This window comes from Scyliorhinus canicula, chromosome 20 (assembly GCF_902713615.1).
Source record: "Scyliorhinus canicula chromosome 20, sScyCan1.1, whole genome shotgun sequence".
Taxonomy (NCBI): Eukaryota; Metazoa; Chordata; class Chondrichthyes; order Carcharhiniformes; family Scyliorhinidae; genus Scyliorhinus; species Scyliorhinus canicula.
The window spans coordinates 60,491,403-60,779,760 of NC_052165.1; the positions used below are offsets into that span (position 1 = coordinate 60,491,403).

At 47.0% G+C, this 288,358-nt stretch overlaps 1 protein-coding gene across 5 annotated transcripts; it reads left to right on the forward strand.

Moving 5' to 3' along the window:
* The first annotated feature begins 4,474 nt into the window (after positions 1–4,474).
* On the forward strand, positions 4,475–230,771 carry LOC119955070 (protein shisa-like-1). Of its 5 annotated transcripts, XM_038780920.1 has the most exons (5): positions 4,480–5,144; positions 185,673–185,849; positions 188,328–188,541; positions 213,404–213,715; positions 227,315–230,771. In XM_038780920.1, coding segments are annotated over exons 2-5 (594 nt in total). In that variant the 5' UTR covers positions 4,480–5,144; positions 185,673–185,782; the 3' UTR covers positions 227,316–230,771. The 5 variants fall into 5 exon arrangements, with proteins under 5 accessions (XP_038636844.1, XP_038636848.1, XP_038636847.1 ...); XM_038780916.1 differs by lacking the exon at positions 227,315–230,771 and having other exon boundaries at positions 4,475–5,144; positions 213,404–213,719; XM_038780919.1 differs by lacking the exons at positions 4,480–5,144; positions 227,315–230,771 and adding an exon at positions 5,523–5,541 and having other exon boundaries at positions 213,404–213,719.
* Positions 230,772–288,358: the final 57,587 nt, after the last annotated feature.

Genomic DNA, 288,358 nt, shown 5'->3' on the forward strand with positions numbered 1-288,358 from the left:
TTCTCCCCTAGCCGGCAGGGTGCGGGGTCCCGGCATCGGGGAGTGGCGTGAACCACTCCGGTGTCGGGCCGCCCCAAAGGTGCGGAATCCTCCGCACCTTCAAGGGCCAGGCCACAGAGGGGGCAGCTCCCGGGGTCAGATTCCCCCGCTCCCCCCGACTACCCCGGAGGCTGCCCGCGCCGCCAGGTCCTGCTGGTAAGTACCTACTCTAACTTACACTAGTGGGACCGGCACAAAACGGGCAGCCACTCGGCCCATTGCGGCCCAGAGAATCGCCAGGGGCACTGCTGCCAGCAGCCGCCGACTGGCGCGGCGTGATATCCACCACCGCCAAATCCCCGACGCCGGAGAATTCGGCAGCCGGCCGGGGCGGGATTCACGCTGCCCCCCCCTCCCCCCGGCAATTCTCCGACTCGGTGGGGGGGGTTGGACAATCCCGCCCATGGGATGGGATTCTCCATCAGCAAAAGCCAGAATGGGGAAACCCGATTGTGCGGAGAATCGGTTTTGATGCCGAAATCCTGGCGTACGCCGGTTTCATGCTAAATCGCAATTGTCCGGTGCCCCGACAACGGTGTCAATGCGGTCCAGAATGCATGTACAGTAAACACCATTGGCATATCATTAGTGGGCCTGACCTGGTATTCTCCCAGGCCTCCGCGACTCACCGCCTCCACCAGGGCGAATTCCCGAAGGCGTGGTCCAGTCCGTTGCTTTTACAAATCATGAAACAGGCGCTGTGGCTGCTGAGGGAGAGTGGAGGTAAGGAAAGTGTCCAACATCACAATAGTTTGCTGAGAGTTGTGCCGCTGGCCAGGGAGCTTCTGCATCTACCAGGGGGAGGAGCCGGAGGGTGGCCAGGGGTGGACGGGCAAGGAACACCATTGCCGCGGCCTGAAGCGGCACATGCCGCTCACTGCCCACTGTGAACGTAGGGCCACAGGTGGTATGGGTGTCGTCCCCCCTGCCCTCCCCCGAGGTGCCGTCTAGCCCCAGCCAACCCATCAGCGGGATGGGCTCGCTCCAGCGCAACCAGTGCCATTTTGTTGGCTGGAGTGGTGTGTGTGGGGAGTGAAGTGTGTATATGTGGCTGCAGCTTATCAGCCCCCCCGAGTATCAATTACGGACCCGACAAATCCAGCACTATTTCTTAATAGAATCGTTTATGTTCCACGTAGCACTGATGCTAGTCCCTCCGCAGTCACTGAATCAGTCCAGGTACAACACCAGGTGTGCTGTCCTGACAGTCTACAAATCCTGCCCCGGCGTCAGCGCTAAGTCTCAGGAACGAAGAATCCCGCCGATGGTGTGTTGTTGATCTGGTATCCTCTGTCTGATAAAGGCATAGTCCTCTGCCCAATAAGGCACAGTTCCAGCTACAGGGTGCGGTTGGAAAAAGGGTGTAACCCAAAACTTCCAGGAATCTGCCCATTGCTGACTGCAGGCTGCATGGGTTCTGGAGTGAACTTGAAGAAATCCCACCCTCAGCCTGTGATAGGCAGCCAGTTGACACATTTCCTGGCTGCATTGGGGCAGAAGGACTTCGGAGATATGCCCATAACAGCACAATCATTAACCCCAGTGCAAATGAAGGGATTCCCTAACAGAATCCCAAAAAGGTCAGAGCTAGAATTCACGGACAAGTGCAAGCCCTGCATTACCATCAGGGCTGTGGCCCGCATTCCTGCATCATCCATTTGACCGGTGGTTCTGTTAAATTATTCTATATTGATCGGGCTCTCGCATTCCTTGTACGGATGATGAGCGTTTCATTACCTTCTTTTGCTGGTCCGCAAGAAAAGACAAATTGGCAGCACTGAGTACCAGCTACCCGCAGTTGGACTGGATGTAAACAGAGGCTGAGCAGCACAAGTAGAAGGTTTGCTGAAAGCCCACAGGGGGAGACAGAGGTGTCCCTCACGTGGTCCCCAACTCCACACTATGGGCTGGATTTTACTCATGGACAGGAGCCCCACCCACTGGCTGTAAAGTCGGGGGCGATCCCACCTCCACCACATTTTATGGCCACAGTTAGTTATCTGATGACTACAGCCTGCATAAGAGAGGATCTCCCAGCACCAAGAGCTGTCAACCAATCCGTTCAGCAGTTCCCCAGTCCCAGCAGCACCACCAGATGCAGTGACTACTGCTGGGACTGCAGTCAGTCCCTGATGATGGGCTGCTGAGGTGGTTGGACTTGAAGGTAAGTGGGGTGGTCATGTCAGGGCCATTCAGGCAGGTCCCGCTGAGGGTGGAGTTGGGACCATGATTGGAAGGCCAGGAAGGTTCAAATGGGCGGGGCAGCCTTTGTCACTGGGATGCAGGCCCTATGTGGGCCACCACCCTCCCCACCCCTTGAGTTCATAGTCAGCCAGAATACACCAGCAGAATGGGGAAGAGGCCCTTAACCATCCACTTAAGGACCTCAATTGGTCCAAGGGTAGGCAAACTTCCCGCTACCTACTCTGCCAGTGTTTAGCTACCGACAGTGGGGGTAGGAAATGGGTACGGCACCCCATCCCACCTGATTTTATGCACATCTTCACCTGCAAACTCACGTTCGAGGGTATGATCAAAGATAAAATCCCTGCCTGAGTACCATTGTCTGTTTATAGATTGGTAATATTCATCTGACATGTATTCAATTTTGATTTTCAGGACTGATTGTCCACATTCATTGCAGATCAACTGCGGAACCTTTCCTATTTTCATTGTGAAGCAACCTCGGATATTGATATCAGAGATGCTGCATAAAAATAAGTTGAGGTGAAAAAAATTAATGAACAATTATGTTGGTAATAAGAAAGAACTTGCATTCATGTAGCACCTTTCATGACCTCCAAATATCCCAAAGAGTGTTACAGGCTAGTACGTCACTTCTTGAAGCAGAATTTCTGTGGAAATTGGGACCACAGCATGGTCCCAAAAATAACAATGAGAGAACAACTAGCCAATCTGTTTGGAGACATTGGGCATGATTTCTAGGCCACATTGAGCCTGGCGCAAATCCAGCTATGTTGGCGAGGATGCGAGGACTGGGTCTGATGCCGGTGAGGATGGAGGGGGGGAAACGGGACTGATATCAAAGAACAAAGAACAGTACATCACAGGCACAGGCCCTTTGGCCCTCCAAGTTGTGAGATCATGATACCTGTCTAAATTAAAACCTTCTGCACTTCCGAGGTCCATATCCCTCTATTCTCTCTCTTCCTGCCCCTATTCATGTTAGTGAGGATGTGTTTGGGGGTCAGGTCACCCTGATCCCTGCGTGGTGTAGGAGGGTGGCCTAAACGTTTAGTGGGGGGGGGGGGGGGGGGGGGAGGTTGCCTCTCTATGATCAATGATTGGGAGTGTTCCCAGAGGAGCCAGCGGCCCTGATGACGTTTTTAGGCCCCATCCCTCCCAATACCAAACACGGCCATTCCAGAAACATGACGAAGTGCAGGAAGATTGCGATAACAGGGCGGGACAGCTAGCACGATTCACACTGATTTCAGTGCCTGTATTGATGGTCATGTTTTTGAGAAAATTCAGCCAATGCTGCAGACAGAACATAGAACAATGCAGCATAGATTCTCAGGAAATGTTAACAGTGGCATGGGCTTTGTTAAACTAATGACTCCTTCCCTTCTTCCTGCCCACAACTCCCCACCCCACACACCCTCCTCGCCAGGTTGGTTAGCAAAAGTGCAAGCCACGCACTGCAGCTCCAACAACACAACAGCTTCTCAGAAATTTCTTGTTCATAAACTTCAGCACACCATTGCTCCCAGTTCATTATCTATCCACTCTCCATATTGTTTCTTAAGTGACGTCAAATTGGATACAGGGATCATACCAAATGGCAGTGGGTTAGAAAGCAGTGAAATATCAGAAGTAGGAAGGTGGTTTGTTAATTGTATGGCAAGCTTGGATCTATGTCTCCAATTCCCTGATGGCTACCTAACACTATGCATAATATCCTGTGGACAATAAATGTAATTCATTTTTTTTAAAACTGCTGTTAATGTAGCCAATATGATGTGATATTTCCTGAGCTTCCAGATGCGGTTTACAATAATGTAGCTCTTTGCTCAATGTTGGTATAACAATAACAAAACAGTCCTTTACAGTACATACAGTAATGTTACTGATTCATTTTCCCAGCTGAATAACACACCCGCCTATGTAAAACAAATCTCGAAATTATGTTGATATCTTAATTGTCTTTCCTTAACTCACAAACAAAAGTCAAATTCACAACAGGCAATTAAATATCAAATGCTAAACCCAACAGAAATGCTCTCTTTCAAAATGAATCCTGTGCGATACTGTATTAGAGTTAAATGAAAGAAAAACTGTCATGAATCTTTCAAAGTGAAGCTTCCAGTGGCTGCTCTACTGTTGGAATGGTTTCCCTACTGTTTGAGATGTTCAGAGAGTTGCTTCCGCCTCTGCCTTCCCAACCCCTCCCCATGAGGGAGAGAGAGAGCGAGACTGGAAGCATGATGAACTGATTGTTCAGTGCATACAGGCAGAATATTTTCAATCTTGTCCTTATCAGCTCTATCAAGAAGCAGCATGATTTCATCTCGTGTTCTCAGCCAGCTGTGTCTGTGTATTTGATTGTCTGCAGATTTTGATATTTTTTTCAGTTTCAGTTTCTTTTCAAATGTCTACTCTCGGTGATCAATAAAATAAGCAAAACAACAAAGGGAGAGGCACAGCCAAGAGGGGCACAGACAGGTGAGGCTGTGGACTAGCGACAGATTGCCCAGAAAGAAGAGGCAGACTTAGAACAACTGCACTTGAAAGAGAGTGCAATGGCTCTGAGCTAAGGGAAGCGCAAAATCCAGAACGAATGTTGGAGCTGGTTGCTCTTGCCTGACCCCCCCGACCCTAGCGTTGGTGCCAGCAGAGTCTGTGTCAGGTTGGAACTGCTCATGACAGCAATGAGCGTCTGAGCTCAGCTGTAAGGGCTGTCCGTTTGCTTTTGTATTGTCTTTCATCTGGATGTGGACGAGAATGGATTAACAAGACCACTGGGGAGAACACAGTCAATTAAAAAAAGAAACATTAAAACATATTTCAGAGATTGTACTGAGATTACATTTCGGACTGCAATAAAGCGACAGCCCTGAGTATAACCAACCAACTGCTCACAGGTACAGAAATTTTCTTTGTTTTTCTTCAATCTTTTTTTGTTTTACTGTGCTGTAAAAGCTGCTCCACTGCTAAATGCTAGAGATTGTTGCCGTGGTGATCTGAGTATCGTTATCGGGTGCCAAAGTTTACCCAAGTAGGCTACAGCATCTATCAATAAGGTATACCAGACACATGCAGTTTTACAAGGACTTTGCCAACAGTTGAGGGGTAAAAGAAGGAGATGAGTTCATACCACAATTTACATTCTGTGGTGGAATTTATATTGTGACCTGAATCAAACAATATTACTCCAGTTTGGTGACTTAGCTCAATCAGTGCTGTTTGACGTGTCTGATCTCTGCAAACGTTGCCTGCTGTGATGCACAAATTGGAGGAATCACTGCTTCCTACCTTACAGTATGTTTAAAATTAGTCTGTCGTTTCCAAAAGAAATATCTGTTTCTGTGGGGATGCTAACTTGGCTGCGATGGAATGACCTTTACTTGTCTTGTTATTGAATTCCGAGGTGTTTATTAACCCCATTCTCTTCACAGGGTGACAATTCCATTTGAAATGCAATCAGAATAAATGAAAGATGTGGAATTACAGGACAAATACCAAAGCAAAGCTCTTTGAGAAGAGCAGGGAAGAACAAGGATCTCTTGTGTGTTGTTATATTGAAGATTACAGATAGTTTAAAATCTGTGTTTAGTGTAAATACTAAGCAGAAGGTGGCAAACTGTTTTACCAGTGGAGGTTAGTGATTTGGGGGATGAGGGGGGGGTGGGGGGGGGGTGCGGAGTGGGGAGCTGATATTTTATTCACATCAGCCCATTTTGGGGTACCTGAGTGGCACCATATTTATTCTACCTTTGGTGCTTGACAGAAAGTGGACAGACTGAAAACACAGTGAAACATTTGGAGAATAACCCGTCTTGTAAATGATTTGCGATATTATTCGCTTAATAGAAAGCTTCATTTTCTTGAAAGATAAATATTTAACCGAAACTCATTTAGGATTTCCCCTAAGTCACGTCTCGTGACTTTACTAGGTCTTTCCCATGCTGTGACAGGATGATCCTTAACAAACTCCTATTATTGAGTGCTGTCCATGGCATTTGATAAGGAGGAGGATATCAACAGAAGGTCTTGTGGAAACTATATAATTATTCTCTTTCATAAAAGAAAATTCTGGTCAATTCTAAGTCTCAAGTATGATAGTCCAAGTAAGCAATTGAGGAGTTTAGATGATACCCGTGTTTTTACATGTGACTAAACATTGAAAAGCTCCTATTACAACTCAATGGAATAATAGATGTGAGCAAGGAAGCAGTTAAAAGGAGACTAGTTCAGTAGTAGGAAGAGATCTTGAAATTCTAAGACAGTATCCATTGCAGATCCGAGCAACCAGTAAAGCTATAAAGTCACTGTTCTTTTTAAAGCATGTATCACATTGGTTCCTTCACTTGGAAAGTTCCCGATTCAATCACAAATGCTACAAAATATAATGCAACTTATATATTAAAAGGCAAATATTTATTGTCATGCCGAATGATTCAAATGCTTTTCAATCCAAAACATTTGTCACAGCATTATTATGTTGACATTTGTGTGTTCATTAATACTTCCAGTATTTTTCTTGAATTAATTTCAAAGATTAAAGTGAATCGAACTATCACACTTGTAATATCTAATAGTATTTTCATTTTCTTCCAATAAAGCAAATCTGTAACCATTATAATATTGCCAGAGCCCCCTTGCAATTCTGAGCTAAGGTTTACACAAAATGTCTTCCTTAAATCTCTAAGCTGTAACCAAACAATGAGGTAATCAGTTTGCACTGAATTAACACAGATTACACCTCGATAGATATGACCAATTAAATGCATTCAGCAATAAGTGCACATTGCAACTTAGAGTTCAGAAACATGTTTTCTGCTTTGAGTAATTCACAGTACTCGCCGGATGAAAACTAAAACTCACTGATATCTACTGTGAGGCTCAGTTGCGTTTGAATCATAATTCCCTCTTCCAACAAGGTTGGCATCTGCCCTATTGTACACATTGGATGAAAATTAAAAGAAAGTCATTCACATTTAGTGAAATCCACTCTCCAATTGATATTTTAGTTGTAACTTATTCATGGCTGTTATACATATCTGCTGCATACAAGTAGGTTATAGATTTATTACAACTGACCCATATCCGAAACTAGACCAAGCGGGGTTGGTAAAGGAGAACAGCACCTAACCTTCTCCAATGGGCACATTACCTCATAAAGTGGTTTTCAAATATGTTTATCCACAGGCTAAAAGACCCCGTGGATCACCTCCCTGTCCTACCCCACCCACTTTTGCCTCCCATCACAAAAACCACAAGAGGGTTCCTTCCTGTTTATTCCCTTACTTCCATTTCTTTTATTTTTCCGTTATTATTTTTGATCCATAGATGATTAATGGACATGTATCTTTAACTCAAGAAGGACTAATGGACATGTATCTTTAAGTTCAGAAGTTACCGGAGAGAACATTTGTCCCTGCTGGTTTGAGCAGGAGGCTTCAGAATTACTGGCACCAAAGAGGGAGAGAGATGGGGTGGGACTCGGTTTGATTGATTGAATGGTGGGCAATAAATATGCCCAAAAGACTGTACTCTACCCTGTAACAGATGGCTCCTAACCCAGTGGAATGTTTTTCAGAGCCCCAAGCAGTTTCAGTTTGACTCCTGTCAGCTTAGAGGCAAGATCTTACTCTCTTACTTCTGAGTTTCTCTCCAGAAAGCCCATGACTGCTGTATTTCTGAACCCACTGAGTACCTGAATGAATCTATCAATAGGAAAACCAGTGCAGGCTGCAAACAAAGACCAGAACTTGCTACCCTATCTTCAGAAAGACTGTGACCGCTGTCCTGCGGTGGTTGCAGAAAACCTGGATGAATGAATCTACAGAGAAGACCATTATTAGCTATGGACAGAGACTTTAACTTGGAAGCTTGCTGTGAAGGAAGATGTGCTAAAAACCATCATCTGAAATAAAGAGTCTTTTTCCTTTCCCTTCCACCCCTCTGTGTCTGTCTTGTGTGTGTGTGTGTGTGTGGAGGCCATGTTAAAGTGGGGAGTTAGGAATGATTTAATAGTTAACCAGGTGTGTTTTCTGCATAGTTCATTCTAGTTGGTGTTATAAATAAACAATAATTGTGTTTAAACATATAAACCTGGTGACTGTAATTGTAGGACAGCCAAGGGCCAAAGACTTTGGGTATTTTAATAACAGTTATTGGTTCATTCACTTGTGTTGTGACTCCTGTATAAATGGGGCTGGAACTGACTGCGCACATGCCCAGGGTGTCATAACACCACCTCATCCGGATTAATGGGAAAATGCTGCTTCTTTTGATGAGACATTGATGAGGTGATGTCTAGTTCCGAGTCAGAGTGTTTAACCCTCTTGTCGGGCTCCATGTTCTGCTGCCACCTCTTTAATGTTTTCAGCCCTACATATGTTGAAAATCCAATCTCGCATTTGCATGTTTCTGGCACTGGCAGCAAATGCTGGGTCAATGAGTCCAAGATATTCGGACTGTACATGGTACCAAAAGCCCACAAACCTTTGTCACTGCGTGCCAGCTTCAGTCACTTGAATTTTGGACCAGCTTGTGGATCACCTGTAGGACCTTTATGGATAACTAGTGATCAGCAGACTAGTAACTGTGTAAACGGTGAAAAAAGCTCTGCATCATAAGAATATTGCCCTGATATCAAGGTCACTCATTGTTGGCATGTACGTTATTTGGAGAAGTTTTTTTTACAACTGTAAGATCTAAGTAATAGTCAAGGACCTAGGCCAGGAATTTCCTCAGCCCGGTTCGCTCTCTATCTGTAAATTTGCAAGAAGCATGGTGGAAATCCCATTTATGGGTCGAAGCAGAAATTTGGTTGTGCATTCCTATGAAGTCATGCAAACAGATCGGGAGCATCTCTGAGGAAGCTCTGGGCCAGAACTAGAAACAGTAGGATTGAAGGTGAGATTAGTCAAGAAGTCTTGTTAGATGATTGTAATTTGGGTTTCAAACGCCCGTGGATCGCGGCATATAGGAAAGATTGAGGGACGTAAGAGGTAGCGGAGTTTTGAATCTTTGTGAAAGACTAGTATAATGCATCTTAATTCCAAAACAAAGAGATATGGGAAAGTTAATTGAGATTAATTGTGTCTCCAGAACCTAGCACAAATTAAACAAGAAGTAACACGAGTGACCATAACAGTTTTGATAAGTTAGAGGTAAGGAATGTAGACCCAGAGGGTGTGGGCTTGATGTGAGAGGATTATCAATATAATAAGATTATCTTCAGTCTTGTTCAGGAGTATGAGGAGCCTCCCTGAATGTAGGACCAATATTCAAATAACTATCATTTTAGTATTTTCCTTTATTGGGGAACTGAATTTTATTAATTCATAATAATCTTATAATGTAAACTCACCTGATGAAGGCGCTGCGCTCCGAAAGCTAGTGATTCAAAATAAACCTGTTGGACTTTAACCTGGTGTTGTAAACTTCTTACTGTGCTCACCCGAGTCCAACACCGGCATCCCCACATCAATGTAAAAAAAAATAGTGTATTATCTCATCAATAGCCAACAGCTGGAATCTAGACTGGTTAAAAATTCTAATTAATAGTATCACTGCATTCGATCTCAAGCATTTTATGGTATTGTAATGAAATGGTTCCCTGGTGACTATTAAATTGAAAGCTTTGCAATGGCTTACTTATGGCAGTTTCTGTAGTGTACAACAAAGAAAAGGCTACCTTACATTGGTCACTCGAAATAGTTAAGCATCTTATTCCCTCAGAAAAGACAGCTTTCATTCAATGTTAATGATGAGCCATTTTAGTTTAAATTTTATTTTAAGGATGAAGCCTAGATACCATAGCCCTAAGGAGCTACCTTTTCGCCCTTTATAGCAAGAGGGGGTGAAATTAATGACACAAACGAGAATTTCCAGCTTCTAAGGTTCAGCTTTAGTGATGTGCTTTCACACACTGTCACTGATACATAGCATCAAATGACAGCACCTTCATACATGGTATCTACACATACAGTTAGAAAGAGGACAGAAGTGGTAAATCATTGAAACAATGTGCCAGATAAATTACCCCACATTTCCATATTTTCTGCTCCATACTTTACAACAAACTTTATGTTGAGATTTGAAACTCTGCAAGAAACCATATGTTTTTTTCTTCAATTTACTGTGTTACGTATAAGGAGAGATTGAATCGGTTAGGATTGTATTCGCTGGAGTTCAGAAGAATGAGGGGGGAATCTCATAGAAACCTATAAAATTCTAACAGGACTAGACAGGGTAGTTGCAGGAAGGATGTTCCCGATGGTGGGGGAGCCCAGAACCAGGGGTCACAGTCTGAGGATACAGGGTGGACCATTTAAGACAGAGATGAGGAGAAATTTCTTCCCCCAGAGAGTGGTCGGCCCGTGGAATTTGTTACCGCAGGAAGTAGTTACGGTCAAAACACATGAAGCAGTTAGATATAGTATTTGGGGTGAAGGAGATCAAAGGCTATGGGGGGAAAGTGAGATTAGGCTATATAGTTGGATGATCAGCAATGTTTATAATAAACGGCGGAGCAGGCTCGAAGGGCCGAATGGTCTCCTCCTGCGCCTATTGTCCATGTTTCCATGTTTCTATAGCGTGCTGTCTTTGTGGGAAAATCAACTTTTGCTTCAATTGTAAACAAGTGACTGACAATGATTTTCATCATTGTGCCTCCTGCTTGTGGTAACACCATGCCAGAAAACACTCTATAATCTTTATTTTATCATCAAAGACAGAGCGTGGTTAGGCAGAGTAATAATGCACCATGATTGATACTGCCTTGCCTGCTTGCTAGCTTGTCTCTCAGCTGGCACCAACCCCTCTCACCTGAGAGTCTGACAATCAGGAAATGCACCTCTAACACCACCCTGCCCATCGCCAACTCCCCACTCCTCTTCCCGGGAAGTCTGCAATGAAACACACCAGTGTTTAATTTTGGGGTTTCCCGCATGGCAAATCCACTGCCTGCTATGAATCGTCCACTAAATGGCCTCAATTTGTAATTGGTAAGACCATTCATGGGCCTTCCCACCATAGGCTTAATTTTGGGATGGCAGTGGGAAGGCAGTGAGGACCCCACCCTTCGCCCTCCCAACCGTTTAAATGATCCGAACCCCAGCCACCAACTTGCCACAAGGCTGAGCATTAAATTCCATCTTTTGAGTCATTAATGTATTGCTCTCACTATCCTTGTAGCTGGTTGCAGAATGGCAATAACAGAAGCCTGAGGCAAGACAAATTGCATTCTCTCTCAGCTATGACTCATTCAAAGAAACGAGAAATTCAAATAGGGGAAAGTGAGAAAATGATTTGAAAATCAGAAACTTCATGAAAATTTATGTTATTACCACCTTCGATTATCAATGGCTGAGAAAAGGAAGGCAGGCCACTGAAGGGTTGCCTCAAGGTTTTAAAGAGCTTTTGTCTTTGTTTAAAAGTTTGGTGAACCTTTCATCATTTGAAGATGTGCAGCAAAGTAATATAAATCCTATTGAAGTACCCCATCGTGTCACCAGCAAAGATAATAGTTGTAATGACATTTATGCACGGATTTTCCTGCTTTTTGTCTTGCCCGGTTAAAAATAGAAGCTTGTTAAAACATTCTTCCAAGGTAAAGTGTCCATTCAAATACAAACATATAAAAGTGACAGGTAGGAAAAGGAAGGCTTGCATTTGTATAGACCTTTCGTGACCAACAGACATCCCTGAGCACTTAACAGCTAATTAAATACTTTTTGAGTGTAATCATTGTTGTAATGTAGGAAACGCAAGTAGCCAGCTTCAGCACAGCAAGCTCCCAAAAAACAGCAACATGAAAATGACCAGATCATTTGTTTTTGTGACATGGATTGAAGGTAATAAAGTGACCAGAGCACCGGTTAACTCCCCTCCTCTTCTTCAGAATAGCACAATGAGATCTTATGCATTCACCTCAGTGGGCAGTGGTTTAGCCAAAAGACAGCATCTCCAGCAGTGCAGCATTTCTCCAGGACTGCACTGGAGTGTCAGCTTTGATCTCTGCGCCTCTTGTAGGACTTGAACACATATCCTCCTGACTCAGAGGCAAGAGTGCCACAAGCTGAGACACAGCTGATACTTGGAGTGAAGACAAGTGTTGGAAAATTCTCTCCACCCTTGGGTGATCAAAAATCAGTCCAGGATGTGCAAGGACCATGTGTTATCTGTTCATTTGCTGCTATATGATACAATCCAGAGGCCAGTCCAGCTCCTTAATAAAGGCACACAGTCAGTCAGCACCCACCACATATTCCAGACACGACACACTCAAATGGTTAAATAAGGTAAGTTCCCATGGAGTGTGACAGTGCATATAAGTTCCCTGAGGCAAGACTTGTTCCACAACCAGAATCACCATATCAAAGGGATCAAAAATAAAATGCAAAAAATAAATATGCTGATGAATGTCTCTGTTTTTAAATGTACAACCAGCACAAGCCTGATGAATATAGTAGACTCTAGCTCTAATACCTTGATCACCCCAGAGGCCAAGTGCAGTCAGATTGTGACCTCAGTGCCTCTGAGCGAGGAAGGGGGGGGATAACAAATAATATCATCAGGATTTGTACTCCTGATCGGAAGTCCCAAGTTTGGGGACATGAGCGAAGACAGATTCAGACTTGACTGTGCCACCCTTCAGGGATGAGCAGAGACTAAAATGAGAAGAAAAAGAATATCAGAGAGTTAAGATTGTTTTTTGTACAGACCATCGAGCTGGAGTATGGTGATAGAAAATTATTCCAGTTATGATCCTATAATAAGCATTTTCATCAGACTGCTGCTATACACTAGACATATCAATTTTTAAAATCTTTCACCATAGATGTCAGTCATTACCTCCGATGTGTCTCTGGTTTCAGAAGGATGAAAAGTACTGTTATTACTGTGGTCTTTCAAGTGGCCTTGTATCATCAGATTGCAGTGAACGAGTCTGTGACATTCAGCCATATGCCTTATTTGGGTCAGATATGCAAGTGAGGAAGATTAGAGTTTCTGCTGCAAAAGGGATCCTGTTTCCATGATAGCTTTATTGCTTAAAGTTGTAAAAGGACTATATAAAAATGTTATGCATGATATCGGACAAAGGGAGGCACAGAATAGAAACCGCAGGGAGGAGGAAAACCAGCAGATGTGTTGTTTCAACTAAAAATGTAGATTCTTTAGAAAGCGGGTTAAAGATCAGAATTGTCAGAGGTCACCATAAGTCTCACTTATCCAAGTTACTGTCAAGAATTCTTGAGAAGGAGCATGTGGTAATGCAGCACTTAAGGCACATGAGTAACAGACTGGTGGAAAGCGATGAAGAGGTTAAATTGGCTTTGAAGAGGTTAGCAATGAACAACAACGGCAACTTTAATTTACAAATATAGGAAAAATCTGAAAGCGCTTCACAGAAAATAAATTGGAGGTCAAGCCAAAAATGATGATATAAGTGGGGGGGTGACCAAACATTCAGTTCAAAAGATGGGTCATAAAGAAGTTGTAAAGGAAAAAAAGGGAGATGGAGAAGTGGAGGAATTTATGGAAAGAATTCTAAAGCTGGCCGAAGACAAGAGCAAGAACACTGGGGCATGGGGAGCAGGAATGTTCAAGGGGCCACAGTCAGAGGAAAAGTGAGTTTCCAAAGTGTTGGAGGAGTTAATGGAGAAAGGTAGAGATTGGGTCTGGAAGGAATTCCAATTCAGAGGATGGACATTTAAATTTGTGGCATAAGGAACTGGTAGTCAATCTGTTCAGTCACTTACAGGGGTGGTAGATGTTTGGGACTCAGTGCAGGGTAGGACATGAGCAGCAAGAGGTTTGGATGAGTTGAAGTTTACAGAGTGTTGTGGATGAGAGTCAAGAGACCGCTGGAACAGTCAAGACAAAGACATGGCTGAGGGTTTCACCAATTGGTTTGCACGAGTGAGAATGCAGACTGTGGTTATTTTCATGGATGGAAATTGGTGGCCATGATGATGTGGAAAATAGCTCTGAATTGAACAAGGTTACGAACAACCTGGTTCAGCCTAGTACAGCGATGGGAAGCCTAGGCTAGTGAGCGGGCTGCATATTGACCCTCCTTCATCTGCAAGATTAAAATCAGACTTGTTCATTAACCAATGACCCTGTGAGTAAGATTGAAACATGCCGAATATTTCAGAACTAGTTATGGAAAATGCTTAAATGTTCATATATTAATAGAAAATGTTTAATCATTTATATATTAATAAAACTATCACTAACTTCAAATGGTAAAAACAAAATAAATATTTACACTTTGGGCACAGAGGGAGTGCACAGATCTCCCAGTCAATGTCGTGTGAAACCAGCCTGCTCCTCACTTCACTTGCCGTTGCTTTACATGCATATCAGTCACACCGATAGGGGAAAAAAATGATGTTGTCAGAAATCAGCAGAATGGGACAACCATGCATATGGGCAACAGTCAACAAAATATCTTTTGGGTTGCAATCAGAGCACAGATGAGCCGAAGGTGACTCCTGGGCTGCAGGTTGCCCACCACTGGCTGAGTACAATGGCTAGAGAACAGGTGGAATCATTGAAAAGGATTCAAGATTTGTGGTTTTGATCTTCCTAATGTTCAACTGGAGGGAACTACAGTTCTTCCACACATGTAAATTATCAGACAAGCACTCTGACTACATAAATGCCATCTATAGGGCCAGCATGCAGATAAGAAGGATAAGGGAACCAAGGACAAACCATTGGGGTTCTTCAGGGTGAACTGTGAACGATTCATCAAAGAATAAAATGCGAGGGCAGCATTTGTACTACCCATCCATAACTGTGCTTCAGAAAGTGGTGGTGAGCTGTCTTCTTAAACCTCTGCAACCCATGTGGTTTAGTGCACCCACAGTGCTGTTAGGAAAGGAGTTCCAAGATTTTGACCCAGCGACAATGAAGGAACAGTGATATAGTTCTAAGTCAGGGTGGTGAGCGGTTTGGAGAGGAACTTGCAGTGAGGGCGTTCCCATGCGTCTGCTGCCCGTGTCCTTCTATATGGTAGCGGTCACGGATTTGGAAGGTGCTGTTGAAGGAGATAATCTGGCTACAGTCAGATAAGAAAATGTCAAATTAAGCAAGGGCAGTTTGACTGAGCTGGATAATGGAGGGGAGGTGTGTTGGGGATAATAGTGTAGCCAGATATGTCAAAAGCTGCAGAGAAGATAATGCACCGCAGAAATTGCCAATCTTGGGCGGGATCCTCCAATCACCCGCCGGGTCGGAGAATCGCCCGTGGCCGGCGTCAAGCCCGCCCCCGCTGTGTCCCAAATTCTCCGCCCCGTGATTCGGCGGGGGTGGGAATTGTGCCGCGCCGGTCGGTGGGCCCCCCGCGGCGATTCTCCGGCCCTCGATGGGCCGAAGTCCCGTCGCTGACAGGCCTTTCCCGCCGGCGTGGATTAAACCACCTCTCTTACCGGCGGGATTGGCAGCGCGGGCGGGCGCAGGGTCCTGGGACGGGGGGCGCGGGGTGATCTGACCCGGGGGTGCCCCCACGGTCGCTTGGCCTGCAATCGGGGCCCACTGATCGGCGGGCGGGCCTGTGCCGTAGGGGCACTCTTTTTCTTCCGCCTTTACCATGGTCTTCACCATGGCAGAGGCGGAAGAGACCCCCTCCCCTGCGCATGTGCCGGTATGACGTCAGCAGCCGACAACGCTCCGGCGCATGCACGGACGTACGCCGGCCAGCGAAATCCTTTTTGCCCCAGCTGGCGTTGCGCCAAAGGCCGTTCACGCTAGCCAGCAGATGGGAACCACTCCGGCGCGGGCCTAGCCCCTCAACATGAGGGCTTGGCCCCTAAAGGTGCGGAAGGGGCGGCCCGACACCGGAGTGGTTCACGCCACTCCAACACGCTGGGACCCTCCTGCCCCGCTGGCTAGGGGAGAATCCCGGCCCATGACTTTAATTCGGTTGATTGTCGCTTCCATGGGAGGGTAAAAAATCTGACTGAGAGATTCAAAGGTAGATTTGAAGGTGCAATGGACATAGATTTGGGAAGTGTCAATTTGTTCAATTAACTCGGAGAAAAAAAGGGAGTTGGGGATGAACAGTAATTTGCAGTGATGCAAGAATAAGAGCCAGTGGCAACATTTTTGAAAGGGAGAGGGTCAGTATCTAAGGAAGAGGAACTATGTTTGATGTCAGCTAAGATGGGGACAACCACAGCGTTGTGTGGTTAGCATTTTTATGGGTTATGTGCGCTTTTGTTTATTGTGAACCATGGAATCAGAGTGCAGGGGGAAGATGGGACAAAGATTGGAGAGGAATGTTTGTTCCGGACCAGATCTGAGCTGTGGTAAAATAATTTGGAAATGGAATTACTTGCGATGGAATGTTTTTTTAAAGGCAGTGAAGAGTCCACACCGAGCAGGTCGAACTGGCCGATTCTAGATCTGTATTGTTATCAGATCTTATCAGAGGAGCTCATATTCTGCAAGATCAATGGGGTAGTTAATCATCCTTACCCCGTCAGACCCGTGCAGGTTACAACAGTATGTATTCGATGACATTAAAATCTAGCCCAGTCAAGGGAGAACCTGTTTTGTTACATATTCAACAATTCTGAATTTTCAAGATACCCAACTATCTCAGCTCGTGATCAGAAGGTTTGATTCCCTTGTGAAGTTTATCATAGTGCCTGATTTTACCCCCGTGTAAATAAAGAGATTCTGGTGAGTTAAAGTCCTGCTCTATTAGCATTTTGGGAGAATTTGATCAGTTCTGTGGATTAGAATGAAATGTGCAGAGAAGTGAGATTTTTTTCTCTCAAGTTGATGTGGGTGGTGGCAGGGGGAAGCAACAAGGCTTGGACAATCATTTGGTTTGCGTATCCTGCTGCCCAATTCTGGAGAAAATTGACATGGTTCTGATTAAGTATTTTATTCAAAACATCCCATCTCAAGAGGACAAGGCATGGGATTACATACAATTCACATAAAATGTAGCAATCCCACGAGATGACCTTTGGATGCTCCTCTTATGTGTTCATGAAACGATGCAGGAGTAAAGACATCACTTTTGTAATTGGGTAAAACAAGCCTCACTGATAACTTTCATCCACCTCCCAGGCCATGAACCATGGCAGTGGATGTAAATTAATTTAATTTACTTTCATTGTACAGTTTAACCTTGTTACTTTATGTTGTTTGATGTTTGTTTTCACAGTAAGGGACCTAACAGATAAAAGCTTTTTAAACAAGCGCCAACCTATTTGGTCATACTTAATTTAAGTGCTGGTTTGATATTTATAAATGTAAATTACAGTTTATCACATGCAGATGGTGAACACATTTAGAAACTGCTGGTCACCAAATAAATGACATTTCTGAACAGTAACCCCTCAATATCATTCTGAATAATGAAAATGGCTGACCGCAATTGTTTTCAATGTGGCGTGCCATTTACAATCTTCTCCTGGTGACTCGGTAGTTAACGGCATCCAGTCAAAGACACCAGGAAGACTCAACGCTCAGGGCATAACCCTGATTGATTTAAGGTAGTGGCACTGGTAATACAATTAGCTTTAATAAAGCTGTCAAATGTTTCTTGATAGCATCTTTAGCACTTTGGGACAGTTGACTGTGTTAAGGTGATATATAAATGCAAGTTGCTGCTATTGTTGTCAGGAAGAGAGAAGCCAGAGCAAATGATTGCAATCTCTTGATTCCAGTTGGACAGTGCATATTTATAGATTTCAGGCGAGAATAGGGTTATAGGGGGGGAAATTCTCTGTCAGCGGGATCTTCCCCTTCGCCAGCAGTGCACCCACACCTGCGTATTTCCCGACGGCGTAGGGGTGGTCATACTGGGAAATCCCATTGGCCGGATGCGGGAACAAAGAATTCCTGATGGAGGGGCACCATGCCGGAGAACGGGGCTGTCGGGACAGAGAATCACATCCCCTATCTTACATAAGGGTGAAATTTGGGAATAAAACTACCTTATTTTTAAATAAGGTTATTTATAATATCTGTGCGAAAGGAAGAAATAAATACTTGCATTCATATAGCACCTTTCATGACCACCAGATATCGCCAAGCATCTTACAGCCTATGAAGCACTTTTCCAATATTGCCACTGTTGTAATTTAGGAAACATGGTGACAATTTTCACATAGCAAGTTGTCACAAATATCAGTGTGACAATAGCAGATAATCTGTTCCTGTGACATTGATTGAGGGATAAACATTAGCCCAGAGATCTGGTTCTTCTTCGAAATAATGCCATGGGATCTTTTACGTCAACCTGAGAGAAGAGATGGCCCGGTATAACATCGCATTCAAACAATAGCACCGCTGGCACTGCAACACTCCTTCAGTTCTGCACTGGAGTGTCCTATGGAACTGGCAACCAAGAAAGCCAAACAATTAAGCTTGAGCGCTAAAATTCATGAGATGTTGGCTGAGACTTGAACACAGACATAGGTTTGAAACTGCCACTGATGTGCAAAAACTGGGTACACAGCAACTGGTTGCGGAGTAAAGGTGCAAAATGCAAGAATTGTGGTCAAAAGGGGCCCATCGAACATGCTTGTTGGAGGAAGAAAGAAGTTTCAAACAAGAATTATCAAAAGCAAGTTCAAAATGCATCAAGTGAAAAATAGAATAGAGGGAAGAGTATCCGTGTGATATGAAAAGAGTGCAAAAAAGGATCAGAGTTACAGTCCGATGACAACTGTCGCTGAACGTACTGGCCATTGGGGACGCAACGAACCTTTACTGGGTCACTCCTTTACCGGACGGACAAACAGTAAAATTTACGCAGCCCTTTCATTGGTCCAAGAAACTGTTTACCAAGAGAACATATCGACTTAAAACCCTTGAAGATAATACTCAAAATCTATATCAGAGAAGTGGTTTTGTTGAGGGGCTGTATCGATGTAAACATGCAGCTAAATGGACAGATTGCAGACTTGTCCCTGCACATAGTTAAAGGTAACTATCCAGCCCTCATGAGAGGACCTGACTGGAGAGAAACTGGGCCGAGGCAAATCTCATATCGGAGGCTGTAGCAGGCCCAATCAAAAGCCTAAATGACCAGAAAGTAGCTGCTGCTGAAAAATCTCTAAAAGCAGCCGTGGTCAGGGCTCAGGCTGGGACCAAGACAACAAAGGCTTAGCATAGTGTAACAAATATGGTTCTAGATCAAGAAAGAAAGCGTGATGGGCTCACGGGAGATGTACATGAATGCTTCGGAAAAAAAGGTCAAAAGTATATTGAAAAATTCAACAAGGATGAACGTGTGCATGCATTTATGTTCTTTTTGTAAATTCCGAACCACATAGGAACATAAAATTGAGACACAACTCGATACACCTGACCATAAGGTAACTCTCAAGTTCATTGGAACTAACTTTAAGTTTGGAAAAAGTGCGGCTGACTTCTTCATTCTGTCATGTTATTCACCCTGGGGTAACGAGGACTGCAACACGATGCAGATAAATGATAAAGCATACATCAAACGTAGGCGTTGGTTCAATACGATTTATTGAACTTCTGTAACAATGCACACAGCTGCCTGTAGGTTGACTCTCTACTACTCTAAGTAAACTAACTCTAACTATCTGGACCAGCCTAGCTCTGATCCACGTGTAGAAGGTGTTGACTGATATATACACCCTGACTGTCACTACAGTTGTCACCAGTGGAAAGAGGTAGAGTGCTGATGCCTGTGTGTTTTATAGTTGGCAGCCCCCCTCTGGTGTTCTGTCTGGTGATTGGTTGTGTTCTGTCCTGCATGTTGATTGGTTCACCTGGGTGTCTGTCACTGCCTGCTTTTACCTCATGATATGCATGGGTGCATATTATGACATCCCCCTTTAAAAAAAAAATTGTCGGTTGCTTACAGCATATACGACATATTTACAGAGATAACTATTTACAGCAATTAGTGTGTGAATGCATATGTACATGTAAGGTGTCTAGCATGCATAAACAGAACAATATATATATATATATAAAGGAACTATTTGTAAGTCCAGTCGCTGGGGCTGGCTTCGGATTCTTGTGGACCACCTGAGAGGTGGAGGTGGGGATGATGGCGCCCTGACAGGCTGGCACGCAGCCAGACTGGTGGCCTCGTGGAGCGAGGTGTCCGGATAAGGCATAACGACATCTGGGAATGTGAGATCCGGTGGTGGGCAGGCAAGTTTGCGTAGTACCCTTCTGTTGCGCCTGGCAATGGAGCCATCAGCCATGTGAACCACAAACGACCTGGGAGAGGCCTGTCGAACAACAACAGCTGGAGCTGACAAGTCTCCACCATGGCAACGTGATGTGAACAGCGTCCTTCGGAGAGAGCACGGGCAGATCAGTAGCATGAGCATCATATGTCAGCTTTAGCCGGGTTCTGATTTGCTGCATCTTTTGCAGCACTGGAAGGTGATCCAGGTCAGGTAAATGAATGGCCGGAACAGTCGTCCGCAGGTTATGATTCATAAGGATCTGTGCCGGTAACATACTGCTGGACAGAGGGGTTGCCCTGTACGCCAGGAGAGCAAGGTAAAAGTCTGAAGCTGAGTCCGCAGCCTTGCAGAGCATTTGCTTCACCCCCCTCCAACGCCGCCCCCCCCTCTCTCAACGCCGGTACCCGTCCCCTCTCTCTCAACGCCGGTACCCCCCCTTCTCTCTCTCAACGCCGGTACCCACCCCCCTCTCCTCTCCTCTCAACGCCGGTACCCCCCCTCTCTCTCTCAACGCCGGTACCCACCCCCCCTCTCTCAACGCCGGTACCCACCCCCCCCCTCTCAATGCCGGTACCCCCCACCCCCCCTCTCTCAACGCCGGTACCCGCCCCCCCCTCTCTCTCAACGCCGGTACCCACCCCCTACCCACCCCCCTCTCAACGCCGGTACCCACCCCCCCCTCTCTGAACGCTGGTACCCACCCCCCCTCCGCTCTCAACGCCGGTACACATCCTCCTCTCCTCTCCTCTCAACGCCGGTACCCACCCCCTACCCACCCCCCCCTCTAAACGCCGGTACCCACCCCCCCTCTCTGAACGCCGGTACCCACCCCCCCCCCTCTCTCAACGCCGGTACCCACCCCCCCCCTCCTTTCTCAACGCCGGTACCCACCCTCCTCTCCTCTCCTCTCAACGCCGGTACCCGTCCCCTCTCTCTCTCTCAACGCGCCACTTCCGCAGCGGGTGAAACTGACGCGTATCGTGTCAGTCCGCTGCTGGCCCTTTCGGGAACGGAGATTAACGGGTTAAAAGAAGGCCTCGACGCCGGAGTCATCCGCACCGCTTTTGCCCGCCGGAAATGGGCATCACGCAGGTCTTTGGAGAATTTCGCCCCAGGTATGTAAACCAGCTCGAAATCATACTTGCGGAGATGAAGGAGTATGCGCTGGAGCCGGGCGTCATGTCATTCAAGTCCTTGTGAATGATATGGACTAGGGGTCTGTGGTCAGTCTCCACTGTGAAGATTGGCAGACCATAGACATAATCGTGGAACTTCATAATGCCAGTGAGAAGGCCCAGGCATTCTTTCTCTATTTGAGCATATCTTTGCTCAGTGGGGGGTCATGGCCCTTGACGCATAGGCCACTGGAGCCCAGGACGACGAGTCGTCCTTCTGGCGGAGCACCGCCCCACTGCCATCCTGGCTGGCGTCTATGGAGATTTTAGTATCCCGTTCTGGGTCAAAAAAAGCTAGAACAGGAGCAGTGGTTAGCTTTGCTTTTAACTCAAGCCACTTTGCTTTATGTGTCGGTAGTCATTGGAAAGTGATTCACTTCTTCACCAAGTGCCTGAGGGCCGTGGTGTGTGACGCGAGGTTGGGAATGAACTTCCCCCCAAAAATTTACCACACCCAGGAAGCGGAGGACCGCCTTTTTGTCTTCCGGGGTCTTCATTGTGTTGATGGCCTTGACTTTGTCTGAATCTGGTTGCATGCCCTGCTGGGATATTTGATCACCCAAAAACTTGATTGATGACATGCCAAAGGAGCATTTGGCTTTGTTCAACTTAAGGCCGTTGGCATGTATGCATCTGAAGACTTGTTGCAGACGAGAAATATGTTCCTCCGGGGTCGTGGATCAAATAATGAAGTCATCAACATAAACCCGCGCACCCTCAATGCCCTCTAGCATCTATTCCATTATCCTATGAAATATTTCAGAGGCCGAAACAATACCAAATGGCATGCGGTTGTAACAATATCTTCCGAAAGGTGTATTAAACGTGAAGAGCTTCCTGCTGGACTCGTCCAGTTATATCTGTCAGATGCCACGCGATGCATCCAGCTTTGTAAAGAATTTGGCTTGTGACATCTCACTTGTCAGCTACTCCTGCTTCGGGATTGGGGAGTGTTCCCGCATTATGTTTCGGTTAAGATCCTTGGGATTGATAAAAATGTGCAGTTTGCCAGAGGGCTTCTTCACACAGACCATCGAGCTGACCCAGTCAGTTGGTTCCATTACTTTAGAGATTATACCCTGATCTTGGAGCTCCTGCAGCTGCGCCTTTAACGATCCTTCAGAGGAGCCGGCACCTGGCATGGCGCATGTATCACAGGCGTGGCATCAGGCCTGAGCAAAATTTTGTTGCGGTAGGGCAGCGTACCCATTCCACTGAACACGTCTGGGTATTGCAATAATAGCTCGTCAATGTCGGCCTGAAGAGTCGTGTTGGCAGAGGACATGGCATGTACGTGCTGGGCAAGATTGAGTAGCTTGAATACATGGGCACCAAGCAGGGAAGCCTTGTCTGGCTTGATGATTTCAAACTGTAATGTGGCCTTGATGGCCTTGTTGGAGACATGCAGGTGACAGGACCCTAACGCAGTGATGGGATTGCCATTATAGTCAAGCAGCTGGCAGGCCGGCAGAAGAATTGTTGGCTGCCTTTGGATGCGAGCAAGATCTGCTTGAGATATGAGATTGGCTGAAGCACCGGTGTCCAGCTTGAACCGGATGCTGCAATGGTTAACTTGCACAATTGCACGCCACTCGTCCGCAGAATCCACATTGAGGATGGATATGTATGTTGCTGAATGTGAGGAGGTTGTGTCATACATGATAATGATGCCCATTCGATATGGGGACTCCGGGCAATCGTCCTCTGGATCCGTGATGGGATCAGGCTCCGAAGTCAGCATCCCTTGCTGCACATTTCAAACTCGTCTGCGTTGGAACTGGGATCGCTGGCCCACAATCGGAGGTGCAGACCTGCACAAGGCTGCATAATCCTACAATTTAGACATTGCCTGCCTCTTGCAGGGCATTGCCGCTTTAAATAGGCGGTGCTGCAGTTTGGGCATGTCATCACGTCGACGGCGTAGCGCACCATGTGTCGTCGTGCATGCGCAGTGCGATCAGCCGCAGCTCACACCTGCGCAGTGCGGTCTTTGGCTGCTTCGTTCTCCCGTCCGTGGTGCACATGCGTGGGACCCCGGGAAAAGCACAAAATGGCCGCCTTCATCGATGCTCAGGCGCCACATTCGGGCGGTCTGCACATTCTCAGCCTTGTGGGAGGCAAGTTGGACCTGCTCTGCCGATTTAAGGCAGGTGTAGCGACTTTTCGCCTGTTCATGGACTTTGCACGTCTCGATGGCTACTGTAGGGTCATATTTTTTATTTTTAGGAGCTGCTCCTGCAGGGCATCGGAGTGGACGTTAAACACGATCTGTTCCCTGATGAGGCGATCAGCAGTGTCACCCTAGTTGAAGGATTGCGCTAGAATGCAGAGACGAGCGAGAAAAGATTGGAAAGGTTCATCCTTACCCTGAAGGCATTACTGGAAGACATAGCGCTTGAAGCTCTCGTTCGTTTTGACTTCACGGTGACTGTCGAATTTGGCTAACACGGTCTCGTCCTCACCGTCGGCAAAAGTGAGTGAATTGAAGATTTGGATGGCCTGGTCCCCCGCAGTCGATAGGAGCAGCACGATTTTTCTGGCATCGGATGCATTTCCGAGGCCTAAGGCCTCAATGTATAGACTGAATTTCTGCTTGAAGACCCGCCAGTTGGCGCCAAGGTTTCAAGAGATCCGGAGCTGTGGAGGTGCCTGGATCTTCTCCATGCCGCTGGAAGGCACTTGCTGGTCGTCACCCACACCTGGTACCATGTCGTCTTATTCATCCTGGGGTAACACGGATGGCAACACAATGCAGATAAACTGTAAAGCATACACCAAACGTAGGCGTTGGTTCAATACGATTATTGAACTTCTGTAACAATGCACACAGCTGCCTGTGGATTGACTCTCTACTAGTCTAAGTAAACTAACTAACTATCTGGACCAGCCTAGCTCTGATCCACGTGTAGAAGGTGCTGACTGATATATACACCCTGACTGTCACTACAGTTGTCACCAGTGGAAAGAGGCAAAGTGCTGATGCCTGTGTGTTTTATAGTTGGCAGCCCCCCTCTGGTGTTCTGTCTGGTGATTGGTTGTGTTCTGTCCTGTACGTTGATTGGTTCACCTGGGTGTTTGTCACTGCCTGCTTTTACCTCATGATGTGCATGGGTGCATATTATGACACATTCATTAAAAGTCAACAAGAATAAAAAGATTGCTGATCGTAAAAAGTGGCAACAACAAGAGCAAAAGGAGCCAGCACTGAAACTCATTAAGGATGTTTGGATCGGAGTTCCTCCAGGTGATTCAATGAAAAGTATCGAAGCTGCTCAGAGTGCAGTCTGCAATGCCCGTATTCCTTTCCTATTTCACTCCGTACAGCAGCATCTGAAGTCTCAATGAACATACCAACAGAGAGAAGAATTACCATAACCTGAATTTGCTCAGCAACCCAATCCTAAAGGGTGAGTGCAGCGAGAAAGAAACCGAGGGGAGAGATGCAGGGTCTGAAGGAGGCATGTCACAATCTGGTGAAGGCACCGCAGGGGCTGTGCCATGAGATTCGGGAAAAGGATGTTTTGGTATGTAACCTGGACGGTAATGATTGGCAACTAAAGAACAGATTGAGAGGAAGAACTAAAGAACTAGCCTCTAAAGTGAAAGCTCCGAAAAATCAGGTTGTATGACATGAGAACAGGTATAAATGACATGTTTTCATAAATATCAAGAAGTATTGACAAAGATCTATACCAGCAGTGAGAAGTGGATACCTGTCATTGTATTAGCACAGACAGGACTAGTCTCCTACACCTTTCAATCTGAGGATAATGTATGGAGAAGTCACTGTTCTATCAGCCAAGAATCCTCAATAAACTGTGCCAAGAGAGGACCTGAGAACCTGACAATATCTGAAAGAACTGTGGAAGACCCAAGTTGAGAACATTTTAACACCCAAGTCAGTGTCCAAATCCAACATCCACTCCGGTTGAGCCAACTACGGATGTCGGACTACATTATTGGATGATGTATCAAATTATAGGGAGAGATTAACAAAGACTGGTGAGTTGGCTAGAAAGCATTTAAAATTGTCACAGCACGTGATAAGAAAAGAGGTGGATAAAAAATCAATCATCTATAGTTTTGTTAGTGGGGAAAAAGTATTAGCAATATTGTCAATGGTAGGTAAATCATTAAAAGCAAGATTTAGAGGGCAGCAGGGTGGCGCAGTGGGTTAGCCCTGCTGCCTCACGGCGTTGAGGTCCCAGGTACGATCCCGGCTCTGGGTCACTGTCCGTGTGGAGTTTGCACATTCTCCCCGTGTTTGCGTGGGTTTCGACTCCACAACCCAAAGATGTGCAGGGTAGGTGGATTGGCCACTCTAAATTGCCCCTTAATTGGAAAAAATTAATTGGGTACACTAAATTTATTTTAAAAAGAGCAAAATGTAGAGGCCTTATGAAATCAAAAGTAAATTGAATGTGGTGAATTATTTGATAAGAATGGCAGATAAAAGGAAAACTCAGAGGGCGGGTTTCTCCGACCCCCGCTGGGTCGGAGCATCCCCGGGGGGCGGCGTGAATCCCGCCCCGCCGCTCCAACACCAACTATTCTCCACTGCGGTTTGTGGGTGGGGGCGGGGTTTACTGGGCGCCAGTTGGGGGCCGTTGACAGCAGCCCCCCAGAATTCTCCGGGACTCGATGGGCTGAGCGGCCGTCATTTCCTGGGCAGTCCCGCTGTTGTGAAATGGACATGGTCCATCACGGCGGGACCTGGCTTGTCGGCCATCTAGCGGGGTCCTCGGGGGGAGGGGTCGCAGGGCTATCTGGCTCCAGCGGGGGGCCCCCATGGTGGCCTGGTCTGCAATCGGGGCCCACTGATCTGCGGGCGGGCCTGTGCCGTGGGGGCACTCTTTCCCACTGCGCCGGCCTCTGTAGGGCTCCACCATGGCCGGCACGGAGAAGAACCCCCTTGTGCATGCGCAGGAACATGCCGGCCGGTCTGCACATGTGCAAAACCATGCCGGCGGTTCTGTGCATGCACCAACCCCACCGGCGCCGGCCTACCCTCCGGAATTGCAGAGGATTCCGCAATTTCTGGGAGGCCCGACACCGGAGTGGGTCGCGCCGCTCTTGGCGCCGGGCCATCCGGCCAGTTGCGGGAGAATCCCGCCCAGAGTGTGTCATGTTAATATGCTCAAAAGGTATTTTGACAGGGAAGGAAATGAAGAGATTGTGTTAGTAGTATGAATTTGACATACCTCCAATTAGATTGGACAATGAGGGGGTAATAAGACATTTTAGTTATCTTCCACAGAAAGCTTTTGTAATGCTAAATGGTCTATATCAGTTTAAAGTTATGCCATTTGAAAGGACAAATAAACCAGCAACATGTCAAAGACTATCGAACAAGGTCATTTCTGGAATTTGCGAAAGCCTCAGTTACATTCTGAGGCCATACTGTTCGATAGGAAAATCAAAGTGACCTGAAAGATATTACAGCCATGAGGAGCTCTTTATGGGAACACAGTAGGAAGTACAAATGTGATGTAGATGTAGGAAATTCTATTTCAATTAAGCAACTTCCATAAAGACTCAATTCACTAAAGTTGGCACATGTACAAAAGGGGATTGAAAGGTTGCTTAAGAATGATATCACTGAAGTGAGTTGCAGTGTTTGGAGCTCATCTATTATGATGGTATCAAAACCAGATAGAACGCAATTATTAAGTGTAGACTATAGGAAAGTCAATGCAGTTACAAAATCAGATTTGTATCCTATTCCTCATTTGGACAAGCAAAGTTTATTATCAAAATTGACTTACTAAAAGGATATTGGCAAATACCTTTATCAGAAAGGGTGAAGGAAGTTTCAGCTTTTGTAAGACTGAATGGTCTGTGTCAGTTTAAAGTTATGCCATTTGGAAGGAGGCATGCACCAGCAATATTCCAAAGACTAACCAACAAGGTCATTTTTGAATTAAAGTAATGTGCAGTGGAGATAGACGATCAGGTGGTGATCAGCTAACAGTGGAAGGAGAATTTGGAACATCTAACGGAATTATTCAACCGACTACAGGAGACTGGCTTGGTGGCAAACTTGACTAAAAGTGCGTTTGCGAAAACCCAAGTCACATTCTGAGGCCATACTGTTGGACATGGTCAGATGGCCCAACAGATCTTGAAAATAAAAGCTATTTGGAAGTTCCCAGTACCACCAACAATAAGAGAAGTTCTGAGATTTCTGGACATGAGTGATTTCTACCAGAAATTCATGCCAAATTTCAGCACAATGGGTGCGCCCTAATTGAATTTAAAAAAAAGAACTGTAAATTTAATTGGATCGAGGAACGTCAGGAGGTTTTTGGCAATCTGAAAACTGTATAAACCACTGCACTGGTGTTGGTGATACCGAATTATATCAAGCAATTTAAGGTGACCATTGATGTGAGTGATGTGGGGATTGGTGCTGTACTGTTGCAAGAAGATGATGAAGGCATAGTGTTATGACACCTGGGCAAGTGCGCAGTTAATTCCAGTCCCACTCATCCTGGAGTCACAACACAAGTGAATTAACCAATAATTCTTCTAAAATTACCCAGAGTCTTTGGCCCTTTGCTGCACAATAATTACAGTCACCAGGTTTGTAAATGTAAATGCAATTACTGTTTATTTATAACAAGAACTAGAATGAAATATGCAGCAGACTAGCTGGCTAACAATTAACTGATATCTAACTCACACTTTAACTTCCTCCCATCCTCTATATACACACACAAGGCAGACAAACACAGAAGGGTGGAAAGGGGTAAAAATCATAAGTGAAAGGGAAAAGAGTCTTTGTTTCAGATAATGATCCTTGGCATACTTCTCTTCGCAATAAGATTGCAGATTAAAGTCTTTGATTTGAAGCCTGTAATGGTCTTCCCTGTAGTTTTGAAATACAGTACTCACAACTTTCCTGAAGTGGCACTTTATTTCTCTTCAAACCTTGCTTTCAGTTCATGGGTTCTCTTCAGGCCTCTGTAGTTACAGGAATACAATGGCCACAAGCTTTCTGGAGAAAGAGACAGCCCTCACATCAGCCTTCTGGAGAGAGTTCGCTGGATTGCAGTGACCATTTCTAATCTGTGCCCAATGTTTCAAAGTATTGACTGAAAGTTCATAATATAGTGACGACATGACAATTTGATTAAGTACACTGATTTTTGGGCATGTGTTTCATTTTAATTAAGCCCATTAAAAAAAAAACAACGAATGAAGGGGTATTGCCAGCAATAGAAAGTATAAGTGATCTAAACCTACAATAATTAATTATATGCTAAATGTCTAAAATATTACATTACATTAGGCAGTCCAGTAGTTCAATATACTGCAATCTAGAAACTATAACAAATACTTCTATTTATGTGGAGCAATATCTCAAGATGTTTCAAAGTGGCATAATCAAGCCAAAGAGGGAGATATTTGGAGGGGTGGCCCACAGCGTGAACAAAGAGATGAGGGATAGCGAGGTGGAGGGATTTAGGGAGAGAATTCTACAGCATGGTGTGAATATTGGAACTGAGAAAGGAGACTGCATGGGATTGTGTCTGTTATCCTTACATTGCAAGTGTGTCACCTTTTTCATGGAGGTCATTAGTTTCCCATAGGTTTTTTTTAAGGAGGTTATTACAGAGCCTCATTAACAGTGGCCGAGGAGAAAGTTTTCTTTCAGCCCTCTAGGCCTGGAAATGGTGCACTTTGTAATTAGTGAAGCAATTGAAAAGGATAGATATCGACTTGAAATCAAAGAACATGTTTTAGAGAAATGATTTATGGCGATAGATGTTTTGCAGGCATCAGCAAAGTTCATATATTGGTCATATAATGTATCTCTATATTTAGTGTTTAAGTATAGTGGGGCTACATTGGAAGTAGTTTCCTGCATATTAGTTAAATGGAACCTCTAGCAGATTAATTATCCGACACACCGCTGAAAATATAACAACATTGTTCAGGTCATGACAAAGCACTCATGGGACATAATTTCACATATATGGGCTTTACATAACATCTTCATGATTCAAACTCTTGACACCTAGTATTCCCTTATCTACATACTACTGTGTACTACAAACTCTTCCTTAACAACCAACCACGCATCTATGCACAAAGGTCCAAAACTAAATAATAAAACATGCCCCGTGGATGTAGCAATGAGAACAAAACCAAACCAATCATTTATTTTCCTGCTCTGAGTACATATCACATCTCCTGCAAAGCCAAGATATTGCAGCTTGTTGAGTCATCATAGTACATGGTAAATTCCTCTCAGCAGCAATTTCATTTTTGGACTTGCTCTAAGGTTAAAAATGCCTGTTACCTCTACTCCTCTTTACTCTCATAGCTTCTTCAACATGATGTGGAGATGCTGGCGTTGGACTGGGGTGAGCACAGTAAGAAGTCTTACAACACCAGGTTAAAGTCCAACAGGTTTGTTTCAAATCACTAGCTTTCGGAGCACTGCTCCGGAGCATTCACCTGAGGAAGGAGCAGTGCTCCAAAAGCTAGTGATTTGAAACAAACCTGTTGGACTTTAACCTGGTGTTGTAAGACTTCTATCTGTTCTTCAACATTGGTTTGTTGCCCATGCTCTAGTCCACTAACTCAGAAGTATTGAGTTAATGCCCCTTCTGTACGTATTTATTTGTTGACAGAATCCAGCTCGAGGTCACTCTAGGGGGATGAAACTGGTCTATGTCAACAGTTGCTTGTAGTGATTTTTCACCAAGTGCCATCTTCTGAAGTTCACAGGTCTCAAACACTTTTTGAGTACTTATTTCTTAGTTTTACCACCACTTTTGCTTGGTTTAAAATGACAAATCTTGCCAGTATTTTCTACGTGAATGGGAAATAAAGCCTGTTGTGGTGAAAAATTGGCTGCTGATTTCCTGTGAGTCTATTTAACATTGCTGTCATAGAACAGTTTTACTCCATGGTTTCTAAAGTACCACCATTACAAAAGGAGAATTCAGTACAGATGACTAATGTGCACAGGTGTAACGTGCTATTGGGTCAGTTGACTGAAGAAATAGCTTACATTTTCATTCCAGATACAGAAGTTAGTGATTATTTGTGTTTACTCTGTCAGCACAACAAACAAAGCAGTCAAGTATTCATTTTCAGCCACTGGCCTATAAATAATCTGGTAAGTGTTACATTCAATACCACACGGAGTGGAATTTTATGGCCCCTTCATGGCTAGTGTACAAGCCGTTCAATAGTCCACAAACTCTCATTCTGCTCCCACTGGTAATAATACCAGTAATTTCTACCCACAAACAAAACTATGAGTTTTTGATTTCTCTTTCCTCATCACATGCAGTGACAATTTAAAATGGTTTACAGCCAACTCACCAGCCCTATTTAATCTCTCCCGAAAGTTTGACACATAGTCCAAAAAGATCGCCTCAGAACACTGACAAACCAATTTCTCTTAATCAATTTAAGCGATCCCCTTACCTCATGACCAAAAATCAATTCGAACAGACTGAATTTAGTTGATTCATTATATGCCTCCCTAATTTCAGATAGTACAAATGGAATTCCTTTAACACAAATCTGTGGACAGTCCTGACTAAAAGCCCTCAACATGGTCTTTCAAAGTTAATGCCACCTTTCTAACACTCCCTGTGATTCTGGTTGATTTAAATTGCTTTATTCCTAAGCTACCCAGAACATCCCTGAACAATTTGACATAAAATTGGATCCCTGATCTGACTGGATTTCTTTTGGTAGTCCGTATCTGCAAAACTAAAACTTAGTTAACTCCTCTACAATACTCTTAGCTGTAATATTCCGTAATGGAATGGCCTCCGGAAATCTAGGAGTGACATCCATTATTGTCAATAAATACTATTCCCACTTTTCATCTCATGAAGGGATCCCACACAATCAATTAGGATCAAAGTAAAAGGTCCTTCAAATGTCAGAACGGGTACTAGTTTAGTTATTGCTTGAAGTTTTCCTATCACCTGACATGTGTGACATGTACAGCAAAATTCAACTACATCCTTATGCAGTCCAGGCCAATAAAAATGTTTTTGTATTTTTGCTTGAGTTTTCCTTCCTCTTAAATGCCCTCCCTAGTGGAACCTTATGTGCTACCCACAAAACCTCCTGTCTATAACGTACCGGTAATATAACTTGATGAAATTTTACATATTCAGTCAGATGAGAAATGAGTTGTAAGGGTCTCCACTTCCTCATTAATACACACCAGTATACCCTCAGATTCTATATGTTAGATAGGGAGTGCAGTAAATGAATTAGAAGGATAGAGCAGATTGATTGAATAGCCTCTGTCATCTGGAATTCTCTGTGAGATTTTGCTTAAAAGTAGAACTTAATGAGGCTCCTGATGAAAGGTCTAATATGATAACTGTTTCTGTAGTGTTCTGGTGGGTGTGTAGGTGACTGATCCAGACGATCTGCTGCAAAGAGGATAGGATATCGCAGGTTATAGCACAGTGAGCTAAACCTCTGGCTTGTAATGCAGAACAATGCCAGCAGCGCGGGTTCAATTCCCGTACCGGCCTCCCCGAACAGGCGCCGGAATGTGGCGACTAGGGGGCTTTTCACAGTAATTTAATTGAAGCCTACTTGTGACAATAAGTGATTGTTGTTGTGATTGAGATTTGGATGAAGTGATGGCTCGGAATTTCCTCTCCATTGCTTTTTCTCTCTGCCTATGATATTCTTTTCGAAAAGGCAACACCATTTATTACTTGATTGCGTCAGGTGCAACGATCCTGGGCAAACTTTTCCCAGGCCTTAAAAATCGATATCAAAACTCCGAAGTGCTGCTTCACACACAGGGAGCTCTTAGCCACTGAAAGAGCCATTTTAAACTGACATGAGTATTATCAGCTGAAAAAAAGCAGCAATTCCTCACACACACTGGGCGGGATTCTCTCAGCTACGCTGGGCTAGAGAATCGCCGTGCCGGGCGTGAATCACGCGACGCCACCCCGACGCCAGTCCGCTGATTCTCCGGTGAGCAGAGAATCGGCACCACTGGCGCCTAGACGGTCGGCGCATGCCGTTTGGGGTCCGTTCTATGCGGCCCACCCCCCCTCCAGCGATTCTCCGCCCGGGATGGGCCGAGTGGCTTCAAACAAAATCCGAGTCCTGCCGGCACCGTCCATGTGTGGTCTTACCCAGCAGGACCTCGCTGTGCATCCTTCCGGGGGCAGCCTGGTGGGGGGGGGGGTTCTGACCCCGGGGGATCCTCTGCTGTGGCCCACGATCGGGGCCTACCAATCAGCAGGCTGGCCTCTTGGGGTGGGGTCCTCTTTTGCTCCGCCCCGGCCCCTATAGGCCTACGCCATGTTGCGCCGGGGCCGGCGTGGACAAGGAGGCCACTGCGCATGCGTGCATTTGCTCCGGTCGCAGTGTGCATGCGCAGACCCGCTGCGCCCATTTGATGCCGGTATTGGCAGCTGGAGCGGCGTGGGTCGCTCCAATGCCATGCTGGCCTACTAAGGGACTCGGAATCGCTGCTCCTAGGGGCCTGTTGATGCCGTCGTGAAGGCATCAACACTTTCCCACCCAATGTCTTTAAGTTCAATAATCCCTAGCCAGACTAGGAGAGATATTAAAATATTAATAATAAAAATAATCGCTTATTGTGACAAGTAGGCTTCAATTAAGTTACTGTCAAAAGCCCCTAGTTGCCACATTCCGGCACCTGTTCAGGGAGGCCGTTACAGGAATTGAACCCGCGCTGCTGGCATTGTTCTGCATTACAACCCAGCTGTTTAGCCCACTGTGGTAAACCAGCCCCAATTTTATTACGATCCTGGACCAGACCCCACCATTTGTTCGCATGCTGGATGATAACCCAAAAATCTTTTTTTAATTCTGTAAAACTGTGAGGAGGAGCTAGTTCACCCCAGGAATTATGTCTCTGACCAGTAGGCATCTTTTATGTTAAAACAAACTTTAATTTAAACACAGAATTAACCACATTAGCATGAAAGAAAATGGATTTACAATTAACAGTTAAACAGTTCTTAAACAAAAGGAAAAATGTGAACTTATTCTCTTTACCTGCTACTAACCCCAATTAAGCAACCCAAATAGTTCAAATGCCACTTATATATAAAGTTAACAAATCAGATTTACTTGCTCAGCTGTGTAGGGACTTTAGAGAAGGTTTGTTTCAAGAGCAGATTCAGTGCACTTATACTGAACCAAGCAGCATTTGGCAAAACTGCTGTTAACTTAAAATCCTTCTGTCTTGTCAGACTTAGATCCTATGGCAAACTGCAAAACTACAGACAGGCTTGGCTCCTCCCGTTAATTACATTGCTTGTATACCAATAAGATGTCACATGACCTGCTTAGCTAGGACTAAATAGAGTCCCTCATAAATTATCTACTCTCCAGGGAATCTCCAGCAATCATAACATAGTCTTTTATCTATAACGAAGTAAGTGGTTGAAATCAATCATGACCCTACCTTTTATTACTTGTTAATTACTGCATTAGCAGACACACAGTCTGGATCCATTAACCGAGGTTCTTTAATAATATTACTGCAACAAATATAAAATATAATGGATTGGATTCTCCATTGGCCGGGACCTCCGTTTCGCTGGCAGCACACACATGCTCATGGATTTCCTGATGGTGTGGGGGTGCCCAAAATGGGAAACCCCATTGGTCGGCGTAAAGTTGCTGGCGGAGGCGTGCCGCACCTGAAAACGGGTAGGCGGGACAGAGGAACCTGCTCATCATATACAAATTTCTTACATTCATCACGAGTGCCTTTTCCTGAAACTAATAAAAATAATATTATCAAGTGAATGGCTCTTTCGAATACAAGGATACAAGGTGCTGGATTCTCCGTTCCCGAGCCTGTGTTGATGCCTGTGTTGGTGGCAGGATTCATGGACTTTCATGACACCAGAACTAGCGCCGAACGTGGACCGATTCAGCGACTGTGGAGGGACTAGCACTGGTGCCACGTGGAATACAATTGATTCCAATGAAAAATGGTGCGGGATTTGTCAGGTCCGTGATTGACATCCAGGAGACTGACAAGTTGCAGCCGCTTATACAGATTTCAGTCTCCACACACACTCATGCCAGTAAACAAGATGGCACTGGTTGTGTTGGAACTCATACATGCAGCTGATGGGTTAGCTGGGGCCAGAGGGCACCGAGGGGGGGTGGCCTTGGGGGACACCTGTACGACCTGTGGCCCTAAGTTCACAGTGGACTGTCAGTGGCGTGTGCCGATGCGTGGCTGCTTTTCCGGATGCTGCAATGGTGTTCCATGCCTGTCCACCCCGCCCCCACAGCCCACCTCCTGGCACCCCCTCTACTCTCTGGGCCCGGACCTGGCAGAAGCCCCCCCCCCCAGCCAATGCACAGCTCTCAGCAAACTATGGCGATGTATGACACGTTCCGTGCCCCTTCTCACTCCCTCATCAGTCATGATGCCGGTTTCACGATTTTTGAAAGCACAACTGAATCGCTCCGTCGGGAACTCGGCCCATTGGAGACAGAGAATCGCAGGGGCTGTGGAGAATGCTGGGTCAGGCCCACTAATGAAATGCAAATGGTGTTACTGTACATGGGTTCTGGACTACATTGACACCGCAGTCGAGGTGACAGAGAATTGTGATTTTGAGTCAAATCAGCATCTGCCGCTATTTTGGTGGCAGAACCTATTCTCTGTCTTGTGTTTCCCTTTTTCAGCGTCAGCTAAGGAAGAACCCCGCCCGAGCTGTCTCAAATTCTCAAGTGTGAAAGCCACAAATACGATAAGTAATTGACCCAACCACCCACCTTTTTTGGAAAAGGATTTTGAACTTGTGGAAGACACATGATGAGGATGCTTTGGAGTAATGACTGGTATTGACATGGACTAGTAATCAAAGACCCAGGATACTGCTCTGGGGACTTGGGTTCAAATCCCACCATTGCAGATGATGAAATTTGAATTAAATAAAAACCTGGCATGACCATGGAACCATTGAAGGTTATTTTAAAGCTCATCGGATTCATTAATATCCTTTAGGAAAGGAAATCTGCCATCCTTACCTGGTTCAGACAACGTGTGATTCAACTTAACTGTCACTTAGTTCAAGTGCAATGAGGGATGGGCAACAAATGCTGGGCGGATGGAGGCACGGTGGTTAGCACTGCTGCCGCTCAGCACCGGCGACCCGAGTTTGATTCTGATCTTAGGTGACTGTGTGTAGTTTGCACATTTTCCCCTTGTCTGCGTGGGTTTCCTCCAGGTGCTTTGGTTTCCTCCCACAGTCCAAAGATGTGCATGTGGATTGGCCATGTTAAATTGCCCCTTAAGGTGAGTTCGCTATAATAGGTCAGGGGATTGGGCCTAGGTAGGGTGGTCTTTTGATAAGTATCGGCATTACGGAGATGAGGCAGAAGAGTGGGCCTGAGTGAGGTGCTCTTTTGGAGGGTCAGTACAGACTCAATTGACTGAATGGCCTCCTTCTGCACTGTCGGGATTCTATGATTCTATGAAATGCTGGCCTTGCTAGCAATACTCCTATCCCATGAAAGGACATCACACTTGATGTTTGCTTTTAAAATAGAAGCTATTCTGTCGAGACAGAGCTTCATCAGACCAGTCAGATTGCCTGTAGAATGTAAGGGATGAAAGATTAAAAGTGTAACCTTCTTGTATCTTGTAATGAGGCCTTCTGGTGGGTCTTGCAAGTAAACCGAGTACATCTCAAATTGTATTTGGGTGTAAGTTTTAAAATGGACTGGTAGCGGCAGCATTTTAAAGGAGTCTTAAAAGTAACAAAGCTTACTGAGAATCCTCTGCTTTCAAAGACATTCACTTAATCTAAAACATCAACTTATCTAAGAAACAACAGGCCTGCCATCAAAGAAACCGAGACACTAGGAAATTGCAATTGTATTGTTTTACCTTCTATAGTACCTAATCTCTGTTGATGTGATAGTTGGTAAATTGAGTAAGTGAAATGTTGCATTTTAAACATTTGGGGAAAGTGCGCAACAATAAATAACCTTCTTATCCTATTTAAATGCTCACAAATCTGGCTGCTGGGATTATTTAAATTGGAACCATCACTCTGAGGGTACGGAAACACACCGTTTACATCCAAAAATATTGATCACAGGCAATATAAAAGAAGCAGATTAAATTTGTCTCTGACAAAATGATAAACACTAAAGTGAATCGGAAGTAAATTAACAGAATAAATATATACCTTACATATCATGAATTTATAGGATTATTGGACTACAATGTGCTGTTGTTGGGCATGTAATGGGAGCTGTTGTGAGTTAGACTTGCCCTTGCACCATTCAGCCCGCATGTGGCCTAAAGTGTGAGCTGATAACATTGCAATGAGTGACGCAAGGCTTTTAGGGCAAAGCTAAACAGGACAGACAAGGTATCTATTTAAACAATTAGATTTGAAGACAGGAAGATGTAGAAGTAGGTTTAATTAAAGGGGGCAAAATGAATGCAAGCCAGGCATAGAAAGAGATATAAATACATAGAGGCAAAGAACGATTGGATTAAGAGAGAAAAATCCCAAAAGGAAATAATTAAAAAGTTGAAATGTTTTAAATCTCCTAGAGCAATTCACAACCCAAAGGAATGAGATATCACTCTTAAAATCCTTTTCCTTTTCAGTGCCCGAGTGGTTGATTGGTAGCCATTAACACTTAGCACACCATTAAAAGGCTAATTCTATAGTTACTCATCTAATGTGTGTTTAGGTTGTATCAACTACACAAGAACAGAAATATTTCACTGTTCAATGCATATGAATAGTGAGGCAGAAAGTGGAGTCTGGTTTCCAGAAAGCTCAGGGCAGAACAGGCACAACATGGCCTATAACTTTTGGATATTTACATTTGATGTCAAATATAGCCTTTTCTTGATGTTTCTGTACCATTTATGTTGAAATAACCATGAGCACCATTAGCTTCATCATTATTTTGACAGCAAAAATCTGGGCCATTGCTTTTAAACCTAGAATCAGATCTTTATTTAGAAACTATTATTTCTTGAACCTCTCCCAATTGGCAGCTTTAACAACAGAATCAGGTTAACACGAGCAATCGGAAACAAATTCCAATTTCCAGTACAACCACATGGCTCTAGGTTCTTCCCACATACTCTCCATCAAGGATTATCTGGTTTGCAACATTTCAGTAAGTGAACCTAATTGCACAATGCTTCAGAATTTCACAGAAAACCGAAGGCTTTATTATTTCTGTACTCAATTTTCTCCTGCCGCTCCAACTAACTCTTCCTTCCATGTGCCCTCCATGTGCCCTCCATTCGCACACTGCTACCTGCTTCCCTGACTCTCCTTTCCAGTCACTTTGAATAGTGTTTCTTTGACATATTCTCCAACTAACACATTGATTATGATCCACTCACATCACCTAAACAACCGCCTATTCTCGGTACCATTCCGACCCATTGATATGTGGCGACTAGGGGCTTTTCACATTGAAGCCTACTTGTGACAATAATCGATTATTATTATACTACCCCGCCTACTGAAGTCTCTACTTGACATCAGCTCTACCACAGCCAATGCCTCCAACTGCTGCTACTGCTGCAGCGGCATCTCTCACACAGTTGATGCAGGGACAGTGAGTAAATTTAAGGAGGAGTTGGACAGATTTTTAATTGGTAATGGGTTGAAGGGTAATGGAGAATCGGCAGGATGGTAGAGGCCAGGATGAGATCAGTCATGATCGAATGGTGGAGCAGACTCGATGGGCTAAATGGCCTAATTCTGCTCCCATGTCTTATGAACTTATGAATCTGCTCCACTCATTCCTCACCGATTTCTTTCCTCCTCTGGTTCCTGTTGCTCTATCTCACACTTCTTGCTCTAATTGCCATTCCTATTCCATGGAGCCATCGTCCCTCTTACACTCTCCACCACCATATAGCTCTCTTTCTCTCTCATCCCCAAAAAATGGGTTCAGTTTACCATTGCAGACTTCCACCATAACTACCAGCAATGCTCACCTGCTCCATTGCACTCTGTTATGATATGAATATCTTTTCATATTTCTGTGTTTACGTATGTATTCTGTGTATATAAGGGTAAGATGTGTCTGTGTGTCCAGGGTTAATCAAGGGTGAGATTTTTGGCGTTACATTGTCTGTAGTATGTAAGGGATGAAAGATAAGTGTAACCTTCTTGTATCTTGTAATGAGGCCTTCTGGTGGGTCTTGCAAGTAAACCGAGCACATCTCAAATTGTATTTGGGGATAAGTTTTGAAATTGATTAGTAGCAGCGATATTTTAAAGGAGTTCTAAAAGTAACATTTGCATTTTACAAGAGATTCGGGCGTAATGGGGCAGGCATTTTAAAATTGGCTTGACGTAAAATAGGGGTAAAATAGGGACCTGAAACGTTTTAATATTTGCGAACTAGAATTTTCAATGGGATATTTGAAGACAATGGAAAACAAGATGAAATGCGTGAACAGATATTTATTCAAACAGGTTTTTAGCTGTAGTTAGTTGCTGTGGGGTGGGGGGGGGGTCCAATTTCAAGTCATCTCCTGTGTTTTGGAGTGTGCTAAAACAACTGAAAGTCTTTTAATTGAAGAAAGCAACTCAGTTTTGGGCCAGGAGAATGTTGGACCTAATCTTCCTTTGGAAAAATCACGTGAGCGTGGATTAGTTCTGAGAAGTCGTGGATTGTCTTCTGTGTAAATTAAAAGCAATTTCTCAGTTTGCTTAAAAATCTATACGGCTGTTGCCACAAAGACAGTTTTATTGTGTACCTTTGATAAAAACATTTTGAGGATTATTTTCTAAATTTCTTTCTAACTGTGTACTTTTTATTTGGTGTGTTTTGTTATCTTTTCTTTCTTTAAATAAACATTTTAATTCTTCACATTTTAAAAGTTTTTACTGGAGTCCTGTGCTTTTGGGTTCAGTAGTTTTTCCTCCTCGTTTCGACAATGCAGGAAAAAAATGCCATCAGCTGAGATGGATTTAAATCTGAGATCTGGCTTGCTCAACTTTAACATTGGCTGTCGTTGAAACACACTCTTCCACTTATCCCATCACAAAGGCATGCAGAAAACAGTACAAAAAAAACATTAATAAAATGACAAACAAAGCCAGGCATTTTCTGATAGATCTTTCCAACTGCAACTCAGGAATTTACAGCTGGATTACAAACAGGTGTAACAAATAGTTACAATTGTTTAGATTTGCTAATTCCTCAGGGACAGTTTGGGCAGAGTATAAGGTCCGTACTCCACACTCAAGCTCATAAACAACAGCATAGTAGTATGCTCCCGTGATATAACAAATATCTCCATTCTTGATGCAACCAATAGCCCATTTGTGATTCTGACCGTGCCATAATCAGTAAGGCCACTGGCTTATTTTTCATGGAAACTTTAAATCAATAACCTTAGTTGTGAGTTATCTAATTTATAAACACAATAGCATACCCATGTTTTGATGGTTTCTGTCTGGCAATATCAGATTGATAATGCCCCACAAATCACCGTGATATGCTTGCAGCAACCAGTCCTGGTCCCATTCCTGATCCTATTCTGCAAAATGGTCTCATTTGTTGGTCTCACCTGTGCTCCAGGTGCTTCAAGCAGGAGTCTCCTTATAATAAACTTCTCCAGGTCCTGTGACTTACCCCAGTTCATATTTGGGTGAAGTGTGCTTTAAGCTCACAGCACTTATTGGTGCCAAGCATAGTGCAGCCTCATTGGCCATTTGTAAAGGTACTGCCGAAAGCAGTTCGGAAATAAGAGCATTACTACAATATTAGAACTTTTTAGTGAGGCCTAGAGATTCCATTCCTGGCCTCGCAAAAGTCATTCACCCAGTTGTCCAATGCCTCTTTCCTGCAGTGAATGACCTTCTCCTTCCAGTCTCCTTTTAAATGCTACTTCCTATTTGACTCAATGGAAGAGAATCGAAAAATTAGGATCCTTGCCCGTGCTGCTCAAAGATAGTAAAACGGAATCAAAAATTAAGCCTTGCTCTCAAGTCGGTTCCAGCTTTTCACAAGGACCTTGTGCTGTAGTTTGAGTGCATCTCCCACCAAGTACTCAGGACGCAATTCTCCGCACTCACGACGGTGCGGAGAATAGCGGGGCTCGTAAAATTTTACGGCCACGCTGGCCCGACGCCCTCCCGCTATTCTCCCCCCCCCCCACGCCCGACTCCTGATACGAATCGCTGCCGCCGTTTTTTTACGGCCAGCAGCGATTCTCAGCTGTTCGATGGGCCGAGTTCCCAGCCCTTTACGGCTGTTTTTACGAACGGCAAACACATCTGGTTTGGCCGTTCGTAAAAACGGCCGTAAAGTCCCGATTTTTAAAACCATGGCACTGATTGGCACGGCAGTACCACGGCCATGCCAAGGGTGCCATGGGCCCGCGATCGGTCGGCACCGATCGCGGGCAGCGGGTCCGATGCCCGCGCACTCTTTGTCCCTCCGCCGCCCCGCTGTATCCATTCGCGGGACGGCTGAGGGGCATCCCGGCCCACGCATGCATGGGTTTCGCGCGAATGTGCGATGACATCATCCGCGCATGCGCGGGTTGGAGTCTTCCAATCCGCGCATGCGCGGCTGACGTCATATGACGCGTCAGCCGGCGCTAACTCTGGCAAGCGGGCTTAACGAAATTCGTTAAGCCCGCGATGCCGGATTTACGGCGGCGGCATGCTAGCCCCGATCGGGGACCAGAATCGGTTCCCGGTCGGGGAGGGGGGGGCTAGCGTCAAACCTGCCCGGATTTGACGCCAGCCTTACGATTTCTCCCCCTCTGGGAGAATCGCGCCCTCAAAGTCTGCTCAGAGTTAAATTCACCATTGTTTGTCACAATTCTTCAGGCTTCTCTTGAAAGTTCAGAATCATAGTCACTACATTGCAGAAGGAGGCCATTTGGCCCATCGGATCTGCACCAACCCTGCACCCTACCTAGGCCCACACCCCACCTTATGCCCGTAACCCAGTAACCCCACATAACGTTTTTGGACACTAAGGGGCAATTTAGCATGTACAATCCAGCTCACCTGCACATCTTTGGACTGTGGGAGGAAACCTGAGCACCTGGAGGAAAGCCACGCAGGCACGGGGAGAACGTGCAAACTCTACACAGACAGTCACTGAGGCCAGAATTGAACCTGGGTCCCTGGAGTTGTGAGGCAGCAGTGTTAACTACTGTGCCACCGTGCCACCCTTGATTTATAATTACAAGTTTAAAGTATTGTTTGCAGGTCTGTAGTTGAGTGTTAACTGATACCAGTTTAGAAAAATAAATCCAAGGGATTCTAATTCAGTATTCTCTTAAATTATTTCTCTTGAGCTGTCTCTGCTTCTGATATTTTCACTCACATCTGCTCAGTCTCCCAAGTCTTATCTTTCCCAGCTCCTTACATTTCAGGTCCTTTTCCAACAGCTGAAATTATCACCTGTCAGCACTTTTCCACTCTGTGACATTATAACTATAGTAATATGACTTTTTATTTCCAATAGTGTTTCTCCATAGAAGGACGAGAAAGGACAACTGAGCACAAACTCTCTGCTTGCAAAGTCTAACTTGCTTCCTCTTCTAGCTGTGCCTCAGAAAGGAAAATATGTAGAGTTTGCATTGGTTATGGGGAATTAAAGGTTTGGAATGCAAAGTTATCCCAGGATGACAAATGGGTCAAGTTCAAAGCAAGCAGCTAATCTAGAAGCTTCAAATCACTTCCACTCTACACAGATTTCATTCAAAGTCCACTTTGGCAATAATTTATAGGCTTATAAGTACTACAATGCTTATCAACACAGAGGCACGCAGCATGAGCAGCTGTGTATTACTGCATCTCAAGAAATGGAACAGAAAATGGTATGAATAAGTAATTAGAAAAACAAGTTGACAACAGACAGAGGGGCAAGGTCCATTAACGCTGTGCATTTGGGTCAGAACCTCATGTGTGGCTAAGCAAAAATCATGTTTAATGAATGCAATGAACTCTGCAACACCTGCTAAATGGTAGCTGAGCTGACGGTCAGTTCACAGCATTTGGATAGTTTGTTACTCAATATTTGCTGCAGATCATTTCTAGTATTGTCCATGTCGAATCAGAAGATACACAGTTTAGAATATTCTGTCCTGCAAGGATAAAATAGTATCCTTTCTCTTTAAATATTTTAGGGATTAAATTCCACACCTGTCAATTAGAACATAGAACATAGAACAGTACAGCACAGAACAGGCCCTTCGGCCCTCGATGTTGTGCCGAGCCATGATCACCCTACTCAAACCTACGTATCCACCCTATACCCGTAACCCAACAACCCCCCCTTAACCTTACTTTTTTATTAGGACACTACGGGCATTTTGGAATGCCCAATCCACTTAACCCGCACATCTTTTGACTGTGGGAGGAAACCGGAGCACCCGGAGGAAACCCACGCACACAGGGGGAGGACGTGCAGACTCCACACAGACAGTGACCCAGCCGGGAATCGAACCTGGGACCCTGGAGCTGTGAAGCATTTATGCTAACCACCATGCTACCCTGCTGCCCTCCAATTATTTTATGAATCTAAGATTTTGCGAGGCGTTGCCATCTGGATCCTGTCCACAACGGACGGTACCCAGATATGCATGTTCAAATGTGGCTCACTTGAATATGTTCATGCCGGAGTTATCCAATGCACAGGATCCACCGCCCGAGCCTCAGAGACCCCCCCCCCAAGCAAGCGGCCTCCACCAATGTGGACCAGGCATACTGGACTTGGGTGGGGGTCTCCCAGGCGATCGGGGGCCCCTGGGTGGTTGGGTTCTGGGAAGGGTGGAATGCTGTCATCGCTGATGCGACCTGGGCATTGCAGCACTGCCAGCCTGGCGTTGTCAGGGTGCCCAGGTGGCACTGCTAGGCTGGTAAGGGCACTGCCAGGGTGACATCTTGCCCACGCCAGGGATTGGGTCCAGGGGTGCCCAGCCCTTCTGACATGGGGCTTGGGGGGCTCGAGCCCCCCCCCCCCTCACTGGTGAATTGGAATGCTGGGGGGTACAGAGGCCGTGGTGGAAGGTTTAGAGATGGGGCACCTTTTTCCTGCGCTGGCGAGAGGAGCTTGTTAGTGTAGGAAGTGGGACTAAGTGCAGCCTGGGCAGGGCTCTCGTCACTGAGTCCCAGAAATGAAGCAGGGTCCCATTTAATAGCGGCGTCGTTCACGGCGCTGCCAGTGCCAGGAAACATCTGGCTAAACATGCCCGTCACGGGATTTTATTTTATTTCCGTTAAAACACACCCATTGTACGTGGACATTCAAGACCAATTTGAGTCATCGGGAAAGGTGCGGTTATTGCCCAGGTTACCAGAGGTTACTTGACTAGAACGCATGCTCATTATTGGCTTCTCATTTTAAAGCCATATATCTATCATTGTTTTTTCTCTGGTGCTTTGATTCTATTTGATAATTTAAAGTTAAACAACAAATATGACCCCCAATTAAGGAAATGTTGATTGTACCATCTAGAGTTTAACCTCTGTCAGCAATAATTGATAGCTGTGGGTCCCCAGTGTGACAAAACTCTTTGTAACTTCCAAAGTTAAACATATTTGTCATGAGAATGTGACTTTAAGAAATGTTTGGCTGCTCATGTTACTGCAGTGATGTCAGAGTGTGGATGGAGCTGAGCTCTGGCTCTGCTTTTTAGTTTCACTTTGAGAAAAGCTTGTGTGTGTCTGTGTTTTTTTGGTTTTGTTTTAGTGTTGGGGCTGAAGCCAGACAAAGCAGGTGTACTGTTGTTCTCTCTGCCATGAAAAGACTATCTCTTGATCATTTGGTGAGCTCAGAATTATAACTGTTTTCAGTAGTGAATTTAAACCTGATGTGCTTCTGTAAAAGGTGTTTCTTTTGTCATCTGGATGTTGTTTGGGAATTTATTAAGGATTACTTAGTGGTGTATTCTTTGGGGGGTTGTATTTGAATTAATGGTTGCTAAGATGTTCACTGTATGTTTTAAAAAGGTTAACTTGAGTTCATAGACTAAACATTGTTTTGCTTTAAAAAATACTTTTTGATTTCTGCTGTACCACACCTGTAGAGTGGGCCGTGTGCTCTTCATACCACAATCTATTAAAAGTTGTGGATCAGGTGAACTCCATGATACACTTTGGGATTCTCTAAACCCTGGCTCATAACAAATTAAATTTTGTGTTTTATGATTTACTCTTGGACATGTATCTCTGCATTTATTTCTCTCTCTGCATCTATTTTTTGCCTGTATCTCTTTAGCTGTGCATCCCCTCTATATATATATCTTTGTGCCTCACAGCTGTATTTAATTAGAATATTTACATTAGATAACTGTCAATGAAAACAAGTTTAATCATTTAAGGCTTTGTTTTCAAACTTAAAGTCAAATTTGGATGAGGAAAACACTGACATTTTTTCCATTGATGCCTTGGTCACACTCTCCGACTCTATTTATGAGTCTTCATCTTGCTCTCTGATGCTCACAGGTGCCAATAATTAAAAAGCTCACACGCTCCAACTAATCAATAAAATGAAGATGCTAATTAATTCTAGCAATTTGAAGATATTAAGTTCAATTAAAATGAAGAAAGAAACTGCACCTCTCTTTCTCAGCTTAATATTTATTTGAAATGTATCGTGTATTTATTATTCAAACACCAGATAAAGTCACAAGTCTATGATCTGCACAATCCAACATGGTTTTTTTTTCTCTCTCTTGTTTTTAAAACTTGGAACGGGATATTCTGGCTCCGTCTGGTGTGTTATGCTTCTTCATGTAGCATAAGCTGCTTCCTTGATGTATACTCTGACAAAGGAAGGTACAGACTTGGAGATAGGTTTAACACATTTATTGAACAGTTAACAATTCTCCTACTTGAGTTTGACTCTCCTGCTAATCTTACTATAGTAACTTAATCTAACTAACCAGTCTGCTCTAATCCATGCTGTGGGTGTGATGCTTCCTGATCTGCCCCTGTCTCTCTGAGTGTTGTCTATGGAAAGAGAAAGAGCATGTGTGCCCTGTCCTTTTATATGGGTAGCCTCCTTGTGTTAGTGTCACCTCTGGTATCTTGACTGCTCATTGGTTGTGTCCTATCTTACTGACCTATTGGTTGAATTTCTGTGTGTCATGATGTCTCTGGTGCTCCATCTAGTGTTTACTCAGTCCTAGTGTATCTACATTAACCCCTTGAGTTTTTACAGTGATGCATATCACCACATCCCCCCTTTTTCGTGTTACATATTTGCTGTACCAGTGTTAAAGAAAATTGAACAAAATAGGTAGATAAGTGATGACATGTACAAATCATGATGACAGCAATGATGTTACAATACCAAATAATATGTATGAGTCCAAAGTTCATGAATTTATATGGTCGAGTGGTTTTCTTGTGTTGTTATTGAAGTCGACGTTGATGCTGTCATTTCCTTGTGAACGCCGTCTGTGTCCCTGTGCTTAAGGAACCAAGAAGTGATCAGGAGGTGTGCAAGCGGTCAAAGCACTTTGTTGTCTGATTTGGACTCTTTTTTCTATGCTTGTGGTAGCGATGCAGTATGTAATTTGCGTTGTCCAACCTGGACTGTTTCTTGTGATTACGATATTGATGCAGTATGTAATCTGCCTTGAAAGCTGGTTTGCTTATTCATAGTGGAGCACACTTGAATCGGTGAGATTTGCTGCCATGCCATGGTATGGCTGCACTCGTGCCAGTGTTAAGAGCTGTGCTGTTACATTGTCCTGCATTTGCAGAGTTGTACCATGTCATACCAGTCGTTGTTCCAGTGTTGTTGTTTTTGTCGTGCTTGTTGTTGACATTGGTGCCTTTGATACGCTTCTTGTTGTTGTCTTTGTTGTTGTTTTCATAGGTTTTGTTGTTGAGTTTGTTGTGCTCAATGACCACACCGAGTGGAGAATTTGAGTACTTCACAAAGTTACTTGTGTCAGTGTCCTTTGTGGCATCTGCTGTTTCATTGCCGTTTCTGATTCCTCGGTGCTCCCCATCTGGAGTCATGTCCGGTTCACAGGAATCATCTTCGGCTTGTCGATGCTCCCCGTCTGGAGTCTCTCTGGTTCACCTGAATCAGCTTTGGTTTCTTGACACTCCCCGTCCGGCGTCATTTCAGGTTCACTTGAATCATCTGAGGTGTCACTTATCATAGAATTTATCATAGAATTTACAGTGCAGAAGGAGGCCATTCAGCCCATCGAGTCTGCACCGGCTCTTGGAAAGAGCACCCTACCCAAGGTCAACACCTCCACCCTATCCCCATAACCCAGTAACCCCACCCAACACCAAGGGCAATTTCGGACACTAAGGGCAATTTATCATGGCCAATCTACCTAACCTGCACATCTTTGGACTGTGGGAGGAAACCGGAGCACCCGGAGGAAACCCACGCACACACGGGGAGGATATGCAGACTCCGCACAGACAGTGACCCAAGCCGGAATCGAACCTGGGACCCTGGAGCTGTGAAGCAATTGTGCTATCCACAATGCTACTGTCTGAGGTGTCTTGATGCTCCCCATCCGGAGTCAAAACGTTCAGGAATGCATTTTCTTATGGAGAGGCTCGAGTGGATGAGGTTTGAAGTAACGTGGTGTCACTGGAGTCAATAGTAACCTCACTTTGATCGCTGACTGCCTCTGTACATACTAGCTGAGATCTGTCAGTCTCACTGAGATGTCGCACATCTTGTATGGGAGTTGTGAAGCCTTTGTCACTTGCCGCACATACAGTGGATAGACCTTCAATGTCTTCTTGTCGGTTAGTTGTGTTGGGTAGACTGTCAGAGTCTTCTTCTGGTGGCTCAAATAATCTGGGTGGACTGTCATAGTTGCTTTGTTGTTCACGTGAGCATGGTAGACTGTCATAGTCTTCTTGCTGTGCACTTGAGCATGGTAGACTGTCATAGTCTGCTTGCTGTTCACTTGAGGTTGCTAGACCTTCATGGTCTTGTTCATGCAAGGACTGCACTTTGGAGTCCTGCATTGCTTCCATTGTGGAGTCTGTCCACGAGCTCGCTGTGGAGGCTTGTGTCTCTCTCTATGGAGTCTTGCAGCGTTCCCTGTGGAATCGTGCATTGGTCTCACTGTGGAGACTGTCATCACTTCTTGTTCATTCAAGGACTTCGCTCTGGAGTCTCGCGTTGCTGCCATCGTGGAGTCTGTCCATGAGCACGCTGTGGAGGCTGGGACCCTTCGTGGTGTGTGAACCACTCTCTATGTGGAGTCGGGGACCCCGTGGTGCATGGAGCACTGCTCGTGCTGCGTGGACCACTGGTATGGCATCAGGCCGCTCTCTATGGGCTTGGACCTCTCTCTGTTTCTTGGCGTCAGGCCGCAGCATAATCCTTCACTCACGAGTCGGGATGTCATATGTGCTGGGCTGAAGATCCTCAAACCCGAAGAACTCATCCGTGTCTGTGTCGGATTCTTCACTGTACAACACATCACGTTGCGGTTCGGATTTGGTACTGGGGCCGCCATCTCCAAAGATGAAATCTTAGTCTGAGTCGTAGTCTTCAAGGACTAAATCATCTCTTAGGATGGTGATAACTGCTTGTTGCAGGATTCTGCGGATGTTACTTTCAACTACTAGTTGAAGTTCAGGAATTGTGCTGTCGTTCCAGGTGAAAGAATTGTGTTTTCCGGCTTTAAATTTTTTTGCATGATTTTGGGATATTTCCCCTTTAAGTGGGCATGGTCCGGGGCCTCTGACATCAGGATGCTGGCAATGTAGAGCATAGGAATGGATAGCGCATGCGCAGATCGCTTTTCCTTTACTTTGCGCTGTTTGCACGGCTTCTCGCGCATGCAAAAAACACTGTTTTGCCGGTTCTTGTCTTCTGGAGAACCGCGCATGTGCGGCTCTTTTCCCAAGATGGCTGCCAATCAAAACTGCCGTTTTCTGCATTTGCAGGCCTACCTTTACCTCGTGTTGAGTATTGGCATCTCTTTTACCGTTCTCTCTTGTGTGTTCCTCTCAGTATTCTTGAAACTTGTCAAGGACTGCCTGGAAGTCTCTCTTGTCTTGCCCTTTGGAGTACTTGAAGGTCTTGAAGAGTTTTGCTGCTCTTGCACCGGCAATGGTGAGCAGAAGCTTTATTTTCTCTTCATTCGCTACGCCATCTAGGTCGGACTCTACCAGGTAGATCTCGAATCTCTGCCTGAATGCACGCCAGTTTGCATTGATACTGCCGTGGTACCTGAGCTGCTGCGGCACCGGAATCTCGAACATCTTGCCTGGGTGCTGTTGATGGTCGTCACGGATTTGTTGAGTTGAACTATAGAGATTCAACATGTCACTAACTGGTGCCATGTTGTGTTTTGCTTCTTCATGTAGCATAAGCTGCTTCCTTGATGTACACTCTGACAAAGGAAGATTCAAACTTGGAGATAGGTTTAACACATTTATTAAACAGTTAACAATTCTCCTACTTGAGTTTGACTCTCCTGCTAATCTTACTATAGTAACTCAATCTAACTAACCAGTCTGCTCTAAACCATGCGGTGGGTGTGATGCTTCCTGATCTGCCCCTGTCTCTCTGAGTGTCGCCTATGGAAAGAGAAAGAGCATGTGTGCCCTGTCCTTTTATATGGGTAGCCCCCCTGTGGTAGTATCACCTCTGGTGTCTTGACTGCCCATTGGTCGTGCCCTATCTTACTGACCTATTGGTTGAATGTCTGTGTGTCATGATGTCCCTGGTGCTTGCTCTGGTGTTTACTCAGTCCTAGTGTATCTACATTAACCCCTTGTGTATTTACAGTGATGCTTTTCACCACATTGTCCTGGTGGGATATGTTGTCAGAGCCTCGGCATGCCAAACACACGTCCAGTGACTTTCAGTGGAACGGGACTATTCCAGCAGCAAGCAGGGCTAGAAAGTCCCGCCCACAGGCACACAAAACAAATATCAATCTATCACAAGCTTTTGAAGTTTAACCCTACTTTTTTCCCAAGTAATTTGGGAGCCTGCCAGATAGATTGTTGGAGGCTGAGAAAAGTGGACTAGGATTTGCTTGACGTCAACAACACCCGGGAAACTGTGCATTTTACCCATTCAGACAATAGGTCCTCTTTCAGCTATCAAAGAACAGTACCACTCTGAGCAGAAATATTAACTCCAATCGAGGCTGAGACCTTCAGTTAAACATTTTAATGAAATTATCATTTGGCACAAGAAAAGGTTCAGATTTTTACATTGCTTATAATGATGAGGAAAACAGAGCTTACTGTTATTGCACAGCAAATTGGATATTAATTTATTTCTGTATTTGCGCATTTAAATGTGGAAGTTGAAAGTTCCTGTCAGAGCAGGATAGCAGAATTTGTGATTGACTTGACACTGAAATGAGGTGTACAAAATTGTGAGGGGCATGGACAGAGGGGACAGCAGCTGTTCCCCTTAACGAAGGGTCAGTCAAGAGGGGTCACAAGTTCAAAGTGAGGGGCAGGAAACCTTAGTGAAGAAAACCTTATTTACCCAGAGGGTGTTGACCGCCTGGAATGCACTTCTTCAGAGGGTGGTGGGGGTGGGTTACCTCACAGCCCTTAAAAAGTATCTGGTTCAGCACTTGGCATGTTATAACATTCTAGGCAATGAGCCAAGTGATGGCAAGTCGGATTAGGTAGGTAGGTCAGGTGTTTTTCACATGTCGGTGCAGAATTGATGGGTCGAGGGACCTCTTCTGCACTGTGTGATGCTGTGACATCAATACAATAGCATAATGTTATGATACATATTTGGCTAATGACCTGACCAGAAAACAGTGGTGCTGGTGCATTCAGATGTAAGTGAATTTTCAACGGTGCGATAAATGATTATTCCTGCCAAACAAACTCCCTGGCAGGGATTTTACGCTCCCATTCGCATTGGGCAGGCTCAGCAATGGGCGAGGAAGCTATCGCGAGACTAGCAAAGTCACCTTTCACGACGACATCACACCAAGAAGCGATTGTTCGCTTCCCCATCGGTTTAATGGCTGAAGCCTCATTATGATAAACTCACACATAATTATTTGGCCCATATGCTGGAGTCAACCACCCATATCAAATAATCCATCCACGGTGACTTGATGGCAGAACGGCAAGAAGCACAACTGGTCTCAGAAGGCGTGCACCTCAGAGATGAGCACAGTTCTCGGACTGAGAGCGTAGTGCCCAGATGATGCCAGAGTAGTGGCAGGTTGTGACAGGTAGTGTTAGGGTAATGCCAGCTTGATTCTGGGGTAGTCCCAGTTTGATATCAGGGTATCAGGGAGGTGCCAGGGGGATGCCAGCGGGCCGCACCTGGGTGAAGATTGTTTCCTAGTTTGCTAGTTGTGCATTGGGCTGGTCATTAAAAAGGCATCTGAATCATCGAGTGTCTGATGTGATAGCGGAATGGGCGAATCAGAGGCTGCCCGCCAGTGATACTTAATGAAACCCATGACTTCAAGTTTTTTTTTCTAAGTGCCACACTATATGGCAGAGGGAACCGCCATTGCCAATGGTAGCTCCAATGCCACTTTTGCCACCCCACAACAGCCTTTATTGATATTGGAGAAAATCCCAGCCCATTTCGCTGAAAGCTTAATTTGCAAATGCGGACCTTCATTCTTTCAGAATTTATTTAATGTTGGAGATTTATTATTTTTTCCTGTTAGTATCTAGCTCTTTTATTTCTCACTGTTAATGCAACCTTCCTTTCATAATTTTTATTTTACTTTCTGTATGTGATTTCAGTTTTTTACACTTCCTAATTTAGACTCTATGGCAGAATTTAATGTCAGTGATGGGTCTCGTCTTACAGCTGGAGAGCTGATGACAACCCTCATGTCATGTCCTTTTGGAAAGGCCTGATGACTGAAGTGTCAATCAGGAACATAGCTAGGAATTGGGGGTCTTCCCGGAATCAGAGGGAGGTAGTGTCTGCTGCCAGTACCGCAACCAACCTAGGCTCTTCAGCACCTTCGCCCCACCACTTCCCAGCGTTAGTGCTCTCGAACAAGCACCAAGTGCCATTGTCAGAAGCTCACATGCAATTCTTATAGGGTTTGCTTTTCAGGCTTCACTTATGGTGAGTCCCCTGCCTGTCACTGTGTGAATACCAGCAATGGCAGGATGAGGCTCTTAATTGGGCAATTAATGTCCACTGAAAGGCTTTAATTGACAGTGGGGTAGGAAGGCCATCCCTGAACCTTCCTGGAGCAATAGTCGTAAGGCAGCCATTCCCCCCCCCCCCCCCCCCCCAATTAAATGCCCCCACCACCAAATTGATACCAAACTATGCCTCGGTATGGATTATTCAATTTGTGTGGAGCCATGATATGACATCTTCTGCCCTGAAATACTCTGTGAGCAGCTGTCCATGTAGCGAAGGATGAACTTCATTCCTTGACTACAAATCACAAAATCTGGGACAATGTATTCAACAATGCCTCATAAGAACAATTGTCCTCACAACCACGCATACATGATAGGATCAGTTCCTTGTATGCACATTGTATGTACAATGGCTGTTAACCTAGCATCTGACTTAGCCAGGTACTTAGCATGTCAATCAGAGCAAGCAAGGAAATAGGGGCTCAGTTGGAAGCATCTTCTGAGTCAGGTGATGGTGAGTTCAAGTCCCAATCCAGGACTTGAGCAAAAACCTTGACAGATACTCCACTCCAGTGCTGAAGGGGTGCTGTTCCATTGGAGGTGCTGTCTTTTAGGTAAGATGTTAAATTGAGGCCCCACCTGCCCATCCCGCCTCAAGTAGATATAAAAATCTCATGGCATTATTTTGAAGAATCCCTGGTGTCCTAGTCAATGCTTATTCACCAATCAACATCAGACTGTCTGATCATTATCAAATTGCTATTAGTGAGAACTATGCTCAAATTGGCTGTTGCTTGCTTTTTCTACATTACAACAGTGTCAACACTTCACAAAGCATTTAATTGGTTGTAAAGCACTTTGTGATGTCTGGTGGTCATGAAAAGCACTATACAAATCCAAGCTTTTCTTTCCAACTAAAACAAAATGCATGCTCATGTCCATGGAGATGTGAGGCATTAACTCACAAGCATTTCCATAGTCATCCCAGATGGACCGTGATTGCACATAGCAAGAAACAGGTCTGGTTTATTCTGATGATCCCATTTCATCAATCCAAATATATGTAACACTGTGCTTCTAATCAAGACCAGTTTGATATTCTCACTTGTCAGTTACTATAACAGCTTGCTTTTGAAGCTGAAATTCATCAAAAGGGACTTTGAAAGAATAAAGCTTCCTTCAGAACACCGTATCCTGAATATATAATCTAACCAAGATTAATTAAAATACATCAAAGAAATCTTATCAATATATATTTTTGAAAGAAAACCATTTCCTTACACACATGTTCTCCAGTAAATCAACAATGATTATATTATACACAAACAGGGTGAAACTTTGCTTTATTTCTCACTTATTTTGTTTTGCATATTCATATTTTCAATATTTCAGATTACATTACTTTATTAATTTACTGCAGAGTTCCCTTGCCTCTGTGTTTGATGTTTATATAACTATTTGTTTTACTTTTTAAAAGGAAAGCTAATTGTATTTCTAGAATACTTTCATATTTTATCTTCTTACAAATGGTTTTATTTTGTTTCTTGTTTTCTCTTTTTCATCTTTCGGTACTGCTTTTGAGTCTGTTATTATCTTCCCTACTTTATTATAATTACTAACTTTGGGCTTTCAACTATTCTTTGTTTTTCTCTGAGAGGATGAAATGAGCTTCGGGCAATTGAACAAAATGGGCAATTCGTGAATTGGCAATTTGTTTCCACCTCAACACATTTCTTATTCTGGGTGTAAAATAGTCTGCTGGTGCATTATTGACTGTTTTGCATTCTGACCCAAGACGAATTTCACCCCCCCACCACCAATTTTCAGTTTTTCACTGTTTTATTTTTGTTCCACTCGTTACATCATTCCTGCCTTTCACACAGTCAATTATATTGTTTCCCCTCTTTCCCCATGCTCAGTGCACCGTAACCCTACTGTTTCTACAGTATCTGTCTGCTGCCATTGTTCTAGCCAGCACAATGCAAAAACAGTGCCGCAAAAGGTGTTCTTCTGAAGCTTGGTTTACCATATGTCATTGAGGTATGCACAGCAAAGTTAAACCTGGTACACAATCTGTGAAAGTGAAAGCAGATAATGGTGACAGGCAGTACAGAAAACACATTCTATTCTTTCATCAACTATGATAAATTAATGATTATTAAGCTATTAAAAGGATATTAAAATATCAGTAAACAAAATGGAGCTTTCCGATAACGTTGAGTATTTGTCTAGATCAGGGGTGGGCAAACTACGGCCCACGGGCCGCATGCGGCCCGCCAAAGGTCTTTATGCGGCCCACCAAGATCAAGTCATAAAAAAACCCAAAATAAAATAAAATTAAAAATAAATAAATAAATAAATAAAATTATGTTAATGGGGGGGGGGCTGTTGGGTTACTGGTATAGGGTGGATACGTTGACTTGAGTAGGGTGATCATTGCTCGGCACAACATGTGTTTCATGTGAAGTTTCTACTTTAAAATATTAATTAATAAAAATTAATTGCTTTTTTTTCTTTAAAAACCTTTTATTTTGGCTATTTTAAATATTAATTATTTTACTTAATATACTTTGCGGCCCTTTAAAATTGTGAATTTCTGAATGTGGCCCTTGCACGGAAAAGTTTGCCCACCCCTGGTCTAAATAGTCGTCCAGTAGTACAGAACTTAGGTTTTTGCTGAAAAAAGAGACATGCTATCAAAGCTTTTCATCTTTGACACATCAGGAAAGCTCACAAGAAATTACCTTTCTGGCTTGATGGCAGCAGCCTGTTAGGGGAGATTATAACTCGTGTTGCAGCTGCAGAGTAACAACATGTGTTGGCTAGCTTCACCTGTTGCTCAAATCGTGAAGACACCTTACCCCTGTAGGGTAATCTTTCAGAGCACGTTTCAGGACCGAAAGTGGCGGCTTTAGACCAGTTCATGAGTTTGCGTGGTAAACAGTGAACAATGATCTGATCAGGGTAGCCATTATCCACATGATAGCTTTGATGTGCCCTATTTCAGCATCAACCTTGCACAGTGAGTAAATAGTTCAAGCCTATGTACAAGTTTGTCGGTAAGGTCAACCTTATAGTGGAACTGTAGGAATCCCAACCTGTATATTGATCAGTGAAGGTGGGCTTACAGTCGGCAGTAGTAGAGAAAATTGGCAAATTTCTCAACCAGCACGTCGAGGAATGGGAGCTTGTTTGATTGCTCCATTTCATGGGTGAATTTTAGCGCATGAAGATGTGTAAGTAAGTTCTTCGATTCAGCAGCAGGTTCAAAAAAGCAAATGTATCATCTATGTATTGGAAATATGCAATGGGTAGGAGGTTAGGTGTCATTTCATTGAAGACTTGTTTCTTGTGGAAACCAACCAAGGTGTTTGCGAGAGCTAGACCTAGAGAAGATCCCATGGCAACACCATCTATTTGGGCATATATGGTGTTGTTAAAATTGAACTCAACCACAAATTACTGAGTTTATAAGTTCAATTAATGCAGATTCAGATAATGGCGGTGCATCTAGATCGTCAAAATATAGTGGCATGATGCAAACGTCTATGGCTTCCTCGAGCAATACATTGGTGAATAGGTTAGTAATGTTGAACGAGCTCACAGACACGGCATTGCTTATCAATATGTAAGTCCTGTGTGGTCTGTTCAAAATCTACATCTCTGAAAATAATCTGTTATGAAAAACAACCATAAGGGCAATGACTGTATTGACGACCATCATGACACAGTCTTTTCTTTCATATGTAGAGTAAGCACTTGATGCCGTCGTCTGGTATAAATCTCCTCAGTTTCTCAGCTGGTTTCTCAAAGATACCTTCTATCAGAATCCAATGGAAATGCCATTAAGTCCCTCAAACATGTGTAGTTAACACAAGCAGTTATTTGTGAAAGTATTGCCACCATTTGGATGGAAAGCATGATTAATATGGCTCCATATAATGCTTAGCATTGCTGGTAAATGTTTGACAGAAGTTCTGAAGATAAGCAACTGGGGAAAGAAACATATTAAACTGCTGAAGAGTCGCTCATCTCTGTGGTGTTAACCAACAACAGGTGCACATAGGCATAGTTTACCCAATCAAACCTAGGAAGAGCCACTGAAAATATGTTTTTCAATTGATCATTACATTTTTCAAAATCATCTCTAGTTTGGTAAGAATGCAAACTTTATTATTTCTGTCAATAACTTGTAATCATCTTCACATTCCAGAATATAATCTGCAAGGATCAATTACTATGTGGCTATGGATTGAGATATGAGTCTTGATATTGAATTATGGTCATCAGATTATTTGTCTATTTATCCTAATTTCCCCGAGGCAGGGTTTAAGTAACTAGAGTTTGGGGGTGATTCCAGATATCAAAGGTGAAGGAATGCCACAATTTACTTCTGGTCTCTGAAGTACCGTACCAATTTGATGCAAACTAGCACTGAATAATGTATAGATCTGTGCCGTCAGTTGCAGACATTGGAATCTGGATTGAAGCTGCCCACAATGTAGTTTGTATATATTCCTTTGGCCACCAGAAATTGGAGATTTGTTTATTCCATCGGGCTGTGAAGAATTTAAACCCAGTTTCCAGAGATGAAAGCGCTTCATTAGCTTCAACAATGCACGTTGCAAAACACCGAACATCTGATGCAAGTTCACAAACCTGAAACAGTGTGCGGAATCTTACCTGAATTTGGCAAAGTGTCAGACTGAAAATTGGTATGCAACTCTCCAGTTGCCCAGACCAGTTTGACCTTGAACCTCTTTGAAGAAAGAAAATGAGTGGGCCGTGGTTTACGCCATCATGGTGGAGGGACCTAATAGAGTGGGTAACCGGCTCCACAAAGATCGGGCTGCCATCTTTAAAGGGCACTCTGATCAGTGCTGAAACCTAATATTCCCCAGCCCCACAATGGAGGTTGTAAGATGATTTGCAACCCCCATCCCCGACAATGATCGCCGGCATCCACCCCGCCCCTCGTCCCCACCAATCATCGCCAGCAACCACCCCCCCCACCCCCAACAATCATCGTGGGCATCCACCCCCCCTGCCCCCGACAATCATTGCTGGCATTCCACAACCCCCCCCCCCCACAATGACAACCATCGCTGGCATTCCAACAATCATTGCCGACATCCACCCCACCCCCACCACCGCCAATCATTGCCAGCATCCACCCCACCCCCAGTACCGACAATCATCGCCGGCATTCACCCTCCACCGACAATCATCGGCACCCCTTCTCCCCCTCCCCCCCCCCCCCCCCCCCACCCCCACCACCACCACCCAGATCCTGAGCTAGTGACAAGAAAATCATCAAAATTCCTGCTTCTGTAGCCCCACAGGGGTTTTGTCAGGTTTGAATAAGATGAGGCTTGTTGCTGGTTCTTGCTCTCTGACACCATGTACTGAAAAGGCTGGCCATTGAGGCTGATAAGCAAATAATGCCAACATAAGACTATAAGACATAGGAGCAGAATTAGGCCACTTGGCCCATCGAGTCTGCTCCGCCATTCAAACATGAATAATATCGCTCAGGAAAGGAATAACAACCAGGAAAGATAACTTGCACACATAGTTCACATACACTCCAAAACATCTGGCGGCACGGTGGTTATCACGACTGCCTCACAGCGCCAGGGACTCGGGTTTGATTCTGCCTCTGGTGACTGTCTGTATGGAGTTTGCACTTTCTCCCATGTCTGCGTGGGTTTCCTCCGGGTGCTCCAGTTTCCTCCCGCAGCCAAAGATGTGCAGGTCATGTGGATTGTCCGAGGGTGGGGTTTCAGGAATAGGGTCGGGGGATTGGTCCTCTGTGGTAGTTGAAAGAGTCGGTGCAGACGCGATGGACAGAATGGCTTCCTTTTGAGCTGTAGGGATTCTATGATTCTATGATCCATATAAGATCTTATTATGTCCTGAACTGAGGTTTATGCCTTGTGATATGCTCCAGGAGCAGAGGAAAACTCTTTCTTGTTGCCAACCACAAAACCTATATCAAAATCTGCCCAATGGCATCTTGTCTTTTTATGCCTATTTTCAATTGGCACTTGATGAATGGGAAACACAGGGCGGGAATATCCGCGAACCGGCGGGACGTACCACTCCAGCGCTGAGGAGTGGCGTGAACCACTCCGGCATTGGGCCGACCTGAAGGTGCGGAATCCTCCACACCTTCGGGGCAGGAACGGCGCTGGAGTGTTTGGCGCCACGCCAGCCAGCGCGGAAGGGCTTGGCGCCATGCCAACTGGCACCAAAGGGCCTCCGCCAGCCGGCGCAAGTTGGCGCATGTATGGGAGCTCCAGCGCGTGCTGGCGTCATCCCAGCGCATGTGCAGGTGGGGTTCTTCTCTGCACCGGCCATGGCGGAGGTTGACAGTGGCCAGTGATGAGGGAAAGATTGCCCCCACGGCACAGGCCCGCCTGCGGATCAGTGGGCACCAATCGCGGGCCAGGCCACCTTCGGGGCCAGATCGGCCCGCACCCCCCCCCCCCCACCCCACCCCCCCCCCCCCCCCCCCCATCCCCCCGAGGACTCTGCAGGCCACCCATGGAGCCAGTTCCTGCCTGTAAGGACCTGTTATGATTTATGCCGGCGGGACCCACCGAAAACGGGCGGCCACTCGGCCCATCATGGGGGGGGGGGGGCGCTGCCAGCAGCCACCAACCGGCACGCCGCGATTCCCGCCCCCGCCAAAACCCCCGCGCCGGGAAATTCGGCAGCCAGCGGGGGCAGGATTCACGCTGCCCCCGGCGATTCTGCGACCCGGCGGGAGGTCGGAGAATCCAGTCCACAATATTTCTTTCTCTTCCCTCCGTATGATTACCACGGAAACCCATGTTTATACTTTGTTTGCACTGAGGATTGAACTCCAGCTATAGAATGCATGTTAAAGGTCAGGATGAATAAATTGGACCAATCGTCACCACTCGTCGGCCGGCTAGTGGCAGCTCTGCTGGTTTGGTGTTGAATTTATCACAGAGAATCTTACTCTTCATTCTGACAAGTTTCCACTTGCCAAGGTGAAAAACTGGAAGTCTTGTTTTAGGTTATAGAAGAAAAGAGAAAGAGAGCCAGGGAATGAACTGAGATCGCCAAGTAGAGATCAACATGGGTCACAACAGCCATCTCACGCTAAATCAAATTTGGCCCGAGCAGATTACCTCTCTATCTCCTCTCAAAGAAAGGGATTTAAAATGATAGATCAGCTTGTTTTCCTCTACTCCCCAACTCTCAGTGTCACCAACTTTCTCTGTTGAGGAGAAGCTTTGCCTGCAGTTGGATAATGGGTTTTGATGAGGTGTACAAGAGGAGACAGGAGTGATGATTTTTCTCTTCACTCTTCCAAAATTTGTCATAATGGTTTGTTCTTCATGAATCGCAAGAACAGAAATTTGCCATGCCAACAATCCAGTGTTGTGTAGGGGCCTCAATTTATAGCACCCAGTCCCATCAAATAAACACGGACGATACCTTCTCAGTTATGGCACACAGATTAACACATCTGAGGAAAATATAATGATAGCTTTCATGAAGTCAGAAAGAGAAAAAAACTCCAGCCTCAGAGGAGTCCGACCAGTAGAACATTGCTAGCTATCTGTTGTAACCATTAGTTCATTCACAAAATGCTGAAAGCAACTTATAAACAGCCTAGCCTTTCAATGTATTGAATCTGAAGTACAGTAAACGCTTGTTAACAGGCACCCTACTGATGGAATATTCATTTAAATTGAGCATTTGTTCAGCTGATTACTCATTCACTGCGAACTCGAATGGAAAACCTGCTGCTTTGTAAGACGATTTGAGAGTTTGGGGTGGAGATGTTGCAATTTAGAGACAGGGTTTAAGCAACATTGATACGGATTTGTTATTGCAAACGATCCTTAGCACAGTCGACCTGCTTTTTATCCTCGGCCTAGTTACCTGAACCCCTGGTCATGATTTATAGCGGAGAATAGTGAATAGCAGTGAAAACCTCTGCAACATACCTAAATTCATAAATTAAACAAACAGTATGAGAGGAACTATGACATGCTGCAGAAATAGGTAAAATTGACCTGAAGCAAAACTCTATTGGCAATATAATGTGGAGCATGTAAGGAGGTTCAGTGTTAAATGAGACAAACCTGCAGTAAACACAAATGAATGTGCCAAGTTGATACAATGTTGTCTATCTAGTGCCCATAATTCTCTGGAGCACATTCCAGTCAAAAGTCAAGTTTCAATTGTCAGTGAACCCGAAGTAACTGGGGTGACTGCAGTTAATCTAGGTTATGTGGGCAAAATATTACACCATTAGCGCAGATAACAGAAGCAATGACTCACTGACACTGCTTTAGCCCCTCAATCACAGCAGTCAATTCAAAGATTATTTTGTTACCGTTGCACAGATGTCAGGGACAGATAATAGTATTGCATTAATCTTTAGCTAAAGGATGCAGCTGTTAAATGGGTACTGTGGTTTTGAGAGTATATTTCCCTTTGCCAATTTTCATTTTCCCATCTCCAGCCAAAGGTGTTGACTCCTCATGACATAGCATTCTTTGGACTGCTGTGCCCCAGTTATGCAACCCAAACGCCTATTTGTAATTCATGAAAGTCAGGCCCTGAGTTGCAATGGGCATTCTACCTGTCCCTTGTGATAACTCTTGACAGAAGACCACCATAGCCATTGAACTTGACTCCTGTCAAAATGATGATGGGACACTGGTATAATCTGTTCAGAATTTCACGGCCTCAGTGTCCATGAGCAGTAGTGAGCGTAACCTTCAAAACCAAAAACATCCACACTAAGGGGGCATAAGTATAAGGCTCAGGGTGGGAGATATAGGAGGGATGTCCGAGGTAGGTTCTTTACTCAAAGAGTGGTTGTGGTGTTGAATGGACTGCCTGCTGTGATAGTGGAGTCGGACACTTGAGGAACTTTCAAGCAGTTATTGGATAGGCACATGAAGCACACCAGAATGACAGGGAGTGGGATAGCTTGATCTTGGTTTCGGACAAGGCTCGGCACAACATCGAGGGCCAAAGGGCCTGTTCTGTGCTATGTTCTAATGGTCACACATGAACTTCCTCCAGGAGGTTTAGGATAAAGATGAGGATTAATAAAGTTGCTGTTGTGGTAACCTGACAGGGCCTAGTTATAAGCCCGATTAAAATAGGATATGCTAAATTCAAGAATTGGACACTTTAAATTAAACTGCAGTCAGCTCCAGCGAACGACCTGATGGGAATTTGATCTTGGCCAAATTCGAATACACAAACTCCGACAGGCTGCCTGGGCACGTTTGGACCTACCCTGTCAATCGCCCATCAAGAGGTCATTGCACCTCATTGATATGCACCGGTTTATTTTCATTGCCCAGATTGAGCCAGACTCTCGGGCACTCAGAGTTCCTGCCGCTAACTTGCATGGCAACAGGTTATGTGCAACCAATGCCACCTGAGATGGACACCTGGGTGGGCTCAGGTGTCCTGTCAAACCATCATCAACCGGACCATTGGGTGCTGAGATCTCCTCCCAAGGCCTCATTGCAGAAAGCCAGAGGAAATGGCAAAAGGGCATGAAGGGAGGCGGGGTTAAAAAGAAATAGCCACCTGAGGCACATCAGCAGCGAAGATTTCATGCAGAGGCAATCGAGACATCGGACCAGAGACGAAAAGAAGCAGCGTGTGAGACCAACCTTCACAAGGACGGACCTGAGAACTCATGGCTCAACCGAAGCCATCATTACAGGTAATATAAAGAACCTTGGGAAACTTTAGTTATTGGGTTAATTTAACGGCAAAAATTGTTCATGAATAAAATTGGTTTGATTTTATACTTGTGTTATCCTTTGTTCTCCTCATTGTGAAAGACATCTGGGTAAAATGTTGGTTAAAATACCGGAAGTATCTGAGATTTTACAGATACAACACTATATTTTCCGTTTCCTAACCTCAGGGAACTGAGATTAAGTGAAGAACCTTCAGCTGCAGTTAGATACCAACTGATTTGTATGAAAGTACAGAAGCCTCTTTGATTGTACTCAAAGCAAGACTGACTATTCATTTTTCAAATGGCACGTTTCAATGGCAGGTCAACCAACTTAACTGAAAATCTAAAATCAATTAGCTTTTTTACTCAGCCCTACATAGCCATGGGGAAGTCAGTAAATAAACTAGTGCATTGAGATCCAAACAGATGTCAGGTCAGATTCTCAAAAGCAGAGGTTTTCTTTCCTCCAGATATGCATTTGCCACCTCCTGAGACACAGTGCATATAAAAAGATCTTTCATTAGCATCTGCTGTTTTCAATCGCAAGTTAAAATAATGCACAATAAACACAGAGAATCAATAAGGAAATGGTTGTTAATGGAAGCAGAGGAATGCTAATATAAGGTAATAATTCAGGCTGCAAAAGTGTCATTAGACAGAACCGATGAACAACCGAAGCAATGTGATGATGAATTAATGCTGCAAGGAATGCCATTCCAGGACTGGACAATTATCCTGTGGAATATATGGCACACACACTTGCACAGAACTGGTCAACAATCATCTACTCAGACTGACTCACACCACTTTACCAGACTCCATGGCCAGAATTTTCCAGCCCTTTATGCCCGTGGGACATTCCAGTCGCGCCGATGTGAACAGAGATTTCAATGGCTCGCCGGCCCTGCTGCGGCTTTCTAGAGCATGTTACTAATGTTGGGGTCAGCTCTCATCACTTCACCAGGCAGGAACTGGTAAAGGGCACAATAGAGCGATCTAAGTAGCCCTGCAGCATTGAGTACCCACTGAAGTCTGGCGTCAAAATTTTCATGGGGTCACGGAGACTCCACGGGATATCTAAATTGGTACCAAGAACCAGGATCCAGAAACCCACCCCATTTCCAAAAGATCCTGAGCTGACTTCTCTGTCAGCGTGATCCTCCGTTTCGGCAGCAGCGCAGTGACGCCCGCAGGTTTTCCGATGGTGTGGGGGTGCCCCATTGGCTAACTGCCGGGATGGAGAATCCCACTGCCAGTGAGGGGGTATATCACACCAGAAAACAGGTGTTGCGGGACAGAGAATCCCGCCCCATATTTACATCGGAGGGAATGTGGGTGGAACGTGACTCACGCGAGAGAAACACGAACCAAGAGAACCAGTAGACCTCGAACAGACCCGAGTTCTGCTGAAGCGAGGGCTTTATCCCACAGCGTGTGAGTTACAACTTTTCAGAGTGGACGTAAGTCTGTGGATAAAGTCTGTGGATCTGCCAAGCTGACAAACTATTTAAATAGCATGCCTGTTAAAAGTGGGGGTGGGTTTGTTGGGAAACAGCCAGCCTGTATCTGTGTTTGAAAAGAAACCTGCTTTCAGTTTCAACAGCTGTTTGTTAACATAACCCAAAATTTTACCATTATGGTCTTGTTATTGCTTAACATATTTCCACAAAGAATTATTATCACAGTGAGGGCTGCAAATTTACAGTTTTATTTACAGTTCAAATAGTTTTTTTAAAGACTGCTAGTTACACTATGCAACCTATGGGTGAAGCAAATGCCTATTGCTACTTTTGGGGGGTCCTAGGATCAAAGCTTTCAATTTGCAAGGACTTTTCAACATAATAAAGGTCTTTGATGTAGAGTCAGGTACAAATGTTTGTTTTATAAGGGATTAAGTACTTGAACAGATTTAGATGAATTAACTGAATTTTCCTGAATGAGTCTTTCCTTTATGATAATAGATCTTTAGACCTGTAATAGATATTTAGAACTTTTATTTTTTTCAAATCTCAGCATGACTCCTGGCTTCCTTCTGGTGGATACTGGGTGAGTTGGCATGGAGGGTGTAAGGGCAAAGACTGGTGGGTGTGGATTCATGAGTTGTCACCAAATTGACATGGGGGCTATAAGCGGTCATGGGGGTCAGCGGGGGGGGGGGGGGGGTGAGTTCATAAGTTGAAACTAAAATGGCACAGACACTATAAAGTTCCAACTGTATAGGTGAAGGGTCATGAGTTGACACATGTCAGCTTGATGGGCATGGGGAGTTGCTAGGGTGGGGGGAGAGGGAGAGGTGCATGAGGGGTGAAGCTTTAAGGGCCTGATATTTAACTAAGCTACTGAGAACTGAGATAGGCCTTTTAACCATCCCACTTTGGCACTCGGCTACTCTTATGGCTGCCTCCAATCTGTGCCCACCTCCAATCTATATCTGGGGGTGACAGATCCGACTCGATCCCCAGGACCAAGATCCCCCTATTCGGTGCACTTTTTCCTGAAGCAGGTACAGCAATCCAAGAGATTTCCCAACTCTGTGCACTGGCCTTGGGAGCGACGCTCCAGGCTAGCATCTCCCCCATTTTTTTTAATTTTTAATTTTTGGAAATCCTTTTAATTAGCATTTCTCATATTTATAAATAGTTGTGTGTATGCATTACATTTTTCTTGCCCGCGCTAATTTAATTTATTGTACAGAGAGGTTTATTTTCTCTTTCATTAAACTGACTCAATGTACATTTCGCTGCCCTCTGGATCAGTCTACAGTTCAACCCCCCTTCCCTGTCACCCAACCTCCCACCTCCGTTCCCCCCCCCCCCCCCCCCCCCCCCCCCCCGCCCTTTGGCTTCAGCTGTGTTTTTCTTGTATTTTCCGATAAAAAAACCCTCCCTCCTCTTCTCTTGTGGTTTCCCCTCCTTCCTTTGGCTCCCCCCCCCCCCACCCAGGTTGTGCAGTTCTTTGGTTCCTCATCTATCTTGTTTTTTTTATTCTTCCAGTAAGCCTTCCTCTGACCCTTGGAGGGCGTACTTAATCTTCTCCAGGTGGAGAGATTCCGAGAGGTCGGCGAGCCAGTCTGCAGCTGTGGGTGGTACTGCCGATCGCCAGCCGAGCAGGATTCTCCGGCGTGCGATTAGGGAAGTGAAAGCAAGGGCATTGGCCCCCTTCCCCATATATAGCTCTGGCTGCTCCAATACCCCGAAGATTGCTACTACTGGGCATGGCTCCACCCTCACCCCCACAACCTTGGACATTGCCTCGGAGAATGCTGTCCAGAACTCGACAAGTTTGGGATGCGCCCAAAACATGTGAATATGGTTGGCTAGGCCCCTCTGGCACCGCTCACATTTGTCCTCCACCTCTGAGAAGAACCTGTTCATTTGGGTTCTGGTCAGGTGCTCTCTCTGCACCACTTTGAGCTGCATTAGGCTTAGCCTTGCGCAGGAGGAGGTGGAGTTAGCCCTGCTCAGTGCTTCGCTCCAGAGTCCCCACCCTACCCCTGTCCCAAGTCCGTCCTCCCATTTTTGTCTCGTCCAATGGTGTTCGAGCTCTGTCCAGTAGTTGTCTATATATTTTCCCGTATTAGCTTCCCCGAACAGGCGCTGGAATGTGGTGACTAGGGGCTTTTCACAGTAACTTCATTTGAAGCCTACTTGTGACAATAAGCGATTTTCATGTGATTCATTTCATTTTCATTTCATTTCACATAGCCCCACCCCCCCTCCCCCTCTCTCTCTGCTTGTGCCTATCAGGTCCTCTAGCATGGCTGGGGGGGAATGTGTAATTGCCGCAGATGGGGGCCATGGGGATATTTTAGTTATCACGAAGTGTTGTCTCAACTGGGTCCACATTCTCAGCGTGGCCACTATCATTAGGCTCGTTGTGTATTTTGTTGAGGAGGATGGGTGTTGCTGTAGCCAAGGCCCGGAGGGTCATTCCTTTACAGGATGCCTCCATTCGTACCCAATCTGTGTCGGGTTCTTGTGCCCATCCCCTCACTCTTTCTGCCGTTGCTGCCCAGTGGTAGTATTGTAGGTTTAGTAAGGCCAAACCCCCTTTGATTTTCCTTCTTTGCAGTGTTGGTTTAAGAATTCTCAAGTTTTTGCCCCCCCCACACAAACGCCATGGTTAGACTGTCTACGTTTGGAAAAAGGTCTTGGGGATGAGGATCGGGATGGATCTAAACAGGAAGAGGAACCTTGGCAATATGTTCATCTTGATCGTCTGCACTCTCCCCGCCAGGGAGTGGGAGTGAGCCCCACCGTTACTTCCTCCACCAGGCTGGTCAGGTTCCACTTGTGGATCTGTGTCCAGTCTCTGGTTATCTGGATCCTTCGGTAACGGACTCTGTTCTGGGCTGTTTTAAACGTTAGCTCCTCCAGCTCTCTCCTCACTACCCTTGTGGGTTCGCTGGGAGCGCCTCGCTTTTGCCCAGGTTAAGTTTGTAGCCTGAGAAGGTTCCAAACTCTTACAGTATTTGCAGTATTGCCTTCAGTCCCTCCTGTGGCTTCGAGACATAGAGGAGCAGGTCATCTGCATAGAGTGAAACTCTATGCTGTCTGTCTCCTCTTCGGATTGCCTTACAGTGTTTTGCAACCCGCAGGGCTGTTGCATGGGGTTCAATCACTAGCGCGAACAAAGGGGGGGCAGCCCTGTCTTGTTCCTCTCTGTAGCTGGAAGTATTTAGAGCTGGTGGTGTTAGGCAAATTGAGAACTATGATCCTAGAATCCTAATAGTAAAGTAGCCACAGACATCTACTTTAGCCATAGGTACTTGACATTGCATGGTGTAACGAACTGTTCTTAAAGGCGCATAGAAGGTTGCTCCAAGATAGTGAAGAAAAATGTGTAAACCATCTTTATGAGCCTGGGAGGAGAAACAATGATTGAATGACTGGTTCCAGGTGATATCTGACTGCCTGCAATTTTCACTTGCAATTGACAATGCCTAGTTGAGGAAATATTACCAATTACTTCACATTACAGAATCCAAATCTGCAGCTAAAGCTGTCATAATATATACCAATATATCATGGTGCAGACACACACTGATGGACACACACAGGGATCAATCAACAAGTACAAATGCCACAGCCAATCACCAGTTAGAATACACACACTATAAAGGCAGAGGGCACCACGGTTCCCGCTCATTCTGGGTGCTGCCTCTGAGTGTAACAGGAACTTATTCAGCCCAGCACGGACTCACAACACGTGCTGAGAGAAACAATCGGTTCAGACAAGGCTTACGTCTCTAGTTCAAGTTAGCATCACTTAGACCCACAGTCATCGTGTGTTAGAATCATAGAATTTACAGTGCAGAAGGAGGCCATTCGGCCCATCATCTGCACCGGCTCTTGGAAAGAGCACCTTACCCAAGGTCAACACCTCCACCCTATCCCCATAACCCAGTAACCCCACCCAACACTAAGGGCAATTTTGGTCACTAAGGGCAATTTATCATGGCCAATCCACCTAACCTGCGCATCTTTGGACTGTGGGAGGAAACCGGAGCACCCGGAGGAAAATCACACACACACTGGGAGGATGTGCAGACTCCGCACTGTTAGTTAGAAGTAGTTAATAAAATTGAGTTGAACCTTCATCTGTGTTGGAAGTGTCTGTTCATTTCTCAAGCCTGCACAAGCCAACACATCATGATACCAGGAGTTGAGGAATGCTCGCTCTTCTGAGACCTACCCTTCAGTGATCTGCCTTCCACCAGTTTCCAGCCATCCTACAGAATGGACTCCGTTCGCCCGCTGCCGCCTCTCCACATTGCAGGGAATCTGGGCTCCAACTGGAAACTTTTCAAACAGCGCTTCCAGCTGTACCTTGAAGCCAGGGACCTGGAAGCTGCCTCGGACGCACATAAGATTGCTCTCTTCCTCTTCACAGCCAGTGACCATGCTCTGCACATTTACAACTCGCTCACCTTCGATGAGGGGGAGAACAAATCGAAGTTCAAGACCATAATTCTGAAGTTCGACAGCCACTGCGCGGTCGAGGTCAACCACAGTTCGTTGCCCACCTCAGAGACTGAACGTATGAACTCTACACACATGTGGACTTTTTGAAATGTTCTTTTCCCATATTCATTGTTGTTGCATTCGTTATCCAGTGATTTGTAAATAGATTTGTTGGTTGTTCCAGTTCATGGTAGTCATCTGCACCAGGCACCTTCCTCTGTAAATAGTCTTGTTCCCTGTATATAGCTTTGTACATATGTCTTCGCACCTCACACGTAGCTAGGTACATTCTCCACACACCCACACTATTTATTAGCACATGCCTGGATCAACATTTTTTTATAAAAGGGGGGATGTCATAATATATAGCAATATATCATGGTGCAGACACACACTGATGGACACACACAGGGACCAATCAACATGTACAAACACCGCAGCCAATCACCAGTTAGAACACACACACTATAAAGGCAGAGGGCACCACGGTTCCCGCTCATTCTGGGTGCTGCCTCTGAGTGTAACAGGAACTTATTCAGCCCAGCACAGACTCACAACACGTGCTGAGAGAATCAACTGGTTCAGACAAGGCTTAGGTCTCTAGTTCAAGTTAGCATTATTTAGACCAACAGTCATCGTGTGTTAGTTAGTTAGAAGTAGTTAATAAAATTGAGTTGCACCTTCCTCTGTGTTGGAAGTGTCTGTTCATCTCTCAAGCCTACACAAGCCAACACAACAAAAGCCATCAGTGCAAATCCTATCGGAGATATTGTAAAGGACAAGAGTTAGGATCAGAGGCGGTGACCAGGCCCTGCACACACACTGTGCTGGGTATGACTCTCAGTGGACTGTCATACATCCTCGACTGGGTCAAGGCCCGTCTTTGGAAGCTCAGCAATGTAGGGGGACACAGTAGAACAGTGGTTAGCACAGTTGCTTCACAGCTCCAGGGTCCCAGGTTCGATTCACGGCTTGGGTCACTGCCTGTGTGGAGTCTGCACATTCTCCCCATGTCTGTGTGGGTTTCCTCTGGGTGCTCTGGTTTCCTCCCACAGTCCAAAGATGTGCAGTTTAGGTGGATTGACCATGATAAATTGCCCTTAAGTGTCCAAAAAGGCTGGGTGGGGTTACACCCACCAGCTGTGGGGTACATACTCGTGCGACTCGGCCAATGTTGTCTACCTCATACGCTGCAGGAAAGGATGTCCCGAAGCGTGGTACTTTGGTGAGAGCATGCTGACGCTGTGACAACGGATGAAAGGACATTGCATGACGATCGCTTGGCAGGAATGTTCCCTTCCAGTCGGGGGACACTTCAGCAGTCAAGGGCATTCAGCCTCTGATCTTCGAGTAAGCGTTCTCCAAGGCGGCTTTCAGGATGCGCAACAACGCAGAATCGCCGAGCAGAGACTAATAGCCAAGTTCCACACACGAGTGCAGCCTCAACCAGGACCTTGGATTCATGTCGCATTACATACCCCCCCCCCCCCCCCCCCCCCCACCACCATCTGGCCTGGGCTTGCGAAATCCTACCAACTGATCTGGCTTGAGACAATTCACACCTCTTTAACCTGTAACTATCCCTCTCTTCAGTTGCTCCATCTAGACCTGTAAAGACTTAAGGGCGCGATTCTCCGCACTCACGCCGGTTCGGAGAATAGCGGGCTGCGCATATTTTCATGGTGACGCAGATCCGACGCCCTCCCGCTATTCTCCGAACCCCGCACAAACTACACGTCGGCATTCCCGGCAAAGGCCTCGAAAGCCCCCCCGACACGACCAGAATCGCTACTTATTGGCCCCCCGTTATTCTCTAGCCCGGATGGGCCGAAGTCCCGACGTCATCACGCAATGTTTTCACGCCGGCCAACACAACTGCTTTTCAAGTTCGTCAACCAGTCGTGCTGGCTGACGAGAGCTTCGAGTAGGTGAGCGCACCGCTCAGCGCACTGCTGGAGTCTGGCCACAACGGGGAAGGCATCCCTGAGAACGGGAGGGGGGTCCAGAGCGGGGGGGAGTGGGAGAGACTGAGGGGGGAGGGGGGGGAGTTGGGGAGACAGAGGGGGGAGTGGGGGAGACTGAGTGGGGGAGTGGGGGAGACGGAGGGGGAGTGGGGGAGACTGAGGGGGGAGTGGGGGAGACTGAGGGGGGAGTGGGGGAGACGGAGGGGGGAGTGGGGGAGACGGAGGGGGGAGTGGGGGAGACGGAGGGGGAGGAGGGAGTGGGGGAGACGGAGGGGGGAGTGGGGGAGACTGAGGGGGGAGACGGAGGGGGGGAGTGGGGGAGACTGAGGGGGGGAGGTGGGGAGACTGAGGGGGGAGTGGGGGACTGAGGGGGGAGTGGGGGAGACGGAGGGGGAGTGGGGGAGACGGAGGGGGGAGTGGGGGAGACTGAGTGGGGGAGTGGGGGAGACGGAGGGGGTGGGGGAGACTGAGGGGGGTGGGGGAGACTGAGGGGGGGAGTGGGGGAGACTGAGGGGGAGTGGGGGAGACGGAGGGGGGAGTGGGGGAGACGGAGGGGGGAGGGGGGAGGTGGGGGAGACGGAGGGGGGGAGTGGGGGAGACTGAGGGGGGAGACGGAGGGGGGAGTGGGGGGAGACTGAGGGGGGGAGTGGGGGAGACTCAGGGGGGAGTGGGGGAGTGGGGGAGACTGAGGGGGGAGTGGGGGAGACTGAGGGGGGAGTGGGGGAGATGGAGGGGGGAGTGGGGGAGATGGAGGGGGGAGTGGGGGAGACGGAGGGGGGAGTGGGGGAGGCGGAGGGGGAAGTGGGGGGAGATGGAGGGGGAGTGGGGGAGACTGAGGGGGGAGTGGGGGACGGGGGAGGGGGAGTGGGAGAGGGGGGGAGGTAGGAAGAGAGTGAGCGAGTGACCCGTCCATCCCTGGTTACAAAATGTCTGCCACCATGCCATGGCGTGCCGGTCATGAGGACACGGCCGCTGGTTGCCCTTGGCTTACGGCCACAGGCTACTAACGCACCGGTGAAGAGGACGTAGTTAACATCGCCGATCGCTACATCACCTTTCCCGAGGGACCCGAGCAACTCAAGACTCACGAGCTCGTGGATTTGCCAGCGTGGCCGGGATACCGATGGTGCAGGGGGCAATCGATTGTGTTCACGTCCCCATGCGCCCGCCTGCAGGGGACAGGGAGGTGTTCACAAACAGGAGGGGGACATACTCCATGAATATCCAAGTGGTATGCAACCCCCACATGAGGTTCATGAACATCTGTGCAAGGTTCCCAGGGAGTGTGCATGACTCTTACATACTGGCACAGTCGTACATCCCTGCGATGTTTGTGGGACGTTCCCCCCCCCCCCGGCTGAGGGGCTGGTTGCTAGGCGACAGGGGTTATCCGCTGAGGTCTTGGCTGCTGCAGGAGGCGGAGGGAGAAGCCAGTGGCAGTGGTGCCAGCACAGAGGAGGAGGAGGAGGAGGAGAGGGAGGAGGACGAGGAGGAGGAGGCTGGCGGAGTGGTGGGCGCAGCACGCAGACATGACCCAGGTGCTGGTGATGTCCAGGAGGCGGCACGACGGACCCGGCAAGGACGGCGGGCACGCAACGCCCTGGTGGCAGCACGGTTCACGCGTTGTATGCGACGTCCCCGCTGAACACCAAACCACCACCTGCATCGCTAGTCATGCAGAGGGTCACCACACAACTGCCACCACCACCAACCCCCCCCCCCCCCCCCCCCCCCCCCCCCCCCCCCCCCCCCCCCCCCCCCCCCCCTCAGTGTACACTGCTTCACTTCAACATCACCCTTACCACTGGGTCCAGACGGTATGGCACAACATCGATGGCTGTGTCAGCGGGTGTGATCAGTGCCATGTGGAATGATGACAGCCCGCTCTGCGAAGAGCTGTGAGCTCAGAATCGTTAGAGAGAGTCTGACCCATGGCAATAGCTGAACCATCCACCTTGGTGGCCGCTGAGATCGTCACGGACACTCCATCACGTGCCCGCGTGGGCTAGCTGTGGGAGGGGGTGGGGGGAAGGGACTGCACACCCGGCACCGAAGTTTTACCGCTCGTCAACCCCAGCGACACTCGGTCACCATCACGATTCCTGTGCCTGTGGAACAATCACACGGTATTACAAGTAAGGTGGAACAGTGCATTTAATGTGAAAAAAAATTTACAGGTGCCCTAGCCCCTACAACTAAACTGTGCCCTTCACCCGTGCCAACTTACTCAGTGTCTCTCTTTGTTGCCCTACCACTACGTCTACGTGAGTCCCCAGATGATACAGCAGGAGTGGAGGAGGGCTGCTGCGAATCGCCCCCTTCGGCTTGTTTCTCCTTCGGCATGAGTTTCCTGGGGCGACCCGGCCTTGATGGGCCAGGCTGCTCTGCGGGCGTCTCGGGTGACGTTGTGCCACCCTGCTCTGCCTGCTGCCCACCCGATGCACCGGGGATGGGACGGGGGGAGGCCGAGAATTCCGGGACGTCCCGTGATGGAGTTAATGGGACGGGCCCCGAAACCTCCTCCTCCCTCGGGGAGCCCGGTGGCCCCCGGGCCTCACTTTGGGACAGAGGTGCGAGTGGGGAGGTGCCCCGTCGCACCACCGACACCTGGCGCTGCAAGTCCTGGAGGCCCGCAACGGTATCCACCAGGATCCGAAGGTTTGCAGAGACGGAGTCCAGGGAGTTAGACATTCCCACCAGGGACTGTGCGATCTCAACCTGTGTGTGCACGACACCATCCAGCACATGTGTCAGGCGGTTGATGCTCTCCGCGACTGACTGCTGGGACTGTGCCATCGACTTCTGGGACTGTGCCATCGACTGCTGCGACTGAGCCATGACCTGCTGAGACTCGGCCAAGGCCCGCAGCGCGCCGGCAATGTCGTGTTGGCTCTGGCGCATTGCTGCCTGTGAGAGGGCAACCCTGTCCAGGGCCGAGGATGACGCGTGCACATTTAAGCCCAACGCCTTGCATAACCTGACCCATTGCCTCCACCGCGGATGCCACCCGTACGGCGTCGGCCTGGGTTGCTGCTATGAGCGACACCACACCCTGCGGTTCGACTCCTCTAACAGCGTCTGCAGAGTCTGGAAGACAGCCCTCATCCCGTCATTGTTTCCCTGGGTTTCTTGATGCATCGGCTGTGTGGGTGGGTTGAGAAAGTCCAGGAACTCGGAAAACGTCTGGGAGCCAGCTGCATGCTGGGCCTGGCCTGGCCTCCGCCAGTCCGGGCCCTCGGCTGCTCCGACCTCCACCTGCTGTACCTGCTCAACTGTGATGTGTGACCCAGACTGTGACCCAGGAGCCTCATCACTAAATAGGCCAACTGGGGTGAGTGTCTCTGGGATGGTGGATGGTGTGGGAGATAGCTGTGCCGCAAGCTCAAGGTCGTCTTGGGTTGACGCCTCCTCTATGTCATCGGCCCGCTGAGAGGCCGCAGGGCGTTCGCGGGCCATTTCTCTCTCTTGCTCTGTCGCCGCCCTCTGGGCGTCCTGCTCCACAGATTCGGTTGGGGAGGATGGGACTCCCCACTGATCGGACACACTCTGTTGTGCGGCCCTGGGTGAGGTGGGGGCAGATGCCTGTGTCCGCCTGGAGGCAGATGGCCCTGGTCGTTCGGCATCACGTCCTAGGGAAGAGAATGAAACGGGTTATTTAGATTCGCTCGGCCGGGCGCTGGACGGTCCCAGTGGGCAGAGTGTGAAGGGACAGAGGATGGGGAGGTGTCCAAGTGGGCAGAGTGTGTGAAGGGACAGAGGATGGGGGTGGTCTCCAAGTGGGCAGAGTGTGTGAAGGGACAGAGGATGGGGGAGGTGTCAAAGTGGGCAGAGTGTGTGAAGGGACAGAGGATGGGGGAGGTGTCCAAGTGGGCAGGGTGTGTGAAGGGACAGAGGATGGGGGAGGAGTCCAAGTGGGCAGAGTGTGTGAAGGGACAGAGGATGGGGGAGGTGTTCCAGTGGGCAGAGTGTGAAGGGACGGAGGATGGGGGAGGGGGGGTGTTTGTCATGCAGGGTTGTCTCACTTGTTGCAGCTCCACCAACCTCGCATTGCGCGATCTCCCGTGTGGCAGATCCCCCAACAAGGTCCAGTGCCCTCTGCTCAAACGTGGTGAGGGGGTGCAGGATGGGCGAACCCCCTCCAGTCTTGTTCCGCTCACGGGTGTTGTGAGCGGTCTTGTCCTGTTGGGGGAGGGGGCATAGGTAGATCATTACCATACGGCAGGTATCAGCAGTCCGTTCAGATACTGGTACAGTTTGGGGGTCAAGTTGTAATAAGACCATTGCATCTCTCCACGGGGGCCAGAGCGCTGGGTCTGTGACTACTTTGTGAACCACCCTCAACTCACTCTGCCCCAATCCCCCTCCACCCCCCGTGCCAGGGGAGGGGGGGGGGGGGGGGGGTGATTAAGTAAAGGGGGGAGGGATGGTTGTGACTCGGGGGCACCCTCTTGGCACTTACCCTGGCAGCCCTGGTGGGGTCGTGCATCTTCTTCCGACATTGGTCTGCAGCCACCTCACGCCAGGCCTGGCGCACCGCGCTGGCAGGGTGGCGATGCCCTCTACGCGGGCAGATGATGCCCCTCCTCTGCTCGATTGATTCGAGCAGCGTCTCCACGTCAGCCTCAACGAATCGCGGGGCTGCTCTCCTGAGCTCCGACATCCTGGCCTAGTTTCTGTGCTCGCCCGCTCCTTTTTACGGCGTCGGGCGGCATCACGTGGGCGTGTTCGTAGCGTCGCCACGTTCCAGCATCATCGCGCACCTGATTGACGCGGCCCCATTCCTAGCCCATTTCCCGGACGTGAATACCTCGGGAAATGGGCCGTGTCGGGCCGTCGCAAAAGTCGGCCGTGATTTTCCGCGGGTGCGGAGAATCGCGCCCAGAATTACCTGCAAAGACTCACATTCAAAGTATCGCCTTGCATCATTGACTTTGTCTGTATATATATTTCTGGAACCCACCTCTCCATTCACCTGAGGAAGGAGCTGTGCTCCGAAAGCTAGTGATTCGAAACAAACCTGTTGGACTTTAACCTGGAAGCACAAACAAAACTGCAGCCAATTTAAGATAAAACTCTGGGAGATCCGTTGGGTGACTCACAAGGGTAATCAAGTAGGTCATTGAGGCTGCAGTTGCCCATTACTCATCACAATCACAATTAACTAATAACCTACTTTCCTGTAGCTTAACCTTTTCTCTGAAACTTACCTGTTTTCTAAAGGACTAAATTTCATAAGTATTTTACCAAAAGAAATGGTTCCTGATCTACCCAATTATTTACCTATGGATTTTACAGGCACCATGTCCACTCCTGTTGTCGGTCTGTCTTATCTTTCACCTTTTTTCATTCCAAGGATTGGCTGCACTTTGAACTATCTTTCTCCACTGATTTCTATTCTCGGATGCCTCATTGCTTGAAGAGGCCAGTCCAATATCTGGTATTATCCATCTGCATCATCTTGGGAGGGGGGGGGTGGGTGGCTGGTTTAGCACAGTGGGCTAAACAGCTAGCTTGTAATGCAGAACAAGGCCAGCAGCGCGGGTTCAATTCCCATAACGGCCTCCCCAAACAGGTGCTAGAATGTGGCAACTAGGGGCTTTTCACGGTAACTTCATTGAAGCCTACTTGTGACAATAAGTTATTATTATTAAATTGGTTCTTTTTTGTGTGGGTTTTCCAGCTGTTTTGTCCTGCATTACCTGTTTTTCCAAGTGGCCAACGGCCTGAAAAACTAGGCCAGGTACACACTTGGACAATTAAAGAGCAGCCAGGCCTGATGGGAATTTGGACAGGCCAAATAAGCACAGACACTGGTCAGAAGTGAGCAAGGGAAAGTCTGGACATGTCCTGGAACCTGGGACTGGAGGTGCTCGTCCTTGACCAAACACTGACTCAACAAACCCCCCTCCCGGTAACCTCATTGGCTGGAAGTCAGAGAACTTTCCAGAAGGAGGAGGTGTAAGAGACAATTGGAAGCCACACCAATGAAGGCTCCTCCCCAAGCGAAGACTCCACCCCGAACGAAGACTCCATCCCAAGCGAAGACCCGACCACCGAGAGAAGACATGGCAACGACGGAAGACAGTGTGCGAGACTAACCTTCACAAATAAGACCCTGAGTTCAGAGACAAGGTCATCAGAATCGGCAGAGCTCAGCGGAGACAAAGGGTTGTACCTGGCGTGGCAGTCTGGCAAGCTCAACTGCGCGGGTGGTATCAGCATCTCAGATGGACTGTATAGTGTTGATAAGTTTGATTCAGGATTAAGGGTTGTTTTTGTTATTAGAGCTTGGATAATAATATTCTGTAATAAAATCAGTTTGAATCACAAATCCACTCTTGACCTTTTTTCGTCTCATGAGTAAGGGCATCTGGGTAAACGAGTTTCAAGTGGGTTTCAGTATAAACTGACCAAAGTGTCTAATGTTCCAGACAACACTGTCCTGTTAGCATTACATGTCCAAAGTGTGCGAACGTCCTTGGTGTCACTGCCTCAAACAAGTTTCTCATCCCACCAGCTTTCTTGAGCACCAACTTGTTTGTCTGCTTGGCTGTTCATGGCACTCCAAATATCCGTCTGAGTGCTTCCATTTCAAATGCTCTTATTTGAGCCGTGACACTGTTAATGGTCCATCTTTCAGAGCCACACATTATCATTGGCCGCACGAGGGCTTTCAGCAGAAGAAATGTTCATTGTAATCGAGATGCTGTGGCTTCCCTACACTCTTTTAAGTGAGTTCACAGCATCATAACCCTTGTTAAGCCATGCATGGATTTCTTTGGTAGATTCTGTATCTTAAGTGTTGAGTGATCCAAGATGGCAAAAGTTGTCGACCCGTTCAAGCTGAACTCTCTTGAATTAGAATCTTACAGGTCGTTCCACTGATTCCCATAACCTTGGTCTTGTTGGCATTATTCAAGAGTCTGTATTTCCGATTAACTTGATCAAGATGATCACCAAACTATAGCTCCTCACCGAGTTAGCAAGCAGAATAACTTCATCAGTTTGGTTAGCAAATTGATTAAATGTGATGATTATTCCATATCTAACATTGCCAAGTAGAGTTAACCACTCCTAATATCTATTTTTAATATCCTATCTAAAGCAGATTCCCTTAACAAATGATGGTTAACATAGGCCGGAGTTCTCGGGCTGTTCACTGTCAGTGGGATTCTCTTGTCCCGCCGGCAGTGCACCCCTGCCCGTTGGTTTCCCGGTGGCATGGGGTGACTTCAACTGGAATTCCCATTGACAGCGGCAGGAACAGAGAATGCTGCTGCCAGCGAACAGCGTGCTGCTGAGAAACACACGGCTGGGGAACCGGAGAATCTAACCCATACAATCAACAGCTTTACTCAGGTATGCCATTACAAAGAAATCAGATACCTTTGAGAAGAAGAGGCCAAGTGAGCTTCTAGGAATAACCCTTCATCTTCATTTCTTGGAGGAAGAAGAAGAAAAAGAGGATAGACATAACCCACGTTCTCCCCGTGTCTGCATGGGTCTCACCCCCACAACCCACAATGTGCCGCTTAATTGGGGAATTTTTTTTTAAGGAATGGACATAACCAAGGCTAATGAAGTCCAACAAGAGGCACATGGTATCCACCTATCAGTGTCCCAAATATCCAGACACAGAAGCAGTGCTTGGATAAGCTTCACTTCACAAAGTGACTACCAATGCGTTATCCTATATGTTATAAAGACATCTGCCAGAAGCACTCCACATTTATTGATGTTGATGATCAATACTCTCCTAATTTCGTGTGTTATAATGCCAGAACACTGGCAGGTAAATGACGGGTGGTTGTTCCAATTGCAACCCATTCTCAGGCTGCTGTAGGTCCTACCTGGTTAGAGATATTGTATGGGGTAGCTGGTTGGCCCCTCTCAATGTGAGCCTCTTAGGTTTTGGCCCATGTGTCCTGACAGCTGAGTCTAGAGATGCTCCTTCTGCAAGCTACATCTTTTGTATTGATGGGAGCACATGATGGGTAGCAACATTAAGTAAACATATTTCTGCCAAGCCACTAGTATTGGCCTCTGATGAGCAGGAAACCAGGCCAAACAGTATGAATCATGTCCAGTGAATCTCTGAGAAGTGGCTGTCAGCAACACTTGGAAGCTAAGAGATACAGCTGCCTCCAATCTGCCAGTCCATGGGTTTAAGGGAACAGTCTAACCATCCATGCCAAAAGCTAAGATTGTGTTTAGGGCCTCTGTGGTGCAGAGCAGCCTGTGGTGCGACAAAGCCATTCACCATGACGCTACAGCTGCTCATGAGAGACTCCACAAGCTCTGCCACCTGCTACACATTCTGTCAGACAATCTCCAGTGCCATTCTCAGAAGCACCATCCTTTTAAAAGCAGTATCTTTATCCCGAAGCGATTCAGTTGAGCACCAATGTCCTTGATATTCTAGTGACAAAATGTCAGAACTCTCACCCTTTACTCCAATTTCTCGGCTCATCCATGCACTTTTCATCACTGTACACTCGCCTCTGACCCATTGTTAATGCACTTTGGGTGGGATTCCCACAAGCTTGCTGCCTTTGTCCTTCTTAATGGTAGAGGTTACATGGCTAGGATGTGATATGGACTATCCAGTTGATACATACTGTAACCACTGGGTAATGGTGATGAACAGGTGCCAGTGAGGTAGACTGATTTGTCTCAAATGATGCTCGTTTTCTGGAGTGATGTTGCATCAGCACCCAGCTATTGGAACGGTGATTATTCCATCTCACGTCTGACTTGAGGCGAATAGATAATGGCAAGGCTTTGAGGGGCCACGAGATGAGGCACTAGCTGCAAAATACACAAACTCTGCCTGGTTTTGGTATCCGTTCCGGCCCCTTTGGCAGTCAAGGACTGTGCTTGATGCGATTCCCCCCTTTCACCTCGAGAGTATGAACTGCCCCCACTAATTGGGGATGGGGTTTCCCCTTAACAAGAGAGAACCTCTCAGTGTAAAAACCCTGACCTGGGTACAGGTCAGGAAAGGTGGCCCTTTGGGGCGAGGATTTGTAGCTCTGCGATGTTGCGGAAACCGGAATAATTCTTTGTTCATTCCTCTCCTACCATTCATTCCTGCATTCCTTTCATTGGATTCTACGGTATCCACAGTATTTGATATGGGTGTCCAGTTAAACCTTTGGTCAATGCTCACCTTCAGGATGTGGTACTGTTGAATGTCAGTGGAAGCTAGATAGGTTTTCTCCTTCTGGAGATACTTTCTGTCTCTAATGTAGCATTTATTTCTTGTCAGCTAAAATGGGATGTTGGCCTCTAGCCTGAGCTGCGCCATTACTGGAGTTGGTGTGAATAGAATTGAAAACTGTAGGATCCCCAATAAACAGGAGCTTCCCTGAACTTATGATGCGGGAAAATTGCGAATGAAGCGATTGTAGAGTTGTGCTAAGCGCAACGTTCTGCAGAATTCCAACAACAATGTCCTGAGGCTACAATGATTAACCTCCAATAACCGTGGGCATCTTCCTTCTTGTCAGATACGAGCTGAGCTATTGGAACAGTTTCCTCTTGACCCCCACTGACCTCAGTTTTGCAAAACATTCTTAATCCGTACTCAGTTGAATGTTGCCATCATGATGTTTTTGTATCAAAGCTTGCTAACAAACAAATTATTTCCCTTCCAATTCATTAACTTAACTTCTGTCCACCTAGGATGCCATATGTCCACTTATTTTGTTATTCATGTTCTTACTGTGAAGTAATGGCTGGCTTGTCTGGTTTTCTTTAATGATTCTTTGATGGGATGTGGGCGGTGCTGGATAAGCGACCAGTTATTGCCCATCCCTAATGGCCTTTTATTTGGATAAGAATAAGAGGTAAGAAGTAAGGTGGATTTTCTGTTTTTGATCCTATAATGGCTCTGTCTGATTGAGACTTTTGTAGTTTGCAAGTGCAGTTACTTTCTTTACAAGGCATCTTTCTGACTGGGTACTAGTTTTCAGCTATTCTCTTGGTTTTCGAGTGCACATTGGGAGATTGGGCATGAACCATGCAAGGGGACAATGGGGACAGAACGGGGGCAAGGAGGGGGCATAGAGGTGACACTGAGTATGTATCGGGGAGTGAGGGGCTGTGAAGGGTAAGGGGCCTCATGGTAGCATGGTGGTTAGCATCAATGGTTCACAGCTCCAGGGTCCCAGGTTCGATTCCCGGCTGGGTCACTGTCTGTGTGGAGTCCGCACGTCCTCCCTGTGTGTGCGTGGGTTTCCTCCGGGTGCTCCGGTTTCCTCCCACAGTCCAAAGATGTGCGGGTTAGGTGGATTGGCCATGCTAAATTGCCCGTAGTGTAAGGTTAATGGGGGGATTGTTGGGTTACGGGTATACGGGTTACGTGGGTTTAAGTAGGGTGATCATTGCTCGGCACAACATCGAGGGCCGAAGGGCCTGTTCTGTGCTGTATGTTCTATGTTCTATATTAGAGTGCTAACAGCTGTTAATACAACTGGTAAAATGTCCATGGCTGCTTCTGAACTGCTCTGGAGATGGCAATCCTGACTCCATCCTGGCCCCGCCTCTCCAGAAGGTAAACATGATGGGGCGGGGGCCATTTGAAAGCAGGTAACTCTGCCGAGTTGGGAAATTTCCCAACATGAGCTTCCTGCCTCAATGGCAAAAATCTGGCTCCATTTTGCCAATGAAGTTATCAAGGAGCAGGATGCTATCAAGGGGTAGATAGAGAAGAGAGAATGGTCAAGATGAATTGCCATGGTAATTCAGATGGGAGGAGAAGCCGTTGTTATGGATGCTCTGGCTATTTTGGATTGGTAAGAACAGAACCAAGTGTGCGGGCTGTACCACTGAGCTGAACACGAGAGGAAAGGCATTGGAGGAAGATAGGATGTCCAGCTGTGTTGCAAGTTGCAGAAAGGTTGAGAAAAACGAGGATGGATAGCACACCACAATCACTCACAGACACATGGAATAATTGTTTTGAAATCTGATGTGGTATTGGGCACCTTTGGCATCTTTCCTATCCTGAGCATCTGCAATTGTACTTTGCAGCTAATTAAATGCTATTGAAGTGGAGTCCATACTGTTGTTCAGGCAATCAGAGCAATAACTTAGCAAAGTCCTATAAATGTAATGGGCTGAAGAATGAAGTAATTTGTTTTGGATGCTGGTTGCGAAAGAAATATTGGCCAGGAAAGCAGAACTCTCTTTCTCATCTTCATACTGTGCAATAGGATTTTTTATATCCCCCCAAGAGAGCCGGAAAAATCTTAATTTAATATTTCTTTTGAAAATTTACAATTTTCAACAAAGCAGAGCACCCTGAGTATTGCACTGCAGTGGCAGCCGAGACCACAGGCCCTTGTCTTCCTGGCTCCTCACCATCGGATTTAGGCATACTCCAAAGATGTGCTGCAAAATCTCTCTCGGCATTTCCCAGGTAAGGGTTACCTGGCAATTGGCCAATTCCCCTGGACAATTGCTCTGTGCTGGAAACCGACCAACAAAGTGATTAAATTGCTAACTTTGGTTAGTTGTGTCAGGGTTATGTTAATAGTTACCTAACTAAGCATCCATGACATTCCCAAATCACAAGGAATTTGCACCCCCCCCCCCTCCCTTGACCTGACACGTGGACCCAAGCCCCACCCGACCGACCTGATCCAATCCCCTAAACTGACTCGCCCTGATCCGTACACCCCTGATGTCCGACACCCCCACCCCGCTGTAAGAATCCCCCACCCCCGATGTCCGAACACCCCACCTGCCCATGTCTGACTCCCACCCCCCTAATATCCGACTCTCTCCCTCCGTGTCAGACTCTCACCCGCAATGTCCGACTCTCCCCCAAATGCCCAACGTCCCCCCCCCCCAATGCCCGACTCTTCCTCCCAATGCCTGGCTCCCTGCCCCTGATGTCCAACTCCCACTCCCCCCCAAATATATGACTTCCCTTAAATGTCTGACTTCCCTCTTGATGTCCGACTCCCCCTGCCAATTACCCTGGCCTGTAATTTTTAATGGGACATTTAAACTCACCTGCTTTACAGCAGCTAGTGCAGTAAAAAAAAGGGGACGTTTCCTGCTTTGCTCTGCTCCTTCCACTGCTGGTGCTAGGGATGTGCTGCGCTGCCTGAATCTCACCCAGCCTGAGTCAGGAAGGTTGGGCAAGACAGACACTTACGGAGTGGAGTTCGTCGCTGATTGCCACTCCGGGGAAGTAATGGCCCATACGTGTTGAAGTCCTTCTGGATTGGAAGTGTTCACATTTACTAATAGGTCAAGCCTGGCACCTAAGTACTGATTCTAACGGCACTGAGGCACATACTGAAGGGCTCTGCCACTGTTTTATTTCAACTGTTTTACTTAAGAGCTTTATAACTTTCTAATGTTAAAGCGGTCATTGATATCAGCAGATTTTAGAATAAAGGGTACGATTTTACGATTATGCACTCCCAAAATTTTGATCCCAATGTTCTTAGTATTTTATCATAAACAAATTTGGTCACCTTTTCAGGGTCCCAGCTTTAATAAGTTTGATTTACCTAATTAATAAGAATGATGAAATAAAATTTAAACAAAGTCCAGATTACCCTTTAACATAGAAACCTGCTGCAAACTGTTCCTAAACCCGAACTAGCCCCAGGGCGGATTTACCAGCTGAGTTTACTAATAATAGGATAATTTTTCCAATAGTGTGCTCATTCAATTAAATCATAATATTTGGAAGCACATATTTGATAATGGTTTAAGTATACTTAGTTTCCTAATAATAATAACAATAATAATCGCTTATTGTCACAAGTAGGCTTCAATGAAGTTACTGTGAAAAGCCCCTAGTCGCCACATTCCGGCGCCGGTACGGGAATTGAACAAGCGCTGCTGCCTTGTTCTGCATTACAAGCCAGCTATTTAGCCCACTGTGCTAAACCAGCCCCACCTAGGAAGGACAATTTAATTGTATGAGGAATAATCATGCCATTAGTTTGAAATAAATAAAAGACAGCTTTTATTGCCTGGGGCAATGGGATTTGAAACAATCCTTTGGGGGATATATTCAGCAATTCCAACCATTCTTCCATAATAATTGCAGAACAGTAACCTTGAGTGTGTAAGTCACTTGTGAGTAATTACCAGGCAGAAATCTACATCAAGGGGTTCAGATGTAAACCCGGGCATGATTACAAAGTAGCAATCCAATCAAAAAGTTTAACTTGTTTGTAAGTATAATAACATTCTCTTCAGAGTGAGTTACAGGATGGAATCTATTCAAGAGGTTCAAGTGTTTTTTAGGTTAATAAATACCTGAAAACAATAACTAATTAGTAACTAATTCAAGGATTAACATCTCTGTCTCTGCTCACCTGTAGCGGAAACTCTCATCCATGCTTTTTTTTTACCTCTAGACTAGACTGTCACATTGATCTCTTGGTCACCTTCCCATCTTAAAGAAACCATAAATTTGTGGGGACTCTATGGAAGGGGTCAATTATCCAGTTCCGCTGGAAAGTCAGATGCCAAGGGAATAAATAAAGTTATAGAAGAGGAGTCAAAAATGATGGTTAAAAATAAAGTTAGAGGAAAGTCTATAAAAAATGGATTAAAATATCTGTACAACGATGCACACAGTGACCGTAATAAAACATGGAAGCTGGAGGCAATCGTGCATTGGGAATTGAGTAATGGAAATAGAATATTAATCACGGGAGCTTCCAACTACTCTAATATTAATTGGAAAGAAGAGATAGCTAAAGGGGACAATGGATTGGAGTTCCTACAATGTGTAACAATCTATTTTCTAACCCAAAGCCTAATAAGGGAATAGTCACTACTGGATCAAGTAATAGGAAATGAACCAGAGAAGAAAAAGAGCAAGAGGAGCAGGGAACATCCAGACAATAGAAATCATATTATAGCCCACTTTAGGATTATGGTAAAGAAGAATATAAGCATGACAAAAAACAGGTTAATAGATTGGAGAAAAGTTGATTTTGAGGGGCTAAGAATAAAATCTGGATTACAGGCTTTCTTTCCTAAAATCTCATTGAATGGCACAGACAGATAGTCGGTTAGGGTTTTTTGTGCTAAATATAAGCAGGGGGATACTCTGTTCTGTGGTTGAAAGTATAAATTGTGTACAATTATAGTGTTTAGTCAACAGTGCACTTTGATCTTTTGTTACAGTAAAGATCGGGGCAGCACGGTAGCATTGTGGATAGCACAATCGCTTCACAGCTCCAGGGTCCCAGGTTCAATTCCGGCTTGGGTTACTGTCTGTGCAGAGTCTGCACATCCTCCCCGTGTGTGCGTGGGTTTCCTCCGGGTGCTCCGGTTTCCTCCCACAGTCCAAAGATGTGCAAGTTAGGTGGATTGGACATGATAAATTGCCCTTAGTGTTGGGTGGGGTTACTGGGTTATGGGGATATGGTAGAGGTGTTAACCTTGAGTGCGGTGTTTTTTTCGGGAGCCGGTGCAGACTCGATGGGCCGAATGGCCTCCTTCTGCATTGTAAATTCTATGTAATATCTTGAAACATGAAATCTTGTCATGTCATTCTTTCCACTATTAACTAGCAGTTGAATTTTCTTTCTTAAGGTATCAGTCCCCTCAGAGATCAGAAGAGTGAACAGAATATGTCCAGAGATTTATAGGCTGGTTGGTGGTAGGAAAAATAATGGAATCCCTACTGAAGGAGAGATAGAAGAGCATCGAGACATAAGAAATGTAATAATAAATTATCAGCATTCCCAAAGGGAAAATCTTTCTTGAAGAACATTATTTAATTTTTAAGAAGGTAGAGATAATTGACAATGGTAATGTAGCACATATAATTTATCTGGATTTTAAAAAGCCTTTGAAAAGGTGCCCTATAATAGATCAGTTAATAAGGTCAGAGAACATGGAGTCAAGGGACACATGGCAGAATGGATTGCTTCAAGGCAGAGAGTGGGGATAAAGTAATTATTCAGAGTGGGAGGTGTTCCAGTTCCATAAGGATTAGTGCTTTGACGACTGCAGTTCACAATTTACATTAACAATTTGTTCTTTGAAATCAAAAGCACAATTTTTAAATTTGTGGATGACACCCAATTGGGAGAGTGCCGACACTGAGGAGGACAGCAACAAATTAAAGGAGGACATCAGTAAACTTGAAAATAGGCATATAAAGTTCAACACCGATAGATGTGAGGTTGTATATTGGTAGAAACAACAGGGAGATCACTTATTGCAAGGAAGGTGGATGGAGGAGCAAAGGGATGTCGGAGTCCAAATATATCAACCATTAGAAGTTGCACCACAGGTTAGCAAGACCGTAAGATAAAGCAAACCAAACAAAGTTTTACTTCTAGAGGGATGGAATTGAAAAGTAGGGACGTTATGCTAAACTTGTACTATACCTCGATTAAGCCCAAGTGTGCAGTTTTGGTCACCATATTATAAAAAGGATATAAAAGGCACTGGAGAGGGTACAGAGAAGATTTACAAAGATGATACCAGAAATATGTGGGTATACATATCAGGAAAGGATTGACAGGCTGAGTCTCTTTTCTCGTGAAAAGAAAGACTGTTAGGTGATCTAATAAATTTCTGCATGGCCTTTCATTACCCTAATTTCCTCCACCACTACAACCCTCCAAGAACCCTGCTTTCCTCAAATTTTGGCATCTTGTAGATCCTCAATTTCCTGCGACCTACCATTGTAGACTGTACATTTAAGTTTCTCAAACTCTGGAATTCCATCGCCAAATCTCTCTGCCTCTCTCTTCTCCTTTAAGACACTTCTTAAAATTTACCTCGGACCAAGCTTTGGGTCACCTAGCTCAATTTTCCGAATACAGCTTGACATCAAATCTTATCTGAGAGTGCTCATATGAAGCAATAAGATGTTTTACTATGTTAAAGATGCTGTACAAATGCAAGTTGGCATTATTGTTGGATCAAATAGTTTTTATATGGAATAATGGGATACCTGGGATGAGTTGCACACAGTTTTCTAACTGATCACCTCAAATGATTTACACGAGTACAGCAATAGAACAACATGCCCATCCTGTTCTCCTCTCCACTGCTGTAGCTTCAAGGAAGGACCCCAATTTATAAACACTATCAATCAGCATTTTTTTGTCACTGATTGCCTGAGCTGGGCCACCCAGCAACTCTGCATCGCCATACCTAGAATACAAATTGAAAATTAAGTGCGCGTTATCCACTGATAGGTTGTCACTCAATGCCCTATTTTGCACATTAGCTGGACGATTTAATATTGGTTGCAGAAATGGTCATTTGCCACTGAGTGAGACCCTAAACATTTTACAATTTTCACTCTTTCCAACTGACAGTTGTATTTTCCAGCACAAAATCCAATTTTATCCACCGTCATTTCTTGCTGACCTGAAAAATTGAATAGACATTGAAGACGTCAGGATATTTTTTCACACTTAAGAGTTGATTGACAGCTGGCAGTGAGTTCATGGTTGTTGGTCACATTGATTATCCCTGCACTGTCCACATAAATCTTCATTCATTCAGTTAGCGTTACAAATGGGAAAGGTAGATTGTGTATCTTTCAGTCGATCAGAATATTCAGGACTGCGTTATCTTAGGATAGTTGTGGTGCTGACTGTTAGTGCTCATTGACATTGGGTGGGGATTGATCTGGGTATGGGATCTGCTGCACTCTGTGCCATATCTAATTGAGTTTGCAAAGGTCCCTCCACTCCCTGGCTCCAGGCTTGATAGCTGCTTGCAGAAGACATTGGCAGTAGACCAGGTAGTTCATCAGCCATGCCCGTTGTGTGTAAGTAACATTAAGAGTTCTTCACTAGTTTCTGAGCCAGTGGTTTTCAAACACATAGAAACTGTCCTCAAACAATAATGGAAAATGCTGGAAATACTCAGCAGGTCAGGCAACATTTGAGGAGAAAGAATAAGTGGAATGTTCTCATTTTTTTGTCTGTGTACAGAGTGTAGTCCGTCAGCTACACACATGGTTCTCTCGCCATATTTTTAAGCACGTAGACTAAATGAAGGAGGTGGGTGCCACAATGTCACGGTCTCGGTGCGGGCTCTGAGCCTACCCTGCCAGCAGCCTCAACTCTTGGCAGGTTGGGGTGCCATTTTTAAAGGGCACCTTGATGTCAGAATGATGAAAATAGATCAAAGGAACTGGTGAGAGATGGAAACAATCGTGGGGAAATTCTTCCAGCATGAAAGCCGTTTTGGGTCTCCGGCTCAATTCTCCACCCCCTCTGCTATTCCCGTCTGTCCAAAATAGGGACAGAAAATCTTCCCTCCCAACAACCCCAAATATTTCAGGTCAATTATCTTTCTTCAAAACCAGGTTAGAGACATCATAGGTTTTATTCAAGTACAGAGGCAGGAAAAAGGGTTGGGGTGTGGTATGGGGGCTGAGGGTCAGAAGGGAGAAAAGAGCAAACTGTATGGTGTATGATAGGGGAAAGGCAAGAGAGATTGAATGGCAAACGTGATGATTGGCAGTGAACAAGCATGAATGTATGCCCCCAAACTGATAGAGGAGGCAGTGTGGGCCATTTTCAGAGCCCACATGACTTAGGCTGTATCATCGGGATTGAAATCATTGATGATGATAGTACACTCATACCTAAACCTCGTTCACATATCCCGTTTCCCTCTCAACACACAATCTTTTCTGATATTTCCAGATAGTGTAATCTTGCTTTCCCTGCTCACTTTACTGAAATCCCACTCCTTTCTCCTTTTGGATATTCAAGAGTTGCAACCCGATCAGACAGTGGTCGAAGAGAAAGAGGTGGAAGCACAGGAAGGCAACGATGAAGGAGAAGCACCATCACTCACTCAAACACGCAGCCACCAGCCCAGATCCTCACATTTCTTTCGAAGATTTCTTAGAGATGGGATCTGCACATCATGATTTGAATGGTCTGCAGCCTGGGCTAGAGAACAGACAGAGGGTGCCAGCTCACCAGTGCCAGCTCACCAGAGAATGAGATGGTCCACAAGTTCATCTACAGAGGACTCAATTGAGGAACTTGATCGGGCAGCCTAAAGAAAGTGGCTGACGGGTATGCACAGCAAAATACCTGTTGCATAGCTGACCAGCCAGAAAGCCTAACAGTCGATATCAAGAAGGATGGAGGAGTCCAGCACCAATTTGACACCAAACTTTTTGCAGTGCTCGAATCCAACCTCGCCAGCATGGAATTGGTGACCAGCTCCATGGGAGCACCTGCAGATCAGAGCCCGATGCCCAATGTCTCAGCTTCCATTGCAGCATAAGCAGAAGCCACCTAATGTCTAGGTGCTGCAATGGAAGCTAATAATAATAATCTTTATTATTGTCACAAGTAGGCTTACATTTAACACTGCAATAAAGTTACTGTGAAAATCCCCTAGTCGGACTGCTCAGACTGAGGTCATGCAAGCTTAACTTTCTGGCACACAAGCTCAGACGGCTGCCATGGTAGCTACAGATACCACTGCTCAACGGGGTTACAGGGTGTCTCAGCAGTCCAGCAACCTTACCTCCAACGCAGCACTTGAATTTCTGAGACATGATCCCGTGGGAGTAGCAGTGGCAACATCTGCTGCCCTCTTTCAGGATGACAGCATTTATCCTCCTACCATTGTCACTCTGCCAGTACCTTGCTGTTGCCCATCAGTCAAGGACATCTTTAATCAGCAGCTCTAACTAAGCGTGAAAACAACTGGAATTCTAAGCAGGCAAATGTTCTTCGAGACAGTCTTTAAAATACAATGGCAAAACCTTTACTTTACAAATTGCAGAATAACAAGCGAACAGAAAATGTTACACAGCACTAGGTATTATTTACTATAGTTGTAGGTTTGTGCCCTGGCATCCTCATTGAAACCCATTTGAGTCCAGCACCATAAATTACTCAGTCACGATGATAAGTCTGGTTGTCAAATTTGTTCCAGCTTTCTGATACTTGATACAAGCAGTTGCTGCCAGTTAGACTTCACGCCTGTGGTAATAAGCTGTCATGCACCAAGACACCAGATGGGCAGAGGATAACTATTGCCGTTGTGGCAATCTTTTGATGGAAAAAGCTTTCGATGTGTTCAGCCACTGAGTTAATGGCGGATTTAAATATTGTTTTAAAAGAAGAAGCCAAGATCACCTTATGGTTTACAATCTTTCCAGCTGCTTGAAGAATCAAGGGGGTACTTTTAAAGGAAAGGAACGTCACTCATAAATTGATATGACAAGCAAAAAAGGTGATGAAAGGAGTCAGAACGTTGTCTTGTCATTTCGGGACCTTGATTTCACATCCATGCTGAAATAATCAGTCTCCTTACCGCATGGGACTTAAAACCCACAGGAGGTCACAGCAATGCCGTTTCATTTGTCGGAAATAGATTCAAATTCAGCCCTGAAACATATTCCTCATGCATCGTATTTTTGACAGTTCTGAATGATTTTCCAATTTTTGTTAACAAAAAGCACCCTTCAAACTGATGAAATTGGAAACTAGAAGGTTAGCTAGTTGCGAATGCCCATGTTGGCTTGTGGTCTAGAATAAAGTGAATACTCGTTGCTTCTTCATAGAAGAGAGGGAAAAATAGAAAAATAACACCATTGGCTGAGGTCTGTGCATATATTGTCCGCCTGACCTGTCAGCCTGGGTATATTGTGTACCGCAGAAAGATCTCAAATCGTTTTGATCAAATGTCCTGAGAAGGGGACAACAACCAACACAAAATAATAGCTCTGTGGTAATACATGCCAACTTATAGAAGTAGCTAGGGTGGCATGGTGGCGCAGTGGTTAGCATTGCTGCCTCACAGCACCGAGGACCCGGGTTCTATACCATCCCGGGTCACTATCCATGTGAAAGTTGCACATTCTCCCTATGTCTATGCAGGTCTCACCCCACAACCAAAAGATGTGCAGGTAGGTGAATTGACCATGCTAAATTGCCGTTTAATTGGAAAAAAGCAAATTGGATGCTCTAAATTTATTTTTAAAAACTTCTAAAAGTAATTAACAAAAGTGATTTAATTTATGTACCGTCTTCAATCATTTCAGAAGGTCCCAAATTGCTTTCAAGCCAATTAAGTACTTTTGTGTATTAGCTGTTATAATGGAAGGAAATGCAGCAGCCAATTTGAGCACACCAAGCTCACAAACAGGTAAATGTAAAGTCACCATAGGCCCAGATGATCATAGGCTGCTTTCCTCTTTGAGGGGGAGAGTTGACTGGTGGTTGTTTAACCTGAGGATCAGCACACCTCAGGCGAAGGACAAGGTTGAGAAGGCGGGGCCTACATGAATAGCCTCAAACAGCAATGAGATGATGAAAAGATTATCTGTTACAGATAGGGCTGGCTGAAGGATAAACATTGGTCAAGTTCCCAGAGCAACTACTTTTCTTCATAAGGGCCATGGAATCTATTATGCCCACCTTAGAGCAGATAGGGCCCCTCCATTTAGTAGTCATCTTGCCTGGTTCAATTGGCACATCTACAGAAACAGGTACATCCAGTTAGAGGAGGCCTATATATCCTCCAAGGAAGCAGCCTTACATGTGGGCTGAAAGGAATGTAATTGAGGTGTGCGAGTGTGGTGGAGCAGGTGAGGGTACGGTGGGATGGCCTGGAGTAAGGTGTCTCACTGTAGGTGCACCTGTTCCCATCTTTTTGCTACAAACGCAATGCCTTCCCTTTGACCCCACTTTTTGTGACAAGTCAACACTGGAGAACAGAAGTAGGAATGATTCCATCATAGCTGCTCATATCACAACCTGACAATGCTACTTTTATAAATTTAGAGTACCCAATTCTGTTTTTTACAATTAAGGGACAATTTAGCGCAGCCAATCCACCTACCATGCACATCTTTTTGGGTTGTGGGGGTGAGACCCATGCAGACACGGGGACAATGTGCAAACTCCACACACAGAGTGACCCGGGGCCAGGATTGAACTCAGGTCCTCAGTGCTGTGAGGCAGCAGTGCTGTGAGGCAGCAGTGCTGACCACTGCGCCATCATGCCACTCTTATAACCTGACAATTCTAACATTCTTATTTCCTAAGGGTGCACTGGGATAAATAATGATTTTTGACATCCGATTGATACATTTTACATCATTTTCAAGCTGGCTGTAATTCTGAATTTAAATCCAAGTTTAAATCCCATCATAATTTATTTTTAACCCCAATTGCCGTTGATTCTGTAAGTGTAGTTATAGGAATGGTCAAATAAATATTCAGCCATCGCATTTGCACCACGGAGAGGTCTGCTTACTCCAAAAAAAAATCAGCTGGAACAAAATAAACTTTCACATAAAGACAACAGCTGGGTTAGGCCCAAAAAAGTTTTCAGAGGCAGCATTTTTGCAGCTTGTTTGCTACATTAATTACTTGGAAGCAGATGTAAACAAACACAGCTATAACTTGTTCCTCTGGGAAAGCAACAGCAGACCTTAATCATTTCTGCTTCGAGATAGCATGTGTTTAACAGTGCGAGACAGTAACTTCTGTCTGATTCAAGTTGAGTGTAAATTACTTACCGTGTTGTAACTATACTTCAAAAACAACCTTGGGCCATTGCTAGGTCATGAAGATACTCTCACTCTATATTCATTCTCCACACTCATGTCTCTCATCTGCGTTATTGATAGGTGTAGTGATCTGTACATCTGTACATACATCTGCACATACACCAGGGACTACAGACAGATGTAACAGCCACAGCATCACTAGAGGGCAGCATCAGAGACGGGTATAAAGGGTCCAACCCAAGGGAGGATCGGCCTCTTTCAGAAGCACAAGGCTAGTGAGCAGCAGCAGACAGAGACAGCTCAGCGTAGGCAGTTTACCTTAGCTTCACTGGTCATTCCTCTTGACTGTTTTATATCTAGTTAAGCTCTGGAAACAGAACAAACCCATTGAATAAATTATTTGTGTTAACTGGAAGTGTACAATCTTTATTCAGACTTAGAGAATAACATATGATACCAGGAGTGATTTCAGAAAGCTAGCTAGACACCAGCAAGAGAAGAAAAACTTAAACCGAATATTCGACTGTGGAAGACTTCGCAGCAAATGGATCCTCGACGACTAACTGATTCGATGGAACTTGTTGGAACTCCATGGCAGCTGGAAACAATCAGTAATTTAAGTTATAACTGGAAAATGTTTGAACAGCTGTTCCAAATATTTATCACAGCTAATGATTTAAGCACTGCCTCTGACGCAACAAAAATAGCCCTGCTACTCTCAACAAGAGAGCATGATGCTCGAGAAATCTATAATTGCTTTAATTACTTAGAAGGTGAGGACAACACCAAAGTAGACGTTATACTCAAAAAATTTGCTGACCGCTGTAACAGTCAGTCCGGTGAGATGCTGGAAAGATTTAACTCTTGTCAGCGAAACGGAGGGCCCATCTCTGATTTTATTACAAATCTCAAGTTAATACCACAGGCTGTGATTATGCTGATTTCAGAGACACTGTGATAATGCATCAATTAATTTCTGGACTATCTGCTAAAAATTTGAAGGAAGAACTTTCACAAAATAAGTATCTAATTCTAGAAATCACTATACAAAAATGCCTTGCTTATAAACAAAAACAAAATCAATACTTTGAGTCTCTACAAATACAGAATCATCATTTAGTAAACAAAATCGGTAAAAATGGCGTGAACACTCACCACGAGGCGGAGGCAGGGTTGAATCAGAGAAAGACGGAGGGTCTGAGTGGCAGCCATCTTGGGAAAGGAGCCGCACATGCTCAGTTGCAAAAAGAGGGCACAGTACAAGAAACTCGGTGTGCGCATGGGCAATCGAATCCTACACATGATGTCACGAGCGTCATGATGTCAGAGGACCAGGACCACGCCCACTTAAAAGGGAAATGCACAAAAATGAACAAAAAGAAATTTAAAGTGGCAAAACCCAATTTTCTTGCCTCAAAAGACAGAACAATGCCCGAACTTACGCCCGCAGTTGAAAATAACTTTCACAACACCCTTGAACAAGCAGTTAGCACCACCCTAGGAGATTATATTGTCCTTGTAGACTCAGACGAAGATTTCATCTTGGGAGATGGCTACCCCTGTACCAAATCCGAACCGCAACGAGAGGTGTTGTACCGTGAAGACCCCGACGATGAGTTCTTCAGAACGGGGAATCTTCAACCCAGCATATATGACATCCCGACTCGTGAGTGCAGGATTATGCTGCGACCTGACGCCAAGAAACAGAGAGGAACATGCACCACAAAGGGTCCTAGCCTCCACACAAGATGATTTGTTCATTGAACATGAAGAGAACGATCGCAACTCTGAAACAAAAAGTGATGATTTGTCCAATGAACAATACACACAATACTGCTCAGACATGGCTGAGTTATTCGGAGATCCTGATCACAGCATCAGCAATATGGTTGAAAAGCTCAATACGACTCTTCTCATGGTAGATGAATCCAATACCATGGTGCCATGGCAGAACGTCGGTACATTGGATGACAGCACTACCCAAGATGAAGACGATGCCACACAGAGAGCACAGAACGACTCCGTTGAGAGAGCACAGATCGACTTTACAGCGAGAACACTGCACGACTTCCCAGAGAGAACGATGACAGACTCCACAGAGAGCGATGACAGACTCCACAGAGAGAGCGATAAAGGACTCCACAGAGAGAGCAATGAAGGACTCCACAAAGAGAGCGACGCAAGCCTCCACAAAGAGAGTGACGCAAGCCTCCACAGACAGCTCCGTGACAGACTCAAAAATGGAAGCAAGCAATTACTCCATAGCGAACGCCGTGCATGTACAAGACCATGAAGATCTATCAAACTTATTTGAGCCACCAGAAGAAGACACTGAATGTCTACCCACTGTATGTGAGACAAGAGACGAAGAAATCACAATTCCTATACAGGATGTGCAGGATCACAGCGAGACTGACATATCTCAGCTCGTCTGCACAGAAGCACTCAATAATCAGAGGACAGCCACCCATGAGTCCAGAGAGACCATGTCAATTGAAATCTTGAAGATTTTGACTCCAGAAAAGGAGCACTATGACCCACAACAAAATGAAATCATGAAGATTTTGACTCCAGAAAAGGAGCGCAAAGAGATCACAGATGATTCAATGAACCTGAAATTACTCCAAAAGAGGAGCACCTAGAAATCAATGATGATTCAAGTGAACCAGAAATAACTCTAGAAGAGGAGTACCAAGTAAGCAAAGAAGAGGAATTGAATCCACCACAAATGACAGATGTCACCAACATCAATGCAACACCAGATCATTCTCACAATTCTCAAGAAGATACGCTCAATGTAGTAGATACCACAAAGGACACTGACACCAATAACTGTGACAATGACTCAAATCATCCACATGGCACACTCATTGAGCGCAACAAGAAGAACAAAATCAGCAAGAACAACAACAGCAACAACAAAAACAACATGCAGCGCAACAAGAACGACAAAAACAACAAGAAGCATCCCAGAAACAACAAGCATGACAAGAAAAAGAATAAGAATAAAAGCGAAAACAACAAAAACAGAATCAACAAGTGTGGCAAAAAGAACAACAACAACAACAAGAACTCCAACGAAAACAACCAAGACAGAAATGACAAAAACAACAAGAACTCCAACGAAAACAACAAAGACAGAAATGACAGAAACAACAACAATGAAACAACGACCTGTACAACATGGTACAACTCTGCACGTGAAGGACAATGCCACAGCACACTGCAAAACAATGACAAGACTACAAACATGCCATGGCATGATAAAGAATCTCACAAATTCACATCTGCTCCAGAACAAACAAGCAAAACAGCTTTCACGAACGATCACATACAGAATCAATACCACAAACACAGGAAAAAGTCGAGGTCAGACAACGGTGCGACACACAATCAAATGGAACAGGGGAAAAAGGTGTCCACATCATTAAATGATTCATCAGCAAAGCAGCCGAGTCGCGTTGCGACATCAACCTAGCTCTGTTATCGTACCGAGCAACCTCATTGAGCTCAGCACTGTCGCTAGCACAAATGCTCTTTGGCAGAGACATCCAGACAACCCTACCGGCAAAGCAATTCCGAGACCCCGGCAACGCACCGGTTCTCGATGACATGCGGGCACTATGCTCCAAACAAAAACTATACTACGATCAACATGCGATCCCACTCAAGCCACTGACAATAGGTGACGCCATCAGCATCAGGGACCAAGAAGGCGGATGGTCTGAGTCAGCAACGGTGACCAGGCAGGAGGCACCAGGGTCCTACATTGTCAAATCGTCTGCGGGAGTACTTTTTCGCTGTAACCGCCGGGATCTATTAGAGATTCGACCTACAACGCCAGTATTTCCCACACTGGACTTGACTGAGTCCATTTGTCCACAGGACGTTTCTCGCCACACAACAAACCATCATCCTTACTACCACCGTTAAGACGCTCCAGCAGAAGCCGCAAGGCACCCAATCACTAGATTTGTACCGACACTTCAACACACGCACAAGACGAATATGAACGTTTCTCACGGTGTTTGTCACAATTGTTTCTGTATTACCTTTATCATTTTCACAGTGTGCAGATTTGCATATTCTCACCACTTGTTATGTACAGTTTTCTTGAGGCCAGTCTAGAAAACATGTCCAATAAAAGGGGGGGGATGTAGTGATCTGTACATCTGTACATACAACTGCACATACACCAGGGACTACAGACAGATGTAACAGCCACAGCATCACTGGAGGGCAGCATCAGAGATGGGTCCAGCCCAAGGGAGGATCGGCCTCTTTCAGAAGCACAGGGCTAGTAAGCAGCAGCAGACAGACAGCTCAGCATAGGCAGCTTACCTTAGCTTCACTGATCATACCTCTTGGCTGAATTATATCTACTTAAGCTCTGGAAACAAAACAAACCCATTGAATAAAGTATTTGTGTTAACTGGGAGTCTACAATCTTTGTTCAGACTTAGAGAATAACAGAATAGGTAGCTTTCAGTATGGACTCTCCAGCCAATCCAATTAGTTTATACATATTCTGGCTCTTGCTCTCAAATGATCTGAATGGCTTTAACACCCTCCAATCCCTGTATCCAAATGATCTAATTGGTGGATTCAGATCTGGCACCATCAAATGACTCACTGGCAATTACCACCTATTTGTGTGTCTCTGCTGCTTCTGAAAAGAAAACTCACTCAATGAATTTCTAAGCACCAGGAGCACGGATAATGAATGGCTAGTGCATCGTTTCCACACCAGCTGCTGCACCAGATCTGCTTGTGAGACAAGGAAATAAGCAATAGGATTTTTTCCCTGGATTTCTGATTCACTACTTCAGATATTCTTTGAAAATAATGATATTTTAGTACAGGCACAATGAATAATGGCATAGAGCTGGGACTATTACTCATCCTTTGTTTCCAAACCCCGAGTGAGGAATCTCCATCTAACAGAATACTTGGGCGGGATTCTCCAATCCCGCGGCAGAGTGTCCACGCCGTCGTAAATGCCGTTGCGTTTTACGACGACGTGAACGGGCTGCTCCCAGGACTAATTCTGTCCCCTACAGGGGATCAACATGGAGCTGGAGCGGTGAATTGTGTGCCGCGGGATCCGCGCATGCGCAGTTGCGCCAGCGCCAACGCGCGCATGTGCGGTGGCCTCCTTCAACGCGCCGGCCCCGACGCAACATGGCGCAGGACAACAGGGGCCGGCACGTAGGGAAGGGAGCCCTCAGCCACAGAGGCCGGCCCACTGATCGGTGGGACCCGATCGCGGGCCAGGCCACATTGGAGGCCCCCCCCAGGATCAGACCCCCTCCACCCGTCACCAGCCGCCACCCGACCCTTCAACACTGAGGTCCAGCCGGCCCAGAGCAGGTTATAACAGTGCCGGCGGGACTCGGCTATTTTCTTAAGGCCGCTTGGCCCATTCGGGCCAGAGAATCGGCGGGCCAGCAATGTAGTGCGGCCCGCGACCGGCGGAGCGCCAACTATGCCGGCACCAATGGCGCCGATTCGCTGCTCTGCGGAGAATCGCGTGCCGGCGTCGGGGCGGCATGGCCCGTTCGCGGGGATTCTTCGGCCTGGCCCAGGGTTGGGAGAATCCCGCCCCTTGTCTTGTAGCTTGTTGTATTTCATATTAGAAGATCAATCTTCAGATCAAGCAATCGGGTCTTCTGAACACTCACCGGATCAGTTATAGTAAAATTCCCCATGGAAAATTCAGGGCAAACCATCGAACTTCCTGGAAAATGTTGGGCAAAATTCTCCCAAAGGGAGTCAGAGGTCGAATTCTCCGCAACACCCGATGCCGTCGTGAAACCCGGAGTGTTTCACGACGGCGTCAGAGGCCGCTCCTCGCTCCCTATTCTCCTCCCCCCCCCCCCCCCCCCCCGGGAGGGCTAGGAGCAGCGTTCCTTAAATCTCGGCCGCCGGGCCTTGACGCTGGTGTCAAGGCGGAACACCGAGAAAGACGCGGCTGGCGGCGCCTAATGACGTCAGCCGCGCATGCGCAGGTTGGCCGGCTCCAACCCGCGCATGCGCGGTTGCCGTCTTCCCCTCCGCTGCCCCTCAAGACATGGCGACTTGATCTTGCGGGGCAGCGGAGGGGAAAGAGTGCGTCGTTTGGAGATGCCGGCCCGACGATCGGTGGGCACCGATCGCGGGCCAGTCGCCTCCCAAGCACGGCCGTGGTGCTTGATCCCCTCTCTGCCCCCCACAGGCCCCAAACTCACATTTTGCACCATGTTCATGCCGGCAGCGACCAGGTGTTGTTGCCGCCGGCGTGAACAGGTCGGGAATGGCAGGCCGCTCGCCCCATCTGGCCCATTTTGGGGGGGTGGGAGAGTCACGGGGGGTGCCAGAGCGTCGGAGTCAGAGGCTGCTCCTTGCCCCACCCTATTCTCCTTCCCCCAGGGGGGCTAGGAGCGGCAGCGTGTCAATCTCGCGCGCTGGGCCTCGCCGCTTGCGTCAAAGCGGCGCGGCCTGAATGACGTAGCCAGCGGCGCATAAATGACGTCACCCGCATCTTCCCCTCCGCTGCCCCGCAAGACATGGCGGATTGATCTTGCGGAGCGGCAGAGGGAAAAGAGTGCGTCTTTCAGAGACGCCGGCCCGACGATCGGTGGGTACCGATCGCGGGCCAGACCCCTCCCAAGCACGCCCCTGGTGCTCGATCCTCCCTTTGCCCCCCACAGGCCCCACAAACAGCGGTCGCGCTATGTTCACGCCGGCAGCGACCAGGTGTGGTTGGCGCCGGCGTGAACCGGTCAGATTAGGCAGGCCGCTCGGCCCATCTGAGCCGGTGAATCGCCGCTCGGCCGGAGCGGTGATTCTCCGAGCGGCCTGTTGCAAAACGTGACATGCCGTTTTGGGGGGGGGGGGGGAGAATCGTGTGGGGGTGCCGGGGCGGTGTGGCATGATTCGCCCGGCACTCCCGCGATTCTCCCACCCGGCGTGGGGGTCGGAGAATTGCGCCCATTATTTCTCTACCAACTGCTTGAAGATACAGAGTGGTAGTTCAAGAACTCCTGGAACTGGCTGACGAACAATAAAATGTTAAATGCAACAATTTGAAAGAGGCCAATTCCTCACGCAAAGGTGTTTGTCCAAATATGTGGCACGGTGATGTCAGGTCTTGTCATAGCTTTCCAGATCTCTTATATCCAAAAACACATTGTCAAAACCTTTGTGATGGTATCTGCTGGAGCTATTAGATTGGGATTTGACTGAGGTATTGTACATCACAGTTAATTTGTTTCAAGTAGAAATACAATTATAAAATAAAGTGATAGAGGCAGAATAATAATGTTCTATCTCTTAAGATCTCACATACTGTCATCATTGATACCCATCAATTCAGATTAAAATGTCAACCTTCTCCTCCCCTCCACTCCCTCATGCATCCAGTCAATTGAGAATTGCTAATAAGTGGCAAAGACAACAATGTTGTCAAACTTTTGAGATATAAGTAAATTCATACAAACTGTCCATTAATGTCAGCCTTCCAATATACATGAAATGTGCTGTTGTGATTATAATTCCTCATTCAGTAATACAATAGTCTGGCATACACAACCAGACTCTTGATTTGTCCATTTTTTATCAGCCGACTGCAGAACAACCCAGAACACTTTTAATTTGCATGAAAATAGAATTGCCAACAGAAACTTTTACATGTGGCTATTTTTGAAAGAGGGGATGCAGAAAGTTCCTCCAATTGTGACAGGTCCATTGCTTAGCTGATGATATTTCTAATAAAAGAGACATTCATTCAATCATACTGTCTTAAGTTAAAATAGTAGAAAACATGATAATTTTCCAAATGGCCTAATAGTCACCCGGGTAGCATTAGGTACTTTCAATCTATCTTAGTTCACCAATTTAGATTTTATAAGGTAAATCTATACACTGCAAAATGTGACACTGTAGTAACAATAGTTGTGGCGCTTTGTGCCAATTTAATCTTAAAGTCTTCACTGCTTCTATACATATCTGGTGTGGCCTGCACTCAATGTAATTTTGGTGAGGGCATAACAAGTGAGAACTGGAAATGTGCGGTGTGGGCAGACCATGATGTCAGTTGCCGCAACTACTCCGCCCAGTCCTGGCAGAAGCCCCCCCCCCGGCCAGCGGCACGGCTCTCGGCAGAGTATGGCGGTGCTGGACACTATGTGCACGCCCTCTCTCTCGCTCCACAGCCGCCACGCCAGGCTCACGACCGCTGAGACCACACGTGGCCTGCGCCGTCGTGAACTAGGCCCATCAGTGGTGGAGCATCACGGGTGGGGCCAGATAATGATATTCAAATGGGGTTGCGACCGCCCGCGGCACAAGTCTTGATGACGTCGATTTGGAGGGGGCAGAGCATCGCATCCCAGTGTCAAACGGGCACCTGCCATGATTTTGGCATCGGGAGCCATTGTCCGCCCAATTGGTATTCCCGATTTTAGCGTTGGGCAAAGAAGAATCCTGCCCTCTGTATCTGAATGCACGCAGTTTCAAAAACAAAACCGGAGAATGATTAGCTCAAAAAGAAAGAAATAAGTGATAATCAAGCGGGATTTTAATCTCCATATAGGGCAAATTATTCAGTTTGGGAGACTGTTATCTCCAGACGGAGTTGAATTACATCTCATTTGGGGGTCCAGCTATTCCGAATTGTTCACCACATAAATATATGTATTCTCGATTACGTGAGATTCCCAAGAGAATCTGCTGTCAGGCCGCCATTGACCAGGTGGTCCTATAGCGAGGACCCGTGGCTGGCCACCGCCTCCCCACCCCCCACATCGTAATTTAGCCCCACCACATCTCAATTCAGTCTGGGTCCTCCTCCCCCCCCCCACACAGTGGTTACCCGACCAGCAGCAGCCCCCCCCACTGCGCCCCGCAGAAACTCCCGAAATAAGAAACCTTCCCTAGAGACCCCCTAAAAAAAGACCAGCCCCAGAGACCCCCTAAATAAGACATCCCCCAGAGACCCTCTAAATAAAGAGAACCCCCACAGAGCCCCCAAATAAAGAGACCCCCCCCCCCCCCCCCCCCCCCCCCCACGGGGACAAAGAATCAAACATCTTCCAGTTTGCTGTCCATTGCTGCATCAAAAGGTACCTGACAGTCTTTATGCCTGGGGAAGTGAGTTTATTGTACTTCCTCCGAACAGAAAGAAGCAGGCCAAGTGTGGACATGGCTTTGTCAAGGTAACAAGCTTCCCCATATTGGAGAATGCCATTGACGGCGCGCACATTTTTCGATAGTGCACCTCAATTCTGGGATATACGACCTCACTTCTCCGCTTGCTGGATGTGTACTCATGTGTAATTACACTCAGTACATCATCCAATTGAATGCCCACTGTCCTGACCGCAGGCATGATGTGTTTATACTGCACCAGTCCACTGATCTATCAATCTTTCAGCCACCAGACTGCAGAAGACAAAGGTTATCTGCTCTACACACGGTTGATGAATTCACTCTGCAGCCTGGCTATGCATGGCCAGCATTCACGCAACAGGAGTCATGCTGTCAAGAAACATCATCAACCAGGCAACTGAGGGGATGAGTCAACAGTGCCGTTGCCTCAAATGCTGTGCGGTCCTACAGTGCTCCCTGGAATGGTAATCTTCTGCTTTCTCATAACCTGGCACTCATGACGGTAGTGCCTTTGCCACAATCTATTTGGTGACAACCTCAGGAGGAGCAGGAGGAAGGGAGAAGCAGCAGCATGTGGAGGGTGGAAGGGAGAAGGTACACCTGCATTCCTGACGGCTTGTCCACAAGTACCAAATTTAAACCTGGATTCCTGGAATACAACCCCAGATACATATTGTCCACGAGTCTTGCATCTTACCATCTCTCAGATAAGCACCATTGCAGAATCCACTTGGTCACATCCCTTCAATAAAGGCCACCACAAAACAAACAAATAATATGTACAAAACCCAACTAATCACATTTGTTCATTCCCTTAGCAGCTGTCTCGTGGATGCCTTTGTCTCGTCTCCTGCTCCTATGCAACATTAATCCAGTGGCTGCAGCATATGCTAGAAGTCTACTAACCTTTACTGAGCGTACCTGCAGCTGACATTGTAGGAAATCCTTGAGCGGTTCTGGAACTACAAGGACCAGCCTTGGAGAGCAGCATCTGGGCAAGGGTGCAAGCAGTCTGGAATGCCACTGTTTAGACTATTTGGGTGGCAGGAGTCTGGGTTAAAAGCACATGAAACCCACTGATCAATACCCGATAACCCACTAGAATTCATTTTTTTATAAACAATTTTAATGAGGTATTTTTTGGCATTGTAAACAGTAAAATTACAGAACGTGAAAACAAAAGGACTGTACAATAAACAAAGTTCACAGTGCAATTGCCCTAACCTGTCCTTCCCAGATCTGCCTAATTGACCCCCTATACTACATTCCCCTAACCCTCCCTCCCCAACCCCGCCACCCCCCTGCTGATGATTAATTCTCCGCAAAGAAGTCAATGAATGGTTGCCACCTCCGGATGAACCCTGACACTGACCCTCTCAAGGCGAACTTGATTTTCTCCAAGCCCAGGAAACTCGCCATGTCTGACATCCAGGCTTCTGACTTCGGGGGCTTTGAGTCCCTCCAAGCTAGAAGTATCCGTCTCCGGGCTACCAGGGAAGCAAAGGCCAAAACGTCGGCCTCTTTTGCCCCTGGACTTCCAGGGTCTCTGAAACCCTAAAAAATCGCCACCTCTGGACTCATTGCCACCCTTATGCTCAATACTCCAGACATGACGTTCTCTAACCCCTGCCAGTATCTCCTAAGTTTTGGACACGCCCAAAACATGTGGACATGGTAAGCCGGTCCTCTCAGACACTTTACACGCCTGTCCTCTATGCCGAAGAATCTGCTCATCCGGGACACTGTCATGTGGGCCCGGTGGATGACCTTAAATTGAATCAGGTAGTCCCATTAACCCAGCTCAGCGCGTCCGCCCACAAGCCTTCCTCAATCTCCCCTCCCAACTCCTCCTCCCATTTATGCCACAGCTCCTCAGTCTGCATTTCCTCTGCTCCCATGAGCTCCTTGTAAATATCCGAGACACTTCCCTCGTTAGTGATGGTGGTTAGCATCAATGCTTCACAGCTCCAGGGTCCCAGGTTCGATTCCCGGCTGGGTCACTGTCTGTGTGGAGTCTGCACGTCCTCCCCGTGTGTGCGTGGGTTTCCTCCGGGTGCTCCGGTTTCCTCCCACAGTCCAAAGATGTGCGGGTTAGGTGGATTGGCCATGCTAAATTGCCCGTAGTGTAAGGTTAATGGGGGGATTGTTGGGTTACGGGTATACGGGTTACGTGGGTTTAAGTAGGGTGATCATTGCTCGGCACAACATCGAGGGCCGAAGGGCCTGTTCTGTGCTGTACTGTTCTATGTTCTATGTTCCCTCCCCCACCCATCCTCCAGACAGTACCCCATCTTGGATCCCCCTTAGTGGCAAGAGTGGAAAAGATGGCACCTGCATGCTCAAAAAGTCCCCCACCTGAATATACTGGAATTCATTCCCCCTCGTCAACCCAAACTTGGCCTCCAGCGCCCTCAAGCTAGGGAAGCTCCCTTCCAAGAACAAATCTCCCATCCGCTCAATTCCCCCCCCCCCCGTCCAACCTCCAACTTCCTTATCATGGCTATGTGAACTGCCCAATAATACTTGCTGAAATTCGGCAGTGCAAGCCCCCCTTTCGCCCGGTTCCGCTCGAGCATCACCCTCTACTCGCGGGGACTTGCCCATCCATGCGAAGCCTAAAATGATCTTGCTTACCCTCTTAAAAAAGGAATGTGGAATGAAATTGGGGAGACACTGGAATACGAATAAGAACCTCGGGAGAACCGTCATTTTAACTGTCTGAACTCTCCCAGCTAACGACAGCTCCAACGTCACCTCCAGAACTCCCCTCACATCTGATCTACCAGCCGGAACAGGTTCACCTTGTGTTGTCGACCCCAATCCCACGCCACTTGTATTCCCAGGTACCTGAAACTGTCCCCAACTAACCAGAATGGCAGCTCCCTCACAGCGCCGGCCCTAGGGTTGCTGGGGCCCCGGGCAAGCTGAACTTCAGCGCCCTCGGGGGGGAGGGGGGGGGGGGGCGAGGCGGGCGGGGCAGGGCCGAGGCGGGGGCGGGGGGGGCGGGGGGGGCCGGGGGGGGGGGGGCCGAGGCCGGTGGCGGGGCCGGGGGCGGACGGGGGGACGGAGGGGGCGGGAGCGGGGGGGGGCGGAGGGGGCCGCCCTGGGGGAGGGCGGCCACCACGCATGCGCTGGTTGGCACCGGCCCAACTGCGCATGCGCGGGACCCGAGTCTCTGGCGCCCCCTAGCACATGGCGCCCCGGGCGACTGCCCGAGTTGCCGGTACCTTGGGCCGGCCCTGCTCCCTCAGCCGGTCACCTTGGCCACTCTCTTGGACTACAAACATTTCACTTTTTCTCATATTCAATTTATACCCCGAAAACCGGCCGAATTCCCCCAGGGTCGCCATGATTACATCCATCCCAGGTATCGGGTCCAAACGTACAAAAGCAGGTTATCTGCGTACAATGAAACCCTATGCTCCACCCCCCCCCCCCCCCTCGAACCAGCCCCCTCCAAACCCCTGAAGCCCTCAGAGCAATTGCCAGCAGCTCTATAGCGAGCGCAAACAGCAGTGGGGAGAGGGGGCACCCCTGTCTCGTCCCCCGGTACAGTCTAAAATAGTCGGAAGTCATCCTGTTTGTCCTCACACTCGCCTCCGGGGCCTGATATAACAGCCTGACCCAGTCGATGAAACCCAACCCAAATCCAAACCATCCCAGCACCTCCCATAAGTAGTCCCACTCTACCCGGTCAAATGCCTTCTCCGCGTCTATAACCATCACTACCTCCACCTCCTTTCCTTCCGGGGGCATCATGATCATATTGAGCAATCTTCTTATATTCGCCCCCAGTTGCCTACCTTTAACAAACCCTGTTTGGTCCTCCCTAATAACACTCGGCACACAATCCTCAATCCTAGTGGCCAAAACCTTTGCCAGCAGTTTAGCATCCACATTAAGAAGTGAAATCGGCCTATAAGACCCACACAACTCCGGGTTCTTGTCCCGTTTTAAAATCAAGGAGATGGTAGCCTGCGACATCGTCTGGGGCAGCACCCCTCTGTCCCTTGCCTCATTAAAAACCTTGACCAGCAGCGGCCCCAATATCCCGGAGAGCGTTTTATTAAATTCCACCGGGTACCCATCCGGCCCCGGGGCCTTACCTGACTGCATGGCCTTTAAGCCCTCTAATATCTCCTCACCTCTGATCGGAGCGCTCAGCCCTTCTACTAGCTCCTTGCCCACTTTTGGGAATGGCAGGGGAAGAAGCGTCTCATCCCCTCCGGCCCCGTGGGGGGGAGGGGGGGGGGGGGGTCTGAGCTATAGAGTTTGCTATAAAAGTCCTTGAAAGCCCTGTTCACACCCGTCGCATCCTCTACCGAGTTACCGCCTCCCTCCACCACTTTACCTATTGCCCTAGCCGCCTCCCTCTTTCTGAGCTGCTGAGCCAGCATCCTGCTGGCTTTCTCTCCATGTTCATATACCAAACCCCTCACCTTTCTGAGCTGCTCTACTGCCTTACCCGTGGACACCACCCCACCGCCTGCAGCCTCCTCCGTCCCCTCAAGAGCTCCGCACTCGGGGTCCCCGCATACCTCCTGTCAATCTGTAGGATCTCCGCTAACAGTCGGTCCGTTTCTGCCCTGCCCGTCTTGTCCCTGTGAGCCCGGATTGAAATCAGCTCCCCTCTCACCACAGCCTTGAGCGCCTCCCACACCACCACTGCTGAGACTTCCCCCATATCGTTGCTGTGCAGGTAGTTTTGTATACACTTCCTCACCCTCCCACACACCACTTCATCCACCAGCAGTCCCACATCCAGCCTCCACTGGGGACGCTGGAAGCTCTCTTCACTCACCTGAAGTTCAACCCAATGAGGGGCATGGTCAGAAATGGTGATGGCTGAATACTGCACATCCACCACCCCTGTCAGTAGATCCCTACTCAGTATAAAAATATCGATCTGGGAGTAGACCCTATGAACGTGCGAGAAGAAGGAAAACTCCTTCCCTGTCGGCCTACCAAACCTCCATGGATCGGTCCCCACCATCTGCTCCATGAACTCCCTCAGCTCTTTCCCCAATGCTGACACTCTGCCTGTTTTTGCGCACGACCGGTCCAGGCCTGGATCCATAACTGTATTGAAGTCCCCTCCCATAACCAGCTTGTGGGAATCCAGGTCAGGTATCTTCCCCAGCACCCTCTTTATGAAATCCGCATCATCCCAGTTTGGCACATATATGTTGACCAGGACCACCTTCCTCCCTTCCAGCTTACCGCTAACCATAACGTAGTGACCTCCCCATCCGAAACAATACTCCCCACCTCAAACTGCACCCGCTTGTTCACCAGAATCGCGACTCCCCTGGTCTTAGCGTCTATCCCTGAGTGGAATACCTGACTAACCCAGCTCTTCCTCAACCTGATCTGGTCCGCTACCTTCAGGTGCATCTCCTGCAACATTATCACGTCCGCCTTTAAAGCCCTCAGATGCGCGAACACTTTAGCCCTCTTCACCGGCCCGTTTAGCCCTCTAACGTACCACGTAACCAGCTTAGTTGGGGGGCACCGCACCCCCCCCCCTTGCCGGTCAGCCATCCCCTTTCCTGGGCCTGCCCCCAGCCCCTGCCCCGCGCCTCTGTAGCCCCGCATCCCGGCAGCGCCCATCCCCGACCTCTTCTCCATTTCTAAAATCAAATCCTTCCCTTGTCAGCCAAGCAACCCCTCCCCCTCCCCCCAGCAACAACACTCTGTAACCTAACCCCATCCCTAATCTGATTGTATACCCCCCCCCCACTGCGCTCCCACAGACTAGCTTACCCATCTAGCCTAGTGGCCCGCGGCTCCGGCGCCAGCATGTCTCCCACCTATTGTTGCCTACCTGCCCTCCCCCGTCCCTCAAAACCATCGCCCTCATCAACCCAGCCCCGATGGCCGCCCCCTTTAAGAAACAGACGCCACCCAAAGTCAGTATAAAGAAAAAGAAAGCCAAACTCTCGCCATAATACAAATCAAAGTAATACCACTCAAAATAATACAAAGTCAAAAATCCCCACCACCATCCCCCTCACAACACAGAAAACCCACCGAAATTGAATAATTTTTAAACTACTTTCCCCTTCTTAAACACAACGCAATTATCGACGAGAAAAGCCAACAAACGAATAAATCAGTGCAAACAGCATTTGAAACGAGCAGGAAAAACAGTTTCTCAAACTTAGAGCAGAATGTTCTCACGTTGGCACCAGTCCTTTCTTCCTGGCAAACTCCATAGCGACCTCGGGCGACTCATACGTAACCCAAAGTCACACCAGGTACAACAGACCAAACGTAACAGGATCGACTTGACTTGATTAAAGCCTGCCCTCCTCTTGGCCACCTCCACACTTAGATCTTGGTACACCCGCAAAATGCTGTTGTCCCACTTACAGCTCCGCATACGCTTGGCCCATTGGAGAATAAGCTCCTTATCCAGGTATTTATGGAACCTGACCACCATCGCCCGAGGGGAGTCTCCCTGCCGTGGGTTCCTCGCCAGCGTACTGTACGCCCGATCCACCTTCAATGGTCGGGGGAAAGCCCCATCTCCAAGCAGCTTCTGGAACATGTTTGCCACAAACTCCCTGGGATCAGCCCCCTCTGCCTCCTCCGGGAGGCTAACAATCCTTAGATTCTGCCAAACCTCTACCTGTTCCAGCAACCTTTTTTGCCGGTCCCTCAGCATCCCCAACTCCATCTCCACCGCCGTCTGGTGTTCCTCGTGTTCAGCTAGCGCCTTCTCCAGTTTCTGGATCGCCCTGTCCTGGGCATGTAGCTTCCGCTACATCCTCTCCACCGTTTCCTTAATCGGGCCCAGACATTCCCATTTCTGTCTGGCGAAGCCTTCCCGGATGACCTGCATCAGCTCCTCCGTTGATGGTTGGGTCGAAGCCCCGGGGTCTGGACACCAGCCACCTTGTCCGCTGCTGCAGCCAACACCCAGCTCGACCCTGACTTTTTGTTTCTTCCGATTCGATCCCTTTGGGCTCTCTGTTCCATAAACCAATATATACACCAAACACTTGTTCACTGTTTCTTCAAATCCAGCGCTTAAAAGTGCAAACAGCCGAGGGGATAGGTCTGAATGTCTAGTCAGAGCGGGAGCCACCAAATGTGCGATCTACTCCCTCATGGTCGCCATTGGAAGTCCTTCCCACTTGAATTCATTGATCAATACTCCATAACCCACCTGTAATCACTGATTAATACTCGATAACCCACCTGTAATCACTGATCAATACTCCATAACCCACCTGTAATCACTGATCAATACTCCATAATCCACCTGTAATCACTGATCAATACTCGATAACCCACCTGTAATCACTGATCAATACTCGATAATCCACCTGTAATCACTGATCAATACTCGATAATCCACCTGTAATCACTGATGAATACTCCATAATCCACCTGTAATCACTGAACAATTCTCCATAATCCATCTGTAATCACTGAACAATACTCCATAATCCATCTGTAATCACTGATCAATACTCGATAACCCACCTGTAATCACTGATCAATACTCCATAATCCACCTATAATCACTGATCAATACTCCATAATCCACCTGTAATCACTGATCAATACTCCATAATTCACCTATAATCACTGATCAATACTCGATAACCCACCTATAATCACTGATCAATACTCGATAATCCACCTGTAATCACTGATCAATACTCCATAACCCACCTGTAATCACTGATCAATACTCCATAATCCACCTATAATCACTGATCAATACTCAATAACCCACCTGTAATCACTGATCAATACTCAATAACCCACCTGTAATCGCTGATCAATACTCCATAATCCACCTGTAATCATTGATCAATACTCCATAATCTACCTATTATCACTGATCAATACTCCATAAACCACCTATAATCACTGAAGTTATTGATCAATACTCAATAACCGACCTGTAATCCAGTGTAATCACTGATCAATACTTGATAACGCACCTGTAATCACTGATTACTACCCGATAACCCACCTGTAATCATTGATCAATACTCGATAATCCACCTGTAATCACTGATCAATACCCAATAATCCATCTGAAATCATTGATCAATACTCGATAACCTACCTGTAATCACTGATCAATACTCAATAATCCATCTGAAATCATTGATCAATACTCGATAACTCACCTGTAATCACTGATTAACACCTGATAACCCACATAAATCATTGATCAATACTCGATAATCCACCTGTAATCACTGATCAATACTCGATAATCCACCTGTAATCACTGATCAATACTCGATAATCTACCTGCAATCACTGATCAATACTCCATAACCCACCTGTAATCACTGATCAATACTCCATAACCTACCTATAATCACTGATCAATACTCCATAATCCACCTATAATCACTGATCAATACTCGATAATCCACCTGTAATCACTGATCAATACTCAATAACCCACCTGTAATCACTGATCAATACTCCATAATCCACCTGTAATCATTGATCAATACTCCATAATCTCCCTGTAATCACTGATCAATACTCCATTAAACCACCTATAATCACTGAAATTATTGATCAATACTCAATAACCTACCTGTAATCCCGTGTAATCACTGATCAATACCCGATAATGCACCTGTATTCACTGATTAATACCCGACAACCCACCTGTAATCATTGATCAATACTCGATAACCCACCTGTAATCACTGATTAACACCTGGTAACCCACCTGAAATCATTGATCAATACTCCATAATCCACCTGTAATCATTGATCAATACTCGATAACCCACCTGTAATCACTGATCAATACTCCATAATCCACCTGTAATCACTGATCAATACTCCATAATCCACCTGTAATCATTAACCAATACCCGATAACCCCTGAAATCATTGATCAATACTCCATAATCCAGTTTGATTTTTGATTGAATTTGTCTTTGCAGATGGCTACTGGCTGATGGATTTTGTTGATGGATTTATTCTGATTTTTTTTCTAATAAAGTCTTACTCCCTCTTGACCGACAGAGATCAATGCGATCAGAACTTTTAAGGTAAAAATCAGTGTCCCATGAATTGGGGATTAACAGGTACTGAGTTGACATGACATCAAGGTGCTTTGACTGCAAAGTTCGGATGTTGTAGTATCCGTATTTTTGACATTATGGCTGCCATTTTGGGTCTAAAATGGCTCCACATTGCACATGCATATTTCTGGTGTGGGCTGCACCAGATGTAATTGCGGACAGCGGAAATATGCAGAATAGGCTGATCATGATGTCAGTCAGAGATTAATACTGATTAGACTGTAGAGATGCCATCTGCCACTATAGCTGATGACTTTTCTTAACCTTGCACAGCTGAACAGTTATTCAGCAGCTAACTAATAGTGCTATTCAAAGAGATCTTCAACGACTAACAGGTTAGTTGCTGGATGATTTCTCTTAGCTGTTACTGAGCGAGTGGAAGTGTTTGGTGGTTTGCGCTATGATTTAAAGCTGTTGATGTCTTTAGGGAGTGATGTGGCAGATGGTGAAAGGCTCTGACTTCAAAGCTTCTGTTCAGTACTCTTGCTCCCAGTCATGGTGCTGTGATATCCAACCCTTGTGGTCTGCAGCATGATGTGGAGAATGAACCAAGGTGACACAGAGGAGGACAAGCTTTTCAAAGAGGGGAAAAGGATGAAGGGCTGAACTCTCAGCAGGAGATCATGTCCATTCAGAGTCTTCAGAGAGCAATTCTCTCACCTTAACTTCAGTGTGAAACACCTCTGCTTCACTTAAGGAGTGCTCACTGTCTCCTCTTTCAGTGTAAAAGCAGAGTGAAGACAGCATTGCTGGTGGCAGCGAAAGTGAACTTTTTCACAGCTACCTTCTGGCAATCTGGCTCATGGCTCCGGGCCATAATGTATATCATTGGGAGCTGCACTGCTGCAAGGTCTGTCACTGAACTGGTCATTGGCCAGTGGTTGATTGCGGTTGCTTAAGCAAAACTTCATTTGCCTGGGCCACTCTGGACGAACATTGCAGTACTTTCCAAAGCACGTATCATGACGCATTGTGATTGGCCCCACCCTGTAAAATCTCGTCATCTTAATAGCACAGCCTTTGCCATTAAGAGAATGGTGAGCAACTAAGGAGGAATGGGGGAGTCAACCAATATCTCCCCTCTCTGGTACGATTGCCCATGATTGGTTCATTCAACTGGAGTGCCTGTGAACATAACACCAATTCCCCATTCAAAAAAATCTCACACCTTACCTTCTGTCTGTTCCTGATCAATACTTATCAGGAACAGATCAATACAGTGCTGAATTAACAGCCACCACAAACAAAGGTTCCAAACAAACGTTATCCAACAAACCATCGTATTAGATACAAAAGGCAACTAATCACCCTTGATGATTCCCCTTTGAGCTTTTCCTTGCGGCTAGACTGCTGGCAATGACCAGGTCAGCTATGTGGTCCCACTGCATTCACAATGTTTGACTGGGGTGTCCTCCCGTGAATAGAATGCCTCTTTCCCTCCGTCCATCTTATGCATCAAGGGTTCAGGTGCTGTGCCAGAGAAGCTTGGGGCACGATTTCTGCCCTGTCACACTATAACCATTCGTTCTGTAGGTCATTCTTCCCCAGCACTTACTACATCCAGAATGCACTTTTCCTTTCGGAAGTGCTGTCTGGTTTTAAATGACGCTAGCCGTACACTCATCTACTGATGCATGAAGCCACTCAACAGGTTGTTCAGTGCTGGGTTGCATGCATGCTTTCGTTAAATTTCATTACAAAGTTTCTGTGCTGTCTCCATCAGAAGGAACAGGTAAATCCTGCATTGCGATTCTCTCGCCCATTTTCAGGTGCAGGCCAGGTTTTGCTCCCAAGGTGATTTCCTGCATCATTAAATAATGCAGAAAAGATTGACCAATTGTCCACCTGCTGTGTATCATCATTTCTCATCTCCTGCTGCTAGGCAATCCAGCAAAGGGGCTGTCAAACAACAACACTCCCTTTCAGGAAAGGTTCCATCCAAAAAGCTGATAAGTGGAAAGTAATATTTGCAATAAACCTGTGCCAGGGGAAATCTATCTCACCACGAGTGAGGAGCTCAGTCTCCTTCATTTAGGATCAGTTTTTGTAAAAATACATCTGGAAAAGGAAACCTTCATAGAATAGATCATAGAATTTACAGTGCAGAAGGAGGCCGTTTGGCCTGTCAAGTCTGCACTGGCCCTTGGAAAGAGCACCCTACTTAAGCCCACACCTCCACCCTTTCCCCGTAACCCAGTAACCACACCAACCTTTTCTTTGGACACCATGGGTAATTTAGCATTGCCAATCCAACTAACCTGCACATCTTTAGACTGTGGGAGGAAACTGGAGCACCCAGAGGAAGCCCACGCAGACACGGGGAGAACGTGCCGACACCACACAGACAGTGACCCAAGTCAGGAATCAAACCTGGGACCCTGGAGCTGTGAAGCAACAGTGCTAACAACTGGGCTACAGTGGAGCCCCCAACAAGAACCAGTGTGAAAATACAGCTCGGGATTCTGTGGGCCTCTGCGACAAAATCGAATTCGGCGTGGGGCGGAGAATGGGGTCTCAGACCCGTGATGCCGAGACGCGATTCTCCAACGACCTGAGAATTTCCCCCAGCCGCGCTTGCGCGGCACCGTTCGGGGGCCGTTGAAAGCGGCCCCTGCAGCGATTCTCTGCGATTGACCGGCTGAGTTCCACCGGTGTGGTTTCCATATGGTTTCACCCAGCGAGAGCTCGGACCCGTGGCCGCACTGGCTGTTCTGTTAGGGGTGTGGGGGGATCAGACTCTGGGGCAGTGCCTCCATGCCAGACAGGCCCGCTATCGAGGTCTACCGATCGGCGGGCTCGCGCAATCCGGGGGGGAGGGGCCTATCTTCTGCGCCGACTCACTGTGTGGCTCCGCCATGTTGCGCGGGAGCCGGCACGAAAACAGCCGCCGCGCGCAAGGGCGGACTCGCGGCTGGAAGTGCAGGGCCCCGTATCGGCGGCAGGAGCTGCGCAGCACGTGCTGGGGCCCTCCTATCCCCCTTAAAACCGGGAACACACTCTGGACGTCTTTAAAACGATCTGGACTGATTCGCACCCATTTTCCGGCGGGCGTGTGGACATAGCCCCATTTTCGGAGAATCCCAGCCAATGTCTGCTATTCAACATTTCAGGTGTAAAGACAGATTCACAGATGAAGCAATTGTCTTAATCTGAGAAGTCAGCTGACTTGACTTCAACGTCTCTGAGTAACTTTTTTTCTATTCCTGTCTTCACATTGCCAGTTCCTGCAGTATTTCACTTTTTGCCTATCATTGTGGAAATGGGCAGCACGGTGGCGCAGTGGGTTAGCCCTGTTGCCTCACGGTGCCGAGGTCCCAGATCTGGGTCACTGTATGGAGTTTGCACATTGTCCCCGTGTTTGCGTGTGTTTCGCCCCACAACCCAAGGCGAGGTAGATTGGCCACGCTAAATTGCCCCTTAATTGGAAAAAATTAATTGGGTACTCTAAATTTAAAAAAATATATTTTAAAAAATTATTGTAGAAATGACAGACAAATGAAGTACAATCTTCCAATTAGAGTGTAGCATGACTGAGAGTTTGCCACAGCCCCTGGTATAGAGAGAAGCAGATAATGATTAATAGAAGCACCGCAACAGAGCTGCAAAAACAAGTACACCCTCACTTCCAACATCAATTCACCTGACCTCTATCTCGTCTTGCCGGATATTTTTAGTACCTGGAAGCTATTACACGATAAGAAACAACATGGTTCAGCTGTCTCATAAACTCAGTGATAACTAGGTGGGCTGAATCCTGACAGTTGGATACTGAAAACTGTATCATTGCTTTGGTCAAGTATCCAGTTAAAAATGTGCACAGAATATCTCTTTTGATTAATTGGGTAAGATTTACCGCTCAAATCGCAGTGAATTTCAGACGATCCCACCGTTGTCAACAGGGTTTTCCGTTGAATGCACCCCTAGACGCGGGGAAACCCGTGGCATGGGTGTGAACAGCTGCAACGTTCCGGCCATAGAGACGGGCGCAATTCTCCGCCCCCCCACACCGGGTGGGAGAATAGCGGGAGGGCCTCCCGACATTTTTCACGCCCTCCCAATATTCTCCCCCCACCCACGCCCGACCCACGCCACGAATTGCCGCTCGACGAAAAGACGCCAACTGAGCATGTTGGCGGGTTGCCGTTGTCCAACCTGCGCATGCACGGCTGACGTCATCGGCCGCGTCAGCCGGCGTGATGCTTGCCGTGCGGCCTTGATGACCGTCGTCAAGGCCGCGCCGCCATGACGCACGGGGCCGCGCCCCCTAGCCCCGCCCGGGGGGAGAATCGGCCCCGGAAGTGGGCGTGAAGGCTGCCGTGGTTCACGGCCTGTCCCATGCAGCCTTTACGATTCTCCGCATTTGCGGAGAATCTCGCCCTATAGAGTTTTACAATACAGAAAGAGGCCCTTCAGCCCACTGTGTCTGTGTCGGTCATCAAGCACCTATCCATTCTTATCCCATGTTCCAGTACGCGGTCCATAGCCTTGTATGCTATGGTGTTTTAAGTGCTCATCTAAATACTTCTTAAATTGGATTTGGATTTATTGTCACGTATACTGAGGCACAGTGAAAAGTATTGTTCCGTGTACAGTCCAGACAGATCATTCCATACATGAAAAACATAGGACATATGATAGATACACAATGTAAATACATGCACACAGACATCGGGTGAAGCATACGGAGTGTATGTATGTTCAGTAGAGAAGATCAGTTCAGTCCATAAGAGGGTCACTCAGGAGTCTGGTAACAGCGGGGAAGAAGCTGTTTTTGAATCTGTTACTGCTGGTTCTCAGACTTTTGTATCTCCTGCCCGATTGAAGAGGTTGGAAGAGAGGATAACCCGGGTGGAAGGGGTCTTTGATTATGCTGCCCGCTTTCCCAAGGCAGCAGGAGGTGTAGACAAAGTAATTGGATGTGAGGTGGGTTTGTGTGATGGACTGGGCTGTGTTCACGACTCTCTGTAGTTTCTTCCCATCTTACTGCCGAGCAATTGCCATACCAAGCTGTGATGCAGCCAGATAGGATGCTTTCTATTGTGTATCTGTAAAAATTGGTAAGAGTCAATGTGAACATGACGAATTTCCATAGTTTCCTGAGGACGTATAGGCACTGTTTTTTCTTGTGCTTTTTTTCACTGTGCTTTCTTGGTCGTAGTGTCAACGTGGGTGGACCAGGAAAGATTGTTGGTGATGTGCACGCCTAGGAATTTGAAGCTGTCAATCATCTCCACCTCAGCTGCATTGATGCAGACAGGGGTGTGTACGATACTTTGCTTCCTGAAGTCAATGACCAGCTCCTCAGTTTTTCTGATGTTGAGGGAGACATTGTTGACGTTGCACCATGGCACTATCTCTCTGTCGTGCTGCCTTCAGGGATCTATGGACATGCACCCCAAGGTCCCTCTGGTCGTCTGTAATTTCTAACGTCCTACTGTTCATTGTGTATTCCCTTGCTTTGTCACTCCTCACAAAATGCATCATCCCACAATTGTCAGGGTCAAACTCCATTTGCCACTGTTCCGACCATCTGTCCAGCCTGTCTATATTGTCCTGTAATCTAAAGCTTTCCTCCTCACTATCACTAATTGTTGTGTCATCTGCGAACTTATTCCCATCTCCACATTCCCATCGAGCTCATTAATGCACAACTGCAAACAGCAAGGGACCCAGCACTGATGCCTATGGTATAGCACTGGCTTCCAGTCACAAAAACAACTTTCGACCTCCTACCTAAAGCTAATTTTAGATCCAATTTGCAAATCTCCCTGGATCCCATGGGCTCTTATCTTATTGATCAGTCTCCTGTGCAGGATCTTGTCAAAAGCCTTATTGAAGTCCATGTAGATTACATCAACTGCACTGCCCTCATCTATACACCTAGTCACCTCCTCAAAAAATTCAATCAAACCTAGCATTTTCTAATTTTCACTTAGCCCTATTCTCCTCAAGGCTTTCATAGAATCATAGAATTTACAGTACAGGAGGCCATTCAGCCCATCGAGTCTGCAGCGGCCCTTGGAAAGAGCACCCCACTTAAGCCCTCGCCTCCACCCTATCCCAGTAACCCAGTAACCCCACCCAACCTTTTTGGATACTAAGGGCAATTTATCATGGCCAATCCACCTAACCTGCACATTTTTGGTCTGTGGGAGGAAACCGGAGCATCCGGAGGAAACTGGAGAGAACACGGGGAGAACGTGCAGACTCCGCACAGACAGTGACCCAAGCCGGGAATCGATCCTGGGACCCTGGAGCTGTAAAGCAACTGTGCTAACCACTGTGCTACCGTGCTGCTTTGATTCCAGTTGAGGTGCATTTCCGCGGATGATACCTAGCAACACTCTAAATTGCTGCTCCAATGCCAATTGATTCCAGGGTATTAGTTGCTTGTAGGTTATTCACCTGTCCGACATCATGATGAGCCAAATCCTCTAATCAACCCATATCAGCACATTCGCACTTCCCACAAGCAATGGATGGGTAACATTTAAGAATGGCAAATGTATCAAGTTTACATCCATTTCTAACATAATATAGACTGTTCAATAAGGATAGAAGTACCATTACTTAATACTGGCATCCCTCATTCTGACAAGTGAAAAATAAAACCATAAAAATCAAATCGTTCTGAGGACCGTATAAAATGTGCAAACTGAACCAAGTCAACTGATTGCATTGCACTTTAGCCATGCGTGAATAAGTTTAAAGGAATTGTGCATCTTCATTTGGATTACTCACTGAAGAATCATTAATGTCACAAGCAATCTGCCTGTAAAGGTAAACAATAGCTCCAGTCACCAGAAGTCTCAGATAATCAACTCTAAATTGCTTCTCAATAAATTGCATAATGTGACCTGACAGTTCTTAATTTTACAGTGAGAATATTTCAAAATATTGCAAAACTAAACAAAAGTTGAATAAAACCTCTATGTAAAAGGAAAACAATACAGATTAGGAAAAAAAAGACGTGTAGTTGAGAAGTGGGGGAGGCCAAGGATAGGTCCTTATGGAATACCAGAGGTAATGGTACAGAAGCAACTGTGAGTTATTCTCTGGTGAGATAGGTTAGACTGGAGCCAGGGGACTGTGTTCCTAGCTAGCCCGACGAGGTTAGAATCATAGAATTTACAGTGCAGAAGGAGGCCATTCGGCCCATCGAGTCTGCACCGGCTCTTGGAAAGAGCACCCTACCCAAGGTTAACACCTCCACCCTATCCCCATGACCCAGTAAACCCACCCAACACTAAGGGTAATTTTGGACACTAAGGGCAATTTATCATGGCCAATCCACCTAACCTGCACATCTTTGGACTGTGGGAGGAAACCGGAGCAACCGGAGGAAACCACGCACACACGGGGAGGATGTGCAGACTCCATACAGACAGTGACCCAAGCCGGAATCGAACCTGGGATCCTGGAGCTGTGAAGCGATTGTGCTATCCACAATGCTACCATGCTGCCAAGGTTGGAGGAAGGTGGCAAGGTCGACCTTGCCATAGGTTACAGAGAGGTCAAAAAGGCCAAAGGAGGGATAGTTCACCTTTTTTACAATACCATAGATTGTAATTTGTAACTTTGAGAAGAGCTGCTTCGATACAGTGGCAGGGTTACTGAAATCTGATCGGCTGGATTAAAGCATGGAACTCCAGGAAAGATGGGCTCAGATTTGAGAGGTGACAGCATATTCAGGAATGTTGGTCTCAGTGGGAAAAAGAAGTTGGAGGTATCCTTTCATTCCAGGATGATCCTGTAACAGTGAACAGTTTTGGTAGACGCGTGCAGGATCCGAAAGTGCTTTATGTGCTCCAGCTAGATCCAGTGGTGAACAGCTAGGAATATAGGAACAGGAATGGGCCAATTAGCCCCTCAAGCCTGTTCTGTCAATCAATAACATCACGGCTGACCTACAAGATTTGCCCCAGATCCCAGAATATCTTTGCGTAACAAAAATATATCAACCTCAATTTTAAGATTAACAATTGATCTGGCTTCAATTGTCATTTGTAAAAGAATTCCAAACTTCTACCAGCTTTTGCACAGAGTGTTTCCTAACTCTGCTCCTGAGAGGACTCTGGTTCCAATTTTTACATTATGCTCTCTGGTAGAAATAGTTGGGGCAATTTTATGGCCAGGTTGCTCCTCGCGCAAATCCCGCTATGTCAGGAAAATTTGACTCAAGGCCTAAAACCGAATTTGTGGCAGGCGCAAAACAATTTTCACTCTTCCCGGGCTCTTCCCACTGGCACAAACCCGATCTTGCCCAGAAGGAGTGAGAATCGGATTTAAATACATCTGAATGAATTTCAAACTCATTAACGAGATTGAAGTCAGATGTTCCGGCTTCACGGAACCTTCCAGCGGGATGTCAGCCGGGCACCTGCTCCTTACAAGCATGGACTAGGGGTGATGAACTCCAAGAGGGAGGAAGAAGATGAGTACTCCACTCGACTTACCTCCAGGGAGCACAAAAGCACTGCAGTCGCTCGCCAAATTCTGTGGGGGGTGGGGGGGGGGGTCCTTCATGGGAAATGGCAATTGGGGGCTTCAGCTCGGTTGGAGGTGCCAGGTCAGGGATCACCCCAGGATGAGGGTCGAGGTGGGTCTGTGAAGCCTTGCAGCCTGCTTTCTTACATGGTTAACATCCCAAGCAGTGCCATCACTACCTTACCCTTATCTTGCCTAACTCTACTAATCTCCCTCGGCGCCTCCTGCTTTTTCAACTGGTGAGCCAACATCCTATTCACCTTTTCCACGTACTCATACACTGACCCTCTGGTCGTCCGCAGCTGCCCACCGCCTTCCCATCGAAACTAGCCCAAACTCCATCTGGAGTCTCTGCCTTTCCTTCCACAACCCTGGGAGCATGGTGGCGCAGTGATTAGCACTGCTGCCAATGGCACTTAGCATTGAGGACCCGGGTTCAATCCTGGCCCTGGGTCACTGTGTGTGGAGTTTGCACATTCTCCCCATGTCTGCATGTGTCTCACGCCCACAACCCAAAAAGATGTGCAGGGTAGGTGGATTGGCCATGCTAAATTGCCCTTTAATTGAAAAAAAATAATTGGGTACTCCTAAATTTATTAAGAAAAACAACCCTGGGAGTGGTCTTTACCTTCATCTTGAGATCTCTATTTAGGTAAAACCCTTCACAGTGCTGGCGTAAAACATGCCCCCTTCATAAGAATGGCAAAGTGTGTGAAGATCTCACTGGGATACCCACCTGTTTGACAGGGGACGAACACGTCGCTTTTCTGACTCACACTGCTATTTTTGGGGGAAAATTCCGCCCAGTATCTTTCTATCTATCCTATCTGCTCCTCTTTATGTATTGAAAACTTCAATCAAATTACCTCATAAGGCATGGTAGCACAGTGGTTAGCGCTGTTGCTTCACAGCACCAGGGTCCCAGTTTCGATTCCTGGCTTGGGTCACTGTCTGTGCAGAGTCTGCAAGTTCTCTCCGTATCTGCGTGGGTTTCCTCCGGGTGCTCCGATTTCCTCCCACAAGCCCCAAAATGAATTGTTAGATGAATTGGACATTCTGAATTCTCCCACTGTGTACCCCAACAGGCGCCGGAATGTGGCGACTGAGGGCTTTGCACAGTAACTTCATAGCAGTGTTAATGTAAGCCTACTTCTGACAATAATAAAGATTATTATTAATTGCAGGGAATGCATGTCAGGTTTGTTTAATCCCTCCTCATGGATTAACCTATGCAGGCCATGTATCATTCTGAGAAACCTTGTGTGGTGCCTACAGTACGTCAGGTGTGGTCTAATCGGGACTTTGTACAGCTAAAGCATGGTTTCTTCCTCCTTTTATTATATTCTGTAGATATCAAGACCTGCATTCTTTTTGCCTTCTTGATTATTTTCTGTACTTGTTCATGACCTTTTAATGATCTATATACCTGGACTCCTAAGTGTCTTTTGGCCTCAGCTGTTTCTAGCTCTTTCCATTCAGAAAGATTGTTCTATTTGCTCTAGATTTAAAGGGGATGATCTCACAGTTGCCAATATTGAAATTTGCACAACTTACTCACTTAATACATCAATTTATTTTGTAATTTTATACTTCCATTTTTATTGCTTACAGTGCTCACGATCATTGGATCATTGGTAAATTTGGTATCTGGCTTTCTACCCCCATATCTGTTATTAATGAATATGGCAAATAATTGAGGCCCCAACATAGATTCTTCTAGGACACCACTTATCACATCCTGCCAGTTAGAAACCTACTTGTTATCCATACACTCTATCTTGTTCTGTCCAGTCAGTTCCCTAATGAGGTCAATAATTTGTCTTCTATTCCATTAGTTTCAACTTTGGCTAACAATCCTTTAAGGAGGACTTTAATCAAATGCCTATGGAAATCCATATAAATAACATCCCCTATCCATTACTTGAGTCACCTCCTGTTGTGAATTTGCCGAGCAACGACATTAAAATCAATTTAAGAAAACCTAATGGAATACGGTCTGCCCAGCAATAAGTAGAAATCTGCCTAGAGACAGCAGTAACCAGTATTCAAAAGGCTAGATGAGATGGACTCTCCCAGTAGCAAGATTAGAAGGAATTTGAGACAAGAATAAGAATTGCATAGCTTATGAGTAGAAACAGTTTAGCTGGACAATGGGACAGATTATTGAGATATACATATAATGAAATCCAGAGTCAAGGAATTTGACAAGGACAGGCAGCCAAATACACAGAAGGCAAAGTCACAGTGTAACCCAGGTATAATTTCGAACAGCCTCAGAAGTAGAACAGACCTGTTAACACCTAGCAGGCTCAGAAGCAGATACGCCAGTTTCCAGCTGGCAGCCTGAAGACCAAGAGCGGAATTCTCCATTTTTGTGGCTAAGTGCCGACGCTGGCATGGGACCAGTGATGTTTTATGACCAGCAAACTGGCGCGAACCTCTCACCGATTCGGGAACCGGCAAGGGGCTTTCACCAGCACCGCCAGAAACGCTCGCAGATCGCGCCGAAAATGGTCGGAGATTAGCCAGGTCCTGGGCCGTGCATGTGCATGGCTGATGACCTGCACCGGTCACGCAGTACAACATGGCTGTGCATGACCCCAGCCCGCCAACCACGTCCCCACAGCCTACCCCCTAGCCACCTCTCACCAGTCCCCCCAGCCCTAGCAGAAGGCTCCCCCCCCCCCAGCCAGCGGCATGGATCCCAGCTGAGTGCGGCGGCGGCATGCCGGGTTCCCGCACAATTGGGACCATAAGTGGCCTGCGCCATCGGGAACTCGGCCTATTGGGGCGGAGCATCACGGGTGTGCCAGCCGATGACATGTCAACATCGTTGAAACGTCGTGCGGCACATGTCACAATGATGCCAGTTTGGAGGGGGCAGAGCATGGCAGACCGGCCCCGATTTCGGCGTGGAATTCCACCTGGTCGCCGAACACAATTTTGTCGTCGGGCTACAAAGAATTCAGCTCCAAGCTTTACATCTAACGGCCTCAAAGTCTGAGAGCCAAGGCAATACAGACGACCTTCGTAAAGAAAGTTTACATTTCTTTGCAGGACCAGGACAAGACATTTCCCAGATTTGAGTATCATCCCTGTGTGGTAACTGTAAGCTGGTTTTAACTTGTAGATTTATTTAATTTGGATGGTATTTGGGGAAACAGGGAAATCTTAATGAGTTCAGGGATCATAGAGACATTTTGGAACAAAGAGTACGTTCTGTATAAATTCCTGTACTTTATTTGTCTTAGAGTAGAGTAGACCTGTTTGTGTTGTGGATCATTTCTTTGGTTTAATAAATTGTCTTTAATAATTGTTACACACCAACTGGGTTATTTATTCTCACTGGAGTTTCACAAGTCTCCTCACACCATTATAAAAACAAAACTATTCACCCCCATGAACTGGTGTTCCAAGTTCTGATACCCTTGCAGATAACACCAGCGAGCTTCTTGACACTACCTCAGATAATATAATAAGATTCACCAGGTTAGATCTATCTTTGCAAATCCCTGCCCTCTCTGATCAACTGAAAGTTTTCAAACTCCCCCTATCTTTAATTAAAGATTCTATCAATTTCCGAGCTACCAATGTTAGACATTCCTCGGTTATTTTCTATCATATATCTTAAATAGCACAGAGACAAGTGCAATTTTCTGATAGAAAGCTACTGTTTCCAGATTCAGAGAACTCTGTAAGCTTATAGCTAGGACATCTGTAATGTTCCTATGTACTTCTTTTGAAGAGCCTGCAATGGAAGCAACCTTGCCTTGGGATTTGTCTCCATTTAGAAACAATAATTTCTCCATTACTGTTATCATGCATATATTAATATTGCTGAGTCCCTGTCCATGATGCAATTACAGTTTCATTGTAATGTCAGGCATTGCTCTTCATAAATATGGATGCAAACTCAGCATGTCTTCAATTTTCTTACTATCATCGGCAAAGTTCGCATTCCTTCTGAAAACACTCATTTTTCGTAATATAAATGTAAAAGTGTTTTTCTTGTTTTTGACATCACTTGCAAGTTTTTTCCCATGCTCCCTTTCTGTAGCTCTTACTATCTGCTTTGTCACCCTTTGCTGCTCTTCGTAGCTAACCCATTTGTCAGGATCTGTGCTAGATTTTGCACTTTTCTATATTTTTCCTTGTCTTGTATTGTCTCTGACCTCTTTAATTGTCTCAGGCATTTTTGGGGGCAAGTAGAATGCTTGCCCTTTTGGGATATCTTTATAATGTTATATTTTTTAAACACCTTTCACAGGTGTTGTTTCACCTATTAACAGATTTGCTTGGTTTACAGTGGGCAGTCTCTGCGTCATCCTACTCAGCCAATCTGACATAAATCACAGATTTTGATAGCTCATTCACCTTCCTCCCCTTCAAACACTACATTGAACTTGATCATATTATGATCACTATTAGATGAATGTCCACACAACATCAGGTTCTTAACTAAATCTGGTTCACTATTTGTTGCTAAATCTAATATTGCCTTTCACCTTGTTAGTTCTAATGCTTAATGTTGCCTGAACACTCAAGAAATGCACTCGCCTTCTGAAGTGTGCTAGTTTGCTTATCCCAATCTGCATTAAAATCCCAAATGAAACCATCTTACCTTTGCTCATGCCTGTTTAATCTCAGCATTTATCTATCATTTCAGTTCTCCCACGGGGCCTAAATACAACTCATGCTGCAGTGTTAAAGCAAATTCTACTTCTTAATTCTACCAATTAAGACTCCACCTCCTGCCTGACTCTCACCATGTCGTCTCTTATCATGAAGTGATTTCATCCTTTGCCATTATGGCTGCTCCTCCTCCGCTACCATTTAAAAAAAGATCACTCAAGGGGTGTGAGAATTGCTGGCGGGTCAAGCATTTGTTGCCCAGAGGATACTGGTAAACCGTCTTCTTGAACCACCAGAGTCCATCTGCTATAGTTGCACCCACTATACTGTTAGGGGGGAATTCCAGACTTTTGACACAGCAACAGTGAAGGAACAGTGATATAATATTGCAGGATGGTTACAGAACTGAAGAATACCATTCAGCTCATCATGCCTGTTACTGGATGTCTGAAGGAGCAATTCACCCATTGCCATTCTCCCATTCCCTTCTTCCCATAGCCCTGCACATTCTTTCTTTTCATATAATCCAACTCCCTCTTGAATGCCTTGATTAAGCCTGTGTGGTAGTCACCACTGTTGTATATAGTGCACTTATGAGATGTAATACAGTAAGGCTCCTGTACTACAGGTACGGTGGTATATCCCTGCCTGCTGGCTCCGCCCAGTAGGCAGAGTATAAATGTATGTGCTCACCAAGCTGCAACCATTTCGGCAGCAGCTGTAGGAGGCAACACATGTCTGCATAATAAAGCCTCGATTACTCTCTACTCTCGACTCGTCGTAATTGATAGTCATCAATTTATTTCGCAGAGATTTTACAGCGATGGACCTTCGCATCAAGCCAGATGACTTGCAGCTGCACCCTCAAGCAGACAACGCCAAGTCGGCTTTCGACCACTGGCAAGCTTGCTTTGAAGCCTACATCGAATCAGCAACAGAACCACCCTCTGAGGCACAGAAACTACAGATCCTGTACACACGGCTGAGCTCCGATATCTTTCTTCTTATCTGGGATGCGCCCAACACACTCTACGCCAGACACCTCCTGTCCACGCAGCAACAACTCCCCGGTGAGTCATTGGAAGATTTCTGGTGTGCCCTGATGCCCTGGTGAGGAACTACGATTGCCAGGCAGTTTCGGCCAATGAACATTCCGAACTCCTAATCAGGAACGCTTTCGTTACGGGCATAGGGTACATCCGCCAGTGCCTCTTAGAAGGGGGTACACTCAACCTCGCAGCGATCAAGAAATTTGCGACCTCGCTAACGGTCACCTCCCGTAATGTACAAGCGTACGCCCCCGACCGCACAGCGACCCCCTGGACATTGTGGACCCCACCTGCAACTTCCCCCAGCCAACCCCAAGCCTGTGCCGCGCGGCAGCCAGCCAACCCTGGGGGGCCCAAGTGCTACTTCTGCGGGCAAAGCACCCCTGGCAACGCCACGCACTCTGAAAGGCCTGCGGGAAGAAAGGACATTTCGCTGCAGTGTTCCAGGCCCGGTCGATCGACGCTGTAACCAGCCCCATTGTTCCTGCACCCCCACGTGCGGACAGTGGGCGCCACCATTTATGCCCCCGCAACCCAAGTGCGGCCCATGGGTGCCGCCATCTTCCTTTCATCAGACCTCGTGCGGCCCATGGGCGCCACCATCTCCCCCTCCCATCAGACCTCATGCGGACCATGGGCGCCGCCATCTTTAACGCCACCATCTTCAGCGCCATTTTGGACGACGCCTCAGGACCCCTGTTCGTCGGGCACTTCATCGGGCCACTCATTGCCCGCAACCGCCGCCGACCAACCCAGGGCCCACCAAAACCAGCCGCAGCTCATCTCCATCACGCTCGACCAGTCCCGGCCACACAACCTCGCAACCGCGACAACGATGGTGAAAGTCCATGGCCACAAGACACCTTGCCTTCTTGACTCTGGGAGCACGGAGAGCTTCATCCACCTCAATACGGAAGTCCACCTCCGGGGTTTCGCTCCCAACGTAGCTGGCAGCTCCAGGCCAGGACCCGTTCTCCTCAGCAAGCACGTGCGGCTCCACAAGGTGGACCCGTTGGTTGAAAGGGTACAGCTACTCCATGCATACCCGCAGTACGCCTACGTGGCGTACCCCCAATGGCCGCCAATACACAGTCTCCCTCAGGGACCTGGCACTACCTGGGTCCCCCCCCCCCCTAACTGCCCTGGCGCCACCCGTCCTCCTCCCAGCGCACCTCACTACAGCCCCCACTCCAGGATGATCCGTCCTCCCATTGGTTCCACCCGGGGATGAAGATGACGATTACACGCTCCCGGAGTCAACGGCAACCAAGCCGGCGCCTGCATCGCCACGGGGGACTGTGGCGCTCACAACGGAGGATCAAGGCACCCGACTGCCTGAATTTGTGAACTTTTCCAGAACTGTACTCTTTAAAAATGCAATTACATGTAAATAGTTTTCCACCACCCCCGCTGGACTCTTTTTTAACAGGGGGTGAATGTTGTAGTCACCACTGTTGTATATAGTGCACGTATGAGATGTAATACGGTAAGGCACCTGTACTACAGGTACGGGGGTAGATTCCTGCCTGCTGGCTCCGCCCAGTAAGCGGAGTATAAATATATGTGCTCACCGAGCTGCAGCCATTCGGTAGCAGCTGTAGGAGGCAACACATGTCTGCGTAATAAAGCCTCGATTACTCTCTACTCTCGTCTCGTCGTAATTGCTAGTGCATCAGCCTGCCTCCACCACACTCTCAGGCAGTGCATTCCCGATCCTAACCACTCGCTACGTGAACATGTTTTTATGTCTGTTATGTTGTTGTTATTGTTCTTTTGCCAATCATCTTAGATCTGTGCCTTCTGGTTCTCAGTATCTCGACCAGTGGGAACAGTTTCTTCCTACTCTGCCCAAACCCCTCATGATTTTGAAGACACCTATCAAATCTCCTTTCAATCTTATCTTCGCCAGGGAAAACAGTCCTAATTTCCCCAGTCAATCTACATAACTGAATTCCTCATCTCTAGAACCATTCCAGAGAATGTTTCTGTGTTTTCTCTGATGGTTTCACATCCTCCATAAACTCCCAACTGGATGCAATATTCCAGTTGGGGCCAAACCAGTGTTCTATATAAGTTTAACATAACATTCTTGCTTTTATACTCTATACCCATCTTAATAAAGCCCAGGATGCTAAATACTTTATTATCCTGTCCTATCACCTTCAATAATTTATGCACATATATACCAAAGTCCTTCTGCTCCTTTTATAAAATAAATTTAGAGTGCCCAAATTTTTTTCCCAGTCAAGGGACAATTTTGCGTGGCCACTCCACCTACCCTGCACATTTTGGGGTTGTGGTGGTGAGACCCATGCAGACACGGGGAGAATGTGCAGTGAAGCAGCAATGCTAACCACTGCGCCACTGTGCTGCCCCTTCCTTCTACTCCTTGCTTTAAAATTTTACACCTCAGCATCTGTTGTCTTCCTGTGTTCTCTATATAAAATGAACACACCACCACCATGCTGCTCTGCTTTAAATTTGCCTTTTGTCCGTCGATTCCACCAACGTGTCTATTTCTTTTGGAAGTTCTACCGTGTCCTCCTCACTGTTCATAATACTTCCAAGTTTAGCATCATCCTCAAATTTTGAAATTGTGCCCACTACACCAAGTTCTAAGTAATTTATATAAATCAGGAAGAGCAATGGTCCTAACACAGACCACTCGAGAACTCAACTGTAATCCTTGCTCCAGTTCAAGAAACGTCAATTAACCAGCGCTCTTTGTTTCCCGTGACTCAGCCAGTTTTGGATCCATGTTGCTACGGTCCCTTTTATTCTATGAGCATTAGCTTTGTTCAGAAATCTGTTGTGTGGCACCGGATCACATGCCTTTTGAAAGCCCATGTACACCACATCAACAGCATTACCCTCATCAACCCTCTCTGTTACCTCATAAAACAACCTAAGCAAGTTAATCAAACCCACTGTCCCTTAACAAATCCTTGCTGGCTTTCCTTAATGAATCCATATTTGCTCAAGTGATTATTATTTTTTTCACAAATTACCATTTTTAGTAGCTTCCCCACCAATAAGGTTAAACTGATTGGCCAGCAGTTGCTGGGCTTGTCTGTGAAACCTTTTTTCCTATGGCAAGCCTCTCATTCCAGATATCAATCTTGTAAATCTCCTCTCAACTGTCTCCATTGCATTTACATCCTTCTTAAATGTGGAGACCAAACTGCAGGCAGTATTCAAGATTCAGGGGGTGATTTTCCAGCCTTATTGAGCCCGGCACAAATCCCACAATGTCGAGAAAGTTCCAGGATAGGCCTCAAACTGGGTTTGCATCGAACAAATGTTCCTGGGCCCTCCCAGCAGACATAATCAGGTTTATGCCCAGCAAGGGTGTGAACCTTCCAGAAAGGTGCTATGTTCCCACCATCGGCGTCACCTAGCGCCAGTGGGAATCACAAATTGGAGACCAGATGCGATGACCACGCCAGAGTGCTCGGAGGCCTCCGCAGCCCTCATGTCTGGCTCCCTGGCATCGCCAACCTGGTAGTGTCAAAGCCAGGTTGCCACTGCCAGTTTGGCACTGTCAGCGGCCAGGAGCCTGAAGGGGTGGGGCCAGAAGGGGCAGGCAGATCTGTTTCCAGGTTTCCTCATGATCTCATCTGAGATCCCCTTACTCTGTACCCTATCAGTTCCACCAACTCTAATCTGACCCTGTTCCCCTCTAAAAGGTGTGAGTAAAATTTGGAGCAATTGCCCAGAGACTGCCCTTCCTCCTTTTGGTTGGAGTTCCTCCAACTCACAGCATAGTTCAATGGATCTGAGCTGGAGAAATCCAAGGCAGAATCAACCACTGCAGATGTGTTTACTGGCAGAGACTCACTGTCATCAAACACCCATAACAGCAGGTCGTATGCATTTCCTACTGTGCCAGAGCTTTGCCTAACTGAGTTATATTATTTATATATTTCTTTTAGTTTGTTGTTACCTGCATTAACTTGTCCAAAACAGTGCCCAAAAATATTTAAACACCTCCTGCCTCAAGCTTCCACATACTGCATGTATTGAAGGTGGAAGGGAAAAGGGAGCACTCCATTCCCATCTGCACTGAATTCCTGACTTACACAGCCTGTTGAAATTGGCGGCCGGTTTAGCTCACTTGGCTGGGCAGCTCTTTGTGATGCAGTGTGGGTTCAATTCCCGTACTGGCTGAGGTTATTCATGAAGGCCCCAACCTTGCCCCTCACCTGAGGTGTGGTGATCCTCAGGTTAAATCATCAGCAATCAGCTCTCCCCCTTAAAGGGGAAAGCAGCCTATGGTCATCAGGGACCTTTACTTACACAGAGAGAATAGAAAATAAAGGGTAAAATTCACCCTAGCTCAATTGACTGGACAGCTGGTTTGTGATAGAGCGAGGCCAACAGCGCGGGTTCGTTTCCTATACCAGTTGAGATTATTCATGAAGGCCCTGTTGTCTCAACTTTGCTCTCACCTGAGGTGTGCTGATCCTCAGGTTAAATCACAACTAGCCAGCTCTACCCCTCAAAGGGGAAAGCAGCCTATGGTCATCTGGTGCTATGGTGACTTTACTTGCAAACCACTCTGTGTTTATAAAATACTGTTTTCTTAGAAACCTTCTGAGTCACACCCAAGTTATAACTGTGAACGCAGCTTCCTGTTGACACTAATTAGCACCTCCTGTTTACAGCTGATTGACAGTTATCTGCCACTACACTTCCTGTTAATCAGCTTTTAGAGTTGTAAAAGCATAATTTTAATTAAACTAAATTTCAGTCTGAGAAATACTTACCACAGAATTCCCACTTGCACCAAATTCCCAATCCTTTTCTTAAATTTAGAGTAGCCAATTATTTTTATTTTTTAATTAAGGGGCAATTAATTTAGCATGGTCAATTAACCTACCCTGCACATATTTGGGTTGTGGGGGTGAAACCCACACAGACATGGGGAGAATGTGAAAACTCCACACAGACAGTGACCCAGGGCGGGGATTTGAACCTGGGTCCTCAGTGCTGCAGTCCCAGTGCTAACCACTGTGCCACATGCCACCCCTCAAATTCCCCATCTTAATGCTGCACTCTTTATGATGTTATGTGTGGGCCACTCCCTAAATTATTTATCCATCATATCCATTCAATCTGCGTCCTTTGGACTTTAAGGGAGCAAAAATGATTGCCATAGCAGGGAAATGGTCAAGGTTAGAGAATGTCAATGGAGATCAGATAGTGTTAAACATCTGATTGAACAGAGCAGCAGTTGCAGAGCTCTCATCGTGAACGGAGGGTCAAAAGCTAGGCAATGGGGATTTTGAAAGGATTTTGATAAATGAATTGGAACTGAGTTTTTTCAAGGGCGGTCACAGACAAATGTAGAATTGGGGGGGGGGGAGGGGGAGATGTGGTTGCATATCTTTTGAAGAACTTGATCAGAGTTGGGCATATCTGTGACTGATAAAATGCCCTTGCCACTTCTGTAGCTCTAAACACATTGCACACCCAGATTCCCTCATACCCGTTAGATGTTATTCCCATTTTTCCTCTTAACTGCTTAGATAGATCGAGAATAGAGAAATACAGCACAGAACAGGCCCTTCGGCCCACGATGTTGTGCCGAACTTTTGTCCTACGTTAATCATAGAATTTTGGACACTAAGGGCAATTTTTCATGGCCAATCCACCCAACCTGCACATCTTTGGACTTAGTGCTGGATCCCATTCTAAATTAGCTTTTTTTGTTATGGTTAGTGTTATTTACATATATTCTGTTTTAATCAATTATGGTTCTCCATCCTTAAGCGGACTTTGATAAACATTTGCGTAAAATTTTTTGAAAGAAGTACCTATTTAGTCCCACTTCTTTCTTGTGACTCTGCTCTTTTTTCCTATTTAAGAATATATTCCATTCTCTTTTTATAATGCTCTATTACCACAATATGAAGCAGAAGAATATGAACAGGACAATGCTTTTAAAAAAAAATTTAGATGATCCAATTCATTTTTTCCACTTAAGAGGCAAGTTAGCGTGGCCAATTAACCTATGCACATCTTTTGGGTTGTGGGGGCGAAACCCATGCAAACACGGGGAAAATGTGCAAACTCCAAATTAATTCCTCTTTCGACATCCCTGCCACGCTGCATTTCCATTTTGTTTACCGTCCAATCTTTCAATAAGCTGGCGCATTACCGATCATTCCTCCTGGCTCAGGCAGTAAGTGCACTGCATGCTGTTGCTGCCATTGAGGTCAGTGACTGTATTCTTGGAAATGCACACGGACATGAATTAACACTTTCAGGAGAGGAGCGAAAAAAAATGAGGATGAAGTAAGGAGAAAACCAATCCTGTGAGTAATAGTTTGCAAAGATGCTTCAATAAAACATGAGATTATGGTATTAGAATTTGCTGTTAAGTAGACTCCATCAAAAATAGTTTAAACGCAGAAATCTCTCGGTAGCATGACTCTTCCGAGCACCAGGGTTGGTCAGGCTTTGCATGTTATTAATGACTTCAATAATTTTCTTTTAAAATGAGCCTGTAATCAGCTTAAGCAATGGTTGCAAATTTAATAAAACTAATTGCTGGTCACAACTGTTCTGTCACCTCATATTTTCTAACTGGAATCTCTGGGAATCAAACTGTGAAGTAGTTCATCTGCCTTATTGTAAATTAAATTATTTCAAATTCACTTTTCTTGTTTATGAAGGAGAATGTATTTGACATCATAAATTAAAGCATAATCCTGTCTGCTGATTCAAACACCAAGGGATTCCAGAGCACTCAGTGTACTTTTCAACATTCCCTTTTTGAAGGGTTTAAATGTGAGAAATTCTGTACTTTTAGCTCCAACAGTCAACAGCAAAAAATAACTGATGTTAGTATTAGCACCTTTAACAAGGCACTTCACAAACACATAATCAGGCGAAGGTTGGTGCTGAGGCAAAGGAGGAGCTATTAGGCAAGCTGACTAAAAGCTTAAATACTGAAGATAATGAAAATCCGAAATAAGAACAAAATGCTGGGAATGCTCAGAATGCCTGGCAGCATCTGTGCCGAGACAGTTAACCCTGTTTCTCTCTCGACAGATGTTGCCTAATTGGTTAAGTATTTTCAACATTTACAATTTTTTAATATACTATAACTAAAATCATAGTTCCCACATTGATCGAGTTTTTTGAGGAGGTGACAAAGATGATCGATGAGGGGAGGGCGGCGGATATTGTTTACATGGACTTTGACAAGGTGCCTCATGGCAGACCGGTACAAAAGGTGAAGTCACATAGGATCAGAGGTGAAGTGTGAAGATGGATAAAGAATTGGCTGGGTCTAAGAGGCAAAGGGTAGCAGAAGAAGGGTGTTTTTCTGAATGGAAGGTTGTGACTAGTGGTGTTCCACAGGGATCGGTGCTTGGGCCTCTGTTGTTTATGGTGTACATAAACGATTTGGGGGAAAATGTGGCCGGTCTGATTAGTATGTTTGCGGATGACACCAAGGTTGGTGGAGTAGCAGATAGTGTTAAGGATTGTCAGAAGATAAGCAGGACATAGATAGGTTGCAGAGAAATGGAAAATTGAGTATAATGTGGACAAATGTGAGGTCATGCATTTTGGGTAGGTCTAATATAGAGGGGAAATATACTGTAAATGGTAAAACTCTTTGGAGTATAGAAAGTCAGAGAGGTCGGGGTGTGCAGGTTCACATATCTTTGAAGGTGGCAACACAAGTGGACAAGGTAGTCAAGAAAGCATACGGGATGCTTGCCTTCATTAGATGGGACATTGAGTATAAAAACTGGTATGTTATGCTACAGTTGTATAGGACCTTGATACGGCCACACTTGGAATATTGCACATAATTCTGGTCTCCATACTACCAGAAGGATGTAAAGGCTTTGGAGAGGGTGCAGAGGTGATTTATCAGGATGTTGCCTGGTCTGGAGGGTGTTAGCTATATGGAGAGGCTGAATAGACATGGAGTGTTTTCATCAGAACGATAGAGGGTGAGGGGTGACCTGATAGAGGTCTACAAGATTATGAGAGGCATGGATAGAGTGGATGGGCAGGCACTTTCCCAGGGTAGAGGGGTCAGTCACCAGGGGGCATAGGTTTAAAGTCCGTGGGGCAAAGTGTCGAGGAGAAGTGCGAGGCAAGTTTTTTATGCAGAGGTGGTACGTGTCTGGAACGCGTTGCCAGGGGAGGTTGTGGAAGTAGATACATTAATGGCGTTCAAAAGGCATCTTGACAAACACATGGATAGGATGGATAGAGAGGGATACGGCACAAGGAAGTGCTGAGGCTTTTGGCAAACAAAAGAGAAAATGCTGGAAAATCTCAGCAGGTCTGGTAGCATCTGTAGGGAGAGAAAAGAGCTCACATTTCGAGTCCGATGATTCTTTGTCAAAGCTAACAGACAGAGAAAGTGGGAAATATTTATACTGTGAAGTGAGAATGAAAGATGAATCATAGCCACAGAAACCCAGGGAAACTGGGTGCTAATAGCCACAGAAACCAAGGGGAAAGAGTGCTATTGGCAGTCCCCAGAGAGAACAAAAGATGTGAAAGGCCAAACAGCAGAGAAACTAACATCAGAGGATGAACTGTAGATGTGGGGAGAGGGGAAGGGGAAGCAAAGAGGAGAAAGGTTAAGGAAAGGTGGATAAGATGGGGAGGGGGGGTTAAATATATATTAAGAAAGAAAGAAATGATAAAAGACAGTTAAAGTGAAATGGGATGAAAACAAGCGGGTCGAGGTGGGGTAGAGCTATTCATCTGAAATTGTTGAATTCGATGTTGAGACCGGAAGGGTGTAGTGTGCCTAACCGGAAGATGAGAAGTTGTTCCTCCAGTTTGCGGTGCGCTTCACTGGAACATTGCAGCAGGCCAAGAACAGACATGTGGGCATGGGAGCAGGGTCTTTCGTTAAAATGGCAAGCAACAGGAAGGTCAGGATCCTGAATGTGCACAGACCGAAGATGCTCAGCAAAGCGATCACCCAGTCTGCGTTTGGTCTCTCCAATATAGAGGAAACCACATTGGGAGCAGCGAATGCAATAGACCAAATTGGAAGAGATGCAAGTGAAATGCTGCTTAACCTGGAATGAGTGTTTTGGGCCTGGGATGTTAAGCATGGAAGAAGTAAAGGGGCAGGTGTTGCACCTTCTGCGATTGCATGAGAAGGTGCCATGGGTGATGGGAGAGGTACTGGGTATGGTGGAGGAGTGGACTAGATTATCTCGAAGGGAACGGTCTCTGCGGAATGCTGACAGAGGGAGTGAAGGGAAGATGCACTTGGTGGTGGCATCACACTGGAGTTGGCAAAAATGGCTCCGTACCCACTTCTTTGGGCAAGAATCTTCTCCCCGTTCCACTGATCCTTTCATGTGCCTCCAACATTCTGCCTCCAATTAGGGTCACTGTCTGTGCAGAGTCTGCACTTTCTCCCCGTGTCGGCGTGGGTTTCCTCCGGGTTCTCCGGTTTCCTTCCACAGTCCAAAGATGTACAGATTAGGTAATTGACTGTCATTTTGTAATCTATGCAGAAGTGGACGGAGCTGCTGGGTTTCAGCACCGGCATGAAAAACCGGCGCAAAACGGCCATCGATCCACCGATTGGTGGGGGTTAGCAGGCAGGCAACGTAGAGCACCCGGCTCTAGCTGCCAATACGGGCAGAGAATTGCCGGGTCCGTGGCGGGGCATGCGCACGGGGGCATCCTGCAGCGGCCGTGCCACGCAACATGGCACAATACATGCTCGGATCTGGCCTGCCAAATAGTGCCCCCATTTGGCAAGGCTCACGTCCCTCGGACCAACCCCCAACAGTGCCCCCAGCCCCTGCCAAAGTCCCCCAGCCCACGGATCAGTTCTCCCCTGACTGTGGCAGCGCTGGACTGAGTCTGCAGCCATCACGCTGAGTTCCCGACAAAAATGAGCACATGCGCCCAACGCCATTGGGAACGTGGCCATTCAGGGCGTAGCATCGGGAGGTGGACCGCAGGTAACATCCTGAGGCTGCCGATACGGCGTGCAGAGTACTTCTAGAGTGTGCCGCTTTGGAGGAGGCGGAGCTTTGCGAAAGCAGATCCGCCCCCAAATTTGTCACAAATGGGGATTCTCTGGCAGATCGCCGAATGCGATTTCGGTGTCGGCGACCAGAGAATCACACCCCAGGTATTTGGAGGCTGTGAGTGGGTGAGGTTCCATATGAGGCTGTATGTGACCCTCCCCTCCCCCCCCCCCCCCCCCCGCAAGCCCTAAGCAACACCATTGTCTGCCGCTCGTATCGAATGATTCCGTTTGTATGAAAAAAGTACTGCATTCTTTCAATATATTGTCCCCAGTCATGAACCTCTGCCTGAAAAGGCTCAAGCTTACCGATATGCGGCATGTCAGCGGATAGATGTGACTCCAGGGCACAGTATCATGCATTAGCTGCAGCTCCACTTTATTCTTATCGCCAGTATAGAATGCATCACAGCAGCAAGCATTGACCAGACAGGTAGAAAACTAAGGTTATGTTTATTTACAATATTCTTTTGAGTACAAAAGTTGGCAGGTCATGTTACAGTTGTATAAGACTTTGGTTCGGCCACATTTGGAATATTGCGTAGAGTTCTGGTCGCCACATTACCAAAAGGATGTGGATGTGGAGAAGATGCAGAGGAGGTTCACCAGGATGTTGTCTGGTATGGAGGGTGCTAGCTATGAAGAGAGGTTGAGTAGATTAGGATTATTTTCATTAGAAAGACGGAGGTTGAGGGGGGATCTCATTGAGGTCTACAAAATCATGAGAGGTACAGACAGGGTGGATAGCAAGAAGTTTTTTCCCCAGAGTGGGGAACTCAATTACTGGGGGTCGCGAGTTCAAGGTGAGAGGGGAAAAGTTTCAGGGAGATATACGTGGAAAGTTCTTTACGCAGAGGGTGGTGGGTGCTTGGAACGCATTGCCGGCGAAGGTGGTAGAGGCGGGAGCAGAGGGATACAGATCCGTAGAAAATAGGCGACAGTTTTAGATAGAGGATCTGGATCGGCGCAGGCTTGGAAGGCCGATGGGCCTGTCACTGTGCTGTAATCTTTCTTTGTTCTTTGTACACTCTTCAATTCCCAAAGAGTCTCCCTCACAGGTCGGGGTTTTATACTAGAGGTCTAATTCTCCCATTTAGGGGGGAAACCCCACCCCCTCATTACCGGGAGAACTCGTATTCAGAGGAGGTCACCTGGAATCTAATTGTCCTGATACCGAGATCTCCTTGAAGGTTATAACCCCTAGATTCCAGGATGGTCCCAGTAGATTGAAAGTTAGCAAATGTGGCACCGCCAATCAAGGATGGAGGGAGAGAGAATACAGGGAATGTACAGGACGATGAGTCTGGTATCAATCAACAAGAAAGTGCTGAGAAACTATTATTAAGGAAGTGTGAACAATGCACATCAAAAATCAAAATATGATCAGATCACATAAGCATAGTTTTATGAAGTGGAAATCACATCTGACACATTTCTTAGCCATGATCGTATTGAATGGCGGAGCAGGCACGAGGGGCCAGATGGCCTACTCCTGCTCCTAGTTCTTATGTTCTTAGAGTTTTTTGTGGACATGGTATGGTAGATAGAAGACTTCAATAAACTTCCACACAAAATATCAATGTGCAAGATAAGAACTCATGAAGCTTTTAGATAATATATTAGCAGGGATAGAGGATTGGTTAACTAACAGGAAGCAAAGATTACGAATAAACAGGACATTTTCAAGTTGGCAGGAGTGCCTTAAGGATCAGTTCTGGGGCCTCAGCTACTTACAATCTACATTAACAACTTAGTCAAAGAGATGGTGAGTAATTTTTCTATGTTTGCTGATGATGCAAAGCAAGTTGAGAATATAAGCTGTGAGGAGGACACAAAGAGTCTGTTAAGAGATATAGACAGGTTGAGTGAATGGGCCACAGTGTGGCAGATGGAGTAGAATGAGGGAAAGTGTGAGGTTATTCACTTTGATCGTAAGAATAGAAAAGCTGAATTGTTAAAAAAGTGAAACATATAAATGTTGATGTTCAGAGGGACTTGGGTACAAGGAACAAGAGAAATTAGCATGCAGGCACAGAAAACAATTAGGAAAGAAAATGGCATATTGGCCTTTATTGCAAGGGGATAGGATAACAAGAACATCTTGTTACAATTGCACAGGGCATTAATGAAACCATACCTGGGGTACTGTTTTGGTCTCAGTATTTAAGGAAGGATAAACTTGCACAATCAGTGAAGGTACAACTAGGTGGGTCCCTGGGATATGAGTGTTGTCCTCTGGTGAGAAGCTGAGTAAATTGGTTCTATATTATTTGAAGTTTAGAAGAATGAGGAGTAATCTCATTGAAACATACAAGATCCTGAAGGGGTTTGTCAAGATAAATACTGAGAGGTTGTTTCCCCTGGCTGAGAAATCCCGAATAAATGGGCTCAACTCAGTCTCAAGATAATAGGCCACATCACTTAGGACTGAAATCTGTTGTGAATCTTTGGAATTCTCTACCCTGGGCGGTTTTGGATGCTCCATTGCTGCATATATTTACAGTTGGGATGGTGAGACTTTTGGGGCGGGATTCTCTGACCCCCCCCCCCCCCCCCCCCCCCCCCGCCGGGTCGGAGAACCCCCAAGGGGCAGCGCGAAACCCACCCCGCCGCCCCGACGCCGGCTGCCGTATTATCCGACGCCGTTTTTCAGGTGGGGGCTGGATTCCCTGTAGGGCTCCACCATGGCCGGCGTGGAGAAGAGAACATCCCGCGCATGCGCCAAAATCCGCCGGACGGTCTGCGCTGGCCCTTTGGCGCATGCGTGAACTCGCGCAATCCCTTTGCCGCTGGCTGGAGTGACGCCAATTCCTCCACCATCCTCCTAACACCCTAAAATACGCAGAATTCTGCACTTTCAGGGGCTGTTGACGCTGGAGTGGTTGGCGCCGGTTCTCCTGCCGGCGTGGGGACTTAGTCCCCAGAAGGGAGAATCCCGGCCGTGGTCTCTCAGGAAAACAAAGGATGTAGGGAGCTGGCAGGAATGTGGGGTTGAGGTAGCAGCTCAACCATGATGAGGTTGAATGGTGGAGCAGGTTTGAGGGGTCCATATGGTGTACACCTGATCATATTTTTGTCTTCTTATGTTCCTGTCCTGATTCATGAATGATGACAAAGGGAGTTATATAAGTGATAAGCCTAAAGATTTTTCAATGCCAGTAACAGAGAAAGGAGATTAAAATCTATAATAGTTAAGTAATTACGGTTAGTAAACTGGTTAGTGCAACTAAGAACGGCACAGTGGTTAGCACTGCTGCCTCACAGCTCCAGTGTCCCAGGTTCAATTCTGGCCTGGGAAGACTGTCTGTGTGGAGTTTGCACTTTCAAAAATGCGCAGGTTAGGTGGATTGGCCATGATAAATTGTCCCTGAGTGTCCAAGGGTTAGGTGGGTTTGCTGGGTTACAGGGATGGGGTGGAGCTGTGGGCCTAAGTAGGGTGCTCTTTCCAAGGGTCGGTGCACACTCGATGGGCCGAATGGCCTCCTTCTGCACTGTAAATTCTATGATTCTATGAAGTTAGAAAGTGAGATAGGAGACAAGATAAACTGCAGTGTGAAAACCTTTTAAAACTATATTTGTTCCGACAAGAAAATAGTAGATTAGGAAACCTGTTGCAGGACCCTGGGTTGTACGATATCAAGTTATCGAGGTTCGGCAGGCATTCCAAATACCTTCTTTTTTCGAGCAAATCAACCCATCAATAGAAACTAAGACATTTCGGAAACAGGATCTCCATTCATCATAAAAATTAGATTAAAATAAGGTACAAGCGAGTCAACATCTCTATAATCAGTAACATCCTAAATGACATCCTGAAGAAGGGATTAATGCACAACCCATGAGTAAGTAATATAAAGAGAATGCCACTATGGTTATATGGGGGGTGGGTGGGTGGGGGGTGGGGAGAATCATGTCTGACATATTTGATGGATTTCTGTGAAATGTTAATACACCGAACAGCATGAGAAAATGCATGCCATACGGCTACTTTATATATTTTAAATTTAAAAAGCTTTTGACATTGTGACACAGAAGATTAATTGAAACAGTTGCAGTGCATGGAATGGGAGAGACATCTGAAATAGATCAGAAACTGATTGAGTTAGAGGAAGTTAAGGTTACCTGCTGACGCATCAACATAGATGACTAGAATCAATGTTGGGACTAATTAATATTCCTTACAGTAGGATAAACTATTTGAAAGTTGAGACAAGAAGGAATGGTGACAAAATGTTCATAGGCAGTAGCAGACACAATGCAGGGGATTAGGAGAGACTGGAAAGCTAGGTAGAACAGTGGCAAATGCCAGCTGATGTGAATGAGATTGGGAGGAAATGAAATGAAATGAAAATCGCTTATTGTCACAAGTAGGCTTCAATGAAGTTACTGTGAAAAGCCCCTAGTCGCCACATTCCGGCGCCTGTCCGGGGAGGCTGGTAAGGGAATCGAACCGTGCTGCTGGCCTCCTTGGTCTGCTTTAAAAGCCAGCGATTTAGCTCAGTGAGCTAAACCAGCCCCTGAGCTAAACCAGCCCCAGGAGAATACACAGTGAGAATAAATGTAGTTAGTATGGTGGGCACAATGTGCACGAATGGTCTGGGATACGGATAAAACGGTAACGGTAAACCTCGACTCAAAAACATGATCTGGGCCGGGATTCTCCCCTACCTGGTGGGCGGGGGGGTCCCGGCATACCGGAGTGGCGAGAACCACTCCGGCGTCGGGCCTTCCCAAAGGTCCCGAATTCTCCGCACCTTTAGGGGCTAGGCCAGCGCCGGAGTGTCTCCCGCTCCGCCGACCGGCGCCAACAGCCTTTGGTGCCCCGCCGACCCGTGCCACGGCTGGCCAAAAGGCCTTCGCCGGTTGGCGTGAGTCCACGCATGCGCCGGGGCGTCAGCGACTGCTGACTTCACCCCGGGGCATGCGCGGTGGAGGGGGTCTCTTCTGCCCCCGCCATGCTGGAGGCCGTGGCAGCAGTGGAGGAAAAAGAGATCCCCCATGGCACAGACCCACCCACTGATCGGTGGGCCCCGATCGCGGGCCAGACCACCGTGGGGGCACCCCCCCTGGGTCAGATCGCCCCACACGCCTCCCAGGACCCCGGGGCCCGCTCGCGCCGTCTGCTCCCGCCGGCACCAGAAGTGGTTTAAACCACGTCGGCGGGTGAGGCCTGACAGCGGAGGGACTTCGGCCCATCGCCGTCCGGAGAATCGCGGCGGGGGGCCCACCGATTCCCCGGTCGCGGAGAATTCCGGCCACGGAGGGGGCGGGATTTACGCTGGCCCCAGGCGATTCTCTGACCCTACGAGGGTCGGAGAATTCCGACCATGATCTGAGGTGTACAGAGAGAAGGCATGTAGCAGCAGTCCCATGATGAGTTTGAGTAGAGTGATTCTCCGATTTTGAGACTAAGTGCTGAGGCCGGTATGGGAACAGCAGCATTTTACGGTGCGAAAATGGCGCAAAAGGACCACTGATCCTCCGTCTGACTGGGGGGCTAGCAGGCACACACCTCCGTCTGGCTGGGGGGCTAGCAGGCCATCACCTCCGTCTGGCTGGGGGGCTAGCAGGCACACACCGTCTGGTGGGGGGTCTAGCAGGCACACACATCCGTCTGGCTGGGGGGCTAAGCAGGCACACACCTCCATCTGACTGGGGGGCTAGCAGGCCATCACCTCCGTCTGGCTGGGGGGCTAGCAGGCCATCACCTCCGTCTGGGGGGGGGGCTAGCAGGCCATCACCTCCGTCTGATGGGGGGCTAGCAGGCCATCACCTCCGTCTGACTGGGGGGGGCTAGCAGGCACACACCTCCGTCTGGCTGGGGGGGGCTAGCAGGCACACACCGTCTGGCTGGGGGGGGCTAGCAGGCCCACACCTCCGTCTGGTGGGGGGGGCTAGCAGGCACACACCTCCGTCTGGCTGGGGGGCTAGCAGGCCATCACCTCCGTCTGGCTGGGGGGCTAGCAGGCACACACCTCCGTCTGGCTGGGGGGGGCTAGCAGGCACACACCGTCTGGCTGGGGGAGGGCTAGCAGGCACACACCTCCGTCTGGCTGGGGGGGGCTAGCAGGCCATCACCTCCGTCTGACTGGGAGGGGCTAGCAGGCACACACCTCCGTCTGGCTGGGGGGGGGACTAGCAGGCACACACCTCCGTCTGGCTGGGGGGGCTAGCGAGCACACACCTCCGTCTGGCTGGGGGGCTAGCAGGCCATCACCTCCGTCTGGCTGGGGGGGGGCTAGCAGGCACACACCTCCGTCTGGCTGGGGGGCTAGCAGGCACACACCTCCGTCTGGCTGGGGGGCTAGCAGGCACACACCTCCGTCTGGCTGGGGGGGGCTAGCAGGCCATCACCTCCGTCTGGCTGGGGGGGGCTAGCAGGCACACACCTCCGTCTGGCTGGGGAGCTAGCAGGCACACACCTCCGTCTGGCTGGGGGGCTAGCAGGCCAACACCTCCGCTTGGCTGGGGGGGGCTAGCAGGCCATCACCTCCGTCTGGCTGGGGGCCAACAGGCACACACCTCCATCTGGCTGGGGGGCTAGCAGGCACACACCTCTGTCTGGTGCGGGGCTAGCAGGCCATCACCTCCGTCTGGTGGGGGGCTAGCAGGCACACACCTCCGTCTGGTGGGGGGCTAGCAGGCACACACCTCCGTCTGGCTGGGGGGCTAGCAGGCCATCACCTCCGTCTGGCTGGGGGGCTAGCAGGCCATCACCTCCGTCTGGCTGGGGGGCTAGCAGGCCCAACACCTCCGTCTGGCTGGGGGGCTAGCAGGCCCAACACCTCCGTCTGGCTGGGGGGCTAGCAGGCCCAACACCTCCGTCTGGCTGGGGAGCTAGCAGGCACACACCTCCGTCTGGCTGGGGGGCTAGCAGGCCATCACCTCCGTCTGGCTGGGGGGGGGCTAGCAGTCACACACCTCCATCTGGCTGGGGGGCTAGCAGGCACACATCTCCATCTGGCTGGGGGGCTAGCAGTCACACACCTCCATCTGGCTGGGGGGCTAGCAGGCCCAACACCTCCGTCTGGCTGGGGGGGCTAGCAGGCACACATCTCCGTCTGGCTGGGGGGCTAGCAGGCACACACCTCCATCTGGCTGGGGGGCTAGCAGGCCCAACACCTCCGTCTGGCTGGGGGGCTAGCAGGCCCAACACCTCCGTCTGGCTGGGGGGCTAGCAGGCACACACCTCCGTCTGGCTGGGGGGCTAGCAGGCCATCACCTCCGTCTGGCTGGGGGGCTAGCAGGCACACACCTCCGTCTGGCTGGGGGGCAAGCAGGTCATCACCTCCGTCTGGCTGGGGGGCTAGCAGGCCATCACCTCCGTCTGGCTGGGGGGCTAGCAGGCACACACCTCCATCTGGCTGGGGGGCTAGCAGGCCCAACACCTCCGTCTGGTGGGGGGCTAGCAGGTGTACAATGTAGAGCACCCGGCTCTAGCTGTAGATACAGCCGAAGAATTGCCAGGTCCGTGGCCGCGCATGCGCATGGTGGCCGCCTGCAGCAGCTGCAGTGTGCAACATGGTGCTGGCCACGTGCAGACCTGGCCTGCCAAATAGTTACCCCCTTTGGCCAGGCTCACCACCCCTGAACCACCCCCCACCAGTGATGCCAGCCCCCACCAAAGCTACCCCCGCCCGTGGATCGGCTCCCCCCCCCCCAGACTATGGCGGTGCTGGTCTGAATCTGCCACGCCAAGGTCCCAAAAAAAACCATACGCGATCGGCCCATCGGGGGTGGAGCATTTGGGGGAGGGCGTCAGGTAACGTCCTGAGGACGTACTGACACCGTGCAGCATACTCCTAGAGTTCGCCTTTTTGAGGGGGTGAAGCATCGCAAAAGTGGCGCCACACCCCCCCACCGATTTCGGCGCCAACGTGGATCCACCTGCCGATCGCCGAACGCGATTTTGCCATCGGAGACCGGAGAATCACGCTATAGGTTCATCCACAGCCGAAGGATTGCATAAAATTTCTAGTCACTTTGCTGTTGCAAGGACATCTTCGCCACCAAATTCGATAAGGTCAGAAAACAGGCAATGGGGATTGCACAGTGCAATTATCCTGCAACCATTTCTTCTTTTACAGGGGGCACAAAATCATGCATTCAGGCTCGCAAGCACTAGTTAAAGGCAGCCCACAGCTCTTAAAGTGGATGTGCATTTTAGTTAGAGTAAGTTCTGGAAGTCATTGTAGCAGTGAGTCTTCCCTGAGTGAGAGACAAGAATGGCACAAAGCAGGCAGAAAACAAAAATAGAGATTGCGGGCCAGATCGAGGGAAGGCACCCTAGTGAAATTCACTTAATTATTCTCTTTTCTTCTTTCTCATTTTGATGGTGTTCTGCATCCTGAATCTTGACCCAAGGTTTCAAAATCTACAAACCACACCTGTTACCAACATCGTACAGTTTCCTTGGATGTCCAGGCAGCCGACTGATCCATTCCATTACACCCAGTCACCAAATTAGAAGCACACATTCTGCCAAGACCTCTGTGGTAACAACCAATCAGTACAGCTATTGGTTATTGCCATGGAAACAATTGATTTGAACATTTATGATGAATAAACATGAACAAAGGAGGTCATCAAAATAAATTCTTGATTGCAGCTTAATGCTGCAAAGGCACGTTAGGCAGTCTGACATTTTTTCAGTAGCAGTACCTGCAGAAGATTTGATGTGCAGAGGTATGCAGTGTGTACAAATCTGTTGTATGAAAAGTAACTAGAAATTATACCAGGGATGAAAAAAACAACCCCATCTTGTATTATTTTTTATCCATGGGCAACTCAGAGTCCATTCTCCAAAGCACACGTCTCTTTAAGTAGAAAGCTACATGGAAATAGTTCAGAAGTTTTCCTTAATTCAAGGACATGAATAGATGTGCTGTTGCTAAGCAGAAGTCACTGATTGAAAGTTACTTGTGTTAGTTATTCTCCCCAGAAGGTGGTCTTGATGTACCTTCGTACATCGATATAAAAGGATGGATTCACATTTGCTGTCTGTTCTATGGTTAATGGTAGTTGATGAGCGAGCTGCTCACACGCACACGTCGCCACAACAAAGCATTCTTACCTTGGTCCTAGCTTAAAAGATGCATCTTATTCATCACGTCAAGAATAGCACAAGTGTTAGCAAGGCTATTTCACTTGATAGGGAAGGTAAATTGGATGGCCACAGCTTCCTTTCTTCAAGGCTAAAATTGAAAACTAAAATAGTTCTCTATCTTAGTCAGCCAGCTAAGATACTTTCAAAACCTCGAATGTGCCAACAGACACCAGTACTGACAGGTCACCAGCTTGCATGTGTGGCTGTGGAATGGTTCCTGGTACCAACAAAACCTAAAAGAGGCAACAACAAAAATACATTAACGGGAGCCAATAAACAGGATGCATGTAACCAAAAGGTAGATCCAATCTGGCATGCTGTGAACAAATTTGCCCGTGTGTTATTCAATCTGCTGTGTGGCATCAGTAAAACTTACAACTGTTCCAGATAAATACATACACTATCGGACAGAAATGAGTACAAACAATTGGCAGAGCTTCCCAACAGGTAAGAAATACATTGATCTGAGGTGTGAAATTGATGTAATTAAGGTTTGGAGGTATTGTGATGTGATTCCACATGTGGTGAAGTTACATCATCACAGAAATGTGGCAACTTTCTAAGATAACAAAGTTATTCTTCATTGCAGTGGGAGTTATAACGGTCAATATTTAGTTCCGGGATGTTTTAATTGGTTAAATGAATTGGCGTGGCTGTGATGTGAATGTTTGCTTTATTGTGAACAATTATTTGTAACAGACTGTTTTAGGTTTTGTAACAAGCTAGAATATTCTGTCATACTCTTACATTGAGGGGAAATATTTTTACAAAGAGTATATATTATAAATTAAACAGATTAAACAAATACAGTACAATAACCACACTGCAAAAACAATTTAATGGAACAAAGTTTTACTAATTGCACAAAGCAGATTGCAGAGCAATTCAATTGCTATATAAAGCAGTCAGGTGCTTAAATAATGTTAATTAGAAGTGAAAATTCAATTATGACTATGTGATCATGATTTTTAATAAATCATCCCTTGTGCTCACAGTCAACAAAACTGTCTGGCATAATAGAATCGTCAAGAGTAGAGAAGAAGGCCATTCACCCATCGTGCCCATACTGGCTATCTGAAGGAGCAATTCACATATTGTTACTCCCCTGGACTCTCTCTGCATTCCTACACTTTTCTCCTTGTCAGATACTTCAAAAGATTTACGGCACAGAAGGAGGCCAATCTGCCCATTGTGGCTGCGCCATCTGAAAATCAAGTCCCCCCCAGCATTATCCCAATTTTACAACACTTGGTCCTTAGCCCTGGAGGTTACAGGACTTCAGGTGCATCTCCAAACACCTTTTAACCAAGTTAAACTGGTAGCAAAGCTAACCTGCGACTAAAACCCCTGCGTGCCCTTTAGACTATTCCCCCCTTGGCCCCCTGCTTGGCCCCAGCAAGCTCACCTTATTTAACCTCACTGGAGGCTCCTGCAACGATCCTGAGCCTTAGCCTACTGCAGTACTGGCAGTGGCCACCACTCATGGCGGTGTTGCCAGTACTTTAGAGCTGCCAGCCTCTGATTGGGCAGCAGCTCTCTGTGGTGAATGTGATTCACACCGGATTATAATCTGTATATACATGTGTATATTGTAAGTGCAGTTGCACTACCTGACCACCAGGGGAGTAGCTCTGGGAATGCTCGAGAGTTGTACTGGGCTCCTCCCTTGGCTCCGTCCAGGACTCCTCCCATGGGAGCTGCTGTATAAAGATCAGTGCCACAGGGTCAGCCGGCCAGTTCACTGAAAGTTCAACGTCTAACAGGCTGGCTCTGTTGTAAGTATATTAAAACCGCTATTCTAATCCTACAAGCACGTGTCCGTAGAATTGTTGGTTCCATCACTCTCAAAGGTGGGAAAATCCTCCTGACCAATATGAGGACCCCGATGTTAACCAGGTAATTGCCTATTTGACGTTACATTGGATCAGGGAGCTAGGAATGGATTTGCTGGAGTTGCCACAGGATCTCCAGGCAGTGGATGAGCCCATCATAGCTATTGTTAAATTCCACCCAAAGTGACTTGTCACCTTAATTTGCTGACAGCAAAAGAATAATCATTCTGCCAGATCAATGGGCGCGATTCTCCGCAAATGCGGAGAGTCGTGAAGGCTGCCGTGAAACCGGCCGTGTTTCCCGGCAGCCTCCGTGCCCCCTCCCGGGACCTGATTCTGCTCCCCGGTCGAGGCTAGCAGCGGGGCCCCGTGAACCTCGGCATCGCAGGCTTAGCGAAATTCGCTAAGCCTGCGTGCCAAAGTTAACGGCGGCTGACGCGCACGATGACGTCAGCCGCGCTTGCGCGGATTGGATGGCTCCAACCTGCACATGCGCGGATGACGTCATCACTCATATGCGTGAAACCCACGCATGCGCGGGCCGGTATGCCCCTCAGCCGCCCCGCGGACTGATCCAGCGGGGCGGCGGAGGAACAAAGAGTGCGCTGGGTTCGGACCCGCTGCCCGCGATCGGTGCCCACCGATCGCTGGCCCATGGCACCCTTGGCACGGCCGTGGTGCGGCCGTGCCAATCGGTGCCATGGTTACCCAGAACGGCACTTTGCGGCCGTTTTCACGAACGGTGAGAGCAGGTGTGTTGCCGTTCGTGAAAACGGCCGTAAAGGCCTGGGAACTCGGCCCATCGGCTAGGGGAGAATCGCTGCTCGCCGTAAAAAAACGGCGAGCAGCGATTTGTGTCGGGGGCGGGCGTGGGGGGGAGAATAGCGGGAGGTCGGGAAAAATGTTAGGAAGGCCCTCCCGCTATTCTCCGACCCGTCGTGGGGGGCGGAGAATCGCGCCCAATGACTTAGGCTGCATTCTGCGAATTATTTTACTATTTAAATAAACTGATAAGGAAACAGCAACAAAAGATCAAGAGCCATCTCTCCTCGTTTATACCATTTAATTTACAACTACTCGATTCACATTGTTCTCCTACGATCAGTGAATGTGGACCAGTAGCATTGATTCATAAAGTTTATACTTGACGGTGGTTAGCACTGCTGCCTCACAGTGCCAGGGACCTGGTTCGATTCCAGCCTTGGGTGACTGTGTGGAGTTTGCACGTTCCCCCCGTGCCCGCGTGGGTTTCCTCCGGGTGCTCCAGTTTCCTTCCACAGTCCAAAGATGTGCAGGTTAGTTTGATTGACCATGCTAAACTGCCCTTTCGTGTCAGGGATATGTAAGTTAGGTTATGGTGTTCTTGGATTAGGGCGGGGTGGATGGGGTAGTGATCACGGGTCGAGTGCTCGTTCAAAGGGTTGGTGCAGACACGATGGGCTGAATGGCCTCCTTCTGCAGTGTCGGGATTCTATGGTTCTGTGATCTGATAGGGTTTTTGCATGCTCACTGCTAGAGGCAGGAGATTGAAGAACTACTGAAATAGCCAAAATGTCGCCATTTATATATTTTGATCAGGGTTTGGTGCAGTAAAGCAGCGCAGCCAAGCACCTTGGTAGTTATGGTTACTACAGAAAATGCACTTTGAGTGGCAAGAAGGCACTGGGCACCACAGGTCTCTTAAACTGTTTCCCAAGTGACGATTCCTGAGTGAGTTCACGAACATTATTATTTTTTTTTTAAATTTCCAATGAAGGGTCAACATCGCATGGCCCATCCACCTACCCAGCATTTAGGTTGTGGGGGTGAGACACATGAAGACACGGGGAGAATTTGCGAATTCCAACCAGACAGTGACCCGGGTCCGGGATAGAACCTGGATCCTTGATGCTGTGAGGCAGCAGTGCTAACGGCTGAGCCACCGTGTCGTCCATTTCATGAACATTATTGATATTATCAGACCAGGCTCAGCCTATTTTGTGCCATAGGTCGTTATTACACTTGGGACAACTCACCGTTTCAGCAGGTAACCAATTTCCAATTTATCACAATGTCATCTAACTGTAGTTTAAATAATCTCAAATGTTTTTCCTTTAGTATCTTTTAAAAAATTATTTCACAGTGTGTGGCTGTCGCTGGTTAGGTCAGTATTTATTACCCATCTCTAATTGCCCTTGAGAATGTGATTGTGAGCAGCTTGAACCGTTCAAGTCCATGTGGTGTAGGTACACCTACAGTGCTGTTAGGAAGGGAGTTCCAGAAGTTTTTCCAACCATTGTGAAGGAATGGTGATAGAGTTCCAAGTCAGGATGGTGTGTCGCTTGGAGGGGGAATTGCAGACGCTGGTGTTACCATGCATCCCCTGTCCTCTGTAGTGGTAGAACATAGAACATAGAACAGTACAGCACAGAACAGGCCCTTTGGCCCTCAATGTTGTGCCGAGCCATGATCACCCTACTCAAACCCACGTCTCCACCCTATACACATAACCCAACAACCCCCCCTTAACCTTACTTTTATTAGGACACTACGGGCAATTTAGCATGGCCAATCCACCTAACCCGCACATCTTTGGACTGTGGGAGAAAACCGGAGCACCCGGAGGAAACCCACGCACACACGGGGAGGACGTGCAGACACCACACAGACAGTGACCCAGCCGGGAATCGAACCTGGGACCCTGGAGCTGTGAAGCATTTATGCCAACCACCATGCTACCCTGCTTGCCAACCTGCTTGTTTTGAAGTTGCTGTGGAAGGGGTGAATGTTTAGGGTGGTAGTCGGGTTGTCAATTAAGCGGGCTGCTCTATCGTGGATGGTGTTGAGCTTCTTGAGTGTTGTTGGAGCTGCACTGATCCAGTTAAGTGGAGAGTGTTCCATTACAATTCCAACATGAGTCTTGTAGTGATTGACAGGTTTTGGGGGATCAGGAGGTGAGTCACATGCCGCAGAAGTCCCAACCTCTGAGCTGCTCATGTAATCACATTTCTGGGACTTTACTCGATAATATAAAAATGTGACGTCTGGACAACATTTCCACACACTTTCAAGTGCAACCGTATCACTTTGTGACCCAGTGACGAAAGCTGAACTCAGTGCTTAAAATGTGATTGCTGTATTTTAGGTTCAAAACTGATATAACTGGTGTTCCTTCTAACTCCTGGATTTCTCCATTCAGATCTGTGATTAAAATTATAGTCAGACTCCGATGAAATCATTCAAACCTGATCAGCACATTTGAACAAGGGCCACATCGGCACAGAATGAGCACAGGCTACCGCAATGTAAAGATCGCTTTGGGAATGACTGGGGCTGGAGCCAACAACATGAGAAATGCTGAGCCCCCTGACGTGCCATCTTTAGACCTGATTTCATTCCCACCTCGGCCTCCCCTTTCATTTCACCACCCCCCCCATGTCTGGATTCCAGCAGGCAGCGGGAATTAAAATTCCCCAACATGTCAAGACTGCTAATGATAGTTGGCAAGCCATCAGCCACACTGAGAGCAAAACATTGTTTTAAAGGCTTTCTTCAAGCGTAGAAAGGTACAGTGGAGTACGAAGATATAAATGATTATTTCTACAGCCTCAGGTTAGCTCTTACTCTCCCTTTCTCCAAGTGTTGCGGCACCTAAGACCATGGTAAATATGCAAGGCTGTCTATACTGTGTCAGTGACAGTGGAAGAACACACATTTCATTAGCGCTGTGTGTTTGATCCCTTACTCAATTTCTTGGATGATAGTCAGACTCAGCAGTAGAAACAAAAGCACAATATTGAGGACTGCCTTCATCTGTGTCATCAGCACAGAAGAGTATTACCATTCAAAGGGGCAATTCCGGCCTTGGGTCACTGTCTGTGCGGAGTCTGCACGTTCGCCCCGTGTCTGCGTGGGTTTCCTCCGGGTGCTCCGGTTTCCTCCCACAGTCCAAAGGTGTGCAGGTTAAGTGGATTGGCCGTGTTAAATTGCCCCTCAGCATCCAAATAGGTTGGGCTGGGTTACTGGGGTACGGGAATAGGGTGGAGGTGTGGGCTTAGGTGGGATGCTCGTTCCAAGGACTGGTGCAGACTCGATGGGATGAATGGCCTCCTCTGCACTGTAAATTCAATTCTATGATTCTATGAAGTAGTAGAGTCTCCTATGTTTAGCAGAATTCAAATGCAAGCTGAGTGGGATTTTCCAGCCCATCCTGCCAGCGGGATATTCTCGTCTTGCCAAAGGGATTCCCACTCCAGCTTTCCCGATGACGGCGAGCCAAACAAAACATCATCAACATCAGAAGATCCCGCAGGTAGCCAGAAAACACACTGCGTGGAGGGGACAAGGATGAGAATCCATTTGCTATGGAAGTTTGGTATGGACAATTTATTTCACATGGGATGTTATAGCCTGCCTCTTGGCTTCTACCACAGGAGATCCTGTGGATGGTGGAGGTGAACAGGTTGGAGGTTTTGATCAAGTGCTTGAAACAAGTGAGTAACATTTCACACTGTGGAAATCTGGATGGAATGTAAAGGTGCCTCATCAGAGAACTCAGCATTGCTATTTTCATTTGTAAATATGAGTTTTTTAAAAGAAAATATTCTATCACTAAGTGGTGAGAACAATTTGGAGAAAGACAACAATGAACGAAAATGTGCTGGTAAACGTTAAAAAAAAATGAACTACAGATCATACATGTGTCTGCACAAAGCCATATTATATTATTTAAAAATATTAAGTGTTCAAACTGTTTTTCCTCATTACATTTTTATTTAAATTTTAGACTACCCAATTCATTTTTTCCAATTATGGGGCAATTTAGCGTGGCCAATCCACCAACCCTGCACATCTTTGGGTTGTGGGAGTGAAACCCACGCAAACATGGGGAGAATGTGCAAAATCCACACGGACAGTGACCCAAAGCCGGGATCGAACCTGGGACATCGACGTCGTGAGGCAGCAGGGCTAACCCACTGCGCCATCGTGCTGCCCTTTCCTCATTACATGGCAGAGAATTACATATTTAGTTGGAGTCCGGTTCATTTTATTTAAGCTTGTTCAGGAGTCCAGAGCCTTCCTGGCTTTAATATCAATTATAATGGATACCATAAGGTGGCATGGTGACACAGCATTGCTGCCTCACAGTGCCAGGGACGTGGGTTCAATTCCAGCTTTGTGCAATTGTTCATGGGGAGTTTGCACTTTGCGTGGATTTCCTCCGGGTGCTCCAGTTTCCTCCCACTGTCCAAAGATGTGCAGGTGAGTTGGATTGGCCATGATAAATTGCCCCTTAGTGTCCAAAGATGTGCTAGTTAGATGGGGTTACAGGGATAGTGTAGGAGACTGGGCCTAGATAGGGTACTCTTTTAGACGGTTGGTGCAGACTCGATGAGCCACATGGTCTCCTTCTGCACTGTAGGAATTCTATTTTGTTCTATTCAATGGTGCCCATGGATGACTTCAGAGTTTTGATGCTTTCCCCCAGAATCTCTGGCAAGTTGGTAGTGGCTGTCTCCACATAGAATCAGAGAATAATGATGAAGCAGTTCAATGCACTGTGTTTTACGAAACAATATTCTTCTATTAAGGGATATGTCCCTCAAATCTCTATTCTTCAATGGAGCTGGGACCTTAGCTTCCTCTCAGCCCCTTCCTGAATCCTTTTAACTACTGTTAACTTGTTTTCTGTGAATCACCCAGTGCAAACCCACTAAAGCATTATTCATAGTACATGGGTTACTAATATCTTTGCTCGTGTTGGAAAGTAACAATGCCTTCTGATAGACCAAGGAAGAGGCGAGAAAGGTAAAGGTTAGCATGTAGAAGCTGGGCACAGCATTGACAGACGATTAATCACACTAGGTTGCCTTGCTGAGTGTATAAATTAAAGTGTTCCATAGAAAGAGAGATGCTCTCACTTTGCTAATATGAAATCAGCCTCCTCCATCAGTGTGAGCACTTGCATTGAAGCAAGACTCTTCTAAGTTTTCAGGATTCTCCTCTAAGAGTGGAACTGTGTGTGTTCCCTGTCCAAGGGTTTTGATGATGTCTGAGGCAGTTTAACTTCGTGCTTAATGAATGTTTTATGAGCCTCGTAGAGAAAGTAACTTTTAAAGATGAATTTCTCAGTGATTGGCAGAATGAGTAACAGTACAAAATTTCACATTTTAAGACTTTTTCTGTCACAAACAAACTAAAATCAACATAGACTGAACATTACTTAACAGGCAACCAGTACCCCAAACAAAAGAAAAGGCCCTTCCCTGTTAACTAACTAACACAACCAAAATACTTTACATGTTGTTACTTTATGCAACACTCTCTGTAGATATGTCGTCTTAAAGATTAAGTTCCAAACTCTACCTGGCTTTTCAGCAGACCTCCTTCTCCTAGCTGTGCCAGGATGAGTCTTCCAGAGTCCTTTGAAATTCATTTCACTTAGTTTCCTGAGTATTTTTGAACTGACTTCCAGCAGCAAGGCTTACTCTGGTGGCTCCTTGTTCCTTAAATCTCCACAAATACTGTCTCTTAAGAGAATCAGTCCTCACCAGCATTCTGCTTGGTGGATAAGACAAAAACATTGGGCGCTATTCTCCGGAAAAGGTGTGGTAGCGAGTGAGAATTGCCGTGAGCCCAATGAAAACAGCAATGCAATTCAACGTTAATTGGTCCACTTAACAAGGCCTCATGAGCCTCTCGCCACAAATAATACCTCGCCAGCTGATTCGCCGGGACCACGCTTGCCAGCCCCCTGCTAACAACGTCGAGCAGCACTTACCTGCACTTGCTCAGCCAACCCCAACCAACTCGCAACAATGGCGCTGAGGAGACCAGCTCTAAGATTCGGGGATGCTGACCTGGGGAGGCTCCTGGGCGCGGTGGAGACCAGGAGGGATGTCCTGTTCCCCCGTGGGTCCCAAAGGGTGAGCCACACGGCAGTCAGTGCTGCCTGGGATAAGGTGGCGGCAGCCATTATTCGGAACAGTATGACTGGCCAACAGTGCAGGAAGAAGGTCTATGATTTATACCGGGCAGCACGAGTGAGTAGACAGAAGTGCCTCCCCCCTCCCCAAGGGAGCATCCACTCACAACTCTCCAAGTGACCCCAGCGCTCCCTCCCCCTACCCCCCATCCCTGCCTTTGCACACCCTTTCCCACCACTGAACCATACATGTGGCTAACGATGCCCTCTCTCTGTCTCCGCAGGAAAAGCTCTCCCACAATCTGCGGGAGAGGGCCCAGACTGGCGGTGGGGTGCCTGCCAAGAAACCTCACCTCCTTCGAGGAGCAGGCCCTGGAGATGATTAGGATGGCCGAGGACAGAGGCTGGCGGACGCCGCAGAGGTGAGGAACCACTAGGCTCTACCCGGGGGACCAGTCAAACGTAAGTAGTGATTGCCTTACTGACTGACCCAGTCTTCCCACTGACCACGTCATTCTCCCGCAGGTCCTCCAGCGACGGTGCCATCCTGGGTGGCCCCCTCTCTTGACTCCGAGGAGAACACCTCAGACGAGAGCTCTGAGGATGCCACCCTGGTCATGGCACTGCTGTCATCGCCACCCTCCACCAGCTGTGATATACATACATCTAGTTGGCCCATGTTAGTGGTTAGGCTTCTGAGGCACAATATGGTGAGTACCACATTGCTGATGATGTACATCAGGTGGAGGCAGGAACCCTCACGTGAGACAGCAGTCAGAAGGCTGCTGGATCCCAGGTCCCAACTGGGTCCCAGCCTGATGCTGAGCCTCCTGACCAGGGTTACCTGAATCTGATGGAGACACTAGGGAGCGGCCGGGACATTCAGAGGGAAATATCAGCATCGCTCCAGCAGATCCATAGCAGCTTGGAGCATACCCTGAGGCTACGGCTCGGAGATGGCACTGGCAATGTATGGCGCCAAGACCAACACTGTCAGGATGACGATCGCAGTGGAGAGCCTGGTGCACGACGTTGGCACCATGAGTGAAGATGTCCAAGGCGTCAAGCAGTCAGTGATGTTGGTGGGGGATGTCACCCAGCACCAGGCTGACCTTGATGAGGTTCTGTGGGACATGTCCCGCTCTCAGATGGGCATGTCCGAGGCACTGCGGAGCTTGTCCCAGTCGCAGGTGGGCATGGTTTAGGCACTGCAATCACTGAGGAGCATCACCGGGGGCGTCGACACCATGGTGCGGACCATGGGGAACTGCCAGGGCTGGCAAAGCTGAATGGTGCAGGGACAGCCGGTACTCAAACCGACTGCCTCTCCATCCAAAGTGAACCCCAGGGCCCTATGGACACCAATCGGGAGCAGAGGACGCTGAGTGCCAACCTGGACCCATACCATGGGGTGGCGACAGTGGCCACCAGCTCCCCCGAGTTCCACCCCTCTGATGGGGCCGCGCCTCACAGTTAGCACACAGGACAGGGTGGCACCCCTGTGCATGTGCTGCCGACAAGTGAGCCGGGGCCCTCCGGCCCCAGATCCCCCAGAGGATGCCCACCAGGGGCATCGAGGGCCATGGGGCGAGGTAAGCAGCTGGCTGCCTCCACCTCTGGGAAAACACCAAGATGTTGTGGTAGATCTAGGGGGGTCAGGCACATTGAGGATCACTGACGGCACCGAGGCAGGGGGAGGGGGTAGGTTGGGAACTGGGGTGTGCGGGGAGTGGCTCCACCCGGAGTGGGATATTGTCCAGCACATTAAACAACTTTTTGCACAACCATTATGATGCCTCTGTCACTTTCGTCTGCAATGCAGGCTGACCTCCGAACCATTTGCCCATCTCTCCATGCATCCTCCCACCCCCTCCCCATGCCACCCACCCACCCTCTGCATAGACATGTCCTCGGAGCTGTGTCCCAATCCCTGGGTGTTTGGATGTTGTTTGTGTGCTGTTGCCTCCCACAGTGTTCAAGCACAGTGTCCAGACATCAAGATGTGATTGGGATGCGAGACAATGACTCCCACATGCCACATGGCCTGGGCACCCACTTGGCATCTGTGAAGTGCTCACTTAACCATGACTGCCAATTCTCTATCAGCAATAGCCTTCAGCCGCACGGCCAGAGGCTCAGCAGTCGGTGGGGGTTATGGGTGATTGGTGGGCAGATGGGCATGGAAAAGGGTTGCGCCAGAATAGTTAACACATGATCCAGGGGTTGGCATAGTGGTGACGTGATCGATTGCCCCCTGGTCACATCCCCCCCCCCTCCCAGTGCCTCTCCCCCATCCCCCCTCCCCCCCATGGAGGCCCAGCGCTGCGGAAGGTCCCCCGCCGGGCACTGAACCGGCAATCCCAGTGTCCCCAGATTCTTTCCCTGCGAGCAATGATGGCTGCTCACCTCCTCGGCTCCCCAAACAAGCCTTTCCACCAGGTTTACATTTTATAAAAGGAATACTGATTTGCGCCAGCGTTACTACTTGCTGGGGAGGCCAATGAATGATGGGAGGCCATTGGATATGGGGTGGCTCTCAGTGATTTTATGGAAATTGGGCCTGAGTGGTGATAATTGGTTTCTCATCAGGCTATGGCCAGTTTCTGACTTCACCTATGGGAGTGGCCCGGATGCATCGCATACTGTTTGGCTCCGGCCTGGATCTTGTTTTTGCCCACTCCCGCTATTCACTGGACTCTTTACACGAGTGAGAGCGTAACAAGGCCGGAGAATCGCGCCCACTATATCCCTCTGCTTTTCACAGCAGCAGCCGTTTCTTCTTTCTCCTTGGTCTCAGAGTCTTTGTCGTTTGGGGCTCTGTAACCAGATAATCAGCTCTTTAGTCTCAGGTGTACGAACTGTCACATGATTTTCTATAGCTTTCTATTACTTAGCAGACCACAGAATTAGCATAGCCGCACTGTTCTGCCCATCTCCCGACCCACGAGTTTCTGCTTTCTCTTAAGTTAGAAGAAACATTTGAAAACATAACCATCTTGTAAAGGCCCAAATTCATAACAAGGGAAAGCAACAGGTGTGAGAAAGAGAGTGAAGCAGCTCTGAGGATAGGTGCAGGTTGGGTGAGAAAATACAAAGTGGTGGTGAAAGTGTGTCAGAGTGATGGCACCATCTCCTCAGGCAGAAGGTGACTGGACTCCAGAAAGCCTTGCAGTCAGAGGAGGGATGCTCGCGATTCCGCCTTTGTGGCTCCAGCAGCTCTCAGACATGCGGACCCTGGGGCACTTCATCGACCAGGAGGCTCAGCAGAGTCCTGGGTTCTGGCATCCCTCTGAGTTCTGGTTCGCTGGTACATTCCTTCCCCCGCCTGATGCGGACCTTTAGCTGTGAGGTGCTCATCAGTGAGTGCTGAGAAGCCTGCCTACTAGTTAATCCCACCGAGGTGTGAATACTGCGCTGATGGAAGGTGCAGTTGCCAGCTGCGGCACTTCCTCGAAGCTCATCTCCCAGATGTCTCCCTCAGAGCTGCTCCTGTCCGTGGTGTCCAGAGGGTGCGAGGATGGTCTGGGCTGATCGACTGATTGACCTGCAAGGGAAGTGAGATGGCATGAATGCATCATGGGGGAAAAATCATGGGAGAAAGTTAACTCACGGGGGTTTTGCACCATGACTGGATGACTAGCTGGTCCTCACTTTTATCTCTCCACCCACTTCGCCCTCAGCACAATGCGCGGTCCAGCTCCTCACCTGCCAGCTCAAGGGTTCTCCCGTCAAAGGGCTTTAGGCATCTCAACTCAGACATGACTCCGTCAAGCTGTGCCCGCTCATGCCGGTTGTGTTCGCGTTTGTCCTGCAATGGGACAGTGGAGAGGGTGTAGGCAGTATCCGGCCAGGTCAGATTGTGATGAAATCTGGTACGCATGGGAGTAGTAGCCGATATGTAAAGAGCAGATTATCTACTCGGGGAAACTTGGAGAGTGGGGACAATTGGCGGAGGTGGGGTGGGAGTGGGAGCCACAAGAAGTCTTGGTAATCCGTGAGGTGGCTGGTTTAGAGATCACTGAGGTATGATGGGTGTGTGAAGGGATGCCACCGTTAACACCAGAAACCAGATCTACCCTACAGCATGAAGAAGGCCATTCATCTTCTTTCAGCACTGTTGCCCTACCCTCTTATGCAGCGAGCTGCCACTCACTATCGCAGCCATTGTCTCCCAGGAAGGAGTTGTGACGTTGGTTGATGAATGTCTGCATGATCGCAGGTAGAGAATGTCATGCCTCTACTCCACACCATCCAGGAGTTTGGTAACGATTCCCTCCGAAAATCTTCCTGGCAACCATCTCCCAACTGGACTTGGGACAAGTGCTAGGGAGGCATTTAAAAAGAACACCCCACTAGCAGAAATAGGCCATTCAGCCCCTCACGCTGGTTCTGCCATCTAATAAGATCAATTTGCAAATCCAGAGAAATAAATAGGGATTCTCTTACTTCAGCTTATTCAAGAACTTAAAGTTAACTCTCATCAGGAATGTGGATTTTTTTTCATTAAGTTATCAAACACTTTGAAATGAAACTTGAAAATTGTCACGCAAGGAATTCTGTGAGCAAAAGAGGATTTCTGTAATAAACTGAGTGTAGGCAGAAGGAAAAGATTTGTATTTATTTCATAAGATCCTGGTCACCAGTGCCCTGCACTATTGCTGGTGCCCAGCTCACAATTGTGCAAGAGATGGGCTGACAGCTAGGAGTTAGGCTGCACTTTATATGTTCACGGCCTTACTTCCTTCGAGGCTTCACAAGAAGCACCGTGGTAAAAAGAAAATGACCAAAAGACGGAATAAAAACAATTTATATTCATCATCTTTTTAAAAATCAAATTAAACCCACATTTCTATTGAGAGCAAAGTCCAGTGGCAGACACAAATATTATCTTCAGCTATTAAACCTGATATCAGTGGCGGATTCATTACTTATCTTTTGTTAAGTGACAATTGAACTCGACAATCAATCAAAATGGAGCTGATCTTCCACTGAAATATAATTAAAATGATTATGAATGATTTCTTTCCCTAATGCAACCAGGGAAATTTGATTTATTGTGCAGACCAAAGTCCTGTTCAATGGAGTGCAGCTTTAGTGTTCATTTTAAACCCCCTCATTCGCAGAAACGTTAACAAACACTGTCTCCCGTTCCACAGTGTTTCCATGATTAAATAAGCTGCTGAGCATGGGACACTCAGCCACAGGGAAGGTCCCAATGTCCTCGCTTGATCAATGTTCAGTGGGCTGTTCGCAGGAGAAATGGCAGTGGCAGGACTACAGCTGACCACAGGATATCTTGGCTGGAAAGTGGAAAATTACCCAGTATTTCCACTCCTAACTTTTATCCAGTTATCTCTGCTGGAAAGATGCTTTAGATGCTGGTTGAGAACAGGATCAAGGTGAGCGGTGTTTCTCTCATGGTTGAGTACGCTTCCAACACTTGCGTGCTAAGATTAGCTACTCAAGGACTGTCAGAGCAGAGAAAACAAATAACCTCTTTCCCTAATGCACTGACCTAATCGGATTTCAATGCAATAAAGCACATCAGCATCCCCCAAAGAATTAATCTTTTGAAATGCGGGAAATATTATATAAGAAAACAACATTGATTGTTGTTGATGTACCATAACTAAAAGTCTTACATTTCGCAAGGATCGGTCATATGTCATTCCCTTCAATGTTTAGAAATTCATTGAGTAAAACACTGCTAATGGCTCAAGGAACTATTGTTTTTATTTAACCGCTTTTTGTTCCACTTAAAGGTACCATCTCAGATAGTCCCACAGGTACAGAAATGCTACTTAATCCCATAACAGCCTGAGTACTCTGTTTAGGAGTGTGTCTATAACACTGATATTAACTGTACAGTAATGAAAGCAAAATACTGAGGATGCATGAAATCTGAAATAAAATCAGAAAATGCTGGATAAACTCAGCATCTGTGAAGAGAGAAACACGCCCCCCAAACTGCCTCACAAGAGTGTTATCAAACAAAGCTGGGCCACATAAGGAGATTATAGGAAGGATACCAAAAGCTTGATCAAAGAGGCAAATTTTAAAGAGTGCCTCTAAGTAGTACTGTGGGGTGGAGAAGCAGAGATGTTTCGGGAGGGAATTCCAGAGTTTAAGCTTTTGGGAAAAATACACCCATCAATGCAAGAGGCCAGAATTGGATGAGAACAAAGATCTCAGAGAGTTGTAGCACTGGAAGAGTCTTACAGAGGTAGGAATGGATGAGGGCATGAGCACATCTGATAAACAAGGTTGAAAGTTTTAAAGCCAATTCATTGCTGGACCAGAAGCGAATGTAGGCCAGAAAGCGAAGGTCGGTGATGGGTGAATGGAACATGTTGCGAGTGCGATATAGACAACAGAGCTTTGGCTAAGCAGATGCTTACAGAAGGTGGGAGATTGGAAGTTGACCGGGGAGCATTAGAATGGTACAACGCATGGGTAACAAAGGCATGGATAAGGGTTTCAGCTGTAAATAAGCTGAGACAAGGGTGAAAAAATGAAACAATATGGTCTGATTATTGGAGAGAATGTAGTATGGGAAGCAGAACTCAAGAAAAATAGGGCACCAAAGTAGTGGTCAGTCCGGACAAAAAGACACTATGATGGTGAACTGTCTGGACAATAGGACACTATGATGGTGAACTGTCTGGACAATAGGACACTATGATGGTGAACTGTCTGGACAATAGGACACTATGATGGCGAACTGTCTGGACAAAAGGACACTATGATGGTGAACTGTTTGGACAATAGGACACCAAGGTGGTGGGCAGTCTGGACAAAAGGACACTATGATGGTGAACTGTTTGGACAAAAGGACACTATGAAGGTGAAGAATCTGGACAATAGGACACAATGATGGTGTACAGTCTGGACAATAGGACACTATGATGGTGAAGAGTCTGGACAATAAAACACTATGATGGTGAAGAGTCTGGACAATAGGACACTATGATGGTGAAGAGTCTGGACAATAGGACACTATGATGGTGAAGAGTCTGGACAATAGGACACTATGATGGTGAAGAGTCTGGACAATAGGACACTATGATGGTGAAGAGTCTGGACAATAGGACACTATGATGGTGAAGAGTCTGGACAATAAGACCATGATGATGAACAGTCTGGTTCAGCTCAGACAGTTGGTCAAAGCAAGAGATGGAGTTGACGGTTAAGGAACAGAATTTGTGATGAGGACTAGGGAAAATGGCAAACCCTAAATGCAAATTCTTAGTGAGGTTAGGCCACCCGATATGAATTGGTAAGTTACTTAACTTCTCTGAGCAACTGTATGAGAACAGCTGTCATGACAGATTCATCTTCCAATAGTGTTTCCCTCCTTCTGTTCACAGACACAAAATGTTCAGAGACTTAGCAACAGAATAGATGTGAAGTGTTTATCAATTGTTTAGAATTATTTGTTATTTGCATTCTTTGAGGAAAACAACTTATTTTAGCATATTAACCACTTCTTATCTTGGTTCTATTTTCCGCTAAACCTGTGTCAATACACGTTTTTTTAAACCCCCAAAATTTAAAAACAATTCTCAGTTTTGCAAAAAATGTTGGTGAAACACTTGTCAAAGATCTCAGTTTGCCGCCAAGCAAAAGTACGATTTCGTAAATGAGAATAAATCAAAAGATAATAAGAAGGAATGAACAAGCAGCAGAAACCAAGTCACATGTCCCTCATGTTAGGGACACCTGATCAGCTCTCCACAATGGCTAAGATACTCGACCAGAGCCGCAACATTTTAAAGTTTTAAGACAATGGAGAAAGATCAATTTGTTCTAGGAGTGATAAGATAAGCAATAGGGCTTGCTTATTTTACAAACAAACTTTATTAAAACAAAAGAAAAACAATGGCCGGGATTCTCCCCTACCCGGCGGGACGGGGCGGGGGGGGGGGGGGGGGGGGGGGTGTCCCGGCGTAATGAAATGGCGTGAACCACTCCAGCGTCGGGCCGCACCAAAGGTCCGGATGTCTCCCGCACCTTTAGGGGCTAGGCACGCGCCGGAGTGGTTGGCGCCCCGCCGGAACGGCCTTTGGCACCACGCCAGCCGGGGCCGATGGGACTTCGCCGGCCGGCGTAAGTCCGCGCATGCACCGGAGCGTCAGCAGCTGCTGACGTCATCCCCGCGCATGCGCAGGGGAGGGGGTCACTTCCGCCTCCGCCATGGTGAAGACCATGGCGAAGGCAGAAGGAAAATAATGCCCCCATGGCACAGGCCCGCCGGCCGATCGGTGTGGCCCGATCGCGGGCCAGGCCACTGTGGGGGCACCCCCAGGGGCCAGATCGCCCCCCCCCCCCAGGACCCTGGAGCCCGCCCGCGCCGCCTGCTCCCACCAGTAAGGTAGGTGGTTTGATCCACGCCAGCGGGAGAGGGTTGACAGCGGTGGAACTTCGGCCCATCACGGGCCGGAGCATCGCCGGGGGGGTTGCCATCCGGCGCGGCGTGATTCCCACCCCTGCCGAATCTCTGGTGGCGGAGAATTCAGGACACGCGGGGGCGGGATTGACGCTGGCCCCTGGCGATTCTCCGACCCGGCGGGGGGTCGGAGAATCCCACCCAATATTTAAGCCAATAAACTTCAACCTTAACATTAACAGATTACATGTAGTTTCATAACTTTAACACATAAATTCTCATTAAACAACACTTTAATTGAACATGCAGCTCTCCTTACACTTACACAGACAGGCAAAGGCATTTACAAAGCAATTTTTCTTCTGTTAGGGAAGTTCTTTCAGAACCTTTTCCAAAGCCTGCCTCGGTGGCAACTTTCATGACCTCTATCGGTCACTTTCCAAAGCCTTCTCCCTATACCAGTTCAAAACAGAATTCTTTTCTCTCACTAAGCTCTATCCAGCCCCTCAAACAAAGGTTCTCTCCTGGGGTTTCCAGATTGGAACTCATCATTATCTTGACTGTTTGATTGCCCTCTCCAGTTTATACAAAAAAAAACAGCCATGCTACTGATATGCAACTAATCGCCCATGAATGGACAAAGAGGCCAGAAGGCTCTGTATTAGACTGATAGCTGGTCAGACAGGAGTATCCTGAAGGACAATGGATCTGGGGCATCCTGTGTATTCCCACTAATGTATTTAAATCTGACTGGGACAATATAACTCAGGCTATGTGTGGGCGTATCCCTCTGACTCCAAGCCAGCAGTCTTTTTCCCTCGGTCTGTTTAGCCGCTAAATTGCCTGCTACATCTTTGATCCCGCTTCTGGACCCAATTCCTAATATCTCCCTCTCGTAACCTCAATATTCTTTCTGGCTGCCAATCTGTGGCATTCGCTACCCCGGAATGCGATAGATACTTGGACAGCGAGTAAATTTAAGGAGGAGTTAGACATATTTTCAATTGGTGATGGGTTGAAGGGTGATGGAGAACGGGCAAGACGGTGGAGTTCAGGCCAGGATGAGATCAGCCGTGGTCAAATGGCGGAGCAGACTCGATGGGCCAAATGGCCTAATTCTGCTCCTATATCTTATGAACTTATGAATATTCACACACCAGGAAGTACCACAGAATCGCATTGCCTGTGATCTTTCTCCCCCACATTGACACTTTTTTGAATTTATTTTGTTTTGTTTGTCCCAATGCAAACCATCCTGCCCCCCCCCCCTCCCCGACAGCATGAGGAGAGATGAGTAATTTTGCACATCGTCACTCTGAAATGACCCAAGCCCCAGGACATCTGCGAGCTGCCATCAGCCAAATAGCAGTCAGACATTCACAGTATCTCTGAGGAGCATCACAGCTGTTTCCTCGCTGCAAGTCATCATCAACCTCCTGTGCTGAATGGGCAGCTAGCATTCGGGGACTTTATGGTACCAGCTCCCTGAGTTGTTAGACCTCCTGGGCCCTGCCCCGGTCGCACAGGAGGGGCCAGGTCCAGAAGGTCCATCCACATGACCTCTCTAATCCTAGATCCTCTGGAACTATGTCGCGATAATAGTGTCTCTAGTCCCACGCACATGGGACCACTGAAGCCTCTTTCAGGAAGGACTTGGGTTTCCTGGTCGCGCTTGGATGCTCATTTGTGGACGGGTGAGGTGGACATTGGGAAGGGGGTGATTCCAATGAGACTGCTTTTGCAGAAGCTAGGGACCCTGGAAGGGGGGGGGGGGGGGTAGATGTTTCTGAGGCAGTAGGTTTGCGAGCCGTCTCACTGAAAGCTGAGGCTCAGCCTTGGATATAGCTCTGTGGGGAGCTGATGGTGCCAAGTGCTAACTCCTGAGGGCCAATCGGTGTTGCAAGGATAAATCTCAGCTGACTAACAATCTGCTCCTCCCTTAGTGTGCGGCAGTGCTAATCGGCACCCTGGTTACTCAAGCAGCAGCCATCAGGGAGTTCATTGCTGTCATCCCTCCATAATAAAAACCATTGGATAGTAAATCCTCAGCTGTAGCCAGCGCACCCCCGCCCACCTCTCCCCAAAGGAGGGGGCTCCAACAAGCATTTTCTGGTGGACACCCAGCCAGGCTGCATGACACAGAACAAAACCCCTCTTGACCTCACACACCCCTCTTTCACCTCACAACCCCTCCACAACCTCCAGCGTGATGTCACGCTGGCTGGGTGAGAAGATACAAAACACGTGGGGACGTTATGTTGTGACGCCCGCTAATGAAATAGCAATGCATGCAAATCAGGTCATGCCCTTCCTGGGTGTTAACCTGAACCATGTCACCAGAGGAGGTTGGGAAGATTTCAGACTGAAATCTAGCCGTCGAGAATCCAGTTTTCAGTATCTCGTAAGGTTTAGAGGCCATTATGGGAATTGTGCTTACAGCTAATGGGGCCATTAAATTGTGGGCATTATATCCAATAGGCCTACGTTTTTCACCATGAATAAGATATTGATATTTTCTCTGTGTCTGTTATATACTTCAATCCATTAGTAAATTGGTAGATTACAGCAATGGACAAATCTCTATAGTTTCTGGCTGCAACGGAGCCATAGCAGCTACCAGAAAATGTGCTCCTGTCCAGGGTCACCTGTAAGCAACATCACAGGAAATCCATTGATGCATTATTTAAGTCTCTCTCAGTGATAAACTCCATTAAAAAGCCTCTCTGTAATTTGTGCCGTGATTGCTGCCACACATTTTTCATGTCTCTCTTTCTGTGAAAGAGAAATGGCATAAAAGCCTATCTGTGACATGCCCTTCTGTGCTACATGAGGAGCACAGAAGAACTCATAGATTTGCTAGCATTTCAGCATTGAGGCTCAATCTTTCAGCTGCTTTGAAGCATATGTAATATGTACAGAGATGCGTGTCCTCCTATAAAGATTAATAGCCATATGTACTGAATAGTGGAAGTTTTTATTTATAATGTGAACAATATGTATTACCAAGGACTTTTATAACTCAATCACCCTCGTGACTAACTGCCTACTAGAAATAGTGTCCTTTTCTCAGCCATTAGTTCATCAGAAAGATACAAGATTTTGCTTTAAAGGCCCACTCATTAAAACTGCTGGTGGGGGAGGGGATGAGGTGGGCGCCAAGAGAAAAAAAAAGACATGAGAGACAAGCCCCCTTGCAGCATTAATGGATTATGAGCAACGCTATGAAATGTGTGGCGAGTGAGATAAGCTTTGTATTTCCAAAACTATTTCGCCTTGTGCAGCCGAGGAAGCAAAGAATACAATGTCTTGAATATGTCTTGAAAGGGATCTCAGTCTGGCGCCAGCACCACAGATTCTAGGCAAGCTTCCTGAGCACAACAATTTATCATGAGTCTGGTAACTTTATGAAGAAACAAGGTAATTATAGAGGTACATGCTTTGTGGAAAAAAGGGATAGTCTGTTCACACCCTAATATATACTCTGCAGGAAGTAAGGAGTGATATTGTAACACCCGTGTACTATTCTGCATTGTGTGGTCACTGCCTGCACAACATCCCCCTTATCCTTAAAGGAGACATTCCTTCAAAATGGAATATTTGAGGCACAGATGAACTCTCCAATATTTTATTAGTTTGTGGGGAGTGATTATAGACTGTGGGTGAGTTTGATTTGATGCTTGCTGCAATAATCTAACTGCATTCACATTATGTGCATTCTAAAAGTAGTTAAATGAAATTATTCTGACCTTCCACAGATCATCCAGAGCAGCCAAAGCTCAGCCCTGCTGCAGCACAAACATATTTTTCCTGTCAGAAGACAGGCACAGAAATGAGACTTCGAATAATACAGCTTGTTTACCACACAGAGAATTAACATTTACTTTTCTTGTTTATCCCCTAACCTCGGCTGCTATGGAAACCTCATTAATTATAATTGGGTTTCTGTGACAGATGATTATTCTTCATCCTGTTAATCCAGATGTACATAATAGATATTAACTAAATGGAATCACTCATCCAAATTCCAAACCCAGGCAGATCCAGACCCAGCAAACATTCTCCGCTGTTCCCATTACCTTTTGTCCATGGAACTCAGGATCTCAGACATTTCTCTACTATTCCCATTAACCTCCACCTCGCTTTCTGATTAAAGCTCCTCCTTACTGATTCTATTCACTTCCATCCTGTATGCATCTTTGCCTTGTTTGCCTTATCTTGCATGCAAGTGATCGCATTCACGTCTGCCCTGTATAAATCATTCTTAAAGCCGCTTCCCAATGTTTCCGTTCATTCCTGTTGCCTGTGAGTCCTGGTAGTTCATTTTTCTGGCATCAGCTGGCTCTGGATCCTGCCGCCCGCTCATTCTGGAGTTGCAGCCCCCAAGACACTGACATCACGTCCTTACCACATCGTGTTACAACAAAACATCTCTGGAGTAAATGGTGGATTTCCATTGGGCAGGAAATGTAAAAATATATATTTTTTTTCATGTATATCTCTAAGTTTATCTTTTCACAAATAGGCCGAAGAAAATATCTCCTCCAGACAGTCTTATACATGAAAATCATAACTTCTTACAGTGCGTTTGAAAATGAAGTAGGTAATGTAGTCGCAACAATGCAGCAATGTATGAAATACTTGCATATCTGGGGTCTCTTGTGATTTTCTTGTACTAATTAAGTCAGAGACATTATTGAATTCACGTTCCAGTGTATTACTTTGGCGTTAGGATGTATATCACCACTGAAAAAACAGCGAGTCCAGTAGATGGCAGTTTAAAATTTAATCACCATTTCCACAGACTAAATTTTCGGTGGCAACAAAATGGCAAGAACTTGTTGAACCTAATTTCCAACCAAAAAGGCCGACATTCTCTAGTCCCCCCGCTTGGTGTTCGCTGACGGCAGGATTCTATTCTCCCACCGCTTGCCAATAGGATTTCCCATTGAAGCCGGGAAACCCACAGGGCGAGATTCTCCCAAACCGGGAGAAATCGTAAGGCTGGCGTCAAACCCGGGCGGGTTTGACGCCAGCCCCCCCCCTTCCCGACTGGGAACCGATTCTGGTCCCCGGTTGGGGCTAGCAGCCCGACGCCGTAAGCTCCGGCATCACGGGCTTAACGAATTTCATTAAGCCCGCTTGCCCGAGTTAGCGCCGGCTGAAGCGTCATATGACGTCAGCCGCGCATGCGCGGATTGGAAGACTCCAAACCGCGCATGCGCGGATGATGTCATCGCGTATTTGAGCGAAACCCGCGCATGCGCGGGCCGGGATGCCCCTCAGCCGCCCCGCGAATGGATACTGCGGGGCGGCGGAAGGACAAATAGCGCGCGGGCATCGGGCCCGCTGCCCGCGATCGGTGCCCACCGATCGCGGGCCCATGGCACCCTTGGCACGGCCGTGGTACTGCCGTGCCAATCGGTGCCATGGTTATAAAATGCGAGTGTTTACGGCTGTTTTTACGAACGGCCAGACCAGGTGTGTTTGCCGTTCGTAAAAACAGCCGTAAAGGGCTGGGAACTCGGCCCATCTATCAGCTGAGAATCGCTGCCGGCCGTAAAAAAACGGCGGCAGCGATTCGTATCGGGAGTCGGGCGTGGGGGGGGGAGAATAGCGGGAGGGCGTCGGAACAGCGTGGCCGTAAAATTTTACGAGCCACGCTATTCTCCGCACCGTCGGGAGTGTGGAGAATCTCGCCCACAGGCGGGGATACGCTGCCAGTGGGAACAGAGAATCCCAACGGCCGCAGAATTCCAGCCTGTATTCCCCAGAGTTGCCTTCTACATTCTGGATCTTCCTGTAGCTCCTGAATAAACTCAAAATATGAATGAAAAAATTATATATAAATATCATAAAAATATATATCAAGATAGGGGCCCCACTCCCTCCCAATTGAAAAGTCATGAGAGATGCCCCCCCCCCCCCCCCCCCCTCCCCCTGCACAAGCCCGGAACATTCCAACCTGATTTTATGGCTGTCACATTGTTAAGTGAATCAGCGCGTGTCTTTTGCACCCATCTGGGAGGAAGCCCCTTGTCCCGGGGTTGCAGGTCAATCAGATGGTCAGCATCTCTGCAGCCCCAGTGGTGCCATCGGAAGAGGTGGCCAATGCTGGAACTACAACCAGTCCCCAGTGGAACTCCATCACTGAGCTAAGTGGTGTGGTTTTGTCAGTCAGGTGGGAGCCACAGTTGCATGGCAGTGGGGACAGGGGGTATGGGGAGGGGGCAGGCAGTTGGTGGTGGGAAACAAAGTGGGGGGGGGCTTCATTGAGCAAAGGGTGCCAAAACAGGAGGCATGCACCAAGCCCGCAGCCAGGCCATCGGGGTTTCCCTGCCTCGCCACATGATGTGGGCAACTCCAACTGCTGAACAAATACCATCAATGGCAGGGAAAATGCCAGTCATTATCATGGAGAAGGGGGAGAAGGAGCAGTATAGGACAGAGCAAAAGAGAATTATCGTATTAAGAGAATGAGCTGCACCAGATATTACCAACATCCCAGCCCTCAGCAGCACATTGAGGAAAATAGGGCCTGTGAGACTCAAGTCTAAAGAACAAATTACTTTCACAACGAAGCAATAAGGGGAGCTGTGCCACCTACTGCATGAGGACCGACTTTCCTGGTCATTCAGCCATAATGCACTCGCTTGTAGCTATGGGTGTGTCAGCAACAGCCAGCTTTTATATATAGGCTCATTTCAAGTAGCCTTGGGGCTCTCTGTATTCTTAGCCAGGTTACAGGATTGATGTGCATACAGCCCGTAACTGGTACAATTTCAGGAGAGCTGTGGAACTCACTGCCTTTGGCATCCCAGCAAAGTAGCTGTGTTTATTTTGAACCCTGGTTTTCCAGGGCCTTACTCTCATTCCTCCACTTGTGAAGAAACCCCCATCCCCAACTCCGTCCATGGTGGATCTGCCATGAAATGAAGGTACATGTTAAGGATGGATGAGCGTCACGGTGCCGAGGACCGAGTTCATTCCCGGCCCCGGGTCACTGTGTGGAGTTTGCACATTCTCTCCGCGTCTGCATGGGTCTCACCCCCACAACCCAAAGGTGTGCAGGGTAGGTAAATTGGCCATGCTAAGTTGTTCCTTAATTGGAAAAAAAAGAATTGGGTGCTCGAAGACAAAAATGGATGAGCGTAGCTTCTCTGAATTTAAGAAGACAAGAGAAGAAGGTGGAGCCTTGCGCTTCACAGAGATGCCACAGTGACTGAGTTCAGGCACTAATCTGGCACCAGAAATCTGTCGCTAACCTCACAACCTCTGATGTCAAGAGTGGAGCGCCCATCCTGAGATGTTCATACATAGAACATAGAACAGTACAGCACAGAACAGGCCCTTCGGCCCTCAATGTTGTGCCGAGCCATGATCACCCTACTCAAACCCATGTATCCACCCTATACCCGTAACCCAACAACCTCCCCCTTAACCTTACTTTTATTAGGACACTACGGGCAATTTAGCATGGCCAATCCACCTAACCCGCACATCTTTGGACTGTGGGAGGAAACCGGAGCACCGGGAGGAAACCCACGCACACAGGGGGAGGACGTGCAGACTCCACACAGACAGTGACCCAGCCGGGAATCGAACCTGGGACCCTGGAGCTGTGAAGCATTTATGCTAACCACCATGCTACCCTGCTGCCCCTTCCTCCTTGTGGATGTGAAGTATTTCTGATTGGGAAAGATCCCTCAGGTGGCCTCCCTCTCACAGACATTGTGCAACATTTTCTCCCGCAGCAAGATTGAGTAAATTACCGAGAGGTACATAGAAAATACAGCACTGAGGCAGGTCATTTGGGATGACCAATACTCTGTCGCCGATGAAGAGTTTTGGTCGCCGTGGGGTTGATATCAGAGGCACAATGCTGGAGAACAGGGAGGATAATGGAGGCTTAATTGGACAAGAAGTAGAGGAGAGAGGAAGAGCACAAGGAGAAGCTTAAAGGAATTAATGCATGGTATGGGAATCTCCGGTCAAAAATTCAAGCAATTTTGGATGTCACACAAAACCTAACATATCATTTGAATGTGTCCCCTCATTCTTGATAGACCTGTTCCTCTCAACAGAGGCCAGATGGAAGAACAGAACCCCTGCCAATTTCACCCCAATTCACCTTTCATCCACATTTGATCTGCCCAAAACTGGGTGCAATAGAAGAAACCCCTGTCTGAGTATTTCCGGCAGAGACTTCAGACACGATTCAGCGGTCCCATGCATCCGGCACGGACCCTCGCGCGAGTCACCTGAGTCTCTCTACCTGGCGAGATCCAGACTGAATATTTAAATCAGCCTTACGACAGACACCAGATTCACCCGGTGCCCGGGACTTACTGGCCACACGTGGGAGACCTCGCCAGGTCACTGTTTAGTACTGGTCCACACAAATGTGGATACATCATAATGGCACCATGGTGGGGGGGGGTCTCCCAGGCCATTGGAGACCACAGAGTGGTCAGGGACAGGGCAGAGTGGCACCCTGGCACTCCCCTTGGCACCTGGGCACCTTGACAGTGTCAGCCAGGCCCCCGGCTGTGTTGCCCTGGCAGTGCCAGGGTGCCACAGGTTCTGCCAGGGTGCAACAGGCACTGCCAGGGTGCCAGGTTGTCACTGCCAGGGGTCGGGCCCTGGTGGCCTTGCCATGTGGAGGTGGTGAGGGGAGATTCTTGAGGGCCTCCCCGAGGTTGGGGGGGGGGGGGGGGGGGGGGGGCGTTGAAGGTAGGGTCAACGCCAAAAGAGCATGAAAGGCATGAAAAGTGGGGTGGAGGGGGAGGGGGGTGCTTCTGGACAAATGGCACCTCAATCTGCAAGCCTTTTCTGCTGGCAAGCTCCGACTTCAGCTTTAACTTGAGTCCGCTGAATCACGCCCGGTTCATGTACCGTGTTCCTCTGCCACAACCCATTACGTCACTTTCATCTTCACTTCCATACACCAGCTCCAGCACGTTCTCCTCAGGGAAAGGGAATTAAAATGTGGCAGCGAGAAAGCGGGACCAGGTGACTCACAGATCAAAAGAGTTAAAGGTATGGGAAATGAGTGAGAAGGTGACACTTTTGCAATGCAGCCTGGAGAGAAAACTGTTCACGGCTGTGGATGCATGGGATTCAGAACTCATCTTACCCATGGGTTTAAAACAGCCATTTTTAGATGGTCTGGAGTTATGATCCCAGTGGAATTGTTTCCCAGTGACTAGTGAAACGAACACAAGATTTTAATTTCTAAGACTTCTACTGAAACAGACAAACATCAATCAACTAAACAATACACTAAAGTATATTAAAAAATTCTGTGTTAACTTCCTAACACAGCTGAAAATCCCATGCCACATGTATACATTTCACCCCACTCTCAACAGTCTTGTGTTTAAAGTCCCAAGTCCCAAGCTCCTCCCAACTTTCAGAAGATCTTTTATGCCTGTCCAATGGGGAAAATCTGTGTTGTTCCTTGTGTCTTAATAAACTCGTAGTCTCAAAGTTGGAGAAGATGCTTTATTGTGAATTTGTTCTGTCTTCAGAGCTTAACTTACAGCTACCTCAAATGCTGCCTGCCTGTTCTGCTGCCAAGTCCACCTTCTGTGAAGTGTGTCCTCACTTCCTGTCCCTCTGTATTTATAGCTCTCCCGTGCTCCCTCTAGTGCTTGCTTGGTTGTATTGCATCTACACTGATACACAATCACCACATCCCCCCTTTTTCTTTACATATTTTCTGTACATCGTTAAAGAAAATTGTACAAAACAGTTAGATTACTTATGATGTGTGTATCCATACAAGTGATGGTGCTGTTGCATATTTTACAAAGCCAATTTATATTTATGAGTCCAATCTTAATAAAAACATTTATGAGTCCAAACTTGATGAATTTGTTCACTGAGTTTTTTCTTTTTTGTTGTTGACGTGGTGATATTGATATTGCAACTCCGTTGTGAATGTTGTCGGTGTTCTTGTTATTTTAAGTAACCAATACGTCATCCCATGGTGTTTGCATGGTCGAACCACTGATGTTGACTGACATGGACTTTTTTTTCCTTTCTTTTTTTTGTTGGAGAAGATGCTTTATTGTGAATTTGTTCTGTCTTCAGAGCTTAACTTACAGCTACCTCAAATGCTGCCTGTCTGTCCTGCTGCCAAGTCCCCCTTCTGTGAAGTGTGTCCTCACTTCCTGTCCCTCTGTATTTATAGCTCTCCCGTGCTCCCTCTAGTGCTTGCTCAGTTGTATTGCATCTACACATGCACAATCACCTGGTGTCCTTTTAAAAGGAAGCCTCTTCACTCAATCTGAGCATAACTAAATGGATTTCAAGTGGCAAAGCATCCTCTGGTCACTCCTTCGCCTTTAACTCTCCACAAATTTCATTTCTTTGAACCAGGAATCTGTCCTTGGCAATATCTACCTGGTTGTTAACCCAAAAACATTTATTCTATTTATTGATCCTGGAAAACAGCACCCATTATAGATCCTCTTCCCCAAATCCCTCTGACTGACTCGGAGACCGCATGCAGTAAAACCAGCTGCCTCCTCTTTAGTGTCCAGGTCCTAAATCATGCACCTTACTTTCAATGAGTTTAAATATGAGTTTCTATCTCCATAACAACCAGGTCATATGGGTTTGTCTCCTGGCAAATGTAGTATGAGTCCACCTGGGCTTGACTCTGGGCAGATGTTGTCGGAGGTCACATTCCCTCCCTAAGCTATTACATTTTAGCTTGAATTAAAGGAGACAGTTTAAAACATAGCCAGAATGGTACGAAGGGGATTGCTGATTCAGCAAGCCGGTGCAGGCACGATGGGCTGAATGGTCTCCTTCTGTGCTCTAACAATTCTGTGATTCTGTGATCTTATATAGTCCAGTATCTGTATTATTAGCAATATAGAGAATCTAATACGTATCTTCCATTCAGTGATATCATGAACAAATAATTTTAAAAAAAATTTAGAGTACCCAATTATTTTTTTCCAATTAAGGAGCAAATTAGCGTGCCCAATTCACCTACCCTGCACATCTTTGGGTTGGGGGGGTGAGACCCACACAGACATGGGGAGAATGTGCAAACTCCACATGGATAGTGATCCTCGGCGCTGTGAGGCAACAGTGCTAACCACTCCGCTACCGTGCCACCGACAAATACAGTAACAGAACAAATGAAGGGGGCACTCTGTAGAGCATAAAGCTCCTCCATGATGTGTTAACGCAACATTCATAGAATCCTTAGAGTGCGGAAGACATTCGGCACATCAAGTCAGAACCGGCCCTTCAAAAGAACATCCTACCTAGGACCCATTACCCACCCTATCCCCTTAACCCCATCAAACCTTTTGGGGCAATTTAGTATGCCCAATCTACCTAACCTATACATCTTTGGACTGTGGGAGGAAACCAGAGCACCCAGAGGAAACCCAATTAAGGGGCAATTTAGTGTGGCCAATCAATCTACCCTGCACATCTTTTGGGTCGTGGGGCTGAGACCCACACAGACATGGGGAGAATATGCAAACATCACACTAACAGTGACCTGGGATCGGGATCGAAACCGGGTCCTCTGCATCATGAGATAGCAATGATAATCACTGTGTCACCGTGCCGCCCTTCTGAGGTCAGAGTTGAATAAAATGAAAATCATTTTACTGATTCAGCAAACATAGAGAACATGTGACCATGTTTCAAGATTTTAATACAATGGAAATTATTTGGGTTCCATGGTGGTAATACCATTTTACTGCCTAATGACAGCAAATTGCAGTGTGTAACAAGGCAGTGGCACATTGAGAGACTCAGCTAAGTGGTGTACATGAGTGGACAAGGCACTGGCAGATGGTGCATGAACATTACATTTGAAATTTGAATCCTTTTAATGGGGGTGGGATTCTCCGTTAGCCGACGTCGAAATTGGGAAGTGTGGAGAGTAGCTTTGATGCCAAAATGGTGGCAGGCGCCGGTTTGACACCAAATAGTGATTCTCTGTCACCTCAAAAACAGCGTCAATGTGTTCCACTCCACACGTACTTTAAGCACCGTTTGCATATCATTAGTGGGCCCACCGCAATTCTCTGCCTCCAGGATGTTTCATTTATTTTTCCATTAACTTGAAAGCCTTAATATGGTGTGTTACATTAGAAGTCACAGTATACAAGAGTGTGCTATAATGAAGAATACTTTATGAGTACTTTATTGACCCTAATTTTGCTGAAGCTTTTAACCTCACTGGCACCTTCCAAATTTGGGGGAAAGGATTTGGAAGCATTCTTTATTTCATTTGAAAAGGTACCTGAAGAGGTGAAATGACCGAAAGAAATGTGGACATTTCTTTTACAAAGTAGACAAGGTAGAGCTAGTGAGGTACATGCATCATTGTCGGAAGAGGTATCTGTAGATTGTAGTGTGGTAAAGAAATCTGTCCTTAGTGTGTATGAGTTCGTTCATGAGACATACAGGCAGAAATTTCAAAATGCAAGAAAACAACTTGGCCGAACCCATATTGAATTCCAGACTGTAAAGCAAAATTATTTTGACCATTGGATATGGGTGTTAAAGATAGAGAGACTATATGAAGCCCTTAGAGAGGTGATTATTTTGGAAGAATTTAAAAATTGACTTCCTTTGGTTTTTAGAACACATGTTGAGGAAGAAAAAGTTAAAACTGTTAGGCCAGAATTAGCTGATGATTACAAATTGGTCCATAGAACCAAACCATTTTTCTATCATCCTATTAAACATGAAAAGGATAGAACATGGAACGGAGAAAAGAAAACAAAGAGTCAAGAAAGGGATGGAACAGTTGGGAATGGTCAGAAAACTTCACTTCAGATCAAAAGGGAAGTTGCTAAGGGTGAAATGATATTTAGAGGTGTAAGTATTTCCATTGTAATAAAGTGGGACACAATCGTGCAGATTGTTGGAAATTAAATGGAAGGCAGTAGTAGGAAAGGAAGCTTCTGAAAAGGAAATAGCTACTAAGACTGTAGTAGTGGTACAGGTGAAATATGCTCTGTCAGAATCAATGAGAAAGGGGGATCGACATCAAGATAGTTCAGAAAATTATTTGAGTACTGGTGAAGTATGCCAGATATTGGAGGGTCTGGATGTTCTGTTTCAAAGGGAGAAGTTTTCGCTCACTCATCTAAGACGTTAAGTAGAAAAATTAAAATTCCAAGAGACACAAGACCAGATCAATGATTGATGGAATTTGATGATGCAATTTGTATTCCAGGCAGTTTTATGAAGGAAAAAGTATTAATAAGCATATTAATGGAAGGGATGAACCTGTTTCCCTGTGTAACATTAATTTAAGAAGTAATTTTATAAATGGAATTGTTACAGTGGAAATTATTCCTAAATTACCTGTTGGAGAAATAGATTGCATCTGAGATAATGTGATGGAAACTGTATTGCAAAAGACAATACTTTAAAAAAAACTTTGAAAACTAATGTGGAAAAATATAAAACAATTACTGTAGATAACAAGCGATTGAAAAAAAATCTGATGAACACAGAAAATCAATTGCACAGTTGAAAGAAGAGTTTTCAAATGAAAAAAAGAGAACTGATGAGAACAATTGAGAATGAGTCAGGAAAAGTGAAACATTTGATTGAGGGTTTGAACTGTCTAAAGGATAAACTTGAAAAAGCAACTTTCGTAAAGGTTGATCTTCAGTTAAAACTTGTTGAACTTCAAGTATAACAGGGTTTCTGAAATATCGTGGAAATTGCCTTGAACAAGTAAAGGATGTTCTGTTCAATCAGAATAATTGGCTGAATGCAGAATTAAAAATCAATGGTTCCGAACTGATTGAACTATATCAAGAGAAGAACAGTGGGATTTGGTGAGTTTCGAAGCAAAATGGAAGAAGGTGGATGGTATGGAAAGTCACAATTTGAAAGTTGTTCCTCTGAATAAAAACTTGTTGTGGAATGCTAATAGTTTTTTTTAAAAGTATTTTAATTCAAATTTTTTTCAAGATAAACCCAACACAAACCCTGCACCCCAATCCACCCCCCCCCCCCCACCCCCACCACCCTAACAGTTGACTGTAACTAGTTCTCCAAAATGCAAAACAAATAAACCCCATCTCTTGTGGAACCCCTCATTCTCCCCTCTTCTGGCAAATTACTCCTTCTCCAAATGCAGGAACTCCATTAGATCCCAGCCACACCGAGGCACAGGGTGGCATCCACCCCAACAAAACCTACCTGTGAGTAATCAGCGAGGCGAAAGATAAAACATCTGTCCTCCCTCCCACCTAAAACTCAGGCAAGTCTGACAACCTGAATATGGCCCCCAGAGGAGTACGCTCCAAGTCCATATGCAAGATCACTGACATGGTGCTGAAAAATACCCTCCAAAACTTCTCCAACTTCAGACAGGGACAGAATATATGTATATGATTAGCTGGGTTCCTCCCTCACTGTTCACAAACGTCCTCTACCCCCTTAAACAGCCGGCTCATCCTCAGGTTCAGCAGGTGTACCACCTTCAGCTGTATCAACCCCAACCTTGCACATGAGGTTGAGGCATTCACCCTCCGCAGCACCTAAGACCACAATACCTCCGATAACACCGTCCTCAGTTCCTCCTCCCACTTGACCTTAAACCCCTCCAAAATCCTTCCATGGATCGCCGATGACCCCACCCTCAAATCCCACCACCGACAACATCCCCTCCAGCAACGAGGAGGAAGGTGCTAAGGTCGGAAAGACTTTGTTCGCTAAGTTCCGTACCTGCATGTACCTAAAACCCTCCCCACATAGGAACCCAAACTTCACCCCCAACTTCCCTAAACTTGCAAACCGCCGTTCCAAAAACAAGTCCTTCATCTCCATCATCCCTCTTTCCTCCCATCCCTGAAATCTCGCAACCACGCTCGCAGGCTCAAACCCATGGTTCCCTCAGATTGGCATCAACCTCAACCTCGCCCCTAGCCTAAAGTGCTGCCGAAATTGCCTCCATATGTTCAATGTTGCAACCACCACAGGACTCCCCAAAACCCAACCTGGGGTAAATGGGAGCGGAGCCAACCCTCTACAAGAACCTGCCTCCAACCTCACCCACAAAGCCTCCGTCTCCCTACTCCAACCCCGCAGCTTCTCCACATTTTCCGCCCAGTAATAGTGCAACAAGTTCAGAAGGCCCAGGAATACTAATACAGGGGCAGCACGGTGGCACAGTGGTTAGTGCTGCTACCTCACGGTGCTGAGGTCCCAGGTTCGATCCCAGTTCTGGGTCACTCTCTGCGTGGAGTTTGCACATTCTCCCCGTGTTTGCATGGGTTTCGCCCCCACAACTCAAAGATGTGCAAGGTATGCCATGTTAAATTGCCCCTTAATTGAAAAAAATGAATTGGATACTCTACACTTATTTTTAAAAATGAATACTAATACAGTTGAGCAAAGAACTGATCCAAGTAATATTATTGATATATGAAAGACAGTAAAGGACAATAAGAAAACAACTGAAGTACTTGCAAATTGGGAATTACGCATCGTCAAACCAAAGTATTAAAATTACAAAGTGATCTTTCTGAGCCAGTGACAAGAGACACTGATTTAAAACTGCTTTTCGATGACACTACATAAGATGTAGTCATTGGCAAATGAACAGTTTGCCAGAGACCATTCAAACTCACCGAAGAACTGGACTGAGACAGTTCAGAAATAGTGCAATAAAGTTGATGGGTTAGAATGTACTACGAAACTTCAGAGTGAGGAAGTGATTGACATGGCTCAAACTGAATTGAACAGAATTCATTTGAAATGGGACAGGGAGAAACATCAAGATTACAACAAGTTCAAAGAACAAACAAAGCAAGAGTATGATACTATTATGAGTGAACATAAGAAGCATCTTAACAGCATTCTTGAAATTGCTAAAAGAGATTTTGACAAGAGGAGAAAATAAATGTTAACGCACAAAAATGACATTTTAACTGTGTTGTCGAAAAGCGAATTTACCATATGTGAATTTGAAAAGTGGGCTTGAGAATGGAACCCTATACCTACAAGCGATGATAAGGACAATTGCACTCTAGACTTAAATGAACCATTCTTTTCTGAGTTGATAACTGGAAATTAAGAGAAAAAGAAACACAAAACTTGAGTATGATAATGTTATCATGTATAAATTCTGATGATGCTGTTAAAGTTATTGGTCAGCTTCACTGTTCCCCGCTGCTGCGATTGGGATCCTGATTGGGCGGAGAATGGAGCATCACCCAAGTGCTGGATTCCGGACCCGTAGCTACCCACTGCCAGCCATTGTATGGTACCCACCCTACGCCAGCAAAGATGCAAATTCAGATTTAGCATGCGGTTAAAAGGCTGGAAGCCCAATTCCCCCCCCCCCCCCCCCCCCCCCCCCCCCCCCCAATCACTGTGATGCTCCAATCCAACAGTGAGAACTTCACTGGGCCGGCTTTGGGCAAGGTTGGGCAAGTGCAGCTCTGCCGTGGTGGAGTGCTAAAGGGGTCAAGAGGATCAGGGCACTGATAATATGCCCCTCTGATGCTGCCAAGCTTCAGAGGGATGCCCCCCAATGGTCCTGGGGATTGGGTGGGCTCAAGCTGTGGGTGAGGGGTTGACCCCCCTCCCTATGGACGACCCCCTTGATCCCCCTTCGGGGTCCACCATGCCAGGCATGGGTTTCACCGCCAAGGAGTAGGTGCCATTTTGTCAGGGCAGTGAACCATTGACAATGCCAAGGGGTAGGGCCTGAAGGGGGTAGAGAAAGGGGGTGGCTTAAGGGGGGCCTGATGAGGGGGCTGAATGGGGGGCTGGGGTGTGGTCAGGTCATGCCTGCATGTTGTGTGGGGGACTTGCTGTCCTGTAATGGGGGAGGATGCCCCTCTTTGAAGAGACGTTGGGGGTTACCTGCTTATCAGCAGTGGATCAAGATTTATATTATGGGGAGGAGGGAGGCCTGCCACTGGATGCTGGTATTGGGCCGCATGCTCAAAATGGCAGCCCGATATCGGGATTTGGATGGAATCCGGCATGGTCTCCACCATACATAAATTTACAAAAGACTGCCAATCACACTTGGGAATCACTCCTTGCGCCAGCGGAGACCAGTACCGGTTCTGAGCTGGTGGGAGCACTTAGACTCCGGTACCTTTATTACCTTCTCATTACCTTTGTTTTGGGTAAATCATTGTAATTATATAATATGACATGTGTAATTGTGAACTCAGAAAACTGTACTTGTATGATGGAAAAAGTTCTGTGGTTAGATATTTGTCATGTTAAATTTATGTAAAGTGGATGTAACATCAGTGTAAAAAAATCTACAGGGTTATGAAGATTTCTTTCTTTCTAAGGGGAAGGTGATAGAAAAGTAAAGGTAGTTTTAAGGGATTTATGTTTCTATTGTTCAACGTTGGAAAAAATGAATACTTTTAAGTGTATTGAACTTAATGTTTCTGTGCTTGGAAAGGTTAAACTTAAATTATCATGCTGGACAATCATGTTTGTATGTGTTTGGATTGGTTTCAATTCCAAAAGGTGGTTCTCTTGTGTTTAGAGAGGGCTGTGTCATGAAGAATAAATAACCAGCAGTGGTTACTTAGCAACTAGAGAAATGTTTAGTTTAGCTAATTTGATGACAGTTGGAGATAAGTATGAGATAAACAGTTCTCACAGCTCTGCTGGAAGCAGTTGGCCTTGCTAGAAAAAAAGCCATACTATGGAGGAGACCATGAACCTAAGTCCAGCTAATTAAAGGAACTCGAGAAATGAAGAGAAGTTTCCAAGAAGTCTGGCGTTAACGGAACAGTGGAAACTGGGAACCAGAACAGATTACTATTCAGTAAAGTCACAGAGAGTTGAAAAGGCATTGGATCATGAGAGGCCAGAAATATATCTGCAGTAGCGCTAATATTTCTGAGGAATTATTCCAGTTTGGGAGACATTATTTGAAATAAGTGTGGAAGTGTCGGAGTGTGGCGACTGGGGGATTTTCATAGTAACTTCAGTGCAGTGTTAATCATAGAATTTACAGTGCAGTAGGAGGCCATTCAGCCCATCGAGTCTGCACTAGCTCTTGGAAAGAGCACCCTACCCAAGGTCCACACCTCCACCCTATCCCCATAACCCAGTAACCCTACTCAACACTAAGGACAATTTAGCAAGGCTAATCCACCTAATCTGCACATCTTTGGACTGTGGGAAGAAACCGGAGCACCCGGAGGAAACCCACGCACACACGGGGAGAACGTGCAGACTCCGCACAGACAGTGACCCAAGCCGGGAATTGAACCAGGGACCCTGGAGCTGTGAAGCAATTGTGCTAACCACAATGCTACCATGCTGCCCACTTTCGTTTTACGAGGCAAGGAGAATGTAAGCCTACTTGTGACAATAATAAAGATTATTATTATTATTACTACATACGTGTGGCTGGACCTCGGAGTTTGTGCAAAAGCCTTTACGACAAAGGAACCCTGAAGGGAGAAGGGGTAAAAGCTGAAAGAGAAACTTTGATGGAAGCAATGGAAGAAAGTATAATTTAAAAGAAGATTTAACAGTGTGACTTTTGAAAGCAGATTTTGAAATCACTTGTGTGGAAGCCGGAGTTCAGTGATATAAGGTGGCTCATGGTATAAGAATCATCTGGGGAGTATTTTGAGGAGGACTCCACTGACATTTGCTTGGGTTCGGAAATGAGTGTTCGCTTAAAAGGGATTTTGTGTGTTAATGAGGCCTTTTCCGCTAACGATGCACTTCTAATCCGTGTTAACTTAAAATATGCGGGTATTTGCTGATATAAGGGGGATAATGGAGTATTGTACTATATAAAATTTTTTGCATGTTTAATAAATGTTTTTTTCTTGATGCAAAAACTAATTATCAGTCCTGTGACTCCGTTCCTCCACGTTTTATACAGAAAGGTAAAAATGATGGTCTTGTGAGCCAGAGTTCCATTTTGGGATCTTCCCATCCATTTATAATGCCAACAAGGATCGTAACACAGGGGGAGGCCAGTTAACGTGGCACAAACTGGGGACTGAACCATGGATCTTGCAGTACGGTGTAGCTCAGTTCCACCCAGGGCGGCAAGTTAAGAAAACATTTTCTGTCTTACAAAGGTTGTGCTTGCATAGAATCCTTTCCACAGACACTATTACTTAACTTAAAATTCAACAGAACGAACAAGTGGTTTGATGAGCATGACTAAGAGGAATAAACCATGGAAGAGAGGCAGGACTGAGGGACGCATCAGGTTTCACAGCTTGACTCAACACCAAAGATGGGTTTTAAAGCTCCCATGGTGTTGTTAAATTACATCTTTGTTCAAATATTGATTCATAAGACTGATTGGCCCCTTGGCAATTCTGTAACACAAAGAGCTGCAACAGGTGGGTGTTTTCTTCTCTGTGTCAGTCGTACAGACTATGCCCAAACATAATTACTTGATACTCTGGTTCGGGCAAAGCTTTGTGCCTCCAGATATGAAACAGATGTACTGTTTAAACACATATTTTTTTTAAAAGGTGTCATTTTAAGTACTGCTGACAGAAAATGAAAGTTACTGAATTTAGAATTTCACCGCTTTGTGGCTGAAAGTGAGTTGTTAAAAATATTAAATGAAGTCCTTTAAATTTAGAACATTTTCATAGCTTTAGGGAAAGGATTACAAGTTATTAGCTAAGCTGCTTCGGGCGATAGCGCTGAGCCAAAATCACAATATTACTTTAAAATTGATAAAATCGTGAAATCCTGTTTGGCTTTAATTCCATTTAAATGCAGTAGCACAGCTGCAACCTGGAGTAAGGGAAATTGTTTCATGCAGGGGAACATGGAGGCAATGAAGGGATGTAGTAACAGTTTAAAGCAGGCATTGTCAAACTCGGGGGCGCGACCTGCGGGTGGGTCATGGGCGGGTGTCGGAAGTGTCACGGAGCCGTCCGTGGCAGGGCTCCCAATTATGCAAATCCACGCACACCAGCCGCAGCAGCCAGCTTTAATAATGCCGGCTGCAAGCGGCCGTCAAAATGGCCAGGAACAGAGTTTTAAAATTTGGCCGCACTGCACATGCGCACTGATGATCGGGCACGTATGCGCAGTGCGGCAGCATCTTTGTTTATATGGTCTCAGTCTTTTTTTTTCAACTTCGGGGGGCCAAAGGGACCAAAGGGACAAAGGGAACATTGGGGCCAAAGGGAACCAAAACCATTTTCCTCATTTTTGTCAGCAACAAACAAGGTAAGAGAAAATGGTGGGTCGCGCAGGTCGGCCGGCATGGGCTGCAAAGGTCGACCGGCGTGGGTGGCGAAGGTCGACCGATGTGGGTCGCGAAGGCCAGCCGGGTTGGGTCCCGACGGTTGGCCGGTTGGTAAAAATGGGTCCCCGGAAATAAAATTTGAAAAACACGGATCTAAAGTACCGTAAGTCAGCATGTGTTTGAGACAATATGCACAATAATATGGTAATGAGACCATCCAGAATACTAACATGCAATAGAATGATAACATTACTAACACAGAGCTATTCAGTGATGCAATGACACTGTACAGTAAGCCCTGCTTGTTGATGCTCACGAAACATACCAGAAGCAGTGTCTCCCATACTGTTAGCCTAATCAATGATACCCAAGCTTTGACTTTATACAGCGGTGAACAAGGGGCAGAACGATAGCACAGTTGGTAGCACTGTTGCTTCACAGCGCCAGGGTCCCAGGTACCAATTCCAGGGTTGGGTTACTGTCTGTTCTGAGTCTGCACGTTCTCCCTGTGTCTGCGTGGGATTCCTCCGGGTGCTCCGGTTTCCTCCCACAGTCCAAAGACGTGCTGTTAGGTGAATTGGACATTCTTTAGGAAAGGCCAGAGTGAAATGCCTGCATTTTGCGCTGGAGTGGGGACTTAGCCCCATTACTGGAGAATCCGCTCCCTGTATGTGAGAGGAAGGTAGGTTCCTTTCCTCTTCAAATAGATGCAGAACATATAGTTTGTTGAAAGTACTTCTCCGCATAATCATTGCCTTTAGGAATAACCGACTATTAATAGCCCATTACAGTACTCAACCAACGAGGTGGTGTTAACTATTACACCAATTAAGCACTACACTGATTTTCAATAAGATCTTGACAAATTTTGCAGCTGAGTCTGAAATTGAATTGTGATGTACTTCCGAGGACACTGGGCACAGTGATATTCCCGAAAATGAAGTAAAGAGAAAAAATCAAACCCTTGTTTCCTTGGGCCACTGTCTCTACGGAGCCTGAACGTTCTCCCCGTGTCTGCTTGGATTTCCTCCGGGTGCTCCGGTTTCCTCTCACAAGTCCCGAAAGACATGCTGTTAGGTGTGTACATGAACAGGCGCCAGAATGTGGCGACTAGGGGCTTTTCACAGTAACTTCATTGCAGTGTTAATGTAAGCCTACTTGTGACAATAAAGATTATTATATCTGCGCATCTTTGGGCATCTTTGGAAATAAACAATAGAATCCACAGAGATTAATTTAGTGGAAGGTTTTGTGGGCTTGATAACATCATTACATCATAAATAGGATTGACCCATACCATGCTGTTGAGAATCTCATAAAACTTCAGCCAATCTCCGCCCGGCAATCTTCAGGCTAATTTTCTGTTAACCAAGTCAGAGTTCAATGCCCTTTGGAACCAAATGCTCATCTTTTTTCTCATACAACATCTGCGATAAAGAATTTCCCATCAATAATTCTAAACCAGATTAATTTGGGCTTTGGGACCCTCTTTTGAATTTACCCAACCTGACATTTGCATGAACTGAACCTGAAGTGCAAGAAAACCAGGATGAAATACAATGGGAAACAAGAACTGGTTTGTTAAAGAGCTGACCTTTACCCTGCACTCGGTAAAAAAACAGCATATCATCGTGAAAAAGCTTGCTGATTGACAAGTGACCATTCTCACCTCTAAACTAGTGCAGAAGAGCATGGCAGGAACAGCATTGGGATACCTAAACGAGATGTCAAGTTGGTGAAGATACAACATAGGTGTACCTGCATGTTAGACAGCAGAAACAGTACATGATAAATAGAGTGCAGCGATCCAACAAAAGAAAGGATCAGATCTAAGCTCCGCAGCCCTGCCATGCCCAGTCTTGAATGGCAGTAGATAATTAAAGAATTAACATGAGGAGGAAACTCCAAAAACATCCCCATCCTCAATTATGGGAGAGCCCAACACAACAGTACAAAAGACAAGTCTGAAATATTTACAACTAGTTTCAACCCGAGATGCGAGTGGATAATCTATCTTTATTACTTCCTGAGGTCTTCAGCATTACAGATGCTAATATTTACTCCATGTGATATCAGGAAATAGCTGACGGCACTAGAAACAACAATGGCTGTGGGCCCTGGCAACATGCAACTGTAGCATTGATGACCTGTGCTCCAGAACTAGCCGTACCCCCGAGACAAGCTGCTCCAGTACAGCTGCTATATTGTCATCTACCTGACAATGTGGAAAATTGCCCATACATGCCCTGTCCAAAACAGGCAGGATAAACTCAATCCACCCAATTATCGCCCCAAGTGGCTACTCTCAATCCTCAGCAAAGTGATGGAAGGTGTCATTGACAGTGTTATCAAGTGACATTTCCTCAGCAATAATATTCTTACTAATGTCAGTTTGGATTCTGCCACGGCTGCATGGTTCCCAACCTCATTAGATCCTTGGTCCAAACTTGGACAAAAGCTGAATCTGAATTCAGGAGATGAGGTGAGAGTGATTGCACAATTGAGATTGAGGCAAGTGTGGCCAAGGGGCCCAAGTACAATTGATAGTAGTGGGTATCAGGGGGAAGTGGGGGAATCTCTCCACTATTTGTAGTCATTCCTATCACGATGGAAGATGGTTGTGATGATTGGGGGTCAATCATCTCAGTAGATGGTAGGGTAGTGTCCTGGACTCAATCATCTTCAACTGCTTCAGCATGGACCTTCCCTCCATTATAAGATCAAAAAACGTGGATGTTTACTGATGATGACAATGTTCAGTCCCATTCCAACTCCTTAGATACTGAAGCAAGATCAGACAACATTCAGCTTTGGGCTGATAAGTGGCAAGTAACATTCAAGCAACACAAGTGAATGGGAATGATGAATTAAGTCACTGAACAATTAATTATTGATTTATCTTGGTTTCTCTCTGACTTTTATCAACATTCACCCTTAAATGTTCAATAATAAAAAGTAGCCTAACTCAGAGAATTTGTAACTTGGAAGGAATGTAAATACAATAACCACGTTCGGTGAATGGTAATTTCTATGATTCTAATCTCTTCCAATTGGAAACCATTTAGCCTACCCTCGGAGTCTGCTGATAGGAAAATGGTATGGCTGAGGTTGATAACTCGTCACATTTGGCTAAAATTGTGAATACCTATTCTGCCACCCAGACTGCCTGGATGCAAGGAAGAATAGATATGAAATAAATTGACCATTTTACCAAACCAGTGACTGCACACTACTGTCATTGTCTGACTTCCGTGAGTGGCTCCCATACTCCCACGTGAGTGACTTGTCATTGTGTCTGCGTACCAGGAGTGTGATACATGTGCTGGCAGGCACTTTTGCATCTGGAATTCAAATTGCTCCGTTGACGGCAAAACCACAAGAAGAAAATCTTGATCAATTTATGAATGTCTGCCGTACGCCAGAACTGAAGGCGTAAACCTAACTGCCAGCTACTTTCTTTTGTAGAGACCATACACTAATTATAGTCTACGTTTTTAAAAAATATATAATTTGTTTCTTTCTCACTGAGATGCAGGTGCAGAGAGCACAGTTCCACTGAAAGCAGTGTGGCGAATACAATATTGATGGCACCAGAAGATACTAGAACATTATATATACATAGGTTACTACACCCTGCCCCCCCCCCCCCCCCCCCCGCCCCCCCAAACACCGTTCCCCCCAATCTAGGCAAAGATTGGTGTCAGACTCCTCCCTCAGAAAGCGGGCTAGGTATATTTTACAGTGGAGCTTCATTTATAGTGAATCTATTAGTCCATGACATTGATAGTACAGTCTTATTAGCTGAGTCACCTTATCCTTCAACTGAGCGTCTGCCCAGTCCTAGAAGATTAAAATAGCCTAAATTGGTTCCCTTCTTTTGCCTGATTGGCTGACAGCAATACTGTTGTTGTTAAGGGTCTGCACATAGAGGAGCATAGCAACACCAGTGAGAATTATTAGTGTTATTAACAAATGTCTGCTCCCTGGTTAAGTTGCTGTAAGGAGTGGCAGAACTCAATTTATCCACAAACTAAAAATCTCAGAGGTTGTACAAAACTTTTCTCAGTCTGATGTGCCAAATTACCTAATAATGAGCAGAATTGAACCCCGGCTGGAGAGTCAGTGAGGAGTCTTGTGTTGCTTCCTTTGGGAAGACCGAAATGCAAGTTAGGCCTCAAGGACACCAATGGTAGAAATTCCACACCCTCTCAAATGCTGCTCGCCAACAGAGGCCACAACTCCTCATTACTGTGAACGCCATGGGGAGAGGTGGTAGCTGCCGTAATGCTCCCACCAGAGACCCAGAATTAGTGAGGGTGGGCTAGGGTTCACAGCGGGAAGTTGCTGGTTAGGAGATCAGCGGAGTTGGAAAAAAAGGGAATAAAAGAAGAAAAAAGAGGGTGATGGTGCAGTGACTCTCAGAGGGGCCCTCCCGATGTTGGGTATCTTTACCAGGCATTGAGTGCTTGACAACAAGGCTCTACCTCCCTCCTCCTCCACTACCACTCCACCCACCCGGGAACCAGCAAGGAAAGGCGACAGGGTTTTGCTTTCTGGGCTTCCCATGTGGTAACTGTCCAACCTGTTGCTGGCTGAATACTGCTGGATGAGGTCCTTAACGCAGTTTTAATTTCCTGATAATAGACCTCAATTGGTGGCTGGTTGGGAAAGTCATCCACAAACCTTCTCTCTCTGGACCTAATCAAGGCAGAGGTGGGGAGGCTACAAGTTCCCCGCCTCCCATTCCAATTAAATGCCCCCCCCCCACTCCCCACCATGCCTCCAAATTCACCTTGGGGAAGAACATTAAATTCTGCCCAGTGAATTTCAAGGTGTATTTTTTCGATAGAAGGAAATGGTGTTTATTCATCAGGAACAACTTAGTAGTCACTGGATAAAAACTGTTGCAGGGTCTGAAACTAAAACTCTTAATTACAGTGCAGCAACAGCGACAATTTTATCCTCATACCCAAAAAGGGCATCATCGAAATTGATGACAGTCTGTTCAACAGCATGTTTTTTTTTGTGTGCAAGTGTTTACACAGTAAAGAAGTTTATGTATCGCAGACTTTCATTTATATAAAGCTTTTCTGATCTCCAGGACATGGTAAAGCACTTTACGGACAGTTAATTAATTTTGAAGTCTGGTCACTGTTGTGATGTAAGAAACGTGACAGCTGGACACCACATAACAGAGATTACGACCAGATTATTTGTTGAAGTTGGCCGAAGGATAAATATTGGTCAAGGTTTCCCTGCTCTTCTTTCAAGTAGTGCTCTGGAATTTGTACGTCCGTTTGAGAGGGAGAACAGCAGATTGAACGACTGCACCTCTAACAATGCTGCCCTCCCTCAATATTGCAGTGAAGCATCAGCCTATGTTTTATGTTCAAATTCTAAACCCATGCCTTCTGATGAAGGGGCAAAAGTGCGAACAGTGAGCCACGGCTAACAGCAAGATTGGACTTTTGATACACTGCGACACTTAGTGACCTCAGCTCCTGATCTGAGCCATTCTCAAGAATGAGAAGGTTCTACATTAAGAGTGTGGTACTCCATGGATCCGCATGCAATTAACTATTCTCCGAAAAACAATTGTATGGGACTGATTGGTAACAGATCCCCAAACGATTTTTAATAATAATTTGAAATAACTAAATAGATTGGCTTTTCCCAATTCAGCTAATTCCCAATTTGCGATGTGCTGAGCAGCCGGTCCGTGCATGTAGCACTAATACAATTGGGTTAAAAAAATCAAAGGCTCAAGGTGGCCGTTCCTCCCCCTGCAACTACTGCCTGACCTGCTGAGAGTTTCCAATACTTCCTGTTTTTATGTCTTGAGGAAAATACTCTTGTTTTCGGTTTAAATGTGCAAATATGGTATTATCGATGGTACTTACAATGAAAGTTCTCTCTTTGTAGTGTCCCTTGACGATGCTCTGAACAGCAACAAGAGTAATAGTTGGCCATGTTGACAGATTCTGTTGAGGAGATAACTCTCTAGCCACAGTCACATGAAAGCAAATTGAAAAATGATCAGCTTTTGCCAGCAGTCCATCACCGTGGCAACAGTCGTCTTTCTGTTGCTAACAACAGCAGGTAGGAAACTTAATGCGATTCATGAACATGTGGTGATTTTATTTTTAAGGGAATGGAAGGACAGGTGAAGGTGGAGCAGGGAGGAGAGATCTTCAACATATATATATTATAATATGCACAGAATGTTAGAATTTCCACAACTACCCAAGGAAGGAGTCTGCACGTCCTCCCCCTGTGTGCGTGGGTTTCCTCCGGGTGCTCCGGTTTCCTCCCACAGTCCAAAGATGTGCGGGTTAGGTGGATTGGCCATGCTAAATTGCCCGTAGTGTCCTAATAAAAGTAAGGTTAAGGGGGGGGGGGTTGTTGGGTTATGGGTATAGGGTGGATACGTGGGTTTGAGTAGGGTGATCATGGCTCGGCACAACATTGAGGGCCGAAGGGCCTGTTCTGTGCTGTACTGTTCTATGTTCTATGTTCTAAGGGTTAATCAAATTTTTTAATGATTGGGAATAAAAGGAGTGGAGAGGGACAATAATATTTAAATACTAACTTTGTTTGAGAACTGCAGCATTTTTAGGATGTATTTATAAAAATAATGTGGAGATGCCGGCATTGGACTGGGGTAGGCACAGTAAGAAGTCTTACAACCCCAGGCTAAAGTCCATCAGGTTTGTTTCGAATCACTAGCTTTCGGAGCACTGCTCCTTCATCAGGTGAATTTACCTGAGGAAGGAACTGCGCCCTGAAAGTTAATGATTCGAATCAAACCTGTTGGACTTTAATCTGGTGTTGTAAGACTTTATAAAAATCGGCATTACCAGGTTAATGTTAAAGATAGTGGAAAAGTGCCTCAGCTTAGAAAGCCTTACACCACAAAGTGGATAATTAGGGGCTGGTTTAGCACAGTGGGCTAAACAGCTGGCTTGCAATGCAGAACAAGGCAGCAGCGAAGGTTCAATTCCCGTACCGGCCTCCCCGAACAGGCGCCGGAATGTGGCGACTAGGGGATTTTCACAGTAACTTCATTGAAGCCTACTTGTAACAATAAGCGATTATTACTATTATAATTCCATGGGTTTTATTTCATTCATTCATGGGTTGGCCAACATTTATTACCCAGCCCTGAGGACATTTAAAAGTCAACCACACTACTGTGGGTCTGAAGTCACATGTAGACAAGACCAGGTAAGGATGGCAGATTTCCTACCCGTAACGGCAATCATCAATGGTTTCATGGCCATCAATAGACCTTTTAATTCCACATTTTTTTTAAATTCAAATTCCACCAGCTTCCATGGTGAGATTCAAACCTGGGTACCCAGAGAATTACCCTGGGTCTCTGGAATACTAGGCCAGTAACAATAACACTGCATCCCTAAGGGTGCAGCACAAGCTAATGCCTGCATTCGGGGAGAGGTGGCAGACAGTCCATTGCAGCACAGTGAGGAAGGGTCTGTCACTAAGGACATGAGGCCCAGATTGAGGAGGTGCAGAGGAGAACGGATGCCATATGCAAGCAGAGAGGGAAAGACCTCTTCCTTGCCCAACATGCAGTTGGGTTTCTTTAATGAGTGCTAGCAAGCATTTTAAATAGAAGTCAAGCCTTAAGCAAGCCTACAGGAGGCCATTCTTACTGCAGGTTGCAACTCCTTAAATAAGATTGTGTCTAAACATAAGCTAAATTGGCATTTGAAGTTCAGGTCCCCATCTTGGACACCTTGGAGGATTGCTCGCACCTGAAAGCGCAGCTGAAAATCGCCTCCCTCATGCCTTTTATTTCAACAATGGATCATCTCATCAAACAACAGTAAGGAATATTGCTCAAATTATTTAGTTTTCATGGAGCCATCGCCATGAAAAAGTAAGTACATTTGATCTGAGGAAGTATGTTTAAATCACTGTAGTACCTTGAGGAGGAACTTGGGACCCGAGACAATTATGCAGGAACGAACAGGTGTTGCAACTATTAGTTCCTGTGGAAAATGGCAAGGAAGGACAGCTGGTGGCTGGGATGATTGATGGAAGAAAGAAGAAGCATATCATTAAGGAAACAGTCTCTGGAACATGGAGGTGGTCTGATTATGTTGTGGATGCTGGAGATGACAGAAAGTGAAGGGATAAATATGTAGGTTACTGGGTGAGTAGGTGAGGACAAGTAGACCCTGTCATTTTGATGCAAAGGAAGGTTTCATGCCAAAGGATTCCTTGACCAATTTCCCACAAAGAGATCTTAGAGAAAGCATTATTTTAAAGGTCATGTTTAAAAATACTCATGTTCGTTTTTTAAGGTTCTCAAATGATAGATAGCAAGATGCTAATAAACTAGCTTTCACATTATCTCCTCAGAGGCCGCACATAATAAGAAATTCATTAGATTGCTCCAGTAATTGGGAAACAAATAGTTTCATAGGAAACTGTCATGGAAAGACAGCTGCAGGTTGATCAATTGTTTGAATAATCACCACAAACTCTGAAAAGAATTTAGCATCACCTAAGCCCGCACCTAATTCTATCGAGTCTTTTGCTTTCTTTAAACAGTAACCTCAGCACAGTTCCGTGTTTGTGAGCCTTACGCCGATGTCAAAGGACGATACCACTTTGGTTTCCACTGTCCACGCCTGTCGGACAGCAAAAGCTACATGTTGTGTTGTCACCATAACAGCACGACCTTTAAGTACTGCTGCAATGAGACAGAATTTCAGGCAGTCATGCAGATGAATGTGACGGGGCAAACAGAGGGATACATGCACAAGTAAGTACTGAGGTTCCTGTGTCCAGCCAGTTTCATACGGTCTTGATTAATATAATGCTTGAATTGTTAGTGATAAGAATTCTATGTTTTTTACATGCTGGAGGTGGAATATGAAAAAGTAGGTTGTGGGAAATCCAACAGGACAATCACAAAGCACCGTTTAAATAGGGTTTGGAAAGGAGTGAAGGACAGTATTGAAAAGTGAAGGCTTATCAACACTCCTTCCCCAAACGCAATACAAACTTGGGTTTCAGTTTTGTTTCATCCTTAAAAAAACATTCTGGAGATTTGGTCCCTTGTCTGTGTTGATTGCACTTTGGAAACAGGGAGGGTACATTGTGCCAGGGAAAGTCAGTAGAAAATTAGACAGCTTTCCCATCCACATCGTCAGGTCCAGGTCAGCACTATTGTGGTAAAAGCCCCACTCTTGAATAGTACACCTGCTCTCACTGTCTAATCTCCCAGACAACGAATAAGTAGTTGGGTAACTGCTGCCAGTGTTTGTGGAACCACATCCCAGTATATGCCGCAGTGTTTCGGAGAGAACGCTTCATAGATTCATAAATTCATAGAATTTACAGTACAGAAGGAGGCCATTCAGCCCATCGAGTCTACACCGGCCCCTGAAAAAGCATCCCACCCAAGCCCACACCTCTACCCCATCCCCGCAACCCAGCAACCCTGCCCAAACTTTAGACACTACAGAGCAATTTAGCGTGACCAATTCACTGAACCCACGCATCTTAAGATTGTGGGAGGAAACCCACGCAGACCAAAGATATAGGGGCTGGTTTGGCACAGCGGGCTAAACAGCTGGCTTGTAATGCAGAACAAGACGAGCGGCACGGGTTCAATTCCCATACCAGCCTCCCCAAACAGGCGCCGGAATGTGGCGACTAGGGGCTTTTCACAGTAACTTCATTGAAGCCTACTTGTGACAATAAGCGATTATTATTAGATGTGAAGCAATAGTGCTAACCACTGTGCGGCCAAGCCGCCCAACATTGGACCCTAATTTGACAAATTAGGAAATAATCCCACTTTACTGAGTTGGTGAGTGCACATAAAAACAATTGAATTAACCTCCTTTACACACCCAAGTGGACTGAGCAAGGGGAACATTTGTCATGATATCAAGATTTATTTTCAATTTATTTCCAATTTAATTAATTTCTTCAAATAATTTTTTCCAAAGTTTAACAACCTAAACATATTCATTTCTGCTGCAACCCCAGCTCCTGAAAGGCCATTCCACTGATAATATCCAGCATTGAATCTAAGTTATTGTTCTCTGTTCTGTTTATTCGATCCGTAACTTAGTTTGAATGAGAATATTGTGCCAAACAAATGAAAGGTACTCTTCAGGATTTCAGATTGGATTTAGGTTTGTATTTAGATTAGATCTAAATTTAAAGTGTACCATTAAGTATGTACACCAAATTGTTACTTACATTTTCCAGACAAGTGATGCTACGTGTCCTGAAGGTGAATCTGCTCACTGGCTGTTGGTAACTGAGAGTCTGTCAGCAGTGGACAATTCTAGTCTTTGACAGGCTTCTGTCTCAGTGAACTAATGCTCTGCACATTGGTGGTCAACTCTGTGTTAACCATTGCCTGATGTGACTTTGGAGCCCCAATCCGGCATGGTAGCCTCTGCCTATGTTGCAGATGGAAACAGCGGACTGAGTAGATGCATTATGGGCCGGTCACTGTTTTCTCTGTGCCCCCTTCTCAGCCAGCTGAGCTTTTCATTTCTCTCTGCCTATTCCAATGCCCTTCTGAACACAGTTTCCAGAGTGGTTACAGCCACCATCAGCTGTGTGCCAGCTGTCCGTGTCAAGGTTCGCCAACTTTATTTTTTGCTTCTAGTGGCAGTATGGACGCGAACAGGTCATGACCCAGAGGCCAGTTCACCGTCCAGAAGGCTTTTGGGTATGCTGCCATCAACTATTGGGTGAACGTGGCCGACAGCGTGCAGACCTCTGGACTGTTTTAGCCCTCTTATAATGATTCCACTGAAAAGCAATTCTCAGCAATCGCAAAAGACAAAGGGAAGTCAAGTTGATCAAGCCATCAAGAGAATCCTCCTGTTTCAGGCGAATAGCCTTTGAACACGTCTGTGAGGAATGCACAAGACTGAAGTAAATCCTGGCAAATTTAACACGCAAGCATGTAATGAAACTGATAAATGTTAGTAATGCACTATTGCATGTTTCCGAGATCTACTAACAAAATACAAATTTAATAAATATCACGTGTATCCTCGTAAATAAAGTTATACTAATTTGGAACTTTAAGTGGTGTTTAAGGAGATCAATAGGTGATAGCAATGGGATTTCTTTCCCTAAAAACAGCAGTTTTTACATTTAAAATTCCTTCTCCCTATCTTACTGCTTGCTTCTTTAAGGGTTATTTTAGGTACCAGGGCAGTGCAACTTAGCTCAGGGCTATGAGATTCAGTGACTGGGGTAAATGTTCAGGGTGGAACTGACAGAAACTGAGTTAGCCTTTTCACCACAAAGAGCAGAACATTGTCAATTACAACTTCTGCCAAATGCAGGACTGAAGAGATGCAATGCTTCACTTCAAAGAAACACTTTGCAAAGGCTTTGGCTGAAAAGTGATATCATGAGCTTGCCTGATTCACCCGCTTGATGTGCTGACCAAGGAGATGATAGCACAGAACTGTTTCTCAAGATATTTATGCCTGAAAGGTAGAGCAGGTATTCAGGTTAATTTGGAGTTCATCTGAACTTTCTCACATTTCCCCTTCCCATTGCCAGCAAAACTAGTCTTCTGCAAAAATGATCACAAAGATCTCAGAGAGATTCCCATGCAAAACAATGAGAGGAACTGTGAATGTATTCCACCAAATCATAGTGAACTATAAGTCTTACTACAAGGAAAAATAGCAAATCACTTTGAAGTGGCTCTAACTAGCAGAAGGACAAGGACATATGGAGATTACACTGTGTGCTGGTATGATCTGAAACGGTGGTGGAAGGCAACAGATTCACAAATAACTTTCAAAAAGGAATTGAAAAGGTGAAATGTACAGGTCTTTCAAAGAGCTAGCTCACGCAAAATGGGCCAAATGGAATATTCCCGTTCTACATGATTCAAAGCACCACAGAATTTACAGTGCAGAAGGAGGCCATTCAGCCCATCGAGTCTGCACCGACCCTTGGAAAGAGCATCCTACTTAAGCCACTCGATCCCCATAACCCCACCTAATCTTTTTGGACGCTAAGGGGCAATTTAGCATGGCTAACCCATCTAACCTGCATGGGCGGGATTCTCCCGTACCCGGCGGGGCGGGGGGTCCCGGCGGGATGGAGTGGCGTGAACCACTCCGGGTCGGGCCGCCCCGAAGGTGCGGAATCCTCCGCACCTTTAGTTGCTAGGCCCGCCCCGGAGTGGTTGGCGCCCTGGAGTGGTTGGCGCCCCGCCGGCTGGTGTGGAAGGCCTTTGACGCCACGCCAGTCGGGGCCAAAGGGACTCCGCCAGCCGGGGCGGGTCCGCACATGCGCAGGAGCGTCAACGGCTACTGATGTCATCCCTGCGCATGTGCAGGGAGGTGGGGTAACTTACGCGTCGGTCATCGCGGAGGCTGACATGTTCGGCACGTAGGAAAAGAGCGCCCCCACGGCACAGGCCCGCCCATGGATTGGTGGGCTTTGATCGCAGGCCAGGCCACCGTGGCGGCATCTCCCGGGGCCAGATTGCCTGGTAAGGGACCTAGTTCAATTTACGCCGGCAGGACTGGCATAGAACCAGCGGGACTTTGGCCCACCGTGGGCTGGAGAATCACTGGGGGGGGAGGGGGGGGCGCGCCGACCGGCGCGGCGCGATTCCCGCCCCCGCCGAATCTTCGGTGCGATTCTCCGTCCCGGCGGGGGTCGGAGAATCCTGCCCCATATCTTTGGACTGTGTGAGGAAACCGGAGCATCCAGAGGAAACCCACACAGACAAGGGGAGAAAGTGCAAACTCCACACAGACAATCACCTGAGGCCAGAACTGAACCTGGATCCCTGGAGCTGTGATGCATTAGTGCTAACCACTGTGCCATCATGTCTTCCCATGACTTCTATGAAGTCACAGTACTTTACACATGCTACAAACATCTACCTACGTAGGTTCCAGAAATTTGCAATAAGTTGTAAAATGTGAAGTGAGTAGTGTGTAAATTATGATTATTAATTTGTTTGATGTCAATACTTTTATAATTTTGAAACCCCCAGAAAAATGACATAATTCCCTCTAATTCGCCATCTTATGACTTATGAATGCATAAACTGATGATATTTTGGAGCATTCAGTTGTTTTCTCTGACAAAATCATTTTTGAAAAATCAACAACCTCACGAACAACTTATCTCTCGATAGAGCCTTCCCTCTACCTCCAAGACATGCAAAGTGACATCTAAATGGACCATATTAATGGATGAAAAGGACAAGGGAAAGGATGGACACTATGTCAAGGGAAAAGGAAGAAATATAGAGGCTAAATGGGGAACTGAAAGAATCACTAAACAAAATCAGGGAGGGAGACGGCAAAGCAGAGGGCAATGGACAGAAAGTTCCAGAAGAGTAAAGTGGTGTGGTTGACCTGCAGTCAGTGAAGTTAAGGGAATATATGAAGAGGAGGAGATGTGCCAGTTATAGAAAAACAATCATTTTTTTTCCATCAGTGTGAAATCACTGTATAGGTTGGCAATGCACTGCTAATGAAATATATTTAGGTTGTGTGATGTTGATCTTACAATAAATGCCTTGGATTGTTGGTGAAAATAGTGGATGAATGCTGAACACTTGAAAGCAGTACTGCTTGGAAATGAGGTAAAGATAATACAGGATTTTAAGATACAAGCACACGTATGAAGCTGTTAGTGGGGAGGGCGGGGGGGGGGGGGGGAGAGGGGGGTTGTTCTAGGTTTTCTTTAGGGGGTTGTTGTAGTTGTTGATAGGAGTTTATCTTTTTGGTCTTTGATACATGTCTTACTTTTATTTTGATTTGTATAAAATGTTAAAAGTTCAATAAAAATATTTTTAAAAAAAGAATTAGGAGCAGGAGTAGGCCACTTGACCCCTTGACCCTGCTCTACCATTCAATAAGATCATGGCTGATCTGATTGCAATTTCAACCCCACATTCCTGCCTCTGGCCAATAACCTTTCACCTCCCCCCTTGTTAATCGACGTGGGAGCAGTGGCGTTTTACGCCCAAAGAAACAGCAAAAACCTCCACCAATCCTCCATCTGGTGAGGGGCTAGCAGGCACGCAGCATAGAGCCCCTGTTTCTAGCTGCGGATACGGACAGACAATTGCCGGGTCCGTGGCCTGCAACATGGCGGCAGCCACGCGCGGAGCCGGCCTGCCAAATGGTGCTCCCCTTTGAACAGGCTCTCCACCCCTGGACCACCCCCCACCAGTGCCCCCAGCCCCACCAGAGCCACCCCTGCCCGCGGATCGGCACCGCCCTCGACTGTGGCGGGGTTGGATTCAGTCTGCAGCCGCCACGCTGGGTTCGTGAAAAGAAAATGCATGAGTGACCCACGCCATCGGGAACTCGGCCCATTGGGGGGGCGGAGCATCGGGGGAGGGCCACAGGTGACATCCTGAGGCCATCCATACGGTGCGCGGCGTGCAGTGTACTCTGCGTGTACACCATTTTTGAAGGGGTGGAGCATCGCAAAAGTGGCGCTGCCCCCGATTTCGGCACCAACGGGGATTCTCTGCTGATTTCGGAGTCGGAGACCGGAGAACCCCACTCATTGTTCTTTGTGTCATGTAATATTATGAACTTTCAGTCAATGCTTTTAAACAATGGACACAAACGGCTGTAAAGATGGTTACCACAAATCTTGTGACTTTTACAATTGAATTACAGACAACATCAAGTTTCCCAAATACCTTCTTAAATGTGGACATAGGTGAAAGCACTTCACAGCCATCTTTGGAGTTCACAAATCTCACTGTTTAAGGATGGGACGGGCAGCACGGTGGCACAGTGGTTAGCATTGCTGCCTCGCGGTGCCAAGGCCTAACATTCGATCTCGGGCCACTCTCTGTGTGGAGTATCCACATTCTCCCCGTGTCTGCATGGGTCTCACCCCCACAACCCAAAAGATGTGCAGGGTAGGTGGATTGGCTGCACAAAATTGCCCCTTAATTGGAAAAATTTTATAAAAGTGTACGGATGGCACAACACTGAGTTTCTGGACTGCTTGCCTCCATGTTTCATACTGGACAAAAGGGAAGACTGAAACTTCCCATTGTATCAGGATGGCCTCACCCATCCAAACTAGATTGGGTAGGCCTCAGAAGTGTCACCGACCAGCCATGAGACCAAATTTGGTTTTCAGGGACTGCACCCTTATTACCCCAGAACCCAGCAGACCTCTCAGAACCATGAGTCACCAGCCAGCATGAAAACCAGACACTGAAACTAACTACAAGTTAGCAAGCAAATAAAGTACTCATCCTCTTACAGTTTCAATCATCACGTAGGAACCAATGTCCAAGATATTCTACTACACAGAATCTCACAGCCTGCTATGAACCCTTTGCTTTACAAGACCTTCAGTTCAACTTTAAGGGTGCAGTATAAAGGCTGGGCCCCACCGGAATCGGGGTGGGACATGGCTGAAAGGTCTCAGGAGAGGCCTCTCCCGGGATTCCCGACGGTCATTAAGCCTCGTGATATCGAACCAGATCTCGTAAGACGTTGCGATCTGGATCCGGCCCACAATGGCCCGGACACGGTCTGGCAGAGTTAAGGGAGTTTAGGAACCCAATTAACTCTACTGACGCCGGAACGAACAGCCACCCAGCATCTACCGGCCTCACTGAGGAGACCCCAGCCAGGTGGCGTTTAACACTGGTCCCCACAAATGAGGACCAGGTGGAATGGCAATTGGGGGGTGAGGGGTGGTCTCTCAAGTGATTGCAGGCCTCCTGGTGGCCGACCTCTGGCCAGGGTCGCACCCTGGCACAGCTGGTGCCACTCAGGGACCTTTACACTGCCAGCTTGGCAGCCTTAAATGCCACCCTGGCACCATGGCAGTGCCACCCCAGTGCCATGTTGGCATTGCCAGTGTGCTCTGGTGGCTCTGCCAGGCTGGCAAGGGCACTGCCAGGCTGGCATGTTGCTCTTTCCGGGATTCAGGCCTGGGAGTGCTCTGCCCGTGTAAGGTGGGATGCGGGGGAATGGGGGGGGCTACGACTCCCTTATAAGTGAGTTTTGGTGTTGGAGGGATCTGGGGGTCGCATCGGGGGTGCGAGATAGAATGGCGGGCAGCACGGTGGTGCAGTGGGTTTGCCCTGCTGCCTCACGGCGCTGAGGTCAGGTTCGATCCCGGCTCTGGGTTACTGTCCGTGTGGAGTTTGCACATTCTCCCCGTGTTTGCGTGTGTTTAGCCCCCAAAACCCAAAGATGTGCAGGCTAGGTGAATTGACTGAGCTAAATTGCCCCTTAATTGGAAAAAATGAATTGGGTATTCTAAATCTTTTTAAAAAGAGATAGAATAGCATCCATCTCTTCCTGTACTGAGGAGTTACTCAGTGCAGGAAATTACGCTAAATGCAGTCTCGGGGGAATGTTCCCCGCCAGGGACCAAAATAACAATAGAGTGCAGTAGATATTGTCGGGAACGATCCCACTAATCCCACCCAGAATAGATTCTGGTTTTCTTTGGTTAGAATACACCCTTAATCATCTAATCCATTCAAGAGATCACAGGCCTGCTACGTGGCAGACCTGAAATCATGAAACAGAAGATGAATTAACTGTAATCTGTAAAAGTTGATAATCTACATCTGTAAAAAATCTTTGTGTGTGTGTGTGTGTATGCTTGAGACCAAGTGTGTGATATTGTGTTAATTTAGGTAAATGCATGAGAATAAATAACCTTCTTTACTTTAAACTCTCAATAGCTTGCTACTGCATTATCTAATTAGAATACACACTCCAATGGTAAGAAAAAACACACTTCTAGGGGCAGCACGGTGGCGCAGTGGGTTAGCCCTGCTGTCTCATGGCACCGAGGTCCAAGGTTCACTCGCGCCTCTGGGTCACTGTCCGTGTGGAGTTTGCACATTCTCCCCGTATTCGCGAGGGTTTCGACCCCACACCCAAAGATGTACAGGATAGGTGGATTGGCCACCCTAGATTGCCTCTTAATTGGAGAAAATTAATTGGGCATTCCAAATTTTTAAAAAATTTAAAAAAACACTTCTTTCCATACAAAACATACCAATTACAGGCAGTAGAGAGCATGATCCTGTCCGTAGAGCGACTTGCTTGCCGAGTTCTGTAATTGATCAATCAGGCTCTCATGTCTTGTCAAACAAACAATTTTTATTCCAGTTTCCCTCAAGGAAATCCATTGTTGTTTTATCACTTACAAAAAAAGCTGCCTCGAAGTGGCAAGTTATCCTTCAAACAAATTAGGAGTTTATCATGTCAATACACAGTGATTAAAGTGGTAGACACTTCTTAGGACTTGACAATGTAGTGGGTTAGATTAATACCCTTTCTGCAACCTGGATTCATTAAGCTAAACAATTTTAACCCCATCCATCCAGATAAAACACAACAGGCAGGTTGTCCAAAATTGTCTAAATGCCTTAAAGGGTTGGGAGCTGACAGGTTGTATTTTAACTTGCTCCGCCAAGCTGGTGGCAAGGATATCTGCCCAATGGGATTCTTTATTGTAAATGCACTGTGTAAATTTCCAATGATGTAATCGGAATTTGACAGTAATTTTGTCCCAGGAAACGCAAATAGAAAATGACAACCCAGGCTAGTTCAACACAGGACAGTATCGCCATCTGGGATGGCCACTTCCAAATAGGTACAGAGAAACTCGCAAAGCTCAGAGTCTGAAATGCATATTTGCAAGCAGGAAGTCCAGACGGTATTGAAACTCCGTCCAATTAGCATTTTAATGGGGCCGATTAGCATTTGATGGCCCATCTTCACCAAAACAAAGGACTGGTACTCAAGCAACTGGGACAGTCCCAGACATTTTGGCACCACTCCCTGTTCAAGGGAAACGCAAACAACGGGGTCAATGACTGCTTGGGACACGCCCAGCCATCCAGATCCCCGCCCACTTATTGGCTAAGGAATCAAACAGAGTGATCAGGGATCACCCAATTAGTAAGGCCCAAATCGATGGACCGCCCAAAAGAGCGCGAAAACCCCCCGAGTATAAGAAGAAGAGTTTGCCATATCTTCGCTCTCTCTTGGCCCTGGTACCCCAGTCACGGCCAGAAGCCAGTGCAAGTTCAACTCCCACTACTAGACGGATGAGCCCAGCTGAGCAGCAGTTCCTCCTTCGAACCCGATAGATCCAGAAGCGAACAGCGGCCACTATTTTCTGACCTAAGCCGGGTGCCCGAAGTTAAGTACAGGTTGTCTTAATCGATAGGTGTAGTTAACTAGTAGTGTTTATATTGCATGACTAATTGTGTGTAAATAAAGTACCCTTGACCTTGAACTAACTAACTGGTGTTTGGCTCTTTGATCGATAGATGGTTGTAACTTGTGGTGGTATCATTCGATACCTGGTGACACTAAGCATTAAGACATAGATAACACAGAAAGAAGGGCAAACTCACTGATTGCCACAATTGGAACAGAGCCACAGAAAGTACAAAGTAAAAGAAACTCGCAACACTAGATCAGGACCAGAACATACACGAAAAGGTAAGTTTTGTTTTTCATTTCTTTGTGGGACCAGGAGTAGGAATGGTCCTCGAGGAACCACAAAACAATCCTAGGCCTCCCCTTCAGTAATCCAACCTCCCAATCCTGGGTTACCACCCCTTGCCCCACCTACTGCCTGGCAGTGAGTCCCACTCACTCACTTCAGTTCAGCCCAGAATAGAAGAGCAAGTGCCCAGTGGTGGTGGCAGCAGGTAAAATGCACTACGCCTCTAACATTTTAGCAGTGCTGACCTTTGAACAGATGCTGATCCCGCCATACTGCCCCCACCACCACCATAAATTAGCTCCCAGTTAGAATTGGGGCTAATGTGAAAGGAGCAACATTGTCTTGTCCTGAATGACTATGATTCTACATGAAATGAGTTCCGGAATTCTGAACTACACGTCTTGCTGTAGGCCCTCAGAGCAAAGATCTGTAACTTTACACAAATTGGGCAACTCACTCAGTGAGACATAGCAGACAGCTATTGTTGGAATTGGAAATGTTCTATGGGACGGATAGAGCTTCATTAAGACTTGAGATAATGCACATTGTTAGATCTTGGAATGGAGGTCATTGCTTTGCATTTAATCTGCATTGCATCCAACCTGGAAGTGCTCGATGTTGACATTGGATATGAAACCTAAAACGTTTTTTCAGTATTGACATTTCCCACCTTTGAGTGCAGAAAATTCACTGTGCAGGACGTGGGAGGAGAGAAGAATGAGGCAGATAGCAAATCATCAAATGAAGATAGGGTGCCTCTTATCTTTTGTAATTCTTTGTAGGACAAGCGCATTGAAATTAATAATGGTCATGAATCTAAGTGACCTTGATTCCAAACTGAAACATACCCCAAAGACTTAATGAGCCATAATTTGCAGTACGAGGAATCTAATGACATCGACCATTAGTTAGATATGTTCCTGCTCATTTAATGATGATATTTCATGCTGCCAGTTGCTTCACAACTCGCAGTGAGGGAAAATAGGCATTTGGGATCCGAACAAACAGGGAAAGCAACTAGCTATCCCCTTTTGCAATCAAATTGTAGGGTTGTGAAGTTAACAGCATATGATCTGAACAAGGATTAGACAGGGTGAATTTATTACCAAACCAAGTACAAAAAGGGAGGAAAAAAGGAAGACAGAAAATGTTAACAAAAAAAATCACATTTTACATTTTAGAAGTATCCCAACAACAATTAAAACCTATAAATAATGAGACTCTATAGTCACTTTTTGATAATTCATTGTTTCAGAGGTTCATTGGCAGTGATTAATGCTTAGCACATTATTAAAAGAATCCCTGACAGCTAATCCAATTTAATTAAAAGAGGCGCAGATTTTAAATGGCTCAAATCAGGGGCGGAATTTTCCGACCCCCCGCAGAGGAATCGCCCAGGGCCGGCGTAAATCCCGCCCCCGCCGTGGCCGGAATTCCCCGGCACCCGGGAATCGGCGGGAGCAGGAATCGATCAGCGGGCCTCCCGCGGCGATTTTCCGGCCCACGATGGGCCGAAGTCCCGCCGCTGTCAGGCCTCTCCTGCCGACGTGGTTTAAACCACCTCTGTGCCGGCAGGAGCAGGCCCCGGGGTCCTGGGGGGGGGGGGCAATCGGACACCGGGGGGTGCCCCCACGGTGGCTTGGCCCGCAATCGGGGCCCACCGATCAGTGGGCGGGCCAGTGCCATGGGGGCACTCTTTTTCTTCCGCCGCCGCCACGGCCTCCACCATAGCGGAGGTGGGAGACCCCCTCCACCGTGTATGCGCCAGTTGTGCTGCCAGTGACCCCTGACGCTCCGGCGCATGCGCGGAGTCACGCTGACCGGCGAAGGCCTTTCGGCCAGCCCCGACGCCGAGCGGCATGGTGCCAAAGGCAGTCGGCGGAGCAGGAGCCACTCCGGCGCGGGCCTAGCCCCTAAAGGCGTGGAGAATTCCACACCTTTGGGGAGGCCTGACGCCGGAGTGTTTGGCGCCACTCCGCTATGCCAGGACCCCCCCCCCCCCATCCTGCCGGGTAGGGGAGAATTATGGCCCATGTTCCTTGGTTCAATTCAGAGCAGTTCTAACTTTTGTTGGTGAGTTTAGTTCATAGCTATCATGCTTGTAGGGAATGATTTCACAATAATAGGATCAAGTCTCATTGAATCACTAACATGTAGAGAATGCCATTCAGCCCATCAAGTCTGCACTGACCCTCTGAAGGAGCACACAACTTGGGCATGCCCACTCCGGATTGAACATACATCCCTCTGCATGATTGACAGAAATCTACAGGTTGAATTTGGCGATTTGGTGGAACAGATAGAGGAGGAGTTTAGGAGGTGGGATGCGCTGCCGCTCTCTTTGGCGGGTAGGGTCCAGTCGGTTAAGATGATGGTGCTCCCGGGGTTTTTGTTTCTCTTCCAGTGTCTCCCCATCTTGATTCCGAAGGCTTTCTTTAGGAGGGTTAATAAGAGTATTCTGGGGTTCGTGTGGGCGCGGAAGACCCCGAGAGTGAGGAGGGTATTCCTGGAGCGAGGCAGGGAGGTAGGTGGTTTGGCGTTGCCCAACCTGTGTGGGTACTACTGGGCTGCGAATGTGGCAATGATTCATAGGTGGGTGATGGAGGGGGAGGGTGCTGCATGGAAGAGGTTTGAGGTGGCGTCCTGTGTGGGCACGAGTTTGGAGGCATTGGTGACAGCCCCGCTCCCACTCCCCCCGGCCAAGGTATTCTACGAGTCCAGTAGTGGTGGCTTCCCTCAAAATCTGGGGGCAGTGGAGGCGGCATAGGGGGGAAGTGAAGGCCTCAGTTTGGACCCCAATACGGGGCAACCACCGGTTTGCACCAGGGAGAATAGATGGTGAGTTGTTGAGTTGGCATAGGGCAGGCATCAGGCGGATGGGGGACCTTTTCCTCGACGGGAAGTTTGCGACCTGAGAGGAGTTGGAGGGGAAGTGGGGTCTCCCCCCGGGAATACTTTTAGGTATATGCAGATTAGGGCGTTTGTTAAGTGGCAGGTGGCGGAGTTTCCGCTATTGCCGCCAAGGGGGGTGCAGGATAGGGTGCTCTCGGGGACGTGGGTCGGTGAGGATAGGATCTCGGCAATTTATCAGTGATGCAGGAGGGGGAGGGGGACTCGGTGGAGGAGCTGAAAGCGAAGTGGGAGGAGCAAGGGGAGGAGATCGACGAGGGGACATGGGCGGATGCCCTGGGGAGGGTGAATTCGTCCTCTTCTTGCGCATGGCTCAGTTTAATTCAGCTGAAGGTGCTGCATAGGGCGCACATGACTGGGGCCAGTCTGAGCCGGTTCTTTGGGGGTGAGGACAGGTGTGGGAGGTGTTCGGGAGGCCCGGCGAATCACACCCACATGTTCTGGGCTTGTCCGGCGTTGGAGGGGTTCTGGAAGGGGGTGGCGGGGGCCTTGTCCAAGGTGGTCGGTTCCAGGGTGGAACCAGGCTGGGGGCTCGCTAACTTCGGGGTAGCATCGGAGCCGGGAGTGCAGGAGGCGAGAGAGGCCTGTATTCTGGCCTTTGCGTCTCTAGTAGCCCGGCGTAGAATTATTTTACAGTGGAGGGACGCGAAGCCCTCGAGCCCGGAATCCTGGATTAACGACATGGCCGGGTTCATCAAACTGGAGAGGGTCAAGTTTGCCCTGAGGGGGTCGGTGCAAGGGTTCTCCCGTCGGTGGCAGCCCTTTCTTGATTTCCTGGTGGAGTGTTAGGGGGTGGCCAATCTCAGCGGCAACCCGGGGTGGTGGGGGGGATTATGAGTCTGTTAAGGGGGTTTGTTTTTGCAACTATATGTTTGTTACTTTTTTTTTTGTTATTAATTTATTGCTTTGTATTGGGGGGGGAGGGGCTTTTCTTTCTGTTTTTTCTATGCCTTGTTTATTTTATTGTTGGGAGAAAATTTGTTGTTGAAAAATTTGAATAAAAATTATTTTAAAAAAAAACGTTAGGAGATTTAATTATTGCAGGTGGCCTGGTATTATTGGCACAATTAATATCCTTCAGCACTGTAAATGAGGCCTTTGCAAATTGTTTCTCATTTGCTCCAAATTTAATTTGATTTGCTGGGGTTTCCCTGGGCTCAGGATATTGACCAGAGAAACAGAGGTCTGTCTGAGCAGCAGTTCAGGTGGGTATTTAAACCTGCCCATTGTCCCATTTGCACAGATTTATTCATCTTTGGAGGCTTTTGAATTGACAAGATTAGGATGAGGTGGGGAAGAGGAGTATGTTTGACAGCACGTCGGAAGTAGAATACCTTCAGTTTCCGTGGTGGTGATACCGTGCTGTGGTGGGATCAACCCATGTACAAGGGAGACGTGCAGAGGAGGGAGATACATAAGAGAGGGCAGAGGTCACAGGTGCTCCTACACCAGTCACTGAAATTACAGACAGAGGTTCAGCTTCCGTGACCTCTTGAACTGCAAACTGACTTTTGCAGACTGAATCAGGTGGCTCAGTCTCCTGGGGAAACCTGCTGGCTATGCATTACCAATGGTTAGGAACGTGATCACCACACTCAACTCTTTTTCACTTGGATCTTACCTGGGCACTAGCAGTGACTGATTCCCCCCCCCCCCCCCCCCCCCCCCGTGCATAAAGACACATGGCAGGTCACTGACAATGTGTTTACCAGAGCTGACAATTAAGCAGAGTTTCCTTGTGGTGACAGAAGCCAGAACGAGTGGGTATTGGAATTCATATTTGGTTCAACTTAATTCTGGGTGCCATTGACTGCGTACAAGTGGCTTTCCCAGCAAGACCGCAGCTGGCAGTAGCATTATAAACCACATGGGATATTCATTCGTGCATATGTTCACCAATTGTAAAAAAAAACAAATTCCTGTGCTCCGCTTCCTCCATCAAAATCAGCCCTCACCACCCCAGCACCCTTTGCACTGCACAGTCCTTCAAACACATCTGTGGTCGTCATTGGTTATCCTGCATTATGGAAGATGGCTGTTCCGAGCATGCACATGGTAATCTCTTGTGCATTCTAGTGTGGCCATGGAGCCTGATTGCAGACCCGCTTGGCTTTCTACTGGATGAGCAAAGATGGACTGCCTGTTTTTGTTGGGACTGCCTTGTCCTTCCAGCTTGCCTTTTGTCCTCAGCTGCCTGTATTCATTGCTATTCACTGGAACAAAGCCACTATTTGAGATTGTTTCCCAGGTAGTTCTATCTTGTGAAGTTTTATTGCAGTCCATGGTGAACATGTCACATTCCAGGAGTCATTGAACCTTGAACTTGGTCTACCTCACAGCAGCTGTTTGGTGGCTGGGCAGCACGGTGGCACAGTGATTAGCACTGCTGCCTCATGCCGCTGAGGACCAGGGTCCAAACCCGGCCCCGGGTCTCTGTCCGTGTGGAGTTTGCGCATCCTCCCCATGTCTGCGTGCGTCTAACCCCCACAACCCAAGGATGTGCAGGCTAGGTAGATTGGTAACGCTAATTTGCCCCTTAATAGGAAAACAAAGAGTTAGGTAGTCTAAATTTATTTTTAGAAAGGTATGTTTAGTGGCCACAGAGAGGTCCAAAACGAGAGGCATAAAGTAACCTATTTTATTGCAAAGCAAACTATATCCAGAGTACACTCCTGCTGGGACTACTCTGCTAGACTCCTATTGGACCAGCTTTTATGACAGAATCCATTACTCCGCTAATGGATCCATGTTCCTCAGAAAGGAAGCTCATATTCTACGAGGCTCATGGGGAGGCTAAGTGGTCCATCCCCGTAGGTCTCGCGCAGGTTATAACAGTATACATGACCGCTGTAGGGATTTTATTATCAGGCATACATATACATTCACATATTACATGTGCACTCCATCTGAGCTGAGTTCTGAAGTTGAGTTTTTCAATTGCAGACATTCCTACTCTTTGTATCTCACTATTGGGCAGGTTGTCCTCCCATTTGAAGCCCATGTTGTTCATAACCTGTCCAACTTGTTAATGTGCCCAGTGCAGGTCGTTGATATCTCAGAGACGCATAGGAAGGTAGATATTACCACTGCTTTTTACACAGCAAGTTTTGTTGTAAGTTTGATGTGCAATTCAGCGGCCTTGTCGCACCTGACTTGGTGCCAGGACAAAGTAGCACAGCTGCTTCATAACTCCAGAGTCCCGGGGTCAATTCCTGCCTTGGGACACTGTCTGTGCGTAGTCTGCACATTCTCCCCATGACTGCGTGGGCTTCCTCTGGGTGCTCCGGTTTTTCTCCCACAAGTCCCAAAAGTCATGCTTGTTAGATGAATTGGAAATTCTGAATTCTCCCTCAGTTTACCTGAACAGGCGCCGGAAAGAGATGACTAGGGGATTTTCACAGTAACTTCATTGCAGTGTTAATGTAAGCCTACTTGTGACAATGATAAAGGTTATTGTTATTAGGTTGTTGAAACTCGCGCGACATTGTGATCTGGATCTCGCCCCCACTGGGCGTGACCCAGATCAGCCGGCTCATTTAAATATATATGTTCGCCAGATTCACCCGGAACCTTGGACTCAACGGCCTCTTTTGTGGCACCTCGCCAGGGCGCCATTTAGTATTGGTTCAGCAAACGTGGACCAAGTGTAATGGCACCTGGGGGGGGGGGGGGGGGGGGGCTGTGTGCTGAAGACTAGTCTTCATCTAGTTGCCATTTGGGATTCTAAAGTGGAGGCCCTGATGTTACTGATTCCCTCCACTTATTTGACTCTTCGGTTTCCCCCACCACCAACCAGCTGAGAAAGCTCGTTAAGATGAATGTTGGGGCCATTGTTCCTGTTGCTGTATAGGCCTGGTAGATTATGTCAAAACAATTTTGATAGTTGACATGTTCTGACAGGCGTCTCCCAGATCGTGTCAATATTTGCAAGGAATTAGCAGGAATATACCAGCATTTGAGGCCTGAAAGAGTGTAAATGTGTACAACTTACCAGCAAAGGTATTTGTTTATCGAGGGATCAAAATTTCTGAAAGGTTTCCTGTAGGGCAAATGTACTTATAGGGATTTGCCAGCAGTGTGTCAACATTTGAAAGGAATTCCCAGAATCATGTGACCGTTTGCAAGTATTATCCAGGAATGATGTCAGGACTAACCTGGTGTCGCTTTGAATATTATAACATTTGCAAGAAATTCCTCAGGGATTTCATCAATTACAAAGGGTCCCTCCGAGAAGCAAGTCGTATAAAAATGCAGCACAGCCAACAGATATAGTTAACACATACCTATGACTATCGTACAACGCTGCACCTAAAATCATTTCAACACTAAGGATGAGAGACTCTTTGTGGTGAAAATGGCTGATCTAAGGTTGGGGTGGGGGGGGGGGGGGGGAGGGGGTTGGGGGGGGGGGTGGGGGGTGGGGGGGGGGGGGGGGGGGGGTGGGGGGGGTGAGAGACCCCAACAAGATTAGTTACCTGGAAAGTATGGGGCCTGGGGGGGCCTGTGAAAAGGAAAGCGTTTTCTCTCATTTAAAGAGTTTGAGGGCCGGGTGGTGTTTTTACAGGAGGCAGGTCAGACTTCGGAAGGGCTGAGTGAGACAAGGTATTCCACTTGCGCTTTGACAGTCGGGCCTGAGCGGTGACGATTTTAATTAATAAGAGGAAAGGGCGATGGCTGATCGGGGGGAGGTACGTGATAGTCACAGGTATGTGACAGTCACAGGATAAGTCGTGGACTTGATAATCGTGTACGCCCTGAATTGGCTGTTTATACGGCGGCTGTCGGCCACAACCCATTAACTGATTGTGGGGGGAGATCGAAATTGTGACTTAGATCGGCGACTTGATCAATCCAAGCCAAAATCGTTGGCTCCTTCAAGGGTGGCAAAGGCACTGTTGCCATTCAGGGTGGAGGCACTGAGAGCAGAAAGAGGCAGTGTCGAAGGTCCGCTGTTCATTGAAATTTTCAACGTTTCTTAAGCACGTCCATCAGTGGAGCAATCACGCTACCAAACTTTTTCACAAATGTTCGATCAAATCCACTCATGCCAAGAAATTGCATTATTTTCCTTTGTCTTAAGGGTATTGAAAACTCCTCAAGGAAAGTGATTTGGGTTTTCCAAATTCACTTTTGGCTAGGTTTATCACCAAACCCGCCTCCCGAAGTCGAGCGAATAACTCCATCAGATGTTTTAACTGTTCTTTTCATTCTGGGCTGAAAATAATCAGATCGTCGATGTATACCGCACAATTGGGTAATCCTGAAACAACTTTGTTAGTTCACCGTTGAAATGTGGCTGGGGGATTTTTATGCCCAATGGCATAACTTTGAATTGGAGTCACAATCATACCATCTGGAGTCACACAAGCTGAAATCTCCTTCGCCCTTTCGGATAAAGGTACCTGCCAATAACCTTTACGTAAATCCAGTTTGGAAATAAAAGCTGATTGTCCCACTTTCTCAATGCAATCCTCCAAACGTGGGATAGGATAAGAGTCCGTTCTTGTAACTGCATTAACCTTTCTATAGTCCACACACAACCATTGGGTACCGTCTGGTTTAGGTACCATCACTATGGGTGAACTCCATTGGCTGCAACGTACTTCAATTATGCCATTTTAAAGCACACTCTCAATCTCTTTGTTAACCTATGCCAATTTTAAAGGGTTAAGTCTATATGGATGTTGTATGATTGGAAGAGTATTTCCCACATCTACATCATGTATAGCCATTTTAGTACTTGCCAATTTATCTCCACAAACCTGCCCATGTGATATCAATAACTCTTTCAGGTTTTCCCTCTGGAAGATAACTCAACAATTTATCCCAATTTTTAAGAACATCCTCATTTTCCTAATTAATTTGAGGTATGTCAACTTCAGAGTCATCTGGAGTTGGTTCGCCACTTTGAATTAGAATCATTAAAACCTCCTCCTTTTTCTCTCCTTCCCTTTCAAAGTACCTTTAAGCATATTCACATGACACACTCGGTGAGTCTTCCTTCTATCTTGTGTTTTTACCACATAATTCACCTCACTTAATTTCCTTTCAACCTGATATGGTCCACAAAACCTAGCTTTTAAAGGTTCACCTACAACTGGTAACAACACTAAAACTTTATCTCCACTGGCAAAACTACGAACTTTGGATTTCTTGTCCGCCACCCGTTTCATCACATTTTGTACAACTTTCAAATGTTGTCTAGCCAATTCACCTGCTCTATTTAATCGTTCCCTAAAATTTGACACGTAATCCAATCATGTAATTTCCAATTTCTCACTCACCAATTTTTCCTTAATCAATTTAAGTGGTCCTCTTACCTCATGACCAAAAATTAGTTCAAAATGACTAAATTTGGTTGACACATTAGGTGCATCCCAAATTGCAAACAGTACGAATGGAATTCCTTTATACCAATCCTCTGGATAATCTTGACAATAAGCCCTCAAAATTGTCTTTAATGTCTGATGCCACCTTTCTAATGCTCCCTGCGATTCTGGATGGTACACAGTTGATTTAAATTGTTTTATTCCTCAGCTATCCATAACTTCTTTGAATAACTTTGAGGTAAAATTTGATCATTGATCCAATTGTATTTCTGTGGGTAGTCCATATCTAGTAAAGAATTTAAGTAACTCCTCCACAATCTTTTTAGCTGTAATATTAAGTACTGGAATAGCCTCTGGAAACCTAGTAGACACATCCATTATCATCAAAAGATATTGATTCCCTCTTTTAGTTTCAGGAAGCGGTCCTACGCAATCAATTAGGACCCTAGTAAATGGTTCCTCAAATGCTGGAATGGGTATTAAGGGCGCTGGTTTTATCACTGCTTGAGGTTTCCCTATCACTTGACATGAGTGACATGATTGACAAAATTTAACTACATCTTTATGTAGTCCAGGCAAATAAAAATGTTTTTGGACTTTAGCTTGAGTTTTCCTTATTCCCAAATGGCCTCCCACTGGTACCCCATGTGTAACTCGCAACACCTCCTTTCTATACCCTACCAGCAATACTACCTGATGAACTCCTGCACACTTTTCATCCGCCTGCAAATGTAAAGGTCTCCATTTTCTCATCAAGACATCACTTTTACGGTAATAACACTCTGGTATACACACAGATTCTTCTTCCGTGTATGCTTTCTGATACATCTGTTTTATTTCTATATCTTTCTGTTGTAACTCCGCTAATCTTTCTGAACTAAAAATATCCGCCTCATCCTCCAGCTGTTCTTGTTCTTTTTCAACCATCTGATCAAAAATCGTTTCTGACAATTGCACTTCAACGTCATCTTCACTCTTTGATTTCTCCTCTTGTCTTAACTTGTGACTTTGCAACCTTGTTACCACACAATCCAGAAAAATCCCAGGATATTTGTCCTTCAACACTTCAGTTGCCTGATTTTGCACTGGCTTATCAGCCACAATAGGCATCACTCCCACCTGCAATCCAGCTATATCATTACCCAAGATAAATTGTATTCCTGGACAAGATAGTTTCTCTATTACTCCTACTACCCCTTCACCACTCTTCACTGGACTTTCCAACCTTACCTTATATAATGGAACGCTACTCCTCTCACCCTGAATTCCACATATTACCACCTTTTCTGGCAATATTCTTCCCAAACTGCAGAACACCTTATCACTTACCATTAAAGATTGACTAGCTCCCATATCTCTTAAAATTGTGACTTCTTTACCTATTCCTCCTGATACACATGAGTAAACTTTACCCACACAAGTAAATTCTTTAAAGAGATCTGGCACCTTCTTATCAATCACCTCTCAGTCTGTACAATCTTTTGCACCTCCTTCACTTCACTTGGGCTTTCTTTTACCACTTTAACAAACCCCACCGTCTTATCCTGTTTTACCACGTCAGCCTTCCCAGTGCTTTTCTTCAACCACCAACACTGTGACTTCACATGGCCGAGTTTATTACAGTGAAAACATTTGAAACTTTTAATTTCTTTTCCACCCTCCTGGATTTCTTTTTTACTCTGAGGTACACTCTCCTTATTATCTCCCATCAGATCACCTTTACCTCTACCATTTGAGTATTTCTCATGTCCCCAGTTTCTATCCCTCACAGGCTGAAACTGATGTCGGAAAGCAAGCTTTGATTTATGAACTAATTCATAATCATTTGCCATTTCTGCTGCTAATCTCACAGTTTTAACCCTCTGCTCTTCCACATAAGTTCTCACTACATCTGGAATTAGAACATAGAACAGTACAGCACAGAACAGGCCCTTCGGCCCTCGATGTTGCGCCGAGCAATGATCACCCTACTTAAACCCACGTAACCCGTATACCCATAACCCAACAATCCCCCCATTAACCTTACACTACGGGCAATTTAGCATGGCCAATCCACCTAACCTGCACATCTTTGGACTGTGGGAGGAAACCGGAGCACCCGGAGGAAACCCACGCACACACGGGGAGGACGTGCAGACTCCACACAGACAGTGACCCAGCCGGGAATCGAACCTGGGACCCTGGAGCTGTGAAGCATTGATGCTAACCACCATGCTACCGTGAGGCCCCAAATTTGAATTTTTATACTCCTCCAAAAGTATAATTTCTCTGTGAGCTTCATACGTTTGGTCTATTTTCAAAGCCCTTATCCACCTATCAAAATTACTCTGTTTGAGCCTTTCAAACTCCATGTATGTTTGACCAAATTATTTCCTTAAATTTCTAAATCTTTGTCTGTAGGCTTCAGACACTAGTTCATATGCACCCAAGATGATTTTTTTCACCTCCTCATACGTCCCAGAAACCTCCTCCAGTAGTGATGCAAACACTTCACTAGTCCTACCTGCCAGCTTTGTTTGAATCAGTAATACTCACATGTCCTGTGGCCATTTCATTTGTTCAGCCACCTTCTCAAATTAAATAAAAAAAGCTTCTATCTCCTTCTCGTCAAACCTTGGCAATGCTATTTAAATAGATCCCCACCAAGCCTTCGACTAAGAAGCTCTTTCTCACTATCCTCATCACTATCATCCAACTGTACGTATCCCTTTACACCTGCCAATTTTAACTGACTGTCATATTTCATGGCCATTTTCTGAAATTCAAACTCTCTCTCTATCTTTTTTCCTGATCTCTATCTCCCTTTCTCTTTCCTTTTGTTCTGCTATGGCTATTCTTTCTTTTCTTCTTTCTTCTCTCTCTCTGTCTTTTTCCTCTCTATCTCTTTCGTATTCAAGCTGCTTTAATTCTTTCTCATGTTCCATTTGTTTAAGTTGTAACTGGAGTTTTGCTATTTCCAATGAGTCAAACTGAATCTCAGGCAACTTTAAATGCTTAGCCACCGCCATAATTACCTCATCTTTTCGCATTTTGTCAGGTAATGTTAACTGCAATTTTTTTGCCAATCTAACAGTCTGCTTTTAGTCTCTGTCTGTAAGGTACTGCGTGTGACCATCTCCACACCCAAAAACATGTGAACCTCTGAAAGAGCCATTGTCCACAACACACCCTACTTAAAATACCACACCTGAAAAGCAACCACAATATGCTCATCCCTCACTGTCTTTAAGTTCACTAAGCCAATCCAATAGCTAGACTTTTATCCCCCTCGAGCCCCCAATTGTTATGGGTCAGGGTTTAGAGAACCCCAAAGTGCATCATGGAGTTCACCTGACCCACAACTTTTAATAGATTGGGGTATGGGGAGCACACGGCCCACTCTGCAGGTGTGGTACAGCAGAAATGGAAAAGTACTTTTAAAAACAAAACAATGTTTATTCTATGAACTCAAGTTAACGTTTTTAAAACAAACAGCAGATATCTTAGCAACCATTAATTCAAAGATAACCCCCAAAGAATACAACACTAAGCAATCTGTATGCCGTCCTTTTACACCCAAAAGACTTCACAACCTTTTAACAGAAGCACATCAGGATTTATATTCAATACTGAAAACATTTAAATTTCTGAATTCACCCAATGGTCAAGAGATAGTCCTTCATGGCAGGGAGATCAATAATACAGCTGCTTTGGCTGGCTTCAGCTGCAACACACTGAAAAACGAAACCAAAAAGACAGACACACCCAAGCTTTTCTCAAAGTGAAACTAAAAAGCAATACCAGAGCTCAGCTCCACCCACACTCTGACATCACTGCTGTAACATGAGCAGCTAACCATTTCTTAAAGCCACATTCACATGACACAAGTGATGGGCACCTTACAGAGGTGGGACAGGGGCGGTATGGTGTCGCAGTGGTTAGCATCAAGGACCCCGGTTCGAGCCCCGGGTCACTGTCTGTGTGGAGTTTGCACATTCTTCCCGTGTCTGCGTGGGTTTCACCCCCGCAACCCAAACATTTACAGTGTAGGTGGATTGGCCACACTAAATTTCCCCTCAATTGGAAAAAGATCATTGGGTTCACTAAATTAAAAAAAAACAATGGTGGGACAACCTTCCTTTGTTCCTGCCTGGCAGGTAGGGTCCAGTTAATTAACATTTTGCCAAGATTTCTGCTTCTATTTCGGTGTCTTCCAGTCCTACTTCCCAAATCATTTTTTGGGAAGTTGGAACATTTAATATCGACCTTTATATAGGCGGGTAAATCTCCGAGGATTCGGAAAATTGTTCTGCAGGTGGATCGACAGTTGGGGGGTCTCATGTTGCCAAATTTCATATTTTATAACTGGGAAGCCAATGCAGAGAAGGTGTTGGGATGGTGTTGGGACCTAGAAACTATCTGGTGCAGATGGAGTCTGGGTCGTCCAGTTTGGGTGGACTGTTGATGGCTTCTCTTCCATTCGCACTCGCAACGTACTCATCAAAGCCGATGGTTGTCTCCACTTTAAAAATATGGAGGCAACTCCATCAGCATTTTAAACTGGGGCCCACATATAGGCTGGCTCTTATTTGTGCTAACATTTGGGGTGTGGAGGCGGAAGGTGCAGTAGAGATTATGTGATCTATTCCTGAAGTAATTGAAAGGGAGGTTTGGGCTCTTGGTCTCCGATTCATTTCGGCACCTTTAGGTACAAAATTTTGTTAGCATTCCCATTGGCGCCACCATTTTCCTTGCTGGAGAGGATCCTTTTGTGTGCGCGGTCAGAAGAGTGTAGTCTGTCCTGTATATATGGGTGGATTCTGGCTGAGAACTCAGTCTCTCAGTGGAGGGGGTGAAAGCCAAGTGGGAGGACAAGCTGGGATCCGTATTGGAGGAGGAGGTATGGAGTGAAACACTTTGCAGGGTGAATGCCATTTCTTTGTGCAAGAGTCTGAACTTGATTCAGCTTAAGGTATTCAGGGAGCACCTGACCAGAACTAGAATGAGTCGTTCCTTTGTGGGGGTTGAGGGCAGGTGCGCTGTGCGAGGAAGCCAGCTAACCACACACACATGTTTTGGTGTTGTTCCAAGCTTGTGGGTTTCTGAGTCTTCTTTTTCAAAACCATATCAGTGATCCTGAACATCACGTTGGAATCCTGTGCCTTAGTAGCCATATTCGGGGTGGTAGAATTGCCGGAGCTGCAGGTGCGGGGGCAGTTGTCTTAACTTCAAGTCCTGTTGGGATGGAATTTGGCAACTCCGCAAAGTGCCTCGACCCGGCTAGGTGACGTAATGGAGTTGCTGGAGTAGGTCAAATATACCGTGAGGGGAGGCAATTGGTAGGTTCTACTGGAGCTGGTGACCGTTTAGCGTCTATTTCAAAGAATTGATCACTGTTGGTTGCTGGGGAGGCGGTTGTTAATGCCATGGGGAATGTTGGGGACTGGGGGGGGGGGGGGGGGGGGGGGGGGGGGGAAACTCGGTTAATTGTTGGGGAGGGTTCTTTTTCCTCTTTTAGGGGAGGGTTATGTAAATTAGCTTGTTCCCTTTTACCATGTTTACTGTTTCTATTTTTCTTTTGCATAAATTGAAGAAAGTTAGTACATTTAAAAAAAATAACTTCAGCACTAAAAATCTGCGTTGCCGCCACATTGGAAGTTTTGTTACTGTCATCTTCACATATTAACTGTCAATTTTCAATAGCGCAATTGGTACACAGTCTGTTTTACCTCCTGCTATGAAATGGTGTTTTCTTATAACAGTATTTATGCTAAAATTTGTCAAAATAAGTAGAAGTGTCGTGGCAAAGAATTTTCTAGCATTTATCAGTATTTAATGTCATACCGTTAATATTTCTTGTGCTGTTCACTGCATATTAAACTTCATTACTGCCATCACCCTCATATGACTGTATTTTTGTTTCAGTAACTACAGTGCACTGATTGGAGTATGGATTTATGGGTTTTTTGTCCTAATCCTGCTTGTACTGGACCTTGTCTACTACTCCGCCATGAACTATGAGATCTGTCAATTTTACTTGTCTAAGTGGGGAATCCGAGGTAGCTGGATGAAGCAGGATGAGGGCCAATTGAACAGCTCTACTCAGGGACAGGCTCAGGCCCAAGCCCAGGCCCCAGCCCAGCCCCAGGCTCTGGCCCAGTCATCACAGGTTATGCAGACACTGAAGGCAGATGCTCAGAGTCCATCCTTGATGTCTTTTCAAAGTTCAACTGCATGGTGAGTAAATACAGTTGTCGTGTTTTACTTTTGACTCCCCCCACGCCCCAGACCCCTGTCTAATCTCAATGCTGTATTAGAAATTCTTAAGGAACTGTGAAAATGATGTGCTGCAATCCTTCGCTTCACAAGCCTCACCCTCTTTACTGACTTCCTACACAGAACTATTTGAAAAGAAATGGACAAATATACATCCGATCTCCCAATCTAAATGCAGATGGAAATGACCTCCAATACATCCATTGACCAAACAGTATAATAAACGGATGACGCATCTAATATTTTTTAGTGGCCGCAACTTTAAAACAAACACAATATTGTATGCAGGTTTGTTAACCAGCTAAACACAGGGGTTGGGGAGAATGTAGGCCGTTTAGAGAATGAGATTGGGGAAATAGTAATGGGAACCAGGTAATGGCAGAAGAGTTAAACAAATACTTTTCATTAGTCTTTGTGATAAAAAGTACGATGGAAATTAATGGGGCTAAAGGCCAATAGGTTCCCTGGAACTGATCGGTTGCATCCCAGTATTTTAAAGGAAGTAGCTACAGAGATAGTGGATATATTGGTAATAATCTTCCAAGAATCCATAAATTCTGGAAAAGTCCAAGTGGATTGGAAAACTGCCAATGTCCCTTCGTCGATGTGGTGGCACAGTGGTAAGCACTGCTGCCTCACAGTGCCAGGGACCCGGGTTCAATTCCAGTCTTGGGTGACTGTGATGTTTGTATATTCTTCCTGTGTCTGCATGTGTTTCCTCCGGCTCCTCTGGTTTTCTATCACAGTCCAAAGATCTGCAGGACTGGCCATGCTAAATTGCCCCTTAGTGTCCACAGTGTGCAGGTTAGGTTACGGGATTATGTGTCTAGGGCGGATTGGATTGGTACAGACTCGATGGGCCGAATGGCCTCCTTCTGCACTGTAGGGATTCTATGACTTATTCAAAAAGGGACGCAGACAAAAAACAGGCCAGTTAGCTTAACATTTATCGTTGGGAAAATGTTGGCATTATTAAGGATGTAATAGCAGAGCATTTAGAAATTCATCATATAATTAAGCAGAGTCAGCGTGGCTTCATGCCGAATAAATTTATTAGAATTTGACGTGGTAATGAGTAGGATAGATAAAGAGGAACCAGTAGATGTAATGTACTTGGACTTCCAAAACTGTTTCAATAAGATACTGCACAAAGGCTGCTTAAAAAGGTAAGAGCCCATGGTGATTGGGAAGTATATTAGTATAGATAGAGGATTGGCTAACTAATCAAAGACAGAGAGTTTGGATAAGAAGGACATTTTTGGGATGGCAACCTGGGGCCACAATTATTTACAATAGATTTTAATGACTTGGATGAGGGAAGAGAATATACTATCGCCAAGTTTGCGGATGACACAGAAATAGGTGGGAAGGCACGTGGTGAGGATGTCATAAAGAGTCTACAGAGGGATATAGACAGATTAGGTGAGTGAACAAAAATTTGAAGTTATGCACTTCAATGGGAAGAATAAAGGAGCTGAACGTTATTTACATTGAGAAGGGCAGCAGAAAACTGCAGCAAAGAGGAATTTGTGGGTCCTTGTGCATCAATTACAAAAAGATAGCGTGCAAGTTCAGCAGGTAACAGGAAAGGCAAAATGAAATGTTTGCCTTTATTTCAAAGGGAATGGAATATAAAAATAGGGAAGTCTTGCTAAAACTGTACAAGGAACTAGTTAAACCACATTTGGAATTCTGTGAACAGTTTTCTCTCTGAAAGTTCATGCTACAAGTCTTCCACTGTATTCCATCGGTAAATGTAATTCCCAGCTAACTGGAATTTTGGATGGACTAGCAACGCTCATTCCTCTAGCATGCCAGTCGTACAGATGTCAGTCTTGGCTCAGTAGTTCCACTCTCTCCTCTGAGTCAGAATGTTTCCAGATATTTGAGCACATAGCTTCAGTTAATATTATGGAACTGTCCAAATGTTGCATTTTCTGAGGTGTCAACTTTCACACCTAATAAGTTCACGGAGGCAGAATTCCCTTCACCAGAATTCCTTTTATTTACAAAACCAACAGCTGAACAACCAGGTGCATTCAGCTTGACGTCTACACTGGGAGTGCAGAGGATCTGACACCCTGTTATATACAGAGAAAGAGGTTCCCCGATTGAGCCACTAATCAGGGAACTCATATTCTAATTGGCCAATCTCAAAGGCCTGGCCGAGGTCACTACACATATGAATCATTAAACTGAGACCCTGGGCAAGGTTTTCCCTTTTTCCTCATGATCAGACGTTGGGAATCTAAGACAGGTCCTGTCCCTACACTGTGTCAGGTGCAGTAGACTGGCATTGGCCAATTTAAGCAAAATCCATTAGTCGCCAGAGGGTGCACTCTCCATCGTTGGAAGGCTCTCACGGCTGGAAGCTCAATATGGGGCTACCATTGTGGAAGGGAAACTCCTCCGCATGGCAGCCTATGAGGCAGGTGGGGGTGTGGTGGGGGAGGGGGGGTCATAGGGGAGTAAGCAAAATAAACCAGGGGTGCTGCCCCTCAAGCTCTGCCACAGAGATGCTGCTTCTAGGCATTCCACCCCCTGATCTGACCTCCAGCAAAATGGCCTGGTCGGGAGGAGGTGCTGGGAAATCAACATTCCAGCTAGCAGTGTGAGAATGTGAAATTATGCACCCCACCCCACTTCCCCTGCCTCTGTTATCACACCCATATTGAGACAATGTCTGCCTTTGAATGTATTTTACTCGTTATTGCATGAAGGTTGGGATATAGGTGTAAAGAAGTAGTTATATGGGACTTGGTTGGACCACACATAGAGTACTGAGTCCAGTTTTGTCTCCCTTACCTAAGGAAGAACACATTTGCCTTAGATGTTTTCCCATGAGGAGACTAATAGGATCCTCTGAGGATTGGGCTTATATAATAATCATAATAGTCTTTATTAGTGTCACAAGTAGGCTTATATTAACACTGCAATGAAGTTAATGTGAAAATCCTCGCGTCGCCACATTTCGCTGCCTGTTCGGTTACACTGAGGGAGAATTCAGAATGTCCAATTCACCTAACAAGCATGTCCTTCAGGACATTGTGGGAGGAAACCAGAGCACCCAGAGGAAGCACACGCAGACATGGGGAGAAGTCTCAGTCGCCGCACAAACAACGACCTAAGCTGGGAATTGAACCCGTCACCATGAAGTAACAGTGTCAACTATTGAATCAGTAAATCTGTCGTGTTCAGAAGAATGAGAGATGATACCACTGAAATGTAGAAGTTTCTTCCAGGGCTAGTCAGGATGGATACAGAGAGACTGTTTTCCCTGGCTGGAGTGTCTAAACTGGCAGCTACTAGTACCAGGATGAGGGATCAGCCATTTAGGAATGAAGGAATGCTTTCACTCAGGTAGTTAGGAATTTTTGGAAACCTCTACCGAGAAGACTGTGGATGCACAGTCAATAAGTGAGATTGATAGACATTTTCGCATTCAGATATATGGAGTTAGAGCAAAACAGTGGAATTGATGAAGAAGTTCAACCTTAATGGCAGAACAGGTTCAAAGGTCTTATTTAATGCTGTTCTGCAAAAGATTCATGACAGCATTTGACAAAGAGCATTGTCCTAGGCAACACTCGTCACTCAAGCAACATCACCCACAGATTATTCAGCTATTTATCTCATTGCTGGTTCTGTGGCCCGAGTCGGACTATGCTCCACATAGCCCACAAAAGGGCAGACATAGCTATGAATCATGAAGTGTGCAAAATATAGTGATTGGGCATCCACGGTGAAGAGGAGATGGCTAATGTCAGGAAACTTTTAACTAATGTTAAAATAAACTTGAGGACAGCAGAAGAATCAAGGATGTAGGCGGGAAGAGACTGGGCAAAGGGAGAAAAAAGAAATAAGTAAGGCAGAAATTAGTTCAGAGGGGAAGGAACAGGCTGATGCGATGGGTCAACCAGGACAACTCGATGGATTTTGGAAAGGAGGTAGAACAGGTCGTTTGTTGAGGGAAGAGTTTGGAGGCTGTGTGGGGGGAGGGGGGGGGGGGGGGGGGCGTGGGATCCAGGGGTGATGAGGCCATTATAGAAACAATTATGTGATGTTGGGTGCTGGGGGCCAAGATCCAAGGGGAGGTGTGAGGAAGAGTGAGAAAGTTGATGTCCGGTCTCTGCTAAATAGAGGCCCGCACAACAGAGTGGCACCTGCACCAATAGGTTTGATAACAATGTTAAGGTTGGGCCTAAGAGAATAGAGTGCAGCAAGTTACAGTGAGGAGAGAAGAGAACCGGAACTCAAGAATTTTGAGCTGAAAATTTTCAATGAAAGGATCTTGACAGGATAACATACTAGAGGGAGGGGCCCAGGTGGAAGGAGAATACTGGAAACAAGTGGGAGGGGCTGCTGAGTGGATGGGCGACGCCTGGCCAAAGGCTGTGCAAAGATGAAGGCAATGGAAGAAGAGCTCAGTATCCTGCCAAACTCAAAGTGCATTGATGTGCGGGAATGAAGCGAAGGCCTTTGCTAAGGACAGATTGTCCAGAGTCAGAGATGGGGGGGGGGGGGGGGGGGGGGGGGGGGGGGGGATGGTCAGATGGCACTGTGAATACAAAGCAAGGGCTGAGATTTGAAGCAGGGATGATGACACCAGGGGGAAATGATAAGTGAGAAGGATCTAGAGCGTTGGAAGACCCAATGAGCGAAGAAGGCATGCCAGATAACAGGAATGAGAGGGCGATCGGGAGGGAATGAATGAAAACAAGGTAAAAGAGACAAATCAAAATCCCGTCAGAGAGAAGAACAGAGCTTAAAGGTGGACATTCCAAGAAGAGGGATGGCAGAGAATTAAACAGTAATACAGAAGCAAAGTATTGTGTATGCTGGAAATCTGATATAAAAGCATAAAATGCTGGAAATATTCAGCAGGTCTGGCAGCATGTGTGGAGAGAAAAATGGGGTTAATGTTTCAGGTCAATGATCTTTCGTCAGAACTGGGTAAAGAGAAACAAAAGGGAAGGTCAGAAAATGTTGGAAAGGACAGCATGGTGGTGCAGCGGTTAGCACTGGTGCCTCACGGCGCTGAGGTCCCAGGTTCGATCCCGGCCCTGGGTCACTGTCCGTAAGGACTTTGCACATTCTCCCCGTGTTTGCATGGGTCTCACCCCCACAATCCAAAAAGATATGCAGGCTAGGTGGATTCGCCACGCTAAATTGCCCCATAATTGAAAGAAAATAATTGGGTACTCAGAATTTAAAAAAAAAAGAAAATGTTGGAAAACTCCACAGGTCTGCAGCAGCATCTGCGGAGAGACACAGATATGACCATACAAACTTGGAATGTTAACTCTGAGAGTCACATGACTCAAAACATTAACTTTGTTTTTCTCTATCCAGAAATCTGCTCAACCTGTTGGTTGTCCCAACATTCTCTGTTTTTTTTAAATTTCAGAAATCCAGCATCCACAGTATTTTGCTTTTATTTTAGGGTGATGGACAGGAAAGATTTTTTTTTAATAAACATTTTATTGAGGTATTTTTTGGTATTATAACAACAACACAATAAACAATGTACATGAAACTATAAACATAGTGCAAAAGCCGTCTCCCTTCCTTACAGGCCCCACCTTTATTAACCCCCTACTCTAAGCTAAACTAACCCCCCCACCCTTCTGCTGAGGATTAATTTTCCGCGAAGAAGTCGACGAACGGTTGCCACCTCCGGGCGAACCCTAACAGTGACCCTCTCAAGGCGAACTTGATTTTCTCCGAACAGAGGATAGGCAGGAAAGATTAAATGAAAAATGATTTCATGGTGCAAGGTCAAAGAGATCAATGTAATGGACAGGTGAAGAAACAAAAGATGTGCCTAGAGGAGGCGTGAATGGCAGGATGGCTACTCACTGAACACAATTCAAAGGAAATAAGAGAGCAACAAGAGAAAAGAAAGCCAACAAAGAAACACAAGACAAGATTGGGCCAGAGGTTGTGAGCTAGCATTGTGGAACTCAATGCTGAGTCCATACGGCTGTAAAGTATCCTGTCAAAACATGAGGTGCTGTACCTTGAATTTACATGATCTTCATTGGAACACTGTAGAAGAAGAACTAAAATAATAGCTGACCAGAAGCTCAGAGTTATATTTGCGGCCTGAATGGAGGTGTTCTGCAAAGTGGTAACCCAGTTTATGATTGGTCTCCCCAGTGTAGAGGAGATCAAATGCAACATACTGAATTGAAAGACATAAGTAAATCGTTTTCACGTGGAAGGAGTGTTCGGGGCCTTAGTTCGTGAGAAGGAAGGAGATAAAAGAAAGGGCAGGTGTTTCATCTCTTTTGCCTCCAAAGGAAGGTACTTTAGGATATGGAGGAAGTGTCAAGGGTGATTGAGGAGTAAACCCAGGAGTTGCAGAGGGAACGGTCCCTTCAGAATTCATTTACTGCCAAGTATTGTTTTTAAGAATATTTTCTTTCAAAATAGATTTAGCATCAATCATGGATGCACCCCTTCATTAAATGTTATTTACTTAGTGCAGACAATCTGGCATTGTTCAGATAGAACAAAGCTAACATGACAAAGGCTCCTTCCCTTTCTACTCGCTCTCTGTATCCACCTTTCTCGAAAAGTGCATATATCACAGAAGTTCTGTGCAACACAGCCCAAAGGAGACACAATTAAAGAAGGATTTTACAGCCAATTCACCCTGTTCCCTTTTGGATTAAATCAAGCAGAATTTGCATATTTTAATGAAAGCAGACAACTTAAATAACCTGCTTTCAATTATCCACATATACTGCCAGTAAACAAGTACAAATATTCATCACGTAAAGGAATTTGCAGTTCACGCTCCTGTAGTTAGATATGTCACCTTCACAAAAAGACAAAGAAGTGAATGTGAGAGAGCCAAAGGGGAAAATCTCACTCTCTGGTTGGCACATTTCCTTCCCTTGACACATCAGCGTAAACTTTTAATTAGAAAACTATAAATTATGCAAACCAATAACATTTAAGTTGCAATTTAAAAAAACTTTTATGACATTCATAAAACTCAGAGTAAACCTCGAGTGCAGTAATTGGTGCTTTACTGTTGTATAAAAAAGTTTACCACTGTAGAACATAAGGAGTAAAATTTAATTTAAGAATGAAGCATACAGATCCATAAACGGTGGGTATAAATGCAGCCTGGCTTGACATACAATCTGTCTTTAATTTGTACAATTTGTCTGCAAGCAACAAGAGTAAAAGGGCTAGATTCCCTTCTCCTAATGGAGGTGTGAATCGGGTCACGGAAGTTTTGTTTTCTTCCTTCCTGACCCCCATACCATTTCCGTGTAAACTTTTTTCATGGGTCGGGAAGGACTTGGGTACAAAACGCACACTCACACCAACTGAGGTCAAAGTCCCCTTTGTGAGGGCCACAGGAAAGTGGTAATTCCTCCCACACACTAGTTGCATGTAGCTGGTGTATGTTTACAAAGCCCTTAATAAAACACCCTTCCTTGGAGTGTTTGTGACCACTGGGGCAGCCTGCTGAAGAGTGGAAACATTCTGAAAGGTAAGTGTAAAATGTTTTGCCACTATTAGATACTTTACTGTAATGTAGATGTAATTTAATGCATATGCACATGGGTAAACTGCAACGAAGTCACCATGTGAGATGTGGGGAGGGATTCTCTCAGCCTAGGCAGGGCCGGAGAATCACCGGGACGGGCGCGAATCGCGCGACGTCGCCCCGACGCCAGTCCGACGATTCTTGGCACAAATGAATCCGGGGGCAACCTGTTGGGGGGAGAGGGGGGGGTCTGACCCCAGGGTTGGGGGGGCCTCCGATTGGCCTGGCCCGCCAGGCCTACCGATCGGCGGGCCGGCCTCTCAGGCTGGGGGCCTCTTTTGTTCCGCGCCAGCCCCTGTAGCCCTACGCCATATTGCGTCGGGGCCGGCACGAAGAAAGGAGCCATCGCGCATGCGCAGCAATCGCGCCGGTCCCACTGCGCATGCACAGACCCGCGGCGCCCATCTGATGCTGGCATCGGCAGCTGGAGCAGCGTGGGTCGCTCCAGTGCCGTGCTGGCCTCCTGTTGGGGTCAGAATTGCTGCTCCTGAGGCCATGTTGATGCCTTCGAGAAACGCAACGCCGTTTACGATGACGTCAACACTTAGCTTTAGGATCAGAGAATCCCACCCGTGATGTTCCAATTCAGCTCCTTATTTCTGCTGCTCCTTGCCACATCTGTTGAGCTGCTCGCAGAAAAATACTTTTCACTGTACCTCAGAACACGTGACAATAAACAAATCAATTAATCAATCAGTCCAGTCCTACATTCATATAGAACATAGAACAGTACAGCACAGAACAGGCCCTTCGGCCCTCAATGTTGTGCCGAACAATGATCACCCTACTTTAAACCCATGTAACCCGTATACCCGTAACCCAACAATCCCCCCATTAACCTTACACTACGGGCAATTTAGCATGGCCAATCCACCTAACCCGCACATCTTTGGACTGTGGGAGGAAACCAGAGCACCCGGAGGAAACTCACGCACACACAGGGAGGACGTGCAGACTCCACACAGACAGTGACCCAGCCGGGAATCGAATCTGGGACCCTGGAGCTGTGAAGCATTGATGCTAACCACCATGCTACCGTGAGGCCCCAGACTGCATCAGACTGCATTGTGCCCAAACATTATTATGGCCTGGATACTAATCATGGAACACCAAGATAACATGGTGACTGTGATATTGTTAGACAGGATAGTTGCTTGTAACTTCTGACATTTTATTTAAAGAGTTACCAGATGATATCATTGAATTTACAGTGCAGAAATAGATCATTCGGCCCAGCAAGTCTACTACTGGCCCTTGGAAAGAGCACCCTACCTAAGCCCACATCTCCACCCTATCCCCGTGGAGCACATTAGCATACTGGTTAGCACAATTGCTTCACAGCTCCAGGGTCCTAGGTTCGATTCCCGGCTTGGGTAACTGTCTGTGCAGAATCTGCACATTCTCCCTGTGTGTGCATGGGTTTCCTCCGGGTGCTCCGGTTTCCTCCCACAGTCCAAAGATGTGCAGGTTAGGTGGATTTCCCTTACTGTCCAAGAAAAGGTGGGGTGGGGTTGCGGGGATAGGGTGGAGGTGTGGGCTTGGGTAGGGTGCTCTTTCCAAGTGCCAGTGCAGACTCGATGGGCCGAATGGCCTCCTTCTGCACTGTAAATTCTATGATTGTTACGCCACCTAACCTTTTTTTCGGACTCTAAGAGCAATTTACCATGGCTAATCCACCTAACCTGCACATCTGGACTGTGGGAGGAAACCGGAGCACCCAGAGGAAACTCATGCAGACACGGGGAGAGCGTGCAGACTCCCAGTGACCCAAGCCGGGAATCAAACCTGGGACTCTGGAGCTGTGAAGCAACAGTGATAACCACTGTGGTACCGTTCCCAGATGCAAGAGGGACCCAGAATTACAACTCTCAAAGAACTTCCATGTTTTTTCAACGTATCATTCCTGTTAATGTGTGGGCGTGTGTGTCAGTGTGAGGATGACTTAGCATGTGAAGGACAGCAGGTTGTGGGAGAGTGACTGACAGAGAGGAGGTTTGTGTGTCCAAGAAAGGCATTCCGTGTGAGAGAATGAATTTGCACTTGAGTGGCAGACTAAGGAGGTCTTGTGGCACAATGGTAGTTTCCCTACCTCTGGACCTTAAGCTCTGGGTTCATGTTGGCCATGGAGGGAGTGTTCATAACGCAGTTCAACGGGCTGATAATCAGCTTGGGAATCCTTCCATCACATCCCTCACTGATCCCCAAGAGGGAAAAAAGTATGTGTGAAGATACGCTGAAACAAATGTGGAAAACTAGATGAGAGTTTGCAAGCTCATGAGGGAGCATAGGTGTGAGGATGGGAATTTGTGTAAGAGACTTTGTAAGTCAGAGAAGCTTTGTGTGCAGCAAAGCGTGTGTGTGTATGTGGGAGAGTGTGTTTGTGTCAATGTGTAAGAGTTAGTTTGTATGGCGTGAGTGACTGACTGGGTGAAGGCTTGTATATACTTGTTGCTGCAGAGTCAGCCATGCATTTCATCAAGAAGATCTTTAGGTGCTAACACAGAGCAGTTGCATGCACATCTCTGATAGTTGGGGAAGATTCATTCAAGTATCAACCTATTGAATCTTATGGTGCACAAGAAACAGCAGGTAGGGGAATGCATCAATGGTATCAACCGGTATTTTTGTATATTGCGGCAGTACAGGAAAAATCTGCTTTCAAAATGATGCTTTGCAGAGCTGAGGGCTCTATTACCTTTTATTATGACACCATTAATCTGCAGGATGCAACATTCAGTTACATACTGATTGTTTGAACTACCCCTCACCTAATGTTTCACTCTCTGCCTTTTCATGTTGAATAATAGATAGTTCTAAAGTTGATGGTAGCTCCACCAAAACTCGAGTGAGAGAAAACAAGCCTCTGAAGGCCACAGTTCCACAAAGAACTTGTGACCTAAAGAATAGATGGTGGATGGAAAGAGCACAGAAGACTCAGCAACTCAGATAACCACAATGTGCGCAGCTTCTTCAGCGTAATTAAAATTATCTACGGTCCGAGTACCCAGGGACTCACCCCACTGCGAGCCAAAATGGAGGCAACTCATCAAAGAGAGGCAAGAGCACTTCGAGGACCTCCTCAACCAAGACACAGCCTTCAACACAAGCACCCTCTCCCATGCCAATATCCGCAATATCGAGGCACTGGTCACACTTGACCAGCTGCGGTGGGCAGGCCATATTGCCTGCATGCCCGACAAAAGACTCCAGAAACAAGTGCTCCATTCTGAGTTCCACAATGTCAAGCGATCACAGGGAGGTCCGAGGAAAGGCTGCAAGGACACTCTCAAAGCCTCCCTAAATAAATGCAACATTGATATCCCATTGATATGTGGGAATCGCTTGCCTTAGAACACGCAAACTGGAGACGAAGCATCTGCAAAGGCACCAATCAATTCGAGCATACAGAGTGGAGCACGCAGAGGCCAAGTTCAAACAGCAGAAAGAGAGGGCAGGATACAGAGAGTCTCACCCACCCACCTCATCAAACACCATCACCAAACCTGTGGCAGAGTCAGCGGATCCAGGATTAGACTATTCAGCCACCGCAGAACTCACCTCCGCCGGGTGGAAGCAACCTCGGCCCTGAGTGACTGCCGAAGAAGAAGGTGTGTAGCTTTGGGACATTTCCCAGCGCAGTCAATCCAACTCAGGAAAAAGAGGCCCAGAAGTTGTATATTTCCATTCCAGGGGATGAGCTGGATTAGAAGTCGTGTGTTGAGGCTGCTGGGTTGTGGAGGCGAGCTGACCGAGAAGACCTGACTCTGCTGGAACAAGTGTGGGGGCTGCTGTGTGCGGAAGCAAGCTGGCTGTGCACCTGAACTGTGCTCAAGATTGAAAAAAATATAAAACAAAGTATATCCCTCCAGCCCTCAACCCATGCCACATTCATGCCACTGCATGCCCTTCACCTATTCCCCATATCCTCCATGTCAAATTATGCTCCAGTACCCAACCCAATGCCATCCCCCATACCTTCCATATTGACTTATGCCCCTGTACCCATAGCAAGCAATTTGTTTTCAAAACTTTAAAGGGCAGATTTTTTTATATTTTGATAGATTGACAGGCATGCCAGTTTTAACAGTTAATTTTGACGGGTCTGTTGACAGTTCCAATGAGCTTGACAGTAATGAGTTTATGCACTTTTTATACACATTTATACTTGCAATTAACAATTCCCAAGGTCACCTGGCTTACCTCAAAGTGCACCTGACCTACACCAAATGTCACCTGACCTACCTCAAAGGGCATCTGACCTCCTACAAAGGTGTCCCAGAACAAGATCCAAAAGGGTACCCCACCTCTCTCCAAATGGATACCCAGGCTATCCAAATTGACCAACGATGTTCAGACCTGTCTAATCTGTATATTTTGTGTTTCACACACCTGGCCTACCAACATCCTTCTCCAGTGAAGGCAGCTGCTGAGTTAAATGGCCAGCAGCCTCTGTAAACTAACCTTGGCCTGACTCCATCCTCATCCCCCATCACGAAAATAGGAAATGCAGTGTTCTGATTCCTGGGCTCATACACCATTTTTGCCACAATGGAGCGGCTCTTTGCCTTGGCAAAATCTAGGCCTATGCTTTAAAAAGTCCAAACTCGGCAGCACGGTGGCCAAGTGGTTAGCACTACCGCCTCACGGTGCTGAGGTCCCAGGTTCAATCCTGGCTCTGGGTCACTGTTTGTGTGGAGTTTGCACATTCTCCCCGTGTCTGCGTGGGTTTCGCCCCCACAACCCAAAAATGTGCAGAGTAGGTGGATTGGCCACACTAAATTGCCCCTTAATTGGAAAAAATAATTGGGTAATCTAAATTTATTTTAAAAAAAGTCCAAACGCTACAGAGGAGAGGGATTAGATCACAGTAACAAGCATTGAAAAACTATGTTAAAAGCATAATCTAACATTTCATTATTTCTAAATTACAAGGAAGGACTTTTACGCTGTAATAGAGGTGATAATTGCAAGATGTATGGATATACAGGACATCACACAACTTTTGTCTCTTATTTAACATCCTGCCTTTCACGTGCTAATAAAAAAATGTCATTAGGAACCCCCTAACACCAAACAGCACGTGTTTCAACTTTATTCCGTTGCTTTGTACATGGACTGACAGACAGCTGCACCAGCAAAGGAAGCACATTATCTTGCAGCATCATCAACGAAGAGCAGTGTGAGTAGCTGAGGGTTAGGATAATATTGTCCACATTAAGAGTTGGAAGATTCCATCAGTGGAAGAGACTCGCTGATGAACTGTCCATCATGCACACTCATCTGGGCGATGGACATTTCATCACTGTGGACATCTTATGACAAATGATCATCTGAAAGAACCACAAGAAATTCAGGACAGCTGCAGTTCACACTCCCCATGCTATCATCTTGCTCAATCCCTGTTTCACTCTTAAAGGATGCCCCAGCAATATCAGCAGTGCCATTAATTTATTGGTTATTATTCAGAGGAGGGAATTACACTCTAGTAGCATTGTTAGTGTGCAAATTAAGTTTCAAGATGTATTTTTCAATAATTAAACATTTCTGATCTGAAATGAAATGAAAATCGCTTATTGTCACGAGTAGGCTTCAATGAAGTTACTGTGAAAAGCCCCTAGTCGCCACATTCCGGCGCCTGTCCGGGGAGGCTGGTACGGGAATCGAACCGTGCTGCTGGCCTGCTTGGTCTGCTTTAAAAGCCAGCGGTTTAGCCTGGTGAGCTAAACCAGCCCCTGAGATCACAAAGCAATATTTACATATGCCTGTCATTTCAGGGCATGACTCAACATGGAGAGCAATGGAGATTGGGAGACAAATCGACATGTTTAAGAGTTTCCAAAGCAACTTATTCAGTTATTGATACAGTAAGGTTTCTCTCTGCCTGTTATGGATTACAGATTCCCTGCAGGAAGAAAGTCTGGTCCAACCAGTTTAGATAGTTTAATGACGGTTTCCTTTACCCCTTTCCTGAGATGTCAAATTGTCTTTTGCAGATGCAGATTAGTGCCTGGATATGGAGCGAAGACCAGAAAAGAGGGAACCTTTGAAATACAGCAAGAGGATCATCCCAGTGACACAACTGTAGAGTGAAGTAGCTGATAGAGGACATGGTGCTTGATCTTGGTCCTGACTGTACAGATAGTCCCAAAACGGACTGAACTAGTAGCTCATGTGATCGAGTGTCTGGTAGTCAAGTGCAATATTGGGAAACGTGTTTACTCAAACTGAATGTGACGTGTAAGCAATAGTTTTCATGTAGAACCAAACCACAGTAAACTGTGTGTACTCCAGAATACTCACCGTTACCTAGTCATTAGTGTTCCTCGAGGTCGTGCAGAGTTATATTTCTATATCCTGGGCACACTCACACTCTTTTCTTTCTGACTTTCCGATTGTGTGATGAATGAACAATAGGTGGGTGTGTTTTCACACTGGGCTGATGTAACTGCCAAACTGCTTCACTCTCACTCTATATGGTATCACAAAAAATACTCACACCTCAGAATACATTTTGAGATATCTCTGTTTTAATCATCTATATCTTGCAGTTTTTTTTAATCCTCCTGGAGTTTTACCTTAACTGCAGTTCCCAGTAGCATCACCTTGCTAATGCTGCTGCGTTAGACCGTGGCAAGGTTACATGACAGGAAGAGGTGTTTCTACAACCATTTAACTCTCAAACAGGGTTACAGAATAGGGTCAGCTGACAGGGAGAGGGTTTAACTAAAATATAATACACTCCGTTTTACAGAATTCCGTGAGGTGAGGGGTGAATTATACAATGTGTTCTTATATTGACTTTGGCCCTTATGTGCTTGATTGCTTTGGCACTCAAATATATTAATCCAAAACAACAAGGGGCCCATCACTTCTGCAAATCATTATTATTATCAAAGGTTAGATATTCACCTCAGGCGGTGGTGTGAAATGGGAAGTATTGGATCAGGTGCCTATTAAAAATAGTGCCAGGTGTTCCGTACCAATTGCGGCCAGTGGAATTAAATGCCATGTGCTGCATATAACAGGTGGTCACTCAAATACTGCCTGGTTTGCACCACTGTCCCCAAGTCAAATTTCTAGTCCATAATCTGTCTGTTGCACTCACCCCCCCCCCCCCCCCCCCCCCCCCCACACACACACACACACCCCACACCCCACACAACCAGTTTGTCATCTGTCTCTGGATCTCTAATGTCTTGATCTCTCATTCCTCCACCTTGATAACTCAAGCCCTCCAGCACCTACCCTAAAACCAACCAGACCTGGCCTCCTCTTACTTGTAGCCTCTTCTTCTTCTTAGCTCCCTAGAAATACATTTATCCAAATGCAGTTCTAATGAAAACCTAAGGCAGGAATTAACTCAAAAATCTTAAAGACCCTGGTTTATTACATCATCACTATTACTCCAAGTGATGTTGCAGTAGTATTTCACTTCAGACGACTATAGTATTGCTGGAGGTAAGAGGTATGCATAGTGGGAACTCTCATGGTTTTTTCTTACTGATCAGAAAGTCACGGACTGTCGCCCGGGAACTTCCTGCAACTCAAAAGCTCCTGTCTGAGCTAGTTGACTTGGACCATTTATTGGCCAGTTAGCAAGATAGAGCAAAGTATAAAAATAAGATATTCCATCCAGGCAAGGAGAAAGTAAGGATTGACTGACATATCTAGTTCCAATCACAAAACAGAGTGTGAAGCCTCGATGACAGTGCCCTTTAAATCCAATATAAACTTCAAAGTGAATGAGGCAAACCTGGGTTTGATCAGTCTATTGGTCAGTGGAGGAAGCAACATGGTTAGTATAGGAGAATAAGAGTATTTATTGCACCTGTGCTCTGTAACCCCAAGTGTACCATATGAAGCACAGAAATTAGCCATCACCTAAACTGCTTCCCCTTAATGTGATTTGCTGGGGGTCTTCAATAAGTAATAACAGAACATGGATAGACAACTATTGGGGATCAAAGACAAACCATGTAGCACCATGTAAAATGGAGGAAAAGTGGAATAGTCATTTTGTGGTTTCCAGATGTGGTAAAATCCCACTAGTCCAACACCAGGGATTGGCCACTTGTAGATCATAAGCAGTGGAAAATATTTCATTATGGATCTGGCAGAACACAGAATGTACTGCAGGAGGCAGAGATGGGGGGGGGGGGGGGGGGGGGGGGGGTTGCTATTGATCAACTCACAATGTGTCTTTTTAATTGTAAAATGTGCGATTTGTGAAGATAAGCAGAAAAAGTAGAAAATGGTGGTGGAGGAGGCATGGAAAACTTCCCCAACCAAAATTATTATTTTTTAACTCGGTGAAGAAGAGAAGTGGTAAACAAAAAGAGAATGCTTTGCAGCGGTACAGCAAACAGCAATATTTCTACTAATCACAATATCTGAATCTGCATTTCCTCTGTTTTATCATGGACCAGGAACTCAGGAAAACAGCATAACATCGACCATTGGAGATAATGTTCCAGATGCGACCAATGGAATTTACTGATGTGCTTTAAGAATTTAACACATTAATCCTTACCTCCATATTTATACTTTAATTGCAGTGGGTGCATTCCTATTCAAAGAAGGCCTGCCAACACCAGTTAGTGTTTGTTGAGATCAAGTGTCACACAGCACTAACTTTACTGCGCAATCCTCATCAAATAAATTGTTTGTTATTCATTCACCATTAATGCATTTACTATCCCCTGCATATGATGAACAGTACGAGGGAGCTGTTAGCAAACTGTAATACAATGATTCCATTAAGTGGGGATGGGGATGGCAGAATGCATTGAGATGAAAAATACTAACCATGGGAGTGTCATCCCAGCATCCTCTATGGTTATCTCCGGAATTTATCTGGGAAGACTGAAATTAACTTTGCACACTCTTTTCAGACAGGAACAGTTGAGAAATGGTTTGACCGTGTGTCACATCTGTCATGTCACGCTCAGTGTTTGTGAAGTAGTCTGAGCTTTAAGCAGTACACATCAGATATACAACACCATGCTGTGGAGAACACTGTGTAGCTTTCGCTAAGTATTGTGGTCGGTCGACCATGAATGTACAGATACTCAGTAATGGTACAGTGGTAGGCATAAGAACTGGGTTCTATTAGGTTAAACCGGTCTGAGTATATTATATTGTATCTGATGTATACAAATGTCATAAAATGTAACAACATGGGGCATAACAGTGCCATGACACAAATGTCTTGAATTAGATTATTTATTTCAATGTGTATGTGTTTGCATTTGTCAAACTCACAGTTTTAATGGGAAACAGAAACATTGTACACCGACAATCTGTTTGTGCAATAGACAGCTTAAATAAACACACGTTAAGTGAATATATCCATTAAAGTGACAAGATATTGTAAACCTCAAGCAATTTTGTCTCTATTCCCATTGCATTCATTCCTGTCAATTTAACCATTAAAGGAATCGAGGATCTTTTCATTTGTTTTCTTCCCTCTATTATTTTATATGTTAACAGTCCAAATTGCTGACAGGGACATTCTATGTGATGACATGCATGTTCATCAGTTCCAATCCTTTTATTCCCAGGACCCTGAAACTGTTAAAACACCTGTACCTTTCCTCTCCTCCTCAGTCATTTCTACTCCCTCGAATGTAAAGGCTTGAACCCCCCAAAGTAAGCATCACTTAATCACCGACACGTTGCATTATCCCAGCTTCATTACTTTCTTCTTACTCTCTTCTAACTATGGACGTTGGCCCTCAATTGTGAAAAAACTCATTGTCCTCTTTCAATCGTCCTTACAATCTAGCGAACTCTAAATTGAACACAATAAATGTATGAAGACTTTTACATAAGTAGTTTATGTTAAAAACTGCGTGAGACTGCTGCCTCAGGGTGCTGAGGACCCGGGTTCCATCCCGGCCCTGGGTCACTGTCCGTGTGGAATTTGTACATTCTCCCCGTGCCTGTGTGGGTTTCACCCCCACAACCCAAAGATGTGCAGGGTAGGTAGATTGGTCATGTTAAATTGCACCTTAATTGGGAAAAAAAAGAATTGGGTACCTTTAATGTTTTTTAAAAGTATGTGAGGAATATTATAACATGCAAAATTCCTCTTCATGTTTCTTAGTGAAAAATCGGTTTAGGTAAGTTAATATAAATACCTTGGTATTTATCCAAACTTAGGTTCTGTTTTTTATTTATTATTTGCTTTCCAAAGGATGACTGTTCAAGATATGGAACACTATGGATTTTAGGCCCTTAACATTGTAGGTAAGCAGGCCTGTAATGAGTTGGCTGTAGGTTAGGTCCAGATGAAACTCAGTGGGCTAGAAAGGCAGTGAGGCAGCCCTACAGAGGCCTACCATATCCTGAGGTGCAATGTACCACTGGTTGCTTCCTATGCAGTTGGCACTGCTTGCTGTATTAGAATGGTGCATGCAGATGTTAGAAGGCCTTGAATGGATACCATCCTGATGTCAAATAGTTGAGCCAACTGATGCAACAGGTGGTGGAGTGACAGAGGTGGGAAGGTGAATGCTGTCATCCCGAGGGGAGAAAAACAGGGTCACCCCCCACAGAGCCACTGCTACATCCACAGGGCAGCACCTCAGCAATCCTAGTGATTCACTGAAGGAGTGCTATGAGAGCCTGCATGCCCCAATGTGCACCAAGGTCATCTTGCCCACTGACTTACCGCATACAGATCCGGCACTCTACCGGCCATATCGAGTGGCAATACCTCTTCATGGGTGTTGTGGTGTTCCTCCTGGCTCTGCTGGGACAGTCCAGGCAGCAGGTATGGCTATCTGAAAGCATACAAGCAGAAAGGGAGAGTTGGAGCGATGAAAGGGGATTGCTGGGGAGGAAAGGTGGAATTTCAGGGTCATACCATGTGAAGCTTCCACTTGATGGCTCATCTCAGGATGAGTGTGAGGAGATTGTTCAGAAGGGCTGTCCTACTATCATTCTGGACAGCCCTACCACCACACTATTGGGCTCCCGCGGGTATTGTGTGCTATTTGCCCCTGCCGAGGGCAGCCTGTTAGTGATTGTGTGGCACTGTGCTTGGCTCATGTGTCTGCGAGAGCCAGATAGTTAAAGATCTGTGGAGACAGCGGGAAGTCAGTGTGACACTGGCAGCTTTAGGAGGTTTGTGTTGGTGATGTGCAGTGTGAGACTGTCAGGCGTGACTCTGACACTCCTCTAGGTTTATTTTCAAGCAGCCTTCAGTTCCAGTCTGCACCTCCCTACAAGAGAGGAGGCAGCTACTCGAACCACATATTCTATAAACAATGCTGCTGGGGCTCTCTGCAAGCATAGGCCACAAGCAGCATGGAGGACAGGGAAACAGTGTTGAATCTGCTCAAACAGATTTAGGAGAGGGGAGCTGATTGAGGTATATAAAATACTAAAAGGGTTTGATGAAGTAAACTTAGACCAAATGTTCCCTTTATGGAGCAATCTAGAATGAGTGGTCACAAAAATAGGTTGCGAGGCGGTAGGTTTAAATCTGAGATGAGGAGGAACTACTTCTCGCAGAGGGTGGTGAATTTGTGAAACTCGGTGCCCCATGGTGCAGTGGAGTCTGAATCATTAAATGGTTTCAAGAAGGAGATAGATATATTTCTGATTTTTAAAATGGGTTAAAGGGATATATATAGGGAACAGTTAGGGAGGTGGATTTGAGACCAGGAAGAAATCAGCAATGATCTGATTGAATGGCGGATCAGGCTCAAAGGGCTGAATTGCCTACTTCTGCTCCTAGTTTCTATGTTCCTAAGCCAATGTAACAATCATTGAAAAAAGGTGGCTGCACCATAGTTGCATATTGCCCATCCCGATCTGAATGGGATAGGAAGGCTGCAGATCACAAGTCCAAAACCAGATAACACCAATTTCTAGCCCAATCTGCTTACACCAACAATATTCCTGCAGCATTTCTGTAACCAGAGGATGGGCCACTCTGCACTAGTTGGAGGTTTTGATTCATCGTGGATTATGATCATTTTTGAATGCCATGCACAAGTTATCAGTTTTATTGCCAAACAAAGCATCCACATATTTCCATGTTAAGAAAACCCAACACAGCAAGTTAGATGGAAACATTTACAAAGCAGTCCAAAGACAATTTAAAGGGTGCTGTTGCTATACAGTAGAAGCATATTTTCAAAAGCACTAACTAATATTCAAAGAAACTAAGGAAGAGATGGCAGAGGCACTAGTATCCATAGGTTAAAACAAATAGATAAGGATGTGAGGCAAATGTCCATTGGATCTCAATACTTTAGTACCGCAACTGTAGTTTACCTCTTGATTTCTCGCTCTAATAACATGTTTTGTGTTAGGAAACATGATGTTCTATTTTGGCAAAATATACATTGTGAGCTCCGATATACTTCCCTGTCAGACTCTTACACCTGACAAACTTATATTTCTCATGGTCTATGATGATGTTCTTTACATACTTCAATATCACAGACGATATTTTGTTTACTACACTCTGGAAAGGTTAAACGGCTACCCTAACCGGTTGAATGGCTACCCTAACCTGTACCATATAATGAGACCATTACTGCATCAGGATATTATGTCACAAGTTCATCAATTTTCCTATGAAACTATTTTTCAGCCAGATGTATGTTTGAGACTTACACTTGGGATTATGCAACTCAAGTTGCTAATGAAATTATATGGGAGATCCTAAACCGCTAACAGATGAGTATATTACAGCAGACAGAATTGTACTAGAGGCTGTCATTCCAAAACTGATGGGAGAAGAATTAAATTGGCTACTACTATCATTGGCTCTCTCCCTCTCCCCACCCGTGCCTGTTAGAATGACAAGAGGAATCTTAGCACTATGGCCCACTGTGCTCCATAACTGGTTTAGTTTCTGACGCATTGCCTTTTCTCTATTAAATTGCAGTCGTATTGGAAAGAAAGTGTCAATCTGAAAAGGTTCTATGCACTGAGAATGTTTTTTTTAACCAAAGTCGAGACATAGTTATTTTTAGCAATCCAATTTCTTCCAGATATCGGTGTCTCGTCTGTCATTCTCAAATGAGACTGCTCATCTGTGCCTGCCCCATGTCAAATTAGTCACGCGAGTTACTTGAGAAAAGCTCAAATCTATGCACTTGTTAAATGAGAAGGAGTCTCAGATGTGATAGTGAAGTCACAGGTGAAAACAATAGAGGTTCAAAGTGAATCGAGTGCATTGACAATAACAGGAGCCTCACCTGTGTGGGATTTGTCCTATGACCCCAATTTACTGAACTTGAAGCTGCAGTCCAACCATTTAAAGCTACACAAATCTACCTGCTGAGCCCTGTTAAACTTTCCAAAATTCACCTCATTACAAGAACTCTAAACTTGGTGGAAGAATTCAAAAACACACACACACTCAGAAAATACAAAAGGCTGATCTTTAAAGAAGAGGTTAATTATCCTCATTCTAAAGGTTAAATGGTGACGAAGGAAGATTAGGTTTAATTTCTTCATATGCTCAAATCGCAGCGCAGCTGTCAGTTCTGGAGGCTTTCAGCTCCTAAAGTTAAATATTCCAATAATGTACAATGTTTACAGTTGAATCTAAATCAACAACAATGTGAATTAACGAGACAAAATCAGTGCACCACATTAAACAGGGAATTAAATGATTTATAATTTCATTATGTTTACTAGTATTGTAATAACCCATTTAGAACAAACCCAACCTGTAATTATGTGGTAGGATTTATTTTAAACTCAGTTTTCAGGAAGTAAAGGTAAGTAAACGTAGGGAGAGGCAATACAGCTATTCTAGGCTTTTCATAGGATTAACCCTTTCAACATTGAAAACCCTTTTCTAGTTTCAAAATACCTTCCTTCACATAATATTTGCAGGTAAGATCATTTGGCCATTTTTACTCCTCAATATTACCAAGTGAAATGAAAGAGAAGTACATTATAATTTATGCATTTTTTAAATTCAATATATTCTTGGAATAGACATCTTTTGAATAACAACTTGTCACTATTTCTTCATTTCGTCCAAAAATACTGGAATGGTTATTGAATATGTATTAAAAATGTAAGATAGTGGGGGCAGCACGGTGGCACAGTGGTTAGCATTGCTGCCTACGGCGCTAAGAACCCGGGTTCGAATTCCGGCCCTGGGTCACTATCCGTGAGGAGTTTGCACATTCTCCTCATGTCTGCGTGGGTCTCACCCCCACAACCCAAAGATGTGCAGGTTAGGTGGCTTGGCCATGCTAAATTGTCCCTTAATTGTAAAAAAAAATTGGGTACTATAAAAAAAATTTTAAATTAAGATGCTTGTCCTGATGAATTTCTATCTGTCCATCTCCTTTGGAAACACTACACCATAGAATATAAAGATTAATTATTTAAATATAAAATACATTTAGAGTGCCCAATTCATTTTTTACAATTAAGGGGCAATTTAACATGGCCAATCGACCTAGCCTGCACATCTTTTGGTTGTGGGGGTGAAACCCACACAAACACGGGGACAATGTGCAAACTCCCCTCGGGCACTGACCCAGAGCCGGGATCGAACCTGGGACCTCAGCGCCGTGAGGCAGCAGGGCTTTTTTTTTGTAAATGTTTTTTATTGGATTTTTGAACAAATAAAATGTATATACATAGAAGAGAACTAAAGAAATAATAACTGGTTGGATATTGTACACCAGCTCAACAGCAGCAACCCTGTACAATTGGCAATATTATTTTTAACACATGACGGGGGTGTGGGGGAAACTGGGGAGGTACATATACATTTGTGTGCCGGAGAAACAATTACATTAGTTAAGTCCAATACAGAGAGGGCAATACGCGAATGGGTCTGGTGTTGGTGTTGTCACTTGCTTCTCTTGGACGGTTTTCGCTGCCGCTGGCGTCTCGCCTTCACTTCCGCTTCAGCCGTTTGTCCTTGCTTTTCCTTGTTCTCTGCTCCTGTAGATGCCAAGTTTGTTATCGTTTCCCATGCCCTCCTTCCGGCTGTCATTCACTTGCCTCCCCCCCCACCCCCCTGGTTCTCCTCTATTGTTCCCTGTCTCCTTCCTCTTCTCCCCCTTACCCCCCCCTTCTTTCCCCCTTCGTCCCTCCCCTGCTCCTGTGGTTCGCCTTTCTTTTCTCGCAGGTTTAGCTGACTACCTGGTTATCCTTCTGCTGTTCATTGGCCATGAACAGGTCCCGGAACAGTTGGGTGAATGGCTCCCACGTTCTGTGGAAGCCATCGCCTGACCTTCGGATGGCGAATTTGATTTTCTCCATTTGGAGAGATTCTGAGAATTCCGAAAGCCAGTCTGCAGCTTTGGGTGGTGCTGCTGACCGCAAACTGAACGGGATTCTACGCTGGTGATCAGGGAGGGAAAGGCAAGGGCGTCCTCCCTCCTCCCCAGGAATAGAGTGAGGCAGCAGTGCTAACCAATGCGCCACCGTGCTGCCCTAAACATCCGTTTGTAGTTAAAGACTATGGCACAAAGTTGTTTTTCTCAGTTGTCCCCCTTCATCTCCTGAAGATGCTTACTCATGCTGGGGTATGGTTCCATGAGTATCAGAAGTCTTTTGGTATCTTACGAAAACTAATATTCATCAGGTGCAAGCCTAGATAGTGAGTGTTTTATCCAGGCTTTGACCTGTATCCACCTAACACTGACTTGTGCACTCTTAGGAACAGGAGTAGGCCATTTAGCCTGTTGAGCCTGCTCTGCTATTCAATACAGTCATTGCTGATAGGACACGTCAATGCCTTTTACCCACACTATCCCCGTCCCCTTCACCCTTTACGTTATTGTTAATCAGACATCTATCAATCTCTATCTTAAACATATTCAATGTCGGAGCTTCCACAGCCCTCTGGGTAGAGAATTACAAAGATTTACAAACTTCTGAGGAATGAAAATAGACCTCTTCCAGGGCAGTGGGGCCAACTAAATACTCTTATTGTTATAGTAAAAACAGAAAATGCTTCAATCACTCAATAGCATTTGTCGTGAGTGAAGCAGTAAACATTTGCTTTTGAACCCTCATTGAAATTCCAGCAGTTTAGATAACTCAGCATGGACTCAGAATCCAACCGCGAACTTTCTAGTTTGTATTTTGTATTCCTAAATAGTGACGGGCACTCATTGAGTGTTTACGGAAGATTGTTTAGTCCCTTGATAAACAAATCTTATCCCATCTCTGCTGTACAAATAATTTGACTTATATTTATCCCGAATGACTTTTACTATCCACCTCATGTACAGTTGTCCACAGATGTCTGGTGCATCTGTCAGTGTAGATTTCCACCCTCCCAACAGCTATTTGAATTTAGCATTCACTACAAGGGATCTGTGGTGATTGTGAGCGGGTTAAGTAGCAGGGTGATCCTTCGACAAATAAAATTAAAGAATTCTCACTGAGATGCAGAAAAGCAGGTAGAAGAAGGCAGGGTATACGAATAATAGTTAGATCATTTGGTTCTCCCCCCACACCCTCCGGTTTGCCCCCTCTCCCCCCACACCCTCCGGCTCGCTCCCTCTCCCCCTCTCCCCCACACCCTCCTGCTCTCCCCCACAGCGTCCAGCTCGCCCCCTCTCCCCCCCACACCCTCCGGCTCGCCCCCTCCCCACACCCTCCGGCTCCACCCCCCCCCCCCCCTCTCCTCCCCCCCCAACACCCGCAGGGCCCCCCTCTCTCCCCCAACACCCGCAGGTCCACCCTCTCTCCCCCACACCCCCAGGGGGTCTCCCCCAGGGGGGTCTCCCCCACACCCACAGGGGGTCTCCCCAACACCCGCCCACACCCGCTCCCCCCCAACACCCGCCCCCCCACCCCTCCCCCCCAACACCCGCAGGGCCCCCCTCTCTCCCGCAACACCCGCAGGGCCCCCCTCTCTCCCCCACACCCACAGGGGGGTCTCCCCACACCCACAGGGGGGTCCTCCCCCACAGACCCACCCCCCTCCCCTCCCCCCCAACACCCGCCCCCCCTCTTCTCCCCCCCAACACCCGCCCCCCTCTTCTCCCCCCCAACACCCGCCCCCTCTTCTCCCCCCAACACCCGCCCCCCCACTTCTCCCCCCCCACTTCTCCCCCCCCACTTCTCCCCCCACTTCTCCCCCCAACAACCCGCCCCCCCACTTCTCCCCCCCAACACCCCGCCCCCCTCTTCTCCCCCCCAACACCCCCCCCCCTCTTCTCCCCCCCAACACCCGCCCCCCCTCTTCTCCCCCCCAACACCCCGCCCCCCCCTCTTCTCCCCCCTCTTCTCCCCCCCCTTCTCCCCCCTCTTCTCCCCCCAACACCCCCTCTTCTTCTCCCCCCCCCTTCTCCCCCCCTTCTCCCCCCCCTCTTCTCCCCCCTCTTCTCGCCCCCCCTCCCCCCCGCTTCTCCCCCCTCTTCTTCTCCCCCTCTTCTCCCCCCCTCTTCTCCCCCCCTCTTCTCCCCCCCTCTTCTCCCCCCCCTCCCCCTCTTCTCCCCCCCTCCCCCTCTTCTCCCCCCCCTCCCCCTCTTCTCCCCCCCTCCCCCTCTTCTCCCCCCCCCAACACCCGCCCCCCCCTCTTCTCCCCCCCAACACCCGCCCCTCCCTCGGCAGTGTCAATTTCAGCGGCCGGCTGATTGTTTCAGTGAGAGAGCAGCTTCCCTCTCCGGATCAAAGTGAGCCGGCCGCTGAAATTGACACTGCCGGCTGCTCTCTCCCTCCAATCCAACTTTTAAGTTTTAATGTTTCTGATTGGAGGGAGAGAGCAGCCGGCAGTGTCAATTTCAGCGGCCGGCTCACTTTGATCCAGAGAGGGAAGCTGCTCTCACTGAAATAATCAGCCGGCCGCTGAAATTGACACAACTGACAGTTGGGGTCCATAAGCCCCCCCGCGGTATATCGCGAACCGCGGTATTGTGGAGCGCGGTATAACGGGGGACTACTGTACACTGAGAAGCTCATTGATTGGCAAGTCAACTATGGTTACTCGAGGCGTTATGTCCCCCAGTCTTTTGTTTAATTTTTTTAAAGGTGCAATGTCTGGACATGTTCCTTTTGTCTGCAAATGACTGGTCCCTGTATATGAATATATATAACTTCTAGCTAAATAAGCCACATTGTGAGCCCAACTGATAACCTTCAATTGGTTGCTAGTGTCATTTTCTTAGCATATTTAGGATTGTTCAGCAGGCGCTATTTAATTGTGGAATCGTATCTATCATTAGACATTATGTTCTGAGTTTTGCAACACAGGGTGGTTGAGTACAGTTAGTACGCTGCCTTGTGAACAGCCAAAGGTAATACTATTTGATGCGATGTTAGGATATGCGACCTGCATTCCTGGCATCATTCCTAGCACTGACATTCATACTCATTTGTGTGGTGGACAGAACATATTTTTGGTTTAATGGCAGCATTCTTCCAGGGTAATCTGAGGTAGACTTGGTACTTGACTGGTCCGAAAGTGCCAGTCTTAGGCACACTCATGATTTGCGGCCTAAATCTACAAAGTGCAATCTCTGGTTTCACAAATTTGCTAAATTGGAACCATTCCATCCCTTTCCATCCACACAAAACAAAGCACATCTTGATTGAACTGCTGCAAAATAATGGAAAGCAGGAAGATCCTGATCCTGTGTAAACTGATATATTTAATGAATTACAAGTGTGATATTTTTAGGGAATCGACGGAAAAATTGTCAAGTGTTGTTTTGATCCCGCCGCAGCATAGAATTTTTTTTTTGTGGTTAGTCGTTAGCACTGCTGCCTCGTGGAGCCGAGGACCCAGGTTCGAACCCGGCCCCGGGTCATTGTCCATGTGGAGTTTATACATTCAACCCGTGTCTCCCTGGGTCTCACCCCCACAACCCAAAGATGTGCAAGGTAGGTGGATTGGCCACGCTAAATTGCCCCCTAATTGGAAAAAAAATAATTGGGTACTCTGAATTTATTTTTTTTAGAAAGTGTTATTTTGATCCCTCAGATCTTATTAAATTAAAATTGATGTCTACTTCATTTTGCTCATCAGACACTTTGAAATAGGAACTTTAAAGAACAGCATTACTAAAGCTCAGTTGAACACTGTGTACTAAATGTACTCTGAAGACCTGGTTCTCTTAAATCTTCTGCTTGATTATTTGGAGATTGCTGGCAATTCAAAACAAAATCTAACTCAAACCGAGATATTAGTTGCTAAAGTGTATTTGTGCCCTATGACTCAACAATGTTCTAGTCAAAATGGAAACACCTGTAGGTGGCATAAACATTTAAATATGTTTCACCTTTACAGCAATGCCAAATTGAAAATACATTTTAAACAAAACCTTACTTGGGAATGTACAAATATCCACTGAAAAGATCAATATGGTTCTAGCACCAGATAACTGTTTTATTTAATGTTGCCACTCAATAATGTGTCTTTCTCTCAACCCCCAGCATTTTCTCTCTCCACGTCTCTGGCATCAGTGACTGTTGCGTGGTATCTTTTCCCTGCGAGGAGGGATTGATGAGGCTGGGGTAGCAATTCAGTGGACCCCGCTATCCAGCGGCACTTTGCCTTTTTTTTGGCTCTCAGGGAGTTTCTGCCCGTCGAGGCCATATTTAGAGGGATTTCCTGAAGCTCACCAGTATGGTGAACGTATTATAGTAACCATTCACCACTGTACTACATTGTACCATGCTGTTGCCCATGTGGGCTCCAGCTATGAGCCATTGTACTGTACTACACTGATTGTATCATGTTGGTGCCCTTGTGGGCTCCGCCCTGGCTCTGCCCCCTTGAGGGGAGGTAGAAAGAGCAGCTACCTTGTAGGCGGCTCTCATTGCCGAACAGTCGCAAGTAGGCACTGTTCTAGTTGGTTAAAGCCACTGTTCACTTCAACTCTCTGTCTCGTGTGAATTGACGGTCGCATCAACCAGCAGAAAAAGTTGCTTGCAGATCGGGTAGCCACTTTGTCCGGCAGCCCCGATCTATCCTCTTCCCCCAGCCCTCCCCCCTCTTTTGACCCACTCCCCGACACCCTGCCCCCCCCTCCCCAATCTTGGAGAGGCTCCCGGGACCCCCCCATTCCTCCTCTACCTGGCAAGCCCCTCACAGGCCCAACCCCTGGCAGTGCCAACCTGGCACCTGGGCACCCTTGCACTGCCAGCCAGGCACCCTTGCACTGCCAGCCTGGCACCCTGGCAAGGAATCCAGATGACAGTGGGTCTGCCCGGGTGCCACCCTGGAGGTTTCCAATGGCCTGGGAGCCGCCTGCCCTCAGGTGCCGTTACGCCTGGTCCACATTTGTGTGAACCAGCTCAAAACAGTGCCCTGGCGAGGTCTCCCAGGGTGAATCCGGCATCCATGTATTCAAATAAGCTGCAAGGATCATTTAAATATTCAGATCTGAATCTCACCCAGCGAAGGCGAGATCCATATCGCACCGGGCGGAGCAAGTCCGGTGACTCACGATCGACCCGCGCCTGGCACGGAGCCCGATTTGGGGCTCGCCCACAATTCACCTGTTGCACCTGGAGCCGTGCCGGGTGCAACTGTGTCGCTGAATCGTGCCCTGGGTCTATATTCTCGAGAGTTTAGAGAAAGAGAGGTCATCTCATTGAACTGTAAAATATTCTTACAGGGCTCAACAGGGTAGATGCAGGAAGGATGTTTCCCACAGCTGGAGGAATCTAGAACCAGGGCACACTGTCTAGAATAAGAAGTAGGTGTTTAGGACTGAGATGAGGAGGAATTTCTTTAGTCAGAGCATGGTGAATCTTGGTGAATCTTTGGAATTAATTTACCCCAGAGAACTGTGGAGGCGCAGTCATTGAGTATGGTCAAGACTGAGATGGATAGATTTTTGAATATTAAAGATATCAAGGGTTCTGGGAAAGTGTTGGTAAATGGCATTAAAGTAGAAGATCAGCCATGATCTAATTTGATAGGGGAGCAGGCTCAAGGGGTCTGCTCTTGCTCCTATGGGCCTGTTTCCAAAGGTGCTGGTTGCCTTTCAGTACCCCATCCAGTGAATCACTCGTTATGTTTAACTCCAGACAACAGGTCACTGTGTTGCCAATTCTTACAAAGTTATTGTGAAAAGTGGAAATCTGCAAGGAAGATTCAGCCTCATTTCCAGTCTCGCAACGGAACCCACAATATTTGCTTTTTGATTTACTGTATCGATTGGTCCATTAAACAGCAACTCAACGACTGACCTTCCACACCTCTCACGTGATTGGCTGCTGCTGGAACACAACTTCGATTCCCCCCTAAAAGGAGGCAACTGCTTTAACCAATAGAGACTCTGGGGTGGAGGCTGGGTCTTTTTCAATAGACATGGGGATAACAGGTAGAATTATTAAATCAGATTTTTAGAAGGTATTTTCAGATGTAATATTATTGGGCTCGATCTAACGGGAGAAGCACTAAGTGCGGTAGCGGGTGTGATTTTCCCATGTGTTTCCCTACGGCCAATTTGGCGAAAACACGGCTGGTATCCAACATTAATTGGAGCCAGAAAGTATCTCCCACGGGCTTCAAGGCAGAAATGGTAGTCCCGCCAGCTGACCAACGATGCCTGTACACCTTTTGCAGTTGCTGGCCCCCCCTTCTGGATCCCTCCCCGGCCGGGTCTGCAGAGTGTGTAGCAGCCCCCTGCACATGGGCTGCCACCTCGAGCCTGCATCAATGCTGCTGCTGCCACATTCTCCGGCGTCTGATTGCCTGCACTGCCACCAGCACCACAAGGGCTGGCGCTGCGGGGTATACAATGCCATCCATATTGTAATATCTGTATAGAATTGGAGATGGTGAGAGACCGACAATCAGGTACGGCTTCCACCCAGGGACCCTCAGAGCCCACATGCCCCCTCCACCTCAATGTGTCCCGCCTTCTCTCAGAGTGCCATTCAACGAACCGGTTGTGCTGGGGGACCCCGCCCTGCATACGCACCCCGGCCACTGCAGGGGACCTCAACCCTGGACCCCAGACCCCTGCCAGGAACATTAGGGGGACCCAGCTCAGGTTCCCTCCCTTGGTCCACACACTCATCCTCTGGTCGCAGGGATATCTCCAGTGCTGACGTCCAGCTGTAGTGATTGTTAGCTGCTGCCTCTGTGGTGTTAATGTCTCCAAGGTAGAAGCAGAGTGTCCAGGCCTCTCAGTTTGATTGGAATGATAGTCAACAAAACTCGTCTGAGACATGGCATGTGTACTCACGGGAATGCACATGCAAATATTTTGTTTATTAAACGGTCAACAGTAACAAAGATTTGAACATCAATTACAAAGAAGAAGAACAAAGAAATTTACAGCATAGGAACAGGCCCTTCGGCCCTCCCAGCCTACATCGATCCGGTTCCTTTATCTAAACCTGTCGCCTATTTTCCAAGGATCTGCTTCTCTCTGTTCCCCGCCCATTCATATATCTGTCTAGATGCATCTTATACGATGCTATCATGCCCGCCTCTACCACCTCCGCTGGCAAAGCGTTCCAGGCACCCACCACCCTCTGCGTAAAAAACTTTCCACACACATCTCCCTTAAACTTTCCCCCTCTCACCTTGAAATCGTCACCCCTTGTAATTGACACCCCCACTCTTGGAAAAAGCTTGTTGCTATCCACCCTGTCCATACTTCTCATAATTTTGTAGACCTCAATGAGGTCCAGCGCCGGCTCTAGGGTTGCTGGCGCCCCAGGCAAGCTGAACTTCGGCGCCCTTGGGGGGGCGGGGCCGGGGCCGGGGGGGCGGGGCCGGGGCCGGGGGGGGGGGGCGGGGCCGAGGCCGGGGGGGCCGAGGGGGGGCGGGGCCGGGGGGGCCGAGGGGGGGCGGGGCCGGGGCAGGGCCGAGGGGGGCCGAGGGGGGGCGAGGAGGGGCGGGGGGCGGGGGCGAGGAGGGGCGGGGGGGCGGGGGCGAGGAGGGGCGGGGGGGGCGGGGGCGAGGAGGGGCGGGGGGGCGGGGGCGAGGCGGGGCAGACCCGAGGGGGGGGGGGCCGAGGAGGGACGCGGGGGCGAGGAGGGGCTGACCCGAGGGGGGGCGGGGCCGAGGAGGGGCGGACCCGAGGGGGGCGGACACGCGGGGGGGCGGACCCGAGGACGGGGCGGGGGGGCGGACCCGAGGGCGGGGCGGGGGGGACCGAGCGGGGGGGCGGACCGAGCCGGGGGGCCGCCCTGGGGGCGGGCGGCCACCGCGCATGCGCTGGTTGGCACCGGCCCAAGTGCGCATGCGCGGGACCCGAGTCTCTGGCGCCCCCGAGCACATGGCGCCCCGGGCAACAGCCCGAGTTGCCGGTGCCTTGAGCCGGCCCTGATGAGGTCCCCCCTCAACCTCCATCTTTCCAACGAAAACAATCCTAATCTACTCAACCTTTCTTCATAGCTAGTCAACCTTCCTTCATAGCTAGAATATTCCTATGTTAGGATTTAAGTTTAAAATTACTGTCACAGACGTTGTGAGAAAGGTACTTGATTGCTCCCAATTACAACATAGTGACCTTAACTGGCCTATTGCTGGTTTAATTAATGGGACCCCTATGCAGTATTATAATAAAGGCATTAATATTTGTGATTTTCAAATTCTCTGGGATCTTTCCAGAATCTGGCGAATTTTGGAAGTTTGCATCTAATGCATCCATTATCTCTGCAGCCATTTATTTCAAGAGATTTGTAGGACATTAGGCCCATTGAACATGTCAGTTTTTACACCCATTAGTTGCCTAGTATGTTTTCTGTAGTGATAATAATTGTTTTATGTTCCTGCCTCCCTTTTATCCCTGATTTTCTACTATTATTGGGATGCTTTTAGTGTCTCTGCCGTGAAGATAAAGTATATTTATTCAAAGTCTCTACCATATTTCTTTGATTCCCATCATTAATTCCCTCCGCATCCTCCCAGGGAAGCTTTCTGTTTTTATATTTCTTACTAGTTTACTCTCAATTTATTTTCTTCCTTTTTGTTACTCATCCTCGCTGGTTTCTAAAACTTTCTCAATTTTCAAACCTGCCATTAATCTTCTATTAATTTTCTTTCAATTTCATACCATTCTTTTTTTTAAATAAATTTAGAGTACCCAATTATTTTTTCCAATTAAAGGGCAATTTAACGTGGCCAATCCACCTAACCTGCACATCTTTGGGTTGTGGGGGCGAAACCCACAGAGACACGGGGAGAATGTGCAAACTCCTCACAGACAGTGACCCAGGGCCGGGATTCGAACCCAGATCCTCAGCGCCGTAGGCAGCGATGCTAACCACTGTGCCACCGTGCTGCCAAATTTCATACCATTCTTAACTTCCTTAGGTAGCTCCAGATGTTCCATCCTTCTCGTAACATTCCACATATCACACTAACTATTAAACATGATGTGGAGATGACGGCGTTGGACTGGGGTGAGCACAGTAAGAAGTCTTACAACACCGGGTTAAAGTCCAACAGGTTTGTTTCAAACACTAGCTTTCGGAGCACTGCTCCATCCTTCATTCACCTGAGGAAGGAGCAGTGCTCCGAAAGCTAGTGTTTGAAACAAACATGTTGGACTTTAACCTGGTGTTGTAAGACTTCTTACTGTAACTATTGAACAACAAAGAAACATTACCATTCCATATTAGTACCAATACGAAGCTTTATTAGCTCAATTTCACAAAACAAAACACATAGTATCATCTTTGCAGGCTCCGCCACAAAAACAGAGGATAAGCCTGAGAATGTGTTATCATGTCCAGAACATTATTGCAGAAATAATCTGTCCATCAACATGTTCCTTGTTCCACGAATCAGTGCCATTATACATCCAGGAGCCGCAGCTGTGCACGCCATCCCACACAGCCCAATCTCATCAGAACCAAATCTTGCCATCCACATATTCCACTGACACTCAAGGTGCAGTTGAACATCCTTGACTTGCAGCATGTTTAACCCGCAGTGATGTGACAGTGAGAATGCGCTTGAGAGCTGCGAAGCACTCACATAACTAACATTGCCAAATCCCTATTATCTCCCTATTCAGCTGCGCAGCCAGAGGCTGCTCACAGTCAGAAGGAGTCATATTACCACAAACAGGGCTCTGCCCTGGGTGTTCAGTGGCAACAGCTGTAGTTGCTCCTGTTATAGGTACACACAGTCTGGAGGATGGCCTTTCGGACCCGGAGGGGTTGAACTCCTCATCCCACCGGCCCAAGGGAAACCCTCCATTGGTGACATGCAGTCCCCCGACCAGGCCCGTCCATCCCTGGGGGCTCCACCTCCTATGTACCCCGAGCACTGGGGCAGAGCTCCATGGCCCCTGGGCCGCATGCCGATTTTGAAAATGGCAACTCATCTTCTCCAATCCCCACAGCGACCGTTGCATTAGCTTCCCGTTTTTAAATAGGTGTGATAAACGGCGCCCATGTGACCTCCCACTGGCAGATGGTTAGATCCCAGGATGCCATTACATACGCACCCATCTCGTAAATGAGATGGCGATTGCCTTCAATTGGTGCTAATTCGTACCTCGCCACATCCAGGGAGGGTCCAGAACACCCTCAAATGGGAGCTGGCAGGTTAGGTTGAAAACTGATCAGAGCCCAGTGCGGGTCTGGTTTCGGCCTCTCCCGTGATCTGACTGGTTCGGACGGATCGGCGCCGGACTCAATGCAGCCGTTAGATCATGCATTGGATTTTACTGAAAAAAACTCTGACATATTGGAGATTAAATGAAACATCAATGAGGCTTGCAAACCAGTGGGTAGTTCATCTATCTTGATTTATGTTGGGAAAAAAACTCATGAATTTTATATCAAATCTCTTGATTTATTTTTTAAGAGTATGTCCCTCGATTTAGAAAATAGTGGAGTTAGCGTATTGGAGGACATTCAACTATTGTCACTCTTTAATTGGAATAGAAATCATGGCTGATTCTTTCAGTCTTGTTTCATAGCACTTTAAATAATGAGACACAAGGTCAGCTTGACCCAATATATTCTCACATTGCAACAATGACTATACCACAACACAACTTCATTAGCTATAAAGCACTTTGGAATGCCCTGAGCCAACAGAAGGTGTGATGTAAGTGCAAGGCATTCTTTCTCACCTCTAAAGCAGGTTGGGGGCTGTCAGTTCAACTTCAGGGATTTGAGCGTACAATGTAGGTTGACACTCAGTGTGAGGGTGTGTGAGGCTCAGGAAGGCAGACAGCATTATCAGTGACCCCTCCTTGCCAGGCTTTGCCTTCTTCCAGACCCTTCCATCAGGAAGCAGATGCAGAAGTCTGAAGACCCGCACATCCAGACATAGGAACAGCTTCTTCCCCACAGCTACTAGACTCCTCAACGACTCTCCCTCGGACTGATCTGTTCCCTGTAAGAACACTATTCACGATGCCCAATGCTGCTCTTGCTTACGTATTTGCTTTATTTGGCCCCTTGTTCCTCACTGTAAACAATCACTGATTGTAGATGTACCATTTCATAGAATGTACAGTGCAGAAGGAGGCCATTCGGCCCATCGAGTCTGCAAAGGCCTTACAAACAGCACCCTACTGAAACCCACGTATCTACCCTATCCCCATAACCAGGTAACCACCACTTAACATTTTGTGGACTCCAAGGACAATTTAGCATGGCCAATCCACCTAACCCACACATTTTTGGACTGTGGGAAGAAACCGGAGCACCCGGAGGAAACCCATGCAGACACAGGGTGAACGTGCAGACTCCGCACAGACAGCGACCCAGCCGGGAATCGAACCTGGGACCCTGGAGCAGTGAAGCAACTGTGCTAACCACTGTGTTGCCACGCTGCCATTTGTCAAAATACTCTGTCGATTATTCTTTTTTGTCTACTATGTACGTACTGTGTACGTTCCCTTGGCCACAAAAAAATACGTTCACTGTACTTAAGTATATCTGACAATAAATCAATAAATCAAATCAACAGATCAAGTGTCCCAAAAATTTACAGGATTGACCTGGATTTTTCCCATCCCACATCCCATAAATCCTTTACCCAGGATGCCTTTTGTCCTATGTTTTCAGAGCAGTGATTCAGGAGATTGCTCGGAGTCTCCTCTTGCTATTTGCTTCTTTGTTTTTTTCTGAGCATGTGTACTGAGCTCGCTAGCCACTGGGAGTGGAACAGCAAGTGAGGATGCGGTGACTCAAAAGCAGTAAATGCTGGAAAAACTCAGCAGGTCTGGCAGCATCTGTGGAGAGATAGGAATAGAGTTATCATTTTGAGTCCAACATGGCTACCTCAGAACTTTGAAGAAGAGTCACATTCAGTTTCTCTCTCCACAGATGCTGCCAGATCTGCTGAGATTTTCCAGTATTTTCTGTTTTTGTTTCAGATTTCCAGCATCTGTGGTATTTTTATATTCTTTCATTGAAGGTTGTTTGGTGCCTCACTAACAGGTGTGGAAGGGCGTGGGGTAATGTTTATTGTTAACACACAACAATATACACATCTGCCTTATCTAGGTGGAGGCGGCATAGTCAAAACTAAACACTACCCTGTAGCAAACAGCTAAAATGAAAATAAAGCAGACAGAATGCCCAGCTCCACCCATACTCTGACATCACTGATAAACACCCATTTCTTAAAGGAACATCCACTATAGATATTTTTATGAACAAACACCCATTTTTTAAAGGTGCTCTCACAAGATACCCTCCCCCCCAGCAATTTCCACAATGCTTCCACACCCCTCCACCTCACTCCCAGACGTCCCTGCTCCCCTTATACCTCCCAACACTTCCCACACCTACACCTCTTCCCCCCCCCCCCCCCCCCCTCCCTCATGCATGGTTCAAGGAATCCAGAAGGTTTTCTCTCAACAGCTGTTCACCCTGTTACCATTGGAATAAACGCATCCGACTGTGTGAAGGATCCCACAGCGTTATTTGAAGAGCGGGGGAGTACACCTCCTAAACCGAACAACAATTCTCCCTCAGCCAGTATGATGGAAACAGATTGGAATCATCGAATACTCACAGCACCAAATGAATTTTAGCTCACCATTTCTTTGCCAGCTTCCCGCAATTGCAGGACAGCCAGTCCTATTCCTCATTTAGTCATTTATCTCATTGCTCTTTGTGAAAGTTTACTGAGATCAAATTAAATGGTTTGACTGCATTACAACAGTGTTTACACTGGAGGGGTTTTTGGGACATCTTGAGGATTTGAAAGGAACTATATAAATGGAAGTTATTTTGTTCTTCCTGCTCGTGACATTAAGCTTAAGTGCGATTCCCTCCCAAACAGTCCGGCTGAAATCAAAATAGTTTTCTGATTTGGGTCTGAAAGTATTCTTAGAAAAAGGAGAGAAATGGATTGGCTTTGACTGGTTGAATTCAAAATGAGCGTCTGGATGGCCTGCTGAGTCACATCTCATGGTTGGCACTAAAGAAAGGCTAATCACCATGGAAACCTGTATAACTGGGCTACATGGAAGACAGGGTAAAGGGGTGGGATGGCAATCAACCCCCGAGTTATATTTAGAGGAGCCAATCAGAGATTTTTAATAATCTCAGTGCAGACTGTATATGGTATCAGAGCTGGTAATTCCAGAACCAGGGAACGAGGCATTTGGGTGGCAAACAGCTGCTCGGAAAATGTGCTTGGGCCGAATCAAGGGGAGTATAAAAATTGAGAAGGGAGAGGAAGCTCTTTCTCTGCTCACTGCTTCTTCCAACCTTGAAGCTAAAAATAGTAGCAAGTGTACTCCGAAACCAGAGCGAAATAAGATTGACAAAGCCTGAACAAACCTCAAAGCTGGAGTCAACTCTAAGTATCTAGTTACCCTTTCTCTTTTAGGGTTGGTGTAAGAGTGTTCATTTTCTGTAACAAGGATATGTCTTCTGTGATGAGAAGCTTTATTTTTCTTTAAAGCAATCACAATTATCTTGAAATTCACTTTACTGCCTACTGTATATAAGCTGCAGATTTCTTTTCAATGTAGTTACATAGGGCACGATTCTCCGACCTCGATGCCCTCTCGCTCAAGCATAACAAGGCCGGTGAATAGCGGGAGAGGCCAAAAACGATATCCTTACCAGGCGTCAAAGAGTTTGTGTTGCAACCAACCCACACACATAGGTGAAGTCAGGATCTGGCCTTAACCCGCTGAGAAACAATTATCATCACTCAGGCCCATTTACATAAAATCAATGAGAGCCACCCTATATCCAATGGCTTCCTGTCATTCATCAGCCTCCCCAGCAAGTGCTCAAGTTGGCGCCGATTAGTTCTCCTTTCGAAAAACGAGAACCTGGCGGAAGGGCTTCTGTGGGGAGCTGAGGAAGTGAGCGGCCATCTTTGCTCACAGACAAAGTGTCTGGGGCGCTGGGCTTGCTGCCTCAGTGCTCGGCAGGGGGTAGGGAACCCTTGGCTGGGGGTGAGGGGACCCTCCACAGAACCTTGGCTGGGGGGGGGGTTGAGGTGCTAGGGGGGGCCATTACTCACGGTATCACCATGCCAACTCCTGGATTTTATGTTCCCATCCCGGGGGCAACCCTTGTCCCTGCCCGTCTGCCCCAACAACCACTCGTAACCCCCACCGACTGCTGAGGCCTCTGGCTGCGCGGCTGAAGGCTATTGCTGATAGAGAATTGGCAATCATGGTGAAGTGAACACTTGCCAAGTGGATTCCCATGGGTGGGCATATAACATGTGGGAATCATTGCCTAGCATCCCAATCACACCTTGATGCCTGGACATTGCACCTGAACACTACAGGACGGACATGTCCACGGCCGGAGGGTGGGTGGGTGCCCCAAGGGTCTGGGGTTCAGTCCGCATTGTGGAAGAAAGTGACGGAGGCATCATAATGGTTGTGCACAAAGCTGTTTAATGTGCTGGACAATACCCCACTCCCGATGGTGCCATCTCCCCCCCAACCCCCAACTCCAACCCCCCACTCCACACCCTCTCCCCACTCTTGGCGATGCTCCTCAGTGATTGGGCCATGCTCTGCAGCGCCTCGGCAATGCCCACCTGCGACTGGGACAAGCTCCACAGCACCTCGCCATTCCCACCTGAGAGCGGGACATGTCCCGCCGAACCTCATCAAGGTCAGCATGGTACTGGGTGGCAATCCCCAGTGAGGCATACATTCCGCTGAGACCCCCAGCCATGGCCGTAACCATGGTGAGCCCCTTGGACACCTTCACTCATGGTCCCAACATTGTGCACTGGCTCTCCATTGCGGTCGCCACCCTAGGAGTGTTGGTCTCGGTGCCACTTATTGCCGGCGCCATCTCCAGCGTCCATAGCCTCTGGGACTCCTCCATGGCTATGGATCTGCTGGAGCGATGCTGACATCTCCTTCTGAATGTCCCAGCCGTTACCTAACGTCTCCATCAGCTCCAGGTACCTGTTCCAGAGGTGGAGGAAGCGTTGGGGGAGTTGAAGGAGGGTGGGTGGTGGATGTTTCCGTGGAGGTAGGGGGCAGGGGTACGATGGTGTCTACTCACTCGTGCTGCCTGGTGTAGGACGTTGACCTTCTTCCCTCACTGGAGGTCAGTCGTCCTGGTCGCACTCCCAAGCTGGCGGATGCTGCCACCTCGTCCCAGATAGCTATGGCTGCCTTGTGGGTCACCCTCTAGGACCTCCGAGGGATGAGGATAGCCCTGCTGGCCTCCATGGTGTCTAGCAGCCTCCCCAGGTCAGTATCCCCGAATATTGAGGGTGGTCTCCTCAGCGCCATTGTTGCGAGCTGGCTGGGTTTGGCTGAGCAAGTGCTGCTCGACCTTGTTAGCAGGGGGCTGGCGAGCGTGGACCCGGCGAATCAGCTGGTGAGGCGCCATTTGCGGCGAGAAGCCCATGAGGCCTTGTTAAGTGGACCAATTAACACTGAATTGTGTTCCCGGCCGAGCGCCGGGAAGTTTGCGGCAATTCCGGCTCACTACCACACTTAGAAATCCTTCCGGAGAATCGCATCCATAGCTTCCTGCATGTAATAAATGATCCTTTTATGATCCAATCGTTATGTCTGAAGCTGCTTGTTAGAACAAAGAGTTCATTCAATTAAATATAACATTTTAATTGTATGGAGAAAAAGTCTTTTTCCAAATTAAGAACAAAATTACAGTGTGTCTTTTAGGTCCCGATAGATTAGTGCTTTGTCCTTGAATCAGAATGAAAAATTGGTGCGGCATAGAATCATAGAATTGCTATAGTGCAGAAGGAGGCCATTTGGCCCATCCTGTTTGCGCCGACCAGCCAAAAAATCATTCTATCTCGTCCCAATCCATTGCTCTATCCCCCGTAACCCCGCCAACCTTTGAACACTAAGCAACAATTTATCATAGCCAATTCCCATAACCTGCATATCTTTGGACAGTGGGAGGAAACTGGAACACCCGGAGGAAACCCAAGCAGACACTGGTGAAAGCGCAAACTCCACACAGACAGTGACCCGAGGTCGGAATTGAGCGGAGGCCCCTAGCGCAGTGAGGCAGCAGTGCTAACCACTGTGGCACCGTGCCGCCCTATGTATTTGCATAAATAGCTGCATGTAAGCCAAATGCCTCAATTGGGAACAACAGATATTTTTTGCAAATCTGTAAAGAAGCCAAAACTGTAAGCATTTTGGCACATTTATCAGCTTGTTAATGCATCACCATCAAAATGTGCTTTTTCCATTGTCAGTGTGAGCGCGTCAAATCCTGACTGAAGCCACCTAAACCACTCAGACATTTCTTTCTCCCACATGAGCACAAAGCTACAATAGAAAGGTTTTAAGATAAACGGATGGGCTCTGAGTATCGCTGCTATGAGTGTACTGAATATTACTTCTCAAAGAGGTTCTATGTAGCAAATAAGTTCCTCAACCACAAAGGATTGTCTTCCTCAAGAATCATTCATTCTTTTTTCTCCAAATATATGAAGGATATTCTCTGCTGCGAATGAAACAACAGCCTTTATTTAAATATTCCTCCCCCCTCCACAACTATTGTTACTTATGGAATTACCAATATTTAAAATAAAATAGGGATTAAAAACTGTTACATCGAGCATGCACTCGCACCTCTGTGGTGCGAGTGCATGCTCGATGTAACAGTTTTTAATCTCTATTTTATTTTAATTTTATTTTCATCGTGCTGATCAAAGCAATATGCTTCATACCACTATTTACGGGAATAGAGTAAATGGAGCGTAAATCTGGACTCAGGATGTAACCTAACACTACTGTGAAGTGGAAGACTATTGAAAGTCAGTGCACACTCCACGATCTATTCCAAAACTGAAATTGTTTCACACCAAACACCCTGTGATCCTTACTTTTTATCTTTTTCTAATGGCTTAATATCGTAAAGTGTGTTAGCTGTTGACGCAAGCTAAAGGCCCCTTTGTTTACTATGCAGTCTCTGGGGAGAGAGTCAACATCGACTAGGAAACGTTAAGAGTGCCATTAGTAATTATAGATTGCATGCCACAGATCAAAAGCACTCAGTCGTGGCCAGCTGAGAGCTCAAACATCAACTCTGGTTGTCTGTTTCTGCAGACCACTTCTGTTTTGCACATTTTCGTGCAATTATACCCAGAAATATTGGATTTTAAAAAAGACCTGAGTTTTAGAATTTTAAATGAACACAGACCCTGAAAGTGGCTGAGAATGTACAGTTAGCCACAAACAGGAATAGCTACAGGGGGTTCCCCTGAGGGACAATGGAACCCCTCTCCGTATTTCCAGACAAGATACTTTGAAAAGCATCCATAAAATGAATACCAACTACGGGAAAGACAAAGGGACACAATTGCCAAGTCATCTCAAAGACCCTGGGCGGGGTCTTCTGGCCACATTGCACTGGAAAAGTAGCTCACCGCGGAGCACTGTGGCTGTTGAAAGCCGGGAGACCCTGCTCCCAGGATCTACCCGGCTCGCAATGCCTCGCGAGATTCATCGCAATCTCAATCAGGCCCACAATGGACGGGATCACTTTATGGCAAATCTGCATATTAGAGCAAGGCAGTAAGCCTCATTCTAATAGAACATAGAACATAGAACATAGAACAGTACAGCACAGAACAGGCCCTTCGGCCCTCGATGTTGTGCCGAGCAATGATCACCCTACTCAAACCCACGTATCCACCCTGTACCCGTAATCCAACAACCCCCCCCCCTTAACCTTACTTTTTAGGACACTACGGGCAATTTATCATGGCCAATCCACCTAACCCGCACATCTTTGGACTGTGGGAGGAAACCGGAGCACCCGGAGGAAACCCACGCACACACGGGGAGGACGTGCAGACTCCGCACAGACAGTGACCCAGCCGGGAATCGAACCTGGGACCCTGGAGCTGTGAAGCATTTATGCTAACCACCATGCTACCGTGCTGAGGTACCTGAGGCTTTTGGATTTACTTCCTTTGCCTTGGGGGGCCTCGGGCGAGCGCTGTTTAGTTATGGTCCCCAGAAACGGTGACCAGACGGAACGGCAGTCGTGAGGGACTGGAGGCCCCCAGTTTCATGCCCTTTGGGCAGGGCAGTTCTCAGGTACTGCAGAGCTCCCATTGTAAAAAACGGGGTTATGTGCGGCCACGGCCACGCGTTCCCCGTTTAGGCCCCTTATTGAACACGAGTTGCGTTGAATAGCCTTGTGCTTCTCATCACTGCGAGTGCTGGGAAACACGCAGCTAAACGTGCTCGCTAGGGGACTTTATTCCGTTTTGGAAAGATCCCGCCCCCTGGGTGTAATTGCCTAGATTGACTACTGTAATACACAAGAGTTTAAAAAGTTAACTGAGGGAGACGCCCAGTGATTTGCCTGTCTGTGTCTGCCCTGCTTCTGTCTGTGTGTGGTGTGTGTGTGCACTCTGAGGAAAAGCATTGAAGGTGTGTGATACAGTACCAGAAAAGTGCCCTGGAAAAAGGAAATAACCATCTATTGCAGGAATATCTAAAACTGTCTCCCTGACTGGGGAGGTCAACCAACCAGCAAAAAAGGGGCCGCAGCTGAAAAGAAGAACTGAAATCTCTCCACCAAATCACAGAATACCTAAAGCAAAGAATCAACAATTCACCTGCAGAAGTCAACTGTGCTGAAATCAAACCATAACACCTGCTCCTCACAACTCAAGAACTGTTCCATATAATGTTTTCATAGAATCATAGAATCCCTACAGCGCAGAAGGAGGCCATTTGGCAAGGTGCCAGGCTAGGAGTGCCAAGGTGCCCAGGTGCCAGGGATCAAGCCCAGGGGTGCCTTGCCCTTAAGAGGTGGGGTGATGGGGGTGCACGAGAACCCCCTATGATGTTGTGGGGGTCCGGATGCCACAGTGGGGATATCTAGGGAGATCAAGTGATCTGGGCGGCCTTTATGAGGCGTGGTGGGGGGCGGGGAGGGGTCAAGAACCAGAAACCCCAATCTCTTCCTGCACTGATGGGCTCAGCTCGTCACGAAATGAAGGCCTCTCATCTTCTACCTTACATGAATTTAAGATCATCAAAAACTCTTTTTAATCGCACCATTCCTATTTACCTTCCACCACTGACCTATGCTGATGTCTGGTTAAGCAAACTCTAGTTCTTTAAACTCTCTTCCTCGTTTTAAAATCCCTCCTGACTTTGCCCCTGCATATCCCTGGAATTCCCTTCAATCGCAGGACCCCCCAAAATATTGGTGCTCCTCTGGCTCTAGCCTCTTAAGCATTCCCGGATTTTAATTGTCTCACTATTGGTGGCTGTGCTTTCAGCTTCCAGGGCCCTAAGCCCCAAAACCCCCTCCCTAAACCTCTCTATTACATTTAAAATGCTCCTTAAAACCTACCCAAGAGGTCAAGATTTCAGCCATCTGCCCTAATATCTCATTGCGTGACTGTACTATTTTGTACTATGACACTCCTGTGAAGCACCTTGGGACTTTTTATTTATTTAAAAAGGAATGTGGGACCTGTACATGAAGGACAGGTTGCACCTAAACTGGAGGGGCACCAGTATCCTGGGCGGGAGGTTTGCTAGAGCTCTTCGGGAGGGCTTAAACTAGTTTGACAAGAGGATGGGAACCAGAGCTATGGATCAGAGGATAGGGTAGCTGTTGAATAGGCAGAAATAGTATGCAGCGAGTCTGTGAGGGAGGATAGACAGTTGATAGGGCAAAGTTACACTCAGTGGGATGGGTTAAAGTGTCTCTGTTTCAATGCAAGGAGTGTCAGGAATAAGGGAGATGAACTTAGATCATGGATCAGCACTTGAAACTACAATGTTGTGGCCATTACGGAGACATGGATTTCACAGGGGCAGGAATGGTTGTTAGATGTTCCAGGGTTTAGATGTTTTAAGAAGAATAGGGAGGGAGGTAAATGAAGAGAGGGAGTGGCACTGTTAATTAGGGAGTGCATTACAGCTGCAGCAAAGGAGGTAGTCAAGGAGGGTTTATCTACTGAGTCAGTATGGGTGGAATTCAGAAACAAGAAAGGAGCAGTCACTTTACTGGGAGTTTTCTATAGGCCCCGCAATAACAACAGCAGACATGGAGGAACTGATTGGGCGGCTGATCTGGGAAAGGTGCAGAAGTAAGAGTTGTTGTCATGGGTGACTTCAACTTCCCTAATAGTGACTGGAAGCTCCTTAGTACAAATGGTTTGGATGGAGCAGATTTTGTCAGGTGTGTACAGGAAGGATTCCTGTCTCAGTATGTAGATAGGCTGATTCGGGGGAAGGCCATATTGGATTTGGTGTTCGGCAATGAACCAGGCCAGGTGTCAGATGTCTCGGTGGGAGAGCATTTCGGTGACAGTGACCACAACTCCTTGACCTTTACCATCGTCATGGAGAGGGATAGGAACAGGCAGTATGGGACGGTATTTAATTGGGGGAGGGAAAATTATATTTGCTATTAGAGAGGAGCTGAGGAGCAAAAGTTGGGGACAGTTGTTCTCAGGGAAATGCACAACAGTAATATGGGAGTTGTTTAAGGAGTACTTGCTGCGAGTGCTGGATAATTTTGTTCCACTGAGTCAAGGAAGAAATGGTAAGGTGAAGGAACCTTGGATGACAAGAGAAGTGGAGCTTCTAGTCAAAAAGAAGAAGGAAGCTTATGTAAGGTTGAGAAAGCAAGGATCTGACTCGGCTCTAGAGGGTTACAAGGTAGCCAGGAAGGAACTCAAAAATGGACTGAGGAGAGCTAGAAGGGGGCATGAAAAAGCCCTGGCAGGGCGGATTAGGCAAAACCCCAAGGTGTTCTACACTTATGTGAGAAATAAGAGGATGATCAGGATGAGAGTAGGGCCGATCAGGGATAGTGGAGGGAACTTGTGCCTAGAGTCTGAGGTAGGGGAGGCCCTAATTGAATATTTTGCTTATATTCAATGGAGAGAGGGACCTTGTTGCTTATGAGAACGGCGTGAACCAGGTTAATAGACTCGAACAGGTTGATATTAAGATGGAGGATGTGCTGGACATTTTGAAAAGCATCAGGATAGATAAGACCTCTTGGGCCAGATGGGATATACCCAAGGTTACTACGGGAAGTGAGGGAGGAGATTGCTGAGCCATTGGCGATGATCTTTGCGTCCTCACTCTCCACTGGAAGTACCGGATGATTGGAGGGAGGCGAATATTGTTCCCCTGTCCAAGAAAGGGAATAGAGAAATCCCTGGGAATTACAGACCCATCAGTCTTACGTCTGTGGTGAGCAAAATACTGGAAAGAATTCCTAGAGATTTATGATTATTTAGAAAAACATAGTTGATTAAAGATACTCAGTATGGCTTTGTGAAGGGCAGGTCATGCCTCACAAGCCTAATTGAATTATTTGAGGATGTGACGAGGCACATTGATGAAGGTTGGGCAGTGGATGTGGTGTGTATGGATTTCAGTAAGGCATTTGATAAGGTTCCCCATGATAGGCTCTTTCACAAAGGCAGGTGGCATGGGATACAGGGAAATTTGGCTGTCTGGATACAGAATTGGCTGGCCGAAAGAAGACAGCGCGTGAAGTGGATGGAAAGTATTCCGTCTGGAGGTTGGTGACTAGTGGTGTCCCGCAGAGATCTGTTCTGGGACCTCTGCTCTTTGTAGTTTTTATAAATGACTTGGATGAGGAAGTGGAAGGGTGGGTTAGTAAGTTCGGTGATGACACAAAAGTTGGTGGAGTTGTAGATTGTGTTGAAGGCTGTTGCAGGTTACAACAGGACATTGACAGGAAGCAGAGCTGGGCTGAGAAATGGCAGATGGAGTTCAGCCGAGATAAATGTGAAGTGATTCATTTTGAAAGGTCGATTATAAATGCTGAATACAGAGTTAAAGGCAGGATTCTTAGAAGTGTGGGGGAACAGAGGGATCTTTGGGTCCACATACATCGATCCCTCAAAGTTGCCGCCCAGGTTGATAGGGTTGTTAAGAAGGTGTGTTGGCTTTCATTAACAGGAGGATTGAGTTTAAAAGCCGCAAGGTTTTGCTGCAGCTTTATAAAACCCTGGTTAGACCACACTTGGAATGTTGTGTCCAGTTCTGGTCGCCTCATTATAGGAAGGATATCGATGATTTGGAGAGGGTGCAGAGGGGATTTACCAGGATGCTGCCTGGACTTGAGGGCATGTCTTTTGAAGAAAGATTGAGGGAGCTAGGGATTTTCTCACTGGAGCGAAGAAGGAAGAGAGGTGACGTGATAGAGGTGTACAAGGTGATGAGAGGCATGGATAGAATGGATAGCCAGAGACTTTTTCCCAGGGTGGAAATGGCTGTCATGATGGAACATAATTTTAAGGTGATTGGAGGAAGGTATAGGGGAGATGTCAGAGGTATGTTCTTTTCACAGAGTGGTGGATGGGTGGCATGCATTGCCAGAGGAGGTGGTGGTCAGAGTCATTAGGGACATTTAAACGACTCTTGGACAGGCACATGGACAGCAGTAAATTGAAGAGATGTAGGTTAGGTTGATCTTAGATTAGGATAAATGGTCAGCACAACATCGTGGGTCGAAGGGCCTGTACTGTTCTGTACTGTTCTATGTTCTATGCACTAAATATGCTGTTGATAATGTCTTTCAATGGTGTTTTTGAATGACACTATTTTAAAGATTTTCATGTACACAACTTTTGATTTCCCTCAATACTTTCCCGAGGTGAGCAAGTCAATTGTAATCTGAAAAGTCTGCTATATATAATTGTATCCAATCTGTGTGTGCCTTTGGGTGCTGAGTGTATGGCATTGCGTTAATTTGACGCAAGTGTGAGAACAAATAACCTTCTTCATTTTAAACTCAGGAAAGCTTGCTGCTGAATAATTTTATTCGAACATGCACTACAAGCGTAAGAAAAGTCATACAAAACATACTGATTATGTGCAGTGAGTGAGAAAATATATCCTGTCTGTGACACTTTGTTACATTGCCGAGAAGATATGTAGTTTGCTTGGTCTGTCTTAGACATGCTGTAATGTCCAAGTTTAAAAATAACCTTTTTTTAAATAAACATTTTATTGAGGTATTTTTGGTATTATAACAACAACAAAATAAACAATGTACATCAAACTATAAACATAGTGCAAAAGCCATCACCCTCCCTTGCAGGTCCCACCTTTATTAATCCCCTACCCTAAGCTAAACTAACCCCCCCCCCCCCTCTTCTGCTGAGGATTAATTTTCCGCGAAGAAGTTGATGACAGTTGCCACTTCAGGGCGAACCCTATCAGTCATCCTCTCTAGGCGAACTTGATTTTCTCCAAACTGAGAAAGCTAGCCATGTCCGATAGCCAGGTCTCCGTCTTTGTGGGCTTTGAGTATCCATCTCCGGGCTACCAGGGAAGCAAAGGTTTCCACTCAACGCGCCTGCTAATAGACCATCCTCTATCTCTCCTCCCAGCTCCTCCTCCCACTTGCGCTTCAGCTCCTCGGTCTGCGTCCTCTCTGACCCCGTACGCTCCTTGTAAATGTCAGAGACGCTCCCTTCTCCTACCCACCCTCTGGAAACTACCCTGTCCTGAATCCCCCTCAGCGGTAGGAGCGGGAAGGTTGACATGTTTACGTAGGAAGTCCTGCACCTGCAGATACCTGAATTTGTTTCCCCTCACTATCCCAAACTTCTCCTCCAGCGCTCTCATACTCGGAAAGCTCCCCTCTATAAACATATCCCCCATCCTCTCAATCCCTTCTCTCCGCCATATCCGGAACCCCCCATCCAGACTTCCCGGGGCAAACCGGTGATTATTACAGATTGGGGACCAGACCGATGCTCCCTCTGCTTCGACATGTCTCCTCCATTGCGCCCAGACACTCAGGGCCGCCACCACCACGGGGCTGGTGGAGTACAGTGCCGGCGGGAACGGCAGAGGCGCATTTACCAACGCAGTTACCCAGACTGGTGCCCTTGCATGAAGCCACCTCCGTACGCTCCCATACTGACCCCTCCCCCACTACCCACTTTCTGATCATGGCTATATTCGCTGCCCAGTAATAGTTACTAAAATTTGGCAGCGCCAGCCCGCCCTCTCCACGACTCCGCTCAAACATTACCTTCTTTACTCGCGGAGTCTTGCCCGCCCTAACAAAGCCAGTGATCGCTTTGTTGACCCATTTAAAAAAGGACCGCGGAATAAAGATGGGGAGACACTGAAACACGAACAGGAATCTCGGGAGGACCGTCATCTTCTCCGTCTGCACCCTCCCAGCCAGTGACAACGGAAGCGCGTCCCACCTGCGAAAATCGTCCTTCACTTGGTCTACTAGTCGGGCCAGATTTAATTTATGCAGCCAGTCCCATTTACATGCCACTTGAATGCCCAGGTACCTAAAGCTTCCCCCTACTAATCTAAACAGCAGCTCCCCCAATCGCCTCTCCTGTTCCCTCGCCTGGATGGCAAACATCTCACGTTTCCCCATATTTAGCTTATACCCCTTCCCCTAGAATCCTCATGATTTCTTCCATCCCCTCTATTGGGTCCGATACATAGAGAAGCAGGTCGTCTGCACAGAGCAAGACTCTGTGCTCCACCCCCTGACTAGCCCCTTCCAGCCCCTTGAGGCTCTCAGAGCAATTGCCAATAGCTCTATGGCCAGCGCGAACAACAGTGGGGAGAGGGGGCATCCCTGTCTCGTCCCCCCGGTGCAGTCAAAAATAGTCCAATGTTGTCCTATTCATCCGTACGCTTGCCAAAGGAGCCTGATACATCAACCTGACCCAGTCAATAAAGCCCCGCCAAATCAGAACCGTCCCAGTACCTCCCATAGATAATCCCATTCTACCCAATCAAAAGCCTTTTCTGCATCCATTGCGATCACTACCTCCACCTCCTTACCTTCCGGGGACATCATGATCACATTTAACAACCTTCTTACAATGGCCACCAACTGCCTGCCCTTAACAAACCCCGTCAGGTCCTCCCCAATAACGTCTGGAACACAGTCCTCAATCCTGGAGGACAAAATTTTGGCCAGCAATTTGGCATCCACATTCAACAGGGCTATCGGCCTGTGGGACCCCACATAGCTCTGGGTTCTTGTCCCGCTTCAGAATCAGCAAAATCGTGGCCCGTGACATCGTCGGGGGCAGTACCTCTCTTTTCCTTGCCTCATTGAACATCCTCATCAACACCGGCTCCAATATCCCAGGGAACGTTTTTATAAAACTCCACGAGGTACCTGTCCGGCTCCGGGGCTTTACCCGCCTGCATGGCCTTCAGACCCTCCACTATCTCTTCCAAACCGATTGGGGCCCCCAGCCCTTCTACCAACTCCCCGTCCACTTTTGGGAACTTTGAGCTTGACCGGTCCAAGCCAGGGTCAATAACTGTATTGAAGTTCCCTCCCATGACCAACCTGTGCGAGTCCAGGTCCGGTATCTTCCCCAGCATCCTCTTTATAAACTCCACATCATCCCAATTTGGCGCATACACATTTACTAATACCACCTGCACCCCCTCTAGCTTCCCACTGACCATAATGTATCGACCTCCCACATGTGAGACTATTCTACCTGCCTCAAACACCACCCGCTTGTTGATCAGGATCGCGACCCCTCTAGTCTTTGAGTCTATTCCCGAGTGAAAGATCTGACTGACCCAGCCTTTCCTCAGTCTAATCTGGTCAGTTACTCTAAGATGCGTCTCCTGCAACATTTGATGTTCCTCCTGCTCAGCCAGTGCCTTCTCTACCTTCTGGATCGCCCGATCTTGGACGTCCAATCTAAGCTCCAGCCGCTCAATTGACTCTTTTATCAGGTTCAAGCAGTCCCATTTCTGCTTATCGAGCCTACCTGAACAACTTGCATCAGCTGCTCCGTTGACCGCTGGGTCGACAAACCAGAGGTCCGGCCCTCCGCCATGCTGTCTCCTGCTGCAGCTTCAGCCCAAGGCCCCAAGCCTTCTCTGTCTTTCTGTTTCTGCCTTTACGAGCACTTCTAGTCCTTCTCTCCATGCACCGATGTGGGAATTCAGTACACAATTGCCCCTGTCATCAGTTTTACAATTCAATTCCGGTGGAAAATCGGGGGGAAAGGTCCAAAAGTCCGCCCCGAGCGGGAGGCACCAAATGTGGGACTTACTCCATCGTAGCCGCCACCGGAAGTCTCAAAATAACTTTGACCTAATATTTGAACACTTATGGCTGGATTCTTCTGCCCCCCAACCCCCCCCTCCCCCCCCCCCCCCCTCCCCCCCACTGCAAGATCGCCATGGGTGGGTCGAGGACCACGTAAAGGTCCATTGACCTCGGGTGGGAATTTCCGGTCGCCAAAACCTTAATGCCTTTAGAAATGATCAGTTCCCTTGATTTTCCTTTGCATATTCTTTAAATATAGGTATTCCAATCACTTATACAGGGGAAATCTTCGATGGTGTATGAAGAGGACTGTTAATTTGTGGCAATTAATCAGCAAAATCTGTAATCTTATATTCGTTAATAAGTGCTTAACACAGGACAATACTTGCATTTCCTATAAATTATGCAATCTCGTTTCCCTGATATCATTGTGATGTAAATGCACCAGATGAGAAAGGTCCAAGTACTCCTCAGGTCAATGATGGGTACTATCATTTGTTTCTGGCCTCGAGAAAGGAAAGGAATAGAAGGAGCCAGGCTTTCCCTTTCTGATCGCCATCCAGAGACTGTTACTGGAAATAGAGTGTGAGTATTGGGAGAGTGGATTCTCTCTGTGGCTGAAAGCTTTGCCAATATGAAATCTAGGACATTTGGATTCAAGAGTTTCCAACACAACACCATAAGGAAATCTGATTCAAAATTGTCTATTGCAAAACTTTACAGTTTACAAGAAGCAGAACTCATAATTATGCAGCCCTGGAGGAGGCCATTAGTTCTATCTTGGGCGCGATTCTCCTGAAATATTCCTAAGTGTGGTAGCGAGCGGGAACTGCCACGAGCTTCCCGCCACTCGGTTTAACGAGGCCCGGGCTTCTCGCCGCTCACTGGCCGATGCCAGCGCCGGCCCTAGGGTTGCTGGCGCCCCGGGCAAGCTGAACTTCGCCGCCCTTGGGGGGGGGGGGGGGGGGCTGAGGGGGGGGGGGCCGAGGGGGGGGCGGGGCCGAGGGGGGGCGGACTGGAGGGGAGGGCGGGGGGAGCGGACCCGAGGGGGCGCGGGGCGGGGGGGGGGGGGACCCGAGGGGGGGCGGGGTGGGCGGACCCGAGGGGGGGGCGGGGGGACGGACCCGAGGGGGGGGCGGGGGGATGGACCCGAGGCGGGGGGGGGAGCGGACCGAGGGGGGGGGCGGACCGGGGGGGGGGCCGCCCTGGGGGAGTGCGGCCACACTGGGGGAGTGCGGCCACCGCGCATGCGCTGGTTGGCGCCGGCCCAACTGCGCATGCGCGGGACCCGAGTCTGGCGCCCCCTAGCACATGGCGCCCCGGGCGACAGCCCGAGTTGCCGGTGCCTTGAGCCGACCCTGGCCGATGCACCAGGACTGTGCTCGCCACCCCCCAGCTAACAAGGTCAAGAAGGACTTCAACATCTCTTACACAGCCAGGCCTACTCAGCTCGCAGCCATGGCGCCAAGACAACTATTTGTCACTATTTGTTGATTGTTTTAAAAATTCAGCCTACCCAATTATTTTTTTCCAGTTCAGTGGAAATTTTAGTGTGGCCAATCCACCCACCTTGCACAGTGGTTAGCAGTATTGCTTCACAGCGCCAAGATCCCAGGTTGGATTCCAGGCTTGAGTCACTGCCTGTGCGGAGTCTGCACGTTCTCCCCGTGTCTGCGTGGGTTTCCTCCGGGTGCTCCGGTTTCCTCCCACAAATCCAAAAGACACGCTTGTTAGGTGAACTGGACATTTTGAAATCTCCCTCAGTGTACCCGAACAGGTGCTGGAGTGTGGCACTAGGGGATTTTCACAGTAACTTGCAGTGTTAATGTAAGCCTACTTGTGACAATAATAAAGATTATTATTATTAAACCCACGCAGACACGGGGAGAATGTGCAAATTCTACATTGACAGTGACCTAGGGCCAGGGATTCGAACCCGGGTCCTCAATGCCATAGGCAGTGCTAACCACTGTGCCACCGTGCCGTCCATCTCTATTTGCTGATGTGCTATTGGTCAAGGTACTATGCCGATTATTCTGTTTGTTTACTATGTATGGACTGTGTACGTTCTCTTGGCCACAGAAAAATACTTTTCACTGTACTTTGGTACATAGAACGATACAGCGCAGTACAGGCCCTTCGGCCCTCGATGTTGCACCGACATGGAAAAATTCTAAAGGCCATCTAACCTACACTATGCCCTTATCATCCATATGCTTATCCAATAAATTTTTAAATGCCCTCAATGTTGGCATGTTCACTACTGTTGCAGGTAGGGCATTCCACGGCCTCACCACTCTTTGCGTAAAAAACCCACCTCTGACCTCTGTCCTATATCTATTACCCCTCAATTTAAGGCTATGTCCCCTCGTGCTAGCCACCTCCATCCGCGGGAGAAGGCTCTCGCTGTCCACCCTATCTAACCCTCTGATCATTTTGTATGCCTCTATTAAGTCACCTCTTAACCTTCTTCTCTCTAACGAAAACAACCTCAAGTCCATCAGCCTTTCCTCATAAGATTTTCCCTCCATACCAGGCAACATCCTGGTAAATCTCCTCTGCACCCGTTCCAAAGCTTCCACGTCCTTCCTATAATGAGGCAACCAGAACTGTACGCAATACTCCAAATGCGGCCGTACTAGAGTTTTGTACAACTGCAACATGACCTCATGGCTCCGGAACTCAATCCCTCTACCAATAAAGGCCAACACACCATAGGCCTTCTTCACAACCCTATCAACCTGGGTGGCAACTTTCAGGGATCTATGTACATGGACACCGAGATCCCTCTGCTCATCCACACTACCAAGAATTTTACCATTAGCCAAATATTCCGCATTTCTGTTATTACATGTGACAGTAAATCAATCAATCAATCAGCCAGAGCTCGAAACAGCTGCTCCTCCGTCCCAAGGTGAACCCCGGGGTCCTATCGGCACCAAGCGGGAGGAGAGGGCACTGGATGCCAACCCGGACCCATCCCATGGAGTCCCAGCAGCACCCCCGAGTTCCACCCCTCTGATGAGGTTGTGTCTTGAAGTCAGCACATGGGACAGGCAGCATGGCTGTGCATGTGCCGTCGACAAGTGAGCAGGGGCCCTCTGGCCCCAGAGCCCCCAGAGGACGCTGCATGTCTGGCATCCCAATCACACCTTGATGCCTGGACAATGAGCTTGCACAATGCGGGAGTCAACACCATCACGCAGCAGACAACATCCGAACACCCAGGCCACGGGCCATGGTAAGCAGCTGGCTGCCTTCAGCTCAGATATGCATCCTGGGGACACACCTAAACGTTAACGGTAGAGCAAGGAAGGTTAAGCACCTTGAGGATCACTGGGGGCACTGAGGGAGGGGGTGCTGGGGAGAATGGGGTGACACCATTGGGAGAGTGAGGCATTGTTGGACACCCGTGACACATTAAAAACCCTTGACCACAAGCACTATGACGCCTCTGTCACTTTCTTCCACAATGAGGCCCGACCTCCGAATCCTTGGCCCATCTCTCCAGGCATCTCCCCCTCCCCGTAGCACTTACCCCCTTCTGGCCATGGACATGTCCCCGGAGCTGTGTCCCATCCCCTGGGTGTTCGGATGTTGTCTGCTGCGTGATGATGTTGACTCCCGCATTGCGCAAGCTCATTGTCCAGGCATCAAGGTGTGATTGGGATGCCAGACAATGGTTCCCACATGCTACATGGCCTGCCCACCCACGGGAATCCATTTGGAATGGGTGTGGTGCTCATTTAACCATGATTACCAATTCCCTATTAGCAATAGCCTTCAGCCGCACGGCCAGAGGCCTCATCAGTCGGTGGGAGTTATGGGTGGTCGCAGGTCGGCAGACAGGCAGGGGCTAGGATTGTCCCAGAATGGGTATACTTGATTCAGGGGTTGGCATGATGGTAGCGCACACAGTTGCCCCCTAGTGCCTCCCCCACCTTCTTCACATAGCGGCCCACCCCTACGGAGGGTGCCCCTCTCACCACCGCGGATCCCACATTGCCCGCCCAGCAGTGGGGCGGCAAGTCCAGCGCCCTCAGGCTCTTTACCTTTGAGCAAAGGTGGCTACTCACCTCCTCGGCTTCCTGTAGAAGCCATTCTGCCAGGTTCACATTTTTCAAGAGAAGTACTAATCAGTGCCAGCGTGACCACATGCTGTAGAGGCCGATGAATGACGGTAGACTGTTGGATATGGGGTGGCTCCCATTAATTGTATGGAAATAGAGCTTGAAAGTGGTGATAATTGATTTCTCGCCACGCTACGGCGGGATCCTGATTTTGCCTAAAGGAGCGGGCCGGTTGCATTGCAAACTGTTTTGCGCCTGGTGTAGTTCTCGTTTTCAGCCTCTCCTGCTATTCACCCGCCTTGTTTCACTCGAGCGAGCAGGCAATGAGGCCTATGAATTGTACCTCTCGTCTGTGCCAACTCTTTGAAAGAAGAATGTTACATGACCTCAGTAATTGTGTAAAATTCTTAGCAAATTTTGACTGTCTGTTACTGAAATAAGCAGCCATAAATTGCACTTTAATGAATCTCCCAAAGGCCTTATCTGATCAGGCTACTGGCATAACTCCATCTTCCAGTTACATCTCGAGTGAGGTTTTGGCTTTGAGTGGATTTTTCTGGCAGAACCCGTCAGTGAAAGCAGCGCTGGGAGCTTTGCATTTTCCCAGACACACATTTCAATGACAATCCACCGCTGGAAACAATTTACCAGCAAGAACTAGTGGTGCATTTGAAATTAGATAATTAAAATTAATTTTCCCATGCAGCCATCTCACATGACTCAAATGTTTAATTTTTGCCAATGTTTTTTCTCACTAGCCAAGTCACGCAAATGCATATTTTAAAATTTGTCTCCATTTTTAAATTGATTATTTTCATTCTTGTTTAAATAATTTCAATAATGTATTATTATTCTTATAGGTCCCTCTTTATGATGTCACCTTGGTCCCGATTCCACAGTCAGTGCTATTGATTTCAGAGAAATCTACCCACAAAGATCTAATGATCTCAGTCCCATCGATTTCCCCTGCTCCTGATAACATTTGAGTCTGGAAACAAGTCAAAGGAATCTGTGTCCAGAAACTGTTACATCATCAAACAGTATAAGCAGCCAATCACATTAAATGATTCTCACAAACAGTAACTAAGAAGGACAATGCCTCTTTCACTTTTAAATAAATTTTCCACACATTGAAGCAAACGATTGAGATACAGACATGGAAGATAGAAGCTGAAGTATCATGAACAAACTTTAAAACGTGATTTTGTTTTATCATTGGGCTTTCCAATAAGATTTGATTTTCAATGTGTGGATTTATAATTAGATTTAAGGTGAGTGTTCTTCAGCAGTAAGTAAGTTAATACTGTTAAAAACTCAATTACACCTCATTAAACAAACAAGGTGCAACATTTCCAAGTGGTTTTACATCAAAGCTAATAGTGTACGAAAGCAAGTTCCATTCAGCTCAGTAATTTCTACTTGCTTTCAGCCTGTGGGACTTCACCACTTGCTATTGTCCTCTGACAATAATTTCTAGATTGTCATTTTTAACTGCATATGTGCAGTTTCAGAGGAGTAACGACAGTCTCTCCATTTTTTACTATCATAAAATCCAGATCCCTGTGACACCACCGTTCATTTATATAATGCCTTTAAACTTCCAAGGCACAAAAATAGCTCAATTTCATGCTGCTCATGTTTAAATCTCTTTATGGTGCTGTAGCCTATCTTTATAACCTCCTCTTGTCCAGTAAACAACCACCTTTCCAAACTCTGCATTCATGTGAGTCTAGTCCCGTGTGCATCCATTCACAGCCTCACTCCACCTATGTTGAGGTCCTATGCTGTTACATACACACACACAAGAGATTTTGAAAGGTTCTGATTTACTTACCAGGATAGTTACCTAGGAAATGTTAGAAGGATTCAAATCAGCTCCAGTCCCTCCCTGACCACCAGTCCACTGCCCACTTCCCCCACACCCAACTCTCGACTAAAGCCCCAGCCATCTCAACTACACCCCAACTACCACCAAACTACTCCCCTGACTCCCTTCCCCAATCACCCAACTACCTCCGCCACACCATCACCTGTCTATCCCCAAGTCTAGCCTCCCCCCCCCACACAATTAATATCTTGCACCCCCCGACTAACACACTCCATCCCCAGGCTACCTCCCAACTGCCCAATCCACTTTCATCCCAACTATCCCTCCATCCCCAGACTACCCATCCAACCCTTGCTCTGACTAATCCCCCCAAACAACTTGAATACCCCAGTTAGCCCCTCCCCAACCACCCGACTCCTCACCCTCTCTCCACTACTGACCCAATAGTCCCACCCTCCCTGACTACCAAACTATTCACCCCACCCCCAAATTTTGCCAATTACCCCCCTCTCTGACAACCCTCCTGATTAACCCCCTGACCTCGACTAATGCCCACCCCCGACTATCCCTCCAACCCGCCTACCATCCGACGCTCCCACCCACTTACCTTCACACCCTTGCTTATTGAAGTGGCTGGGATATTTAAACTTAGCAGAATATGGGAAAAATGATGTGAAAAAAGGGACATCATTTGGTTTCCCCCAATGCTCCTGCACTATGAAGGACTCCAGGAGCTGGCATGCTCCACATTTCTTAGGAGAATGGGTTCAGAAGTCCAGTGAGAAATGTGGAGCTCCAGTGTACAAACAGGAGTAGAATGGCAACCTGACAGTGACTTCCACTCCACCGAGGATTCAGTACATCGCAGTTGTCAGAATAAGTTGAGTGGGCCATTAAAAAAAAGTATATGAGATCCTTGAGAAGAGAACCCAGGAGCAAAGAACTTACGCTAAACCTTTATAAAACACTAGAGTAGAGCATATGGTGTTCAGTTCTGGGCATCAAAGCCTTGGACAAGACCCAGAGCAGAATCACTAATGTGATCAGATTGAGCAGATTCTGTCAATAGGCAGCAGAAACTGGAGTTGTTCTCCTTAGCACAGAGAAGGTTATGAGGACATGTTGCATGTTTTTAAAATCACGAGCAGTGTTAACAAAGCAAAAAAAAGAGAAACTTTCCAATGGCTAAAGGCTCACAACCAGAGGACACACATTTAAGATGATTGCTAAAAGAACCAAGGGCAACATGAAGAATGTTTTGACACAGCAAGTTGTTGTGACCAGGGATGCATTACCTGAAAGTTTGGTGGAAGTATAGTAATGCATAAATATATAAATACAAAAGAAAATAATTACAGGGGTAGGGGAAAGAGCAAGGGAATGGAATTAATTGGATAGATTTGTCCAGAGCCGGCAGATGGCCGATTAACCAAATCTCCTCTTTCTTGTCTTTTATCATGTTGTTATTCTATGATCTATTCTATGAACTCAGCAAGGGGCTCCATATTTTGACCAATGTCCAACAGGGTTGCCAACCATCCAGAATTAACCTCACATCTCCAGGAGTTAATATTTCATTCTCTAGGAGATTATTGCAGGAGGTTGTTTTGTGTTTTTTGGTTTCATTTTCTTGGAACACTTTTGTTTTATCAGTTGTAAACATACCGAGGATCAATACTAAAGTCTATTTAACTGAGTTGAGATTCGCACAATTGAATAATGAAGTCTGTTCTCCTTCCAGTTATTGCAGGAATTTGGTGACCAATTTGGCCAAGCAGGTGGGGTGATCAATGGCAGGAAGATGGGCAAAGATCAGAGTCGTTGACCTACAAGAACAAAAGTAGGAGCAGGAGAAGGGCCCATTGAGACTGCTCCTCCATTCAACGTGATCATAGCTGATCTTGAGTTTCAAATGACCAGAGTTGGCAGCATTACTGTAGTAATCCACGGGAGGCAGGAGTTCTGTCACCACACCAATATTTATTTACAATAACGATATTACAGGAGCAGCTACAAACAGTGCTGCTAGCAGTCCAGTCAACTTAAGACTGGCTCACAAAGCCTACACAGGTGATTATATGGGCCCCCTCAATGAGCTATCATTGAGGGAGCTCATACTCCAATTGGCCAACCAATAAAGCCAATTGGAGTTCATTACACCCCTCCCCCCAAGGTCCGAGGAATTTCTGCCAGCTGGCATTCCTCTGAGCTTCTTCCTGTTCCTCATGTCTGGGTCTGTCACCTCTGTGTCATCCGCCGGGTCGTTCTCCGAAGTGGGCGGGGTGTACCTTATAGGTGCCCGTCTTTTCCTTGACGACCTCCTTGGAAGTGGTTCTTCCTCTTCCTCGAGGAGAGGTGTCGCGGCGGCCTCGTCGAGTGTGTCCATCTCCGACTCTGATGACGGGGTCTGGAGAAATTGCTCGGGGCTGGGGTGTGGGTATCCTTTCCGTCTGGGCTATCCCAGCTTGAGGCGGTCCTGCTTCGCCTGCCTCCAGGTGTGGTTCCGCTGCCCTTATTTGGTCTAGGTGTTTCTTCAGCACCTTACCTCCTATTGAAACCTCATAGGATATGGGCCCTGTTTGGGACTCTACCGTGCCTTTGACCCACGTTGGTCCATTCCCATAATTCTTGACCCAAACCGGTGCCCCCACCTGGAAATATCTCTGCTGCCGACTATTATCATGCCCCCTGCATTGGGCCTCCTGATGTTTCTCCACTTTCCCCGTTAAATTTGGGAAAAGGAGACTCAGCCTCGTTCGCAGCCGCCTTCCCATTAAGAGTTCAGCTGGCGGTATGCCCGTTGTGGAATGAGGTGTGGTCCTGTAATCAAACAGCCAGCGGGAGAGCTTTGTGTCTATTGACGCTGCCGGCTGCTTCTTGAGTCCTGCTTTAAGCGTCTGGACCGCTCTCTCTGCCAGGCCGTTAGTTGCTGGATGGTAGGGGGCCGTTTTGATGTGACGGACTCCGTTTTCCTTCAGGAATTTTCCAAATTCCCCACTTGTGAATGCCGTTCCGTTGTCCGACACCAATACCTCCGGAAGTCCATGTGTTGCAAACGAGGCCCTGAGCTTTTCAATTGTCGATGCTGTGCTTGCCGTGTTTATCCGGTGGACGTCCAACCATTTGGAGTGGGCGTCCACTATCACCAAAAACATTGAGCCCATGAAAGGGCCGGCGTGGTCAATATGCTGGCGGGTCCACGATCTGCCTGGCCATTCCCACGAGTGCAATAGCGCCGCTGGTGGCACTCTTTGCCCCTGTTGGCACTCCTGGCATCGACGTACCAAGGCTGCTATGTCTGTGTCCAAACCTGGCCACCAAACGTAGCTTCGAGCTAGCATCTTCATTTTAGACACCCCTGGGTGTCCGTGATGTAACTCGGTTAAGATTGCCTGACGGCCCTGAGCTGGGACGATTACCCGGGCTCCCCATAATAGGATAACGTCTTCTACGGTTATTTGGTCCCTTCTGCTCCAGTATGGGTGCATCTGGGGCTCCACTGGTCTTTCAGTTCCCCTGTTAGCAGTAAATGCTTCATCTTGGCTAAAACTGAGTCTTTTTGCGTCCACAACCGAATATGTTGTGCGTCTACTGGTGGGGTGTCCAAAAAATTTAGAGTCATTACTGTCTCCTCTACTTTTGGTATTTGCGGCAGAGTGTCCGGGAGGGGAAGTCAGCTCAAAGCATCTGCATTTGCTACTCGCGTTCCCGGTCTGTGCTCCAGAACGTATCTATACGCCGCCAGTAGCAACGCCCAGCGTTGGATTCCAGCTGATGCAATCGGGGGTATTGACTTGTCTTCTTTTAATAACCCTAAGAACGGCTTATGGTCCGTCACTATGGTGAATTTCCGCCCGTATAGATATTGGTGAAATTTTTTTACTGCGAATATCACCGCCAGTCCTTCCTTCTCGATTTGGGTGTACTTCCTCTCAGCCATCGCCAAGGTCCTCGAAGCATAGGCTATTGGCCGTTCTTCCCCCTTCCTTCCTCTATGGGCTAAGATGGCTCCTACCCCGCATGGGGATGCATCACAAGTGACCGTGGTGGGAGCTGGGGCTTCTTTTATTGCCCTTACTCTGTCTTCTAATGGATGTAAGCCTGACTCGTCTACTTTATATCCCAGGTACGTCACTCGTGGGGCCAGAAAAACACATTTTTCCCTTTTTAGCCGTACGGCTGCCTTTGTGAAATGCCTGAGCACTTCCTCCAGGTTCCTTAAGTGTTCCCTGTTTGTCCTACCCGTGATTAAGACATCGTCCAAATAAATCACCACCTGCGGTAGTCCCTGCAGAATATTTTCCATCGTACGCTGGAATATAGCGCAGGCTGATGACACTCCAAAAGGTAGCCTAGTATAACGAAAAAGGCCCTTCAGGGTGTTGATCGTAGCGAACTTCTGGGAGCCCTTGTCCAGTTTTAAATGCAGGTAGGCGTGGCTCATGTCTAGTTTCGTGAACAAAAGCCCATCTGCCAATTTGGCATATAGGTCGTTTATTTTCGGGATTGGATATTTGTCCAGCAGTGCGTATTTGTTTACCTTCTGTTTGAAATCCCCACAGAGACGTATCGAGCCGTCTGGCTTCAAAATTTGTACCACCGGCGCTGCCCATTCCAAGAACTGTACTGGTCTGATAATGCCGTTGCGCCGTAACCTTTCTATTTCGTCATCTACTTTCTTTCTTAATGCAAAAGGTACCAGCCTGGCCTTACAAAATTTCGGAAGGGCTTCTGGGTCTACGTGCAAAGTTGCTTTGGCACCTATGATTTCCCCCAAACCTTCCTGGAAGACCTCCGGGTATTTTTGGAGTACTCCACTCAACTGCCCGCTTCCCCTTTGGAAAATCTTCATCCAATCTAATTTTAGGTCTTTCAGCCAGTTCCGTCCAATTAAGCTCGGTCCGGAGCCCTCTACTATCGTCAACGGTAATCTGAGCAATTGTTTCTCATATTCCACAGGTACATGAGTCATGCCTAGAACTTCCAGGGGTTCCCCTGTGTAGGTTTTAAGTTTTGTCGATGTTTTTGTTAGGGTTCGTGGCTGGAGTCCATCTTTGATTTTTCTAAATTCTGCCACTCCCATTTACTGATACGGCCGCACCCGTGTCTATTTCCATTATTGTCGGCCGCCCGTTCACCCGTGGGGTAATCCTAATGGGTTCTGCTTTCTTCGTTATAATATTATATAATTGTTCCCCTTTGGAGGAGGATGGGGCATTTAGGTTGTGTACTTCCCTGCGTCCCCGCCTGCTATTCCTCTTTTGCCACCTCCTTCTAGGGTTTCTGTCATTGTTACCCCACTCTGGTGCCAGAAACGGTCCTTCTCTGTTGGGGGAGCCTCAGCCGGTACTTCCCTCTGTCTCTAGTTAGTCCTGGCAGACTTGGGGGCAGTTCTGGGGTTTTCCTTTTTCCCTCTATTCCTCAGGTTTTTCCTGAGAGTGGCTATCTAGTAGCAGGACCCGTTGTGGTAGTCCCTCTCACCGGTATCTACATCCATTGGCGTGCCCTGTAGTTCCTACGCCCCACTTGCTGCCTTTTCTAGGGACAGTGCGAGCTGTAACGCCTGCCTGCAGTCTAGCTCTGTTTCCGCCAACAGGCGTTTCTGTATTGTGAGGTCGTTTATACCACACACTAACCGGTCCCGAAGCATTTCATTTAGCGTCGGGCCGAACTCACATTTTTCCGCTAGCCTTCTCAGGCGGGTCAAGAAATTCGTGACTGACTCCCTGTCTTCTCGTTTCGCTGTGTAGAATCTGTACCTACGCAAAATGAGGGGTGGTTTTGGGTCGTAGTGCTCTTTCACCAATTCCGTTACTTCTTGGAAAGTTTTCGTGTCCGGCGCATCGGGATAAGTCAGACTACGTATAATGGCGAAAGCAGAGGGTCCGCACGCCAACAGCAGGATAAGCCGTCTCCTTTGCTCCGTCAGTATATCATGTGCCCGGAAGAAGTAACACATTCTCTCCACATACTGGGACCAGTCCTCAATAGCCGGGTCGAATGCCTCTAACCTCCCAAAAAACGGAATTTTTAAAATGGCAAGGCTTACCCTCCAAGTGCGGCAGCTGGTCTCCGCAAAATTCGTAGTTTACCTCGTCGCCACTGTAGTAATCCACGGGAGGCAGGAGTTCCGTCACCACACCAATATTTATTTACAATAACGATATTACAGGAGCAGCTACAAACAATGGTGCTAGCAGTCCAGTCAACTTAAGACTGGCTCACAAAGCCTACACAGGTGATTATATGGGCCCCCTCAATGAGCTATCATTGAGGGAGCTCATACTCCAATTGGCCAACCAATAAAGCCAATTGGAGTTCATTACAATTACCATCCAACACATATGGATGGAAAGTGTACAAGAATGGATGTCAAACATGAATAACCTGCTGTCAATCAGTCAATGAGCTTGCGGATTAAGAATAGTTGCTTAGATGAACAGGTGGGATAGCAATTGGCTGTTTTGATGAAACTCCAACCGACCATGTTTGATAGAGCAGAAAACAACTAAATACTCTTAGGACAATCAGCAAAAGGTTCCTGAAACTTACTTCTGTGGATTACCCTGGGATGTCTTTCTCAAATATTTTCCATGATGCTCACCTCTTTGTACTATGAGGCATCCAATGAGTGATCTCTTCAACTGGTGTATTACATCAGATAGGTTAGGAACACAGGACAGTGGGACAGCAGTTTAACAGATACACAGAAATTTTACTTATCCAAATCTTGGATTCGGCTCTCTCTGGGATTATAATCGCTAAAATGATCAACTTTGCAATTCTTTGCCATGAAAAGCAATTCTGAACCATAGCACTTTATCCATTGAGAGAGTAGCTGTGGGAATGAGGCAGATATTCTGTAAATGGAAATGCCTTTCTTCATTTAACAAAGAAAGTGAAAACTAAACAGAAAGCTCAGCCAAATCATTGACATTGGTTCTGTTCAGTTAACCTAGAGCCTCTGGCTTGGAAGATTCCATTAGCATGTCATTGGAAATGAGCTGCCAGAGATGGTCAGACCTTATCACAAAGCATCAAAGTGTAGCTCCAGTGATTTACATCTATGGGCTGAAAGTTGAAATTGGATTCCATTTAAAGCTGGAATCCAATGTTAATTATAAGCAAAACTATGAGCTAATTACATGCATACCTTTTTGAAGCATGTGGTATATCACAGAAAGTTTTGGGTGTTCACCTGCTATCATTCATTCTTACTGCACGGGGCTTCAAGATAGGATTCTGATGGGTCATTTTGGAGTAAATTGTACATCACAATTCATTATTCATTAAGCGTTATTGTCTTGTTGGTGTACCCGTTTCCCCAGCAATGTGGATTCTTTACGGGTGTAACTTTAGCGTTCCTAAAAACAGCAGACTGAATCATCCAGAACATAGCATCAAGTCATTTATCTCAATTTCAAGTTAGGGTCAGTATCATTACAGCACACTACCCAAAATATTTAACAGGTGTAGCATCACAGGAGCTATCTCAAATCAGAAGGAATTGTGAAGTTTGGGAACTTGCATAAGCGTTAAAAAGTACGTCTCAGTACACCAGACACAACCATCATGGAGGAATTCTCCTTCCAACGTTTGGATAAGAAATTTGGTGAACAGATATATACATAGAACATAGAACAGTACAGCACAGAACAGGCCCTTCGGCCCTCGATGTTGTGCCGAGCAATGATCACCCTACTCAAACCCACGTAACCCGTATACCCGTAACCCAACAATCCCCCCATTAACCTTACACTACGGGCAATTTAGCATGGCCAATCCACCTAACCCGCACATCTTTGGACTGTGGGAGGAAACCGGAGCACCCGGAGGAAACCCACGCACACACGGGGAGGACGTGCAGACTCCACACAGACAGTGACCCAGCCGGGAATTGAACCTGGGACCCTGGAGCTGTGAAGCATTGATGCTAACCACCATGCTACCGTGAGGCCCCTAATATATACTCACAGGAAATTCCCACACTTCAAGACTCCTTCTAACTCAACAAACTAAAAATGGTTCCAATGGTATTGTCTGTAATTCATGCAATTGACTGGACAACAGTTCAATTACTTCATCTGTTCTGGCTGGCTTAATGTACACTTTATTCAATCAAACAGTTAGCATTGATTTAGCACCTTTAACATAGCAAAACGTTCGAAGATGTTTTATAAAGAGTTGATCAGGTAAAATTTAACTGCAAGCCATATGAGGTAATAGTAACCTAAGTGGCTTAAAGGTTTATCAAAAAGCTTTTAAGGACTGTGTTGAAGGCAGGGAGGCAGTGAGTTTTAGGGAGCTTAGGTGCAGAAGGCATGGCCACCAAAGGCAGAGCGGGCATGTAGGATGATAAGGAGACAAAAGTTAGATGAATGCAGAGTTCTTGGTGGATTCTAGGGGTGGAGGTTGGAGACAGGGAGGAGGCGAGGTCATGGAGTCATACATCTTACCTTGTTCCACCCCGCCCCTTGAGAAACATGTTTTCTAACACCCATCCAAAGCTGCACTCTAAGTTTCTTACCAAGATAATCTCTTGCTGCTAGTGAGGTCGGAGAATTTGGCATGCCATTCGCTGACGGCCCGGAATTCTCTAGTCCCGCCACTTGCCAATGAGATTTCCCATTGAAACCACCCCACGCCCCCCGAAAAACCCGTGGGCGGGTGTGTACTGCTGGCAGGACCAGTGAATCCTGATGCCAGTGAACAGCCGGAGAATCCCGCCCCTTATGTCTTTTACATTCAAGTGCACCTGACTGTTATTCCCGGCTTAGAGGCAGATACTGTTGATTTGAATAAAATATAAAGCCTACAAGCTGCCATGTGAAAAAAAAGTTTATGACACAAGAGAACGAAAGCTAATGTTAAAATCAGCAAGGAGCAGGATTTAGACTGTTGGTCTGCATTCTCCAGCCCGTCTATAGGGATATGGGAGGATGGAGTTTCAGCCTTCGCCACTGCAGTGCATATTAATGAGTTTGCTAAATCACATGAGAAATATGTGCAGGAGTAGGTTTTTCAGCCCCTCAAGCCTGCACCACCACTCGGTCTCATGGTGGATCTGATCTTTGCTTCAATCTTACTTTCCTTCCTGTTCTCAATAATCCTCGACTCCTTTACGGTTCACAAACCTGACCAAGTCTTGAATATATTCATTGACTCAGCCTCTGAACCTCTTTGGGGTTAAGAATTCCAAAGATTCACAACCCTCAGAAGAATTTTACTCTTCATTTCCATGTGAAATGGAGAACCCCGTATACTGAATTAGTGCTCCCTAGTTTATAGTTCTCCAACTGGGAGAACGTCCTCTCAGTATCTAGCCTGGCAAGCCCTCTTAGAAGCTACATGTTTCACCTCACATGCTTCGAACTTCTAATGAAGTTAGTGTAAACTGGCTTAGAGTTTATTTTTCAGGATTTAGTGTACTTGCAAAACTTGGCAATTTTATTTCAAAGACTTTTTACAATCATATTTCTGCAACAACGAGGTCAAGTCACCACTTTGTATTCCTACATGCAATCAGAAAAGAAGGCTGTTGATGTTGCTAACCTTTTAAAAATAATATAAAGCACAAAAGAGTATGGTGAAGTAGTCACCAACTAACAACGGATGATTACATTAAAAATACCTCAATTATCAAATAGCAGAGTCCAATTATGTTTATTGTGTTTCATATTAATAGAGAACAAAGAGAAGAACAAAGAAAATTGCAGCACAGGAACAGGCCCTTCGGCCCTCCCAGCCTGCGCCGATCCAGATCCTTTATCTAAACCTGTCACCTATTTTCCAAGGATCTGCTTCCCTCTGTTCCCCGCCCGTTCATATATCTGTCCAGATGCATCTTAAATGATGCTATCATGCCCGCCTCTACCACCTCCGCTGGCAAAGCGTTCCAGGCACCCACCACCCTCTGCGTAAAAAACTTTCCATGCACATCTCCCTTAAACTTTCCCCCTCTCACCTTGAAATCGTGACCCCTTGTAATTGACACCCCCACTCTTGGAAAAAGCTTGTTGCTATCCACCCTGTCCATACCTCTCATAATTTTGTAGACCTCAATCAGGTCCCCTCTCAACCTCTGTCTTTCCAATGAAAACAATCCTAATCTACACAACCTTTCTTCGTAGCTAGACAACCTTCCTTCATAGCTAGAATATTCTTATGTTAGGATTCAAGTTTAAAATTACTGTCACAGACGTTGTGAGAAAGGTACTTGATTGCTCCCAATTAGAACATAGTGACCTTGACTGGCCTATTGCTGGTTTAATTAATGGGACCCCCATGCAGTATTATAATAAAGGCATTAATGTTTGTGATTTTCAAATTCTCTGGGATCTTTCCAGAAATGGGGAGTTTTGGAAGTTTGCATCTAATGCATCCATTATCTCTGCAGCCATTTATTTCTAGAGATTTTGTAGGACATTAGGCCCATTGAACATGTCAGTTTTTACACCCATTAGTTGCCTAGTATGTTTTCTGTAGTGATAATAATTGTTTTATGTTCCGGCCTCCCTTTTACCCCTGATTTTCTACTATTATTGGGATGCATTTAGTGTCTCTGCCGTGAAGATAAAATATATTTATTCAAAGTCTCTACCATATTTCTTTGATTTCCATCATTAATTCCCTCCGCATCCTCCCAGGTAAGCTTTCTGCTTTTATATATGTTACTAGTTTACTCTGAATTTATTTTCTTTCTTTTTGTTAGTCATCCTTGCTGGTTTCTAAAACTTTCTCAATTTTCAGACCAGCCATTAATCTTCACTGGATTCTATTCATTGTCTTTCAATTTTATACCATCCTTAACTTCCTTAGTTAGCTCCAGATGTTCCATCCTTCTTCATGAGTCTTTCTTACTCTCTCAATGGAACATGGGCGGGATTCTCTGATCCCGCAGTGGGTCAGAGAATTGGCGTGGGGGGAGGTGGAGGCGAATCCCGCCAATGGCGCCGACGCAGCCGCCCTGGCGCCGGTCGGGGGACGCTGAATGAGGCACCCCTGGCGATTCTCCAGCTCGACAGGCTGAGTGCCCGCCGAGTCCCGCCGGCGTAGTTCGTGTGTGGTCCTACCCTACAGGACCTCGCTGTTCTGACTGCGGGGGCCATCCTGGTGGAGGGGACGGGGGGATCCCACACTCCGGGGGTGGGCCTCCACGGTGGCCAGGCCCAAAAACGGGGGCTACCGATTGGTGGGCGGGCTAATTCCGGAGGGGGCCTATGTTCCTCCGCGCAGGGCCCCTGTAGGTCTCCGCCATATTGCGTGGGGACCGGCGCAGAGACGGCAACCCACGTGCATGCGTGAACCCGCGCCAGCCATGCTGGGGTCCGTATCGGCAGCTGGAGCTGCATAAAGCGCTCCAGTGCCTTGCTGGCCCTCTGTGAGTTGGGGGATCGTTGCTCCTAGCGGCCAGGTGACACCGCCGTAAAACGCTCTGGCTTTTACGACTGCATCAACACTCTGCCACTAAAACGGAGAATCCTGCCCCATACCTTTGTTGAGAATTATCACCTATAATGACCATCGCTGCTTGTCTACCATCTTTCTTTTTCATCTATTTTCCCAGACAAGATTTACAGTCAATCCTGTCTTCATACCTTTGAAAATGCTTTTATTTAAGACATAGGCGGAAATTCTCCGGCTGCGTTGTGCTCGGCGCAAATCCCACTATGTTGGAATGGGAGAATTGCAGGGACCCAAAACGGGATTTGCGCCAGGCACTGAATAGTGTGCGATACTCCAAGCCCACTGTAGCTAACGTGATCTGGTTCATCCTCTTACTGGCATGAATCAGATCAGCATATTTAAATCCTCATTTAAATATGCCAGGACAGTTTGAAGCCGGGTTTTCCCAGGTCCCGCTATTTACCCACCCACCAGTGTAACGTGAAACCGACGCGAAACATCACTGGTCTCCACCATCAGAGATCAGATGTGATGACCATGCTGGGGCAGGGGCTTTGCAGACATAATGCCCCCAGATAGTCGGGTACATGGCAGGGCCAGGTTGACATTGTCAGGGTACCAGGGGAAGTGCCAGGTTGGCACTGCCAAGGGCGGGGCCTGAAAAGGGGCAGGGAAAGGGGACATTGAAATGGGGGCATAAAGGCGGGTCATTTAGTGACCCCATTGCGGGGTGTCACTCACACCGGGGTTTGGAGGTGTGGTGCACTGGTACCGCAATGGGTCAGGGGCCTGATAGGAGACCCATTGGGAGGGCCTTGATGTCAGCAATCCTTGGTGCTGGGTGTTGGGGGAGAGCATTGATGCTGGCAAGAATGGTGATGGTTGGGGATGGGGTGTGGGTACTGAAGCCCCGATGCAGGCGATGGGGATGGTGGGACCGAGGCCCTTTAACAATAGTGCCCCAATCTCTGTGAAAATGGGTTTGCCAGCCTGTTAAGGCCTTGTACCCTCCAAAAACTATTCTAAGTGGGGTGGATTGCGACCTGAATTGCTCTGACCCCCTGGGCGAGAATCACGATGCGAGACCACAATGTTTTGGGAGAATTGCGCGATAGATTCAGAACCTGGGGCGGGATTCCCCGACCCCCCCGCTGGGTCGGAGAATCGCCGGCGGGCCGCGCGAATCGCGCCACGGCGCCCCGATGCCAGGACACGATTCTCCGCAGAGTGGAGAATCGGCACCATTGGGACCGCTGTGATCGGTGCGGCACCGGTCGGGGTATGCGACACCTCTCCGGCCCGGGCCGGCACAGGCCGGCGCTCCAATTCTCCGGCCCGTATGGGCCGAGCGGCCGTCATCAAAAAGCCGAGTCCCGCCAGCACCGTTCTAAGATCCTCTGAGCCGGACATTGGCGATGAAGGGACCGGGGGCGGCCTGTGGGGGGCGGGATGAGAGAGGGGGGAAGAGGGAGGGTCCGACCCCGGGGGGGACCTCCGTAGTGGCCTGGCCCATGATTGGGGCCCACCAATCGGCGGGCCGGCCTCCCTGTTCCCCGGCCTCCTTTCCTCCGTGCCGGCTCCTGTAGCCCTGCGCCGTTTGGTGTCGGCGGGGGTGCGGGGAAGGCGGCCACTGCGCATGCGGAGACCCCACGGCGCCATGTTCAGGCTGAGTTTGGTAGCTGGAGTGGTGTGTGTCGTTCCAGCGCCGTGCTAGCCCCCTGTGGGCCGCGGAATGGGGTCCCGGAATGGGCGCCGATGCCGGAGTAAAACACTCCCGGTTTTACGCCGGCGTCGGCACTTAGCCGCCCGATGGGAGAATCCGCCCAAATTTCTCACTCTCAAACGGAATGTAAACTTCCACGTTATCCTAGAGAATCCTTTACTGGGGGATTGTAAATTAATCCTGTGTCATTGCCACTAAAATAATCTATTCTCTGATGAATTTCACAACGAGCTATTCGAAGAAACTATCCTGAATACACAATGAACACATCCTCAAGGCTAACTTTGCTACATTGATTATCCAATCTATATGAAGATTGAGTTGCCCACAATTATTGCAGTGCCTTTCTTACAAGCCCCAAACAATTTCGATTTTTATTTTTTCTTAATTTTTATTAAGATTTTCAAAAACATATCCAAAACAGAAAACAACAGCAAAAAGAAAAACACACTAACCCCCTAAAACCAACACCACCCCCCCCCCCCCCCCCAGTAACTACAAAAAGGAGAGATAGACCCGGCATATCCAATAAACACATATACAGATTTCTCCCTTCCCCCGAAACAAACATCCACCCCCCCTCCCTCCCCCCCCCCCCCCCCCCCCACACCCCCCGGGTTGCTGCTGCTGCCAGCTATTATCCTACCGTTCTGCCAGGAAGTCCAGGAAAGGCTGCCACCGCCTAAAGAACACCTGTACTGATCCCCTCAGGGCAAATTTCACCTTCTCCAACTTGATGAAACCCGCCATGTCATTGATCCAGGTCTCCACGCTTGGGGGCCTCGCATCCTTCCATTGAAGCAAGATCCTCCGCCAGGCTACTAGGGACGCAAAGGCCAGAACCCTGGCCTCTTTCGCCTCCTGCACTCCCGGCTCCACTGCAACCCCAAAAATTGCGAGTCCTCAGCCTGGCTTGACCCTGGATCCTACCACCCTCGACACCGTCCTTGCTACCCCTTTCCAAAACTCCCCCAGCGCTGGGCATGCCCAGAAAATATGGCCGTGGTTCGCTGGGCTCCCGAGCACCCAGCACACCTGTCTTCGCCCCCGAAAAACCTCCTCATCCTCGTCCCAGTCATGTGGGCCCTGTGCAGCACTGTCTGAGGCTAAGCCTCGCACAGGAAGAGGAGGAATTTACTCTTTCCAGGGCATCCGCCCACGTCCCCTCCTCAATCTCCTCACCCAGCTCCTCCTCCCATTTACCCTTCAGTTCCTCCACCGAGGCCTCATTCACCTCCTGCATGACGTGGTACACATCCAAAATCCTACCCCCTCCAACCCACACCCCGGAGAGCACCCTGTCCCGTACCCCACGTGGGGGCAGCAGAGGGAACCCCTCCACCTGCCGCCTGGCAAATGCCCTAACCTGCATGACCCTAAACATGTTCCCCGGGGGGAGCCCAAACTTCCCCTCTAACTCACCCAGGCTTGCGAACCTCCCCTCCACAAACAGGTCCCTCAACCTCCTAATACCTACCCTGTGCCAGCCCAGAAACCCGCCATCGATGCCCCCTGGAACAAACCGGTGGTTCCCCCGTATCGGGGACTCCATCGAGCCCCCCACCTCCCGCTATGCCGTCTCAATTGCCCCCAAATTTTGAGGGTAGCCGCCACCACCGGGCTCGTGGTATACCTCGTTGGAGGGAGCGACAGCGGTGCCGTTACCAGTGCCTCCAGGCTCATGTCCACTCAGGACGCCATCTCCATCCTCTTCCATGCTGCCCCTTCCCTGTCCATTACCCACTTACGCACCATCGCTGCATTGGCAGCCCAATAGTACCCACAGAGGTTGGGCAGCGCCAGCCCCCCCCCATCTCTGCCCCGCACCAAAAACACCCTTCTCACCCTCGGAGTCCCATGCGCCCATACAAATCCCGTAATACTCCTATTGACCGTCCTAAAAAAGGCCTTCGGGATAATGATGGGGAGGCACTGGAACAGGAACAAAAACCTTGGGAGCACCGTCATCTTGACGGACTGCACCCTGCCCGCCAGCGACAGCGGCAACATGTCCCACCTTTTGAACTCCTCCTCCATTTGCTCCACCAGCCTAATGAGGTTAAGCTTGTGAAAGGCCCCCCAGCTCCTAGCCACCTGGACTCCCAGGTACCTAAAGCTCCTCCCTGCCCTTTTCAGCGGGAGCCCAGCAGTCCCCTCCTCTTGATCCCCCGGGTGCACGACGAACAGCTCACTCTTACCCAGGTTGAGCTTGTACCCAGAAAAGCCCCCAAATTCCCTAAGAATCTTCATCACCTCCGGCATTCCCCCCACTGGGTCTGCCACATAAAGCAACAAGTCATCTGCGTATAATGACACTCGGTGCTCCTCCCCGCCCCGCACCAGACCCCCCCCCCCCCCCCCAATTCCTCGACTCCCCCATGGCCAGGGGCTCAATTGCCAAGGCAAAGAACAAAGGGGACAGGGGACACCCCTGCCTCGTCCCCGGAACAACCGAAAGTACTCCAATCTCCTCCTATTCGTGGCTACGCTCGCCATCGGGGCCTCATATAGCAGCCTCACCCAACTGACAAACCCCTCCCCAAACCCAAACCTTACCAGCACCTCCCACAAGTACCTCCACTCAACCCTATCAAAGGCCTTCTCCGCATCTAATGCTACCACTATCTCCGCCTCCCCTTCTACCGCCGGCATCATTATAACATTCTGAAGCCTACGTTTATTGGTGTTCAGCTGCCTTCCCTTCACAAACCCTGTCTGGTCCTCATGAATGGCCCCCGGCACACAGTCCTCTATCCTTGTGGCCAAGATCTTCGCCAACAGCTTGGCATCCACATTTAACAACGAGATCGGCCTATATGATCCACACTGTAGGGGGTCCTGGTCCCGTTTAAGGATCAAGGAAATCAGCGCCCGTGACATAGTCAGGGGCAACCCCCCCCCCCTCCCTTGCCTCGTTAAAGGTCCTAACCAACAGGGGGCCCAACAGGTCTACATACATTTTAAAAAATTCGACCGGAAACCCATCCGTCCCCTGCGCCTTCCCCGACTGCATGCTGCCTATCCCTTTGACCAGCTCCTCCAGCTCAATCGGCGTCCCCAGCCCCATCACCTGTCCCTCCTCCACCTTCGGAAATCTCAGCCTATCCAAAAAGCGCCCCATTCCCCCCCCCCCACCTCTGACCGGTACAATTCCCCATAAAAGTCCCTGAAGACCCCATTAATGTCCACCCCCCTTTGCACCACATTGCCTCGCCTATCCGTCACTCCACCAATCTCCCTGGCCGCGTCTCGCTTACGGAGCTGATGCGCCAGCATCCTACTCACCTTCTCCCCATATTCGTACACCGCTCCCTGTGCCTTCCTCCACTGAGCTTCCGCCTTTCCGGTGGTCAGCAAGTCGAACTTGGCCTGAAGACTACGCCGCTCCCCCAGCAATCCCTCCTCCGGAGCCTCCGCGTATCTCCTGTCCACCCTCACCAACTCCCCCACCAACCTCTCCCTCTCTCTTTGCTCTCCCTTCTCCCTATGGGCTCGGATGGAAATCAACTCCACTCTAACCACCGCCTTCAATGCCTCCCAAACCATCCCCAGCTGGACCTCCCCATTATCATTGGCTTCTAAGTACCTCTTGATACATCCCTGAACCCGCCCGCCCACCTCCTCATCTGCCAGCAGCCCCACCTCCAGATGCCAGAGCGGGTGCTGGTCCCTCTCCTCCCCCAGCTCAAGGTCTACCCAGTGCGGGGCATGGTCCGAAATGACTATAGCCGAATACTCGGCATCCTTAACCCTTGAAATCAGCCCCCTGCTCAGGACAAAAAAATCGATCCGGCAATAGGCTTTATACACGTGGGAAAAAAATGAATACTCCCTGGCCCTCGGCCTCGCGAACCTCCAAGGATCCACCCCCCCCGTCTGGTCCATAAACCCCCTCAACAACTTAGCTGCCGTGGGCCTCGTGCCCGTCCTGGACATGGATCGATCCAATGGGGGATCCAGCACTGTGTTAAAGTCCCCCCCCCCCCCAGTATCAGGCCCCCCGTCTCTAGATCCGGAATGCGGCCCAACATGCACCGCATAAAAGCCGCATTGTCCCAATTTGGGGCATAGACATTCACCAACACCACCCGCTCCCCTTGCAACTTGCCGCTCACCATCACATACCTCCCTCCACTGTCAGCCACCACCTTTGACGCCTCAAACGACACCCTTTTTCCCACCAGAATCGTCACCCCCGATTTTCTGCATCCAGCCCCGAATGAAACACCTGGCCTACCCAGCCCTTCCTCAGTCTAACCTGGTCCACCACCTTCAGGTGCGTCTCCTGGAGCATAGCCACGTCCGCCTTCAGCCCCTTCTGGTGCGTAAACACCCGGGCCCGTTTGACCGGCCCATTCAGCCCCCTCACATTCCAAGTTGTCAGCCGGATCAGAGGGCTCCCTGCCCCCTCCCCTGCCGACTAGCCATAACACGTCCCCTGCCCGCCCTAGGCCAGCGCCCCCCACTTGGCCCATCCACCACGGCGGCAAACCCCCCCCCCCCCCCCCCCGGCATACTCCAGCTCCTTCCTGGCCATTTCAGCAGCAACCCGGTATCCCCCCCATCACCCCCCCCCCTCCAGGCTAGGACCCCTCCCAGCCGCGTTACTCCCTCTGTAACACTCCCGTGAGCCAGCTAACTTCTGCTGACCCCGGCGACACCTGCCACACCTCCGACCCCCCGCCGTGGGGCTACTCCTCCTCCCCCAGACCCATCAGCAGACCCTCCTCCTCCTCCTCCTCCTCCCCCCTCCCGCTCTCGCGCCTGAAGAATTCCCGCGCTTCTCAGCTCCGACCCCGCCTCCATCCACCCTCAGTGCGGGAAACAGAAGAAAAGCCCACGCTTTCCCTCTGCCCGACCCCGCCCACGCAAAAAAGACAGCACCCCACCCGCCCAAGAACCAACACACAACCAGCTTAAAACAGCATAAAACAGCATAAAACAGAGACCCTTCCCACCAAACGTTAACAGTTATTTACAAACCCCCGACCCTCAGTCAGAGTCCTTCTCGGTCTGCACAAAGGCCCACGCCTCCTCCGGGGACTCAAAATAAAAGTGCCGGTCCTTGAAAGTGACCCACAGACGCGCCGGCTGCAACATGACAAACTTCACACTTTCTGTGGAGCACCGCCTTCGTCCGGTTGTACCCGGCCCTCCGCTTAGCCACCTCCGCACTCCAGTCATGGTAGATACGCACTACCATGTTCTCCCACTTGCTACTCCGCTCCTTCTTGGCCCACCTAAGCATGCACCCTCGGTCAGCGAACAGGTGGAACCGCACCAGCACCACCCGTGGGGGCTCATTCGGCTTGGGCCTCCTGGCCAGTATTCTGTGGGCCCCCTCCAGCTCCAGGGGCCCCTGGAAGGACCCAGGTCCCATCAGCGAGTTCAGCAAAGCGACCACATAGGCCCCCAGGGTCTGACCCCTCCAGCCCCTCCGTGAGTCCCAGGATCCGCAAATGTTTCCGCCTCGACCGGTTTTCCATCTTCTCGAACCGGTCCTGCCACTTCTTATGAAGCGCCTCATGCATCTCCACCTTTACCGCGAGGGCCGCGGCCTCATCCTCTCTTTCGGAGGCTTGTTGTCGGAGCTCCCGGATCTCCACCCCCTGGGTTGCCTGCGTCGCCAGCAGCTTGTCCGCATTCGCCTTCAGCGAGTCTAGCAGATCCACTTTTAGCTCCTGAAAACATCGCTGGAGAGTCTCCTGCTGCTCCTGCGCCCACTGCCTCCATTCCTCGAGGCCTCCGCCGGCCGCCATCTTGTTTTTCTTTCCCTGCTTTTTCCTAGGCGCTGCCAGCGCTATTTTGCTGGCCCCACTCCTGGTCAAGACCATAGACCACTGGGGATCTGCTGCAGACACCTTCCCATGTCGGGAACCGTCGAGCAAGTACCGCTGGGGGCCCTTAAAAGAGCCCAAAAGTCCGTTCCTGGCAGGAGCTGCCAAACGTGCGGCTTAGCTCCGCATAGCCGCAACCGGAAGTCCCCTATCTCAATCTCTTAATCCAAACTGGTTCTACAGCTTGCTCTTCCAAGCCAACTGTAATGATCACATCCTTTATTTTTTTTGGAAACTCTTTTTATCGGCTTTTCCCATATTTATAAACAGTTGCTGTGTATATACATTACATTTTTCATGCCCGCGCTAATTTACTTAATTTTATAGAGGTTTGTTTTGTCCTGTATTTAACTAACCCTATGTACATTTTGTTGCCCTCTGGATCGGTCGATGATTTCCCCCCTTCCTTCCCTCCCTTCCTCCGTCCCCTCCCCTTCTTCCCTCCTCGCCTTCCTCTCCCCCTTCCTCCCCCCCTCCTCTCCCCCTTCCTCCCCCCCCCTCCTCCCCCCCATTGGCATCAGCACCCTTCCTCTTCTCTTGTGGTTTCCCCACCTTCCTTCCGACCCCCCCACCCCCCACCCCCCTCTCCCCCCCCCCCCCCCTCCCCCCTTACTATTGCTGGCCTTGAAAAGGTTTTGGAACAGGCAGATGAACTGCCCCCAAGTATCCAGGAAGCCTTCCTCTGACCCTCAGATGGCGTACTTAATCTTCTCCAGGTGGAGAGATTCCGAGAGGTCGGCGAGCCAGTCTGCAGCTGTGGGTGGTGCTGCCGATCGCCA

Bases quoted from the DNA above. Each gene is read 5' to 3' on its own strand.
- LOC119955070 (XM_038780916.1), top strand. From the start codon at position 185,783: ATGATCAGCTTTTGCCAGCAGTCCATCACCGTGGCAACAGTCGTCTTT. The intron at 185,850-188,327 runs GTAGGAAACTTA...TTCTTTAAACAG, and splicing joins TCTGTTGCTAACAACAGCAG to TAACCTCAGCACAGTTCCGT. The intron at 188,542-213,403 runs GTAAGTACTGAG...TTTTTGTTTCAG, and splicing joins ACAGAGGGATACATGCACAA to TAACTACAGTGCACTGATTG.